The 261,482-nt window shown below is 36.6% G+C and overlaps 2 protein-coding genes and 3 long non-coding RNA genes across 7 annotated transcripts in view; 2 read left to right on the top strand and 3 right to left on the bottom strand.

The window, feature by feature from the left end:
* Positions 1 to 11,228, bottom strand: part of LOC306999666 (complement C3-like) — a 64,558-nt gene extending 53,330 nt beyond the window's left edge. Inside the window, exons 1-14 of the mRNA XM_079614541.1 lie at positions 11,139 to 11,228; positions 10,859 to 11,054; positions 9,151 to 9,319; positions 8,557 to 8,630; positions 8,325 to 8,413; positions 8,042 to 8,124; positions 7,868 to 7,955; positions 6,990 to 7,092; positions 6,741 to 6,861; positions 6,389 to 6,504; positions 5,881 to 6,027; positions 5,537 to 5,740; positions 3,335 to 3,526; positions 3,117 to 3,260 (exon numbers count right to left, since the gene is read on the bottom strand). Of these exons, the coding sequence (XP_079470667.1) occupies positions 3,117 to 3,260; positions 3,335 to 3,526; positions 5,537 to 5,740; positions 5,881 to 6,027; positions 6,389 to 6,504; positions 6,741 to 6,861; positions 6,990 to 7,092; positions 7,868 to 7,955; positions 8,042 to 8,124; positions 8,325 to 8,413; positions 8,557 to 8,630; positions 9,151 to 9,319; positions 10,859 to 11,054; positions 11,139 to 11,212 (1,800 nt within the window). The 5' untranslated portion in view covers positions 11,213 to 11,228. The remainder of the gene's footprint in view (positions 1 to 3,116; positions 3,261 to 3,334; positions 3,527 to 5,536; positions 5,741 to 5,880; positions 6,028 to 6,388; positions 6,505 to 6,740; positions 6,862 to 6,989; positions 7,093 to 7,867; positions 7,956 to 8,041; positions 8,125 to 8,324; positions 8,414 to 8,556; positions 8,631 to 9,150; positions 9,320 to 10,858; positions 11,055 to 11,138) is intronic.
* A 7,748-nt stretch (positions 11,229 to 18,976) lies between these two features.
* LOC306999661 (complement C3-like) lies at positions 18,977 to 242,712 on the bottom strand. 2 transcript variants are annotated; one of them, XM_079614534.1, is made up of 42 exons: positions 242,584 to 242,712; positions 236,479 to 236,674; positions 236,211 to 236,379; positions 236,022 to 236,095; positions 235,663 to 235,751; positions 234,441 to 234,523; positions 218,684 to 218,771; positions 167,828 to 167,930; positions 166,211 to 166,331; positions 165,939 to 166,054; positions 161,065 to 161,211; positions 160,715 to 160,927; positions 160,381 to 160,572; positions 160,154 to 160,306; positions 154,065 to 154,194; positions 153,918 to 153,935; positions 121,016 to 121,087; positions 120,651 to 120,848; positions 105,390 to 105,492; positions 104,935 to 105,023; positions 104,694 to 104,833; positions 104,286 to 104,498; positions 102,682 to 102,739; positions 102,362 to 102,445; positions 62,643 to 62,846; positions 62,425 to 62,500; positions 62,122 to 62,281; positions 44,466 to 44,561; positions 44,201 to 44,357; positions 43,727 to 43,890; positions 37,988 to 38,146; positions 37,696 to 37,755; positions 37,506 to 37,596; positions 30,610 to 30,655; positions 27,463 to 27,553; positions 27,227 to 27,316; positions 26,691 to 26,796; positions 24,775 to 24,864; positions 24,326 to 24,406; positions 23,317 to 23,400; positions 21,850 to 21,985; positions 18,977 to 19,528 (listed from the first exon to the last, which is right to left on the bottom strand). In XM_079614534.1, the coding sequence occupies exons 1-42, from the start codon at positions 242,655 to 242,657 to the stop codon at positions 19,387 to 19,389; spliced, it is 4,956 nt and encodes a 1,651-aa protein (XP_079470660.1). In that variant the 5' UTR covers positions 242,658 to 242,712; the 3' UTR covers positions 18,977 to 19,386. The 2 variants fall into 2 exon arrangements, with proteins under 2 accessions (XP_079470660.1, XP_079470661.1); XM_079614535.1 differs by lacking the exon at positions 153,918 to 153,935.
* On the top strand, positions 89,127 to 97,743 carry LOC306999692. Its single transcript, XR_013797902.1, has 6 exons — positions 89,127 to 89,251; positions 89,472 to 89,587; positions 89,684 to 89,727; positions 92,549 to 92,612; positions 93,698 to 93,799; positions 97,634 to 97,743. It is a non-coding gene; the product is annotated as an uncharacterized lncRNA (long non-coding RNA).
* Positions 114,559 to 117,184, top strand: LOC306999691. Of its 2 annotated transcripts, XR_013797901.1 has the most exons (7): positions 114,559 to 114,697; positions 115,064 to 115,104; positions 115,385 to 115,412; positions 115,528 to 115,646; positions 116,635 to 116,734; positions 116,817 to 116,912; positions 117,049 to 117,184. It is a non-coding gene; the product is annotated as an uncharacterized lncRNA (long non-coding RNA). The 2 variants fall into 2 exon arrangements; XR_013797900.1 differs by lacking the exon at positions 115,385 to 115,412.
* Positions 151,105 to 151,659, bottom strand: LOC306999695. The gene is made up of 3 exons (XR_013797905.1): positions 151,524 to 151,659; positions 151,315 to 151,351; positions 151,105 to 151,240 (listed from the first exon to the last, which is right to left on the bottom strand). It is a non-coding gene; the product is annotated as an uncharacterized lncRNA (long non-coding RNA).
* Positions 242,713 to 261,482: the final 18,770 nt, after the last annotated feature.

The following is a 261,482-nucleotide window of genomic DNA, read 5'->3' as shown; positions in this document are numbered from 1 at the left end:
GCAACTGAACTGTGGGATAACGTGCGGGACAGACATCATGTCACAATTGCCTGATTGTATCCTAAAAGACCCAGGGGGGAAAACAGCGGCAAAGAGAAAGCGAGGCAAGCGGGGAGGCATCAGGAAACGCCTCCGAAAACAGCTGATTTCTCGTATTCCTCTACCCTCCATGATCCTCGGGAACGTCCAGTCCCTGAGGAATAAAATGGACGAGCTCCAGGGAAACGTCAGCTTTCTGAAGGACTTCAGGGAGTGTTGTGTCCTGGCTTTCACAGAGACCTGGCTGACGGAGTGTGATCAGGACACCGATTTATCACTTGATGGATTTGGGGCACCGTATCGACTTGATCGAGAGAGAGAGGTAACGGGGAAATCTCAAGGTGGCGGGGTATGTTTATACTTCAATAAACGATACTGCACCTCTGTGACTGTAAGAGAACGTATCTGTACATCAGATGTTGAACTTTTATCAGTCTCGCTACGACCTTTCTACCTACCCCGTGAATTTCCACAACTTTTTATTACGACAGTCTATATTCACCCAAGGGCGAACGCTGCGGCGGCTTCTAAAACCATCTTTGAAACCGTGCAGAAAATGCAATCACTCTCACCCGAGGCGCCAAATTTCATACTAGGTGATTTTAATCACGTATGTCTTAAGAAAACAATGACACATTTTTATCAGTATGTTTCCTGTCCTACCAGACGGGATAAAACTCTGGACCTCTGCTATGGATCTATAAAAGACGCCTACAAATCACTGCCCTTACCGCCGCTGGGTTCAGCGGATCATAACTGTGTGCACTTGCTGCCAACATACAAAACTGTCCTAAAAAGACATAAAGCTCAAATTAAAGTAATTAAGGATTGGACTGATGAATCCGTATTATGCTTACAAGATTGCTTTGATTGCACAGACTGGGAAATGTTTCGAAAGTCCTGTGGGGATGACCTTAATGAATGGACTGATGTGACATGCTCATATATTGCTTTTTGTAGAGACATGATTGTTCCATGTAAACAGGTGAAAATCTACCCTAACAACAAACCTTGGATAACTAAAACTGTTAAAGATAGCTTACAGAAAAAAATATCATGTTTTAAGGGGGGTGACACTGTTGAACTACAAATAGCAAAAAAGGATCTAAAAATAGGAATTCTCAAAGCTAAACGAGACTATAAATATAAACTGGAGAATAAGATGGCAACAAACAACCTTGGGTCAGCCTGGGACAGTATGAAAACCATAGCAGGCCTCGAGAATCTAAAGAGCAGCAGCCCAGTCACGCTGAATGGTTTCAGTTCAGATACTGAGCTGGCCAGTGCTCTTATTCAATTTTATAATCGTTTTAATATTTTCGATTTTAGCAATGAGATTGACACTTTGAGTAAACAGCTTGTAGACGCTCAACATTTTAATATAACGCAAACAGAAGTGCAAAAAGCATTCCGCTCTATAAGAGTTAACAAAAGCTATGGTCCAGATAACATCTGTGGGCGCATACTCAAAACCTGTGCAAAGCAATTGAGTGCTCCTTTCCATCAAATTTTTAGCAAGTCTTTAGAGGCACAATTAGTACCTGAGGTCTGGAAGGATGCTGTGGTTATCCCTGTTCCTAAATCAAACACCACTAAAACCCTTAATGATTTTAGACCAGTGGCACTCACATCAGTAGTGATGAAAGTATTTGAAAAATTGGTGAGATCTGAAATATTGAGAAAAACTGAACATTTACTTGACCCTATGCAATTTGCGTACAGACCCCGTAGGGGGGTGGAAGATGCCACAGTCACTTTACTTAATTCTCTTTTTAAGCATTTGGATAACAATGGCTCACATGCCAGACTTTTATTTATTGACTTTTCCTCAGCTTTTAATACAATTCAACCTCATATTTTAACCACAAGGCTGCTAGAACAGTTTGATTTGAGCAATAACCTGGTAGGTTGGATCCTCAATTTTTTAACCAACAGGACGCAAAGAGTGAGAGTGAATGGCAATTTTTCTGAGAAAGTCTGTTCATCAACAGGCTCTCCACAAGGATGTGTACTCTCACCTTTGCTTTTTATCCTGTACACAAATATGTGCCAGAGCAGGTGGGAAAACAGGACTATAATTAAATATGCAGATGACTCAGTAATTGTCAGCCTGCTCCAAGATAGGGAAACAGGTCACGGTCCAGTCATCGATGATTTTGTTGAATGGTGTGAGGCGTCTTACCTTCAACTAAATGTAGTTAAAACAAATGACATGCTCATTGATTTTAGGAAAAAGAAAAACTATACACAAGAAATTACATCAATCAATGGTCAAACTGTTGAATGTGTCGCTTCATATAAATACCTGGGGATGATAATAGACTCCAAACTCACATTTGGAACTAACTGTGAAGTGGTATGTAAAAGAGGGCATCAGCGCCTGTCTTGTTTGAGGAAATTGAGTAATTTCCAGGTTGATAAATCTATCATGACCCTATTTTATCACGCTTTTATTGAGTCAGTTCTATCGTTTGCACTAGCAGCCTGGTTTGGGAATCTCACTTTGAAAAATAAAAACTCACTCAACCAAATAGTAAAGTGGTCTAGCAGGCTGATTGGTGAGCAACAGCCTAACGTGGAGACCTTATACACAAAACAGGTACAGCGCATAACTACTTCAATTCTATACGACAATTCTCATTCACTGCACACAGAGTTCCAGCTTCTACCCTCTGGGCGTAGGTTTATGATCCCCAGGTGTAAAACTAAAAGGTACAAGAATAGTTTTGTTCCTGCAGCCATTACACTGAGGAATAAGTTATAGCTATATTTTGCACAATTGTTCATTCTGTTTTTGTAATATACAATATGTATGTACTTATTCTCCTCTAGTTTTATACGCGTCTATTTATAAACAAATCGTACCTATGTATTTAAATCCTTTTTACTTGTATCTTACATACAAATTTTTACGTATGTTTATGTATTATTTTATTTTGACCGATAAGAACTTTTTGATGGTGTGTGGTAATGTGATGATGTGTGAAAGGTGATGGTGTGTGACTCTACTGCAAACAAAATCTACCTTCGGGTATAAATAAAGTAACTTGAACTTGAACTTGAAGAAGGTCCTTCACCTGAGTCTGAGTGAGTCTGTTCTTGTGCACAGCCTTATCAACCATCACCAGCCCAACTCTAGCTCCAGGATCTCCAGTTATCTGCAGCGTGACCTCCTCTCCTGGTTCATAGGCAATCATCTTGTCCTTCACCTGAAGCTTGAGCTGTTAAATCGAGAGACACTGAATCAGATCTAGTTGATTAGCACGTCAAATATTTCTTGTGATGGTTGACCCACCGTTCCCATGCACGTGTCCTTCACGTCGACCCAGACTGAATCAGACACCACCTCAGACGAACCCACATGGTAATAAGCCACAAAGCGGAAGGACGGCACCATGTCTTTGGTCACAGGTAGAGACAGACTCACTAGAGATTGTCCACTCCTCTTAAACCTGCTTGCTTGAACAATCAGACCTTTACTTAAGATCTGTAAATGAGGAAGAATTATGAACAGAATTTAACAGAATTTAAAGGACAAAAGATATCGCTAGTTAATACCACTAACAAGGCTCAAAATAGCCTCACACTAACACGGTAGCATAATGAGGGTCCCTACATGCAAACCGAAGCATTGAGAACTTTGTAAGTGTTCAGACAGTTTAATAAGAAGATACTTTATAAAGACAGTACACGTCGCGTATACAGGCAGGAGCCATCTTTGGAAAACAGTCTTGACCAGTCGAGCCACACAGTAAATTCCCCGGTGTTAAATGAACACTATAGCGGTGTCAGTTAATGAGATAATTAAGTGATTAATTGAGTGATGAGTGTTCGATTATTGAAGACACCTGATATTAATAAGCAGAATCACTGAAGAAAAGAGAAACACAAGAACTACATCTGACTTCCAGACACAAAAAATCAACTGAAAAGACATGAAATATCTCTTGTTACAAACCAGTTTAACCTTATTTCTGTCATTCATTTACAGAAGATCTTTTTGAGAATTAAAACATTTTTAGATGTTGAAGTTTTATAGAAAATATGTGGTCACCATTATGGTGATCCGTATCCCTCTAGTTGGGTGCTTTGACAATATTTTGTTTATGTTAGTTGTTGTCTTTGTATCAGTGTTCACTAAAACATATAATTTGTTTCAAAGGAAACCATATTCATAGATGATCAGGTGCTATCATTTTCATCATCATAATTAAAAACATTTGACAAATGTCATCACTCACCAAAAGAGATTACTTGTTATTAACAGATTTATAGTATCAATAATTTTTTTTAGCCAAAGATCAAACATTCTGTATTTTAATTTCTAAATACTTCGCATGTCAAGTATCAAGAATCAAGAATCAAGAATATCAAGAATCGGCTTATGAATGACAACAATGGTGACATGCTTCATGCTGCAATGCATGCTGGGAGCCATTAGTTTTATAATATGGTGGTTCCCAGCATGCATTGCTGCATGAAGCATGTCACCATAGTTGAGATTCATATGTTAATTATTGATGTCTGTGTGTGTCTTAAATAACTTGACCACAATGTAAAAAAAAAAAAAAAAAAAAAAAACTTAATTCAGAATATATGAATACTAAATTAACTTTGGTGATAAACAATCTATGACAACAAATAACAATTTTTTGCTAATTTATGTGACTAGTAAATCATTCTACTTCATGATGGTTAAAACTACATCACCAGATTGTCTTTGTTTCTGGCAATCTTTTGTAAATCAATTATGTGTTTTGATAGATGCTGTTACAAAGACCAGAAACTTGCAGAACAAAGCCAACCTGCCCAACTAAAGCAAACACTGATCACCATAATTGTGAATTAAAACATCAACATCTACACCTCTATTAATTCTGAATAACTAGTCGGTAATAAGTGAAGCTGGTAATGCAGTTTGTGGAGTTGTTTATTCCTCCTCTGCTGAGGTCTTCACAGATTTAATGTTGTCTTTTCTCTTCAGTGGATTTCATCTCAGTAGTCAGATGTAGTTCTTGTGTTTCTATTTTCTTCAGTGTTTCTGATTGTTATCATCAGGTGTCTTCAATGATCAATGATCACTCAATTAATCAATTAATTATCTCATTAACTCTAACACGCTTCAGTGTTACTTTTAACACCCTGCTGGTGGTTCCCATATGAACACAGAGCGATGTTAAATTTAACACCGGGGAATTTCCTGTGCATGAACGCCGTGAGATGAACTGTGACTTAAACCTATTGACCAGCTCACATGTACGGCGTTCGTCAGAAGTTTTTTTTATTTGTCAAAATTTGATTAACTACCAAAGCTTGAAACCATATGAATGTTTAAAGGACAATTCTGGCGAAAAACTAACCTAGGGGTTAATAACACATGGTTGCCGAGTTGATCGCTCTCTGGGATGTGTTTTCATGATAATCGAATGTAAAAAGTTTTATTTTTAATTTTAAAGACCAGTCGAGCAGCTGAATAAGAAATAACTATAATCTTTACCATGAATGTGTAATCTTGATCTTTGACTCCTGGACTTTGTCCAGTGTTGAGAATGACTGTCATTTGATCACCGATCTGAAGCTCTGCAGTATCAATGCTGATGTGCAGGTAGTTCTTTGAGTCTCCTTTGGGAACGTAAGCGCGAGCCGTCATCGTCTTCACTGCCTGCTGTTCGTCTCTTAATTGTGGATCTTTGGTTTTTGCCTGAAAATAACAAATACACTGTTTTCTGATGTGCTGTGTAGTATATACTCCATTGCTTGTTCAACTAATGTTAACTGATCTATTTTCCACTAGTTCACCAGTGAATCTGACAGAACATTAGTTGAGTTTGCAGATCTTACAGTGATCTCCAGAGTAGAAGATCCTCTTAGAGTGTTGACGGTAACCTTTACAATGCCATTGGCTGTTGTTTGACCTCTGACCTCTCCAGGATTGACCTCCACTTCCACATTTTCAGCAGGAGTCTGGTCAGGATTTGTTACGTAAACCTTTTATAGAATTCAGAGCAAAAAACAAATATATATATTTTTTTTTATATAAATACATATATTTATTTAAAATAAATTGATGAAATTGTTCCTTGGTTCCTAACTTTCTAGAAGGGATAGGTGATATGACAAAAATATTTCTATATTTCTATTATATTTATATATATATATATATATATATATATATATATATATATATATATATATATATATATATATATATATATATATATATATATATATATATATATATATACACACACACTGCACATCACAATAGGGAAGAAAAAACTATTGCAACTTGCGTTTCATGTAAACTTAAATAGTTTATGATGTTTACTTTCTAGTCAATGCTTTATACCGAGACATCGAAGGGCATTCCAGGTTTGAAGAATTGTGGTGTTTTTTTGAAGTGGATGGTGTACGGTGACGTCACGATCTGAATGCCTCTCCTTTCTGCTTCCACCATTTCACTGCCTGAAACACACACACACACACACACACACACACACACACACACACACACACACACACACACACACACACACACACACACACACACACACACACACACACACACACACACACACACACACACACACACACACACACACACACACACACACACACACACACACACACGATTAACCTCTCATATACAATCACACACATGCATGTAAACATACAGATGTAGAGTCTCTGTTGAGTCTTACCACTTTCTGTTAGAAGACTGACTGAAACATAGATTGATCGTCCAACCAGCTGCTTAACGTCTGGAAAGGTCTTAGTGATCATCTTCCTGGTCAGCTCTGCAGCACCTTCTCCTTCCCTTATCTATGATAGAAAGACAACAACAGTCTACAAGACGCAGTAAAAATCATTTTAATGTTGTTTTTAAGTCCTACTTTAGGTGAAGAAATATTAGATTGATCCCATTTTGTAAACTCTTTAATTTCTCTCACCTGAACTTTTTGAAGAGAAGAAGGAATACTTGTTTTCTTCTCACCGTCCATCACACCAAACATCACAAACGCATTTCCTTCCACCTTCTGTCCAAACAGATACCTATGAAAGCACACATTTCTGCTGTAAAAACTGAACGGTGACGTCAACTGTCCCTGATCCACATCCACTTTCATTATATATAGTTATCTAAAAAGTGTTAGAAGAACAACTGTTGGATTTTACAGTGTAAGTTGCCAATATACTCTGGAGCTGTTCTCTTTGCCACACACTTTGAAAACAAATGTGCAAACAGAGTTCATGCATTCAGATTTATGCAAACAAATGTTGCAAACCAAATATTGCCTCAAATCCACTTCCTGGGGCTTCTCATTCCTTCATGCTTATAAACATGTACACATAGATATCCTTACAGACACAGCATACATCAATATATTGTCCATAATCCATAATGTTCCTTGCACATAGCATCCCCAAAATCTGTGGGTGCTTCTCAATGCTCAAATTGATGCTTGTTTCCTCGCTCCTCCGTCCTCTAGGCCATGGCCCGGAAACGATGGATCTCAGTCCTCTAATAGCACTGGCGAGGAACGATGAGCGAGGAAACTTCATGAGGAGTCATGAGAGCGGATACACAGGAAACCATATTCATACTACCAGTAAAATACTGAATAACCACAACTAAAAAAAAAATGCTTTTGAGACTAAGATAAATGTCTTTGTTTTGGAAGTTATACTATCTCAAACACTCATGAAAAGTTTTGGTTGCTCTCATAACACATTATTTTGGAGTTTACATGAAAATCTATTTTAAATCAGTGTGTGCACACTAAAGATTAATTTCGAATACAGTGTAGCAGAACATATGTTGTCTTACTTGGCTTCAATGTCGACTGTCAGGCTCTCGTCACCCACATAGAAGAATGACTTACTGGGTCTTAATTTCACTTCAAATGTTGGAGGCACTATAAACCAAACCACACAAATAAATAAACATTCTTGTAGTTTTATTGCATTTACACAACACATATGTTGTTGTCACACATCTTACCATATTCTTTGACCTCAAAGTCTGCGGTAAACGTCTTCTGAGGAGTGTTTGTGTACCGAGTGACAACCTTCCAGATCCCAAGACTGAAGCAAAAACATTTCAAAACATTTTTAAATAAGCATTATACAACAGATTAAACAAACTGTATAACACATATATGAGTATTAGCTGTGTTGTGTGTAAATTCAAGAGTTATTATCCTGAGATAGACATAATGAATCACTAAATAAAGTTCACTCGGGTTCAGCAAGTTCAGTCTTCAGTGTTTCACACACAAACACACCTGGTAACCTCAGGAATGGAGTAGCTTCCAGACTTCATCCCTTTCACTGGATATATCTTCTCTGATGAAACTGTGAGGCCTTGTGGATTCTTCAGAAACAGACATCAGTATTAACACTGTGTTTGCTGAGATCGTCAGACACATGCTCATTACAGCTGAAATGTCGAGTGAGTCCATGTGTGTGTGTGTGTGTGTGTGTGTGTGTACAGTGTGCACTTAAGTAAGTGTGTACCATGATCTCCACTGTGACTCCAGTCTGACTCAGTGGTTTCATGTTGAGCGTCAGAGAGAAAATCCTGTGTTGAACTGCAAAAGATGTCAAAGCAAAAACTGAAATATGAGTTCAGATCCCCCCCCTCCTCCTCCTCCCCCCTTCCCCCTCCTCCCCCCTCCCCCTCCCCCTCCTCCTCCCCCTCCTCCTCCTCCTCCCCCTCCTCCCCCTCCTCCTCCTCCCCCCCCCTCCCCCTCCTCCTCCTCCCCCTCCCCCCCTCCCCCTCCTCCTCCTCCCCCTCCCCCTCCTCCTCCTCCCCCTCCCCCCCTCCCCCTCCTCCTCCTCCTCCTCCCCCTCCTCCTCCCCCTCCCCCCCTCCTCCTCCCCCTCCCCCTCCTCCTCCCACCCCCTCCTCCCCCCCTCCCCCTCCTCCCCCCTCCCCCCCTCCTCCTCCTCCTACTCCTCCCCCCCTCCTCCTCCTCCTCCTCCTCCTCAGATTTTAAAACCTGATACACATAGTAGTCAGTTTAATAATAAACAGGATTATGTCATGCTTTTGTTAAAGTTCACATTGTGCGTTATATTTTCCCAGTATTCCCACATAGCCTAATCATACCTGTGCTAGCAGGCGTGTAGATGGGCTTGTCTGTCTGTACAAATATATATCCAGACTGGAATGAGACCATGACCACTTTCTCCAGAGTGTGAGATGGAAATTGGGCTTGTAGATACACATACTGCTTCTCCAGAGGATCATCAGAGAAATAGTTCAGATCATCAGGGATCTAAATAACAGATAATCAGTCAAGCCTAAATTAAATCTGATAATAAACTATTGAGAATGTGTTTCGATCCCAGCCTGCGTTCCCCTGTCTTGGTTCCTGGACTCTTATGTTATTTCCTGTCTTACACCGTTTTGTAGTTCTTTGTAAGTTTTCATGTTGATTAGTCTCCAGGTGTTTCTTATTATCCACGTCCCCTTGTTATCATGTTTAGCTTGTCTGCCTGTGTATATAGCCCTTGTGTTTCACTTGTTCTCTTTCAGTCGCTGAAATCCAGAGGTGGAAAGTCCAGGGGTCAGAAAGTAAAAGTCCTGCCATATGTTTATTCCACCCATGACCTCAGTCAGCTGATTTTGTCTAAACATAAGATTTATGTATTTGAATTGCATAACAAATTTCCATCCATTTGGATTACATAGTTTTAACATAAACAAATTAATAATCTGATTGTGATTCTTATTTTTAAATCATATATTAATGAAACAGATAAGATGTATGTAATTGTATTAATAAACTGAATGTGATTCATATTTGTCAGTCATTTGTCAGTCATTTTCAACTAAAGCAAACGCTATCCACCATTATGGTGACTTTAAAATACAAAATATGATTTAATTAAACCGGATATTAAATAAAGTAAATCTGGTTAGAAATAAGTGAAGCTGGTGATGCTGTTTGTGGAGTTGTTTAATCCTCCTCTGATGAGATCTTCACATATTTAATGTCTTCTTTTATCTTTAGTTGATTTCATCTAAGGCTGTGTCTGAAGTCAGTTGTAGTTCTTGTGTTTCTCTGTTCTTCAGTGATTCTGCTTGTTAACATCAGGTGTTCATATATTTAATGCTCAATCACCTCTTAATTATCTCATTAACTTCAACACTGATTCAATTGTACTTTAACTCTGTAGTGTGCACACATATGAACACTGAGCAGTGATAATTTAACATGGGCGTTTTTCTGTATACGATTACATAAATCTTATCCATTTCATTTACATATGACTGACAAATATGAATCACATTCAGTTTATTAATACAATTACATAAATCTTATCTGTTTCATTTATATATGACTTAAAAATATGAATCACATTCAGATTATTAATTGGTTTATGTTAAAACCATGTAATCCAAATGGATGGAAATTTGTTATGCAATTCAAATACATAAATCTTATGTTTAGACATAATTTTTTTTTGAGTGCAGTTTTTCATCCAGGAGAGAGAACTAATTAGTGAAATCAGCTGACTGAGTTCATGGGTGGAATAAACATATGGCAGGACTTTTACTTTCTGATGGCAGGACTTTTACTTTCTGACCCCTGGACTTTCCACCTCTGGTGAAATCACATTCTCTGGTTTATCGTGTGTCCTCCTGTTCTGTGGTTTTATTTGTTTATGCGAGTTACCTTGTGTTCTATAACCTTGTGGATTATTTGAATAAACCTAAACCTGCACATGGATCCGCTTCCCAGTCTGCTCATTTACACGCCTGACCCTCACCATGTTACAGAACAAAACACCACTGTATTTATGGAGCTCACCTTTATATCTGTGAGGATCTGGTAATAGTTTTCTGCAGTCAGTGTCACTGTTTTGAACAGCATCTCCCTGTCTTTCTTTGGGAAGCTCTTCACTGAGATCTTCACGTTCAGGTCTCCTCCAGAGTAATCCTGCGCCTCCACAAACACGTTCTCTGAGGAACCCACTCTCAGCAAATTAGGAGCTGACAGAACAAACCTGAGGAGATCAAATCACAGCGTTTGAAATCTTCAAAACAGATTATTAGTAACTCTATGAGCAAACGGTGTGTTTAATACTCACAGCGGGTCACACAGTGTGAGGAGGGGTGAGGAGAGAAGAACAACAGTCAGACACAGCAGCTTCACCTCCATCATGTCTGTGTGTGTGTGTTTGAACCTGCAACAGCTCAGATTTATACCCGCCTCCGTGACCCTCACAGTCCAAACTACTATTTCTCTCTCTGTTTGTTTGCATTTGTTTTGTAAATGAACTGACACTTCAGTTTACCAATCTTCAATCTAACAGTATAGAAAGTAATATGTATGTTTGACTGCTTGTTTCAAATCCTTATTAGATCTTTATGTATCTCCTGCGTGATACACAAATAACCATTTTTTTAAATAAATCAAATAGATCTTTTACATTTATTTAATATATAGACTGAATAAATCTGAAACTTGAGTCTTTGAATCAATGCTTAATGTAAAAACAGCTGTTGTCTGTCAAATTCAGTGCAGGAGATTCATAAAGATCTCATAAGCATATGAAGAGCAACATCAGCCAAATTCAGATTTCCCGTAAATGACCTGCAAAAACCTGTTGTGTAAATTCAACCTTTGGTAAACTGCAGCCGCTCTGTTGATCTTTGAGAGGACGAAATAATTATTGAACAGTACCTTGCAAAAACCTGTTGTGTAAATTCAACCTTTGGTAAACTGCAGCCGCTCTGTTGATCTTTGAGAGGACGAAATAATTATTGAACAGTACCTTGTACCAAAATATTTTCACCACAACAATTTTTGTGTAAATGAGGTTTAACCACTTTATAAATTGACAAATAAGAAGACATTTGATTAAATGTTTAAAAATGTGGGAACATAAATTAGATAAGAATTAAAAGTGATACTTAAAAAAACATTTGCAGTCTGCTGATCCAGGAATGGTCACGTTTTCTTAATAAATAATGACAAAACAATTGGTTTGTTTCTAACAATAGAAAGACCAGTTTGAATCCCGCTGACAGAAGTTATCACTGCACAGCCACACAGCAAAATCCCCAGTGTTAAATCAACACTGCTCGGAGCATATATGGTCCCACTCTACAGAGTGTTAAAATAACACTGAAGCAGTGTTAAAGTTAATGAGATAATTAAGTGATTAATTAAGTGATGATTGAACATTATTGATGAACACCTGCTGTTAACAAGCACAATCACTGAAGGAAAGAGAAACACAAGAACTACAACTGACTTTTAGTCACAGCCGTAGATTAAATCAACTGAAGATAAAAATAAGACATTCAATCTCTGAAGATCTCAACAGTGAACAATTAAACAACTCCACAAACAGCATTACCAGCTTCACTTATTACTAACCAGGACTGACTTTATTTCTGTCAGATGTCCACAGAAGTTTTATTGAGAATTAACAGAGGTTTAGATGTTGATGTTTTAGTCACCATTTAAAAATCACCATTATGGTGAACAGTGTTGCCTTTAGTTGAGCAATTTGATTCTTTTTTATTATTTGATTTCATGGTCATTGTAACAGTGTTTACCAAAACACACAAAGGTTGCAAAGAAAGCCAGAAACAAAGATGGTCAGGTGATAGGCCTATAGTTTTCAACATCATGAAGTACAAATATCAAAAAATGTTATCATTTACTGAAAATGGTTATTTGGTATTAATCGATTTTCAATAACATAAATTTCTTTCTATAGATAAGTCATCAAGCTGAATCTTTATTTTTTAATTATTCGGAAAGTAATCTTTGGACAAAAACACAGACATCAAGAATCCCCATATGAATCTCATTAATGGTGACATGCTTTATGCCGCAATGCATTATGGAAGGCACCATAGTATACAAATCATGGCTCCCAGCATGCATTGCAGCATTAAGCATGTCACCATTGTTGAGATTCATACTCGGATTATTGATGTCTGTTGTTTCTAATATAAAAATAATAATTTTCAAAAAAATTCTGCAATGTATATATATTTTTTTTATTCAGGATAACTGCTCTGTGTAAAAAAGTGACTTTTATTAATAACTAATAACAACTTTTGTTTTTTTGTCAGGGATAAGATTAGTGAATCTTTCATCTTTATAATAATGAAAACGATAACACCTGGACATTTCATATTTTTAGCATCCTTTGTAACACATTATGAGTTTTGGTAAATATTGTTACAAAGACCAAAATTGCACTTAAAATGCCAAGAGTCAAACTGCCCAACTGAAGGGAAAACTGATCACCATAATGGTGACTTTTTTTTTTTAAACATCGACATCTAAACTTTTGTCCATAGACATATACCAGAAATAAAGTCAGTCTGGTTAGTAATAAGTGAAGCTGGTAATGCTGTTTGTGGAGTTGTTTAATCGTTCACTGTTGAGATCTTCACAGATTGAATGTCTTATTTTTATCTTCAGTTGATTTAATCTACGGCTGTGACTAAAAGTCAGTTGTAGTTCTTGTGTTTCTCTGTTCTTCAGTGATTGTGCTTGTTGACAGCAGGTGTTCATCATTAATGTTCAATCATCACTTAATTAATCACTTAATTATCTCATTACCTTTAACACTGATTCAGTGTTATTTTAACACTCTGTAGAGTGGGACCATACACTGAAAAAAGTGCACATGGCTTGTCATTGGTTTAAAACACTTTTTATACTTGATCTGACTTAATAAATTCACTTTTCTAGCTTGTCGTTGGTGTGAAAAAAATGATACTTTGGACCAACCTAAAAAAATTGCTGTAATTTGTTACAGCTAAATGTATTAGTTTTTCTCAAGCTATATTTTTGATTTGGTTGAAACGTTAATTGAGTTATGATTGAGCATTATTGGAGACACCTGATGATAACAAGCAGAATCACTGAAGGAGAAAATCGTAATTGGTGTGTTACCATTATGGTAATTAGTGTGTGTTTTAGTTGGGCTCTTGACCCTTAAATTATTAACTTTAGAATTTGTTTGGCTGCTGTACGTGAGTTATAACAGCCAGATGAACAAAGAGAAAATGTGATATGATGGTGTTGGTTGAGTTCTAACATTACCATAATTTCACAATCAATTGACCTGAATCACTGAATTCACATAGAGCCCAATTACTGGGTTACTATTGCTTTACTGATTATAGCAGTACTGTCCTTGAAAAGCATGATTTCATTTTCATTTATGATGTTTGTTACTTTTACAATGTGATCCAAATCATTTCTTAAAACTTAATCACATACAAAACAGTTTTTTTTTTTTTTTTTTTTAACACAGACATCAATAATCTGCCAGTGAATCTCAACAATGGTGACAATTATAAAGCATTGTGCAGTGCATTCTGGATGCCACCAATCAAATATCATTCATGGCTCCCATCATGCATTGCTGCATGAATAAATAATGACTTATGTTCAGAGGTGATCTGTTTGTCACCATTGTTGAGATTCGTATGCTAATTATTGATATCTGTGTGTGCCTACCTGAAAGACTTTTAAGAAGTTTTCTTCTTAATCTATTTGGATTTAATTGAAAAGGCTAAAAATGGCATACTCTACCAGGACAGTGCTGCTATAATCCATAAGGTAAACTTAACTCAGAAATTATGCTCTCAATGAGTTCAGTGTTTCAGGCCAACTATTGATTATGTTAAAACACAACCAACTCCATCAGATCACCTTTTATCTTTGTTCATCTGTCTGTTATAAATGAATTACAGCAGCCAGACAAAATCTAAAGTTGAACCAGTAAGGGTCAAGAGCTCAACTAAACTAAACACTGATCTCGATAACGGTAACCATTTTACATAAATTTTCTCCTTCAGTGATTCTGCTTGTTATCATCAGGTGTCTTCAATAATGCTCAACCATAACTCAATTAATCACTTAATTATCTAATTAACTTTAACACTGCTTCTGTGTTAATTTAACACTGGGGATTCTGCTGTGTAAAAAGTAGTTTTTTCCAAAATAAAAATGCTAGTTGTACCAAAATAAGAAAATGATTTATGGTCTCTATAATAAACAATATTTTAACTTTGTTTGAATGTAAAAAAAATTATTGGGTTAAAGAACTATTTTGATTTATATTAAATACAATTTTAACGTTTTAACCAAATCAAAAATATAGCTTGAGAAAAACTAATAAATTTAGCTGTAACAAATTACAGCAATGTTTTTAGGTTGGTCCAAAGTATCATTTTTTTCAGTGTATATGCTCCGAGCAGTGTTGATTTAACACTGGGGATTTTGCTGTGCAGAAGAGACAGATCTCTGTGTAAGATTATTAAATGTACACTAACTCTGTGTGACTGTGCAAAATGAATGGACATTTTTCTTTATCACTCAGCTGCCCAACGTCTCCTTTGTGTTTGTGCAGACATTACAGACGCTGAGGAAAACCGTTCTGTAGGGCTGTCGAGTTACTGATGTTATAACGTGTGTATATATATATATATATATCATGGGTTTGCACATAATATGAGATTTTATACAGAGGAAAAAGGTTGATTATCTTAATATATATTTTCTTAAATAAGTAATTATAATACATTAAAAAAAATATTTTTTTGTTATTTATAGGTCTGAGGGATGAAACGACAGAAAAAGAGGAAAACAGCAGTAAGACACACAGCAAACACTCCAGTGTTAAATGAACACTCCTGGGAGTTTATATGAGTCCACACTCAAGAGTGTTAAAGTTAATGAGATAATTAAGTTAATAATTGAGTGATGATTGAGCATTATTGAAGACACCTGATGATAACAAGCAGAATCACTGAAGGAGAAAATCACAAATTGTAAGCCACCATTATGGAGATCAGTGTTTACTTTAGTTGGGCTCTTCACCCTTATATTATTTACTTAAAATTGTGTTTGCCTGCTGCTGTTAATTTATAACAGACAGATGAACAAAGAAAAAAAGTGATCTGTTGGTTATGTTATGACAATCATAATATGAACTTGATTACTGAACCCTTATTTCTGACTTAAATTTATGTTGTTTATTTCAGCATAACTGTGATTCTACATAAACATCCATACTTTTTGATAAATAAATAGGGAAGAATTTATTTTAAAGTTGTTTTGAAAAAGAAAAATCTTTCTTTTAGGCACACACAGACATCAAGATTCAGTCTATGCATCTCAACAATGGTGACAAGCAAAATATTCAATTAGGAAAAGGAAATATATAATTTATTAATTCCGCAATGCATGATGGGAGCCATTAATGAGTTGATTGGTTGCAGCCGCTGCAACATGCTTTATTATTGTCACCATGGTTGAGATTCACAGGCTGATTATTGATGTCTGTGTTTCTAAATAAAGTGATTTAAAAGTCTCTTGATCAGAACAATGTTTATTAAATATTTTGGATTATATTAAAAATACTGAAAATCATACGGTTTAGTATCAGAGAGCTGCTTTATAAACAAGTTAAACCAAACTATGTAAATAAGTTTTGTTTATTTCAGATCACAAGATGATTATGTCAAAACATGACCAACACCATCAGATCACATTTTCTCTTTGTCCATCTGACTGTTACTAATCAGAAAACACAGACAAGCAAAATCTAGTTAATAATATAAGGGTCAAGAGCCCAACTAAAACACACACTGATCTCCATAATGGTGACTTGTAATTTGTGATTTTCTCCTTCAGTGATTCTGCTTGTTATCATCAGGTGTCTTCAATAATGCTCAATCATCACTTAATTAATAACTTAATTATCTCATTAACTTTAACACTCTTGAGTGTTCATTTAACACTCATATTTGAACACTTTACACTCTTGAGTGTTCATTTAACACTTATATTTTAACACTTTACACTCTTGAGTGTGGACTCATATACACTCCCAGGAGTGCTAATTTAACACTGGAGTTTTTGCTGTGCACTTTTGCTTGTGGATGAAAATATTTGGATATAAAATAAAGAAATTAACAACATATTCAAGAGATGACAATTTTGGAATTTCGTAATAAAAATAAATATCGTTAAGGATAAAACGGTGGGTCACATAAGTAGGGTTTAATATAAGAACTACCCTAAATTTATTCACAAAATAAATGGGCAGCAGTTTCTTTAAAAAGACCATAAAATGAGCAAGTTTAAACAATATCAAGATATTTACAGATAGATGAATTAAACGTGTCGTTCAAATCTTTTAAGTTGTTGCACAAAAGTTGTTGTTAAAAGTGCCTTCACGTCTAGCTGCGATTTCAAAATTCCGGCCAGTTAATAATACCTAGAATATCAAAATCGACTGCTGGCGGTAGATCCTTTTCCTATTTAGCACCAAAACTTTGGAACAGTCTTCCTACCATTGTCCGGGAACCAGACACACTCTGTCAGTTCAAATCTAGACTAAAAACACATCTCTTTGGCCTAGCATACACATAACACATTATAGACTTCTATAATTCAATGTTAGGCTGCATAGTTTAGAACAGCCGGGACCGGGAACACTTCCCGTAAATCCTGATGTACTTGGTACATTATAAGAAGGATGGCGTCTACGCTAATATTAGTCTCTCTGTCTATCCCGAGGTTTACCGCTGTCCACCGGAACCAGGCCGTATCCAGATCTGATGAAGGACCAGCGCCAGGACACAACGACGCCGCTGACCTGAAGTGTCAACCAGTCTCTCCTCCTCTCCACTCCGACTTCAACCAACCGGAACTGGACAAATACTCTGATTCATTCTGAACTTCTGACCTGTAATGCTCCTGAATCATAATCATACACTGTTCACTCATTGGCCAGAGGAGAACTGGCCCCCGACTGAGCCTGGGTTCTCCCAAGTTTTTTTTGTCCATTCTGTCACCTGATGGAGTTTTGGTTCCTTGCCGCTGTTGCCTTACCTTCTGGCTTGCTTAGTTGGGGACATTTAATATTCAACAATATTATAGATCTGCCTTAAAGGTGGACGATGATGAAATTGTTTTTTGTATTATTTTCATGTTATCATTGTGAAGCTGCTTTGATACAATCTGTATTGTAAAAAGCGCTATATAAATAAAGGTGACTTGACTTGACTTGACTTAACTTGCACTTGTGATAACGCGTCGTAGATCACATGATAACGTCAACATGGCAGATGTCCGGTTCGCATTCATACTTAACGAGATTTGGCTATAAAGTACCTACTCGTTTAGCGCTCGTTAAGTAAGTACTTATTGAACTTAAGTACCTACCCGTTGAGTATGCGGTTTCGAACGCAGCCTCTTTGTACAAATGAAATGTACGAGAGTCTGGTAGAACCAGCTAAAGCACACATACCTTCCATCACCAAAGATATCTGGAATTGAATATTTAATGTCACTTCCAAAATCACAAAAAATTCCAAAATTGCCTCAATTTATGGCCTGTTACACTCTTCGCAGTTCCCTCTTCTTCAAACTAAAATGAACTCTGTCCGCATCTGTGCTCGTTTATATCATATTCAGTTGAAAGTTGTTCACAGAATTCATTTCACCAAAGCAAAATTGAAGAAACTTTCTTTAACAGAAGATGATATGCGCAAATTATATACTATTAACATCACTATAAAGAAATTCAGTCTTAATTTACCGTTGTTGTTTGTGATGCATGACAAAAACTGTTAATTCTGTTTATTTATTCATTTAACATTTGTAAGAGCCCTTTGTCCATTTTAAATTTCTAAATGTATCTCCTTCTTTCCCTACTGACATGAGAGTGGTAAGGAAAGGGTCAATAGCCTGCCCTATATGATCAAAAATTCCCGTCTGTGTGATGTTAGTTTCCTCTTCAAGCTTCCAGACTTGAGATGCTCCACATGCACAGGCCTCCTGAGATTTTGCTTTTCCAATGTTCTAGAATGGAATAATTTATCACAACACCTCTTCCATATCTTTATATCATCCACATCAACTCTTTTCACACAAAAAAAGTCAGGAATAATCATATCAACACATTTATTTAATTCAATTTAAATGTCTGTTTGTTTCCTTTTGAATAATGTTTAGCCTATTCAGATATCCAGAATTTATCCTTTAGATTGTTTTGATGATTATTAAAATGAGAAACAGATTTAAAATGTCACACAAAACACATTATAATGTTGGATTTGTGATTCAGAATGGTAAAAGTTATCAGAATATTCTTGCAAAGTATTAGTTAATCAGGATTCTAAATTGAACTTGAAATTATTTTAATCACAATTTTATTTTATTTCTTTAAAAAACAAACAAACAAACAAACAAACAAAAAAAACAAGCTCAAACAATATTAGTTAAGATTTATTGAGAGTATGCAAGAGATGAGGTTTCATTTCCTGTAATCAACAAATGTTTATATAGAATTATGAAGCACATCCGTGAGTGAAGAGGCTAAACTGGAGCGCAGAGATGCCGATGTATCGCTCGCTGTATTCTCGAGTTTGGCTTTCCTCTCCTGTGGGCCAGTATTCAACCCAGGTGTGCTCTCCAAAGACGTACTGCAGACTAAACACAGAAAAGTGAAGACAAAATAGACAAAATTACTGACTTAGCTACTACACTGTATACATTTTTGGAAGGGTCAATGTATAATAAGGATGTCCAAGCAGATAAAACTAAATATATAAAATATGTATTTGTATAGGTCAAAATACATGTGTCTAATGGAGTCTTCTCAGTTTTATGGTTTTCTTGTCAAAAGTAATTGCCTCCTGCATAATGCTTACATCATACTGAAGTTTTTCATAAAACAAAGAAGCTTTTTTGTCTTTTAATAAATATCAGTGTTCACTTGTCAATATTTCTCTTTTTTTCTAAGAATTACAGCCTTATAATCAGACATCCCCCCACTCACTTGTGGCGCCCTTCTCCCCCTTTCAACCGATGCGCATGTGGATTTGTAATGATCGGACCAAGCCAACTTTATCGTGTGGAGCTATGTCTACCGAGGTGGATAATACATCATACACATTATCATAGAACATTGACATGTACGTTTTGTGTTCTGTTATCAACCGTAAAGCAGTTTGTGTTTCTCGCTCGTTCTCACTTCTCACGAGACTTCCAATTTCTATCTTGCCGGGACAGTAGTCCCCAAGTTGCAAGGTTGGTTTTCCGCCTGGGAATGCTGGAGGGAACGGGGAAAGTCACCAATATCACCAGAACGGGTTGTTTAACCATCCAAATGATTTCTAGACAGTTATATTAAGTTAAAAAAGTTCTCCTTTAAACCCCACAAAAATAATCAAAATAACTTAAACTCATGCTCATCACAGGAGATTTGAATTCAAGTCATTTTATTTTTAACTCTTTCCCTGCCACTGATGAGATATTTTAAACCATTTCAAATATAATTATTCAACATTTTATGTTTAAACTACCAAAACATTATTTATGTCCGTGTTAAGCATCTAAATGACATTTCAAATGCAGCATCTGTGTTTCTTCTCCATTGCAAATATTTTTCATTGAACCAGAGAGAAACTTTGAGAGGAAGGATATGGCACTGTCTCCTGCTACACTAATAAGGCTTTCCTCTGTGTACACATATCCTTTGGCGCTTTTCCACTGCATGGTATGGTACGGTTCGGCACGGCACGGCACGCTTTGGCGCTTTTCCACTGCATGGTACGGTACGGCTCGGTTCGGTACGGCTCACTTATGGCGCTTTTCCACTGCATGGTACGGTACGGTACGGCTCGCTTCGGCTCGCTTTAAATGGTACCACCTCTGTTGAGGTTCCAAGCGTACCGTACCGACACTATAATGTGACGTGAAAACACTGCAGATCACTGATTGGTCAGACAGAATCGTCAATTCAGCGTCATTGTATTTGCGACACGAGACACTAAACCCGCTTGATTTAAATAGCCAGACAACAGCCAACGCGGTAGCACCTGTTTTTAGAGTATTTACTTGACAAAAAAAGTAAAAAAACAAACAAACAAGAAATGGCTGAATCGTGGTCAGTGGACGAGGTGCAGACGTTCCTCTCGTTGGTTGCCGAGGAGCGGAAGTAGCACAGCTCTTAGCCGCACACGGCTACCACCGGACCTACAACTATTAACGATCAGTCCCACCCACTTTGAAGCGGTACTACTGCAGTGGAAAAGCAACCGAGCTAAAGCGAACCGAACCGTGCCGTACCGAGTCGAGTCGCACCACGCAGTGGAAAAGCGAAGCGAGCCGAACCGTTCCGCGCCGAGTCGAACTGTACCGAGCCGAACCGAGCCGAACCGAGCCGTACCATGCAGTGGAAAAGCGCCACTTGTAACTAAAATGTTGCCTGTATTATTGGTGTCCCCTTCAAAAATTGCTCTTAAGAAATTTTATGTTTATTGTCCCCCACAACATTTAGATGGAATTTACGCCCCTGCCTGAATCGAATCTTACAAAACAACTAAATTTTCTCAGCTATGCTCAAAATTTTTACTTTTTTTAATATGTTGAAGTGTTGATAAAGAATACATATACCAATAATAAAAAGGGCTTTTTGTTTTAAGGCAGAGGGTCTGTTCTTTCTTTTGTTATATTGCATGTTCAGATATTCATACAACAAAATATTCTGGGGGCCATGACATTTTTGTGAAAATTATAAAAAATGCTGGAGGGAACAGCCAACTTGAAAAAAAAACCCCACCTGGCGGCAGAAGAGTTAATTGTATATCTTTATTTATTAAAGTTTATTGAAGTCTTACTTTGTTCAAGTTCAAGCATTTTGACAAAAAACAACTGTCACACCATTGAGCCATGAACAACATTCTGCAGACTTTAAATGCATAAAGCTCAGGCAAATCCTGTAATTTACAGACACAGAGTACACTTACGTTCCTCCGAGCTTTGGCAGGTCTTTGGATTTTCCCATGATGAGATACGACTTGCCTTGTTCCAATCCTAAATGATCTCTGCAACTGGGACGACCCAGAAATGGTCTCACTTTCCCCTCAACATCCTCATCAGTGCCTACAGGACAGAACAGTGTTTAGGACACATATGCTGAACATGTATTTGAGAGGACATACCCCATTTCACTAGACTGGGGTCTAGACTTTAACTACTTGGCGATTTGATTTCACCCTGCAGATCAGGCTGGAAACCTGTAAATTTATTTGTCCTGCTTCCTTTCCAAATTTGCGGGAACCAATCACAAACTGGCTTATCCACCTGGCACGCTATTGGCGGGTTTAACCCAATGAAGATAGAGAAGCGCACACTCTATCTGATTTAAGGGTCTTTCACACAGGACGCAGGCCATGGGCCATTCATTTCAATGGCTTGCAAAGACGCGAAGACGTTTTGTTGCTGCGTCGACCAAAGCGACGATGCTCAATGGGTTCTTTAGTTTAGCAAACAAATTGCTCGAGTGGGTGTAAATACCACTTTCATGATTTTTTTTTTTGTACAACCTGCTAAAATCGCTCGATGCCATTGCTGCTTCTGCAAACCGCTGATCAATGCTACAAACCAACACGTTTGTTGACACGTTTCTGTCTGGAGTTTTCGCGTCGCTGATTGGTTGAAGGACTATCCAAATGCGTACAGAGTAATTTGAACCCTATGCCCCTTCATCACGCCTCTTGTGCAGTAGAAAATACATAGCAGACTCCCCAGACCAATGTTCAATCTTAAAAGATAGTTCACCAGACTACCATTTAACTAGCCTGGAAATTCAGACCTAAATCTGAAAGATTAACGGTCTGGCGTCGCCTAATGAAAATCGGCCAGCTCGAGGGGCGGCACCAAGCGTGCATTTAAAAATCTCACTGCACGCAATTGGCAAACACTACGACCAATCACAACAATACACGGGATACGCTTAGCTACCAGCGGAGCTAACTGGTAGATTATACTTTTGCCGTATCCAGTCGGCAAAACAGCAAAAACGTCCTTCTTGCAAAGGAACGATTTGAGCGCCGTCTTCTGTTCCTCTTTTAGTTAAAAAGCCAACTCTAAATCTTTCATTGTAGCGCCCAAAGCCGTTTCAAACAACTGATGTTCCTCCATAGCCATCTTGCAATGTTTACTAATGACTTCGACGTCACAGCGCTGTCGTCATCTGTTAAGCTCGCCTCTGGCCGTCTATATCAGATAACCCGATGTGATTGGTGCAGCTGAGATAGAGGGGGATATTTAATGAGCATTATTACTCGACACCAGAGTAACTCGCTAAGCAGATTGAACATATGCTCTCGTGAGAACTCTGGATTTCCAGGGTACTATTTAACAGGAATCAGACATATTTCAAATGCATTTCATGATCTGTGCAGAAACGTGGAGGGAATAATGAACCGTACCTTCTTTTAGCACTTTCTCCACCTTCACGTGATAGATGTCAGAGTCCTGTGCCAGATCCATCCCCATCACTGAGACTTTATAAACTGTCAAACATAAGTGTAATATTGTTACATCATAATAACTGATTAGATTGTATTTCAGAGAAGGCACTTTTTGAAATAATTTACACAGGGGTTACATTAATAGTTCACTCAAATAGGGAAATTGTCATAATTTATGCTCTCGTGTTGTGCCAAACCTTTGACTTTTTTTATACAACAAAAACTAAGATACTTCCCATAAAAATAAAATAAACTCAGACCGCTCACTGAAAGATTCAGCTCCAACGCTTCTTGAGTTAACAACTCACTTTAAAGGAATATTTACAGTGATTAAAAGCCAAATGTGGGTCTGTTCATCACACAAAGCTTTCATTTGGCTTCAGGAGATATGGAATGGGTGCACAAGTTTGCCATTTTTGGAGCAACATAAATGATCACTATGAAATGTGAACACATCACGTCTGTTTTGGTGAACTGTTTTGTGAGCAACAGTGTGCCGACTTTCTGTATTTTTTCTGATTCTTGTTAGGTTTTGGGTGAGCAAGCTTAAAGGGTTAGTTCATCCAAAAATGAAAATTCTGTTCGCTTGACGTGCGAGAACCAATGAGGTTCATTCTCACGTGTTACGCAACACATTTCATGTTTACCAAAAGCTCAATTCCTATGGATTAGATTTGCTATCTCTTTAAGAACTTTTTGAAGCGTCAAAGTGGTAGTTGCATATGGAAGTGATCAAAATGCTCATAAAAAAAACCTTCCCCCTTTGTTCTAAATCACTAAAGAGTGGCAAAAAAAAGTTTCCTCAAAGGCCGTTATCACCCTTCCCAGCTAACAGACTTTTGTTATAAGAACGTTCTCCAAATATTCAGTGTTGGTTCTGGGAACGTGAAAAATTTCCAGTTTTCTTGACGTTAGAGGAATGTGTTTTAAAAGGTATAATGAAGTATGCATGAATGAATTAACCTACCATAATCCATGCCAGCTTCACAGGATTCTTTCATACGATCACTTTCCTTGACTTTGTTTTTCTTCTGGAAAGTGCAGTTTTCTGCATCAGAGAAGTTGATGTTACAGTAATACACTTGTAATCAAACACACACAAAAATAGTTTGTTTCCTAAATCACATACAAGTTTTACAAAAAAAAAAAAAAAAACTGAATGTTTAAAATTACAAGTAGACTGAAGGGAACCAAATCAAATACTACAAAAGTTCAGGATATGGTCACTTTATACTATTGTGTGTGTGTGTGTGTGTGTGTGTGTGTGTGTGTGTGCGTGTGTGTGTGTGTGTGTGTGTGTGTGTGTGTGTGTGTGTGTGTGTGTGTGTGCGTGTGTGCGTGTGTGTGTGTGTGTGTGTGTGTGTGTGTGTGTGTGTGTGTGTGTGTGTGTGTGTGTGTGTGTGTGTGTGATAATACCTTCGGCACACGTGCACATGTCTCCCTTACACAGTCTGTAGAGAGCGCCATCTGCCCTTTCAGGGTGGTAGAACTTTGTACAGCGTGCATCTGTCAGAGAGAGAGAGAGAGAGAGAGAGAGAGAGAAAGAGAGAGAGAGAGAGAGAGAGAGAGAGAGAGAGAGAGAGAGAGAGAGAGAGAGAGAGAGAGAGAGAGAGAGAGAGAGAGAGAGAGAGAGAGAGAGAGAGAGAGAGTGAGAGAAATTACATTACACACTTAACAGTAATACAATAATTATATTCACCAAACAAATGATAAACAGTCATCTTCACAAAACACAAACAAAGCACTATTTACACACCATATTTCCTTTAGTTTTGCCTTATTCTTGATTCAAAAAGTGCTGTAAAATTCATCCTTCAAGAGCAAGTGCAAAGCTTCCAAATAGCTTTCGCTTGACCAAGTATAAAATTAGCAACAGTACAGCGATTCTTGTTCCCTTTAAAATACCTACAGCCATAAATGAAAAGTATTTTGTTAAAATCAAAACCCAAACCATCAATAACTGTTTTCATTGTTCCATTGTGGTACAGTGTTGCCATAATTGAAACATTTATATTTTCTCAATTTACAGTAAAACTATGTTAGACAAAGTTGATTTGTGATTAAGAAATATGTAATTTACTTATCAAAGATGAAGCAAAAAAAATCCCCCTTGAGAAGAGATGTTTATAAATAGGTTAACCCCTTTCTCATCACCCCACATTTTGGCATACATGACATACCCAACATAAAAAGGTTGCTGCTCATAAGTCATTCTGAATAGACACGTAACCAACATATATTTAGAAAGCCAACCCTTGAGAGTTTACAGTTCAAGACTCAAAATTAACCAGACTGTTATTAATATTGAGATAAGCTCAAACATAAAAACAAAAACAACAAATATTAAGAATATATTTATTAAATGTATAAAAATATTATGTGACTTTAGGATATAAACTAACCACAACTAAAGTGTAGCCACAATTGTGGTCATGCTTCATTTCAAATCTGAGAATGATATCTCTAAAATTATGCATTTTATGAAGCCTATTGTGAGACCATGTCAGGGGAGAAGGCTAAAAGATTCTCATCAAATATTTTCTCATACTCATCTTTTCAAATAACACCAATTTACAGTCTCTGACTAATGTCTGGCAAGGAGAACTGGCCCCATTCATGTTCTTTTCATTTAAATCGACCAACCTTTCACACCTCTGCCGGTATGAGACTTAATCTTCATTATTCTTTTATCCTGTTTCTTTTGTTTGAATACAATAACATTTTCTGGAGCACTTCAATAGGTGACAGCACATCATAAGCTACCTTAAAGGTCCCATGATATGGGGTTATTTTATTATTTTATAATGTTTCCTGGGTTGTCCTTATAATGTTAGTATGTTTTTTAGATCAAAAATAGTCATAATTTAGAAATAAAAGGCATTTTTCCTAGCCTGATTTTAGCCTCTGATTTGATTGCTCTGTTTGAAGGGGCGTGTCTGCTGTGAGTCCTCAGTGTAAACGCCCACTGCTGTGATTGGCTGATATGCTTGCATATGAAATAGCTACTTATTACATGTGAAACTCTCTCGAAATACTTTTACTACAGCTATTATACGTTTTTACTATTACAGCTATAGAGGTTAACGAATCGTCAGAAGTTTTTAAAGTATTTAGATCTATTCCCATCACATAAAATGTTGCCATGTTGCCGTGGCCTACCTTTTTAATATTTTTTTTTTTTATTTTTTTTTTTTTCTGAACAACAAGGAAATTTGTAGAAATTAATATTTACTAGAAATTAACACTAATTTAACATTTATTAATTTGAGAGCTTCAGTTTAATTGTTTTTATAGATTAAAAAAAAGAGTGTGTGTGTGCAGCAATTGCTCACCTGGTGAGTAATATTCATATATTGTGACGGCGGCAGGTTGAAGCAGACCCACATTAATCTTCTTGTGCATTCTGAAGGCAAGCCTTTCTGTCTCTTCATGAGAAACCTAATGAGACAAAAAAAACTAATCAAAACACATTTAATTTATGTTTGCATATGAATTAAAATTGTATTGCATTCATTTAACAATGTATAGCTGCAATTACACGGCAAAGAAAATATTCTGTTTTGCACTGCTGATATAAAAAAAAATCATGTAAAAATGTTATAGTCATATGGCTAAATCTATATATTCAATTATCACTTTCTCTTCTGCTTACAGTATTATGTAAAAAATTATTCTGATAAGCAGTCGGTAATGTACCCGAAGTTACGTGGAACCACATGGTACAGTTAAGAGCATCTTAGAACATCTGTCAGCCAATCCAAATCAAGAATTCAACAATACTGTGATAATAAATGTAGGTTTCCTGATTTTAAAAAAAAATAAAAAATCTGTTTTTGACATCATTGGGCAACACGGTCTGCTGAAATACCTTATTTAAGTAGATGATGAGGGATCCTCGCTCTGACAGCACTTTATTATTTTCATATTTCTGAATGTATCTCTCCTTTCCCGTGGACAACTGAGGGCAAGAAAATAAGGGGAAAAAAACTCAATGCATGACATGATGACCAACATGTTTTATGGCCTATATCTGCAGATGTGTGTTAGATTCCTCTTCTATATACAAATGTGAGGCATCACTGCATCAGTTGATCATCATGATACCTTTTCAAGATCATTTTCTTCAACATAAAATCCCGTCGGTATTCCAATGTCCAGAATAGTCATAGTGGCATCGGCTTTATTGTTTACGTACCTGTAAAGATGGAGATAAAGAGCAGATTTTATTAACAGCTTCCATAGGTCAGTTTTGCTCCATCTACTCTGTTTGCATTAAGACTGCTTTCACACTAGAGCTTTTGGTGCAAGTCTGTTTGATGTCAGATTTCTTTATTTTAGTATAGCGTAGAGCTGCTTGTCTCTGAATAAACTTTCTTTGAAGAACATATTGCATCCACGTCAGAACGCAGTGAAACTGGAGTCAAAGCTGAAGTCACATTGGTAACCAGCTGTCCCTAGTACTCACGTTCATGAAGCAAACATACAACGAATGTGGGAAAGTGGAGTGGGATCGAACTCAGGCTCCAACCAAGTAAACAAACCAAGTGTGAAAACAGCCTAAATGAGCACATGCTGATTAATTACACATACAAAAAAATGGTTTCTTAACAAAAAATAAAGGTAACACTTTATTTTGATGGTCCCTTTTGAACATTCTGTTGACTATAAGTAACTGTGCAAATACATGTCAACTAACTCTCATTAGAGTATTAGTGGACTGTCTGCTTAATATCTGCAAACTCTTTATTGTGATGCTCTTCAACAGACACTCTACTGACTATAAGTAACTTTGCAACTACATGCCAACTTATTCTAACCCTAACCCTACCAGTCTACTAATGCTCTACTAACCCAGCCAGCAGAGCCATGTGGGGCCCACATGGGTTTGACCTGGTCTATCTAACTGGGACCCATACAGTTTTGCCCCCGGTTTCCATGTAGGCACCACATGGGTTTGCCCAGATGAAATGAACACTGCTCAGTGTGCATACTACAGGCTGTTAAATGTAACACTAATCAGTGTTGGAGTTAATGAGATAATTAAGTGATTGAATAATGATTGAGCATTATTGATGAACACCTGCTGTTAACAAGCAGAATCACTGAAGGAAAGAGAAACACAAGAACTACTTCTAGCCACAGCCTTAGATGAAATCAACTGAAGATAAAATACACTAAATCTCTCAGGATCTGATTAAACAACTCCACAAACAGCATTACCAGCTTCACTTATTACTAACCAGACTGACTTTAGTTCTGTCAGACGTCTACAGAAGTTCTTATTGAGAATTAACAGAGGTTAAGATGTTGATGATTTATTGAAAATAATAGTTTGGTTTGATGCCACCATTATGGTGATCAGCATTTGCTTTAGTTGGGCTCTTGACTTTTTAAAGTTTGTTTTTCTCTGCTCAGTTATATCTGATTGTTATGTTGAGAACAGCAAGAGAAAATGCAATCAGATGCTATAAGCTGATTGATGATAAGAATTTTATTATCTTGTAGTGGATGTGTTATTCATTTTGTTTTCTTGTTGTGATTCTACAGCAAGAGTTCCAGCACATTTTTATCAAATGAGCATCAAATGATTTTTAAATGACCATATTCACATTTTGGACTTCTGTGATTTTCACTCACACACAGACATCAAGAATCAGCATATGAATCTCAACAATGGTGACATGCTTCATGGTGCAATGCATTCTGGGAGCCATGGATATGTATCGTATGATGCACCCAAAATGCATTGCACCATGAAGCATGTCACCATTGTTGAGATTCATATGCTGATTCTTGATTATCTCAAACGCCTTGCTTGAGTATGCAGTCAGATAACGCCTCCCAAAGACAACAGACACAGGAATTGTTTCCAAGGTTTACTGCTGCCCAATTAGAATAACGTAAAACTGTAAAAAATACAAAATACGAAATCCTAAATGTACAGAGTCAATTACACAATTCGCATAAGCACAACAAAGGCTTTTTACATCGCATATAGCAACTATACCAGAACAGATTGTGCAATTTACAAAACAAAGAAACTAAATTTACATCTGGGATATAAGATATAATAACTAAATATGCAAGAATAATAATGCAGCAACATCTACATACCGAAAGTGCCTTCAAACAACTTAAATTAAGGAGCAATATTAGCCATAACCGCATGCTCTTCTTTGCTGCTGGGCTCACATTTGTGATGTCATCATATAAGGACTTTACTGATACTACATGCAATACCCAACTTTGAACAGAGGGGGTCACTATAGTACAACTTTTATATCAAATAAATGCAGAATGTTCATATAGAACAGCACAATCACAGAAGTCCAAAATGTGTAAATGGTGTTTTAAAAATCATTTGATGTTCTTAAAAAAATGTGCTGAGACACTTGCTGTAGAATCACAATAAGAAAACAAAATGAATAGCATATCACCTGAGTAAAGCTCACACACACTATTAGTGAGATAAGTCACCACATGATGATGATATTCTTATCATCAATCAGCTTATAGCATCTGATTGCATTTTCTCTTGCTGTTCTCAATATAACAATCAGATATAATTGAACAGAGTAAAACAAACGTTAAAAAGTCAAGAGCTCAACTAAAGCAAACGCTAATCACCATAATGGTGGCATCAAACCAAACTATTATTTTCAATAAATCATCAACATCTTAACGTCTGTTAATTCTCAATAAGAACTTCTGTAGACGTCTACCAGAAATTAAGTCAACCTGGTTAGTAATAAGTGAAGCTGGTAATGCTGTTTGTGGAGTTGTTTAATCAGATCTTGAGAGATTTAGTGTATTTTATCTTCAGTTGATTTCATCTAAGGCTGTGGCTGGAAGTAGTTCTTGTGTTTCTCTTTCCTTCAGTGATTCTGCTTGTTAACAGCAGGTGTTCATCAATAATGCTCAATCATTATTCAATCACTTAATTATCTCATTAACTCCAACACTGATATGTGTTACATTTAACAGCATGTAGTGTGCACACTGAGCAGTGTTCATTTCATCTGGGCAAACCCATGTGAAACATACATGGAAACCGGGGGCAAAACTGTATGGGTCCCAGTTAGATAGACCAGGTCAAACCCATGTGGGCCCCACATGGCTCTGCAGGCTGGGAACACTCTAATGATAGTTAATAGACATGAAGGGGCAATGTTACTTATAGACAACAGAATGTGTTAAAGGGACCATCCAAATAAAGTGAAACCAAAATAAATGAAGGTTTTGTTTACATACAAGAAATCCATGATGAAGTTGTAACTTTCGATGGCTCCTGGGTTTGCTAAACGGGAAACAAAAGTTTTTGGTGGTTTTAGTTCAGGTCAGGCCTTCCCTTTCTAAAGGAAATATACCAATAAAATGAATTAATACAGATTTAATTAATTAAATTAATTACTTAATAATAAAATTAAGTAATACATAGTGGTACGTGTATTTTTTTTTTATTAGCTCTAATAGTTTTTTTTTTTTTTTACACCAGTTAACCCTGGGTCAGTCTAGCCCCCTGGTAAACAGAATCCTGTGTTATCATGTTTAATGTTTCATGACCCGAGTAGAAAGCAGGGCTAACCCACTTCTAATGTCATTGTTGTAGTGACGATAACCCAGGGTTGAAAACAGTGTGAAAAACCTTAATGTATAGAAAGTAGGGGTGTAACGGTTAACAAAATTTACGGTTCGGTGCGGTTTCGATACAGCAAAAATAAAGAAATGCCAGAGAAATTGCCTTGATTTATTTTTTTATTTTTTTTACACTCCTTCATTGAGTTTTTTATTTTTTAATTTTTTTAGAAAGACTCTTTTTAAAAGATTTTCGTTTTGTATAAATTGTATCTTAATTTTGATCAATGTTTTTATCAACCAATTACCTGTATTTAATGAATAAGAAGCAAATATAGGCCTATAGCAGACAATGTAAGGCGGCATTGCAGTGAACTGAAGGGCGCCGAAACTCAGCTTGTGCCTCACAGATTTGAGAAATATAACTATATCTATTATAGAAAGCTTGAAATGTCTACTTTTAAATGAAAATATTCAAAACCAAAAGAAATAGGCTAGGCTGAAATCTATATGAAATGTGCATTTATCTCTGGCGTTCATGGCGAGTCCGCATCGTCAACTTCATCTTTGCAGCAACACAGAAAACACCAGTTTATTAATAAACAATTAAATGTCTGCTTGCGATTTTAGACACATTCATAATCATTACTTTTACCGATTCTTTGTGGCAAGCTTTAGGCTATGCGTGCGGTCGTGCGCTTCAGTGAGTACGGCTATATTACGTAAACGCTCATTATCCTGAGTAGGCTATAAAGACTATTTAAGTAATTAAAATAATATACTATTTGTCCACGAATGGCTTTATATGAAAAACTACTAGTCGACTAGGAAAAAAATGCCCTTATTCCACATATTTTTGAACCAGCAGACCATTCTGTGTTGAGCGAGCGACCCTGCGAAATGAACGAGCGGAGCGGAATATTCAGAAATGGGCTCTCCGCTCACGAGCTCTGATCGGAACAAACCCGAATTCACTGTCTGCTGAACTTGTGAAGAAACATCAAAATAGACATAACCAGCATTTTAAAATTGTTTTTAAAATAAACATTTAGACTATTTTAGCACAAATGATGAGCTTATTGCCGATTTTTTACACAGCAAAATCCCCAGTGTTAAATTAACACTGCTCAGTGTTTATATGAGTCCACACTCAGAGAGTGTTAAATGAACACTGAAGCAGTGTTAAAGTTAATGAGATAATTAAGTTATTCATTGAGTTATGATTGGGCATTATTGAAGACACCTGATGTTAACAAGCAGAATCACTGAAGGAGAAAATTAATGTAAAATGGTCACCATTATGGAGATCATTGTTTTGTTTAGTTGGGCTCTTGACCCTTACTTTCTTAACTTTAGAGTTTGTTTGGCTGCTGTAATTCAGTTATAACAGCCAGATGAACAAAGAAAAAAGGTGATCTGATGGTGTTGGTTGTGTTTTAACATAATCAACAACTGGCCTGAAGCACTGAACTCATTGAGAGCATAATTTCTGAGTTAAGTTTATCTTATAGATTGTAGCAGCACTGGCCTTGTAGAGTATGCCTTTTTTAGCCTTTTCAATTAAATACAAATGAAAAAATCAATTACAAAAAAAAAACATCCCTAAAAGTATTTCAAGGTAGGCACACACAGAGATCAAGAGTTAGCGTATGAATCTCAACAATGGTGACAAACAGAGCACCTCTGAACATAAGCTCATTATTAATTCATGCAGCAATGCATTATGGGAGCCATGAATGAGATTTGATTGGTGGCATCCAGAATGCACTGCAAAATGCTTGTATTTGTCACCATTGTTGAGATTCATAGGATGATTATTGATGTCTGTTTTAAAAAAAAAAATGGTTTGTGATAAAATTATTATTTGGATTACATTGTAAAAGTTGAATTTATTATGTTTTACAAGGACAGTTCTTCTATAATTAATGAAGTGGAAGTAACTCAGTAATTGGGCTCTATATAAGATCAGTGACTCAGGTCAAATGACATTGAAATAATGATAATGTTAAAACATTATCAATACCATCGTATCACCTTTTCTCTTTGTTCATCTGGCTGTTGCAATCCACGTATAACAGTCGATCATAATCTAAAGTTAATGGTTGAAGGGTCAAGAGCCCAACTAAAACACACACTGATCTCTATAATGGTAACATATCAATTATGATTTTCTCCTTCAGTGATTCTGCTTGTTAACATCAGGTGTCTTCAATAATGCTCAATCATAACTTAATTAATCACTTAATTATCTCATTAACTTTAACACTGCTCCAGTGTTCATTTAACACTCTCTGAGTGTGGACTCATATAAACACTGAGCAGTGTTAATTTAACACTGGGTTTTTTGCTGTGTATAAATCTTGACAAAATAAGAATAGGCTATTAAAAGTTTTTTTCTTTTTGAAGAAAAGTTTTGGGTGGGCCTAGGCCCGCCATAATGCCGTGCCTGGGATATCTAAAGGTTAACATTTTTACCCTATTCACGTGAGAAAAATAATGTTTGGCTATAGCCTATTTGGGTCTTTTTCGGAACTTTCCCCAAATGGGATTCTTTGGGGCTTTTTTTTCCTTACTCGGGACAAATTGAGGATACAAAATCAGTTGAGTTTAATTCTGTTGCAATTTGTTCACGATTGACCCCTATTTTGGCTTAAAACGCCTGGACTATATGTTATTAAAGCTAGTTGACAAAAAAACAAAAAAAAAAAACCAGGCGAAACATTGTTCCATTTAAGAACAAACCAGTTAGAAGACATTTCACTCCACAACTTATGAATTAACTGTAGTAAAGCAAACTTTTTTTGCCTGTATGTTCATATTAAAAATGCTGTTATTAATAGCTAGTCATGTATAAATGTAATGCAGTAATGTTTTTTATTAGAAGTTATTTCAGTTTATTTATTTAGCATTTATATTTAGCCATACTATATTTTTGGGCTACTGTTTTTGATAACACATAGGCCTACAATAGGTTTAGAGAATACAAACATAAGTCAATAGCCTATATTTTCATATTTTTTTCAGGAGTTTTCGCATATGATGATGAAAAAAAAGTTAAAAGTAAAAAATCACCACCATGTTATAGCCTATGTATAATAAATATTTTTGAGTATTAAAAAAGTGGCCCTTAGATTATTTTATCCCTTGAGTCCCTCGCACACAATACACTTGGTGACCCCTGCTCTGGACATATTGAGGATACAAAATCAGTTGAGTTTGCTTCTGTTAATTGCAATCTGTTAAAAAACTTTTTTTTTTCATAAAATGACTGGACTAGAATTATTTAGTGTTCCGATTTTTTTTGTTAAATCTATGTTTTATTATTTGGCTTCGTTATTTCCAATATTTTGTAATATGAAGATTAAAATATATTTTGCCCTTTTCGATCGTCAGTTCATAGCCTATAAATAAACTTGTGGGAAAAAATCTCACCGAGGTTAGAGAGGTTTGGTTCAGTAGCCATTTGTCTTTTTATTCGAATTTTGAAAGAATTACCGTCATTTTAGAAGGATAAAACATAAGGGAGCAAATACATAAATAAAAATAACATTGTTATTTGCCTACTTTCCCAACATTTGAGTCATTATTCTTAAAATGTAAATTTTGTTTGCAACAAAAGCTGTAAGTTTATTGGGCTGGATGAGACTCCCAGCCTGAGATTGTTTCCTAGACCGGCATTAAGAAGGCTAATTTGTGTATATTTCTAAATATTAACATGTAGGCTACAGTTCTGTGGATGTTTTGGCCAGCAGGGTTAACTAAAACTATTAAAAACTTCTATGCCTATTGACGTAAACCTGAAATAAAGGTTGTTGTTTACTTTTATTTTAAAAATCGTTTTTTTTCAACCGACAAGATTAGGCTGGGCTGTGTTAAATTAAAATTGTCTGTGACCCATTAAAAACACAACATTTTTCCCCCTGGGGTTTAGTTTAAACCTGCATGCACAAATAGCTGCATAAAGAACAGAATCATCATCGTATAGGCTATGCATCTGTAGTACTTCTGTGGAAAAAAAGGCTACACAAAATTTATTTCGGTTCATGGTCAAAATGATCGCTTTTGAGAAGCAAGTTCACGGACAGGAAAGCTGTTTGTTTTCTTCATTATACCATGTTTTGTTTTTATTGTGAGTGTAGGTATAGGCTATAGGCCACACACACACACACACAAAAAAAAACATTCACAGATTTGAATGATCCTTTGCTATAATGATGATCCATGCTGAATTGGTCTGGTCTGACTCAGATCATCATTGATTGGGAGAGACCAGTTCAAACTTAGTGGCTGTGGAAATCAGTGGGCGTGGCTCATTATAATTCAAGCAAAACGCCGTAAAACGCGCTCTGTGCAACCAAAACGGCGTTTTTTACGGCGTCATATGGCGAGATGAGCGGCGTAAAAAGCTGCGCTTTCCAGCTTTTATTAGAAAATTATTAGCAAAGATGATGGTAAAAATTTATAAAATAAATGAACCACTCAGACTACTGGAATACAGCTAATTAAAAGGTAAGTGTATTTACTTTATCTTTGTTTGTTGTCTTGTAGTATTTTTCGAAATTGGCAAATGGATAACAGTAGCACACAATATTTGAAATAAATGATAAACACAGAAACAGCCAACAATTCCAAATGTCAGTTTCTGAAATTTGACCTCAGTTTCTCAATGTCAAGTTAAATGTCTCAATTTCAAATCCCCCCAAAAATAGGAATGTTCATCAAAATGAATTAATGAGTTCAGTCCATGAAGAGAAAAAGGAAACTTTGTCCTCAGGGAAATCCAGGAAAAATGTGGAAAAAGAGGGAAAAAAACGTAATGTGCGCAGATCTGTCCTACCAATCAGAAAACTCTTTCTCGCAACTCTTTTGCTCTGTTTCCAGGTACGAAAATATGGGATGGCTCGCCAGTCCAAACCGGGGATAAGGATCCACAGCCAGGACAGAATTCACGGTCACAGCAGCAATTCAGAACTCACAAAAGATGAGAAATAAAACAAGAAACAAAAAAAAAAACGGCCAAGGAAGAAATATAAATCAGAAACCAAAAAAAAAAAAAGTTTCTCAAAGAAAAAGATTTCGTTCAGATCACGTCAGTGTCTTTTCCTCTAGTCGCGTTCAGAAGAGAACTAATATCTCACATCTACTTTTCAACTTGTTAATAATCTATTGCTGGATTACTAAACAGTTTGTTGTCACTCAAATCACTCAATCGCATCTCATCTCACTCTCACGTTGTTCGCTGTCTCTCGTGTCGTTCGCAATCTCTCTCACTCATCTCTGCTTGTACGCGATCTTCTGGAAACTTTCCAACAGAGGGCGGAGCTAACCTTTCACCTCACCAATAAGGATTTAGTTCAATTTATCTATGTTTTGGATTATTTATAATAACATAAATAAATTCTACTTCATGTTCTTTTCTTACTATTAGTTTATAGTGATATAAATAAAAGAATACAAATTATTAATATTAGTGACCCGAGTTAATGACCTGGGTTACATGCGTGAGAGGGGTTATTATTGCACGTTAATGGATAATAGCAAATACATTTATTGAGCACGGAATCGTTTTTTCTTTGCTCAAACAAATTATTTTTTTTGCAATCGTTAATTTCTGTTCAAAATATAATGCAATGTGCCTGCAAAATATAGTTCTCTGTGCTCAAAACTTACAATTACTCGCTCAGGATTGAGGCACACATAAAACGCCATACAATATTGCTCAATCATCACTCAATTAATCACTTAATTATCTCATTAACTTTAACACTCTTCAGTAGGTAAGTTTTCATCCACTTGTCAATCGAATTATCTGAAGTTCTGTAAAAAAAACTCATGCGAATAAAGCTGGTGAAAGTGTGTTTCCATCCAACTGCTTTAAAGCAAATACAAACCTGTGCGTAATGACGTCACATGCTGTTATGCGTTATTTTTTCCTCCCTTTTTTTATTGGTCCTGCCTTTAAAACTATTTGCCCAGTTATTTATTTTTAATACTGTAAAAAAATTGTTGTTCTGTAATTCAACAGGGGCGACAGTGGCTCAGTGGTTCATGTAGTTTGTCTACAAACCGGAAGGTTAGTGGTTCAATCCCCGGTTCCACCTGTCCAAGTGTCGAGGTGTCCTTGAGCTAGACACCTAACCCCAGCTGCTCCTGACGAGCTGGATGGCGCCTTGCATGGCTGACACCGCCGTCGGTGTATGAATGAGTGAGTGAATGGGTGAATGTGAGGCAATGTGTAAAGTGCTTTGTTGGCCATTAGGTCTATGAAAGCGCTATATAAATGCAGTCAATTTACCATTCCTATTTTAATAAAACTTTAAAGCCTGTTGTGTAATTGCACTGTAATTTTGTTTAGTCTTGTCCAAAATATTACGACCCCAAAAAAATAAGTGTGTAATGGTAAAAACCACAAACTTGGTCAAACTTGGCAGGAAAAATAGTCCAACGAACCGTTCGGTTTGTAATGCGTATCCGCGTACCAAACCGAAAGCCTTGTACCGAACGGTTCAATATGAATACGTGTATCGTTACACCCCTAAAAAGTGCTAAAGAAAGGCCTCTGTCAATCTTACTTTCATAGTCTTTTTCCATTTTAACAGTCAGATTAAATAATGTACAGTCAGAATTCTTCTCAACAGGTCTGGCGTAGTACAGCGTCAGAACCTGAAAAGAGCAACACGTCTCAGATTAGATGTTGATGTTGATAGATGTTGAAACGCTTTAATCTTGCTGTTGACCATTTAAACACTCATGAACACTCACTGAGAGAGTGGCTCTTCCAGTTCCTCTAGCCGTCACATTGAAGTCTTTGTTGATCTCCACCTGTTGAGTGAACACAAATGTTATCAGAATAATCAAGTCCATCATATAGTAGAGATACTTGAAGGTCTTATTGACCAAGCACTTGAAGTATTAATAGTTGTAGACTACACAATTGACGAAGACAATTAAAAAATTATGAATGACAGAAAACTAATCTAGCATAATACAACAAATATCAATTGAAACATCGAGAAGGAACTATTTTGAATCATTTTATTGAGTTTCTCCTCACCTTGTCTGACCGTGTATGATGCATATTATTTCTTTGAATGGTCCATCTGTCAGGTCTGCTTCTTCCTGCCACTGACAGCTCCACGTACATATTGAATTTTGGTTGGTCCTTTACCTGCGTGTGATACTCTGCCACGGCCTGGAACACCATGATAGTCGCCTAAAAAGGGCAGAAAAGCATTCAAAGATAGAGCTCTAGACTTTGAGTAAAATTAAATAATTGGAGAAACAAAGCTTTTAGAAACTTTGAATCAATCAAACTGCTTCGTAAAACGATTTACTGTTTCAAAGCACCCGAAACACCACAAACTGGCGACGCCTGCTGGTCAGAGCGGTGTAAGTGCAACGAAAACCCCAAACATGCATAAACATGCAAATGTTTTATTGTAAGTGTAATCTAATAAATGCAATTAAGAAATCAACTAATACTGTTAAATATTACGTGTCTGTATAATGTGTTATTTTATTCATTTGTAGGCCTTGTTTTGTTTGTTCCCTTTCGACTTCCGTTCACTCAACATTGCATCAGTAGCTGACGATATGAGGGGAAGGTCCTTCTCCGAGAAATCCAGAAGCTTTTTAGATTCATGCCAATGCACTGGCCAATGGCGTTCAACCACAAAAAATAAGGGCAGGCTCATCTGTTTTATAAGACAATAATAAATCTGTCCACTCCCATGGGGGCGAAGAGAACAAAAGCGAACTTTACATTTTGACTATCCAACTGTACGGTGCAATAAGCCATAAGAAAATACAGAGAGTGTCTCAGTATTGGAGATCTTCATCCAGCTCTTCCTCATGATGATATTATAGGCAACCTGCTAACTTCAGGTTGGGAGTTGTATTGTTTTTGTCCATACTGCATCAGCCTCTGTCAGTTTATATAAAAGCACAAAGTAAGGCTACTGTCTGGTCCCGGGAAAAGATAAAAGGGAAAAGTTTTTTATATTTTTATTTTGTAATAATTTCACAGTTACTCTCCACATTAATGTAGTATATTTTAAATATTTGTTGTAATGGCATCTTTTTATGAATGAAGGCCAGCATTAAGTCACCTTGTCAAGTCAACTTCATTATTGTTTCAAAGCCGCTTTACAGTGATAATAGGAAATTAAAGGGGACATGTGAAAATCTGACTTTTTCCTTGTTTAAGTGCTATACTCGGGTCCGCTGCATCTACCAACCCAGAAAACGTGAAAAGTGAAAATCCAGTAACTTTGTTTTGGAGAGCCTTTCTTTGCAAGCATGTCGGAAAATAAGCCGATCAGATTTTGCTCTCCTTCTGACGTAGGAAGGGAATCTTATTAGAATATTACCGCCCCTTAATCTGCACATTTCCACCCACAGCACCGCCATTTGGTTTTCAGAAGCGACAACAGTGTTTACCAGATCTAACGCAATGGCAAATGTTCGAGCAAAATATGCAAACTGTTCTATCGTTGCTGCACAGACAAGCACTGGACACTATTGACCAAAACATGTCCCATCTGTCTTATAGTCTTATCCAGATTGCTCTTTTTCAGGAGGGGTTTGACAACTGCAGTTTTCAGGGAGTTTGGAAAACTTCCAGAGAGAAGTGAGGCATTTACCACTTCTAGGAGATCTGCTTCTAAGCTGTTTAACACACTTTTAAAGAAAGATGTGGGAAGAGCGTTAAGGGCGCAGGTTGATGTTTTAAGGTGCTGTACGGTTTCTTCCAAAATTTTGCCATCAATTTCTTTGAAATCAGACATAGTAACTACTTTCTCAGGTTGTGGTCTGATCTGTCTGACCCCAGTGCAACTCAAGGATGTGCTGATCACCTTTCTGATATTATTGATTTTCTCAGAGAAGAAAGAAGCAAACTCACTGCACTTGCTGTCTGAGAGCATTTCACTGGGAATCTGGCTCGGGGGGTTTGTCAGTCTCTCTACAGTAGCAAAAAGAGTGCGTGTGTTGTTTAAGTTGCTGTTTATAATATTTGAGAAGAAAGTCTGTCTAGCTTTGCCTAGTTACATATTGAAAGCATGGATGGTGTCTTTGTAGATGTTATAGTGGACTACAAGTTTTGTCTTCCGCCACATGCGCTCTGCTTTTCTGCATTGTCTTTTCATATTTTGCACTGCTGTTGAGTTTCTCCAAGGTGCCTTTTGTCTACCACTCTTCCTGACTTTCACAGGAGCAATATCATAAATTACACTTTTAACTTTTGAGTTAAAAGAATCAAGGAGAAAATCAACAGAGTCAGCAGATATGCTTGGTGTTGAAGATATAGCCTTCATAAATAGTACACTAGTGTTCTCATTTAAACATCTCTTCTTGACAGACACAGATCTACACAGCAAACACTCCAGTGTTAAATTAACACTCCTGGGAGTTTATATGAGTCCACACTCAAGAGTGTAAAGTGTTAAAATATGAGTGTTAAATGAACACTCAAGAGTGTTAAAGTTAATAAGATAATTAAGTGATTAATTGAGTGATGATTGAGCATTATTGAAGACACCTGATGTTAACAAGCAGAATCACTGAAGGAGAAAATCACAAATTGTAAGCCACCATTATGGAGATCAGTGTTTGCTTTAGTTGGGCTCTTGACCCTTATATTATTAACTTTAGATGTTGTGTGCCTGCTGTTATTATAACAGACAGATGAACAAAGAAAAAAAGTGATCTGTTATGTTATGACAATCATAATGAACTTGACCACTGAACCCTTATTTCTGACTTAAATATCTGTTGTTTATTACAGCATACCTGTGATTCTACATAAGTATCCAGAATTTTTGATAAATAAATATTGAATTTTTTTTTTTAAAGTTGTTTTTTCTTTTTGAAAAAAAAAAGTTCCTTTTAGGCACACACAGACATCAGGATTCAGTCTATGCATCTCAACAATGGTGACAAGCAAAATATTCAATTAGGAAAAGGAAATTACTTCATATAATTTGTTCATTCCGCAATGCATGATGGGAGCCATTAATGAGTTGATTGGTGGCAGCCGCTGCAACATGCTTTATTATTGTCACCATTGTTGAGATTCACAGGCTGATTATTGATGTCTTGTGTTTCTAAATAAATTGTTTAAAAGTCTCTTGATCAGAACAATGTCTATTAAATGTCTTGGATTACATTAAAAATACTTAAAATCAAACGGTTTATTATCAGAGAGCTGCTTTATAAACAAGTTTAACCAAAGTATGTAAAAAAGTTTTGTTTATTTCAGATCACAATATGATTGTCAAAACATGACCAACACCATCAGATCACATTGTCTCTTTGTTCATCTGACTGTTATTAATCAGTAAACGCAGACAAGCAAAATCTAAAGTTAATAATTTAAGGGTCAAGAGGCCAAGTAAAACAAACACCGATCTCCATAATGGTGACTTGCAATCAGTAATAACAGTGTAAGATAAAAAGACACACCCACAAAATGTATTTTAACAGTAATAAACTGTATGTTATAAAACAGGTTTATACTGGCAACACTGTTGCCAGTAGTTAACTGTAAAATTTAGTTTTTTGGGTCACCATTGTGCTGAAGAGTAGAGCCTGTGCTTCAGTCCAGGAGAAGATCTAGAAATATCGATGATATGCTGCATGTTGCTTTATTTAACAGAATGTAATTGCTGGTTCAGTGGAAATCTTTTTATGTACTTAAGTTTTTTAATGGTTTCTAATGGAAGTTCTTAACTCTTTTCTCACATTATTAATGCATTACACATTTTAGTTTTACACATTTAAATTACAGTTGGTCAATTTAAGGCAGTCGGTTTCTGCAAGTGAAATTAGTTTTAAGTCAAATTTTAATTTAGTGCATTTTACAGTAACAAACTGTATAATACAGTAAATAACTGTAAAAATAACAGTAAATTACTGGCAACAGTGTTGCCAGTATGTTACTGTAAAAAAACCTGGTAAGGTCTAACAGTGTACCATTTTCCATTAAAACAGTAATGTACCGTAGAAAACAAAAATAACCTACAGGAATATACTGTGAATTAACAGCGCTCAAAGTCGACACTGAGATTTTCCCAATCACACCCTATACCCTCATTCACTATTCCCTACATTAGTTCACTAATATAGTCCACTTGACAGAGTGAATGAAAAGAAGTCAAGTCATCTTCATTTATATAGCGGTTTTAACAATGTAGATTGTTTCAAAGCGGTTTAACAGTAGTAAAGTTTAATTTAAGGTTTCAGAGATTGTTTTGGCTTTATAGCGGTTCTTGAATAAAGATAGTTTTGATTGATTCACTTCCGTTGCAGAAACCGACTGCCTTAAATTGACCAAATGTCATTTAAATGTATTAACTAAAATGTATAATGCATTAATAATGTGAGCAAAGTATTCACTGTAAAAAATAAAACATAGATTTTATTTATATTTAATTAATTAAAATGAGGCAACAGATTACAAGCCATATTATTAATTAAATGTAACAAATTAGAATTGAGTAATAATTAATCAAATTAATTCCTTAAATGTTAACCATGTTCAACAAAATATATGTTATTGCCAACATTGAAGACACCTGATGTTAACAAGCAGAATCACTGAAGGAGAAAACCATAATTAAAGTCACCATTATGGAGATCAGTGTGTGTTTTAGTTGGGCTCTTCACCCTTTATTATAGTTATAACAGCCAGATGAACAAATAGAAACATTTATCTGATGGTGGTGGTTGTGTTTCACAGTTTCACAATCTTTGACTTGAATCACTGATCTCTTATAGAGTCCATTTTATGAGTTAGATTTATTTTATTAATTTTAGCTGCATAATATGATTAGCCTTTTCAATGAAATCCAAATGATCAAATCAATAATAATGAAAAATATATATGTTTTTTTTTAGGCGCACACAGACATCAATATTTAGTGTATGAATCTCAGCAATGACAACCTCTGATCATAAGCTCATTATTTATTCATGCAGCAATGCATGATGGGAGCCATGAATGAGTTTTGATTGGTGCAACCCCAGAATGCACTACAACATGCTTTATAAATGTCACCATTGTTGAGATTCACAGGCTGATTCATGATGTCTGTGTTTTTTTTATTATTTTTGTACAAGAGAATATTTTTAGAAATTATTTGGATTACATTGTAAAAGTTAAAAATATTACAGTGTACAATACCAGTACTTCTATAGTTAATAAAGTTAATTGAATTCATAAACTGGATTCCATTTGTGTTCAGTGATTCAGGTCAAATTATTGTGAAATAATGATTATGTTAAAACACAAACAGCACCATCAGATCACCGTTTATTCATCTGCTGTTATAACTCATGTACAGCAGCCAAACAAAAACATAAAGTTAAAAATTTAATGGTGAAGAGCCCAACTAAAACACACACTCATCTCCATAATGGTGACTTTAATTATGGTTTTCTCCTTCAGTGATTCTGCTTGTTAACATCAGGTGTCTTCAATGTTGGCAATAACATATATTTTTTAAATTTTACTCATTTTAAATGGTTAACATTTAAGGAATTAATTTGATTAATTATTACTCAATTCTAATTTGTTAAATTTAAATAATAATATTGCTTGTAATCTGTTGCCTCATTTTAATTAATTAAATATAAATAAAATCTATGTTTTATTTTTTACAGTGTACAATACTCAGTCAGAATATTTTAATTTCACCCTATCAAATGAAAATGAACAGATTTAAAAAATGTTGTTAAACTCAAGCTATTGCTATTGTCAACTCAAGCTACAGTCAGATGATGAGATATAGTGTACCTGTGTGGTTTCAGCTCCACCATAATAAGACTGTTGTGAACGCAGCCAGTGCACTGCCTCTCCTGCTTTATCAAAGTCTTTGTCCTTCACAAGTGCCAGCACAGCATAGGCCGTCGCCTCTAGAGAGTGATGATGCTGTCCAGCGACAGTCCAGGACGTACCGGCTGATTCAAACACAAAACAGGAATAGAAACAGGTGTGGAGATGAATGTGAATGGAAATCTGTCGCTTCACTCATTTCCAGTATTGCTGATCCAGAAGCATTGAGCTTGATTCTTTGTCTTATTTATGAACTATTTGTGTTGCTGTTCCCTCTCTATTCATTCCATTATTGTTATTGATACTGAAAAAGCAGCTACCACTATACCACAAAACTCACATTATTCTTTCAGAATTTCCACTCTGGTTTATTTTATTGTTCCATGTTAAATGAAGAACAAGACATTTTGATGACTTGTTGTTGATGTGACTGACCTTCTTTTTGCATGGAATGCCTCAACAAGACGTCTTTATTGAGTTTGCCCTCATTGGCCATGGCGTAGGACGTCAACGCAACAGCGTAAGGATTGGTCAGTTGTGGAAGTCGACCTTCCAAGAATACAACAGCCTTCCTGATACTTGCAGGCAGACTCTATAAAAGTGTGTGTAAGATGGTAAAATCAAGAAGAAGAGTTAAAAATAGCAACAGCTCATTTTTAATGTTTTTTAATGAACAAAACCGTGGAAGAGCTGTACTTACACCAACTGATCCAGCACAGATACCTCTGCCCTCTTGCATGGCAATCAGAACAAAGGCCGTCAAAGAGGCTGCAGCATCTTTACCTTGTACACCACCCTGGAATAAAGCAAAAATAAACAGAATATCACAACAACAAAACAAAAACAAACATGTGTTTTCATAATAATTCAGCAAATGTAGCTCTTTTTACTAGGGTTTTTAATCAGTGGGCAACAACTGAATCCATGCAGGACTTTAACATTGTAAGATAGCAAGTGTATAGGCATTACTATCTTTATATGGTTCATAGGGATGTAAATTATTTCAGTTACTGTTAGCTAGACCCCGAAGCCATTTGTTTTGAGAATAATGGCTGGCTGATGAAGTTATTGGCTGGCTAGCCGGCTCAGCCAAAACCTAAATGGCTGCTGCAGCCGCCAAACTTTTCATAGCTGCAAATGGCTGAAGCTGCCACTTCGTGTCTACAGATGTCTATATGTTACTGATTTACTAGATCTCAATATTTCCAAGCAATGCATGGCTTACACTATATTTATACAAAATGCAATACAATGTAATAAAGAAAACACCAGATCGCGGAGAAGTATGTTGATTAAGAATGCAAACTTTTGTTGAATTTATGAGAAATCTACAGACGCAAACAGACAAAGTGCAGTAAAATAAAGACCTAAATGTGTATTTCGCACTTTTTTTCACCACAAGTCTGAAAGAAGACATGTTATTGAAGACAAATATCCAAAAATCTCAAAATTGACCAGTAAAAAAAAACGATGTTTTTGCCTGCCGTGTCTCGCCTTAATATAAACACACACTGTTATCAGTATTATTTTGGACAAAGTTTTGCACATTTCACTTCAATGTACACTGAAGCATGCGTCGTGAATTAGCAATGTGGAAACGGTGGTTTGTTACTGCAGTAATATCACGTTCAGTGCTATAAATCTCTCCGTTCCAGAATATTTGGTTCATAACATCAATCTTTGATTCAGGTGTTTGTGCAACCGTACCCTGAAGATTTAACAAAAGTCTGGGTAGGCCTAAGTTTAAAAAAAAGTAAGTAGGAATCAGGAAAGTATGTGAGAAGGGAGATCAAAATTACCTTGCTTGCTTCTTTCCGCAATTTCACCTCAGTGCGAGAAAAAAATGCACTGCTTCTTCTGTACGGAAAACGAGCAATTTTAATTGGTCGTCAATTCACTGTGAGTCTGTGTATCGTAGCAACGAGCACAAGACTGTGCTGATGAATCCAGTGGGGAAATAGATATCGTGTATTGTTTTTATATTTCGTGTGTGTATGTCTCTATGTGATAGATTTATTATTTGATGCAAATAATACCGGCTCAGCCAAACTTTATCAGATGGCGGCTCAATTTGGCTTACGAAATTATTGGCTGGCGGCGGCTGAAATTCTAAATGGCGCAAATGGCGGCGCCTGGCGGCGGCTTCGGGGTCTACTGTTAGCAATGTTTAAAAAAAAAGTTATTATTATTTTATTTGGGATTGGATGCAACAGTATTTACCCCATGAAACACACAAACACATTTTTTTTATAATAAAAATGTTTGATGGTTTTACTTGGTTTATTAAAATGTAAAATGTGTCATGTGAAATAGCTTATTCGGTCCAGTACTAAAAAAAAATAACCGCTAGGGGTCAGCAGTCGCGCCGGCATGACCACCTCAGTGCGAAAAAGACTCAAAATACTCCTACGATTTTGGTCATACAGATAAGTGCTATACATTCGAAAACTGTTAAGTGTCTACTTTTATTTGTGTACACTCACAATAAAAACAAAAATCAAAGAAAACAAACATTATGTGCTTTCTGCTGTCTCTCTCAGTAAAGTAAATTCTGAAACACGTCAGAAAATGAACTGTAACTTAGGGAATACTTGCCACAAAGACATGAAATATGTCTTTAAAAAGCTTAAAGTGTTTACTTTTTAATTCATATTGAAAACAAATATTCTCGGTTTATGTAATCCATATGAAACCTACGAGAGGTACAGTTTCTCAAGCATCTGCTCATTATCAGTAATGTTACCACACCCATGTGCTGTGCATGATGACATGCTAATCATCATAATCATTAAAATATGTAAGTCATCAGTATGGTGATCTGTGTTTGCTTTAGTTGGGCTCTTGACCCTTAATTAACTTTTGATTTTGTTTGGCTGCTGTACCAGAGTCATAACAGTCAGATGAACAAAGAGAAAAGGTGATCTGATGGTGTTGGTTGTGTTTTAGCATAATCATTATTTGACGTGAAACAGTGAACTCGAGCCTAATACTGAGTTAGGTATACTTTTTTTATTATAGCAGCACTGTCCTTGTACAGCATAATATGTTTATCCTTTTCAATGAAATCAAAATGATTCCTTAATAGTTGTTTTGATACAAAAAAAGCTTCTAAAATGTAGGCACACACAGACATCAAGATTTAGTGTATGAATCTCAGCAATGACAAACCGCATATTAAGATAAACAGATCACCTCTGAACATAAGCTCATTATTTATTCATGCAACAATGCATGATGGGAGCCATGAGCCACTACAACATGCTTTATAATTGTCACCATTGTTGAGATTCACAGATGTCTGTGTCAAAAATAATAATAATTTCTTGTATACAAACAACTTTAAAGAAATCATTTGGATTACATTGTAAATGTAAAAAAATTATGTTCAAAGACAGTACTGCTACAACCAATTAAGTAAAACTAACTCAAATTGGGTTCTACATGAGTTCAGTGACTCAGGTTAAATTATTGCGAAATAATGATTATGTTAAAACACAACACCATCATATGACCTTTTTAATGTGTTCACCTGTCTGATATAACTCAGTTACAGCAGCCAAACTAAACCCTGAAGTTAATAAATTAAAGGTCATGAGTGCAACTAATGCGAACAATAATCATCATAATGGTGACTAAATGTGTGATTTTCTCCTTCAGTGATTCTGCTTGTTATCATCAGATGTCTTCAATAATGCTCAATCATCACTTAATTAATAACTTAATTATCTCATTAACTTTAACACTCTTCAGTGTTACTTATTAAATTCCGAGTGGACTCATATAAACACTGAGAATTTGCTGTGAACACAGCACAATATAAAAAATATGTGTGTTTACAGTAATGTGATGAATATTACAATTTGTAGATGATTGTTAACTGCAGTGTTTACTGTGAAACACTGTGTTAATTGATATCTGCTTAACTTAGATGTGTATACTGTGCTAAACAATGATTAGTGAGGAGCTAGTGTACTGAAGTGTTATTTTTAATGATTTATAGTTATAGGCTGTTTTCTGTATAGTCAAAAATATTATTATTATTGTTATTATTATTTTAAGCAGCCCTACAAGTAGCCTAAATGATTACAAGGCTAAACAAACCTGCTGTCCCACATAGCAACATTTTGTCGGCCCAGATCCGGCCCACATCTGGCACTTGTGGAATGCGGATCTGGCCCACATGCAGCGTGGAATGACGGCCCTTGGGTGGCCCACTCCTGTTTGCCAGATCTGGGCCACAAGCAGGCCATAGCAATGCCACATGTCAGCCAAGAGAAAAGAAATAAACCAGAACTGGAGCTTATCTGAGCCACAAAACCTGTGTGTATTAAATATGAAGTCATTTCAGCCTTAATAAGCCTGTTAACAAGTAGAATCACTGAAGGAAAGAAGAGAACAGAAAAAAAGACAAGCAGAAACACAAGAACTACAACTGACTTCAGTCACAGCCTTAGAAGAAATCCACTGAAGAGAAAAGACATTCAATCTGTGAAGATCTCAGCAGAGGAGGAATAAACAACTCCACAAACAGCATTACCAGCTTCACTTATTACTAACCAGACTGACTTTATTTCTGTCAGACGTCTACAAAAGTTTTATTGAGAATTAACAGAGGTTTAACTCGGTTTAATTTGAAGTTACCGTAATGGTGATTAGTGTTTCCATTAGTTGGGCTCTTAAATCTTATTATGTTTTTATGGCTGTTATGACAGCGTGTCAAACACATTTTCAGCAGCAAAGAAAGCTAATGTGAATCAGGTCAGGTGATGAAGATGATCTGTTGATGGTTTTATAATCATCATGAAATAAGACTGATTCACTGATGTATTTTTGAATATAACAGTTGTGGTGTCTGAATAATTTGCTTGGTTGGGTCCTTACCATAGACTGTAAAAAAATAGGTCCTTACATGCGCTTCGTGAGGCACACACGCACACTAGCCATAGACAGTATATGACACTAGCACAGACACGCAAGGTCTCTCGCTCCCTTTCTCTGCTGTGCGCGCGCTACCCATGCGCGCTCTTGCTTGCTCGATCTAGATTCCGGGAGATTTTTTAACTAATTTGCGGGCAATTCTGAAATTATCGTACATTATGGGATTTTTTTCATTATTGATCGTACATCGTACAGAGGTCAAAATTATCGTACAGATACGATAATTATCGTACGTCTGGCAACACTGGAGTCAAATGACATTAGTGAATCAGTCTATTTCATGATTAGTATATAACCATCAACAGATCACCATCATCATCTGATCTCGTTTCACTTTTGGTTTCTTTGCTGCTGAAAATGTTTTTGAAAAACACACTGTCACAACAGCCAAAATGGACAAGAAATATTTTAAGAGTTAAGAGCCCAACTAATGGAAACACTAATCACCATTACGGTAACTTCAAATTAAACAGAGTTAAACCTCTGTTAATTCTCAATAAAACTTTTGTAGACGTCTGACAGAAATAAAGTCAGTCTGGTTAGTAATAAGTGAAGCTGGTAATGCTGTTTGTGGAGTTGTTTATTCCTCCTCTGCTGAGATCTTCACAGATTGAATGTCTTTTCTCTTCAGTGGATTTCATCTAAGACTGTGTCTGAAGTCAGTTGTAGTTCTTGTGTTTCTGCTTGTCTTTTTTTCTGTTCTCTTCTTTCCTTCAGTGATTCTACTTGTTAACAGACTTTATTAAGGCTGAAATGACTTCAGATTTAATATACACAGGTTTTGTGGCTCAGATAAGCTCCAGTTCTGGTTTATTTCTTTGCTCTTGGCTGACATGTGGCATTGCTATGGCCTGCTTGTGGCCCAGATCTGGCAAACAGGAGTGGGCCACCCAAGGGCCGTCATTCCACGCTGCATGTGGGCCAGATCCGCATTTCACAAGTGCCAGATGTGGGCCAGATCTGGGCCGACAAAATGTTGCTATGTGGGCGTTTTAACCAGAAAAATGACAATTAATTTTTTTCCACAATTCTGATATCAGCACGTTCACAGTTGTTTTGTTGTTTTTACAGGGACCAAATGCCACTGATGAGTCATGCTGATTTAAACATTCACATGAGTCTCTGTACATTAACTTATTAAAATAAAAAAGTGTGCTCAATAATGTGCCTTAGTGTTAATTTTGTCACCTATTTTTAATTTAGTCTTAGTCTTAATCTTGTGCCAAATGTCCTTGTTAGTTTTAGTCATATTTAGTCATTCACATATCTTTTTTTGTTAGTCTAGTTTTAGTCGACTAAAAGTCTCATCATTTTAGTCTAGTTTTAGTCAAAAGAGAACTTAAGGTATCTTAGTCAAGTTTTAGTCGACTAAAAGTCTTTTGATTTTAGTCAAGTTTTAGTAAAAAAACAAAAATCTTTTTTTTAATAACACATTATTACTGAGATTATTTCTGATTAACATTTCAGTAAAAAAGTGTTTCACATATTTTAAATATTGGTAAAATGTCATAATTACATGACAAAATACACTTGTTGAATGATTTTTGTTGAATGCAACTGTTAAACGTGTCTGGTTTTCAATTTCTGATTTAGGAGACACATTTACAAATGATGAAACTGTTCTGTATTTTATTTTAACCATCACAATTTAAAAGCTGGGGTCCAACAGACTACAACTGACAAGTTACAAAGGAAGAGGTTTCAGGGGGTGCTGAGTTTTTTCAGTCACCACTTTTTAATAAGAAACAATATCAAGACTATAAAACTTGTCAAAACTCTGCGAATCACAACAAGTGTATTGTGAGAACACTCGTTTAACTCGCATACACTCGAACTTGACTGCATATCACATTTTTGACTTTATTGATACTGCTTTTAATCGTAATGCAACGGACCGGTCAACGGGACATAACCTAAGCCTTTAAAGAAAAGGGTTATTAGTCTGTCATGTACAATAAAAAAGCCTGCGCAGCGACAGGAAATATAATTTAACACAAAAAGCCTGCCTAGTGCTAACGTTAGACGGTGGACTTGCGCCCAGGATTTGTTTGTTTTTTTGAGCGGCGTGTGGACGAATTCTTTCTACGCACAAACACCATTTTATGTAACAATCTGTGCGTATGTTTAAAGTTTTTTTTTTTTAATGGCTTGGTCGAATTCTAATGTAGAATGCGCTTCTAAGTATAACACACCGTTGCCATGGAAAACCTGGTTAATCGTAACCTGCATAATGTATCTGCCAAAACAAACACCATAGCTTCGTAAAGTTACTTGAGCAACAGCGCAAACTCGTTCGGAATATTTTAAAGTCGTACAGCTGATGAAAAAGCAGAGACGATTGTAGACGAAAATGAAGAGAGATTTTATCTTAGTTTTTATTTTATTTTATGCAAAACATTTTCGTCTCGTCTTTTTTCGTCAACAATAATGCATGTTAATTTAGTCTTAGTCAGCGTTTTTGAACAGTAGTGCAGTCTTGTCATCGTCTCGTATTAGTCATGGAAAAAAAGGTCGTTGACGAACATATTTCGTCTCGTCTCGTCTGACGAAATTAACACATGTGCCTTTTTGTCTTTTGATTCTTTGGATTATGTTGTATCATAAATAAATCCAAACAATCAAAAAGCTATTCTGTAAAACTCTACTCATTTTTTTTCTGGTTATGGGAGGGTCTTTGTCTTTCCAGGTGTGAAACACATCAATATTCACGATAATTCACGCATCCTCGCATAAAGCTTTCTTACACAAAACATGTCTTACATATTTTAAATCAATATAATGTTTTATGTGAATGAGTGGGCAGGATGATTTTCGCATAGTTTTGAAGCAAATAATCTAGGCTACATGATACAAATTTCAAAAGTCTTGTGAACAAATAATCAGTATGGATTTTATGGCCTTATTTCAGTGACATATAATTTGTGTGTGTTATGGTTTGTTCAAGCCCGAAAGAGAACTCGATACTGACGCGCGTCTTTTCTGTGGGTCGTGTGTGTGTGTAATAGGCAGGACTTACACCCCGGTCTCTTTAATCTTGTCGCGCTTGAACGGTTTAAAAGTGAAGGGGCGGTCAAAATCCCATGTCTCTTCAGTCAGTTATATATATATTTCATTCCATATCCTTTTGAATGCTTACATTACTTTTATACAAATCAATAATCAAATATATATATATATGCATTATCACATAATCATTTCTATATTCTTTTGTGCTTGTGAAATTATATATTTTCTCTAGAGAGCAATGCCATTTCTCTGCCTTTCTTCCTGAGGAGCTATGTTTTGGCTAACTGATAATACGAAGCTCAAGCACTCTTCGGCCTTGGCGATGTTATTTGGTGGTGTTATGTGTGTGTGTTTGACTTTCTACGTAGGCATTTGGGACCCAATGCTCAGCCTCATCGACGCTCTCCTCTAACCTGCGAGGTTAACGCTGACCTAAATCTAAGGATTGGCGACAGCTATCCTGACTAATGGCGATAGGCACCTTTTATCTGCTCACATGTGTGAAATTGTTTATGGTCTTATATTCTCTTAGCCAATCAGATGTATGATGATGCGATGCTTGCCCTTGCAAAATGGTATAATTGGTGTATTATTTTGTGTAAGGTAGAGTTGGCTTGCGACCTCCTCGTGAGACTTTGACGCTCGCTCTACCAATGAAACTGCAAACTATTCTTCAGTAAATTTTTATCTTTTTGATTGAACCTCACGACTCCTGGTCATCTTTTCTACATATCTGGCCTCGGGTCTTATAACTGTTAACCCCTAACAGTTTGGTGGAGGATGCGGGCAACCATTCTGTGGTGACATCTCTGGCAAATCAGCAAACAAGGTAGAAAGATTTTATTAAGTATTAGGGCTGCCTGATTGGAAGAGATTTTGAAGGGGAACGGGAGAGCTTCACTCCGACGAGGCGAGTGAAGATTATTTATACTACGAGAGTATAAAGGGTCGCTGTTTTGGTTAAAACAGCAAAAGTGAAACGCACTCTGTGGGGGCCCAGTGGGGCAATACTGGTGTGGGACACCACCCCAGCAGAGGGCGTCCCTGGATTAGGTCCAGTGGCACCGCAAAACCTGATCAATCTCTTCCATCTCAGATAGGGGTACCCCGAAGTTAGTGATTCAGGCAGGTAGGGAACAAGATGTTAGTTAGATTAATAAAATAAAATAAAAATAGTAAAATATAGGGTTGTTTGCCAGGGATGCATCAGGAACGGTCCCAAACAAATAAAATATATATAGTGTGACCCAAATTGGCATAGACCAGTATATGTGACTTGGGAAGCGAAACATACTTTGTAGTTTCATTGTGTAGAAGTCTCACTGTTGTTGCTAAACATATTTTTCCGCCAAATTTATTGTTGTTGCTGCTAAATCTTTTCTCTGTGGTGGTTTTTCATCTGTGACCAATAAGAATGACTGATAAAGAAAATAGTCCTGACCAAATGGAAGAGAGCGAACGCTGTAAACAGCTCTGCTCGGACGGGCTCAAATCAAAGAAATACGCACAGCTCATTAAGAAAATGGTCAGTCAGGGGTTTGATTCTGATTGGAAAATCACACAGCAGTTAGACTGGCTGCAATCAAAAAAGGAAGCTGATAAAGTCAAATTTTTATCCGTGTTTGCCTATTCATGGATTTGTAAGATGGGTGGTATACCAACAACTCCTGAAAAAGCAATCCCTGACATGATTAATGGGTGGTCCAGCTTGATAGGATGACAAAAATTATCAGACGAGAGATAGGATCTGATCTGTGCAGTTTGAGTGAAGGTCTAAGGCAGTGTGTGATCAGGCTGAGAGAGCTGCGAAATGTGAGACGGTCTCTCGTGCTCCCTCCGCCCCCACCATCTCTTCTCAGACTGTTCAGGCGGCAGCTTTAGCCGGTCAGACTGAGAACCAGTATGATGGACCCTATGCTGAGGCTTGCGGACTGTTGAATTTGGCTGTTGTAACCCCCCACCGTATAAAATGTCAGTGATTCCAGCTATGCAAGCAAAGCAAACTGAGTTAAAATCTGGGGTCAGAAATCTTGAACTTTCCCCCATGGAAAACCCACTAGTAAATGCAGAAATTGTGGTAGGGATGGCCATGTTGCTAGACACTGCCATAAAAATTAAAATCAGGGAACTGCGAAAAAGGAAGGTCCTAAAAATGATGCTTCCAGCAGCAATAGCCCCAAAAACGCTCCCCACCAGCTGTCTCAGTCTGAGCTGGAAAATCTGAGACAGCTGATCGGTGACGCATAGGGGTCAGTTGCCTCCGGTTCATGTAATTATGCAGACACCCGCCCATTCATAAACGCGTTGTTAGGAGGCCGGCAATGCATTGCTTTGATTGACACGGGCGCAACTGTATCAATTACTGATCTCGATCTTGAAATCACTTCTGAAACTTTGTATATAGAAGGTCTAAATGGCAAACAGGTGTATCACAAATTTGTTTCTGTCCCTCTAACCATTTCTAACTCTGAAAATGTATATTAGACTGAATTTTGGGTAGGAGAAAACACTGTAGGGACAATTATTGGTGTTTACATTTTGAAAAACCTTGAAGCTGATGTTTTGCTTTCTAAAAATAAGCTAGTGCTTGGCTGCAATGAAACAATTCGCTTATCTCAGATCAGCCCTTGTGAAATAATGACAGGTCGTTACATGCCTGCCTTGCCTGAAATAGGTGACAATGTAATGTTGCAAAGAGAGATTGTTTCTCCTCTAGGTCCAAAATTCGATGGACCTTACCAGGTGCTCTTGACAACTAATACATCTGTTTTACTTGACAGAGGGGTTCTGGGTACTGTCTGGAGACATTGGTCACAGGTGAAACCACTCGATAAAGGTTCCAACCAAATCACCGCATCATAATAACGAACTATCTCTAAAAGGTAATTTATATGTGTGATAGTGTAAAAATTCTGTAACAATGTTTTATCATTACAGATGGCAGAATCCGGCGATATATTGAAGCTGCTAATTCTTTAGGAAGAAGTGCGAAATACCAAACGACTGAAAGTGAGGTGGGCCATCATTCGATTGGCACTCCCTCTCTCGTTTGTGGCTTTGATTATAATAGCCTTATCATTCCTGATGTATTCAGATTTCAATTTGGACCGGTAGACTCCATGCGTTCTCCACTCACTGGGATTGTGAGGAGATTTATAACCGTCCATCATGGGTTCAATACCCATGCCTAAATTCAACTGAGGGTCTAAATTTAATTCCAACCATGTATCAGAACGTTAATGATCGCTGCTATCGCTTGGACGGAAATGAGACGGTGACCTTTTGGCTTGGTCACTCCCCAAATTATCCCTGTAATACCCTCAATATGCAAAAAGGTCGGTGGGATAGAAGTGGAGGCGTGGGTTGGCTCTTCTATGTTTTTGTGTGTGTATGTGTGTTCGTTTCTTCTTCTCATATATTTGCAGGTCTTCTTGACGAACCGCCTGAGCAACAAACTGAGGAGGAACAACATTGATGCCCTGTTGTGAGTGGAAGGTGGGAGAGCCTTGGAATGGGGACTGGAATTTTTAGTTTCCAGCATGTCCGTAAAGAGGCGAAGAGACTATTGTGACCCTCCGGGGAATCATAAGTCACCACTCCACCTTCCGTAGTGACCTCACTTGTTAGACCAGACGTGGCGGTATTGGACCCCACATAGGTCTAAAACGGGGGACTGAAGGGGCGGTCAAAATCCCATGTCTCTTCAGTCAGTTATATATATATTTCATTCCATATCCTTTTGAATGCTTACATTACTTTTATACAAATCAATAATCAAATATATATATGCATTATCACATAATCATTTCTATATTCTTTTGTGCTTGTGAAATTATATAGTTTCTCTAGAGAGCAATGCCATTTCTCTGCCTTTCTTCCTGAGGAGCTATGTTTTGGCTAACTGATAATACGAAGCTCAAGCACTCTTCGGCCTTGGCGATGTTATTTGGTGGTGTTATGTGTGTGTGTTTGACTTTCTACGTAGGCATTTGGGACCCAATGCTCAGCCACATCGACGCTCTCCTCTAACCTGCGAGGTTAACGCTGACCTAAATCTAAGGATTGGCGACAGCTATCCTGACTAATGGCGATAGGCACCTTTTATCTGCTCACATGTGTGAAATTGTTTATGGTCTTATATTCTCTTAGCCAATCAGATGTATGATGATGCGATGCTTGCCCTTGCAAAATGGTATAATTGGTGTATTATTTTGTGTAAGGTAGAGTTGGCTTGTGACCTCCTCGTGAGACTTTGACGCTCGCTCTACCAATGAAACTGCAAACTATTCTTCAGTAAATTTTTATCTTTTTGATTGAACCTCACGACTCCTGGTCATCTTTTCTACATATCTGGCCTCGGGTCTTATAACTGTTAACCCCTAACAAAAGCATTCACATTAATAAGAGCGTGATCATACAACGCTAGTCAATTGCGTTAAATATTTTTAATGCTTTAAACTTTTTTCCTTTTTTTTGCGGTGCCGCGGTGGGCAAGTGATGAAACCGGTGTTGTGACTGAACACTGTGTAACACCGGTAACACCGACTATCGTAGCAAGCCCAGTAGACACAGACCCCAGATAGCAACATTGTTTTGGCCGAGATCCGGACCACAAGAACTACAACTGACTTCAGCCACAGCCTGAGATGAAATCCACTGAAGAGAAAAGAAGACATTAAATCTGTGAAGATCTCAGCAGTGAACGATTAAACAACTCCACAAACAGCATTACCAGCTTCACTTATTACTAACCAGACTGACTTTATTTCTGTCAGACGTCTACAGAAGTTTTATTGAGAATGAACAGAGGTTTATCTCTAATGTGTTTCATTTGAAGTCACCATAACAGTGATTCGTGTTTCCATTAGTTGGGCTCTTAACTCTTATTTGCGCTCTTGTCTTTTTTTGGCTGCTTTGACAGTGTGTTTCTCAAGCGTAGGTGCAGTAGCAAAGGAAGCTAAAGTGAAATAAGATCAGGTGATGATTACCTGTTAAGGTTTGCTAGGCCTAAGTAGCCTGAATCAATGTCAATTGAATTTAATAATTCTGATGTGCCATTATCACATTTAGCCTACATTACAAATTATGTCTTTCTGCATTAGATAAACCAATACTGAAGCAATCATTTCACACACGTGAGCATAAAAATGTGTCACTCGATGACACACACAGATATCAAAAATCAGCGTATGAATCTCAGCAATGGTGACATCAACCAAATATTCAGATAATCGGATAAACGCTACTAAATGTCACAACAAAAACAACACCAAAAAATAAAAGCAAATCTTTGTTAAACAATATAATAAGATCATTTATTCATGCCACAATGCATGCTAAGAGTTTTGTACTATGCTGGTACCCAGCATGCAATGCAGCAAGGTTGATTTGATTGTCACCTCTTTTTCTGTTCTCTTCTTTCCTTCAGTGATTCTGCTTGTTAACAGGCTCATTAAGGCTGAGATGACTCCATATTTCATATACAAAGATTGTGTGGCTCAGATAAGGTCCAGTATATTGCTTTGCTTTTTACTGTAAAACCTAACAATAATATGTATTAAATAAAACTGAGTTCACTGCACTCAAATATTACAGAAACTTGAATGACTGAAACAGAACTCAAGTTATAGAACCTTGGCTGACATGTGGCATTGCTATGGTCTGCTTGTGGCCCAGATCTGACAAACAGGAGCGGTCCACCCCAATGAACCCACTGAGCAAAATGATGTCCAAAACACGTCTTTTCAACGTCTTTGTCACAAAAGTCGGACGTTGAAAAGACGTCCACTGAGGAGCCAGAATTAAACTTTTTATGACGTCTTTTTTTTACGTGTTCTGCACGTCCGATTTAGACGTTCATCGAACCTTCGCACAAGATTAAAAACTAGTTGAAATGTGTCCATTGTGGACATATCTTCAACATCATTTATGGTTTCATTAGACATAATTACTTTGACTATTGCTGTCAGATGATCTTAGTGAGAATTAACAGAGGTTTAGATGTTGATATTTGTTTAATTTGAAGTGTCACCATTGTGGTGATCAGTGTTTGCTTTAGTTGGGCTCTTGGTCCCCTTTCCTTTTACTTTAGTTTTTCTTAGACTGCTGTACATGTGTATTTGTAACAAAACTGTTGTTGAAGAGAAAGCCAAGGACAAGTATTATGTTTTATCAGCTTAATTTTGATGATGACATAATCATCACAAATTGGTTATCAAATAATGTATTTAATGTTATTTTAATATTTGGCAAAAATAACCATCACACTCGTGGAGCTGCAATATTGGTGCCAATAGCATTAAAAGTATCATTTGGATGAAGGTAGAAAAAAAGCATGTGCACATGATGTTTTGAGCTAATTTATAATGAAGTCACACACAGACATAGAGATTTTGGATATGAATCACAACAACGATGACAATCAAAACAAAAAAGCTTGGGAATTAAGGATGAGTTTTGTACTATGAAAGCTACCCATCATGCATTGCAGCATGAAGCTTTTTTTTTTTATTGTCACCATTGTTGTGAATCATTTGCAAAATATTGATATCTGTGTGTGACTTTATTATTCAATTGCTCAAATCATCATGTGCACATGCTTTTTATACACCCTCAAATAAGTGATCATTTTAATGCTTTTGGTACCAATATTGCAGTTCCTAAAGGTTGGTGGTTATGAATGCCAGAGCTTCTGACAACATTAGATGCTTGTTTTGTGACGATTTCATCATTATCATCATCAATAAGCTGCAAACACCTGATCTTACTTATTATTTGCTTTCTCTACCACAACTATTGTGTTTTACAAACACAATTAAAGCAGTCAATCAAAAGCTAAAGTAAAAGGAAAGTGAACCAAGAGCCCAACTAAAGCAAACCCCGATCACCATATTGGTGACACTTCAAATTAGACAAATATCAACATCTAAACCTCTGTTAATTCTCACTAAGATCATATGACAGCAATAGTCAAAGTGATTATGTCTAAATGAAACCATAAATGATGTTGAAAATATGTCCACAATAGCCACATTCCACTGTAAAAAATTGCGCTGTAAAATAACAGTATACTGGCAGCTGGGGTGCCAGCAAAGTACTGTTAATTTACAGCCCTCTACCGTTATTATACAGCTCTCCTTTTTTACAGTATTCTACTGTAAAAATACAATGGAAGGTATCATTTGGGAAACCAATTGCTTCAAACAGTTCAAGTTTAAAAACGAGTATTTATACTGATAGTATTGTGAACTTACTTTGAGTCCACTGAAAATGAATATCTCTTAATATAATACTGCAAACATCTAATGTGTAATCGTGGATGAATTAAAAGCATGACATTAACTAGAATCTTTGCAATTCGCATTTAGCGAACAGTAGCACACATGTATGTGCTAAAGTATTTAGCAACGAGATTGTCACTGCATCAGCAACTACACAGTTCCTGCGTTTAAATAAAGCAACGGGCAGCATAACATCAGTGTCACTCTGCTCATCTTTGACTGAAGCACAGGCTCTACTCTCCAGCACAATGGTGACCCACAAAACTCATTAATTAAACTAAAAGATCTCTCCTGTATCATCTTGTGCAAAACACATAAAACACTTCAGTTTAATATTTACTCTCTTTATCAGTTATTGACTTCGCATAACTTTTTTCTATGAACTTTTACTAATATTTCAGTGAAATTAACTTCTCTTGTATAGTAAATCTGACTGTTAAATTTGACAGAATATTACTGATTTTCCTTGATTTTACGGTAATCTACTGGCAGCTGGATTGCCAGTAAAATGCTGTTTTTCTACAGTTTTATGCTGTAAATTAATTTACAGGTGATTACCGTTAAATTACACTTCACTCTGTTTTTTTTTTTTTATTGACACATTTAATCCTTTAAACCCCACTGCAAAATCTTCAGTTTTACAGTGCGGAGAATGATTCAGTGACAGTTGAAAATAGGCGCGTTCGGTCAGTGAATCCGCCAGCGTCTGTTGCGAGTCCGCGAGTTGACAGTGCGCTGTCCGAAGGCGAGGCATATTCTGTGCTCATCGCCGAATTGAGTCTGAGAGAACAGCGGACCTGGCGGCTTGAGGGCGGATCCGCCCCGAAATCTATTGCTATCAGGGTCAGATTTGAAATATTTCTGTAGCTAGTTTTGGCCAGATTACTTGTTTTGAATGAGGGATCTGAAAGGTTTCCAGACCAAATGACCCACTAAATAAACGGGTCCAGATCGGATCTGCGGTGGATCCGTGCTGCTTCATAAACAGGTCCAGATCGGAACCTCGGAGGATAAGTTGCTTTATCAGCGGATACGAGTAGGGTCTGCCGCGGATCTGGTCTGTATCCGCAATCCTTATCTGTTCCGGATTCGTTGCGCTGTGCAAGTGGACTCTGTTACGGACCCGTTTTGCGGATCCGCCCCGGAGTCTGTGGTACCTCCGCAGCGGATCCGTTCTGGAGTTAGTTTGCTATCTGGTGGGCCAGATCAGTATTCCACAAGTGCCAGATGTGGGCCGGATCTGGGCCCAAAAAATGTTGCTATCTGGGAACCGACTGTACCTGATTGTCACATATTCCACACTAAATTGCTATTAACAAGTCAATAAACCAGTTGCAAAAAATAAAACTTTTCATCTTACCTAATTTTAGCCGTCGTCTCCCTTCCTTGTACGTTACCTGACTGACTGTGATGCATTACAATCCTCCAACAAGAAAGTTATAGCCATGTTATATGTTACGTCCCCGCGTTGTGGTGCGTGCCTGTGTGTCTCTCTCTCTCCCTCTCTCTTTTTTTTCTGACACATTCTCAGGTTCGCTCCACCTCGAGTCTGCTGGAGGGCTATCATTCGCTACCATTGTGTGACGTCACCTCCCCCGCAGCCAATCAAGCTTCCCGCCAGCGGTTAAAGGGACGCTGAAAGAACGCGACGAGGCAACTTGTTTTCTGCCGCTCTGCTTTGGTGTTGTTTTTGCTCGCCTGTTATTCTTTTTCTGTTGCCATCTCGTTTTTGAATATTAGTATGACACTTTCCCTTTACGTTCAGTTTTTCCCTTTTGATAAGTGTTTTGAGAAGCTTTGGATAAGTGTTTTGAGAAGCTTTGGATAAGTGTTTTGAGAAGCTTTGGATAAGTGTTTTGAGAAGCTTTTGATAAGTGTTTTGAGAAGCTTTGGATAAGTGTTTTGAGAAGCTTTTGAGAAGTGGAAAGAGGACAGTTACATGTCACGTGACTTACATACTACAAACACGTAGGTAACTCGATGTATATACACCCCAGGTAAGAATGTGAATGCCACCTCCTGTATGTTTTGTTTGTTAGTTAGAGCACTTTAGTTAGGGCGCCTGGCGCTGAAGATTTGTTGACTTTTCTTTTCTTTTGTTTACTAGATTAGAGGTTTAACCATAAGTTAGATTGAGTTTTGTTTTGTTCTTTTTATTTCTTTGGCTTCACGAACTAAGTCCCCTTTACCTTCTCCGGTTATTTATTTATCTAATATCTTTTGATCTGTAGAGTTTTTGTTTACTTTTCATTACCTATTCCCATTATTATTATTATCATTATTGCTATTATTCATCGTTTTGGATAATTGTTTCATTTCTGTATAATAAATTATCTTTCTTTCACATTTATTCGTAACGTTTTGTCTCTTGCCACCCCTAATCGCCACGCCCTTTTGATCACAACCTCAATGTTACTCTTTGATGACTTTATGTCACAAGGGTTCGTAACATTATACCTCTCGTTATTCCAAGCTTAATCCACTCATTATTTCAGCTTCAAAAGTCCACTTGATGTCTGATTGCAGATTTCCATCTCGACTTGAGTTAATAATAACTTTGACTGTTTGCCCTTTTGAACTATAACGATTGCTCGTTCAGTGCCATAGCCGCTGACATTAGCATTATTTATTTGCTATCATCTCTGTGCTCTCTACGCCGGTTCATTCATATTATTATAAAAATAGGAGAAAGTGTAAAGCGGGGCTTGGTGGAATAGGTCCCGCCTTTTAAGTAAAAGAGCCAATCGTCAATTGGTAAAGTCATTGTGTCACTGCAGAAGCTCTGGTTGCCATAGAAACTGCACATCTGCGTTGCCTGGAGCAACCTGAAGAGCTTTTTTCTTTTTTTTTTCTTTTTTTTAGCTCACACTTTTCTTATCCTAATTTTAGAAGTTGCAAGTTACAAAAAACACACAAGCAGTGCTGACTGACACGGCCGGGTGTTCTCTGAGTCCGATCAACTCGGGTATTACACACAATGTTAAACAGACCAGGGTCCGGGACCTGAAGTAATAGATTGGGACCCGACGCGGAACCGGTTGACCATTTAAAATATAGATCCAATATAGGGTCGGTTCCCGGGTCCTCGGGTGCTCCGTGTAGACCTCTAAATCATAGCCCCATTCAACTTACCACCATCTCACTGTGATGTACAGCTGAATCCTCTCTGAAGGAGCCATCTGGCAGTTGTTTGTAGAGAACCAGCCACTTGAGGGCGCTGCAGATCACATGTTCCTCTATAACAATTAAGTTACTGGCCATGGCGAAGACTTTAGCCACATATGCAGTCAGCCTTTAAAAAACAGAAACAAAAGCAAATGTAATAACAAGTAATAATTTGCTACTATAAATTAAAATTCAATAAAATAATAACATGAAAGGAAAAACTGGGCATGAAAATTAATACAAAAATGTATTGAAAAGAAAATATTTTACCATGTGCTGCCCGGCGTATGTTTCCAGGTAGAGTAACATCCTTTTTCTTTACGGTAGTAAAGTTGTCCTGTATAACCTTAATAAAGAAATCATCTTTAATTTAATAGCTATGTACTTTTTAAGTGTAATAAATGTCCTTTTCAAGGTTTGCAAGAGCATCTTTGAGAGTGCTTTTTGAACTTATTTCATTTTCTTTATATCTGTTGTATCTTGTTCACCTGTGTTGATATGGTTAACCGCTTCACTACGGCGATCTATTCCAACAGTGTCCCACTGATTGGTGATGTCCAGATAATGAGTGGCAATGAGAGGTAGAGTCATATGGATCATGTTCTGCTCTCCACATCCACTGGGCTGTTTAATAAACCGTCCCATGAAGTCTCCACTGATGGCCTGCTCAACTGTTTTGGAGATCTCTTCACCTGGAATGAGGAAAGAGGTAATGCAGGCTGATAATTTTTTTTTTTTTTTACATTATCAACGTGCACTCATTCAATCCCATAATGCACTAAAAGATGGCGCCGCAACTGAATCATCCATCCATCCATTTTCCAAACCGCTGGTATTATGTGGCTACAGCATAATATCGTACAGGTATAAGTTCCATTTTAATTTATTATTAAATTATAAGGTTTACATGCTAGTTTCATAATAGAGTTTAAGATAAATCTGTTCATTAATACCCAGCCAGCACAGTCATGTGGGGCCCAAATGGGTTTGACCTATCTAACTGGGACCCAGACAGTTTTGTCCTCAGTTTCTATGTAGGCCCCACATGGGTTTGCCCAGATGAAATGAACACTGCTCAGTGTGCACACTACAGGCTGTTAAATGTAACACTGATCAGTGTTGGAGTTAATGAGATAAATAAGTGATTGAATAATGATTCAACATTATTGATGAAAACCTGCTGTTAACAACTTCCAGCCACAGCCTTAGATGAAATCAACTGAAGATAAAATACATTAAGGGTGCTTTCACACTGGCAGTTTAGTTTGGAACGGGACACGGTTCGCATGAAAAATCGTTAATGTGAACGCTGTCATGCGGACTGGGGCTACATTCCTTTTAAAAAAGTTGAAGAATATTATTGTATCGTGCCATCTTCCCAACGCGCAGGTGACTGAATGATGAAACTTAAAGCATTTGCTTGGGGGCGTTTACCCGTTTTGCATAGATGGCTTAACACATTATCTTGTGAATAGCGTGCTCCGTCAGTAGGCGTGAACGGATTAAAGTCAATGAGCTCGTAATGAGCTCGACTGGAATTGCTCTCTTTTCATACAGATTACAGAAGCTGAGAATATTTGTTTTTTTATATAAATTACTTCATTTGAAAGATGCGATCTCAAGCTTTATCCCCGTGGGTATGTTTGCCTGAATTTTCGCGGAGTTACAGATCATTTTCCAACGCGTTTCAAATTGGAGTTCATTGACAGAGAGAGTGCAGAACTTGCATCATGTTCATTTTTCTTTATTTGACAAAAAGCAAAACACTTTATTTTTATTGTGAGTATACAGAAAAAAAATAGAAACTGAACAGGATCGATTAATTGTATAACACGAAAATGAAAGATCAAAATTAACAGAGCATTTTGAGTTTATTTTGCATTGCTAAAAAAAACACGAGCAAAACGCGCCGGCGTGTTCTTGGTCCCCAGAGGGTTAACTCCACATCAGCAACATAAATTCCTATACCATTCAGAGACATCCTGTTGCTTCTACATGTCGCTTCTTCTTGAGTCTCTTAATTTTTGTCTGACTCCGTTTTAACATTAAAGGCAGAACAGTTTCTGTCATTTTAGTGTGTCTGCGTGAGGTAATCGCTGCTATTAACACACGATATCTTGAAACCCCGCCCTCTGCAGCAGCTCATTTGCATTTAAAGGGCCAGGGACAAAACAGTGCGCTTTTGCAAACCCTCAAAAAGTGACAATTTGAACATGCGATATAAAAATATCTGTGGGGTATTTTGTGCTAAAATTTCACACAAACACTCTGGGGACATCAGAGATTTATTTTACATCTTGTGAAAAGGGCATTTTACCACCCCTTTAATACTTCAATAGGTCTGTAAATTAACATTGCATCAGAATGAAATAAGGTTTATTACTGTAAATTTATAATAAAGTCTGTAAAACCTAAAATGTTGCTACCTTATTTTAATACGGTAAATTACTGGCAACCACAGCTGCCAGTATTTTATTTTTTACCGTAAATTTAACAGATACATTTTTTTACAAGAACTAATTAGTGAAATCAGCTGACTGAGTTTATGGGTGGAATAAACATATGGCAGGACTTTTACTCTTTGGCCCCTGCCTGGATTACCCACCTCTGCGATCTGAAATGCAAGTATCAGACGCGAAACGCAAGAAACTTTGTGGCCGGATCTCGGGCGCTGTTGCTATTATACCGGAGGGATAAATGACTCTTGCGCCCAACACAAATCTAAAATGGGTTGGTCTGAAGTAGATTACTCATAGGTGTGGTTTGGGCGTAACGTGCAACCCACAGACTTTTGTTATAAGAACGTTCTCCAAACGTTCAGTGTTGGTTCCGGGAATGTGAAAATGTCCAGTTTTCTTCAATTCAGATCATAATTTATTCATACAGAAATGCATGATGGGAGCCATGGATGAGTTTTGATTGGTGATACCCAGAATGCACATGCTTTATTATTGTCACCATTGTTGAGATTCACCGGCTGATTATTGATGTCAAGTGTGTTTAAATAAATAAACAGGTTCAACTTTCTTTTTTTTTTTTTTTTGATCAGAAGAACTATTTCTGTTTATTGTAAGTTACCGTTATGGAGATCAGTGTGTTTAGTTGGTCTCTTGACCCTTAAATTACTAACTTTAAGTTTTGTTTGGTTGCTGTACATGAGTTATAACAGCCAGATGAACAAATAGAAAAGGTGATCTGATGGTGTTTTAACATAATCAATGACCTAAATCACTGAATTCATAAAGAGTCCAATTTATGAGTCAGGTTAAAGGTTGTATCAGTGATTTCAGGCCCAAAAATAAATGATCACATTCATCTAATCTTTCCTAACGATCCACTAGCTGCCCGCCCCATAAGCAGGCCGTCAAAAAGCTGCGTCTCTGTAGGCAGCCTAGGCTCTGAGATCTGCACACAAAAACAATCGGTTTCACCAACCACTCAAAACCAAAATAAATAGTGTTCAACCAATCACCGACAGGGGCTGGATGTTGTGAGGTTTTGCGCTCGTGCACGGCTGCACGCGAAGTCGGAGCTGAAGCCGTGTCTTGGAATAAACACGACAGTATTCCCTCGCCCTAATCCTCCTCCTCCTCTTGGGGATTGACTCAAACATGTTAAATTTCTCGTTCATTGATAGACGTTGGCTTATTCTTCAGCTCCGACTTCGCGTGCAGCCGTGCACGAGCGCAAAACCTCACAACACCCATCAGCCCCTGCCGGTGATTGGTTGAACACTATTTATTTTGGTTTTGAGTGTTTGTAAAACCGATTGTTTTTGTGTGCAAATCTCAGAGCCTAGACTGCCTACAGAGACGCGTTTTTTAGACGGTCTGCTTATGGGGTGGGCAGCTAGTGGATCGTCATGAAAGATTAGATGAATGTGATAATTTATTATTGGGCCTGAAATCACTGATACAACCTTTAACTTTATTAATTATAATGGCATTGACCTTGTACACGATGATATTTTTAACTTTTACAGTGTAAGTCAAATAATTTCTAAAAAGTTTCTCCTATTTAAAATTGAGACACATAGAGATCAATAATCAGCCTGTGAATCTCAATAATGGTGACATTTTATAAAGCATGTTGCAGTGCATTCTGGGTTCCACCAATCAAAACTCATTCATGGCTCCCATCATGCATTACTGCACGAATAAAACAATGAGCTTATGATCAGAGGTGATCTGTTTGTCACCATTGCTGAGATTCATACGCTAAATCTAAACTAAAGCAAACACTGATCTACATAATGGTGACTTTAATCTCCTTCTGTGATTCTGCTTGTTAACATCAGGTGTCTTCAATGTTGGCAATAAAATATATTTTGTAAATTTTAAATTTTGACATTTAAGGAATTAATTTGATTAATTATTACTCAATTCTAATTTGTTAAATTTAATGAATAATATTGCTTGTAATCTGTTGCCTCAATTTTATTGATTAGATATCAATCAATGTATTCATTTTTACAGTGTTACTTCCCGAATAAGTGTGCACCCGAGTCCATGTTGCTGTCACATTCGCGTGAACCGTGGCACGGTTCAGGAGCAACCAAACTCAGACCATCTCCTCTAGGTAGTCTCAGGTTCTGTACCCCAGTGCTCTCTTTACCCGAGTGTCCAAGACATACGGCCGCAGGTCAGATGAAACGACCACAAAGTCGATCATCGACCTACGGCCTAGGGTGTCCTGGTGCCTGAACAGAGTATGGGGAGGCTGCAGACCTGGAGCCGGTAGATATAGGACCCAAACAGTTTTACGCCCCTGGCAGTTTTACGCCCCTGTTGTTCCTGATGCGTCCAGTAGGGGGAGGCTGTACAGCGACACGAATTGAGGTATGTTTTAATCTTTTTTTAAATTAATTAATTTATTTATTTTGTATTGCAAATGAAAGGATACAGACATTAACAGTGAGAAGAGAAAAACAAAACAAAACAAAAAACAAGGGGGGTATACGGACATCAAAAGAGATTGAATTAGGCTACACAAATCAATACAATATTACATTGTCAATAAAAAATTAAAGGTTATTTACAACAGACTCAAGGATATTATTTGTTTTAGAAAACTATGAGTTTAAAGGTTTTGCCATTGGATGGTTCTGTCTTTATGCAGATGAAACTTGCCCAGAATTTACCAAAAAGTTCAGGACGATCTGGCTTAAACTTATCTTACCACGTATGTAGGAAACTGTTTTGTAGCTGTATGACGACCAATAGAGAATAGTACAGCAGATATTAAATTGAGGATCCATATGATTACACGGTAGGCTACTGTATGTCTAATGGTCTAAATGTGGTTAATATCTAAATGTAACTTATTTTAAATTCACAACAACATATTTCACTTAGTCTCCATATAAAAACATACGGTGAGTAGGCCTATAACTGCAGTAGGTCATATGTCATAACATGTAGTTGATCCAACTATGTGTATTTTTAATTTTTCAATTCACAAAAACAAAAGTCTTCTGTAGGCTGAGTGAAGAGAGTGAACACCGACTGAATATCTGCATCTATTTTTCTATTTATTCCGTGCAGATCTACACTGTAGCGTTTATATTTAAATGAACAAAAAACACAAAATTGTCAAGTCTATGGACGGGTTATTAATGTGTTAGCGTCGATTTAATTATGTTATTTCGCAGTATATCCCCCTACTGGACGCATCAGGAACAACAGGGGCGTAAAACTGCCAGGGGCGTAAAACTGTTTGGGTCCTATATCTACCGGCTCCAGGTCTGCAGCCTCCCCATATAGCCTGAACATGGTGTTCGTTATGGACAAACTGTAACTAGCACAGAAGTCCAATTTTTGAACCACTCTTAGTCTGACCCGTCGCCTAGGACCTGTTTGCCTTGGGAGACCCTACCAGGGGCATATAGCCCCGGACAACATAGCTCCTAGGGTCATTCGGGTACTCAAACCCCTCCACCACACTGTTAGACCTTACGGGGGTTTTTTACAGTAAAATACTGGCAACACTGTTGCCAGTAATTTACTGTTAATTGTACAGTTCTTTACTGTAATCTACAGTATTTTACTGTAATATACAGTTTGTTACTGTAAAATGCACTAAATTAAAACTCGAGTTAAAACTAATTTCACTTGCAGAAACCGACTGCCTTAAATTGACCAACTGTCATTTAAATGTATTAACTAAACTGTGTAATGCATTAATAATGTGAGAAAAGAGTTAAGAACTTTCATTAGAAACCACTAAAAAACTTAAGTACATAAAAAGATTTCCACTGGACCAGCAATTACATTCTGTTAAATAAAGCAACATGTAGCATATCATCAATGTTTCTAGATCTTCTGCTGGACTGAAGCACAGTCTCTACTCTTCAGCACAATGGTGACCCAAAAAACTACATTTTACAGTAAACTACTGGCAACAGTGTTGCCAGTATAAACCTGTTTTATAACTTACAGTTTATTACTGTTAAAATACTTTTCGTGGGTGTGTCTTTTTATCTTACACTGTTAACCCTTTCAACCCCACAGGAAAATCCACACTACAAAGAGTAAAAAGTAACATTGATAAGATAATTAAGTGAATATGTAAGTGATTGTTGAGCATTAGTGATGAACACCTGCTGTTAACAAGCAGAATCACTGAAGACAAGAGGAACACAAGAACAGAAAATAGAGAAACACAAGAACTACAACTGACTTCCAGCCATTACACATTATGACACTTATTAATAACCAGTATGACTTTATTTCTGTCATACATCTACAGAAGTAGTTATTGAGATGTTTAATTTAAAATATTTGATTTGAAGTTACCATTATAGAGATCAGTGTTTGCTTTAGTTGGGTTGCTGATGCCAACACGATAATTATCTTTCGCTGCTTGAACTGTGCTTCTGCAAGTCACACTTGTGCACACACAAAGTTTGTGAATGATTGTGATTATGTTCACTATCATGGCAAAATCATTATATAGCCTGTGCAAACAATAATAAGTTAATTCTTACTTATTCAGATTTTAATTGTCAAACAAAAGTGTTACGTAACCACCACTGTGAAAAAACAGCAACAATTATTAATTTATTTCTAACACAAGCATAATCAATAACAGAGCTACACTGTAATACATAAACACAGAGATATCACAAATTAGAATATGCATCTCAACAATGGTGGGAATATTTTTTTTAAATTATTAATCATGCAGCAGTGCATGCTGGGAGTTTTATACTATCCTGGTACCCAGCATGCATTGCGACATGAAATGTTTGATCGTCACCATTGTTGAGATTCATACGCTGATTGTTGATGTCTGTGTGTGCCTGAGTCAAGCAGGAGTTAATACAATTATAATGCATTATATGATTTAAAAATTCATCAGTTGAACTAATTAAAGATATATTGCTGGATTTCACGTTGTAGATTATCAGATATATGGTATTAAACCTATAAATTCATAGCTACATACAAAAAAGAGCAAAAACTCATGAATGAATATGACACCATCAGAAAGTCATAAACACCTGATCAACTTCCCTAGACTTTTTCTTACTGTAGCAAATGAGCTTTATAAACTCATTGTTACAACAGCCAGAAAGAGATGACTGGACAAAGTTTTTAAGTCAAGGTACAAGAGACCAACTAAAGCAAATACTGATCTCCATCATGGTGATCTTTATTATTAAAACTTTATTATTAACTAAATCCCTGTTCATTCTCAACAAGAACTTGAAATAAATAATGTTAAACTGGTTTCACACTCAGTGTGGCTGGAAGTCAGTTGTAGTTCATGTGTTTCTCTTTTTTTTCTGTTCTTGTTTCTCTGTCCTTCAGTGATTCTGCTTATCAGGTGTTCATCAGTGTCTCAATTCACTCACTTCTTTTCATTCAAGTGGACTAAATTAGTGAACTAGTGTAGGGAATAGTGAATGAGGGTATAGGGTGAGATTGGGAAAACAGCCCCTGAGTGTCGATTTTGAGCGCTGTTAATTCACAGTATATTCCTGTAGGTATATTCCTGTATATTACTGTTTTAATGGAAAATGGTATGATATTGTAAGAATTTGGGCTTTTTCTACAGTAAGGGCTAACAGTGCACTTTAAGGTGGCAGTTCAAGGAGGGAATTGAGTAATAATTAATCAAATTAATTCCTTAAATGTTAACCATTTATAATGAGTAAAATTTACAAAATATATGTTATTGCCAACATTGAAGACACCTGATGTTAACAAGCAGAATCACTGAAGGAGAAAACCATAATTAAAGTCACCATTATGGAGATCAGTGTGTGTTTTAGTTGGGCTCTTGACCCTTAAATTATTAACTTTAAGTTTTTGTTTGGCTGCTGTACATGAGATATAACAGCCAGATGAACAAACGATGATCTGATAGTGTTGGTTGTGTTCTAACATAATCATTACTTCACAATCATTTGACCTGCATTACTGAACTCAAATTGAGTCCAATTTGTGAGTTAATTTAATTTATTAACTATAGAAGTACTGGCCTTAAACACCATACTACTTTTAACTTTTACAATGTAGTCCAAATAATTTCTAAAAAGTTTCTCTTGTACAAAAAAAAAAAAAAAAAAAAAACACAGATATAATGAATCAGCCTGTGAATCTCAACAATGGTGACATTTATAAGGCATGTTGCAGTGCATTCTGGGTCGCACCAATCAAAACTCATTCATGGCTCCCATTATGTATTGCTGCATGAATAAATAATGAGCTTATGATCAGAGGTTGTCACCATTGCTGAGATTCATACGCTAAATCTTGATGTTTGTGTGCGCCTAAACAAAAGAAAACAAATTTTTTTTTTTTTATTATAATTGATTTGATCATTTGGATTACATTGAAGGCTAATAATATTATGCAGCTAGAATTAATATCTTATAGTTATTAATTTAAGGGTCAAGAGCCCAACTAAAACACACACTCTTCTCCATAATGGTGACTTTAATTATGGTTTTCTCCTTCAGTGATTCTGCTTGTTAACATCAGGTGTCTTCAATGTTGGCAATAACATATATTTTGTAATTTTTACTTATTTTAAATGGTTAACTTTTAAGGAATAATTTGATTAATTATTACTCAATTCTAATTTGTTAAATTTAATTAATAATATTGCTTGTAATATGTTGCCTCATTTTTATTAATTAGATATAAATAAAATCTATGTTTTTATTTTTACAGTGTAGGCTAGCACATTCATCTGCCAGTCGCGGGTCTGTCATGCGGAGACTCTCCTCATGTGTTTGCAATTTGAATGTAATGATGCATTTAAAAGTTAATGGCTAAACGTGTCTTTACAAAAGTTCACAATGCTGCTGCAGATCGCAATATAATGTAGACAACATTGAATAAATACATTTTCGTCAGGTTAGATACTGATAATTAATCACTCAAACTCCTTTATCTAAACCTCTCTACATAACCGTCAGACTCGCGTGTCCTCCTTGTCTGTAGTTTTTTTTAAACTACAGACAAGGACTCGTCACTTTTCACTCGTGTTTGTAGTTCTAACCGAATCCTCGTCCAACGTGGGATGGATTATGGGCAATATTAGTCGTTAGAGTGATCTGGAACTTCATATTCTGAACACTCTTTGGAACACTCATTTCAACATACTGCGATTTGCGAAATACACCATAACTGGACCTTATCTGAGCCAAAGAAAATCTGTGTATATTAAATATGGAGTAATTTCAGCCACAGTCTTAGATGAAATCCACTGAAGAGAAAAGAAGACATTAAATCTGTGAAGATCTCAGCATCTCATGCACGCGACAGATCTGTCCGTTAAAGATGACGAAGTAGTATGTCCCAAAGCTTGCCTACTAATTTGCTACACACTCAAAAGTATGTACTTTTATCCCCATAGTTAAACAGTTTACATATTTGGGCATCATTATATCCCCTTTAATTCATCTTATCCCTAAATCTAACTATGGTTGCTACCACTGAGGTATAGCCCCACATGGATATCGTCAAGGCAGTGAGTTATTATGCAAATGCATATTTATTTGTACAATGTTGGAAATGTTGGCATTAATAAATGCATAAAATGTCCTTATTTCCTTATCCTTTTTCTTTTCAGTCACATATATCGTGATATATCGTTGATGAAATTTCTTTCAATATATTGAATATCGTAGATATCGCGAATCGTGATATTATCATATCGTGGACCACATATCGCCACAGAATTGAATCGTGAGGTACCTGTATCGTCCCACCCCTATTGGATATACCTCCCCAGCTAGCAGGGAACGTTCTTAGAACTTTGGCTAACATTCCCTACAAGTTTGGTTAACGTTCTGAAGAAAACATTTGAATATAATGTTTAACGAATATTTTAAGGATGTTTTCTCATTTTAAAAAATGTTCCTATAACGTTAAATGTAAACTAAGATATAACATTTTAACTGCAACATTCAAAGGATGTTTTGGGAATGTTTCTGAGGTAAGAAGTTGTACAATGATCTCAATAAAACATTGTCCCAATCAGTGTTGTGGGTAACGCGTTATAAAGTAACGCGTTAGAGTACTCTAATTACCTTTTTCGTGAAATGTGTAACTTAACGCGTTAGTTTTGTGTGTTAAGTAATCAGTAACTTCGTTATTTTTTTTAAAAAGTAATCCGTTATTTTAAGGAAAGGAAAATCCCGAATAAAAAAATGTCCCCAGGATCAAGACAGTGTTTCTGCGCTTCAATACCCCACCACCCTCCAGCGAACCCGTGGAGAGGCTTTTCAGCCTCGGGAGTCTCGTTTACATGCGCTTCGGTCTCTTGCTCTCTCTGCTGTGCACGCGCTACGCGGTTTGGAGCACAGACTCTGTCTCGCGGGCGCGCTCGCTCTAGATTCCGGGAGATTTTAACTAATTCGCGGGCATCAGTGAGCCGCTATCAATATGCGGGAGACTCCCGGACCTTCCGTTAGACTTGGGATGTCTGCATTTCTATACTGAATTAATATTGGCATTATAATTATTGATTTTTTTATTGAAATAATAGCCCATCCGCGCATCTCTACTACCCGGGCTGGGAAGGTGTGAATTTTGATTAATATGTTCTGTGATAATAAAAAAAAAAAGAAGCTATGTGGAATAGCCTATTGATGACTGTCTTTCCTGTTGTTATCCTGCAGTGTTAATTTAGTCGGATGACTGACGTTATTCATTGCCAGGAGTCACGACTTCTAGGTGCATTTAAAGGGGGCCGTGTCTGTAAATTAAGCTGCAGCATGTGTGAGGCGCAGCAAACGGCTTTTAATTGTTGGTAACGCATGAGTACTCTAACGCGTTACTTTTATGAATAGATAACGCTGTAACGTAACTGATTACTTTTAATTGATGGTAACGTTGTAACCTAATTAACTACTTTCCAAAGTAACTATACCCAACACTGGTCCCAATGTTTCATGATAACAAAAGAAGAACATTCTCTCTGTCACATTAGGAAAATGTTTTGAGGATATCATTGAGAGATGAGATGTTCAATGTTCTTTATAAAACGTTCTGCTAATGTGACGAGTTAACACAATTAGAACATTCTACTTGCAACATTTTGAGCATATTTTGGGAATGTTGTTAAAGTTAAAGTTTGTACAATGATCTCAATATAACATTGTCCCAATGTTTCATAAAAACAAAAGAAGAACATTTTACTTGGAACATTTTGAGCATATTTTGGGAATGTTGTTAAAGTTAAAGTTTGTACAATGATCTCAATATAACATTGTCCCAATGTTTCATGATAACAAAAGAAGAACATTTTACTTGGAACATTTTGAGCATATTTTGAGAATGTTGTTTAAGTTAAAGTTTGTACAATGATCTCAATTTAACATTGTCCCAATGTTTCATGATAACAAAAGAAGAACGTTCTCTCTGTCACATTAGGAAAATGTTTTGAGGATATCATTGAGAGATGAGATGTTGAATGTTCTTTATAAAACGTTCTTCTAATGTGACGAGTTAACACAATTAGAACATTTTACTTGGAACATTTTGAGCATATTTTGGGAATGTTGTTAAAGTTAAAGTTTGTACAATGGTCTCAATATAACATTGTCCCAATGTTTCATGATAACAAAAGAAGAACATTTTACTTGGAACATTTTGAGCATATTTTGGGAATGTTGTTAAAGTTAAAGTTTGTACAATGGTCTCAATATAACATTGTCCCAATGTTTCATGATAACAAAAGAAGAACATTTTACTTGGAACATTTTGAGCATATTTTGGGAATGTTGTTAAAGTTAACGTTTGTACAATGATCTCAATATAACATTGTCCCAATGTTTCATGATAACAAAAGAAGAACATTTTACTTGGAACATTTTGAGCATATTTTGGGAATGTTGTTAAAGTTAACGTTTGTACAATGATCTCAATATAACATTGTCCCAATGTTTCATAAAAACAAAAGAAGAACATTCTCTCTGTCACATTAGGAAAATGTTTTGAGGATATCATTGAGAGATGAGATGTTGAATGTTCTTTATAAAACGTTCTTCTAATGTGACGAGTTAACACAATTAGAACATTTCAAATGTAACATTTTGAGGATGTTTTGAGGATGTTGTTGAGATAACAGATTATATAATATTCTCAGTAAAACATTGGCACAATGTTCCATAATAACATAGGAGGAACATTATCAAATCAACGTTTGTAAAATGTTTTGAGGATATCACTGAGACCTGAGATGATGAGTGTTTTTTATAAAAAGTTTTTGTAATGCGACTTGTTAACAAAACTAGAACATTTTAAATGTAACATTTAGTAATTAAACTACACAATTATTGTTAAATTGAGCTTGCTGGTCAGACAGCAGGCCAACGGGGTTCACGATGGAACATATGGTGCTTTTAAGTCCTGGGAAGTTTGTATTCATGAGGTTTTACAATTTTTTTTAATGTTTTAAATTAATGAAGCCACTGTAAACTTTATCATCACATATTATATTGTTATATTATAATGCTATCATATTTTGTGCAAGCATTAGCTTACTTCATTGTCAATGCTGAATATCTAAGTATAGTGGTATCCCACAATGTTTCTCTCTGACACACCCCTAACTCTTCAAGATCGGGGTTAAAGAAAATCCTGAGCTTCCTACTCATATTCTCATCATTGTGTTGGCGTTCAACTTGTAAATACGATCTTTATGACATGACTTGAATGCACCAATAGCTCTAGCTTAATTAGGGACAATCCATACAAACACTCTTTGCTAAAATACAGACTGTCAGAGAGAAGTTATTCATCATGTATCAACGCTAAAGGCCTAACCACTGCAGTCAACACCTTGGAGTCTATCTATGCTGTTAAATAAAAGTCTGTAGACAAGGGTTAGGGTTAGAGTTAGGGTTAACCTTAACCCTCACTGTAAAAAATTGCTGTAAAAAAACGGCCAAATTTTACAGTAACATGCTGTTTTTCATTAAAACAGTAATATACCGTAAAAAAATGCATTCTGTGTATATTTGTCGTTTTCGAGAAACTAGCCTACAGGAATATACTGTGAATTAACAGCGCTCAAAGTCGACACTAAGAGGCTGTGTTCCAAAATCACACCCTATACCCTCATTCACTATTGCCTAGTTCACTAATACAGTCCACTTGACTGAGTGAATAATTTCATAGTTAATTCAGTTAATTTTCCAAGTTAATTGAGACACTGAGGAACACCTGCTGTTAACAATCAGAATCATTGAAGGAAAGAGGAACAAGAGGAACAGAAAAAAGATGAAATCAAGATAAAATAAATGAAATCTTAGCAAAAGATCTTAGCAGAGGAGGATTAAACAACTCCACAAAAAACATTACCAGATTCATGTATTACTAATCTGACTTTATTTACATCTACCGAAGGACTTATTGTAAAGTGGCAGAGGTTTAGATGTCATTTTATTTTCATTTTATGTTACCATGATGGTGATCAGTGTTTGCTTTAATTGGGCTCTTGACCATTGACCTTTGATCTTTAAATTTTCTTTGGCTGCGTTAGCTGTGTGTTAAAAATACATTTGCTATGGCACAAAAGCTGAAAGATTACAAGATCAGATGATTATGACTGTTTGATAATGGTCTCAATCATCATATAGTGGCTCAATGCACTGATCTCATTTGTTGTATAATGTTATTATTGAACCATTATATTTTTTATTTTGGTGTTATTATAATTTTATAGAATGAGATTTTTCAGAAATTTGTCATTTAGAAAATGTGAAGAAAATTTAAAAAGTTTGTACTAAAAACATTTTGAATTTCTGGATCAGCCAGACACACACACAGACATCAAGAATCGGAGTATGAATCTCAGCAATGGTGACAATCATAAGTTTTATGCTGCAATGCATGTTGGGTACCAGCATAGTAAAAAAAAAAATCTGCCACGACTCCCAGCATGCATTGCAGCATGAATAAATTATCCATCTGAATTGTCTGGTTATTTTCTTTAATTTGTACTTTTTGCTTTTATTTTTGCTGTTGATTTTGTGTTGACTTTTAGTAGCGTATTCTGTGATGTTCAGATTTTTTGTTATCTTTTTTGTTGATTGTCACCATTGTTGAGATTTATTGGCTGATTCTTGATGTCTGTGTGTGTCTAACTGAAACCATAGTTCAACATTTTTTAATGAATGATGAGTTTAAAAATCTTTCACAACCGATTGCTTAGCACTGCTTGGTCTTCTACAGTAGTTTCACAGTGTAGTAATATTAAATTAAGCTGTGTTCATAAAAAAACAAATTTTTGATAAGTGATTAGTAACTGATTGAGATCAGTGCCACAAACATTATGTGATGACATAATATTCAAAACATAACCAGTAACACCTGATCTCATTTATGTTGGCTTTGCTTCTGCCACAATGTGTCTTATACATACACAGTTAAAGCAGCCAAATAAAAACAAACGTTAAAGTCAAGGGTCAGGAGCCCAACTAAAGCAAACACTGATCTCCATTATGGTAATGTCAAATTAAACAAAACAACATCTAAACCTATGTTAATTCTCAATAGGAATTTCAGTAGATGTATGAAAAAATGAATTAAGTCAATCTGGTTAATAATAAGTGAAGCTGGTAATGCTATTTTTTAGAGTTGTTTAATCCTTCTCTGCTGAGATCTTCAGAGATTTCATGTCTTCTGTGGCTGAAGTAAGTTGTAGTTCTTGTGTTTCACTTTTTTATCTTATTGTTGTTTCTCTGTCCTTGTCAGGTGTTCATCACTAATGCTCAATCATCAGTTAATTAATCACTGAATTATATAATTAACTTCAACACTGCTTCAGTGTTACTCCAACACCCTGTAGTGTGGACATACAAGTGTTCATTTAAAACTGAAGATTTTGCAGTGGGGTTTAAAGGGTTAAATGTGTCAAATAAAAAAAAACAGAGTGAAGTGTAATTTAACGGTAATCAACTGTAAACTAATTTACGGTAGAAAACTGTAGAAAAACAGCATTTTACTGGCAACCACAGCTGCCAGTAGATTACCGTAAAATCAAGGAAAAACAGCAATATTCTGTCAAATTTAACAGTCAGATTTACTATACAAAAGAAGTTAATTTCACTGAAATATTAGTAAAAGTTCATAGAAAAAAGTTATGCGAAGTCAATAACTGATAAAGAGAATAAATATTAAACTGAAGTGTTTTATGTGTTTTGCACAAGATGATACAGGAGAGATCTGGTAGTTTAAATAATGAGTTTTGTGGGTCACCATTGTGCTGGAGAGTAGAGCCTGTGCTTCAGTCAAAGATGAGCAGAAAAACACTGATGTTATGCTGCCCGTTGCTTTATTTAAACGCAGTGAATATTTATTTTATATAATATTTCTGTAGTTGCTGATGCAGTGACAATCTCGTTGCTAAATACTTTAGCACATAGATATGTGCTACTGTTCGCTAAATGCGAACTGCAAGATGTTAGTTAATGTCATGTTTTTAATTCATTCACGATTACACATTAGAAGTTTGCAGTTTTACATTAAGAGATATTCATTTTCAGTGGACTCAAAGTTCACAGTACTATCAGTATAAATACTCGTTTTTAAACTTGAACTGTTTGAAGCAATCGGTTTCCCAAATGATATGAGTTACCTTGCATTGTATTTTTACAGTAACATACTGTAAAAAAGGAGAGCTGTATAATAACGGTAGAGGGCTGTAAATTAACAGTACTTTGCTGGCAACCACAGCTGCCAGTAGATTACTGTTATTTTACAGCGCAATTTTTTACAGTGCTTAATTTCTAACCCAGACCCGGTTTCACAGAGTTTAGATTAAGCCAGGATTAGGCCTTAGTGCATTTAATTAGCTTTTTAAAATGTGCCTTAGAAAGAAAAAAATAAAAATTACTGGTGTGCATCTTGAGACAAAACAATGGCACTGACACATTTTAATATATGTCAGTGCAAGTTGCTTTCAGGTAAAACAGCTCAAACGTGCATTTTAGTCTGGACTAGGCTTAAACCTTGCCTGTGAAACCCAGGGTGTATGTTGCAACTTGTATAGAATTATGCCAATGTTAGCAAAGTGTTGCGTTGGACAGAGGATTAACCCTAAACCAACAGGTTGTGTAACAGTGCCACACAGGGTGAAAAGCAAGTTGACATTATTAGGCATAAGAGTGTTTCTAAGGAAAGGTCAATATTTTGTTAAAGTGCAAAAGGATCATTATGGGTCACATGAACAGGGCCGTAGCTAGAGGATCCGGGGCCCCCTGAAAAAAAATTGATGTGGGCCCCCCACCACCCTCCACCAATATATTTTCTGCATACATACTCATATATTGTTGGCGTACTGTACAATATGCATGGAGGCCCACATGTAACTAGGGTTTTCTTACAAAATAACAAAGCAGATAACAATTAAATGTAAATCAAGATTTTAATGAACATCAGCAAAAGCAAAATAAACAAATATAACATTAAATATAAAAAGAAAATATAGCTGCAAGCAGCGATTACGGGCCCAAGCCGGTGGCACCGCCACCCCGGTGCCTTTAGTTGCACTAAAGGCACCGAGGTGGCGGTGCCACCGGCTTGGGCCCTCCATCGCTGCTTGCAGCTATATTTATATATATATATATATATATATATATATATATATATATATATATATATATATATATAAACCGCCACCCCGGTGCCTTTAGGGTTCCTGTGCACGACGGGCAATAACGTAACTCCGCTTTGACTGTCGAGAAGAAGTCTGCTTTAGAGCTTGCATCAGTGTGGGTTCTGCAAAAGTGCGCATCGAGGGCATATATCAACCACAAAGTATGCGTGAGCACCCTTCTGAAACCTAAAATTAAAAATTAGACACCCTACAGTCTCATGGACTTAACGGACACATGAAATCAGCAGCCATTGTAAGTACACAACACCGAAAATTCCTATGAAGTGTGGTATATATATTCATTGAAATTACTGTACTTTAAAACACTTGTTTAAAAGAAAAAAACACATATACATAGTATAAAACACTAGATGGCACAATATACCTATTTTTAATAGAGTCTTTCTGCCCCCCTCCCCACACACACAGACAGGGGGGGCTGTCTGTGTGTGTGCCCTCCCTCCCCTCCCCACACAGACACACACAATGGGGGGGGGGGGCTGTCTGTGTGTGTGCCCTCCCCTCTCCACACACACACACACACACACTCACTCACACACACACAGAATGGCAGGGGGAACTCTGGCAGAGAGAGGCAGAGAGAGACAAAACCACATTCAAACCAAAATATATGACTTCCTGTTGGTCGGAGCTAATGACTGTAAATTAGAAAGTTGTCCGGCTCGATGTGCACAATATACATACCAAGTTTTGTTACTGTAGGTAAAACTAACCCCCCACTTTTGTCAAAAGAATCTTGAAAGTAACACACTTCTTGCTGCCAGTTGGTGGCGCTATAACTTTGACTCACATTAGTTACATCCATGTGATGGGCCTCTTACAGCGAGCACAATGCTGAAGTTTCATCAAGATCAATTAATGTATGAAGACGTTATAACACATCGTGTTTCTCTTTTCTCGCGTTGCCATGGCAACAGTATTTAAGATATCAATAATCCTTTCACAGGTCTACATCTGCCGTGTGTTTACATTATACATATAAAGTTTGAAGCAAATCGGGTAAAAATAAGAGGGTGATTTTAAAGCATTTTGAAAGTGACACACTTCCTGCTGCCAGTTGGTGGCGCTATAACTTTGACTCACAATAGTCACATCCATGTGATCGCCCTCTTACAGCGAACACACTGCTGAAGTTTCATCAAGATCAATTAATGTATGAGGATGTTATAACACACTTCCTGTTTCCAATATTCGCCATAAATTTGTTTCCTCGCCACGGCCAAACCGTTCGAGATATCAAAAATCCCCTGGCAATTTTTCATCCTCCATGTCTTGACTTCATGCACACCGAGTTTCGTGGCGATTGGTTGAATTTTCTAGGAGGAGTATTTTAAATTCCATTGCATGTGTTTTTTAAACTACGCCAAATAGCCGACTTCCTGTTGGGCTGGGGTAAAAAGTCAGAGCATGAAGTATATATGAACCGATGAGATCTATAAGTGTACCGAGTTTCATATTATTCCATGCAAGCGTGTTTGATTTATGGACCAAGTTTTCGGACCCCGTTCCAGGGGGCGCTGTCGAGCCCCCCTGCCACGCCCGGGTACCAGCTTCAGTCCGGCTCTAATGGCCACGGGTTCTGACCCGTGTGCAAAGTTTCAAGAGTTTTCGAGCACGTTAAGAGACCCAAAAGTGCCCGAATAGTCGTAAGAAAAATAATAATAAATATAGCTGCAAGCAGCGATTACGGGCCCAAGCCGGTGGCACCGCCACCCCGGTGCCTTTAGTTACACTAAAGGCACCGGGCTGGTGCTACCACCGGCTTGGGCCCTCCATCGCTGCTTGCAGCTATATTTATTTATATATATATATATATATATATATATATATATATATATATATATAAAAAGCCGCCACCCCCGTTGCCTTTCGGGTTCCTGTGCACGACGGGCAATAACGTAACCCCGCTTTGACTGTCGAGAAGAAGTCTGCTTTAGAGCTTGTATCAGTGTGAGTCTTTCTGCTCCCCTCCAAACACACACAGAAAAGGGGGGGCTGTCTGTGTGTGTGCCCTCCCTCCCTCCCCACATACACACACACACACACACACACACACACACACACACACACACACACAGAGAGAATGGCAGGGGGAACTCTGTCAGAGAGAGACAAAACCACATTCAAACCAAAATATCTGACTTCCTGTTGGTCGGAGCTAATGACTGTAAATGAGAAAGTTGTCCGGATCGATAAGCACAATATACAGACCGAGTTTTGTGACTGTAGGTAAAAATAACCCCACCACTTTAGTCAAAAGTATCTTGAAAGTAACACACTTCCTGCTGCCAGTTGGTGGCGCTATAACTTTGACTCACAATAGTCACATCCATGTGATCGCCCTCTTACAACAAACACGCTACTGAAGTTTCATCAAGATCAATAAATGTATGAAGACGTTATAACACATTGTGTTTTTCTTTTCTCGCCATAACTTCGTTTCCTCGCCACGGCCAAACCATTCGAGATATCAAAAATCCGTCCGCAATTTAGCGTCCTCAATGTCTTGACTTCATGCTGACCGAGTTTGGTGAAGATCAAATTAAATTTCTTGGAGGAGTATATAAAATTCCAGGGGCGTGCGTTTTCATACAACCCATAATAGCCGACTTCCTGTTGGGCTGGCGTAAAACTTAGAGCACGAAAGTTGTTCGGCCCGATGAGATCTATATGTGTACCGAGTTTCATACTAATTCATGCAATATTCAGTTTGATATATGGACCAAGTTTTCGGACCCCGTTAAAGGGGGCGCTGTTGAGCCCCCCTGCCACGCCCGGGTACCAGCTTCAGCCCGGCCCTGATGGCCGCAGGTTCTGACCTGTGTGCAAAGTTTCAAGAGTTTTCGAGCACGTTAAGGGCCCCAAAAGTGCCCGAGAAGTCCCACACAGCAGAGAAAGGGTTAAAATAAAGCCCCCCCTCCTCTCTCACACACACAGACACTGAGAGAGACTGGCAAAATTCCCATCAAATCACATTCAAACCAAAATATCTGACTTCCTGTTGGTCGGAGCTAATGACTGTAAATTAGAAAGTTGTCCGGCTCGGGGAGATAAATATAAATACCGATTTTTGTTACTGTAGGTAAAACTAATACCCCATTTTTGACTAAAGGTGGCGCTACTGAGCCCCTTACCACGCCCGTTTCTGAAACTTTGCACAAGTGTACTAGGCAATAAATGTAAAGTGTCTGTCGAGTTTCATGCAATTTCAAGCATGCTAAGAGTCTCAAAAACTTTAAAAAAGAATATTAAAGTTTAAAGCGTTGCCATGGCAACAGTATTTAAGATATCAATAATCCTTTCACAGGTCTACATCTGCCGTGTGTTTACATTATACACATAAAGTTTGAAGCAAATCGGGTAAAAATAAGAGGGTGATTTTAAAGCATTTTGAAAGTGACACACTTCCTGCTGCCAGTTGGTGGCGCTATAACTTTGACTCACAATAGTCACATCCATGTGATCGGCCTCTTACAGCGAACACACTGCTGAAGTTTCATCCAGATCAATTAATGTATGAGGATGTTATAACACACTTCCTGTTTCCAATATTCGCCATAAATTCGTTTCCTCGCCACGGCCAAACCGTTCGAGATATCAAAAATCCCCTGGCAATTTTTCATCCTCCATGTCTTGACTTCATGCACACCAAGTTTCGTGGTGATTGTTTGAATCGTCTAGGAGGAGTATTTTAAATTCCATTGCATGTGTTTTTTAAACTACGCCAAATAGCCGACTTCCTGTTGGGCTGGGGTAAAAAGTCAGAGCATGAAGGATATATGACCCGATGAGATCTATAAGTGTACCGAGTTTCATATTATTACACGCAAGCGTGTTTGATTTATGGACCAAGTTTTCGGACCGCGTTCCAGGGGGCGCTGTCGAGCCCCCCTGCCACGCCCGGGTACCAGCTTCAGTCCGGCTCTAATGGCCGCGGGTTCTGACCAGTGTGCAAAGTTTCAAGAGTTTTTGAGCACGTTAAGAGACCCAAAAGTGCCCGAATAGTCGTAAGAAAAATAATAATAATAATAATAATAATAATAATAATAATAATAATAATAATAATAATAATAATCCGAAGGAAAACAATAGGGCCTTCGCCTTTTCAAGGCTTGGGCCCTAAATAGGCCTAAATAGAAAATTTCTTTATATAAATTATTATATTATTATTATTCTAAATATTACATATAAATTATAAAGTTATTCCTGACAACACTGCAAAAAAATGCTTTTCTTATTCAGTATTTTTAGATATAAATAATAGAATAAGATATTTTTGCCTAAAACAAGACAAATAACCTGCCAACGGGGTAAGAAAAATTATCTTGTTTTAACATTATTTATCTTACCCCATTGGCAGATTATTTGACAAGTTTTAAGCAAAAACTCACTTAAATTTGATTTATTTCAACAGAAAACAAGACTTAATATTTTATTGCATTTCACTTATCTAGTAAATGCATCTTGATTTAAGAATTTTGAGATATTTGGACTGGAAACAAGACAAAAATACTGAGTAAGAAAGGCATTTTTTTGCAGTTTGAGTATCTTAAAATTCTATAAAATTACAACTAATAAAAATTAACAAAAAGCTTGAAGTGGAGTGAAGTGAGGTGTAAAGTCATCAAAGGTTAGGCCTATAAATAAATAAAAATTAAATAATAAGAAAACCAATTTTTAAAAAAGGAACGGTAAAATAATGTTTTTATGGGTTGTAACACAGTCTCATCTCAAAACGTCACATACTGACGTGGTTTGACCATACGGCAACATACGACGAAAAGGGTACCCCTATAACGTCAATATGAGACGGTTCAGGTTATGGTTAGGTTTAGGTATGCGTTAGGGTACCGTTAGGGGGCGCTGCTGGTGCGCTTATGTCTCCGTCTCATATTGACGTTATGGGGTACCCTTTTCGTCCTATGTTGCCGTATGGTCAAACCACGTAAGTAACAGTCTTAAGAATGTAGTCAAAGTTTAAAAAAAGATTTATCTTATTATGTATTTTAATAGAGATAATATGGAACTGGTAAAATAATATTGAAATAAAGCTCATACATTTATTCATTCAAGTGCAGTTGTATTCGTGTTTCTTGATGTAATAAACACATCACCAGCCAGCAGGTCATATTATGCATAATGCAATGCGTCGTGTCTCGTGTCAAGTTATTTACAATAGTGAAAAGGACAGGGATTTTAATCGCGTAATCAGTCGGTAGTGCCGCTCGCGCCCGTTAATGAAAAGTGAAAGAAGACGGTAGTTTTCTGATTCTCAGCGAAATAACAATACAATACATTAACCTGCGTTAAAGAAGGTTTTGATTGACTGGGATCCAACAACTCTCCTGGCCTCCCTCTCCTTCTTTTCGTGGCGTTTCTGATAACCATATTTGTATTATCTTTTTCCCGACATTTTTCCAGTGAGTCAGTTCCACCAGATTAACGTCTTCAGGCAATGCCGCCTCAACTCTGATTGGTTCTCTTCACGAGCTGGGGCGGGGTATTTATTAATAACTAATAAATAGATCGGACTAAACCATTTTTAGGGAGGTAAGAGAAGCAGCTATTTGGAAAAAATATTTAACCAAGTTGCATGTTTTTTTGTGGTTTTCATTTTAAATCTCAGGCATACAACTAATAAATATTATAATTATTCATATAGTGTCCCTATAGTATAACTGCTGGATTTTGTGGGGGCCCCCTGGGCAGCGGGGGCCCCTATAATTGTCACCACCTTTCACCCCACCAGCAACGGCCCTGCACATGAATGTCCCTCTAATGTCACCATGATACCAATCCATTAGTTTTTCATGTAGGTAGGTATACCGAATTGTATATGAATAGCCTACATATGCAATGTTTGCTCTGTTTAATATATAATATGTTTGCTCTTTTAAATTGCTGTTTGGCAGAGCAGTGGCAGGGGCGCCGTATAGGGGGGAAAAGTTAGGACGATTCCAAGGGCCCCTGACTGACAGGGGCCCCAACAAATACGTAAAAAGTAATTTACATTTTTTATTATATTATACACTATATAAACCATCATCATTGAGTTTATTTCAAATAATAATAAAATTAATGATGTTTTTGATTGTACTTATTTTGGCAATAAAAGTTAAATATCCCCATTGACCAAAAAGCAAACATCCACCCCCCTGTATCTGCATGAAATGGTTTGGTCCTGCCTTAGCGCACTCATCAGTAGCCGCGTTTCTATTACAGATTTGCGCAGAACTTTTGCGATTTATTTTCTAAATATCGATACAAAACTATTGCGAAATGACACCCTTCCTCATTAGTTTTAATGTGACCACACCCACACGCGCAAAACATATAGAGATGCAAATCGTCCATGCGTCGCGCGAACGCCCCCATTACCTCAACAACAAAGCGGCAAACTTTATCAGTCCTCTTCAGTCGTCGAGTTTGGAAGACATGCTGTGAGATTATTGGGTTTACATCTGAAGAAGAAGATCGCGATTTGAAGACAAGAACGATTTTAAGGTAAGAAATAATCCTGAATTATATTAGTTAGTGTTATTGTTGCATAAACTTCATATTGCCATTGAACTGTTGCTCGATGCTTCAGTGAATGTCCCCTGCACGCGCTGTGAGAGTTTGAAAACGCAGTCGCGCGACGTGCGTTTGAAAAGCAAACCATGATTTTACTCCAATCTCATTTCATAACGTCATATCGATGTAAACATTTGAAGTAACATATGATAATCAATATGTTTTTCTCTAGTGTAGTGTTACTGAAGTGTTCCTTTTTAACTATGCCTGCTATACTGTTCTTATTATTTGATTCAGCCCTGCTGCAAAAAATACTTTCTTAGTTAGTATTTTTGTTTTGTTTCCAGTCCAAATATCTAAAAATTCTTAAACCAAGAAGTGTTTACTAGAGAAGTAAAATGACATAAGAAATTCTATTTTGTTTTAAGATAAAAATAAAGTAATTTAAGTAATTTTTGCTTAAAACGAGCAAAATTATCTGCCAATGGGGTAAGCAAAAAATTCTTGGTTTCCATTCCATTTTTTTTTCTTGTTTTCTATTCGAATTCAGATTTTTTTGCTCGTTTTAAGCAAAAATTACTTAAATTACTTTATTTTTATCTTAAAACAAAATAGAATTTCTTATGTCATTTTACTTCTCTAGTAAATGCTTCTTGATTTAATAATTTTTAGATATTTGGACTGGAAACAAAACAAAAATACTAAGTAAGAAAATCATTTTTTGCAGTGCAGGTATATGCCTACAAGGCACAACAAATATATATATATGTATATATATATATATATATATATATATATATATATATATATATATATATGTGTGTGTGTGTGTGTATTTTGTAAATTTTAAAAAGGAATTTTCACCAGAAATCTAAAATGTATTCCCACAATCATGCAGCCCTGGTTTCTTCTTGATATCAGCATGCTCACAGCTTTTTTATATATATATATATATTTTTTAGGTAGCTACCCGTCCTGCTGACTTCAACATGAGCATGAGGAGGTAAAGTGAAAAATCAAACACCTTGGAAATGACAGGTATGCACTATGTTTCAGGAAAGGAAAGGTGTGTGACTGGTTAAGTCTCTGTCTTTAGTTCAGTGTGTTAAATGTAAATTATGTTGTGTTGTAAATAAATTCAAACAATCAAAAAGCCATTCTTTTTTAAATCTCCTCATTCTTTGTGCAAGGTAATGTAATGATAGTGCCTGAGAGCTCCTAATAGGGCCATTATGGGAGGCTCTTTGTCTCTCTCAGGTGTGAAACACTCAATATTCATGGTGGTTAACGCCTCCTCGCATAAAGCTTTCTTACACAAAACATGTCATACAAATTTTAAATCAATATATTGTCTTATCTGAATGAGTATTCAGGATGATTTTCACATAGTTTTGGAGCAAATATTCTAGGCTACGTGATACAATTTTCAAAAGCCTTGCGACGAAATAATTAGTTTGTCTTTCATGACATTATTTCAGTGACTTTTTTTTTGGTCATTTTCACAAACCACGCATAAATGTTATTATCTCAAAACTACAAACTTTTACATACATGCTGCTGACATATTATTGTAGCAGAGTTTGTGCTGAATGCAGTGTAATAAGACTTTAGTCATGAAAATGTCACAAGTAACAGAAATAAGCACAAATGTTAGAGCATCTCAGAACACCTCCAGGACCCAGAAAACACCTCAGACCCCTGAGGGTTAACCGATGACCAAAACTTAATTTTCCTCTCGCGAATAGTCATTTAAAAAATCATGCCAACGGACGTTGGTAGGTTTATATATCCCAGCCACCGCACTAGACATTATTATTATTAACGGAAGGAGACGTAGGCGTGTTATTCAAGCATCAATGGCAAGCTGTTTCTTACACTGTGAGCGGCAGATAGATGTGAGGAGTTTCTGGGTGTTTCTGCTTCCAGGTCTTGATTGTGGCATTTCTTTGAGGTTTAGAATCCAGTATTCCTGTAATTCGTTAACAGATTGACACCCTTTCTTTTCTCTTTCCTCTCTCTATTTTCTCTCTTTCGTTTTTTTGAAAACCAGATTTTCTTTTCCTATGCAACTTTGTGGTTTCTGGTGTTTCTGGCAACTAAACACCGTCATCCGTGTTTCAATTACCCTTCAAATTGCGCAAATTGAAATGAGGTGGTTTTTCAGGCAATTTTGAAAAATAAATATTTTGCAAAACTGCAATGGAAACGTTTTTTGCGCATTTACAGTCACATGATGTAGATGGTGCGGTGTGTTCGGACAGAATACGAGACGAGTTGTTTATTAAATTCATAAGACAAAAGAATTACAGGAATACTAGTGTATTTCAATTTATTTTTAGAAGCTTGCACACACACACACACACACACACACACACACACACACTGTTTTGTAGCACTATAATAACCATGATGTGGAAATTCCGTTTTACACGTCAACTTTATTTTGTTGTTGGCATATATGTGCAGTTAAGTTAAAAAATCTGATGTTTTTATTCTTTTGAGATGATGATGTTCATTTATTTTGATTAAAAAGCTAATATATATTTAGGTTTTTTTTAAAAACATTTTTTTTAATCTGTCATTAATTTTACAATAAAAATACATTGAGACTGTAAAGGATTGCTTTAAGGACATTTTTATGGTGGCTTTTAATCTTGCATCAAATAATGAATTGCGTACTGTATGCAGACTTGCATTTACAAATCACCAGCAGTAAATATTGTGCTAGTACTAGTATTGAACTACAAGAAGCAAGACAGTTGCAAGCATTTGATTAGAGTTATGTAAAGCATCTGATGGGACAGGTACGTCCTAGAGATCTGGTGACAACAGCTGTGCAGGGGGGGCCCAATGTTATTTTTTTGTCATGGGGCCCAAAATTCCTGGCGGCACCCCTGAGCAGTGGTAAATATATGTTGTTATATATGGTATATATTATTTATGTTATTTATTATTATTATTATTATTTATATGTTATTTGTATGTTATTGTAATTTTTTTTTATCATGCACTGCAATGAAGACACCATTTAACCAATTGATTAAATATAACAGCCAGCTTACAAATACAACTAAATAAATTGCACGTGTACATTTTTTTCATATTCTTTCTTTTAAAACATGTCATCTTTTCCTGTAATTGCAATGTTACCACATTATTGGCTGTCTCTTCGAGTTGTTTTGAGCATGATTGGTTATTCAGACTGTCATCCAGGAATCTGGCCAATGACAGCTATGTGCGCCTTTTACAGGTCAAGTTTGAATATTCGTCTGTTGGAGTGAGTGAGCGAGTGAGTGTGTGTGTGTGTGTGTGCTGCTCGGGATCTTCAGTAGGCCTCCTTCGGTTCTGTGGCTTTTACATTGTTTAAAACATGGATTATTTTGTAAATGGACAACAAATTTTAACAACGTGTGTAACGGACATATTGCAATGCAATCTGCGGAAGGTAAATAACTTTATTTTATATAAAAATACATTCTGCTATCAAAATATAGTGTGTTAAATTGAGAATCTAATGTTAAATGCGATTAGAGCAATATCGATATTATGTCAATGTTTCCGGCTATGTGTTGTCAGCTAACTTAGTTTTTGATAAAAAAAATAAAATAAAACTCAGCATAGAAGCTTTGCAATGAGTGAACTGAGAACATTGTGTCTTTATACAGAGAGGAACTCGAACCACATGCAGACGTTAGGCTTTTGAATATTGTTGATCGCGGGATATCGGCCTAACGTTACCGATCCGTCAAAATGATGTGTCATCATAATATGTTTTGAGCTGGTGAGTAAAATTTTGCACGCTTTTGCAAATGTCTCTTTTAGTAAGTAAATACAAATAGCTATATTGCTGTATGTCTGTGTTTCCCTCATTATCCAGGAATTTTGGGAATAAATATTATCCAGCCACACGATCTTCAGTTGGTGAGTATTGTCATAGTAAAATACACGTGAAATAGAGGCAGAACATATAAACTATGCTCAAAGGCACACTGGTCCAAACCCTCCAGACAGTATTTTACCTGTCTTCTTGATATGAGTTTACGGGCCTAGCTGACCCAAACATAAATGTCCTTTCAAAATGAAATTATTTTCAAACCTGTATGACTTACTTCTCTGAAACACAAGAATGTTGGGAATAAAACAACACTGGAACCCAAAACATTGGAACCCATTTTATAAAAAAAAAAAAAAAAAAAAAGTGAATGCATTTCTCAAGATATCTTAATTAAGGTTTTACAAAATAAATTCATACAGTTTTGGAACATCATGGAGTAGCCTTAAATAACGAGAGAAATCTAATTTTTGGATGAGCTGTTCTTTTTAGGACATGTTCCTAGGGTCCTTTGCTAAATTAACCATGGTTTTTATTATAGTAAAAGTGTAGAAACCATGTTTTTATGGTGGATAATTTATTACCATTTAGTTAGTGTAGCAAACCATGGTTAATGCACAGCAAAAACTCCAGTGTTCACAGCAAACACTCCAGTGTTAAATTAACACTCCTGGGAGTTTATATGAGTCCACACTCAAGAGTGTAAAGTGTTAAAATATGAGTGTTAAATGAACACTCAAGAGTGTTAAAGTTAATGAGATAATTAAGTTGATAAGTGAGTGATGATTGAGTATTAGTGATGAACACCTGATGTTAACAAGCAGAATCACTGAAGGAGAAAATCACAAATTGTAAGCCACCATTATGGAGATCAGTGTTTGCTTTAGTTGGGCTCTTGACCCTTATATTATTTACTTAAAATTCTGTGTGTCTGCTGTTATTAATTTATAACAGACAGATGAACAAAGAAAAAAAGTGATCTGTTGGCTATGTTATTACAATCATAATATGAATTTGATCACTGAACCCTTACTTCTGATTACAATTTCTTTTGTTTATTACAGCATAACTGTGATTCTACATAAATATCCAGAATTTTTGATAAAATTTTTTTGAATAATTTATTTTAAAGTCGTTTTGAAAAAAAAAAAAATCTTTCTTTTAGGCACACACAGACATCAAGATTCAGTCTATGCATCTCAACAATGGTGACAAGCAAAATATTCAATTAGGGAAAGGAAATTACTTCATACAATTTGTTCATTCCGCAATGCATGATGGGAGCCATTAATGAGTTGATTGGTGGCAGCCTCTGCAACATGCTTTATTATTGTCACCATGGTTGAGATTCACAGGCTGATTATTGATGTCTGTGTTTCTAAATACAGTATTTAAAAGTCACTTGATCAGAACAGTGTTTATTAAATATTTTGGATTATAATAAAAATAACAAGTTAAACCAAACTATGTAAATAAGATTTGTTTATTTCTGATCACAATATGATTGTCAAAACATGACCAACACCATCAGATCACATTTTCTCTTTGTTCATCTGACTGTTATTAATCAGAAAACGCAGACAACCAAAATCTGAAGTTGATAATATAAGGGTCAAGAGCCCAACTAAAGCAAACACTGATCTCCATAATGGTGACTTGCAATTTGTGGTTTTCTCCTTCTGTGATTCTGCTTGTTAACATCAGGTGTCTTCAATAATGATCAATCATCACTTAATTAATAACTTAATTATCTCATTAACTTTAACACTCTTGAGTGTTCATTTAACACTCATATTTGAACACTTTACACTCTTGAGTGCGGACTCATATACACTCCCAGGAGTGTTCATTTAACACTGGAGTTTTTGCTGTGTGTTAGTAAGGGTTCTCCAGATATAACACTTAAAGGGTTAGTTCACCCAAAAATGAAAATAATGTCATCAATGACTCACCCTCATATCGTTCTAAGCCCGTAAGACCTCCGTTCATCTTCGGAACACAGTTTAAGATATTTTAGATTTAGTCCGAGAGCATTCTGTCCCTCCATTGAAACTGTATATACAGTATACTGGCCATGTCCATAAAGGTAATAAAAAGATAATCAAAGTAGTCCATGTGACATCAGTGGGTTAGTTAGAAGTTTTTGAAGCATCGAAAATACTTTTTGGTCCAAAAATAACACAAAATAAGACTTTATTCCGCATTGTATTCTCTCCCGGGTCTGTTGTGAATCTGCGTTCACGACTCCGCAGTGACGCTGCTGACGTAAGACGCTGATGACGTGTTATCTGGTGCGCCCGAGCTTCGTTTACAGTCTGAGGGAGACGCACGCTATATTCAAGCTATTCTACATTGTTTGCGTGGATATAATTTTTTTAATGGTGCGTAAATGTGCATGTCGCGGATGAGACACTTTTACAGCGTGCGTTTCCCTCAGACTGTAAACGAAGCTCGGGCGCACCAGATAACACGTCATCAGCGTCTTACGCCATCAGCGTAACTGTGAAGGATTGACAACAGACCCGGGAGAGAATACAATGCGGAATAAAGTCTTATTTTGTGTTATTTTTGGACCAAAAAGTATTTTCGATGCTTCAAAAACTTCTAACTAACCCACTGATGTCACATGGACTACTTTGATGATCTTTTTATTACCTTTATGGACATGGCCAGTATACAGTTTCAATGGAGGGACAGAATGCTCTCGGACTAAATCTAAAATATCTTAAACTGTGTTCCGAAGATGAACGGAGGTCTTACGGGCTTAGAACGACATGAGGGTGAGTCATTAATGACATTATTTTCATTTTTGGGTGAACTAACCCTTTAAGGAACACATAAAAAATGGTCCTGTGACCCAGATCAATAGTCTGTTAACACACATTAACACACTTTTTACATTTTCTTCAGATCAAGCATTGGAACAATGTTTACGGAGCAGAACAGGCACCAACAAGAAACAAGTCCATCACTAGTAAGTATCCACTGCAGTTTATAAAACCGTAGTAAATTTTAAAGGCACAATGCACTCCAAAATATAAATTATCTCTTTTTTCTCCCTCGTGCCATCCCAGATGTATATCTGACTTTCCACGGAGATTTTTAGAAAAATTATCATTAAAGAGAATCATATAAAGAGAAATGTGGGAGGAGCTTGAATTTATTGCCTAGCCCTGTTAGTTTGAACCGCGAGAGCCGTCAAAGCTTATGCTACTCCTACGTCGTACATTGACAAGAGTTACTCTTTGGGCGTAATTTGACTTGCATATGGCTGTCTGCCGGAAGCTAGTTATTTAAGTTGATAAAGTTATATGGTAGGGCTGGGGAAATGAACGCGTTAATTTGAGATGCTTAACGCGTTTAAAAAAATAACGCAATTAACGCAGCAATTTTTTTGCCTCGTTTTAATGACTTCCTGTTGCGGAAAAGGCTGAAAATATGCCATCCCGCCCCTCCGTGTTCGGAGATCAGGTTTCATTCTCGCGCAGCTTTCATGAGCGGGTCTTTTCCGCGCCGCGCTCTCCATTCCGTGTGTGTGTGTCGCACTGACACACACACAATGTTGTGTCACACAACATTGAGCTCTTTGCTCAATGTTCTGCTCCGTGTTTGCGCTGCGCGTTCTGCTTTGTCGTTAACGGCCCAAACACTCCAATCATGTACCGATCACGCACTGGTCGTGAAAAGCAAAGTCAAATAACGTGAAATTTCTCAGTAGTAGTCTTCTGTGAAATAGCCCTACTGAGCTGGTATAGTCATGCTGGCAACAATGGTAAAATTACCTGCTCTGATTACATGCTCTTGTAATAATAGCTTTGTAGGACTATGTTTTCAGCCCTAAAATATGGATATGTTTCTTACACGAAAGCATCACTTCGCTTCACCTTTCGCCTTGATTAACCTACCAGAGATGTGTGGAGTGCTTTTATCATGGATGGATGCATTTTTATGGACTTATCAAAAAAATCCCACAGGGAGCTACAGAATAAGAAATCTTTAAAGTCCACTTTTTTAATGTCTGTTTCCATCAGTAAAATTACAGGGGGTTTTTTTTCTCAGAATTGTGAGGCAGGAACACACAATTGCAAGAAAATATCAGAATTGTGAGCTGGCTTTTTTACTCCCCTCAGAATTCACCCTTCGAGGGAGTTTGATTGACAGGTATTTATTTTTTACATTCTATTTTTACAAAAAATCTTTTTTTACAAAAATTACGCAAATTAAACGTTGAGACTTTGTTTCATATAAAAAGTAACCTGCTCTGTCTTGTCTCGGCGTTTAGACGTTTCAGCGTTTTTTCTTTGATCCGCAATGTATTTTTCATTGCATGACAACATGATGTGTGGCGTGAGAGCGCCATGGCTTGTTGGACATAGCAACAGTAACTAAAGGGCAAATTGCAAGTTTTGCAAATTGCATTAACCATGGCTGTCTTTTAATTATCACTGGACTACTTCGCTCTCGCATCTCCCAAAAGTTTTTTGTTTTGTTTTCTTGATTCCATTTTAATGGTTTAATTAAATTGCTATAACCAATTATTTAAAATGTAAAGATTTAAGCAAAACTTTCTTCAAAGGTTAAACCAAACTTTTATTTTGACGGATTGCCGTGTAGACCTTTGAGTCTCTCTGTGTTTTATGATATGATGATCGTTTTTCTCAAATTAAGCTAAAATGCTGCTGAAGTGACTCTCAGAGCGGCTGTATTGATGAAGTGCATTTATGTCCTCATATAGGCTAAAAACATCGCAAGCGTCATGCGTGCCTCAGTGTGTGTGTGGTAAATGAAACAGCGCGTCTGTGCCATTCATTCACAGAGACACAGAACATGCACGATTCCTATTTAAATGGTCTTTATGCGGTTTAATATTGACAGACACTGGTCTATATCGCGATTTTATTTAAGTTTACTGACCTACTTTTCATCTAAAGGTGTAACTAAGTAACCACCGGAAGTGAGTGCACTGCTTGGCGATTTTGAATGTTCCAAAACCAGGAAATGAGATAAGGGCCTATTGGACTTGATAAATTGCAATTGTACCTTTATATCTCACAATTCTGAGAAAAGACAGCAAAAAAAAAAAAGAAGCCAGAATTGCTTTTTTTTCTCAGGTTTTACTAATTTATCCTGTGATTCTGACTTTCAAACAGCCAATTGTGAGTTTATCTCGCACTTCTGAGAAAAAAAAGTTTGAATTGTGAGTCGCAATTACCTTTTAAAAAAATTGTATTCCATGGCGGAAACAAGCTTTCATATGCACAGACAGTAGCTCACATTTAACGTGCAGATTGTGCGCACACAGAAACCTACTGGAGCACAGAAAGTTAGTGTCAACACTGTCCTGTGATTTCTAAATAAGAAACTGCGTAGAAACAGAAGTTATAGCATTTCTTCATGCTTTTGAAGTAACTAAAACTTACAGCTTAGCTAATAGTAAAGAGACGATACGATACACAGGTATGATTAAATCACACTAGAAATTGTTATATCGCCAATGCATTCAAACGCAGTGCTACTTTATCTGTATCTGATTTAAAACAACCAGAAATCTGCAAGAAATGTAACAATCCATAGACAGTATATCTGATGAAAATGAGCTGTTACGTCAGAGCAAAAGCATCGTGGGCAGTGCTATGACATGCTGCAGCTGTGCTCAAGGCGACCTGAGTTCAAGGTCCACACTTCTCAAGCCAAGTTTGTAGTTTGTTCACATAATTTAGCCTTTAGTTGTGTTATTAACATGTAGCCTATATAATGGATTAAATATATGTTTTAACCCCCTGAGGTCGGCAAACGCGCGGGCGCGTTTTGCTCGTTTTTTATTTACATAGCAAAATAGACCTAAAATACTCCGTCGGTTTTGGTCAGACTTAAGAAATATGAAAAAAAAATAAGCTGTTAAATGTCTACTTTTTTATGTGTCCACTTACAATCGAAATAAAACATTGTGCTTTTGTAAAATAAAGAAAGTAAACAGGGAGTGCTTTATGCCTCTCCGTCTCCGTGAACTTTTTTTCTGAAGCACATCTCTAAACTCAAACAAAACTCAGCGAATACTATTCACTCAGACATGAGCTATATATCTCTATAATCATTTAAGTGTGTAGTTTTAAATTATCTAATTCAAATCTAAAACAAATATTCTCTGTTTATGTAATCTATATAAAAAGAGTGAGAGATCAGCTGTGCTCATTATCGTTCTGGCACACTGTAAAAATAAAAACATAGATTTCATTTATATTTAATTAATTAAAATGAGGCAACAGATTACAAGCAATATTATTAATTAAATTTTACAAATTAGAATTGAGTAATAATTAATCAAATTAATTCCTTTCATTACTCCGCTAATGTGACACGCCCATCGACAGCGCGCGCGCTATTCAAATTCTAATCTGAAGCAACACATGCAAACCAGTCAACGCCCACAACAGCTGGACAACACACTCGCTGTGAGGAATAGCTCTGCTAATAATATCGTGATTATCCTGGAAATTTTACCTCAAACGTGCTGGAGTAGCCGAACAACGGATCCAGCTGCAGATCATCAGTAAGTGCTTTGTTCTAATCGCGATATGAACTGGTGTCTGTAATCCGCAAAAGACTGTTTAAATTTGAATCGCGTTTCTGTGTTTGAATGAATGAACGGCACATGTGCATGCGTTTGTTTACTAACGTTACAGCTCGCGCGTCTGTGTGTGAATGAAACTATCTATATTGCCTACTGAGATGAGTAAAAATCGACTGAATACGTTGAAATAAAATGTCTTTGTATAAGCAACATTTTAAACTGCAAATTAACATTTATGCCCTAATATAGGCTATATTATAAAAGACGATATGTTACAGACGAAATATGAAAGACAACATTTCGTTTTGGATAGATTATAAAGTTTGTACTGCCACAATAAAACCTAATTTCCAAGGTGCAAACAAAATCTTAAAAGGTCAATATAAGCCTTCTCTTTAAATTATTTTTGTGTTTTATTAGTGACAAATTTGGGGAGAGGATAGCCTACATAATCCAAAACTTTCTGAAAATACGAATGAGAATTAACTGCACAATTACTAGAAATGTTTACCTTGGATATTATACAATTTGCAAGCATAGGCCTACAGTTTGTGGAAAAATACACTTTTTTTTCAAGATGTTTCCAACTCTGAACCAATTCTGTAGATGTGTGTGTATATGTATGTATATATATATATATATATATATATATATATATATATATATGTGTGTGTGTGTGTGTTGTCTTTGCATTCTGTGTGGCTCAGTGACACACTCAGTGAAAGGCTCATTATTATGCAGCATTAGCATGTCTTCTTTGTCTCCTCAGGTGTGAATGAGGACATTATTCATGACCTTGTTGGATCATTCACGCCCCCCTGCATATTGCCTTTCCAAACAAAAAGTGTCTTACAAAATTTAAATCAATCTATTGTTTAATGTGAACGATTAGCCCGGATGATTTTCAGATCATTTTGAAGTAAATACTCTAGCCGACAAGATCCATTAGTCAAAAGTATTGTGGGAATATGTGAAGTTGGTCGTTTGTGGTCTTATATCAGAACATTTAAGTTTGAGTTTTTTGAATAACCACGCATAAATAATATTCTCTCAAAAATGCAAACATGTACATACATGTTGCTCACATATTATGATAGTCATGTTCGTGCTAAATAGAGTGTAATTACACCTTTGCCATTAATATGTTTATAAGCAACTGAAAAAAATACAAATATCAGGTCATATCAAAACATCTCAAGGACCCCAAAAACACCTTAGACTCCAGAGGGTTAAATAAACATATATACAAAATAGATATAAGGTATTATATTTATACTTTTAAATAAATTAATCTTTACATAATTTCTGATTAATAATTAGGCTGGCTAATTTTGAAAGTTTTCAAAGTCAATATTGCTTGTGTTCTTAATATGTAATATGTATTTGTATTCTTTCTGTTTACACTGTTGCATGATCTTTTATAGGCTATGAGGAAAAACTCTACCATGCACACAGAGAAAGGAGCTCAATTCTGCTAACTGGGAGAGCAGCTGAAAAACAAGAAGAGAAGAACAGTAGAACACCTAATGCAGATGACTCTATTATTTTTCTGCAAGAACCAGCAAAGACTGATGATGAGCGCTCTGAGCAAACAGCAGTCAAGACGTGTGATTGCACATTGGACTTTACTGAGTTCTTCATGTAATGTTGGGCATCTACTGTACGCAGAACTTCTAATCATTTATGTGGATGCCATTCATAAACCTGTTAGATTTTTGTGTTTTATTTTTGAGATTAATAAAATTGTATGTTTTAACAATGTTATTGCTAAGCATTTTTTATGTTTAAGAGAACATTTTGGGAACAAAAATAAAACTTCCCACTAAAAACTTTATAAGAATGTTAAGTAGTATTTTTAGGAGTATTTTTAGAGAATGTTATCCTAACTTTTAGTAGAACATTCTAAGAATAAAAATAAAACTTCCTGCTAAAAACTTTGAGAATGTAAAGGGATAATGTTCTAAAAATGTTATGATTAAACCTTTATAGAAGGTCATCACAAAACATTTTTAGAGTGTTCTTAGAGAATGTTATCCTACCTTTTAGGAGAACATTCTGGGAACTTAAATAAAACTACTCAATGAAAATGTTATAAGAACATTAGGGAATAATGTTCCAACAATGTTATCATTAAACATTTTTAGAGTGTTCTTAGAGAATGTTATCCCACCTTTTAGGAGAACATTCTGGGAACTTAATGAAAATGTTATAAGAACATTAGGGAATAATGTTCCAACAATGTTATCATTAAACATTTTTTGAATGTTTTTAAAGAATGTTTTCCTACCTTTTAGGAGAACATTCTGGGAACTTAAATAAAACTACCCGCTAAAAATGTTATAAGAACATTAGGAAATAATGTTCCAACAATGTTATCATTAAAGGGGTCATGACATGAGAAACCAAATTTGCCTTGATCTTTTGGTATATAAGAGGTCTTTGTACCATTAAAACGTCCTGCAAGTTTCATAGCTTAAGACGTCCTCCCCATTATAAACGAATCATTTATTTAATCAAGCTTTAAATACAGCTCGTTCTGGATCCATGGTAAGAAGTGACGTACCAGCGTTTGCATATGACCGCCTCCAGGCACAAGACAACTACGCTTTAAGCGCAAGGCAACTACGCTCATTTCGTTTCGTAGTCGCGCCCGCGCGCTGCGCGCCTCACAAGTGTTCAGTCGACGGACAGCGAGTGGGTCTGTGTGCAGGGAAATTACGACACCGCAGATGTGCTGTTCCTGGCTGTGGACAAACAACATCTTTGAATACGCTGCGAAAGATCCAGTCGTCAGGGGAAAATGGATGCACTTTATTTTTTGCGGACGTCTCAGTCACGGCAGTGTTAGTTTAAGCATTAGTTAATCCATTTGAAGGATGACTGTTTTGAGAACAAATCCTAAAATGATGCTGGCTTTGCCAGAAAACTGTTGCTCAAAGATAAGTCCGTGCCGACTATTCTGGGCTCAACGACGACGACGCAAACTGTAAGTAATGTATTTAAAACTTTAAACTACTTTTTAAATACGCTGAATCCGCACAGGTTCTGGCTGGGGGCATTAATAATTGATGCATAGGCACTGACGTTAGCCAATCATAGCAGTGGGCGTTAACACTGAACTCTTAAAGGGGAAACACCGCCAAAACAGACTGTTTGAATCAGAGGATGAGAAACAGGGTGGGAAAAGGTCATAAATCACTACATTTTAAAAGTTTTTTGTAAAAGAAACTATAGTAATACTATATTTGCACCTAAGGGAACATAATAATAAATTTAAAAAAACCATGTCATGACCCCTTTAAACATTTTTAGAATGTTTTTAAAGAATGTTTTCCTTCCTTTTAGGAGAACATTCTAGGAACTTAAATAAAACTACCCGCTAAAAATGTTATAAGAACATTAGGGAATAATGTTCCAACAATGTTATCATTAAACATTTTTAGAATGTTTTTAGAGAATGTTTTCCTACCTTTTACAAGAACATTCTGGGAACTAAAATAAAACTACCCGCTGAAAACATTATTATAACATTTCAAGATAATGTTCTCAGAACAGTTTTAGAACAAAAAAAATCTAGCTGGGTCAAGAAAGACCCATTGCTATTTCTACTTTTAGATGACTCCGCTCTTCCGTTGAATGCTCATCAAAAAAGGACCTTAGGCTACTGACAGCAAGTACTGCCGCCAAAAAGACTATTTTAAAGCTATGGATAGAGCCATCCATACCAACTACTTTCGTCTGGCTATCTTATTTCAGAGACATTGTATTGCTGGAAGGTACCACTGCCAAGATCAATGGCGCAAAGGACAATACTATTCAGAGCTGGACAAAAATTGTGGACATTCTGTTAGATAAACTAAGATTTTGACATCTTACATCTCCCTCTCTCTGTTCTCATTTATATTTATTTTTATTTTATTTATATATGGACAGTTTTCATGGCATCTGTCTGTATATACACTGAAAAAAATGATACTTTGGACCAACCTAAAAACATTGCTGTAATTTGTTACAGCTAAATTTATTAGTTTTTCTCAAGCTATATTTTTGATTTGGTTAAAAGTTAAAATTGTATTTAATATAAATCAAAATAGTTCTTTAACCCAATATTTTTTTTTACATTCAAACAAAGTTAAAATATTGTTTATTATAGAGACCATAAATAATTTTCTTATTTTGGTACAACTAGCATTTTTAATTTGGAAAAAACTACTTTTTACACAGCAGAATCAAGTCAAGTCAAGTCATCTTTATTTATATAGCGCTTTTTACAATACAGATTGTATCAAAGCAGCTTCACAGTGATAACATGAAAATAATACAAAAAAACAATTTCATCATCATCCACCTTTAAGGCAGATCTATAATATTGTTGAATATTAAATGTCCCCAACTAAGCAAGCCAGAAGGTAAGGCAACATCCCCAGTGTTAAATTAACACAGAAGCAGTGTTAAAGTTAATTAGATAATTAAGTGATTAATTGAGTTATGGTTGAGCATTATTGAAGACACCTGATGATAACAAGCAGAATCACTGAAGGAGAAAATGTATGTAAAATGGTTACCGTTATCGAGATCAGTGTTTAGTTTAGTTGGGCTCTTGACCCTTACTGGTTCAACTTTAGAATTTGTCTGGCTGCTGTAATTCATTTATAACAGACAGATGAACAAAGATAAAAGGTGATCTGATGGAGTTGGTTGTGTTTTAACATAATCAATAGTAGGCCTGAAACACTGAACTCATTGAGAGCATAATTTCTGAGTTAAGTTTACCTTATGGATTATAGCAGCACTGTCCTGGTAGAGTATACCATTTTTAGCCTTTTCAATTAAATCCAAATAGATTAAGAAGAAAACTTCTTAAAAGTCTTTCAGGTAGGCACACACAGATATCAATAATTAGCATATGAATCTCAACAATGGTGACAAACAGATCACCTCTGAACATAAGTCATTATTTATTCATGCAGCAATGCATGATGGGAGCCATGAATGAGATTTGATTGGTGGCATCCAGAATGCACTGCACAATGCTTTATAATTGTCACCATTGTTGAGATTCACTGGCAGATGCTTGATGTCTGTGTTTAAAAAAAAAAAAAAAAAAAAACTGTTTTGTATGTGATTAAGTTTTAAGAAATGATTTGGATCACATTGTAAAAGTAACAAACATCATAAATGAAAATGAAATCATGCTTCTCAAGGACAGTACTGCTATAATCAGTAAAGCAATAGTAACCCAGTAATTGGGCTCTATGTGAATTCAGTGATTCAGGTCAATTGATTGTGAAATTATGGTAATGTTAGAACTCAACCAACACCATCATATCACATTTTCTCTTTGTTCATCTGGCTGTTATAACTCACGTACAGCAGCCAAACAAATTCTAAAGTTAATAATTTAAGGGTCAAGAGCCCAACTAAAACACACACTAATTACCATAATGGTAACACACCAATTACGATTTTCTCCTTCAGTGATTCTGCTTGTTATCATCAGGTGTCTCCAATAATGCTCAATCATAACTCAATTAACGTTTCAACCAAATCAAAAATACAGCTTGAGAAAAACTAATACATTTAGCTGTAACAAATTACAGCAATTTTTTTAGGTTGGTCCAAAGTATCATTTTTTTCACACCAACGACAAGCTAGAAAAGTGAATTTATTAAGTCAGATCAAGTATAAAAAGTTTTTTAAACCAATGACAAGCCATGTGCACTTTTTTCAGTGTAGCTCAGTGAGCTTTGATATGTTTTCTGGTATGATAACTTAAAATTAAAATATTGAACACAAAAAAAGTATGTACTTTTTCTTCACAAAAAGAGTACATACTTTTAGGGCGTAGCATAAGTAGCCGAATTGGAATGAAGCCAGTGACTCTCCAGGACCAATGTTCCCCACCCTATAGTGTCAATGTCAATAGTGTGAATAAAAGTGACTGCAATTATTACAAACCTGCACCCCACACTAAGTACTACAAAATGTATTGATTGTGGACATAGAGGAATATACATGTAATTATAAGATTGTAGAAATAGGCTTCAGCTTTCCTTAAACAAAAATTCACAACTTTACAGAAATAATCACTACATATTCTTCAAAAACCAGTAATCTTACTCTTGAAAACCAGTAATTGTATTATTTCTTACCAGTAATCGTGATGTAGGTGTTAGCAGGAGTGTCTGGAAGCCAATCATGTGGTGATTCAGCTCTAAGAACTATAGGTTTTTCCCCTGATCCATTTGGGATGAAGAACAGGAAGATGAAGGAAGAATCATGAGTCATGTGCTGATTAGATTTTGTACAGTTTTGAGCAAAAAAAAAAAGCAGGAGTTGATAATGATCCCCTTTTTGGCTGACACTAAAATGGAAGTTTTTTTCATAATTGCCTGGAATAGTAATGTGTGCAGTGTTGTATAATGGAAGTATAACACAGGAATTATATTGTGTGGTTCACAGGAAATCTCACCTTTCTTAGCAGGATTGAGTTCCAAATTTAGAAGTGATGTATTCCACACACCCTCAGACTGAAAGAGAAAGAGCAAGTTACATGTGGTGCTCTATTAAAAAATATGACCCACTAAGCAAAATGGACCCACTAATCTCCAAAACACGTATTTTCAACGTCCTTGTCACAAAAGTCGGACATTGAAAAGACGTCCACTGAGGAGCCAGAATGAAAGTTTTTATGACGTCTTTTTTTGACGTGTTCTGCACGTCCGATATAGACGTTCATCGAACCTTTGTACAAGGTTAAAAACTAGTTTAGATGTGGCCATTGTGGACATATTTTCAACATCATGTATGGTCTCATTTAGACATAATCACATTAAAAGAGGTTTAGATGTTGATATTTGTTTAATTTGAAGTGTCACCATTGTGGTGATCAGGGTTTGCTTTAGTTGGGCTCTTGGTCCCCTTTCCTTTTACTTTAGCTTTTGATTGACTACTATAATTATGTTTATAAAACACAAAAGTTGTGGTAGAGAAAGCAAATAATAAGTAAGAGGTGTTTTCAGCTTATTGATAATGATGAAATTGTCACAAAGCAAGCATTCATAACCACCAACCTTTAGGAACTGCAACATTGGTACCAAAAGCATTAAAATGATCACTTATTTGGTGTATAAAATGCATGTGCACATGATGTTTTGAGCAAATGTATAATGTAGTCACACACAAACATCAAGATTTTGCATAAGATTCACAACAATGGTGACAATAAAAAAAAAGCTTCATACTGCAATGCATGATGGGTAGCTTTCATAGTACAAAACTCATCCAAGCTTTTTTGTTTTGATTGTCACCGTTGTTGTGATTCATATCCAAAATCTATATGTCTGTGTGTGACTTCATTATAATTTTGCTCAAAATATAATATACACATGCTTTTTTTCTACCTTCATACAAATGATCATTTTTATGTTATTGGCACCAATATTGCAGCTCCACAAGTGTGAGGGTTATGATTGCCAAATATAAATAAAAAAACATTAAATACATTATTTGATGACCAATTTGTGATGATTATGTCATCATCAAAATTGAGCTGATAAAACCTCATACTTGTTCTTGGCTTTCTCTGCAACAACAGTTGTGTTACAAACAGTAGACAGTAGAAAAGCCAAAGAAAAACTAAAGGAAAAGGGAACAAGAGCCCAACTAAAGCAAACACTGATCACCACAATGGTGACACTTCAAATAAAACAAATATCAACATCTAAACCTCTGTTAATTCTCACTAAGATCATCTGACAGCAATAGTCAAAGTGATTATGTCTAAATGAAACCATAAATAATGTTGAAAATATGTCCACAATGGCCACATTTGAACTATGTTAACCTTGTACGAAGGTTCGATGAACGTCTAAATCGGACGTGCAGAACACGTCAAAAAAAGTTTATTCTGGCTCCTCAGTCGACGTCTTTTTAACGTCCGACTTTTGTGACAAAGACGTTGAAAAGACGTGTTTTGGACATCATTTTGCTTAGTGGGTATCTATCATTATATTACAAAATGAACAAATCAAATGAATTAAAGGCAGAAAGTGACAGAATTGCCATCAGACGTACCACCACCTTTAGGGTCTTTCTCACTCCATCAGTTTGGACAGAATCATATGCTGAAGCTTTTACATCAATCATGTGATCTCCCAGAGTCATGGGAATAATCACATATGAAACCGCTCTACTGGAGTCTTTGTCAACGTTTACTGTTGTTCTGTGTTTGCCTTTCTTACTGGCAAAGCTGCAAACATTTTCTGTCTCCATAAACTCCACACGCACCTGTGAAAACAGGAGATAATCTTTTGGGAATTTGGGAACAGATGGGAATCTTTTGAAAATGACTCTCAAAATCCATGTATTGTGTTATCAGTAAATTATTTGACTCAAGCAGAAATGTTTTTTTACGACGCACTTGGTTTTAATGTATACCATAAATCTAAATGTATTTTTTATTTAATTTAAAATCAAATCTACCTTCTGCTTCTTTGGTGTATAGTTGTGAATAATGGCCTTTATTTCCAGTTGTTCACCGCGCACAGCTGAATAAGGGATCTTGAGGTCAATGAATAAGCTCTTAAAAACAATCATCTCCTCAGGTTCTGCCACACAGATGCCTTTGAGGAGGAACACAGACACACAGAAGGGTTTAAAGCAGCAGCTCCTGGATTATGATGTTTTTCAGACCATGTATCGTGTGTTTGCAGCTTCACCTTACCAAGTGTTGGTGACAGACTGACAGCCAAGACCTGCCAGGTAGTGATAGAGTCTTTCAGGTAGATCACTTTATCTGTGACTGCTGCTGGACTGGGAAATTAGGAAAATACAACAAAAACTGTTGAAGTACTCTTTTAATGGTTGTTTACCATCAGACTCAGACTCTCTCACACTCACACACACACATATTATGCCGCCAAAAGCTCACGTTGAAAGACATTATTTGCTAAGGGTGTATCTAGGTGTGTCTCTAAGGGAGTGAATGAGTCGCAACTCACAGCTTTTGTCTAAGGGGGCTTTCACACTGGCAGTTTAATCTGGAACGGTGCACGGTTCGTATGAAAAATCGCTAATGTGAACGCTGTCATGCGGACCATGCGCCGGGAACAATCACGCTCGGGTTCGGACCGCAGCAAACAAGCCCAGTGTGAAAGCCCCCTAAAGTCTCCTACTCACCTTTTATCACTTAGATCAATTTCTTCCCAAAGCCAACTCTCAGGGAACTGAGTACGTGACACGATCTCAGCAGAGTCTGTATAATAGTCATCATCTTCAGCACCTGTTGTAACAGATACAAATGTGACAGATTAGACCTTTTAGAGCAGGGATAGGCAACTTCAGCCCTGATAACAACTCACCTGCCTGTATCTATCTAGTAATCCTGAAGACATTGATTGTCTTGTTCAGGTGTGTTTAATTAGGGTTGGAGCTAAACTCTGCAGGACAATGGCCCTTCAGGACTGAAGTTGCCCATCCCTGTTTTAGAGGAAAAGGACCAGAGGTAGTCCAGGGGTCAGAAAGTAAAAGTCCTGCAATATGTTTATTCCACCCATGAACTCAGTCAGCTGATTTCACTAATTAGTTCTCTCTCCTGTCTGAATAAGCAAATCCAGGTGATTGGAACAAAAATCTCTACTTTCTAAACCTGGACTTTACACCTCTGCATAGCAATGCTACATGTCAGCCAAGAGCAAAATAAATGAACCAGAACTGGACCTTATCTGAGCCACAAAATCAGTGTATATTAAATAATGTTACTGAAAGAAAGATGAGAACAGAAAAAGTGACGAGCAGAAACACAAGAACTCACTGTAAAAAATTGCGCTGTAAAATAACAGTAATCTACTGGCAGCTGTGGTTGCCAGCAAAGTACTGTTAATTTACAGCCCTCTACCGTTATTATACAGATCTCCTTTTTTTACAGTATGTTACTGTAAAAATACAATGGAAGGTAACTCATATCATTTCAATTAGTCTCAATTAGTTTCTAATCACTTATCAAAAAATTGTTTTTTAATACAGCTTAATTTAATATTGCTACACTGTGACATTACCGCTAAAGTCCAAGCAGTGCTATGCAATTGGTTGTGAAGGATTTTTAAACTCATCATTCATTAAAAAACGTTGAACTACACTGTAAAAAAAATCCCGTATTTTTTACGGAATAATGCTGGCAACTTTGGTTGCCAGAACAATTCTGTAAAAAATACATTAAAACTGTAATCACCTTTACGGAGCAGCATGTAAGTTTTACATTTTAAACTCGTATATTTAACAATGGATTTCAGCAATATTGACATGGCCATAAAGTTATTGAACAAATTCCTTCAGTAAGAATTGAAAACACCTGATGTTAACAAGCAGAATCACTGAAGGAGAAAACCATAATTAAAGTCACCATTATGGAGATCAGTGTGTGTTTTAGTTGGGCTCTTTACCCTTAAATTATTAACATTAAGTTTTGTTTGACTGCTGTACATGAGTTATAACAGCAGATGATGAACAAAGAGAAAAGGTGATCTGATGGTGTTGGTTGTGTTTTAACATAATCATTATTTCACAATCATTTGACCTGAATCACTGAACTCATATAGAGTCCAATTCATGAGTTAGGTTACTTTATTATCAATAGTGGTACCGTCATTGAACACCATAATATTATTAACTTTTACAATGTAATCCAAATCATTTCTAAAAAGTTTATCTTGTTCAAAAAAGAGACACACAGACATCAATAATCAGCCTGTGTATCTCAACAATGGTGACATTTATAAAGCATGTTGCAGTGCATTCTGGGTTTTACCAATCAAAACTCATTCATGGCTCCCATCATGCATTACTGCATGAATAAATAATGAGCTTATGATCAGAGGTGATCTGTTTGTCACCATTGCTGAGATTCATACGCTAAATCTTGATATGTCTGTGTTGCCAAAACATTTTTTAATATGGATACATGTTTTTTTTTTTTTTTTTTTATTGATTTGATTATTTGAATTTCATTGAAAAGGCTAAACATATTATGCAGCGAAAGTTAATAAAAGAAACCTAACTCATATGAGTTCAGTGATTCAGGTTAAATGATTGTGAAATGATGATTATGTTAAAACACAACCAACACCATCAGATCACCTTTTCTATTTGTTCATCTGCTGTTATAGCTCATATACAACAGCCAAACAAAAACTTAAAGTAATAATTTAAGGGTAAAGAGCCCAACTAAAACACACACTCATCTCCATAATGGTGACTTTAATTATGGTTTTCTCCTTCAGTGATTCTGCTTGTTAACATCAGGTGTTTTCAATTCTTACTGAAGGAATTTGTTCAATAACTTTATGGCCATGTCAATATTGCTGAAATCCATTGTTAAATATACCAGTTTAAAATGTAAAACTTACATGCTGCTCCGTAAAGGTGATTACAGTTTTAATGTATTTTTTACAGAATTGTTCTGGCAACCAAAGTTGCCAGCATTATTCCGTAAAAAATACGGGATTTTTTTTACAGTGTATGGTTTCAGTTGAGACAGGGGTAGCTGCAGCTTGGAGTAATGGGCGTGGCAAGAGGTAGGGGCGTAGTAAGAGGTTTCTCATTGGTCAAAGGAGTTTCCTCCTGGCAACTGCGTTGGCCAATCAGCAGTAACCATAGTTATACATCATTTCCTTTAGCTAAAAAAAGGGCGTCTTCACTGCGTTCTATGTTCAGACAAAGAGTTTGATGGCTTCTGTTCTATGGACTGCTACTACAGCAGTGGTTCTCAATTCCAGTCCTCGCGCCCCACTGCTCTGAACATTTTGTATGTCTCCCTTATTTAACACACCTGAATCAGATTATCAGCTCGTTGGAGAGACTCCACACAGCAAAATCCCCAGAGTTAAATTAACTCTGCTCAGATAACATTTGGTCCCTCTCTACAGAGAGTTAAAATAACTCTGAATCAGAGTTAAAGTTAATGAGATACTTAAGTGATTAATTAAGTGATGATTGGGCATTAATGATGAACACCTGCTGTCAACAAGCAGAATCACTGAAGGAAAGAGAAACTCAAGAACTACAACTGACTTCAGCCACAGCAAGATCTCAGCAGAGGACAGAGGTGGAAAGTCCAGGGGTCAGAAAGTAAAAGTCCTGCCATATGTTTATTCCACCCATGAACTCAGTCAGCTGATTTCACTAATTAGTTCTCTCTCCTGGCTGAAAAACTGCACTCAAAAAAAAATTATGTCTAAACATAAGATTTATGTATTTGAATTGCATAACAAATTTCCATCCATTTGGATTACATAGTTTTAACATAAACCAATTAATAATCTGAATGTGATTCATATTTTTAAGTCATATATAAATGAAACAGATAAGATTTATGTAATTGTATTAATCAACTGAATGTGATTCATATTTGTCAGTCATATGTAAATGAAATGGATAAGATTTATGTAATCGTATACAGAAAAACACCCATGTTAAGTTAGCACTGCTCAGTGTTCATATGTGTGCACACTACAGAGTTAAAGTATCATTGAATAAGTGTTGAAGTTAATGAGGTAATTAAGTGGTGATTGAGCATTAATGATGAACACCTGCTGTTAACAAGCAGAATCACTGAAGAACAGAGAAACACAAGAACTACAACTGACTTCAGACATAGCCTTAGATGAAATCAACTAAAATTAAAAGAAGACATTAAATATGTGAAGATCTCAGCAGAGGAGGATTAAACAACTCCACAAACAGCATTACCAGTTTCACTTATTACTAACCAGATTTACTTTATTTAATATCCGGATTAATTAAATCATATTTTGTATTTTAAAGTCATCATAATGGTGGATCGCATTTGCTTTAGTTGGGCTCTTGACCCTTGACTCTTTAATATGAAGTATTCTTTGGCTGTTATAATTTTGTGTTTGTAAACCACATTTGATGTAGCAAAAAAGCCATGAGAAAGTGAGATCAGGTGATGTTGGCTTTTAATTGATGATGATATCATCGTGCAACTGTCTGGCTCCCTGATCTTATTCTCCGCCTAATGCTTTGATTATATTGGACTTGTGTTGTTAATGTTGTTTTATTCATGATAATTAAATTCTACAACATATCTAGCAGTGTTATTTGTAAAACAATATCCTTTTTTTAAAATATTTCTTTAGTGAACAAAAACTTTAATCTATGGCATCACTTAGATGCACACAGACATCAAGAAACAGCGTATGAATCTCAACAATGGTGACAATCAAACAAAATATCCAGATAATCAGTGCATGCTGGGAGATATGGGTGAGTTTTGATTGGTGGTACACCGCATGCACTGCAGCATGTAGCATTTCATTGATTGTCACCATTGTTGAGAATCATACACTGATTCTTGATGTCTAAGTAACATCTTAGCAGAAGAAGATTACTGTATTAAATGTTTTTAAAATCATTTATATTATTTAATAAACAGCATTGCTCTGATGTTGTAAAATCAAATGACTTTTAATCTAAAAAAAATTTTTTTTAAAAATCTATAACCAAAGTATTAGACACTGATTAAGTTCAGGCAATTACGTGACGATGACTTTGTATTACACCAGTAAACAGCCATCATCACCTGATCTCACTTTCTCATGGCTTTTTTTGCTACAACAAATGTGCTTTACAAACACACAATTATAACAGCCAAAAGAATATTTTAGATTTAAGTGTTAAGGGTCGAGAGCCCAATTAAACCAAATGCTATCCACCATCATGGTGACTTTAAAATACAAAATATGATTTCATTAAACCGGATATTAAATAAAGTCAGTCTGGTTAGTAATAAGTGACGCTGGTAATGCTGTTTGTGGAGTTGTTTAATCCTCCTCTGCTGAGAACTTGAGAGATTTAATGTCTTCTTTTATCTATAGTTGATTTCATCTAAGGCTGTGTCTGAAGTCAGTTGTAGTTCTTGTGTTTCTCTGTTCTTCAGTGATTCTGCTTGTTAACAGCAGGTGTTCATAATTAATGCTCAATCACCACTTAATTATCTCATTAACTTCAACACTGCTTCAATGGTACTTTAACTCTGTAGTGTGCACACATATGAACACTGAGCAGTGCTAATTTAACATGGGTGTTTTTCTGTATACGATTACATAAATCTTATCCATTTCATTTACATATGACTGACAAATATTAATCAAATTCAGTTTATTAATACAATTACATAAATCTTATCTGTTTCATTTATATATGACTTAAAAATATGAATCACATTCAGATTATTAATTGGTTTATGTTAAAACTATGTAATCCAAATGGATGGAAATTTGTTATGCAATTCAAATACATAAATCTTATGTTTAGATATAAAAAAAAATTTGAGTGCAGTTTTTCAGCCAGGAGAGAGAACTAATTAGTGAAATCAGCTGACTGAGTTCATGGGTGGAATAAACATATGGCAGGACTTTTACTTTCTGACCCCTGGACTTTCCACCTCTGATAATAAAATAAAATGACACAACCCCGTCTCTGTTTTTTAAATGTCAGTTTTAATGTTCAATAATGTTTCATATTTTTAAAATGAAAACAAAAAGAAGCAGGGCTGCGTTTTATATTTCGTGTTGTTATAAATATATGCAGTGAAGATAATCAATGTACACGTTGCCTGAACCACATTTGTGTGGCCATTTAATGTGTTTAAGATTTTTTTTATTTTTATGAAAAGAGGCAGAGTGTTGTTTTATACCATATTTCGTTTTTGTTGCCTAAAATATACATAAAGAGATAACCGGAGTAGCCAGAGCGTGCTGAGTGACGCGATCAAGAACGCCGCTGTCCCATTTGCAGAATAACCAGACTTGCGTCCTCTCGTCCTCGGGAGTTCGTTCTCCTAAGTCGAACTTGGCAAGTCTGAACTACCAAGGACGCAAGTCTGAAGTTTGCGTACTTGGTATTGAGAAACGGCCCTGGTGTAGTAAATGCCGCTACATCTGAAAGCAGGTGATGGCGATTTACTACTAATCAAGGAACCGGCTTTACCTACGAGATGCGCCTAACAATGTCATGCGATATATCGCCCAGCCCTAGCACATATATTTATGCATTCATAAAGTCAAAGGGTAATCTAATAATGTGGTCTTTAATGTTGCAGCCGGTTAAAAAAGTGCACAGCAAAATCCCCAGTGTTAAATCAACACTGCTCGGAGCATATATGGTCCCACTCTACAGAGTGTTAAAATAACACTGAAGCAGTGTTAAAGGTAATGAGATAATTAAGTGATTAATTAAGTGATGATTGAACATTAATGATGAACACCTGCTGTTAACAAGCACAATCACTGAAGGAAAGAGAAACACAAGAACTACAACTGACTTTTAGTCACATCTTTAAATTAAATCAGCTGAAGATAAAAATAAGACATTCAATCTCTGAAGATCTCAACAGTGAACGATTAAACAACTCCACAAACAGCATTACCAGCTTCACTTATTACTAACCAGACTGACTTTATTTCTGGTATATGTCTATGGACAAAAGTTTAGATGTCGATGTTTAAAAAAAAAGGTCACCATTATGGTGATCAGTTTCCCCTTCAGTTGGGCAGTTTGACTCATGGCATTTAAAGTGCAATTTTGGTCTCTGTATCAATATTTACCAAAACTCATAATATGTTACAAAGGAAGCTAAAAATATGAAATGTCCAGGTGTTATCGTTTTCATTATTATAAAGATGAAAGATTCACTAATCTTATCCCTGACAAAAAACAAAAGTTGTTTTTAGTTTTTAATGAAGTCACTTTTTTTGACACAGAGCAGTCATCCTGAATAAAAAAAATTGATATACATTGCAGAATTTTTTTAAAAATTATTATTTTTATATTAGAAACAACAGACATCAAGAATCAGAGTATGAATCTCAACAATGGTGACATGCTTCATGCTGCGATGCATGCTGGGAGCCATGATTTGTATACTATGGTGCCTCCCATAATGCATTGCTGTATAAAGCATGTCACCATTAATGAGATTCATATGGGGATTCTTGATGTCTGTGTTTTTGCCCGAAGATTACTTTCCGAATAATTAAAAAATAAAGATTCAGTTTGATGACTGATCTGTAGAAAGAAATTAATGTTATTGAAAATCGATTAATACCAAATAACCATTTTTAGTAAATGATAACATTTTTTAATATTTGTACATGATGTTGAAAACTATAGGCCTATCACCTGACCATCTTTGTTTCTGGCTTTCTTTGCAACATTTGTGTGTTTTGGTAAACACTGTTACAATGACCATGAAAATCAAATAATAAAAAAAGAATCAAATTGCCCAACTAAAGGCAACACTGTTCACCATAATGGTGATTTTTTTAAATGGTGACTAAAACATCAACATCTAAACCTCTGTTAATTCTCAACAAAACTTCTGTAGACGTCTGACAGAAATAAAGTCAGTCCTGGTTAGTAATAAGTGAAGCTGGTAATGCTGTTTGTGGAGTTGTTTAATCGTTCACTGTTGAGATCTTCAGAGATTGAATGTCTTATTTTTATCTTCAGTTGATTTAATCTACGGCTGTGACTAAAAGTCAGTTGTAATTTTTGAGTTTCTCTTTCCTTCAGTGATTGTGCTTGTTAACAGCAGGTGTCCATCATAATGTTCAATCATCACTTAATTAATCAGTTAATTATCTCATTAATTTTAACACTGCTTCAGTGTTATTTTAACACTCTGTAGAGTGCACTGTAAAAAATAAAACATAGATTTCATTTATATTTAATTAATTAAAATGAGGCAACAGATTACAAGCAATATTATTAATTAAATTTTACAAATTAGAATTGAGTAATAATTAATCAAATTAATTCCTTAAATGTTACACTGTAAAAAATAAAACATAGATGTTATTTATATTTAATTAATAAAAATGAGGCAACAGATTACAAGCAATATTATTAATTAAATTTAACAAATTAGAATTGAGTAATAATTAATCAAATTAATTCCTTAAATGTTACACTGTAAAAAAAAAACATAGATTTAATTTAAATTTAATTAATAAAAATGAGGCAACAGATTACAAGCAATATTATTAATTAAATTTTACAAATTAGAATTGAGTAATAATTAATCAAATTAATTCCTTAAATGTTAACCATTTAAAATGAGTAAATTTTACAAAATATATGTTATTGCCAACATTGAAGACACCTGATGTTAACAAGCAGAATCACTGAAGGAGAAAACCATAATTAAAGTCACCATTATGGAGATGAGTGTGTGTTTTAGTTGGGCTCTTCACCCTTAAATTATTAACTTTAAGTTTTTGTTTGGCTGCTGTACGTGAGTTATAACAGCCAGATGAACAAACGGTGATCTGATGATGTTGGTTGTGTTTTAACATTATCATTATTTCACAATCATTTGACCTGAATCACTGAACTCAAATGGAGTACAATTTGTGACTTAAGTTAACTTTATTAACTATAGAAGTACTGGCCTTGTACACCATAATATTTTTATCTTTTACAATGTAATTCAAATAATTTCTAAAAAGTTTCTCTTGTACAAAAAACAAACAAACAGACATCATGAATCAGCCTGTGCATCTCAACAATGGTGACATTTATAAAGCATGTTGCAGTGCATTCTGGTTTGTACCAATCACAACTCATTCATGGCTCCCATCATGTATTGCTGCATGAATAAATAATGAGCTCAGAGGTTGTCACCATTGCTGAGATTCATACGCTAAATCTTGATGTCTGTGTGCGCCTAAAAAAAAAACAGATATATTTTTTATTATTATTAATTTGATCATTTGGATTCCATTGAAAAGGATAATAATACACAGTAAAATCGTCAGTGTAAAAATTGCAGTGTTAAAAGTTATTAATTCCCAAAGAGTTAAATTAACAATCAACAATGTTAAAAAACACTCCTCTTCAGTGTAGTTACAAGTGTAATTTTATTTTTACACTGAAAGTGCAAAAACAAAAAGGCGCCGAATTGTATTGACTCCGCCCCTCGATGACTGCTGTCTCGAAAGACGACGACGCCATTTTATCTTCATGCGACCGAGACGGTAGGTTGAATTGCTTTTTTCTTTCTAAAATAAAAAAGTAAATACACTTGTTAACATTTTTGGTAAAATATGGTGGTGAACACATTTAGAAATGATAAACTGCGCGTTTTTGTCAGGATTAAGGAAGCTCGTCAAGTTCATGAGATGCAGAGATGTAACGGTTTCTCATGACGATTTGATTTCCTGGATGAAGGTGATTTAACGTTTAAAATACATTTGTATTATAAATTATATTTGTATTACAAATATATTTTTTAGCTCATTTCATTTTGGTTTGTTGACAGCCTTCATGAAAGCCTTCCCGCCTCCAGTCGCGCCGAGGCCTCAACCGGTCTTACGACAAGCCTGGCACTAAAGTTGATGAGGAGGTCTGAAACAGCAGCTGCATTTGGGCTTCTTTTTTTCTGCGCAGATGAGAGAATTCTTCAAATGGTAAGTTTATATTCGTTTTGTGTGTATTAAAGTGGCTGTGTTATACATGAACGCGTTAACAGTTCCGTTTTTGTGACGCATGCGCATTATTAACAGCTCGTTTAAGTATCTTGTAAATTAGTGCGCAGTGCAAACAACAAAAGCACTTTTTTGTAGACTGAGGTGGGGGAGCGTTTAAAAACGTTTTATTCGCCCTATGTTTAAGTGAGAATTACATATCTGTATGTTTGTTCTTAGCACTGAATATCATGTCGTCATATCTGCGTCAAGACACAAACATACGAACTTCCCATCTAATTTTTTTTTTTCAAACATTGTGAAAGTGCATTAAAGCTAATCTGTAAATCCATCTGTCTTCCAATTCAGTTTACAGGTAACATTTGCGTATGTACTGGCAGAGAATACAGGTACTTTAGCTTGAAATCAGTCTTTATCAATTCATACTGCATGTTATTTTGGGATAAATTATGTCCTAACTATTTATCTGTCTGCATTTTATTAATATGAATCTTTATGTTCTGTTCACATTATAAATACCATTAATAAATTATGGGTAAAATACATTCTAAATGCGTATTAAAATCAAGTTAATGCCTTATTACTCATTTAACTTATATAAATGTATTCAATAATCAGATTAAATGTATATTAATGCAATATAAATAATTTTACACCCATGCTTTATAGACAGCTCTCAGCATAATCGAAATTAAGGGTAATCACAATTATTTTTACCTTATTTACAGCCCCAATTTAAATTGTATTGCATTACTGAATTTTGGAAATATTAGCCTCAACTGACATATTTTTTTCAAATCCTTTTTCAATAGATTTGGCCCAGAACCCTCCAGTGTCAAGTGAAGGAAGCTCCTCTCATGAGATTGCTACAGAAACCAAGCAGCAGAAATGAAGACGAAAGCAACAGAATGCTGAAGATGAATCCAGAATCGTGAGTGTCATTATATTTTATTCTATGTGCAGTACACATTTTAATACATGACGAATCAACATGAAACATTTAAACCTAACTGGGCAACCACACAATGCCTTTGTTCAAACCTGAAATGTACATGTGTCTTGGGTGATTGATGTATCTTGATTGTAATAATTCATGATGACACATCAATCACTATGTCATTGTGTTAATTCAAGATATTAAACTGCAAAAAGTTAAAGGGTTAGTTGACACACAAGTGTAAAATTGTTGTAATTTCTCACCCTCATGTCATTCCAAACCCAAAAAGACTTTAGTTCATCTTCGAAACTTAAATGAATGTATCAAGAATACTCCACGCAACTACCACTTTGACGCTTCAAAAAGTTCATAAAGAGATTATAAAACGAACCCATATGAATTGAGCCGTTTAGTCCAAATTTTCTGAAGAAACTTGATTGCTTTGTGATGAATAGATTGAATTTAGACTTTTATTCACATATAAACATGAATCAACCAACATGAACAGAAGAAAAAGAAAATTTGGACTAAACTGCTTGGTTCATGGATTAGTTTTAAGATCTCTTTGTTAACTTTTTGAACCGTCAAAGTGGTAGTTGTGTAGCTGTCAATGGAAGGAAAGAAAGCTGTCAGATTTCATCAAAATATCTTCATTTGTGTTTCAAAGACTAAAGAAAGTCTTGCGGGTTTGGAACGACATGAGTGTCAGTAAATTACTGAATAAATTTTTTTGGGTGAACTATCCCTTTAATAAAAGAATGTGGCCTAGACCTCATCAGAACAATCGAATCTCAATGCGTCTTGGGTGCGTTTACACCTGTACTTCGAGTTGTTCGCTTGTGCAAGATGAATGTTAATGCCAGGTGTGAACGGTGCAACTCTGTGACTACACAATCATCTGAACAGAATTGTTCCTGAGAGCGATATGGTTGTCATTATGCTATGTAACTGTTTGATTGTTTTTGTTTTGATTTTTGGTTAGAAGACCTCCGCTAAGTTCCTGGAAAGGCTTCTCCCAAGACCTTCAAGGACCTGATTGACTGCAGAATCTGCTGTGAAAGATGATGAAACTGATGATTCAGGTTAGACTATAGTTCAGAATAAGATTATCTATACACGTTCATGCATGAATGCATTTTGCTGAAGTTGTCACGTGTTATATAGAATGGGGCAGCGATCTTGCATCAATTCGTCTCCTGCAAGTGACCTGGAAAGATGTCCTCATATCAAGCTGAACAACACCTTGTCGTCTCCAAAAAGGTACATTTGGACATTTCTGTCACACTGCCTATCGTCTGCCTCAAAATATTCCCATTTGTGTTGATTGTATTGTGGAAAACAAATATAAAGACGGCCAATTGGAGAGCTGACTGAGTGTTATTTTTGTCTTTGGCAGGGACCAGCATACAAGACCACCTTGACTGCATTGAAGAGACCACACAGCATACCTGCTCGCGGCCTGTGATGCTGATATGGCAATAAACTCAAATACTACTTCCTGGTCGCTGATGGGACAAAGGGGAACTGCATTCATGGATGCTACACAACTGTCGACAAGTAGTTTTCTGCAATCTTGTTCAAATCTACCTGTCATATTCGTTCATGTCTAGGCAAATTAACATGATTTTATGTTTTTTATTGACTTTTTTTTCTTGCAACTCCTCATGAATGTGATAATTTGACCTTTACACATCTGGCATATGTTATAAAGGAGCCACTTTGCCTATTTGTTAAATAAACTTTGGATTTATACATCTGTCTGAAGACTCTTGATTTTATGTCTGATCTTGTACATTAACACTATGTAATAGTGTAAATAGTTTTTGCACTGAACAGAATACTCTATAAATAACACTTATAGTGTAATCCAATAGTGTAAATCCAATGGAATTAAATCAACACCAGGGGTGTTAAAAACCCCAAGTGTAAAACTTAAACAACAATTGTAAGTGTAACACTTTACACTCGAAGTGTAATTTTTCTACACTGTAAGGTGCTATATTAACACTGTAAATTCAACACTACAAACGGTGTACTTTTTACTCTAGATAGATTGGGACCATATATGATCCGGAGTAGTGTTAAAATTAACACTTTAAGTGTTAATTTGACACTGCGTTTTTTACTGTGTATTATGCAGCTAGAATTAACAAAATAAATTTAACTCATAAATTGGACTCTACATGAGATCAGTGATTCAAGTCAAATGATTGTGAAATTATGAAACATAACCAACACCATCAGATCAACATTTCTTTTTGTTCATCTGGCTGTTATAACTCATGTACAGCAGCCACACAAAACTTAAAGTTATTATTTTAAGGGTCAAGAGCCCAACTAAAACACACACTCATCTCCATAATGGTGACTTTAATTATGGTTTTCTCCTTTAGTGATTCTGCTTGTTAACATCAGGTGTCTTCAATGTTGGCAATAACATATATTTTGTAAATTTTACTCATTTTAAATGGTTAACATTTAAGGAATTAATTTGATTAATTATTACTCAATTCTAATTTGTAAAATTTAATTAATAATATTGCTTGTAATCTGTTGCCTCATTTTAATTAATTAAATTTAAATGAAATCTATGTTTTATTTTTTACAGTGTGGGACCATATATGCTCCGAGCAGTGTTGATTTTACACTGGGGATTTTGCTGTGTGAAAAAGCATGCAGGACCCATGTAATATATTCATCTTCAAATTGTATATTCATCTTTAAAATGAATATTCATATTCATATTCATTCTCCAATGACTATCCACTTTTACTATATTCACAATTATTGCTTTCTAAATTACCCAAGCCTAAAAATAAGGCAGTACCACAGTATTTTCCAAAAAGGGATACTGTAAAACAGTAAATATTCACCCAGTGCTCCATTACATTTACGCATTTGGCAGACGGTTTTATCCCAGCCAGCACAGCCATGTGGGGCCCACATGGGTTTGACCTGGGCTATCTAACTGGGACCCAGACAGTTTTGTCCTCGGTTTCCATGGTGGCCCTACATGGGTTTGCCCAGATGAAATGAACCCTGCTCAGTTTGCACACTACAGGCTGTTAAATGTAACACTGATCAGTGTTGGTGTTAATGAGGTAATTAAGTGATTGAATAATGATTGAGCATTATTGATGAACACCTGCTGTTAACAAGCAGAATCACTGAAGGAAAGAGAAACACAAGAACTACTTCCAGCCACAGCCTTAGATGAAATCAACTGAAGATAAAATACACTAAATCTCTCAGGATCTGATTAAACAACCCCACAAACAGCATTACCAGCTTCACTTATTACTAACCAGGTTGACTTTATTTCTGGTAGACGTCTACATAAGTTCTTATTGAGATTTAACAGAGGTTAAGATGTTGATGATTTATTGAAAATAATAGTTTGGTTTGATGCCACCATTATGGTGAACAGCGTTTGCTTTAGTTGGGATCTTGACTTTTTCACGTTAGTTTTACTCTGCTCAGTTGTATCTGATTGTTATGTTAAGAACAGCAAGAGAAAATGCAAACAGATGCTATAAGCTGATTGATGATAAAAATCTAATTATCATGTAGTGGTTTAATTCACTAATATTCTGTGTGAGTTTTTTACGGGTGATATGTTTTTTTTGTTTTTTATTCTACAGCAAGAATTTCAGTATATTTTTATCAGAACATGAAATGATTCTTGAAACACCATTTACGCAGTTTGGACTTAAGCAGTTTTTACTCCCACACAGACATCAAGAATCAGCATATGAATCGCTACAATGGTGACATGCTTCATGGTGCAATGCATTCTTGAAGCCATGGATAAGTTTCGTATGATGCACCCAGAATGCATTGTACCATGAAGCATGTCGCCATTGTTGAGATTCATATGCTGATTCTTGATGTCTGTGTGGAAGTAAAAACAGCACAAGTCTAAAATGCGTAAATGGTGTTTTGAGAATTATTTGATGTTCTGATAAAAATTAGCTGGAATTCTTGCTGTAGAATCACAACAAAATGAATAACATATCACCTGAACAAAACTCATGCACAAAATCAGTGTGTTAAACCACTTCATGATGATTATATTTGTATCATCAATCAGTTTATAGCATCTGATTGCTTTTTCTCTTGCTGTTCTCAACATAACAATCAGATACAACTGAGCAGAGAAAACTAATGCTAATAAGTCAGAGCCCAACTAAAGCAAACGCTGATCACCATAATGGTGGCATCAAACCAAACTATTATTTTCAATAAATAATCAACATCTTAACCTTCTGTAGACGTCTGACAGAAATTAAGTCAACCTGGTTAGTAATAAGTGAAGCTGGTAATGCTGTTTGTGGAGTTGTTTAATCAGATCTTGAGTGATTTAGTGTATTTTATCTTCAGTTGATTTCATCTAAGGCTGTGTCTGGAAGTAGTTGTGTTTCTCTTTCCTTCAGTGATTCTGCTTGTTAACAGCAGGTGTTCATCACTAATGCTCAATCATTATTTAATCAATGAATTATCTCATTAACTCCAACACTGATCAGTGTTACATTTAACAGCCTGTAGTGTGCACACTGAGCAGTGTTCATTTCATCTGGGCAAACCCATGTGGGGCCACCATGGAAACCGAGGACAAAACTGTCTGGGTCCTATTTAGATAGCCCAGGTCAAACCCATGTGGGCCCCACATGGCTGTGTTGGCTGGGATTCTAAGCGACTTACATTATATTTTAAAGAACACAATTACATTCTTATCAGTTCTTGCTTTCCCTGGGAATCAAACCCATGAACTTAGCATTGCAAACACCAACACTTTACTGTTTGAGCTACAGGAAAGCATTAAAAGCAGTGGCAAAAGCATTAGTCACCAATGCAATATAATAATGGGAAATAGCCCATAACAAACATAACAAACAAACTGCAGAAGCAGCTGCTCTGATGGCCTTAGTCCAGTAGTCCAGAAATTGTACCATGTGACTATCAATATTGTGACAATTGGATAAATTAGATAATACTTGCTGCGAGCTAGAATCAGTTCCTCCTCTTCTGTCTTCATGTTTTTGCGTGTTTTCATCTCTTTGCAGCAGTGCAGGAAGGCCATGAAACATTCTGTCCCATCTACGATATATGTGGCTCTTCGTTCACAGGTGTAGCCGAGATTATTATCCCTCATCCCATCAATGCAGCACTGCTTCAGATCACCAGAGTATTGACCAGCTGAGAAGATCATGAACAATGAGGGGAGTAGAAGAACATGGTGAGAACTACTGAGGGGAAAAGATAAAGTACCCTAAACATGAACAGTAAAGAGAGTTTCTTTAACAGTAAAAATCCCAGAAGATATTATCTGATTTGAATTGTAAAAGTAAATTTCAGTTCCTCACCCAGTGTACCAGTGATCTGCAGGCGACTCTCAGCCCTTCGTTTTCTCTTTGCAAGGACAGGACACATATGCTCTTGAAAACAATTAATTTGAATTGATTAGCATATTTTAAAAAACACTTAGAGAGCATAAAAAACCCAAGAGCAGCAACATTTATTTAGTAAACCTACTCCAAAATATTTAAAAAGTAAAACAATTTATTGGCCATTTTTAATTTTCCCTTTCTTTGAGTACACTGTTTACTCTTGCTGTACACTGTTAGACCTTACCAGGTTTTTTTACAGTAAAATACTGGCAACACTTGCCAGTAGTTTACTGTTAATTGTACAGTTCTTTATTGTAATATACAGTCTGTTACCGTAAAATGCACTGAATTAAAATTCGAGTTAAAACTAATTTCACTTGCAGAAACCAACTGCCTTTAATTGACCAATTGTCATTTAAATGTAGTTACTAAAATGTATAATACATTAAATACATGAGCAAAGAGTTATGAACTATCATTAGAAACCACTAAAAAACTTGAGAAGACTACATAAAAAATATTTCCACTGGACCAGCAACTACACAGTCACCATCTGTAAATTCAAGCAACATGCAGCAAATCATCAGTGTTCTTTGATCTTCTCATGGACTGAAGCACAGGCTCTACTCTTCAGCACAATGGTGACCCAAAAAACTACATTTTAGAGTTGCCAGTAGGGCTGGGCGATATCTCGCATGACATTGTAAGGCGCATCTCGTAGGTAAAGCCGGTTCCTTGATTAGTAGTAAATCACCATCACCTGCTTTCAGACGTAGCGGCATTTACTACACAGAGCCGTAGTTAACTGACAAGCTGAGCAATATCGCATAAATATCGCGGACGTATCGCCTGCGATAATTAATGCGATATGGCTCAGCTTGTCAGTTAACTACGGCTCTGTGTAGTACAGGGGTCCTCAACTCTGGACCGCGAGATCCACTTTCCTGCAGAGTTTAGATCCAACCCTAATCAAACACACCTGGGGTGTATTCCAGAAAGCAGGTTATGTGACATACCCGGGTATGTTTAAGAGTAAGTAAGCGGATAACCTCAACTTTCGGTTGCAAAAACGGAGGTAACTTTCAGGGTATGTTAGTAGTCATAGCAACTCACTCTCTGAACTGCTCCGGAGCAGGTTATGTTCCAGGGTTAGTTTGTTTCAGAGAGGAGACGGAGCATGGCGTGCCCTTTTGAAGACGATCCAGTGGATGTGGAAGCACAGATAATACGAAATCTTTTCCGCCGTGAGAGGGTGATACGACCACGTATCCATGTGTTTTCGTATCCAAATGAATATTTGTGGGAGCATTACCGTTTTTCAAAAGAATCGTTAATTTATTTAACGAATATTTTGAAACCCTATAGCAAACGTGACACATCGCGAATTAGCGCTGAACACGGAGCACATTTTGTGCATTGCCCTTCGCTTTTTTGCGACGGGGAGTTTTTTGTATACAGTAGGCGATGCAGAGCATGTGGGAACGGCAACTGTGTGTAGGGCTGTTCGTACAGTATGCATTGCACTCAAACAGTTCACACTTTTGTGCAGTTCCCTGGCCATAAACCACTGAGGGTCATTAAAGAGGAATTCCACAGAGTGGCGGGTTTGTCCGTTCTATGATATTCTATGACAGACCATTTACTTAATCTATCCATACTGTGTACAGTCATTTTAAATGTTTCTAATTATATAACTTTCAATTTCAGGGTTCCCAAATGTGATTGGGTGCATTGATGGAACCCACATTCCCATTAAAGCTCCTTCAGTCAATGAAGGAGACTATGTTAATAGGAAGTCAATCCATAGCATCAATGTGCAGGTGACAATAGATTTTTTGGGTGCTAAATGTTTGGGTGTTTAAACCATTAAATCACCCCTCATCCCACTAAGCAAAATGATGTCCAAAACACGTCTTTTCAACGTCTTTGTCACAAAAGTCGGACGTTGATAAGACGTCCACTGAGGAGCCAGAATGAAACGTCTTTTTTTGACGTGTTCTGCACGTCCGATATAGACGTTCATCTAACCTTCGTACAAGATTAAAACTAGTTCAGATGTGGCCATTGTGGACATATTTTCAACATCATTTATGGTCTCATTTAGACATAATCACTTTGACTATTGCTGTCAGATTATCTTAGTGAGAATTAACAGAGGTTTAGATGTTGATATTAGTTTCATTTGAAGTGTCACCATTGTGGGGATCAGTGTTTGCTTTAGTTGGGCTCTTTTCTTTACTTTTACTTTTCTTTGACTGCTGTAATTCTGTTTGTATAGCACAATTGTAGTGGCAGAGAAAGCAAACAATGAGGAGATAAGGTGCTTTCAGCTTATTAATGATGGTAAAATTATCACAAAACATGCATGTAATGTTGTCAGATGCTTTGGCATTCATAACCACCATCTTTGTGGAGCTGCAATATTGGCACCAAAAGCATTAAAATAATCACTTATTTGAAGATATATAAAAAGCATGTGCACATGATGATTTGAGCAAATGTGTCATCTAGTCACACACAGACATCAATATTTTGCATATGATACACAACAATGGTGACAATAAAAAAAAGCTTCATGCTGCAATGCATGATGGGTACCTTAATTCTCAAGCTTTTTTGTTTTTATTGTCACCGTTGTTGTGATTCATATCCAAAATCTCTATGTCTGTGTGTGACTACATTAATGTGGACATGCTTTTTTTCTACCTTCAAACAAGTGAAAATTGAAATGCTAATAGCATCATTATTGCAGATCCACACGGTTGGTTATGAATGCCATATATAAACAAAATAGTTAATATAAACATAAAGTTACAGCAGCCACGAAAAAGTTAAAGTAAAAGGGACCAAGAGCCCAACTAAAGCAAACACTGATCCCCACAATGGTGACACTTCAAATGAAACAAATATCAACATCTAAACCTCTGTTAATTCTCACTAAGATCATCTGACAGCAATAGTCAAAGTGATTATGTCTAAATGAGACCATACATGATGTTGAAAATATGTCCACAATGGCCACATCTGAACTAGTTTTTAACCTTGTTCGAAGGGTCCATGAACGTCTATATCGGACGTGCAGAACACGTCAAAAAAAGACGTCATAAAAAGTTTCATTCTGGCTCCTCAGTGGACGTCTTATCAACGTCCGACTTTTGTGACAAAGACGTTGAAAAGACGTGTTTTGGACATTATTTTGCTTAGTGGGATGAGGGGTGATTTAATGGTTTAAACACCCAAACATTTAGCACCCAAAAAATCTATTGTCACCTGCACATTGATGCTATGGATTGACTTCCTATTAACATAGTGTCCTTCATTGACTGAAGGAGCTTTAATGGGAATGTGGGTTCCATCAATGCACCCAATCACATTTGGGAACCCTGAAATTGAAAGTTATATAATTAGAAACATTTAAAATGACTGTACACAGTATGGATAGATTAAGTAAATGGTCTGTCATAGAATATCATAGAACGGACAAACCCGCCACTCTGTGGAATTCCTCTTTAATGACCCTCAGTGGTTTATGGCCAGGGAACTGCACAAAAGTGTGAACCGTTTGAGTGCAATGCATACTGTACGAACAGCCCTACACACAGTTGCCGTTCCCACATGCTCTGCATCGCCTACTGTATACAAAAAACTCCCCGTCGCAAAAAAGCGAAGGGCAATGCACAAAATGTGCTCCGTGTTCAGCGCTAATCCGCGATGTGTCACGTTTGCTATAGGGTTTCAAAATATTCGTTAAATAAATTAACGATTCTTTTGAAAAACGGTAACGCTCCCACAAATATTCATTTGGATACGAAAACACATGGATACGTGGTCGTATCACCCTCTCACGGCGGAAAAGATTTCGTATTATCTGTGCTTCCACATCCACTGGATCGTCTTCAAAAGGGCACGCCATGCTCCGTCTCCTCTCTGAAACAAACTAACCCTGGAACATAACCTGCTCCGGAGCAGTTCAGAGAGTGAGTTGCTATGACTACTAACATACCCTGAAAGTTACCTCCGTTTTTGGAGTTGAGTTTATCCGCTTAGTCTTAAACATACCCGGGTATGTCACATAACCTGCTTTCTGGAATACACCCCTGAACAAGCTAATCAAGCTCTTCATGATTAATACAATGTTACAGGTACACAACAAAATCCCCAGTGTTAAATCAACATTGCTCAAGTACATATTGTCCCATTCTACAGAGTGTTAAAAGTGTTAAAGTTAATGAGATAATTAAGTGATTAACAGAGGTTTAAATGTTGATATTTTATTGGTAAAAATATAATGCCACCATTATAGAGATCAGAGTTTGCTTTAGTTGGGGTGTTGACCTGTCACTCTCTGTGATAGATTTTATTCTGCAACAACATATATAATTTTTTAAAAGCAGTAAAATCAGAATATGATAGTATGTCATGGAACCTGAACTTAGGGGTTTGCTTGTCTACCCTGTGAAACTACATCCATTATTTATCGTGTGAAATTTTAAAACTGTTAATTGTATACAATATATAATTCTGCAGTTTTTACCGAACTCACATACAGCAAAAATCAGCATACAAATCTCAACAATGGTGACAATAAACCAAAAGTTTAATGCTGCAATGCATGCTGGGTATCACAATTTGACAAAAATCCCAGCATGCACTGCAGTATGGATAATTATTGTCACCACTGTTGAGGATTGTATGGTAAGTGTTGATGTCTAAGTATATAGCTTCAGAAGCATTATTTAGCACTGACAATTGTTTAATATAACTTTATTTTTACACACTCACTATACCTGAATCAATAACCCAAATAAAAGAATAAATTTGTGAAAAATGATCTTTAACAAATATCTCTTTATTTGTTTCATTTAAAAGTCTTGCAAGCATAAAAGCATATTCCTATTTTGAACTTTTTGTTCAGTAAAGCTCAAGTGTTTATCATGAAACACTATTGCAAATGCTTAAAGAAGCTTACTTTGAAACCCCAATGGGTCACGAGACCAACTAAAGCAAACATTGACCACCATAATGGTTGCCTAATTTTTTGATCACTTAAACATCATCAACTCTCAACAATCAATTCCGTAGACTTGTGACAAAAATAAAGTCAGTCTGGTTAGTAATAAGTGAAGCTGGTAATGTTGTTTGTGGAGTTGTTTATTCCTCCTCTGCTGAGATCTTCACAGATTTAATGTTTTCTTCATTTGATTTCAACTAAGGCTGTGGCTGAAGTCAGTTGTAGTTCTTGTGTTTCTCTGTTCTTCAGTGATTCTGCTTGTTAACTGCAGGTGTTCATCACTAATGCTCAAACATCACTTAATTAATCATATAATTATCTCATTAACTTTAACACTCTATAGAATGGGAAAATATGCACTCTGAGCAATGTTGATTTAACACTGGGGATTTTGTTGTGTACCTGTAACGTTGTAGTAAGCATGAATACCTTGATTAGCTTGTTCAGGTGTGTTTGATTAGGGTTGGAGCTAAACTCTGCAGGAAAGTGGATCTCACGGTCCAGAGTTGAGGACTCCTGGTGTAGTAAATGACGCTACATCTGAAAGCAGGTGATGGCGATTTACTACTAATAAAGGAACCGGCTTTACTGACGAGATGCGCCTAACAATCTCATGCGATATATCGCCCAGCCCTAGTTTAGATCCAACCCTAATCAAACACACCTGAACAAGCTAATCAACATTACAGGTACACAACAAAATCCCCAATGTAAAATCAACATTGCTCAAGTACATATTGTCCCATTCTACAGGAGTGTTAAAAGTGTTAAAGTTAATGAGATAATTAAGTGATTAATTAAGAGATGATTAAGCATTAGTGATGAACACCTGATGTTAACAACTCCACAAACAGCATTACCAGCTTCACTTATTACTAACCAGATTGATTTGATTTCTGCCATGCTTCTACAGAAGTTATTTGTGAGAATTAACAGAGGTTTAAATGTTAATATTTTATTGGTAAAAATATAATGCCACCATTATAGAGATCAGTGTTTGCTTTAGTTGGTCTTTTGACCCGTCACTCTTTATGATAAATTTTATTTTGCAACAACATATATAATGTTTTAAAAGCAGTAAAATCAGAATATGACAGCATATCATTGGAACCTGAACTTATTGAATGTAAAATCATCACTACTCAGTGTTTTGTCATTAATACATTTGAGGGCTTTGCCTTGTCTACCCTGTGAAACTACATCCATCATTTATTGTGGGGAATATTAAAACTGTTAAGAGCATACAAGATATTATTCTGCAGTTTTTACCAAACTCGCATACAGCAAAAATCAGCATACAAATCTCAACAATGGTGACAATAAACAAAAAGTTTCATGCTGCAATGCATGCTGGGTATCATAATTCGAAAAAAAATCCCAGCATGCACTGCAGATGGATAATTATTGTCACCACTGTTGAGGATTGTATGGTCAATGGCGCCACCAGGGGGTGGCCAGGGGTGGCCGTGGCCACCCCTGGTCGACTCCTGGCCACCCCACTGGCCACCCCACTGGCCAGTATAAATTTTAGTAGCATCAGTTATGCATTTCATCCCTAATGCACAGCCAGGCAGGCAAGCTGATCTAGACTTACGATCGCACACAGTATCCCGCCCCTCCCCCGCCCCTCCGTGCCGCTGTTGCGCGCTCAGACAGCAACAGCTCAGCGCGTGCCCGTCGGTCAACAATTTTAAAAGAAGTTAAGAAAGAAGACGAAGACTACCGGTAAGTAAATAAGTAAAAAATAGTCTTTAGTAAAAGAAGACGGGGAATTATGTGTCGTGACTTGCTTTTTATGTGCCAAATGGTTACAGTATACTGTTACAACAGCTTTTTGATACGTCTTTGACATGTTTTGACAAGAGTTACCTAGCTAACGTCGTTAGCTGGTGCATGTATATGTGTAACAGAGTTTAAATAATGCTGTTAAATTCATGCATTAATTGGGAAAACTCGACATTGGCTGTTTCATCACTCGCATTTGTGTGCGTGATATTGCGGGCGGAGCTACGTCACCACCAGCAGAGTCACATCTCTCGCTGCTGGTAAGTCGCATCAGTAAGAGCTGCGTCATAATAACTGAGTTTAGATTGTTTTCAAGTGCAAGGTTGGACTTTATAAACTACACACAAGTTTACTTCATGTGTCTGTTAGTTCCTAGTTTTGTCAGTCGAGTCATATGTGTTATTTGCAATGATGAAATGGAGTGTGTGTATTATTATTAACCTGCTTGTGAACTCTGTTTATTTCATTTAAGAAATTAATGCAACGTGATGCACTGTCCGTTAAATATAACACAATAAACCAAAGTATATCAGTAGGAGTTTCCTTAAGTCTTTCTGATAGTTTTTCTTCAGGCCGGTTTATCCCATACGGAAATGTAATATATGTACATAGCCTAGGTATATGAAATATACATAGCCTATATGAAATATACCCATACACTGTAAAAAATAAAACATAGATTTCATTTATATTTAATTAATTAAAATGAGGCAACAGATTACAAGCAATATTATTAATTAAATTTTACAAATTAGAATTGAGTAATAATTAATCAAATTAATTCCTTAAATGTTACACTGTAAAAAATAAAACATAGATTTTATTTATATTTAATTAATAAAAATGAGGCAACAGATTACAAGCAATATTATTAATTAAATTTAACAAATTAGAATTGAGTAATAATTAATCAAATTAATTCCTTAAATGTTACACTGTAAAAATAAAACATAGATTTTATTTATATTTAATTAATTAAAATGAGGCAACAGATTACAAGCAATATTATTAATTAAATTTAACAAATTAGAATTGAGTAATAATTAATCAAATTAATTCCTTAAATGTTAACCATTTAAAATGAGTAAAATTTACAAAATATATGTTATTGCCAACATTGAAGACACCTGATGTTAACAAGCAGAATCACTGAAGGAGAAAACCATAATTAAAGTCACCATTATGGAGATCGGTGTGTGTTTTAGTTGGGCTCTTCACCCTTAAATTAATAACTTTAAGTTTTGTTTGGCTGCTGTACATGAGTTATAACAGCAGATGAACAAAAGGTGATTTGATGGTGTTGGTTGTGTTTTAACATAATCATTATTTCACAATCATTTGACCTGAATCACTGAACTCACATGGAGTCCAATTTGTGACTTAAGTTAACTTTATTAGCTATAGAAGTACTGGCCTTGTACACCATAATATTATTAACTTTTAAAATGTAATCCAAATAATTTCTAAAAAGTTTCTCTTGTACAAAAAAAAAAAAAACCCAGACATTATGAATCAGACTGTGCATCTCAACAATGGTGACATTTATAAAGCATGTTGCAGTGCATTCTGGTTTGCACCAATCAAAACTCATTCATGGCTCCCATCATGTATTGCTGCATGAATAAATAATGAGCTTATGATCAGAGGTTGTCACCATTGCTGAGATTCATACGTTAAATCTTGATGTCTGTGTGCACAAAAAAAAAAAAAAACACATATATTTTTTATTATTATTGATTTGATCATTTGGATTTCATTGAAAAGGATAATAATATTATGCAGCTAGAATTAATAAAATAAATTTAACTCATAAATTGGACTCTACATGAGATCAGTGATTCAAGTCAAATGATTGTGAAATTATGAAATACAACCGACACCATCAGATTAACGTTTATATTTGTTCATCTGCTGTTATAACTCATGTACAGCAGCCAAACAAAACTTAAAGTTATTAATTTAAGGGTGAAGAGCCCAACTAAAACACACACCGATCTCCATAATGGTGACTTTAATTATGGTTTTCTCCTTCAGTGATTCTGCTTGTTAACATCAGGTGTCTTCAATGTTGGCAATAACATATATTTTGTACTTTTTACTCATTTAAAATGGTTAACATTTAAGGAATTAATTTGATTAATTATTACTCAATTCTAATTTGTTAAATTTAATTAATAATATTGCTTGTAATCTGTTGCCTCATTTTAATTAATTAAATATAAATAAAATCTATGTTTTATTTTTTACAGTGTATATATACCCATATATATAACCTATTAGAAAATGGAACAATTGACATATAAAACCAGCCCATATATTTGATGTATAATAGTGTTTTTTTTACATACATGTCACATATATAATTATCAGTTTTCAAATAGAATTTGTGTAGTATTTGTTTTGTTTTTATGAGCTGGTCAAGAAGAGGAAAAATAATAATAAATAATACATTTTATTTATAAAAGATTCGAAAATTAGATAGAAATTGAAATGAAATGTGGATATGTAGACTTGATCTGTAGACTTGAAATAAATAGTAAATAGTTTGGCATATATAAATTAAACATATCGGTGACATATATGGTCAAAACATACAGTATTATATAAATAATAATCATATACATCATATTAATATATGTCAATATACTAATTTAATATGGCAAATTTATATATGTTAAAAACCTATATCAACATATATGTAGAGATATGTATATATGTGATAGCAATATATTGTCTTATATTTAACATATATGACAGCGTCAGCGATATAGGGATATGTCATATATTACATTTCCGTATGGGAATTACTACAACAGTAGAATAAAATTCTGAAATTATGGTTTATAGTTTTGGTGTGCCACCCCAAGATTTTAAGTGGCCCCATCTGGCCACCCCTATGAAAAATTTCTGGAGGCGCCACTGTGTATGGTAAGTGTTGATGTCTAAGGTTATATTTTCAGAAAATATATATGTGCATTTTTAGCACTGACAATTGTTTATCACACCTTTTTTATTACACATTTAGACTGTAAATGATTTCTGTTGTTTTCACAGTATTATTGCTGTATTATCAGTGAAAGTTTACTGTAGAAACAGTTTACAGTAAGTTGCTGTCAATTTTATTGCTTTTACATTATTTTTGCTGTATTTCCAGCTTTGTCTTACTGTAGAACTATTTACAGGAAAGTTGCTGTCAATTTATGCTATCCTTTGGGGGCGAAAGAAAATAATTACAGTAATTCTTATACTACTGTTAAATTGATGACAGTAATATTCCAACAGACAAGCCCGATAGAGGAACATTTTTTATTTATTAAGGTTATTTCAGCGTAGGAATTTTATAATATTGCGGGTGGTGATGGCGCAATGGATAAGACACATGCCTTTGGTGTGAGAGACCCGGGTTCGAATCCACTGTGAGACACCAATGTGTCCCTGAGCAAGACACTTAACCCCTAGTTGCTCCAGAGGCGTGCGACCTCTGACATATATAGCAATTGTAAGTCGCTTTGGATAAAAGCGTCAGCTAAATGAATAAATGTAAATGTAAATAATACATTGTTTCATGAGGTAAACCATATATTAAGGCATTTAGCATATAGTTTTAAAAAAATTAAATTTGTTTGGGTGTTTTTTTATTTTTATTTTTTATGGTTGCCAGATTTTGTCACAAACCCAACTAATCTCAAAGATTATTATAGCCTACAATTTTTGGGATGGGAGATGTAGTCCAATCCAATGATCAATAATATAGGCAATGTAAATATAAAAATCGATTTCCATGATTTATTATTATTATTTTGCTTTCGATTTACACACTTAATTACATAAAGAGCGAATCGCACGGGATATAACGTTACACCTGGCAACCAATCATCTAACCGTCAGCCGTCTCCAGTCTCTCCACTCGAACTTTCCATTTCATCCTGAGAGACTTCGAGGACGGAGCACGCACAACCAGCAATAACTAGCCAGGTGAGATGTAAAATGTTATTCAATATCTTAAAGATGTGTATTTCTAAATGTTTCACCACTACAAATGTGAAGATATTAGTTTTACCATTAAGTAGCCTAATCGGTGGTGGTGAGTTTGATGTAAGGGTATTAAAGTTATAAGGTATCTTTGTAACGCAAACATTCTAGCCAGTTAGCCGAATACTAGTTATCACAATCAGGGCCGCATTAAGAGCTCACTGGGCCCCGGGGCTATGAGCTATTGGAGGCCCCCTAAAATTTAATCAAATTAAACATTCTCTTTTTTAAAACTTGTTTTATTAGTTTCAATATTTTAACTTTATGCACATTGCATCAACCAAAAATTCAATTAAATGCAACAGTCTCAGACTTGAAGAAAATTGTTGAACATTTAACCAATTTCTGCACATTCCACCATATTTTAACGAAATAAACAAAGTCCTTTTTTCTGTTAACTTATATTTCTGCATATTCCAGCATATAAAATGCACATATTTTTTTGTAAAATCCTCTATTCGATTAGATGTAAATAAAATACAGCAATAAAATAATTAAAATGAAAGTCTCTCATGACTGTATACCAAATTATTAACATTTACGTCTTTTAACATTAAAGTGCAGATTAGTTTTGTTTTTGTAAATCGTCAGACATGTTTTTACCATTTCATTAAGTTTTGCTTTGTAGAAAGCATTTCTTTAAAATGAATTTCGTTTTGTATAAATTGTATCTTAATTTTAATAAATATTTAATCAACCAATTGCATGTATTTAATAAATAAAAAGCAAATATAGCAGACAATATAATAACCGTGACATTGAGGCGCTAGCCTAGCGCGCCGTTCACTTGCATTGCATTGTTAAAAGCCTTCCCACTAAGCAAAATGATGTCCAAAACACGTCTTTTCAACGTCTTTGTCACAAAAGTCGGACGTTGATAAGACGTCCACTGAGGAGCCAGAATGAAAGTTTTTATGACGTCTTTTTTTGACGTGTTCTGCACGTCCGATATAGACGTTCATGGACCCTTCGTACAAGATTAAAACTAGTTCAAATGTGGACATTGTGGACATATTTTCAACATCATGTATGGTCTCATTTAGACATAATCACTTTGACTATTGCTGTCAGATGATCTTAGAATTAACAGAGGTTTAGATGTTGATATTTGTTTCATTTGAAGTGTCACCATTGTGGTGATCAGTGTTTGCTTTAGTTGGGCTCTTGGTTCCCTTTCATTTTACTTTAGCTTTTCTTTGACTGCTTTAACTGTGTGTTTGTATAGCACATTGTAGTGGCAGAGAAAGCAAACAATGAGGAGATAAGGTGTTTTCAACTTATTAATGATGGTAAAATCATCACTAAATAAGCATATAATTTTGTCAGATGCTTTGGCATTCATAACCATCATTTTTGTGGAGCTGCAATATTAGTACCAAAAGTATTAAAATAATCACTTATTTGAAGATATATAAAAGCATGTGCACATGATGATTTGAGCGAATGTGTAATGTAGTCACACACAGACATCAATATTTTGCATATGATTCACAACAATGGTGACAATAAAAAAAAGCTTCATGCTGCAATGCATGATGGGTACCTTAATTCTCAAGCTTTTTTGTTTTTATTGTCACCGTTGTTGTGATTCATATCCAAAATCTCTATGTCTGTGTGTGACTACGATAATATGGACATGCTTTTTTTCTACCTTCAAACAAGTGACAATTTAAATGCTAATATCACCAATATTGCAGATCCACACGGTTGGTGGTTATGAATGCCATATATAAACACAATAGTTTAAATACATGATTAGATACCCATTTTTTTATGATTATGTCAATATCGAGCTGATAAAACCTCATACTTTTTCTTGGCTTTCTCTGCAACAGTAATTATGTTATAAACATAAAGTTACAGCAGCCACAAAAAAGTTAAAGTCAAAAGAAAGGGGACCAAGAGCCCAACTAAAGCAAACACTGATCACCACAATGGTGACACTTCAATTGAAACAAATATCAACATCTAAACCTCTGTTAATTCTCACTAAGATCATCTGACAGCAATAGTCAAAGTGATTATGTCTAAATGAGACCATACATGATGTTGAAAATATGTCCACAATGGCCACATCTGAACTAGTTTTAATCTTGTACGAAGGGTCCATGAACGTCTATATCGGACGTGCAGAACACGTCAAAAAAAGACGTCATAAAAACTTTCATTCTGGCTCCTCAGTGGACGTCTTATCAACGTCCGACTTTTGTGACAAAGACGTTGAAAAGACGTGTTTTGGACATCATTTTGCTTAGTGGGTTTCTTTAAAGTGAATTTCGTTTTGTATAAATGTAATTGTATCTTATTTTAATAAATGTTTCATCAACCATTTGCATGTATTTAACAAATACAAGGTAAATATATAGCAGACAATATAATAACCGTGAGATGGAGGAGCCGAGCCGCGCGCCGCGTTCACTTTCACTTTCATTGTTAACTAGAGCGCGCGCACCTCATAAATGAATGAAACTCAGCGTAGGCCTATGTCTCATACATTAGCATTAAATATCTTTGCTGCATCCTTTCTAGAACAGACAAGGGCTTGAATGAACATAAGAAGGAATGTTGTAACAAGCGGTATTACAAATTCACAATGTCACATTAACATTAGCTTCTAGTGGGGAAAAAAGAAAGAATACATTTTACATAAAATCCAGTGCTTTCAAAGCATTACATGTTTTAATTTCTTTCTTGTTTTTAGTTTGTTCCGAAAGATGTACATATAATGTAAAGTCATTTATAAAATGTGGAAAATTTGGTTTACTTTGAGCACTTCTTTTTATGTATATGGTATTTTCCCAATATAACAGATAACTATAGCCTAATACATTCCAAATTGTCATTTGGAATTGTTACATTCCAAATTGTTATTCTTCTTAGTATAAAAAAGCACATAAAAAACACAAATTTCCATCATACACTTTTAGAATAAATGCATTTGATATACCAAATTCAAACGTGACGTTTCAATTCACCCTGCCGCCCACGGGGGTTTGATGGACAGGCGATCTGACCAATCCTAACGCCGAATCCGAAATTTAGTCCGGCAGCAAAGCAGTCAGTAGAAAGTTAACGTCTTTGGACTTGAACTTGAAAAACGGTATTGTTTAAATTACAATATTTGAAAGTTGAGACTTTGTTTCATGTCAAAAGTAAGCTGCTCTCTCGTCTGTCAGCGCGTAGCCTACTACTAGTCTGTGCACCGCGATGTATTTTTCACTGCGTGAGAACATGTGTGGCGTGACTCGTGAGAGCGAGAGCCTGGCTTATCACACACAGGAGGCTGGTCTTTGCGAATGGTCAATTACTTTAATAATAATGATTGATAGTGATGATTCCATGATAATGCATGCAATTTATGGTAAAGCACCACTAAATAACAGGGCTAATTTGTGGGGGGCGTGGTGAGGCTTTGGCAATCAGCGTTACCGATGGATAGTCAATCTGCTCCACGGCCAATCACGGGCCCCCTCCTTGCTCGGGCCCCGGGGCTTTAGCCCCGCCTAGCCCTGTTGTTAATGCGGCCATGATCACAATTAAGGTTTGATTTTAATGTCAGTTATCAATTTCAAGTTTAGAACAAAGTAATTGAAATGTTCTTGTTTCTGAACATTGTGTATAACTTATACCGTGTGTGTGTGGTCTGTCGCGATCGTCGAGGCCTCACGTGTGCCTAAGTTTACCACACAATGTTAACATTTAACGTTATAACATATCCCTACCGGTATAACGTTATACGAATTGAATGGACAAGCACAGTGTTATCAGTCATATTATACATTTTATAACGTTAGTACAACCGAAGAACACTTAAAGTGAATAACGTTACACAGGCAGTGGAAGTCCCACCGAATGAATTCCCGCGTCTCGGCATCCACAAGTCCTTCAGAACAGACGTTCACAGCGTTCGATTTTGCCCATTCGTTTTCTTTCACTAATTCAAGTTGACTGTATTAGTTTATTAATGTCTGGATACAACCACTGCCAATGGACTGCGGTTAATTTAGTTGTATATTTGATATTCACGAAAATGGCCATTATAATCCCTGGATTATTCTTAAAGGATTAACGTTAACGTTAGTTCACCTCAAAATTAAAATTTCCTGATAATTTACTCACCCCGATGTCATCCAAAATATCCATGTATTTCTTTCTTCAGTGGAAAAGAAATTACGTTTTTTGAGGAAAACATTTCAGTATTCTTCTACACAGAATGGACTTTAATGTTAACCAACGATCCCAACGTTAAAACAAGGTTCAAATGTCCGTCTCAATGCAGCTTCAGAGTCTCTACACAATCCCAGACGAGAAATAAGGGTCTTATCGAGTGAAACGATAGGTCATTCACAAAAAAAAAAACATTTATACTTTTAACTTTTTAAGCACAGTTATCTCTCTGAAAGTAATCTCTCTGTGTACGTCTATGCGGTGTTAAATATGTTTTTCATATCTTTCAGCGTGAACAGTTGTTCGAGATTGCAGCGTGCTGATGACGAGTTTCACTCTTTCGTTAAATACAGAGGTAAGTCATTTTCAGTTATTGAATAATGCACTAAAATTCGTAAAATTAGAGCGGTTTTAGATTTGTAACGGATCGAGGAGATCAGGGTTATTCAGAAAGAAGATTCATTGTGAAAGTAATCTCTCTGTGTACGTCTATGCAGTGTTAAAGGGATAGTTCACTTTCAAATTAAAATTCTATCATCATTTACTCACCCTCAAGTTGTTTCAAACCTGTATTAATTTATTTCTTCTGCTGAACACAAAGAAAGATATTTTGAAGAATGTCAGTAACCAAACAGTAGTCTGTACCCATTGACTTCCATAGTAGGAAAAAAAAATACTATGGAAGTCAATGGGTACAGACTACTGTTTGGTTACTGACATTCTTCAAAATATCTTTCTTTGTGTTCAGCAGAAGAAATAAATTAATACAGGTTTGAAACAACTTGAGGGTGAGTAAATGATGACAGAATTTTAATTTGAAAGTGAACTATCCCTTTAAATATGTTTTTCATATCTTTCAGCGTGTACTAGAGCCCTGCGCGGGACTGTTTTCTTCATCCCGCTCCCGCCCGCGCCCGCCGAATTTCTGACCATTACCGCCCGCTCCCGCAACGTATGTGTTACACTCCCGCCCGCTCCCGCAATATGTATGTCCACTCCCGCCCGCGCCCGCAAAACTCTGAGAATCTATTCCCGCACAATAATAGAGATGCATTGATTTTGTGTCTTCTCCTGTCCCGCAGGAAAAAACACGTATTTGGATTGCTTTTATTAAAGAGATTCATGCGGTTGTTTGTTTCGTTTCCCTGGCCTGCATGCATTCTGACGCACTGGTCAGGAAGACGAATAGTAGCCTGGCTAGGCTATCGGGGACATCTAAAACGCTTAGGCTACCGCGCGTTTCTTTTGACATTTGTCACAATGAACAAAGTCCAGTTCCTTTCCATCTTTATCACAAACAATTGAGAAACTTCTCCAAATGTCAGACTTGCCTTGCTTAGGTTTTGTGCTGTAAATACCTAGTTTGAGATTCTTTTCTACATCATTTATTGACATCTCCATCATGTCGCTAGGCAACCTCCCTATCCCGCTGTGTTTTTTTTAGCCGCCCGTTCCCGCCCGCAGCAAAGTTCAAACCGCCCGCTCCCGCGAGATTTGCGTTGGGTCCCGCGGGACCCGGCGGGACTCAATCCCAATGCAGCCCTCTAGCGTGTACAGTTGTTCGAGATTGCAGCGTGCTGATGACGAGTTTCACTCTTTGCATTGGCCCTGCCAAGTCTGGAGTGTTTTTAGTTTAACAAATTCAATTTTAATAAAGAATTTTAAACTGACTTCTGTGTGTTGTCATAATTAAAATACATAAAAGCAGTCCATTTACCATAATTGACTTATCTTCTAATAATAAGCAATATAACTGTGTGAAATATGTTTTGAATACACGCCTTTAGCTTTCATTCTTTTAAGCGTGTAATAGATTGTAGTTTGTAAAACTACCATAATCAATTACACTTCACAGTAGAGGGCTGCATTGGGATTGAGTCCCGCCGGGTCCCGCGGGACCCAACGCAAATCTCGCGGGAGCGGGCGGTTTGAACTTTGCTGCGGGCGGGAACGGGCGGCTAAAAAAAACACAGCGGGATAGGGAGGTTGCCTAGCGACATGATGGAGATGTCAATAAATGATGTAGAAAAGAATCTCAAACTAGGTATTTACAGCACAAAACCTAAGCAAGGCAAGTCTGACATTTGGAGAAGTTTCTCAATTGTTTGTGATAAAGATGGAAAGGAACTGGACTTTGTTCATTGTGACAAATGTCAAAAGAAACGCGCGGTAGCCTAAGCGTTTTAGATGTCCCCGATAGCCTAGCCAGGCTACTATTCGTCTTCCTGACCAGTGCGTCAGAATGCATGCAGGCCAGGGAAACGAAACAAACAACCGCATGAATCTCTTTAATAAAAGCAATCCAAATACGTGTTTTTTCCTGCGGGACAGGAGAAGACACAAAATCAATGCATCTCTATTATTGTGCGGGAATAGATTCTCAGAGTTTTGCGGGCGCGGGCGGGAGTGGACATACATATTGCGGGAGCGGGCGGGAGTGTAACACATACGTTGCGGGAGCGGGCGGTAATGGTCAGAAATTCGGCGGGCGCGGGCGGGAGCGGGATGAAGAAAACAGTCCCGCGCAGGGCTCTACTTCACAGTATCTTTACAGTATTTTAAAATACAGTGCAAAAACAAGCACTGAAATTCATTTTACAATATAAATATTCTGTAAAATGAATATATTGCATAGTTCAAATGTTAATTATGAAACACTATTGCAAACGATTAAATAAGCTTGTTATGGAAATTAAATGGGTCACTCACGAGACTAACTAAAGCAAACATTGACCACCATAATGGTAGCATACTTTTTTGATCACTTAAGCATCATCAACTGTCGACAATCAATTCCGTAGACTAGTGACAAAAATAAAGTAAATCTGGTTAGTAATAACTAATAAGTGAAGCTGGTAATGCTGTTTGTGGAGTTGTTTATTCCTCCTCTGCTGATATCTTCACAGATTTAATGTTTTCTTCATTTGATTTCAACTAAGGGTACACTGTAAAAAATTGCGCTGTAAAATAACAGTAATCTACTGGCAGCTGTGGTTGCCAGCAAAGTACTGTTAATTTACAGGCCTCTACCGTTATTATACAGCTCTCCTTTTTTACAGCATGTTACTGTAAAAATACAATGGAAGGTAACTTGTATCATTTGGGAAACCGATTGCTTCAAACAGTTCAAGTTTAAAAACGAGTATTTAAACTGATAGTATTGTGAACTTCATTTGAGTCCACTGAAAATGAATATCTCTTAATATAATACTGCAAACATCTAATGTGTAATCGTGAATGAATTAAAAACATGACATTAACTAAAATCTTTGCAGTTAGCATTTAGCGAACAGTAGCACACATGTATGTGCTAAAGTATTTAGCAACGAGATTGTCACTGCATCAGCAACTATACAGTTCCTGCGTTTAAACAAAGCAACGGGCAGCATAACATCAGTGTCACTCTGCTCATCTTTCACTGAAGCACAGGCTCTACTCTCCAGCACAATGGTGACCCACAAAACTCATAAATTAAACTACACTGTTAGACCTTACCGGGTTTTTTTACAGTAAAATACTGGCAACACTGTTGCCAGTAATTTACTGTTAATTGTACAGTTCTTTACTGTAATCTACAGTATTTTACTGTAATATACCGTTTGTTACTGTAAAATGCACTAAATTAAAAATCGAGTTAAAACTAATTTCACTTGCAGAAACTGACTGCCATAATTGACCAACTGTCATTTAAATGTATTAACTAAAATGTGTAATGCATTAATAATGTGAGAAAAGAGTTAAGAACTTTCATTAGAAACAACTATAAAACTTAAGTACATAAAAAGATTTCCACTTGACCAGCAATTACAGTCACCGACTGTTAAATAAAGCAACATGCAACGTATCATCAATGTTTCTAGATATTCTGCTGGACTGAAGCACAGGCTCTACTCTTCAGCACAACGGTGACCCAAAAAACTACATTTTACAGTAAACTACTGGCAACAGTGTTGCCAGTATAAACCTGTTTTATAACTTACAGTTTATTACTGTTAAAATACATTTTGTGGGTGTGTCTTTTTATCTTACACTGTTAACCCTTTCAACCCCACAGGAAAATCCACACTACAAAGAGTAAAAAGTAACATTGACGCAGTGAGATAATTAAGTGAATATGTAAGTGATTGTTGAGCATTAGTGATGAACACCTGCTGTTAACAAGCAGAATCACAGAAGAAAAGAGGAACACAAGAACAGAAAATAGAGAAACACAAGAACTACAACTGACTTCCAGCCATAACACATTATTACACGTATTATTAACCAGTATGACTTTATTTCTGTCATACATCTACAGAAGTAGCTATTGAGATGTTTAATTTAAAATGTTTGATTTGAAGTTACCATTATAGAGATCAGTGTTTGCTTTAGTTGGGTTGCTGATGCCATAACATTATGTTTTCTCTTGCTGCTTGAACTGTGTTTTTACAAGTCACACTTGTACACACACACAGTTTGTGAATGATTGCAGTTATATTCACTATCATGACAAAATCACTAAATAGCCTGTCCATTCACTAAGTAGTTAATTCTCACTCATACACAGTTTTATTGTCAATCAAAAGTGTTATGTTACCATCACTGTGAAACAACAGCAACAATGACTAATTTAATTATAACACAAGCATAACCTAAAACAACAGAGCTACACTATTTTGTAGAAACACAGAGATATCACAAATTAGAACATGCATCTCAACAATGGTGGGAATATTTTTTTTTTAATTTTTATTCATGCAGCAGAGCATGCTGGGAGTTTTATACTATCCTGGTTACCCAGCATGCATTGCGACATGAAACTTTTGATCATCACCATTGTTGAGATTCATACGCTGATTGTTAATGAATGTGTGTGCCTGAGACAAACAGGAGATAATAAAATTTTAATGCACTATAAGATTTAAAAATTATTCAGTTGACCTGATTAAAGACATCTTGCTGGATTTCATGTTGTAGATTATCAGATATATGGTATTAAACCCATAAATTCATAGCTTACATACAAAAAAGAGCAAAAACTCATGAATGATTATGACATCATCACAAAACCAAAAAGGTAAACACCTGATCAACTTCCCTAGACTTTTTATTGGTGTAGCAAATGAGCTTTATAAACTCATTGTTACAACAGCCAGAGAGAGAAGACTGGAAAAAGTTTTTAAGTCAAGGTACAAGAGACCAACTAAAGCAAATACGGATCTCCATCATGGTGACAACAACTTTATTATTAACTAAATCCCTGTTCATTCTCAACAATAACTTGAAATAAATAATGTTAAACTGGTTTCACACTCAGTGTGGCTGGAAGTCAGTTGTATTTCTTGTGTTTCTCTTTTTTTCTGTTCTTGTTTCTCTGTCCTTCAGTGATTCTGCTTATCAGGTGTTCATCAGTGTCTCAATTCACACTTCTTTTCATTCACTCTGTCAAGTGGACTATATTAGTGAACTAATGTAGGGAATAGTGAATGAGGGTATAGGGTGTGATTGGGAAAACCGCCTCTGAGTGTCGACTTTTGAGCGCTGTTAATTCACAGTATATTCCTGTAGGTATATTCCTGTATATTACTGTTTTAATGGAAAATTGTATAATATTGTAAGAATTTGGGCTTTTTCTACAGTAAGGGCTAACAGTGTAAAATATCTCTCCTGTATCATCTTGTGCAAAACACATAAAACACTTCAGTTTAATATTTACTCTCTTTATCAGTTATTGACTTCGCAAAACTTTTTTCTATGAACTTTTACTAATATTTCAGTGAAATTAACTTATTTTGTTTAGAAAACCTGACTGTTAAATTTTACAGAATATTGCTGTTTTTCCTTGATTTTACGGTAATCTACTGGCAGCTGTGGTTGCCAGTAAAATGGTGTTTTTCTACAGTTTTATGCCGTAAATTAATTTACAGTTGATTACCGTTAAATTACACTTCACTCTGTTTTTTTTTTTTTTTGACACATTTAACCCTTTAAACCCCACTGCAAAATCTTCAGTTTTAAATGCACTTGTATGTCCACACTACAGGGTGTTGGAGTAACACTGAAGCAGTGTTGAAGTTAATTATATAATTCAGTGATTAATTAACTGATGATTGAGCATTAGTGATGAACACCTGACAAGGACAGAGAAACAACAAGAAGATAAAAAAGTGAAACACAAGAACTACAACTTACTTCAGCCACAGAAGACATGAAATCTCTGAAGATCTCAGCAGAGAAGGATTAAACAACTCTAAAAAATAGCATTACCAGCTTCACTTATTATTAACCAGATTGACTTAATTCATTTTTTCGTCTACTGAAATTCCTATTGAGAATTAACAGAGGTTTAGATGTTGTTTTGTTTCATTTGACATTACCATTATGGAGATCAGTGTTTGCTTTAGTTGGGCTCCTGACCCTTGACTTTAACATTAGTTTTTATTTGGCTGCTTTAACTGTGTATGTGTAAAACACATTTGTTGTGGCAGAAGCAAAGCCAACAAAACTGAGATCAGGTGTTGCTGGTTATGTTTTGAATATTATGTCATCACGTAATGTTTGTCTCTCTGATCTCAATCAGTTTCTAATTACTTATTCAAAAATTCAAAACACAGTTTAGTTTAATACTACTACACTGTGAAACTAACGCAAAAGACCAAGCAGTGCTATGCAATCGGTTGTGAAGGATTTTTAAACTCATAATTCATAAAAAATGTTGAACTATGGTTTCAGTTAGACAAACACAGACATCAAGAATCAGCCAATGAATCTCAACAATGGTGACAATCAACAAAAAAGATAACATAAAATCTGAACATCACAGAATACGCTACTAAAAGTCAATACAAAACCAACAGCAAAAATAAAAGCAAAAAGTACAAATTAAAGAAAATAACCAGACAATTCAGCTGCATAATTTATTCATGCTGCAATGCATGCTGGGAGTGGTGGCTGATTTTTTGTACTATGCTGGTACCCAACATGCATTGCAGCATAAAACTTCTGATTATCACCATTGTTGAGATTCATACTTTGATTCTTGCTGTCTGTGTGTGTGTCTAGCTGATCTGAAAATTCAAAATGTTCTTAGTATAAACTTTTTAAAATCCGTCATATTTTCTAAATGCCAAATTTCAGAAAAATATAATTCTGTAAATTCACAATAACACCAAAATCAAAAATATAAAACATCAATAATATTATTAGACAAAAAATGAGATCAGTGAATTGGGCCACTATATGATGATTGAGACCATTATCAAACAACCATAATCATATGATACTGTTTTCTTTCAGCTTTTTCGCCACAGAAAATGTATTTTTAAGACACAGCTACCGCAGCCAAAGAAAAACTAATGTTCAAAGGTCAAGAGCCCAACTAAAGCAAACACTGATCACCATCATGGTAACATCAAATGAAAATAAAATGACATTAAACCTCTGCCACCTTTCAATAAGTCCTTCTGTAGATGTAAATAAAGTCAGGTTAGTAATAAGTGAATCTGGTAATGCTTTTTGTGGAGTTGTTTAATCCTCCTCTGCTAAGATCTTTTGCTAAGATTTTTATGTTCCTCTTGTTCTGATAGAGGAGTGATTCTGATAGTTAACAGCAGGTGTTCCTCAGTGTCTCAATTAACTTCGAAAATTAACTGAATTAACTATGAAATTATTCACTCAGTCAAGTAGACTGTATTAGTGAACTAGGCAATAGTGAATGAGGGTATAGGGTGTGATTTTGGAACACAGCCTCTTAGTGTCGACTTTGAGCGCTGTTAATTCACAGTATATTCCTGTAGGCTAGTTTCTCGAAAACGACAAATATCACCCAGAAGGCATTTTTTTTTACGGTATATTACTGTTTTAATGAAAAACAGTATGTTACTGTAAAATTTGGCCGTTTTTTTACAGAATTTTTTTACAGTGTGTGGTTGAAGTCAGTTGTAGTTCTTGTGTTTCTCTTTTCTTCAGTGATTCTGCTTGTTAACAGCAGGTGTTCGTCAACCTGTCCTGGGATCTGCACACCTCCTCCCTCATCAAAAAGGCATTCCAACGTCTGCACTTCCTGCGGAGGCTGAAGAGGGCTGACCTTAGTCCATCCATCATGACCACTTTCTACAGGGGCACCATCGAAAGTGTTCTAACCAGCAACATTTCTCTCTGGTTTGAGGAGATATATCCAGCTGCAGACCCGCAGCACCACCAGTTTCAGAACCCCAGCGCCAGAACCCCAGCGCCAGAACCGGAAGTGAGGGAGTTAATGAGACAAGCAATAACTACAAATTAATTTAATATATATTCCTTCTGGAGATGCCCGAATGTTTTGTTCAAATATTTGACTTGCTGTATCCACATTATATAATAGATATAGGATCTACAGATGTACACTACTCTGCATTGTGAAAAGCCAGTGTTAAGGTCCAGCACACTTCTGAATGATTGGTGCCAGTTTTCATAATTAATTTAACAATGTGTCACTTTACAATAGTTTGTGGCATTTTCTCTCATGCTAGTTTACAATTATTAGAAATACCTGATTGGTAAGTGTCAATTTGTGGTGCACAAACAACATACTCCTGCTTGTAGTACCACTTTAATAAGAACGTTTTACTAAAATAGCTAAATAGTTTCTATATTCTTGTATAGTTACAAATTACAGCTTAACTGTCCTATATACAAATATAAATAAATGTGTTATCATAACAACTGTATTTACAATATGTAGATAAATACATTGTCAAAATTATTATTAAAAAAATAACCATAGTAAATATAAATGCATACAACGGACCACGATATTAAAAATATGGTGAAGCCCAGTGTTTCTGTACCTTAATGTATCATTATAACATACGTATAAAGTATGACGTTTCGTGTGTAATAAAAGCATAACGTTACCGTTTCGTGTCTAAGCAAATTACGCTCTAAAACGTTAGGTGGCGTTACTCGGTTTAGAACGTAAGCTCCGCCCCTCACTTCCGGTTCTGGCGCTGGTGTTAGAACGTAAGCTCCGCCCCTTTCTTCCGGTTCTGGCGCTGGGGTTCTGAAACTGGTGGTGCTGCGGGTCTGCAGCTGGATACTATAGGGTTTGAGAGCAGTAAAGCTTCAGTGAGAGAGGCACTGAGCAGAATGGTGAGGAGAGCTGAGCGGACTATTGGGACTACTCTGACGCCCATTCAGGAGCTGGCCCAGCAAAGATGTCTGTCAAGAGCAAAGGGCATCATCAAGGACCCCACTCACCTACAAACTGTTTTCCTACCTCCCCTCTGGTAGAAGGTACAGCAGTCTGAAAACAAGGACTGTAAGGTTCAAAAACAGCTTTTTCCCTACTGCCGTCAGATTATTGAATACAAAAATCCACTAACATATCAATTAATTTATACATACACAATTATTTGTTCTTTATTTATTAAATGGTGTTTTTGTTTTTTTGTTTTATGCTACATTTTAGCTGTGAACTTTGCACGTAATTTTATACAACAGTGTACTGTGGAATGACAATAAAGTAAATCTTGAATCTTGAATCTTAATCAGCTAATTTGAGTGAGGATTGAGCATTATTGAAGACACCTGATGTTAACAAGCAGGGTGCCACCAATCAAAATTCCTTCATGGCTCCCATCATGCATTCCGGTATGAATACATTATGATCTGAATTGTCTTAGTAATTTTCTTTTCCTAATTATTATTTTGTCACCATTGTTGATATTCATACACTGATTATTGATGTCTGTGTGTGCCTGAAAGGAATATGTATATACATTATTATTTTTTTGATGATAAAAACTTTTATGGAATCATTTGGATTATATTGAAAATTCTGAATGTTATGCTGTAGAATTGCTGTAATGACCCAGATACATGTAAGTCTTTTTAACATTTAAGATACATCTCACTCTCATTTAAGCTAGTTTGCACGTCGGCTTGGTGAAAAGATGCTCAGCTGCTCATCTGCAGCCATCTGGCTACACAGCAAAAACTCTTATCAAAATAAAAGCCAAGCTTTTAGAACGGTCATAATATGCAGCACCAACGTTTTACCAGAGTAACGTTAGAAGAAAAATCAATCAATCAATAAATAGGCTTATATAAACCTGGACCGAAAGACATATGTTAGCAACAGTAGTTTATTACAGTGATTTAATATCGTGCCTATCCACATACATCACCAGTCACGTTTAATGAGCACATTTGGTTCAATACAGTTGGTAATATATAGGTTATAACCTAAGAACATAGGACTATTGTGTGTGCAGAGTTGTTACTGTTAGTGCTATATTATATAATTAAAAGAATATTTATTGTGGTTTCCACCGTAATGGTGAAAAAATACCAAAATATTCAGACGCCTATTTGTCACCGTATAGACGCATTGCTGCCACATAAATATAATTTGTTTCCTTCAATTATGTTGTAATAATGATATCTTATGCCGTTAAAACAACATATTTTTCTTATCCACATAAAACTGATAGCAATCATGTCTTTATCATACTTCTTCTACGTTCAAAAAGCTGAAGAAATACACAGTAAATTTCCCGGTGTTAAATTTAACACCGCTCTGTGTTTATATGGGAACCACCAGCAGGGTGTTAAAAGTAACACTGAAGCAGTGTTAGAGTTAATGAGATAATGAATTGATTAATTGAGTGATCATTGATGACACCTGATGATAACAATCAGAAACACTGAAGAAAAGAGAAACACAAGAACTACATCTGACTTCTGGAGATGAAATCCACTGAAGAGAAAAGACAACATTAAATCTGTGAAGATCTCAGCAGAGGATTAAACAACTCCACAAACAGCATAACCAGCTTCACTTATTACCAACTAGTTATTCAGAATTAATAGAGGTGTAGATGTGGATGTTTTATTGGAAATAATATGTTTTTGTAAATTCACCATTATGGTGATCAGTGTTTGCTCTAGTTGGGCAGTTTGACTCTTGGCTTTGTTCTGCAAGTTTGTGGTCTTTGTAACAGCATCTACCAAAACACATAATTGAGTTACAAAAAATGCGAGAAACAAAGACAATCTGGTGATGTAGTTTTAACCATCATTAAATAGAATGATTTACTAATCATTTGCTAGTCACATAGTTAATTTCTTGCCACGGAACATATATTCTGAATTATGATTATTATTATTTTTAACATTGAGGAGCATATTATTTAACACACACACAAACATCAATAATTAACATATGAATCTCAACAATGGTGACATGCTTCATGTTGTAATGCATGCTGGGAACCACCATATTATAAAACTAATGTCTCCCAGCATGCATTGCAGCATGAAGCATGTCACCATGGTTGTGATTCATAAGCTGATTCTTGATATTCTTGATTCTTGATACTTGATGTGGAAAGTATTTAGAAACAAAAATACAGAATGTTTGATCTTTGGTAAAAAAAAAAAAAAAAAAAAAATCTGTTTCTAACAAGCAACCTCTTTTGGTAAGAGATGACATTTGTCCGATGTTTTCAAATCATGATGATGAAAATGATAGCACCTGATCATCTTTGAATATGGTTTCCTTTGCAACAAATTATGTGTTTTGGTAAACACTGTTACAAAGATAACAACTAACATAAAAAAATATTGTCAAAGCACCCAACTAGAGGGAACACAGATCACCATAATGGTGACCACATATTTTCTATAAAACTTCAACATCTAAAAATGTTTTTATTCTCAAAAAGATCTTCTGTAGATGAATGACAAAAATAAGGTTAAACTGGTTTGTAATAGGAGAGATTTCATGTCTTTTCAGTTAATTTCATCCAAGGCTGTGTCTAAAAGTCAGATGTAGTTCTTGTGTTTCTATTTTCTTCAGTGATTCTGCTTATTAATATCAGGTGTATCATAATCAAACAATCATCACTCAATTAATCACTTAATTATCTCGTTGACTCTGACACCGCTCCAGTGTTCATTTAACACCCTGCTGGTGGTTCCCATATGAACACCGAGTGGTGTTAATTTAACACCGGGGAATTTACTGTGTAGCAGCACCCAATAGACATTCAGGTTAAAAGATAAAATTCTGTACACACGTTTAATTGCACATTAGGCTATAAGCGTTTACCTCCCATTGAAAACCCTTATAATAAAGAAAAAGCTTGGCTTGGCTACTTCAGTGATAAATATCTAATGCTGTACACACCTTATTAATAAACTATCCTACAGAAAAGCAGACGAGTCCAGAATATGAACGCAATGCATTTAGGCCTAATTGCACGTTAAGCGTTTAGAAACCCTTTATTATAAAGAAAATAAAGGTGTCTCTTAACATGTCTTTCTATGGAGGATGGCAGTGCGGTGCAGCAAATTCTTTAAATGGTAGCCTATTCAATGCAAAACAAAAAATATAAGTAGCCAATAAAATAAACAAATTATTGTGGCATTAATTAGCCCACAAACAATATTTATTTTAAAGCCTATACAAATGTATTTTTAAAAAAACATCTGTATAGGCGTTTCAGCCGCCCTTTCAAACTGGCGCAAAAAATCCAACAGAATTTATTTGTTAAACATGAAGAGGACTTATCCGTATGGTATGGCCGCTCGTTCTAACGTTAACCAAGTAAAATGTTTGCTATTATTAAGCGCATATCCGAGTGTTGAGCGCGCACTGCATGACATGGAGGCGCCGGTGCCATCACTTGCATTTTCCTATCAACAGTGGAAACAACTTAAAATACCATTAAAACTCCCTAATTTCTGGTCGTACAGAAAAGAATAATACATCAGTCGTAACTACTTTTATTTGTGTAAACTCACAAGAACAAGAAAACGTTGTGCTTTTGTAAAATAAAATAAAACGAACAGGGCGCGCTTTCATGATCTTTGTGAATTGCAGCGCGTCTCAAAAATTTACTGAAAACCAGTTTATTGACAAGCCTCACAGACATGAGAAATATAGCTATCTACACTGTTAACCCTTACTGTAGAACAAGCCCAAATTCTTACAATATCATACCATTTTCCACTAAAACAGTAATATACTAGGGCTGGGAAATATATCGCATGACATTGTTAGGCGCATCTCGTCAGTAAAGCCGGTTCCTTGATTAGTAGTAAATCACCATCACCTGCTTTCAGATGTAGCGGCATTTACTACACCAGGAGTCCTCAACTCTGGACCACGAGATCCACTTTCCTGCAGAGTTTAGCTCCAACCCTAATCAAACACACCTGAACAAGCTAATCAAGCTCTTAATGATTAATACAACTTACAGGTACACAACAAAATCCCCAATGTTAAATCAACATTGCTCAGAGTATATATTGTCCCATTCTAGAATGAGATAATTATATGATTAATTACGTGATGTTCGAGCATTAGTGATGAACACCTGCTGTTAACAAGCAGAATCACTGAAGAAAAGAGAAACACAAGAACTACAACTGACTTCAACCACAGCCTTAGTTGAAATCAAATGAAGAAAACATTAAATCTGTGAAGATCTCAGCAGAGGAGGAATAAACAACTCCACAAACAGCATTACCAGCTTCACTTATTAGTTATTACTAACCAGATTGAATTTATTTTTGTCACAAGTCTACGGAATTGATTGTTGAGAGTTGATATTTAAGTGATCAAAAAAGTATGCTACCATTATGGTGGTCAATGTTTGCTTTAGTTGGTCTCGTGACCCATTGACTTTCCAAAGCAAGCTTCGTTAAGTATTTGCAGTAGTGTTTCATGATAAACACTTGAGTGTTGCTGAACAAAAAGTTCTAAATACAGATATGCTTGTATGCGTGCAAGATACTTAAATGAAACTCATAAAGAGATATGTGTTAAAGATCATTTGTCATCTAAATTATCATTTTATTTTGTTTTTGACTGAGGTTCATGTATAGTAAATATGTAAAAAAAAAGTATAATAATCAATTGTAAATGCAAATGTATATCTTTTGAAAATATACACTTAGACATCAACACTTACCATACAATCCTCAACAGTGGTGACAATAATTATCCATACTGCAGTGCATGCTGGGATTTTTTTAAATTATGATACCCAGCATGCATTGCAGCATGAAACTTTTTGTTTATTGTCACCATTGTTGAGATTTGTATGCTGATTTTAGCTGTATGTGAGTTTGGTAAAAACTGCAGAATAATATCTTGTATGCATTTAACAGTTTTAAAATTCCACACGATAAATAATCGGTGTAGTTTCACAGGGTAGACAAGGCAAACCCCTCAAATGTATTAATGACAAAACACTGATTAATGATTTTACATTCAATAAGTTCAGATTCCAATGATACAAAATCATAGTCTGATTTTACTGCTTTTAAAATATTATATATGTTGTTGCAGAATAAAACATATAATCAATAGTGACGGGTCAAAAGCCCAACTATAGCAAACACTGATCTCTATAATGGTGGCATTATATTTTTACCTATAAAATAACAACATTTAAACCTCAAAAAACATTTAATTCTCACAAAATAACTTCTGTAGAACTGTCACGGGGTGACAAAAATCCTATAGTTGACAAAAGTCCTTTAGACTATTGATGGTGTGCTTTTTTGGAACAGGAATGATGGCTGAGGTTTTATAACAAGAAGGCACAACAGCTTGACTCAGGGAGATGTTAAATATGTCTGTGAGGACATGAGACAGCTGATCAGCACACCCCTTAAGCAAGCAGCCTGGTATCATGTCTGGACCAGCAGCTTTCCGTGGGTCAATTTTCTTCAGCACCCGGCGGACATCTTCTGGATCCAGTCTGAGGACCTGGTCTTCATCATGTGGAATGGTTTTCCTTGCTGGTGTAGTATTCTGTGCTTCAAACCTGCCGAAGTAATTGTTAAGCTCATTGAGGAAATCCGTGCTGTCATCACAAAGCTGGGGGGCGGTCTTATAGTCCGTGACAGCCTGGATTTCATGCCACAGTTTTCTGGTATCTCTATGGTCATTCAAATGACCCTGAATTTTTTGTCCATGCGCCCTCTTTGCCAGTCTGATTGCTTTATTCAGATTGGCTCTTGCAGACCTGAGAGCAGTAACATCCCCAGATTTGAAGGCAGTGTTCCGAACTTTGAGCAGGGCTTGGACCTCTGTCATCATCCATGGTTTCCGGTTTGCCCGAACTATAATGCTTTTTGTGTCACACACATCATCCATACACTTAAGTATGTATCCTGATACAACATCAGCATACTCCTCAATGTCTGTGGTATGTCCTTTAGTAGCAGCATCTCTGAAGACAGACCAGTTAGTGCATTCAAAACAATCCTGCAATGCTCACATGGCTCCCTCTGGCCAAACTCTCACCTGTTTTAAGGAGGGTTTTGTTCGGATGAGCAAGGGTCTGTAAGATGGAGTTAGCATTACAGAAATGTGGTCAGATGAGCCAAGATGGGGGCGGGGGATGCTTTAAATGCTCCCTTAATGTTTGTGTACACATGATCAAGTATATTTTTTTCCCTCGTAGCAAAGTGTACATGTTGATAAAAGTGAGGGAGGACTTTTTTCATATTTACCTGATTAAAGTCCCCAGCAACTAACTTTAACACTCTTGAGTCTGGATCCAAATAAATTCCCAGGAGAGTTCATTAATCACTGGAGTTTTTGCTGTGTGAGTTCATGGGTGGAATAAACATATGGCAGGACTTTTACTTTCTGACCCCTGGACTTTACTCCCTATTGCGAGCTTTGATTTTGAAATTAGCTGATAATAAATAAAATACAGCTCATATCTATTACTTTCTGTGACGTGAACTCAATTAATTCTGCAAATAATGTGGGAATTGAAGAATGGATTTATATCCATTTAGCGAAAACACATTTACAGTGTGACCAAGTGTAAATGGCATAGTTTTGGTTAATCAGATAGCTATCTGATCAGTACAAATGCATGAAGTGACCAGGTGAAAAACAGGCCCTATATCACTAGACTTGGCAATGAAAGGAACGTGTCCCAGTGCAGAATCATATTTAAAGTTTTGATGTTGACTTTCAAGACTGCCATTGGACTGCACCCCAGATAGCAACATTGTTTCGGCCCAGATGCAGCGTGGAATGACGGCAGTTGAGTGGACCGCTCCTGTTTGCCAGATCTGGGCCACAAGCAGACCATAGCAATGCCACATGTCAGCCAAGAGCAAAGAAATAAACCAGAACAGGACCTTATCTGAGCCACAAAGTTTGTGTATATTAAATATGGAGTTATTTCAGCATTAATAAGCCTGTTAACAAGCAGAATCACTGAAGGAAAGAAGAGAACAGAATAAGAGACGAGCAGAAACACAAGAACTACAGCTGACTTTAGTCACAGCTAAAGCACAGCATATTTTCACATCTAAACCCTGTGTTACTGCAGAAATATTATAACAACGAGTTTAAAGAACATAACATTTAGAGAAGACTTTAACAAAAAATGAGCACAAAAAATCAGTTTATGCTGACACACACAGACATCAACAATCAGCGTATGAATCTCAACAATGGTGACAATCAAAAGTACCTTGCTGCAATGCATGCTAGGTACCAGCATAGTACAAAACTCCCAGCATGCATTGCAACATTGCTGAATTGTCCTATTATTTAGTTTAATTCTAAATATTTGCTTTTATTGTTTGCTGTTGTTTTTGTTGTGAATTAGTAGCTTTTCAGTGATGTTCTGAATTAATCATCTAAATATTTGTGATTGTCACCATGGTTGAGATTCATACGCTGATTGTTGATATCTGTATGTGTCAGCATAAATTTCCTTTCTGATCTCGTTTCTTAAAAGATTTAAACTGACTGTTATTGCATTGCTGGAAATCATGCTGCAGTCACACAGGGTTTGTGTTTTGAAAATATTAATGGATCAACACAATTGTTTGATTCCAAAGACATCAGTGAATCAGGTTATTTCATGATAATTAGAAAACCATCAACAGGTAACCCTCATTACCTGATCTCGTTTCACTTTAGCTTTCTTTGGTACTGCAAATGTGTTTGTCAAACACAATGTCAAAGTGGCCAAAACAACTTAAAACTTAATAAGAGTTAAGAGCTCAACTAATGGAAACACTAATCACTGTTATGGTGACTTCACATGAAACACATCTGAGTTAAAACTGTTAATTCTCAATAAGAACTTCTGAAGACATCTGACAGAAATAAAGTCAGTCTGGTTAATAATAAGTGAAGCTGGTAATGCTGTTTGTGGAGTTGTTTATTCCTCCTCTGCTGAGATCTTCACAGATTTAATGTCTTCTTTTCTCTTCAGTGGATTTCATCTAAGGCTGTGTCTGAAGTCAGTTTTAGTTCTTGTGTTTCTGTTCGTCTCTTTTTCTGTTCTCTTCTTTCCTTCAGTGATTCTGCTTGTTAACAGGCTTATTAATGCTGAAATAACTCTATATTTAATATACACAAACTTTGTGGCTCAGATAAGGTCCTGTTCTGGTTTATTTCTTTGCTCTTGGCTGACATGTGGCATTGCTATGGTCTGCTTGTGGCTCAGATCTGGCAAACAGGAGCGGTTCACTCAAGTGCCATCGTTCCACGCTGCATGTGGGCCAGATCCGCATTCCACAAGTGCCAGATGTGGGCCGGATCTGGGCCGAAACAATGTTGCTATCTGGGACCTTCCTACAGTTCCTCAATTCACCCTAAGAGTATGTGCTCCCTCTCTCCAGCTAGGGTAACTGAACGAGGGCCGCTTTGGTGTTCCTTCACAATGAGGCACAAAGTCACTCTCCAAAACCTTCATGTCTGCTAAATTCATGTAAGTATAGATACTGACCTGGTGACAACTTGACCCAGTCTTCCCTAGTTTACACAATTCCTTAGAAATTATGACAATGTGATGTAATGAACATGAGCATTTAGAAACATTCAGAATGCTAGTTTGCATCAAACTGTGTTTTCTATACATCACCAATCACCGAGTTTTGGTCCTCTGGCTTGTCAGAGCAGACATACACAAAATGAAAATATAAATGAAAATAACCTTGGGAATATTTTTCAGTGAATGAAGATAATATATTTCTATTTTTTTAATAGTTGAAGAAAAAAAAGAAAAGAAAAAAAACCTGTTCTGGTTTTGGTTCCTCCTGCAGTGCTGGACTCAAACATCAGACCTGCATCAGTGAAAACCCCCATACTGTCTCTTCCACCTCCTGCCGTACAGCCGGTGTCATGCTTCTCTATGACGTCCCAGATCTAGAGGTGCAAAAAAGATTCACTGTAAAAAATTGCGCTGTAAAATAACAGTAATCTACTGGCAGCTGGGTTGCCAGCAAAGTACTGTTAATTTACAGCCCTCTACCGTTATTATACAGCTCTCCTTTTTTACAGTTTGTTACTGTAAAAATACAATGGAAGGTAACTCATATCATTTGGGAAACCGATTGCTTCAAACAGTTCAAGTTTAAAAACGAGTATTTATACTGATAGTACTGTGAACTTACTTTTGGCGCTTTTCCACTGCATGGTACGGTACGGTTCGGTACGGCACGGCACGCTTTGGCGCTTTTCCACTGCATGGTACGGTACGGCTCGGTTCGGTACGGCTCACTTATGGCGCATTTCCACTGCATGGTACGGTACGGCACGGCTCGCTTCGGCTCGCTTTAAATGGTACCACCTCTGTTGAGGTTCCAAGCGTACCGTACCGATACTAAATGTGACGTGAAAACACTGCAGATCACTGATTGGTCAGACAGAATCGTCACTTCAGCGTCATTGTATTTGCTACACGAGACACTAAACCCGCTATATTTAAATAGCCAGACAACAGCAAACGCGGTAGCACCTGTTTTTTGAGTTTTTACTTGACAAAAAAAGTAAAAAAAATCAAACAAGAAATGGCTGAATCGTGGTCAGTGGACGAGGTGCAGACTTTCCTCTCGTTGGTTGCCGAGGAGCGGAAGTAGCACAGCTCTTAGCCGCACACGGCTACCACCGGACCTACAATAACGATCAGTCCCACCCACTTTGAAGCGGTACTAACTGCAGTGGAAAAGCAACCGAGCTAAAGCGAACCGAACCGTGCCGTACCGAGTTGAGTCGTACCACGCAGTGGAAAAGCGAAGCGAGCCGAACCGCTCCGCGCCGTGTTGAACCGTACCGAGCCGTACCATGCAGTGGAAAAGCGCCATTAGAGTCCACTGAAAATGAATATCTCTTAATATAATACTGCAAACATCTAACCGTGAATGAATTAAAAACATGACATTAACTAATCTTTGCAATTCGCACTTAGCAAACAGTAGCACACATTTATGTGCTAAAGTATTTAGCAACGAGATTGTCACTGCATCAGCAACTACACAGTTCCTGCGTTTAAGTAAAGCAACGGACAGCATAACATCAATGTTACTCTGCTCATCTTTGACTGAAGCACAGGCTCTACTCTCCAGCACAATGGTGACCCACAAAACTCATTATTTAAACTAAAAGATCTCTCCTGTATCATCTTGTGCAAAACACATAAAAGACTTCAGTTTAATATTTACACTCTTTATCAGTTATTGACTTCGCAAAACTTTTTTCTATGAACTTTTACTAATATTTCAGTGAAATTAACTTCTTTTGTTTATTACTTAGGTGCTGCTCAGATAACATTTGGTCCCTCTCTACAGAGAGTTAAAATAACTCTGAATCAGAGTTAAAGTTAATGAGATACTTAAGTGATTAATTAAGTGTTGATTGGGCATTAATGATGAACACCTGCTGTCAACCAGCAGAATCCCTGAAGGAAAGAGAAACCACTGTAAAAAATAAAACAGATTTTATTTATATTTAATTAATAAAAATGAGGCAACAGATTACAAGCAATACTATTAATTAAATTTAACAAATTAGAATTGAGTAATAATTAATCAAATTAATTCCTTAAATGCTAACCATTTAAAATGAGTAAAATTTACAAAATATATGTTATTGCCAACATTGAAGACACCTGATGTTAACAAGCACAATCACTGAAGGAGAAAACCATAATTAAAGTCACCATTATTGAGATCAGTGTGTGTTTTAGTTGGGCTCTTGACCCTTAACCCTTTAGGCGCCAGAGGTTTTTTCCTAAAACGTTTGATTTTGACATCTTAATTTCAAAAGCCTATATCTTAAAAGTGATAAAAGATAGAGACTTTCTGTAAATTAGAGAAATAATAAGGATGACCCAATGTTTATGTAGGGATTACATTTTCCCATCTAATTTGCATATAATGACGTCATATGGTGGCGGCCACCTTGGATTATAGAATTTTCATGAAAATTCACAAGTTTAAATGATAAAATGCAGCACTTCTTTCCCCAAAAAAATGTCCCTCACCTTCTGTATGCTATATTGCACCATACTGAATGCTCAGGTAAATAGTAAGTAGTAAACAAACTGTGTAAATCATTACTAATAAATAGTAGAAACAAACCGAATGCATGTAGTGGTTGGCCTTTTGCTGTAGAGATTTTCCATTTACTACAGTAGGCACTCTGATTATATATATATTACATATATATATTATTCATATGACACACAAACACAAGTAGACAAGACCTGTTTAGTTGCCCCATGTCACACCGCCTCTGCTCCTGCTACGAGCAGCGCGGGCGCGGCCAGATCTGCCTCGCGCGCGCGCCGAGTGCGCACAGCTCGGACTACTGTCATTGTCATTGTGACTCTCCACCCTGCCCTATGAATACTTTGACCTCATCTAACATAGCCAGTAGCTTTAGACAAAGTCTCCACCACAATAATGTCGCCGCGATTGCGGAGAGGCACGGTCAGAAGACAAACTACATGGCTAGCGCGGTAAAAAAAATCTCTCGCCTCGTTCCCCACAACAATAACACACCTGCTAACTTCGCGATGAACACTCCGACCCCGGGAAACATTGTTCCCACCACTGACATCGGGCAAAGGACATTGGGCAAAGGATTTACCGTTTGTGCTTGGTGTAACGTACGGGCTATACTTTCACTTTCATAATCACCGTCAACTTCTGAAGGCAGATATTTCCCTTCAGAACCAGGGTCCGCGAATAGAAGACCCAACACTTCATTCTGGGTAAGCTTTATTGATGCAATTATATAATAATAATAATAATAATAATCTAATGCAAATACTCGCTGACGTTGACAATATTGCTCTGATAAAATGGCTCACTCGCACACTAGCTCCGCTTTTGTTCGCGCTGATTCAATGCGCTCTAGCTCGAAAATTTTGTATAAAAACATGACGTTTTTTTTAGTCTGGGATGGAGTATAACATGTCTGCCAACTAGTGGATGGGAGGTTGAAGGAAATGTGACACCCTATTTGACAAAATCGGCCGTTTTATTCAGTGCCGCATCTTGTCGAGTAAACTCGACCGTGGCGCCTAGAGGGTTAAATTAACAACTTTAAGTTTTGTTTGGCTGTTGTACATGAGTTATAACAGCCAGAAGAACAAATAGAAAGGTTGATCTGATGGTGTTGGTTGTGTTTCACAATTTCACAATCATTGACTTGAATTACTGATCTCATGTAGAGTCCAATTTATAGTCCAGTTAAATGTATTTTGTTAATTCTAGCTGCATAATATGATTAGCCTTTTCAATGGAATCCAAATGATCAAATCAATAATAATAAAAAATATATGTGTGTTTATTTAGGCACACACAGACATCATGATTTAGCATATGAATCTCAGCAATGGTGACAACCTCTGATCATAAGCTCATTATTTATTCATGCAGCAATGCATGATGGGAGCCATGAATGAGTTTTGATTGGTGCAACCCAGAATGCACTGCAACATGCTTTATAAATGTCACCATTGTTGAGATGCACAGGCTGATTCATGATGTCTGTGTTTTTTTTTATAGAGAACAACTTTTGTTTTTTTCTAAAAGAGAAACTTTTTAGAAATTATTTGGATTACATTGTAAAAGTTAAAAATATTATGGTGTAACAAGGCCACTACTTCTATAGTTAATAAAGTTAACTTAACTCATAAACTGGACTCCATTTGAGATCAGTGATTCAGGTCAAATGATTGTGAAATAATGATTATGTAAAAACACAACCAACACTATCAGATCACCGTTTGTTCATCTGGCTGTTATAACTCATGTACAGCAGCCAAACAAAACTTAAAGTTAATAATTTAAGGGTGAAGAGCCCAACTAAAACACACACTCATCTCCATAATGGTGACTTTAATTATGGTTTTCTCCTTCAGTGATTCTGCTTGTTAACATCAGGTGTCTTCAATGTTGGCAATAACATATATTTTGTAAATTTTACTTATTTTAAATGGTTAACATTTAAGGAATTTATTTGATTAACTATTACTCAATTCTAATTTGTTAAATTTAATTAATAATATTGCTTGTAATCTGTTGCCTCATTTTAATTAATTAAATATAAATAAAATCTATGTTTTATTTTTTACAGTGAAGAACTACAACTGACTTCCAGCCACAGCAAGATCTCAGCAGAGGAGGATTAAATAACTCCACAAACAGCATTACCAACCTCACTTATTACTAACCAGACTGACTTTATTTCTGTCATACGTCTACAGAAGGTCTTAGTGAGAATTAACAGAGGTATAGATGTTGAGGATTTATTGATTTTTTGTTGGTTACCATTCTGGAGACCAGTGTTTCCTTTAGTTGTTCAGTTTTACTCTTTTTTTCTTGTGAGATTGTGGTTTTTGTAACAGTTTTTACCAAAACATGTAAATTGTTACAAAGAAAGCCAGAAACAAATATGATCAGGTGATATAGTTTTCAACAACAAAAAGTAGAATAATGCATTTATCTCATCACTGTCAACAGTGGTTATTTGATGTTAATAGATTATATTCACAGATTATATTCACTAACAATACTCCCTTGCCACAGATCGGACAATCTGAATTTAGATTTTTAAAATGCATTATGGGATTTTTTTTTTTTTGGACACAGACATCAAGATTCAGCATATGAATCTCAACAATGGTGACATGATTCATGCCACAATGCATGCTGGGAGCCACAATAGTATAAAACTCACAGCTCCCAGGATGCATTGCGGCATGAAACATGTCACCATTGTTGAGATTCATATTCTGATTCTTGACAGCTGTGTCTTAAAAGAAAAAAGTCCCTATAAGTGTTTAAAAAAATTCTAAATTCAGATCGTCCAATCTGTAGCGAGTATCGTTTGTGAATGTAATATACTAATATCCAATAACCACTTTTGGACAGTGATGAGAGAAGTGCATTATTCTACTTTTTGCAATTGAAATCTACATCACCTGATCATCTTTGTTTTTGGCTTTCTTTGTAACAATTTACATGTTTTGGTAAAAACTGTTATTAAAACCACAAACTCACACTCACACACACAAAACAAACTGCCCAAGTAAAGGAAACACTGGCCTCCAGAATGGTAACCAAAAAAATGCAATAAATCGTCAACATCTATACCTCTGTTAATTCTCACTAAGACCTTCTGTAGATGTCTGACAGAAATAAAGTCAGTCTGGTTAGTAATAAGTGAGGTTGGTAATGCAATGCTGTTTGTGGAGTTATTTAATCCTCCTCTGCTGAGATCTTGCTGTGGCTGGAAGTCAGTTGTAGTTCTTGAGTTTCTCTTTCCTTCAGTTATTCTGCTTGTTGACAGCAGGTGTTCATCATTAATGCCCAATCATCACTTAATTAATCACTTAAGTATCTCATTAACTTTAACTCTGATTCAGAGTTATTTTAACTCTCTGTAGAGAGGGACCAAATGTAATCTGAGCAGAGTTAATTTAACTCTGGGGATTTTGCTGCGTGGAGTCTCTCCAACGAGCTGATGATCTGATTCAGGTGTGTTAAATAAGGGAGACATACAAAATGTGCAGAGCAGTGGGTCCCGAGGACTGGAGTTGAGAACCACTGAATTAGGGTATAGGGAGTGATTTGGAACACAGCCTCTGAGTGTCGACTTTGAGTGCTATTAATTCACAGTATATTCCTGTAGGCTAGTTTCTCTGAAACTACAAATATCACCCAGAATGCATTTGTTTACGGTATATTACTGTTTTAATGAAAAACAGCATGTTACTGTAAAATATGGCTGTTTTTTACAGCAATTTTTTACAGTGCAGTTACAGGCGTTTTAAATCAGAGCTGATGTGCAATGACGTCTGAAGAAGGTCCTTCACCTTCATCTGAGTGAGTCTGTTCTTGTTAAGGACTTGCACAGCCTTATCAACCACCACCAGCCCAACTCTAGCTCCAGGATCTCCAGTTATCTGCAGCGTGACCGGATTTCCTGGTCCATAGGGATTCTTCTTATCTTTCACCTGAAGCTTGAGCTGTTATAACGAGAGACACTGAATCAGATCTTGTTGATTAGCACATCACCCATTTCTTGTGATGGTTGACCCACCGTTCCCATGCACGTGTCCTTCACGTCGACCCAGACTGAAGCAGACACCACCTCAGACGCGCCCACATGATAATAAGCCACAAAGCGGAAGGACGGCACCATGTCTTTGGTCACAGGTAGAGTCAGAGCCACTAGAGATTGTCCTCTCCTCTTAAACCTGCTTGCTTGAACAATCTGACCTTTACTTAAGATCTGTAAATGAGACAGATAAGTAAAAAAGGCTTAAGAACTTTGTACAGTTTCAAACACAAGAGCTGTGGTAGAAATAAAATATTGACACAATAAATGAATACATGTGTGCTGCAGCTGAATAAGAAATAACCATAATATTTACCATGTATGTGTAATCTTGATTATTGACTCCTGGAATTTGTCTAGAGTTGAGATTAACATTCATTTGATCACCGATTTGAAGCTCTGCAGCATCAATGCCGACTTGCAGGTAGTTCTTGGAGCCGTCTTTGTCTACTTTGGGAATGTAAGCGAGAGCCGTCATCGTATTCACTGCCTGCTGTTTATCTCTTAATTCTCTATCTGTGGTTTTTGCCTAGAAAGAATAAATGTATTGTTTTCTGATGTGCTGTGTACAATATAATCCATTTCCTGTTCAACATATGTTAACTGGTCGTTTTTCCACTAGTTCATCAGTGAAACTGACTAAACATTAGTTGAGTTAGGTCTTACAGTGATCTCCAGTGTGGAAGCTCCTCTTGGAGGGTTGACGATAACCTTCATAATGCCATTGGCTCTTGTTTGACCTCTGACCCCTCCAGGATTGACCTCCACTTCCACATTTTCAGCAGGAGTCTGGTCAGGATTTGTTACGTACACCTTTTATAGAATTCAGAGCAAAAATTAATGAAATTATTCTATAGTTTCTACAATCATTCAGGTTCTTAACTTTATATTAACAGTTTTCAATTGTAAACCAGTGACAGATTTACGGGATGAAATGTTGTAACATTACTGGCAAATTAGCATTACAAGCGTTGACATTGAGTGTGGCATAAATTTGAGAACTGCTCAACTTTATGTAAAAATGCCACCTCAGCCAATTGCTAAAAGGTTCAAGTAGTGAGATCTGTCATGAGAGTTTCAAAATCTGCCATTTGTTCAGTATTTTGGTGCTGATGTGTGAATGTTATCTTAACACAGTGGTTCTCAATTCCAGTCCTCGCGCCCCACTGCTCTGAACATTTTGTATGTCTCCCTTATTTAACACACCTGAATCAGATCATCAGCTCGTTGGAGAGACTCCACGCAGCAAAATCCCCAGAGTTAAATTAACTCTGCTCAGAGAACATTTGGTCCCTCTCTACAGAGAGTTAAAATAACTCTGAATCAGAGTTAAAGTTAATGAGATACTTAAGTGATTAATTAAGTGATGATTGGGCATTAATCATGAACACCTGCTGTCAACAAGCAGAATAACTGAAGGAAAGAGAAACTCAAGAACTACAACTGACTTCCAGCCACAGCAAGATCTCAGCAGAGGAGGATTAAATAACTCCACAAACAGCATTACCAACCTCACTTATTACTAACCAGACTGACTTTATTTCTGTCATACATCTACAGAAGGTCTTAGTGAGAATGAACAGAGGTGTAGATGTTGAGGATTTATTGAAATTTGTTGGTTACCATTCTGGAGACCAGTGTTTCCTTTAGTTGGGCAGTTTTACTCTTCATTTTTTTTTGTGTGTATTTGTGGTTTTTGTAACTGGTTTTACCAAAACATGTAAATTGTTACAAAGAAAGCCAGAAACAAAGATGATCAGGTGATATAGTTTTCAATTGTAAAAAGTAGAGTTACTTCTCTCATCACTGTCCAAAAGTGTTTTTGGATATTAGTAGATTATTTTCAGAATGAAAATCGCTACAGATTAGATGATCTGAATTTTTAAAACACTTTTCAGGGATTTTTTTTTCTTTTAAGACACAGATGTCAAGAATCAGCATATGAATCTCAACAATGGTGACATGTTTCATGCTGCAATGCATCATGGGAGCCGTGAGTTTTATACTATTGTGGCTCCCAGCATGCATTACGGAATGAAACATGCCACCATTGTTGAGATTCATATGCTGATTATTGATGTCTGTGTCTAAAAAAAAAAAAAATTAGTTTTGAGTTTCTCTTTCCTTCAGTGATACTGCTTGTTGACAGCAGGTGTTCATAATTAATCACTTAAGTATTTCATTAACTTTAACTCTGATTCAGAGTTATTTTAACTCTCTGTAGAGAGGGACCAAATATTATCTGAGCAGAGTTAATTTAACTCTGGGGATTTTGCTGCGTGGAGTCTCTCCAACGAGCTGATGATCTGATTCAGGTGTGTTAAATAAGGGAGACATACAAAATGTTCAGAGCAGTGGGGCGCGTGGACCAGAGGTGGAAAGTCCAGGGGTCAGAAAGTAAAAGTCCTGCCATATGTTTATTCCACCCATGAACTCAGTCAGCTGATTTCACTAATTAGTTCTCTCTCCTGGCTGAAAAACTGCACTCAAATTTTTTTTTATATCTAAACATAAGATTTATGTATTTGAATTGCATAACAAATTTCCATCCATTTGGATTACATAGTTTTAACATAAACCAATTAATAATCTGAATGTGATTCATATTTTTAAGTCATATATAAATGAAACAGATAAGATTTATGTAATTGTATTAATAAACTGAATTTGATTAATATTTGTCAGTCATATGTAAATGAAATGGATAAGATTTATGTAATCGTATACAGAAAAACACCCATGTTAAATTAGCACTGCTCAGTGTTCATATGTGTGCACACTACAGAGTTAAAGTACCATTGAAGCAGTGTTGAAGTTAATGAATTAAGTGGTGATTGAGCATTAATTATGAACACCTGCTGTTAACAAGCAGAATCACTGAAGAACAGAGAAACACAAGAACTACAACTGACTTCAGACACAGCCTTAGATGAAATCAACTATAGATAAAAGAAGACATTAAATCTCTCAAGTTCTCAGCAGAGGAGGATTAAACAACTCCACAAACAGCATTACCAGCGTCACTTATTACTAACCAGACTGACTTTATTTAATATCCGGTTTAATGAAATCATATTTTGTATTTTAAAGTCACCATGATGGTGGATAGCATTTGGTTTAATTGGGCTCTCGACCCTTAACACTTAAATCTAAAATATTCTTTTGGCTGTTATAATTGTGTGTTTGGAAAGCACATTTGTTGTAGCAAAAAAAGCCATGAGAAAGTGAGATCAGGTGATGATGGCTGTTTACTGGTGTAATACAAAGTCATCGTCACGTAATTGCCTGAACTTAATCAGTGTCTAATACTTTGGTTATAGATTTTTAAAAAAAAAATTTTTTAGATTAAAAGTCATTTGATTTTACAACATCAGAGCAATGCTGTTTATTAAATAATATAAATGATTTTAAAAACATTTAATACAGTAATCTTCTTCTGCTAAGATGTTACTTAGACATCAAGAATCAGTGTATGATTCTCAACAATGGTGACAATCAATGAAATGCTATATGCTGCAGTGCATGCGGTGTACCACCAATCAAAACTCACCCATATCTCCCAGCATGCACTGATTATCTGGATATTTTGTTTGATTGTCACCATTGTTGAGATTCATACGCTGTTTCTTGATGTCTGTGTGCATCTAAGTGATGCCATAGATTAAAGTTTTTGTTCACTAAAGAAATATTTTAAAAAAAGGATATTGTTTTACAAATAACACTGCTAGATATGTTGTAGAATTTAATTATTATGAATAAAACAACATTAACAACACAAGTCCAATATAATCAAAGCATTAGGCGGAGAATAAGATCAGGGAGCCAGACAGTTGCACGATGATATCATCATCAATTAAAAGCCAACATCACCTGATCTCACTTTCTCATGGCTTTTTTGCTACATCAAATGTGGTTTACAAACACAAAATTATAACAGCCAAAGAATACTTCATATTAAAGAGTCAAGGGTCAAGAGCCCAACTAAAGCAAATGCGATCCACCATTATGATGACTTTAAAATACAAAATATGATTTAATTAATCCGGATATTAAATAAAGTAAATCTGGTTAGTAATAAGTGAAACTGGTAATGCTGTTTGTGGAGTTGTTTAATCCTCCTCTGCTGAGATCTTCACATATTTAATGTCTTCTTTTAATTTTAGTTGATTTCATCTAAGGCTATGTCTGAAGTCAGTTGTAGTTCTTGTGTTTCTCTGTTCTTCAGTGATTCTGCTTGTTAACAGCAGGTGTTCATCATTAATGCTCAATCACCACTTAATTACCTCATTAACTTCAACACTTATTCAATGATACTTTAACTCTGTAGTGTGCACACATATGAACACTGAGCAGTGCTAACTTAACATCTTTCTAGATCCACTTTCCTGCAGAGTTTAGATCCAACCCTAATCCAACACACCTGAACAAGCTAATCAAGCTCTTAATGATTAATGCAACGTTACAGGTACACAACAAAATCCCCAGTGTTAAATCAACATTGCTCAGAGTACATATTGTCCCATTCTACAGAGTGTTAAAAGTGTTAAAGTTATTGAGATAATTAAGTGATTAATTAAGAGATGATTGAGCATTAGTGATGAACACCTGATGTTAAAGGTGCTCTAAGCGATCTCGCACACTTTTTAGGCCAAAACCTTTTTTTTTTCACATACCGCAAACATCTCCTCACTATCCGCTAGCTGCCTGTCCCCTGAACACACTGTAAAAAAAACACGTTCTCTGCAGAGAGCCCAAGCTCCACAAACTGCAGCAAAAACAAACTGAGCAATAAATAACTTGCTTTGGAAATTAAATGGGTCATGAGACCAACTAAAGCAAACACTGACCACCATAATGGTAGCATACTTTTTTGACCACTTAAATATCAACTCTCAACAATCAATTCCATAGACTTGTGACAAAAATAAAGCAAATCTGGTTAGTAATAACTAATAAGTGAAGCTGGTAATGCTGTTTGTGGAGTTGTTTATTCCTCCTCTGCTGAGATCTTCACAGATTTAATGTTTTCTCCATTTGATTTCAACTAAGGGTGTGGTTGAAGTCAGTTGTAGTTCTTGTGTTTCTCTTTCCTTCAGTGATTCTGTTTGTTAACATCAGGTGTTCATCACTAATGCTCAAACATCACTTAATTAATCATACAATTATCTCATTAACTTTAACACTCTATAGATTGGGACAATATTTGAGCAATGTTGATTTAACACTGGGGATTTTGTTGTGTACCTGTAACGTTGTATTAATCATTAAGAGCTTGATTAGCTTGTTCAGGTGTGTTTGATTAGGATTGGAGCTAAACTCTGCAGGAAAGTGGATCTCGCGGTCCAGAGTTGAGGACGCCTGTTGTAGTAAATGCCGTTACATCTGAAAGCAGGTGATGGCGATTTACTACTAATCAAGGAACCGGCTTTACCTACGAGATGCGCCTAACAATGTCATGCGATATATCACCCAGCCCTATATTTTACCATAATAGCCAAAACTGGCAAGTTTAATGTGTAAAACCATTTACTGTTTTATACCGAGACACTGATGGGCAGTTCAGGTATGAAGAATTGTGGTGTTTTCTTGAAGTGGATGGTGTACGGTGACGTCACAATTTGAATGCCTCTCCTTTCTGCTTCCACCATTTCACTGCCTGAAACACACACACAGACACACACAGACACAGACACACACACACACACACACACACACACACACACACACACACACACACACACGATTAGCCTCTCATATACAATCACACACAGACATGTAAACATACAGATGTACAGTATCTGTTGAGTCCTACCTCCTTCTGTTAGAAGACTGACTGAAACATAGATTGATCGTCCAACCAGCTGGTTAATGTCTGTAAAGGTGTCATTGATCATCTTCCTGGTCAGTTCTGCAGCACCTTCTCCTTCCCTTATCTATTCATGTGCGAGAAAGACATTAACATCAGTCTACAAGACAAGTTGAAAATGTAACTTCTTGTTAATTCTACACTGTAAAAAAAATCCCGTATTTTTTACGGAATAATGCTGGCAACTTTGGTTGCCAGAACAATTCTGTAAAAAATACATTAAAACTGTAATCACCTTTACGGAGCAGCATGTAAGTTTTACATTTTAAACTCGTATATTTAACAATGGATTTCAGCAATATTGACATGGCCATAAAGTTATTGAACAAATTCCTTCAGTAAGAATTGAAAACACCTGATGTTAACAAGCAGAATCACTGAAGGAGAAAACCATAATTAAAGTCACCATTATGGAGATCAGTGTGTGTTTTAGTTGGGCTCTTTACCCTTAAATTATTAACATTAAGTTTTGTTTGACTGTTGTACATGAGTTATAACAGCAGATGATGAACAAAGAGAAAAGGTGATCTGATGGTGTTGGTTGTGTTCTAACATAATCATTATTTCACAATCATTTGACCTGAATCACTGAACTCATATAGAGTCCAATTCATGAGTTAGGTAACTTTATTATCAATAGTGGTACCGTCATTGAACACCATAATATTATTAACTTTTACAATGTAATCCAAATCATTTCTAAAAAGTTTATCTTGTTCAAAAAAGAGACACACAGACATCAATAATCAGCCTGTGTATCTCAACAATGGTGACATTTATAAAGCATGTTGCAGTGCATTCTGGGTTTTACCAATCAAAACTCATTCATAGCTCCCATCATGCATTGCTGCATGAATAAATAATGAGCTTATGATCAGAGGTGATCTGTTTGTCACCATTGCTGAGATTCATACGCTAAATCTTGATATGTCTGTGTTGCCAAAACATTTTTTAATATGGATACATGTTTTTTTATTTTTATTTTTATTGATTTGATTATTTGAATTTCATTGAAAAGGCTAAACATATTATGCAGCTAAAGTTAATAAAATAAACCCAACTCATATGAGTTCAGTGATTCAGGTTAAATGATTGTGAATTGATGATTATGTTAAAACACAACCAACATCATCAGATCACCTTTTCTATTTGTTCATCTGCTGTTATAGCTCATATACAACAGCCAAACAAAAACTTAAAGTAATAATTTAAGGGTAAAGAGCCCAACTAAAACACACACTCATCTCCATAATGGTGACTTTAATTATGGTTTTCTCCTTCAGTGATTCTGCTTGTTAACATCAGGTGTTTTCAATTCTTACTGAAGGAATTTGTTCAATAACTTTATGGCCATGTCAATATTGCTGAAATCCATTGTTAAATATACCAGTTTAAAATGTAAAACTTACATGCTGCTCCGTAAAGGTGATTACAGTTTTAATGTATTTTTTACAGAATTGTTCTGGCAACCAAAGTTGCCAACATTATTCCGTAAAAAATACGGGATTTTTTTTACAGTGTAGGTTAGGAGAAATGAGATCCTAGATGTTTAATGTCTCTCACCTGAACTTTTTGAAGAGAGGCAGGAATACTTGTTTTCTTCTCATCGTCCATCACACCAAACACTACAAACGCATTTCCTTCCACCTTCTCTCCAAACAGGTACCTGTAAAAGCACATACAATTCTGCTGTAAAAACTGAACGTGACGATGAACGTTCATTCAAAGCAGCTTGAACATTTTCTGTTCCACTGAAGAAGGAAAGGAGCCATTTTCCTATAAGAATACAACTCTTGTGAAGACTTAAAAATTACTGTTTATTGTTATTTTGCTGTGGCTGGAAGTCATTTGTAGCTCTTGAGTTTCTCTTTCCTTCAGTGATTCTGCTTGTTGACAGCAGGTGTTCATCATTAATGCCCAATCATCACTTAATTGATCACTTAAGTATCTCATTAACTTTAACTCTGATTCAGAGTTATTTTAACTCTCTGTAGAGAGGGACCAAATGTTATCTGAGCAGAGTTCATTTAACTCTGGGGATTTTGCTGTGTGCCTGTAACAGAAGCACCAATAAGGGCGCTGGCGCTCTACGAGTTCGACGGGGACAACACGGAAGAGGACAGCTGCTCTCTTATCGCTTCAGGGAGCGAAGAGTGGCCGGTTCCCATCCCGGAACCCGCCCCTTCGCTGCAAGAGTCCATTGGAGTACGGGCTAGCGTCAACTTAGAACTTCTCCGCTTCCTGACTAAGGCCGTGCTTCTACCTAGACTTCCCCTGATTTAACGATCATTTTAAATACCTATATTAATGGTTACTACGAGTATTCGTAGTAATTATTAATATAAGGCGAGATTTAACTCATTCCATATTTGGAAATAATTTAATTAATGTATGCGACATATAAATATTCATATCTCATGAATATCGTCTCTCATTTGAGCTAACAAATTCCCAAAAACAGAGTCATTGTCGCTACATTAGCATATCATTGGAACTTGAACTTATTGAATGTAAAATCGCTAATCAGTGTTTTGTCATTAATACATTTGAGGGGTTTGCCTTGTCTACCATGTGAAACTAGAGTATGGGAAATAAGGTTGGCATCCATCATTTATTGTGTGGAGTTTTAAAACTGTTAAGTGCATGCAAGACACACGGCTCGTATGTTTTGAATCGCTCTTTTATGTGATTCATCGATCGGTGCAGCAACGGTTCAAGTCGAACAATCCTAAAATGATTGGATTGGCATGCAAATGAGTCTTCCCATTAACGGGAAGTTAATGGGAAGACTATTTATAGTAAGTAAACAACTCAACCATTTAGATATCACAGCTTTGTCACGTTAAAATCAAACTTGAAATGGCCTGAAAACATTATAACTGTGGCGGTTTTAGAGCGCAATCAGCATGGGGCATTTTAGCTGGGGCCGTTGAGTTGAGAGTTGAATACTGAATCAATATTCACACCTAATAAACATTTGGATGCATCTTGCACTTGTAAAAGACCTGGGTGTCATACTAGACTGCAACCTGTCTTTTAAAAATCATATTTCATATGTTACAAAAACTGCCTTTTTCCACCTTAGAAACATTGCTAAGCTACGTAATATGCTATCAGTTTCTGATGCAGAAAAGTTAGTTCATGCATTCATGACCTCGAGACTAGATTACTGTAATGCTCTATTAGCTGGTTGTCCTGCATGCTCAATAAACAAGCTACAGTTAGTCCAAAATCAAGCTGCTAGAGTTCTTTCTAGATCAAGAAAATATGATCATATAACACCGATCTTATCATCTCTACACTGGTTACCTATAAAGTTCCGTATTCATTATAAGGTATTGTTACTGACTCATAAAGCCCTAAACGGCTTAGCTCCAGTCTATTTAACGGATCTTCTATCGCCCTATAATCCATCGCGCTCTTTAAGATCACTAAATTCAAGCCTTTTGGTCAGGGCCGTGCACAGACATTTTGAGGGGCAGTGGCTTAAACCAAAAAAGGGGGCACTAAGGAGTTTGACTGAGGCAGTATCATCCTAATTTAGATAATTTTAATTCCAGAGGCCAAGGGAACTTTATCAGAATTATAATATCCTGGATCCATTAAATAACTGGCCTTTAACCCTCTGGGGTCGACAATCACGCCGGCGTGATCTGCTTGCTTTTTTTCTTATCGGTGCAAAAGAGATTCAAAATACTCTGTTGGTTTTGATCTTACATTTAAGTGTTTTACATCATTCGATCCAGTTAAGTTTTTTTTTTTTTTTTTTTGTATACTCACAATAAAAACAAAGTGTTGTGTCTTTCGCCAAATAAAGAAAAATAAACATGATGCGAGTTCTGCCTTCTCTCTGTCAGTGAAGTCCATTCTGAAACGCGTCCGAAAATTAACTAACTCAGCGATTACTTGTCACTCAGGAACGAGAGATTTGTCTTTATGAAGCTAGAATTCTCTTCTTTTAAATGAAGTAATTTATATAAAAAAACACATATTCTTAGTTTATGTAATCCGTTTGAAACCAAGGAGAGGCGCAGTTTTTCGTTCTCCCTTCATTATTTTTAATGAGCTGAGGCTGACACGCCCCCGGCGCTATTCACATGGTAATAGTTTAGGTGATCTACGCATCGCACACGCCCTCCAATCAATGCCATGAAAAGCAGTTTCTCGTCAGATTCACGGATAGTTCATCGCGTTTTGAGGATGGCACGCTTCTCCGGTAAAGTCGTCCTCCAGATGATTCTGGACAGCGAGGAAGAATTCACCTTTTCCTCAGAGAAAGATCGCATCAGATGGAGAACGGCTGCATTTTCAAGAGCGAATTGATCCCGCGGATACAAGTTCGAGTAAGTTGTTTAGTGTTATATAATTATTTTTCTGATTATATAGAACTCATATTAATTTTCAGACTATATTTTGCTTAGTTTTGGTTAGCTTTTGACATCTTACAGGAAAGATTGCCTTACAATATCCCTAACATTCGTATATGGTCGTGTAAACTGTTTCAATGTGATATTACTCTCTAAACATATTTGTATTAGGCTATATTTCACTCTGTTTTGATTAGCTTATGACACTGATTATCATGCTAAAAATACTGACTTTTGCGTAATGTAGCTCATTTGCGAATATCTGCTTAGGTGTAAATATGATTTCGTGCAGATATATTTCAGCCTCCGGTAAAATGTGATAGGCCTATAAATACTAGACATATTTTTATATATAAATGTTCGGTTTTGGTTAGCCTATGACACTTATCTTGCTAAAATATTGCCACAGATGATTGTGAATACAGGTGTAGGCTAAATGTTTGAAATGCTGTAAATGCGTGCGGTCTATATGGCCATCAACAGCTCGCGGTGACGCGATCTATGGCCCATAAATAGATATTTCTCCGTCCTATGGCCCATCAACAGATATATAGACTAAGGATGCTGAAAATTCAGCTTTGATCAAAGAAATGAATTATATTTTAAAGTATATTCAAATAGAAAATCATTATTTTAAATTGTAATAATATTTCACAATATTACTGTTGTTTCTGTATTTTTGATCAAATAAATGCAGCCTTCTTCCAAAAATATTAAAAATGGTAATGTGTCCAAACGTTTGACTGGTACTATATGTTTATATATGTACGGTAGCACTGTGGTCTTGTGAGGCACAACATTTAGTTCCTCCACATAGAGGAATTACAATAAAAACAGATTGAAAAACAAAACCTTTGAATCTCCTCTCATTCTCAGATTCTCCTCTCTGCCTCACAGCACCGTGATGGGGCATTAGCCATTGATGGGGGAGTGTCTATTGTCTCCCCTCATTCATATTCATGGCCATCAACACCCCTACGCATATAGCAGCGCTGGCACAAAAACTGACTTACAAAGTTTAAATCGTTATATTGTTGTTTTGTGAAAGAGTGATCAAAATGATTTTCACATCATGTTGTAGTAAACATTCTAGCCTACAAGAATGGTAACTCAAAAGTCTTGTGCCAAACTATTCAGTATGAGTTATATGGGCTCATTGCAGTGACACATTTTTTCTCAAAACTTACTAACCACGCATAATATTTTTTTTCTATAAAATGCAAACATGTAACTTCCATTTTGCTCACATATTATTGTAGCAGAGTTTGTGCTGAATACAGAATAATTATGTGTTGGCCAAAGGTATGTTGTAAGCAGCTGAAATAAGCACAAATGTCAGGGCATGTCAAAGGCTGTGGCTGAAGTCAGTTGTAGTTCTTGTGTTTCTGCTCGTCTCTTTTTCTGTTCTCTTCTTTCCTTCAGTGATTCTGCTTGTTAACAGGCTTATTAATGCTGAAATAACTCCATATTTAATATACACAAACTTTTTGGCTCAGATAAGGTCCTGTTCTGGTTTATTTCTTTGCTCTTGGCTGACATGTGGCATTGCTATGGTCTGCTTGTGGCCCAGATCTGGCAAACAGGAGCGGTTCACTCAAGTGCCATCGTTCCACGCTGCATGTGGGCCAGAACCTCATTCCACAAGTGCCAGATGTGGGCCGGATCTGGGCCGAAACAGTGTTGCTATCTGGGGAAGTTCTTATTGAGAATTAACAGAGGTTTAACTCAGATGTGTTAATCCGTCTCATCCGTAAAAAATATTACGGGGGGGGAATCATAATTTATGTGGCAGCAATGCGTCTCCGTAGCCTAATACGGTGACAAATAGGCGTCTGAATATTTTGTTATTTTTCCACCATTACGGTGGAAACCACAATAAATATTAATTTAATTATATAATATAGCGCTAACAGTAACAACTCTGCACACACAATAAGTTCTTAGGTTAACCTATATATTTCAAAGATTACAAGCAATATTATTAATTAAATTTAACAAATTAGAATTAAGTAATAATTAATCAAATTAATTAATTAAATGTTTACCATTTAAAATTAGAAACATTTACAAAATAAATGTTATTGCCAACATTCAAGACACCTGATGTTAACAAGCAGAATCACTGAAGGAGAAAACCATAATTGAAGTCACCATTATTGAGATCAGTGTGTGTTTTAGTTGGGCTCTTCACCCTTAAATTATTAACTTAAAGTTTTGTTTGGCTGTTGTACATGAGTTGTAACAGCAGATGAACAAATAGAAACGGTGGTAGTATGGTGTTGGCGGTCATCATTATTTCACAATCATTTGACCTGAATCACTGAACTCATATATCTTCCAATTCATGAGTTAGGTTTGTTTTATTAATTATAGCTGCATAACATTTTTAGCCTTTTCAATGAAATCCAAATGATCAAATCAATTAAAAAAAAACATATATATATATAATCTTGTTTTTTGGCACACACAGACATCAAAATTTAGCATATGAATCTCAGCAATGGTGACAAAAAGATCACCTCTGATCATAAGCTCATTATTTATTCATGCAGCAATGCATGATGGGAGCCATGAATGAGTTTTGATTGGTGAAAAACAGAATGCACTGCAACATGCTTTATAAATGTCACCATTGTTGAGATTCACAGGCTGATTATTGATGTCTGTGTGTCTCTTTTTTGTTTGAGAAAAACTTTTTAGAAATTATTTTGGAATTGCAAAAGTTAAATTGCAAAACTTAGAAATAACATGGTGTTACAAGACAAGTGATCAATAAATGAATAAAACTATTTCATCAATAAAGTTAACTCAACTCATAAATCTAGATTCTGAATATATGAGTTCAGTGATTCAGGTTAAATGATTGTGAAATAATGATGATGTTTAAACACAACCAACACCATCAGATCACCTTTTCTATTTGTTCATCTGCTGTTATAACTCATGTACAGCAGCCAAACAAAACTTAAAGTTAATAATTTAAGGGTCAAGAGCCCAAATAAAACACAGATAGATCTCAATATTGGTGGCTTTAATTATGGTTTTCTCCTTCAGTGATTCTGCTTGTTAACATCAGGTGTCTTCAATGTTGGCAATAACATATATTTTGTATATGTTACTAATTTTAAATGGTAAACATTTAATGAATTAATTTGATTAATTATTACTCAATTCTAATTTGTTAAATTTAATTAATAATATTGCTTGTAATCTTTGAAATATTTCTGTAGCTAGTTTTGGCCAGATTACTTGTTTTGAATGAGGGATCTGAAAGGTTTCCAGACCAAATGACCCACTAAATAAACGGGTCCAGATCGGAACCGCGGCGGATTGCTTTATCAGCGGATACGGGAAGGGTCTGCCGCGGATCTGGTCTGGATCCGCAATCCTTATCTGTTCCGGATCCGTTGCGCTGTGCAAGTGGACTCCGTTCCGGACCCGTTTTGCAGATCCGCCCCGGAGTCTATTGCTGTCAGGATAGGCACGATATTAAATCACTGTAATAAACTACTGTTGCTAACATATTTCTTTCGGTCCAGGTTTATATAAGCCTATTTATTGATTGATTTTTTTTTTCCTTCTAACGTTACTCTGGTATAATGTTGGTGCTGCATATTATGACCGTTCTGAAAGCTTGGCTTTTATTTTGATAGACTATATTCACTATTATTTTCGGGTCACGTGTCCAATCTATCTTTCTTTTAAGGTAGATCTTCAAACAGAGAAATGAAAAAAGCAATTTAAAAAAAAACTAAATCGGACGGTTATTTGTAGTTGGTTTAGTCGTTTTTCGTTTTTGGATTCAGAAACGGGCCGTTTTTCGTTTTTGGCGATCATTTTATCGTTATTCCTTTTTGAACAAAGAATGAACGAAAAACGGAAGTCACGTGGGGGTCAGGGGATCTCTGGATAATCCGTAATTCGTTTGTAATTATAAAACGAAAATACCGTTTTTCTGTTTTTTGTTTCAAAACGAAAAACCAAATAACCGTTTTTGGTGTCAGAATCAAAAAACGAAAAACCAATTAAAAACGGGCCGTTTTTCGTTTTTGGCGATCATTTTATCGTTATTCCTTTTTGAACAAAGAATGAACGAAAAACGGAAGTCACGTGGGGGTCAGGGGATCTCTGGATAATCCGTAATTCGTTTGTAATTATAAAACGAAAATACCGTTTTTCTGTTTTTTGTTTCAAAACGAAAAACCAAATAACCGTTTTTGGTGTCAGAATCAAAAAACGAAAAACCAATTAAAAACGGGCCGTTTTTCGTTTTTGGCGATCATTTTATCGTTATTCCTTTTTGAACAAAGAATGAAGAGAGTCTTTGAACTTCAGTCAATTCGTTTTTCGTTTATAAACCAAAAACGGAGGTCATGTGGTGGATAATCCGTAATTCGTTTTTCTGTTTCAAAACGAAAAACCAAATAACGTTTTTTGGTGTCAGAATCAAAAAACGAAAAACCAATTAGAAACGGACCGTTTTTCGTTTTTGGCGTTCATTTTATCGTTATTCCTTTTTGAACAAAGAATGAAGAGAGTCTTTGAACTTCAGTCAATTCGTTTTTCATTTATAAACCAAAAACGGAGGTCATGTGGTGGATAATCCGTAATTCGTTTTTCTGTTTCAAAACGAAAAACCAAATAACGGTTTTTGGTGTCAGAATCAAAAAACGAAAAACCAATTAGAAACGGACCGTTTTTCGTTTTTGGCGTTCATTTTATCGTTATTCCTTTTTGAACAAAGAATGAAGAGAGTCTTTGAACTTCAGTCAATTCGTTTTTCGTTTATAAACCAAAAACGGAGGTCATGTGGTGGATAATCCGTAATTCGTTTTTCTGTTTCAAAACGAAAAACCAAATAACGGTTTTTGGTGTCAGAATCAAAAAACGAAAAACCAATTAGAAACGGACCGTTTTTCGTTTTTGGCGTTCATTTTATCGTTATTCCTTTTTGAACAAAGAATGAACGAAAAACGGAAGTCACGTGGTCTATTCCTTTTTTGGAAGCGAAAGTAGGCTAACCCTTTCAAAATAAAAGTAACTAGCTATAGTTAGCGAGGTGATTGTTGACTAAAACTGAACTAATATAACGTTTTTTAGGACAACTAAAGTAGCACTGGGTGTGAAAAAAAACACTAGTTAACTGAAATAAAAATTAAAACTAATAAAATAATAACTCTGGCTGTTAGGGAGAATTAAACATTTGTAAGACCATTGGTGACCTGTAACTTCAGATTAAGACAAGTGAACTAATTTTATATGTAGCTTAGGATAGCAGGTAGCCTATTTATTTATAAGTTTCTATTATTTAATTCACATTTTAGTTTTGTAACATATTTATAGCCCTTCTTGCTATGTGGATGCTCAACCAGCAGGTCCCCCTTCTGTGCACCGACTCTTTCTGTGGCAACAACAGGCAACAAGGGTTTGACCTTTTGACTTGTGTTTTTATCAAAGAGAAGGCAAGCACTGCTACCAACAGAAGCTAATCATTGAGTTTGAAGGGTGTGCAGAAATTCACCTGCCTTCCAGCTCCTCTTTCTATGGCACTAAAGCTGCTAAAAACTCTCAGCATCCACCATACTGTTACCCCTTTCTGTGTCAAAAAACAAAACTCTTCCAAAACAAATCTATAAAGTTGTATACTTTTTATTTTCCTTTGCATTTTTCTCCAGTGTAATATAGGCTACTTATTATGTTAGTAAAGTAGATGAAATATGTTTTTATGCAGCTCGTAGTTCTCATTAGTTATGTAGACCTTGTGTGTGAAACCTAGCCTTACTCAGTCAGAAATGATCTCGAGCTCTGGGACTTTCAGATCTTTTAGTGCTTTTTTGGGTTTAATTCTGTTTGATGAACCTCCAGGGAAAGGCAGTGCTCTGTACTCTTGGTACTTGTGTAAAGTAAAATAAAAGTTAAGTTAAATCATTTAGTTTTTCTCCCTGGTACTCGTGTCAGGGCCTCCCAGAGTTTCCCCAATACCTGGAGGAACAATACCTGTGCACTGTGTGCAGGGTTTAAGGACTGATGTTAGTAGCAAGACTGGCCCCATGCAGTCACCTACCATCACTCTCTCTTCAAATAAATGCTGGACTGGCAGGACAAAGCAGCACACCACTCCTTCCTCCGGCACCATAAAAGGGCCTTGTTGTTACTTTCAGACATTTACATGGTTTATGGTAAGCCACATCTTTGAATTGTGGCACTACTTTTGTGGAATTGGATGATGTCAACTTATGTCTTTAAATACAAATGTACATCATAATGTACAACGGTACAGTGAAGCAGGGCTCTGCATTGCAACTCTTTCACTTGCATATATGCCCTTAAATGATTTACAAGCATAGTGGGTGAGTGAAGACTAAAACCTACTGTAAATGTTATAATGTTAATGTTATATTATACTTTTATACATTTATACTAGTTCCTCCTCCAGGTTGTGGTTATAGCCTCTGCAGTGGACAGATGTAGATTTAGCCAGAGCCAGGTGCCAATACAGCCTCCTCCTGAGAGCAACACATTCCCCTTGTAGTGTTTTACATAGATAATAAATAATTTTCAATCTTTTTTTATATAAAGTGTGGTGTTGGTTGTGCATGTGGCAAAATGGTCTTACAAATGTTTAATTCTCCCTAACAGCCAGAGTTATTATTTTATTAGTTTTCATTTTTATTTCAGTTAACTAAAGTGTTTTTTTTTTCACACCCAGTGCTAGCCTACTTTAGTTGTCCTAAAAAAAACGTTATAATAGTTCAATTTTAGTCTACAATCACCTCCCTAACTATAGTTACTTTTATTTTGAAAGGGTTAGCCTACTTTCGCTTCCAAAAAAGGAATGGACCACGTGACTTCCGTTTTTCGTTCATTCTTTGTTCAAAAAGGAATAACGATAAAATGATCGCCAAAAACGAAAAACGGCCCGTTTTTAATTGAGTTTTCGTTTTTTGATTCTGACACCAAAAACGGTTATTTGGTTTTTCGTTTTGAAACAAAAAACAGAAAAACGGTATTTTCGTTTTATAATTACAAACGAATTACGGATTATCCAGAGATCCCCTGACCCGTGGGTCCGTGTACGTTTTGATAGTTTGTTTTTTCGTTTGAACCAAAAAATAAAATAACGAGAAACCACCTTATTTTCGTTTGTCGTTTCAAACCAAAAACAAAGAAATGGTAAAAAAATAGCCGTTCTCCCCTTTTTGGTTTCTGAATCCAAAAATGAAAAACGACTAAACCAAATACAAATAACGGTCCGATTTTGATTTATGGAAATTCCTTTTTTTCATTTCTCCATTTGAAGATCTACCTTAAAAGAAAGATAGGTTGGCCACGTGATCCGAAAATAATAGTAAATATAGCCTATCAAAATAAAAGCCAAGCTTTTAGAACGGTCATAACATGCAGCACCAACATTATACCAGAGTAACGTTAGAAGAAAAATAAATAAATCAATAAATAGGCTTATATAAACCTGGACCGAAATAAATATGTTAGCAACAGTAGTTTATTACAAGGATTTAATATCGTGCTATCCACGTACACATCTCACGAATGAGCGCATTTGGTTCAATACAGTTTGTAATATAAGAACTTATTGTGTGTGCAGAGTTGTTACTGTTAGCGCTATATTATATAATTAAATTAATATTTAATGTTTGGATAATGTTTCCACCGTAATGGTGAAAAAATAACAAAATATTCAGACGCCATTTGTCACCGTAGTAGGCTACGGAGACGCATTGCTGCCACATAAATATGATTTCCCCCCTCAATTATGTCGTAATAACGAGATCTTATGTTGTTAAAACGACATCTTTTTCTCGTAATAACGATGTAGTTAAAACGACATATTTTCTTGGCCTTATAAGGACATGTAGTCATACAAAATATGCCTTTATCCACATAAAACTGATAGCCTTTCACGCCTTTATCATACTTCTTAAAGCTAAAGCAATTAAAGCTTTTTCTCTGACTAGATGACGTCAACTTGTCAAGTTATTTGAATACGATACGCCCACTTATTGCGCTCCAAGGCCAGGGAAAATATCATGGCGACGAGACGCTGTGTTCTGAAGTGCGACTCAAAAGCAAACTTTTTTCATCTGCCCAAAGAGGAGCATTTGAAGACTAAGTGGCTACAATTCATATATACAACTATACCACAGAAGTATAGTCCGAGCCTTGTGCTTTGTTCGCGCCATTTTCAAGACGATTGCTTTACCAACTTAAATGCAATCAAACTTGGATTCGCGAGCCGGCTGATATTGAAGGAAGGTTCAGTTCCAAGTGTATTTGCATCAGCTTCCTCCTCCGTATCACAACCTGTAAGTGTTATTAATAATTGTTGCTTTTATGTTTTATGTAGCATGCTTAATAATTATTTTGTTTGTTGTGTAAGCACCGTTTAGCTTCTAGGTCTTTAATGACAATTGTATTGAGATATGTGAAGTGTTTGTCGTTGTTTTCGGAGTTGTCTTAAAGAATAGAGTAATACCTCGTAGTAACGTAACTACATTTTATTTTTTTTATTTTTGTAAAAACGTTATGTTTATGCATCGGGCTAACGCAAACAAAGACTGATTGTGCTTTTACAATATGAACTCTGGGCTATGCTCGCTAACATAACATTACATTCTTTATCTTATTTTTAGTTTTTTACTACAAACTACAAAGCAGTGGACTATAATAATTATTATAACACAATTTAATTGATAAAAGCATCATTGTACTCCGTGTTAAACAATAAGTATTATCTCTGTAAACACTGCTGGGTCATCTGACCAATCAACGCAGATTAGCGTCGCGCAAAGGAGGGGTTTGAAAAATGAGTCGTTGAACGATTCATTTGGGAGTCGGTGAGCAAATCAGGTAAAAATATGCATTTATGCATATTATACGACAACAAAAGTGTTTTTTGTCATTGCATGCATGTAAAACTGTTGTTGGGGACTCCCTAAACAACATTAGGAACATATTAAATGTCATAATAGGTGCCCTTTAAATTTAATTAATAATATTGCTTGTAAAATGTTACCTCATTTTTATTAATTAAATATAAATAAAATCTATGTTTTATTTTTTACAGTGCCCTACAATCTTCACATGTAGGCTATAATAACAGTCACCTTATAAACAGTCCTTTGTGTGGTGGAATAAGCAATGCTATATAATGCTTAGTATCTTCATTTAAACTTTATTTTATTAGTTCATTAACTAATTATGCTTACTTACTCAACTAATTTAATGTAAAGAGCTGACTACTTAAATAGTGTCAAATACGAAATGTAGGCTATTGATTAGAGTTGCCATAGATAGACTAAATATTTTTCTAGAGTAGCTATAGTCATTCATTTAAGCAATTAGGACTAATCGCACGTTTATATTCAATCCTGGGTGCATATATATAGCCTATTCCGCGCTCAAGCACATGCATAAAACTTGCCACAAAGCACCAGCAAAAGTAGGCTAATGATGATAAATGTGTCTGAAAAAATAACGAATATAACATTTTAATTGTTTATTAATGAACAATTAGTCTTTTCTAAATCAGTGTAGGCTGCCTGCAAACATATATCCATACATCTCCGCTGTAATTTAGCCTAGATGCACCTTCCATACTGACAGGATTACATCAGATGGTAGCCTACCATCTAGCCTATTTGCTTTCGATTGGATTTTTTTCCGTTGGTGGACATTTTTGGTGCACAAGCTTTAAATATAGATAGCTATATTTCTCATGTCTGTGAGGCTTGTCTATACACTGTTTTTCAGCTCAATTTTGAGACGCGCTGCAATTCACAAAGATCATGAAAGCGTGCCCTGTTCATTTTATTTTATAAAAGCACAACGTTTTCTTGTTCTTGTGAGTTTACACAAATAAAAGTAGTTACGGCTGATGTATTATTCTTTTCTGTATGACCAGAAATGATAGAGTATTTTAAGTTGTTTCCACTGTTGATAGGAAAATGCAAGTGATGGCCGGCGCCTCCATGTCATGCAGTGCGCGCTCCACACTCGAATATGCGCTTAATAATAGCAAACATTTTACTTGGTTAACGTTAGAGCGAGCGGCCATGCCAGACGGATAAGTCCTCTTCATGTTTAACAAATCAAATTCTGTTGGATTTTTTGCGCCAGTTTGAAAAGGGCGGCTGAAACACTAAGCCTAGATAAATGCTGGTGTTTTTCTTTAATAAATTAGTTTAGGCTTTAAAATAAATATTGTTTGTGGGCTAATTAATGACACAATAATTTGTTTATTTTAGTGGCTACTTATATTTTTCGTTTTTGTTTTGCATTGAATAGGCTACCATTTAAAGAATTTGCTGCACCGCACTGCCATCCTCCAGAAAGACAAGTTAAGAGCCACCTTTTGTTTTCTTTATAATAAAGGGTTTCTAAACGCTTAACGTGTTATTAAATGCATTGCGTTCATATTCTGGACTCGTCTGCTTTTCTGTAGGATAGTTTATTAATAAGGTGTGTACAGCATTAGATATTTATCACTGAAGTAGCCAAGCCAAGCTTTTTCTTTATTATAAGGGTTTTCTATGGGAGGTAAACGCTTAGCCTAATGTGCAATTAAACGCAATGTTTGTATTCTGGGCTCATCTGCTATTAATAAGGTGTGTACAGAATTTGATCTTTTAACATGAATGTCTATTGGGTGCTGCTATATCTTATAAGTCCTTATAAGGCCAAGAAAATATGTTGTTTTAACGGCATAACATCTCGTTATTACGAGAAAAAGATGTCGTTTTAACAACATAAGATCTCGTTATTACGACATAATTGAGGGGGGAAATCATATTTATGTGGCAGCAATGCGTCTCCGTAGCCTACTACGGTGACAAATGGCGTCTGAATATTTTGTTATTTTTTCACCATTACGGTGGAAACCACATTAAATATTAATTTAATTATATAATATAGCACTAACAGTAACAACTCTGCACACACAATAAGTTCTTATATTACAAACTGTATTGAACCAAATGCGCTCATTCGTGAGATGTGTACGTGGATAGCACGATATTAAATCCTTGTAATAAACTACTGTTGCTAACATATTTCTTTCGGTCCAGGTTTATATAAGCCTATTTATTGATTTATTTATTTTTCTTCTAACGTTACTCTGGTATAATGTTGGTGCTGCATGTTATGACCGTTCTAAAAGCTTGGCTTTTATTTTGATAGGCTATATTTACTATTATTTTCGGATCACGTGGCCAACCTATCTTTCTTTTAAGGTAGATCTTCAAATGGAGAAATGAAAAAAAGGAATTTCCATAAATCAAAATCGGACCGTTATTTGTATTTGGTTTAGTCGTTTTTCGTTTTTGGATTCAGAAACCAAAAAGGGGAGAACGGCTCTTTTTTTACCATTTCTTTGTTTTTGGTTTGAAACGACAAACGAAAATAAGGTGGTTTCTCGTTATTTTATTTTTTGGTTCAAACGAAAAAACAAACTATCAAAACGTACACGGACCCTAAAGTAGCACTGGGTGTGAAAAAAACACTTTAGTTAACTGAAATAAAAATTAAAACTAATAAAATAATAACTCTGGCTGTTAGGGAGAATTAAACATCCAGTGTAATATACTTATTAGGGCCCGAGCACCGATGGTGCGAGGACACTATTGGAATTGCTCTGTTTATTATTATTATTATTATTTTCCGCATTTAATCGCATTTTTGAGGGCCTAAACATGCACGAAAACTCACGAAAATTTGCACACGCGTCAGAACTGGCGAAAATTGACATCTGATATGCGTTTCAGAATTGGGCGGGGCAAAATGGCTCGATAGCGCCACCTATAAAGGTTCAACGGAGTGCGCCTCTCGCTATGTTTCACGTATGTGTACGAAATTCGGTACATACATGTAATGACCCAATACCTACAAAAAAGTATCTTGGAGCATAACCTTAAACACAACAGGAAGTCAGCCATTTTGAACTTCCTCTCTGATTTTTGTGCAGTTTTTGCCATTTTCAGGCCTCGTACTTTAACGAACTCCTCCTACAGTTTTAATCTGATCATCTTCAAATTTGGTGAGTGTAATCTTAAGGCCTTTGCGACGTTAAATTGCGAAGATCTTGAGTTTTCGTCGAAGGGCGTGACCTCGGCGGCCTGACAAATTTTGATGTTTCGCCATGAAACAGGAAGTTGCTGTAACTCAGGCAAACAATGTCCAATCTGCCCCAAACTTCCCACGTTTGATAAGAGTTCTGCCCTGAACACATGACCATGCTCAAATTCAGTTACAGTCATAGCGCCACCTGCTGGCAACAGGAAGTGACATGTTTAACACTGTTTTGGACTCCTAATAACATATAAAAAATTGCCAGCAAGTGCTTAACATGTTAACAACATACTAGAAACATGCTAAAACATGCTAGCAAACATTAGCTAAGTGCTAAAGCATGCTATTACTGCAATTAAATAGGAATTTGCTGTAACTCAGGCATTGAATGTCCAATCTGCCCCAAACTTCACACGGTTGAATATTCTCATGTTTAACACATTTACATGAGAATATTCAGTTATATTAATAGCGCCACCTACTGGCAACAGGAAGTGACATGTTTAACACTGTGATGCTGTACTAGCAACATATTAAATATGCCATTGAGTTATAAACATGTTAGAAACCTGTTAAAACATGCTAGCAATTCTTAGCTAAGTGCTAAAGCATGCTAATGCAATGAAACAGGAAGTTGGTGCCACTGAAGAAGTCAATGTCCAATCTGGCCCAAACTTCACACGTTTGATAAGAGTCCTGCCCTGAACACATCTACATGACAATTTTAAGTTAAAGTAATAGCGCCACCTACTGGCAACAGGAAGTGATATGTTTAACACTGTGATGCAGTACTAGCAACATATTAAATATGCCATTGAGTTATATACATGTTAGAAACATGTTAAAACATGCTAGCAATTCTTAGCTAAGTGCTAAAGCATGCTAATGCAATGAAACAGGAAGTTGTTGTTACTCAAGTAGGCAATGTCCAATCTGCCCCAAACTTCACACGTTTGATAAGAGTCCTGCCCTGAACACATCTACATGACACTTTTCAGTTATAGTAATAGCGCCACCTACTGGCAACAGGAAGTGATATGTTTAACACTGTGATGCAGTACTAGCAACATATTAAATATGCCATTGAGTTATATACATGTTAGAAACATGTTAAAACATGCTAGCAATTCTTAGCTAAGAGCTAAAGCACGCTAATGCAATGAAACAGGAAGTTGGTGTTACTGAAGAAGGCAATGTTCAATCTGCCCCAAACTTCACACGTTTGATAAGAGTCCTGCCCTGAACACATCTACATGACAATTTTAAGTTAAAGTAATAGCGCCACCTACCGTCGACAGGAAGTGACACGTTTTACACTGTGATGCATTACTAGCGACATATTTAATATGCCATTGAGTTCTAAACATGCTAGAAACATGCTAAAACATGCTAGCAACACTTATCTGAGTGATAACGCATGTTATTATCCCCATAATGAAGGACATTTTTGTAACTGACTTTGACATACTTCTCCTATAGTTACCTACTTAAATGCACATCGCCCACCGTGCTCTGTCTTCCTAAAGCCACCGGGTGGCGGTGGCACGGGTGCGAGGGCCCTTTCATCGCTGCTTGCAGCTTTAATTAGGGCCCGAGCACCGATGGTGCGAGGACACTATTGGAATTGCTCTGTTTATTATTATTATTATTATTATTATTTTCCGCATTTAATCGCATTTTTGAGGGCCTAAACATGCACGAAAACTCACGAAAATTTGCACACGCGTCAGAACTGGCGAAAATTGACATCTGATATGCGTTTCAGAATTGGGCGGGGTAAAATGGCTCGATAGCGCCACCTATAAAGGTTCAACGGAGTGCGCCTCCCGCTGCGTTTCACGTACGTGTACGAAAATCGGTACATACATGTAATGACCCAATACCTACAAAAAAGTCTCTTGGAGCATAGCCTTAAACACAACAGGAAGTCAGCCATTTCGAACTTCCTCTCTGATTTTTGTGCAGTTTTTGCCATTTTCAGGCCTCGTACTTTAACGAACTCCTCCTACAGTTTTAATCTGATCATCTTCAAATTTGGTGAGTGTAATCTTAAGGCCTTTGCGACGTTAAATTGCGAAGATCTAGAGTTTTCGTCGAAGGGCGTGTCCTCGGCGGCCTGACAAATTTTGATGTTTCGCCATGAAACAGGAAGTTGCTGTAACTCAGGCAAACAATGTCCAATCTGCCCCAAACTTCACACGTTTGATAAGAGTTCTGCCCTGAACACATGACCATGCTCAAATTCAGTTACAGTCATAGCGCCACCTGCTGGCAACAGGAAGTGACATGTTTAACACTGTTTTGGACTCCTAATAACATATATAAAAAATTGCCAGCAAGTGCTTAACATGTTAACAACATACTAGAAACATGCTAAAACATGCTAGCAAACATTAGCTAAGTGCTAAAGCATGCTATTACTGCAATTAAATAGGAATTTGCTGTAACTCAGGCATTGGATGTTCAATCTGCCCCAAACTTCACACGTTTGATAAGAGTTCTGCCCTGAACACATTTACATGAGAATATTCAGTTATAGTAATAGCGCCACCTACTGGCAACAGGAAGTGACATGTTTAACACTGTGATGCTGTACTAGCAACATATTAAATATGCCATTGAGTTATATACATGTTAGAAACATGTTAAAACATGCTAGCAATTCTTAGCTAAGTGTTAAAGCACGCTAATGCAATGAAACAGGAAGTTGGTGTTACTGAAGAAGGCAATGTTCAATCTGCCCCAAACTTCACACGTTTGATAAGAGTCCTGCCCTGAACACATCTACATGACAATTTTAAGTTAAAGTAATAGCGCCACCTACCGTCGACAGGAAGTGACACGTTTTACACTGTGATGCATTACTAGCGACATATTTAAAATGCCATTGAGTTCTAAACATGCTAGAAACATGCTAAAGCATGCTAGCAACACTTATCTGAGTGATAACACATGCTATTATCCCCATAATGAAGGACATTTTTGTAACTGACTTTGACATACTCCTCCTATAGTTACCTACTTAAATGCACATTGCCCACCGTGCTCTGTCTTCCTAAAGCCACCGGGTGGCGGTTGCACGGGTGCGAGGGCCCTTTCATCGCTGCTTGCAGCTTTAATTATTATTATTATTATTATTATTAGGGCCCGAGCACCGATGGTGTGAGGACCCTCTTGGAATTGCTCTGTTTATTATTAGGGCCCGAGCACCGATGGTGTGAGGACCCTCTTGGAATTGCTCTGTTTATTATTATTATTATTATTAGGGCCCGAGCACCGATGGTGTGAGGACCCTCTTGGAATTGCTCTGTTTATTATTATTATTATTATTATTATTATTATTATTCTTCTCCGCATTTAATCGCATTTTTGAGGGCCTAAACATGCACGAAAACTCACGAAAATTTGCACACGCGTCAGAACTGGCGAAAATTGACATCTGATATGCGTTTCAGAATTGGGCGGGGTAAAATGGCTCGATAGCGCCACCTATAAAGGTTCAACGGAGTGCGCCTCCCGCTACGTTTCACGTACGTGTACGAAATTCGGTACATACATGTAATGACCCAATACCTACAAAAAAGTCTCTTGGAGCATAGCCTTAAACACAACAGGAAGTCAGCCATTTTGAACTTCCTCTCTGATTTTTGTGCAGTTTTTGCCATTTTCAGGCCTCGTACTTTAACGAACTCCTCCTACAGTTTTAATCTGATCATCTTCAAATTTGGTGAGTGTAATCTTAAGGCCTTTGCGACGTTAAATTGCGAAGATCTAGAGTTTTCGTCAAAGGGCGTGTCCTCGGCGGCCTGACAAATTTTGATGTTTCGCCATGAAACAGGAAGTTGCTGTAACTCAGGCAAACAATGTCCAATCTGCCCCAAACTTCACACGTTTGATAAGCGTTCTGTCCTGAACACATGACCATGCTCAAATTCAGTTACAGTCATAGCGCCACCTGCTGGCAACAGGAAGTGACATGTTTAACACTGTTTTGGACTCCTAATAACATATAAAAAATTGCCAGCAAGTGCTAAACATGTTAACAACATACTAGAAACATGCTAAAACATGCTAGCAAACATTAGCTAAGTGCTAAAGCATGCTATTACTGCAATTAAATAGGAATTTGCTGTAACTCAGGCATTGAATGCCCAATCTGCCCCAAACTTCACACGTTTGATAAGAGTTCTGGTCTGAACACATTTACATGAGAATATTCAGTTATAGTAATAGCGCCACCTATTGGCAACAGGAAGTGACATGTTTAACACTGTCATGCTGTACTAGCAACATATTAAATAAACCATTGAGTTATAAACATGTTAGAAACATGTTAAAACATGCTAGCAATTCTTAGCTAAGTGCTAAAGCATGCTAATGCAATGAAACAGGAAGTTGTTGTTACTCAAGTAGGCAATGTCCAATCTGCCCCAAACTTCACAGGTTTGATAAGAGTTCTGTCCTGAACACATTTACATGAGAATAATCAGTTAGAGTAATAGCGCCACCTGCTGGCAACAGGAAGTGACATGTTTAACACCATTTTGGACTCCTAATAACATAAAAAATTGCCAGCAAGTGCTAAACATGTTAACAACATACAGGAAACATGCTAAAACATGCTAACAAACATTAGCTGAGTGCTAAAGCATGCTATTACTGCAATTAAATAGGAATTTGCTGTAACTCAGGCATTGAATGTTCAATTTGCCCCAATTTCACACGTTTTATAAGAGTTCTGGTCTGAACACATTTACATGAGAGTATTCAGTTATAGTAATAGCGCCACCTACTGGCAACAGGAAGTGACATGTTCAACACTGTGATGTTGTACTAGCAACATATTAAATAAACCATTGAGTTATAAACATGTTAGAAACCTGTTAAAACATGCTAGCAATTCTTAGCTAAGTGCTAAAGCATGCTAATGCAATGAAACAGGAAGTTGTTGTTACTCAAGAAGGCAATGTCCAATCTGCCCCAAACTTCACACGTTTGATAAGAGTCCTGCCCTGAACACATTTACATGACACTTTTCAGTTATAGTAATAGCGCCACCTACTGGCAACAGGAAGTGACATGTTCAACACTGTGATGTTGTACTAGCAACATATTAAATAAACCATTGAGTTATAAACATGTTAGAAACATGTTAAAACATGCTAGCAATTCTTAGCTAAGTGCTAAAGCATGCTAATGCAATGAAACAGGAAGTTGTTGTTACTCAAGAAGGCAATGTCCAATCTGCCCCAAACTTCACACGTTTGATAAGAGTCCTGCCCTGAACACATTTACATGACACTTTTCAGTTATAGTAATAGCGCCACCTACTGGCAACAGGAAGTGACATGTTCAACACTGTGATGTTGTACTAGCAACATATTAAATAAACCATTGAGTTATAAACATGTTAGAAACATGTTAAAACATGCTAGCAATTCTTAGCTAAGTGCTAAAGCATGCTAATGCAATGAAACAGGAAGTTGTTGTTACTCAAGAAGGCAATGTCCAATCGGCCCCAAACTTCACACGTTTGATAAGAGTCCTGCCCTGAACACATCTACATGACACTTTTCAGTTATAGTAATAGCGCCACCTACTGGCAACAGGAAGTGACATGGTTAACACTGTGATGCAGTACTAGCAACATATTAAATATGCCATTGAGCAATAAACATGTTAGAAACATGTTAAAACATGCTAGCAATTCTTAGCTAAGTGCTAAAGCATGCTAATGCAATGAAAGAGGAAGTTGTTGTTACTCAAGAAGGCAATGTCCAATCTGCCCCAAACTTCACACGTTTGATAAGAGTCCTGCCCTGAACACATCTACATGACACTTTTCAGTTATAGTAATAGCGCCACCTACTGGCAACAGGAAGTGACATGTTTAACACTGCGATGCATTACTAGCAACATATTAAATATGCCATTGAGTTATATACATGTTAGAAACATGTTAAAACATGCTAGCAATTCTTAGCTAAGTGCTAAAGCACGCTAATGCAATGAAACGGGAAGTTGTTGTTACTGAAGAAGGCAATGTCAAATCTGCCCCAAACTTCACACGTTTGATAAGAGTCCTGCCCTGAACACATCTACATGACAATTTTAAGTTAAAGTAATTGCGCCACCTACTGTCGACAGGTAGTGACACGTTTTAAACTGTGATGCATTGCTAGCGACATATTTAATATGCCATTGAGTTCTAAACATGCTAGAAACATGCTAAAACATGCTAGCAACACTTATCTGAGTGATAACGCATGCTATTATCCCCATAATAAAGGACATTTTTGTAACTGACTTTGACATACTCCTATATTTACCTACTTAAATGCACAATGCCCACCGTGCTCTGTCTTCCTAAATCCACCGGGTGGCGGTTGGCACGGGTGCGAGGGCCCTTTCATCGCTGCTTGCAGCTTTAATTATTATTATTCTTCTTCTTCTCCGCATTTAATCGCATTTTTGAGGGCCTAAACATGCACGAAAACTCACGAAAATTTGCACACGCGTCAGAACTGGCGAAAATTGACATCTGATATGCGTTTCAGAATTGGCCGGGGTAAAATGGCTCGATAGCGCCACCTATAAAGGTTCAACGGAGTGCGCCTCCCGCTACGTTTCACGTACGTGTACGAAATTCGGTACATACATGTAATGACCCAATACCTACAAAAAAGTCTCTTGGAGCATAGCCTTAAACACAACAGGAAGTCAGCCATTTTGAACTTCCTCTCTGATTTTTGTGCAGTTTTTGCCATTTTCAGGCCTCGTACTTTAACGAACTCCTCCTACAGTTTTAATCTGATCATCTTCAAATTTGGTGAGTGTAATCTTAAGGCCTTTGCGACGTTAAATTGCGAAGATCTAGAGTTTTCGTCAAAGGGCGTGTCCTCGGCGGCCTGACAAATTTTGATGTTTCGCCATGAAACAGGAAGTTGCTGTAACTCAGGCAAACAATGTCCAATCTGCCCCAAACTTCACACGTTTGATAAGCGTTCTGTCCTGAACACATGACCATGCTCAAATTCAGTTACAGTCATAGCGCCACCTGCTGGCAACAGGAAGTGACATGTTTAACACTGTTTTGGACTCCTAATAACATATAAAAAATTGCCAGCAAGTGCTAAACATGTTAACAACATACTAGAAACATGCTAAAACATGCTAGCAAACATTAGCTAAGTGCTAAAGCATGCTATTACTGCAATTAAATAGGAATTTGCTGTAACTCAGGCATTGAATGCCCAATCTGCCCCAAACTTCACACGTTTGATAAGAGTTCTGGTCTGAACACATTTACATGAGAATATTCAGTTATAGTAATAGCGCCACCTATTGGCAACAGGAAGTGACATGTTTAACACTGTCATGCTGTACTAGCAACATATTAAATAAACCATTGAGTTATAAACATGTTAGAAACATGTTAAAACATGCTAGCAATTCTTAGCTAAGTGCTAAAGCATGCTAATGCAATGAAACAGGAAGTTGTTGTTACTCAAGTAGGCAATGTCCAATCTGCCCCAAACTTCACAGGTTTGATAAGAGTTCTGTCCTGAACACATTTACATGAGAATAATCAGTTAGAGTAATAGCGCCACCTGCTGGCAACAGGAAGTGACATGTTTAACACCATTTTGGACTCCTAATAACATAAAAAATTGCCAGCAAGTGCTAAACATGTTAACAACATACAGGAAACATGCTAAAACATGCTAACAAACATTAGCTGAGTGCTAAAGCATGCTATTACTGCAATTAAATAGGAATTTGCTGTAACTCAGGCATTGAATGTTCAATTTGCCCCAATTTCACACGTTTGATAAGAGTTCTGGTCTGAACACATTTACATGAGAGTATTCAGTTATAGTAATAGCGCCACCTACTGGCAACAGGAAGTGACATGTTCAACACTGTGATGTTGTACTAGCAACATATTAAATAAACCATTGAGTTATAAACATGTTAGAAACCTGTTAAAACATGCTAGCAATTCTTAGCTAAGTGCTAAAGCATGCTAATGCAATGAAACAGGAAGTTGTTGTTACTCAAGAAGGCAATGTCCAATCTGCCCCAAACTTCACACGTTTGATAAGAGTCCTGCCCTGAACACATTTACATGACACTTTTCAGTTATAGTAATAGCGCCACCTACTGGCAACAGGAAGTGACATGTTCAACACTGTGATGTTGTACTAGCAACATATTAAATAAACCATTGAGTTATAAACATGTTAGAAACATGTTAAAACATGCTAGCAATTCTTAGCTAAGTGCTAAAGCATGCTAATGCAATGAAACAGGAAGTTGTTGTTACTCAAGAAGGCAATGTCCAATCTGCCCCAAACTTCACACGTTTGATAAGAGTCCTGCCCTGAACACATTTACATGACACTTTTCAGTTATAGTAATAGCGCCACCTACTGGCAACAGGAAGTGACATGTTCAACACTGTGATGTTGTACTAGCAACATATTAAATAAACCATTGAGTTATAAACATGTTAGAAACATGTTAAAACATGCTAGCAATTCTTAGCTAAGTGCTAAAGCATGCTAATGCAATGAAACAGGAAGTTGTTGTTACTCAAGAAGGCAATGTCCAATCGGCCCCAAACTTCACACGTTTGATAAGAGTCCTGCCCTGAACACATCTACATGACACTTTTCAGTTATAGTAATAGCGCCACCTACTGGCAACAGGAAGTGACATGGTTAACACTGTGATGCAGTACTAGCAACATATTAAATATGCCATTGAGCAATAAACATGTTAGAAACATGTTAAAACATGCTAGCAATTCTTAGCTAAGTGCTAAAGCATGCTAATGCAATGAAAGAGGAAGTTGTTGTTACTCAAGAAGGCAATGTCCAATCTGCCCCAAACTTCACACGTTTGATAAGAGTCCTGCCCTGAACACATCTACATGACACTTTTCAGTTATAGTAATAGCGCCACCTACTGGCAACAGGAAGTGACATGTTTAACACTGCGATGCATTACTAGCAACATATTAAATATGCCATTGAGTTATATACATGTTAGAAACATGTTAAAACATGCTAGCAATTCTTAGCTAAGTGCTAAAGCACGCTAATGCAATGAAACGGGAAGTTGTTGTTACTGAAGAAGGCAATGTCAAATCTGCCCCAAACTTCACACGTTTGATAAGAGTCCTGCCCTGAACACATCTACATGACAATTTTAAGTTAAAGTAATTGCGCCACCTACTGTCGACAGGAAGTGACACGTTTTAAACTGTGATGCATTGCTAGCGACATATTTAATATGCCATTGAGTTCTAAACATGCTAGAAACATGCTAAAACATGCTAGCAACACTTATCTGAGTGATAACGCATGCTATTATCCCCATAATAAAGGACATTTTTGTAACTGACTTTGACATACTCCTATATTTACCTACTTAAATGCACAATGCCCACCGTGCTCTGTCTTCCTAAATCCACCGGGTGGCGGTTGGCACGGGTGCGAGGGCCCTTTCATCGCTGCTTGCAGCTTTAATTAGGGCCCGAGCACCGATGGTGTGAGGACCCTCTTGGAATTGCTCTGTTTATTATTATTATTATTATTATTATTCTTCTTCTTCTTCTCCGCATTTAATTGCATTTTTGAGGGCCTAAACATGCACGAAAACTCACGAAAATTTGCACACGCGTCAGAACTGGCGAAAATTGACATCTGATATGCGTTTCAGAATTGGGCGGGGTAAAATGGCTCGATAGCGCCACCTATAAAGGTTCAACGGAGTGCGCCTCCCGCTACGTTTCACGTATGTGTACGAAATTCGGTACATACATGTAATGACCCAATACCTACAAAAAAGTCTCTTGAGGCATAGCCTTAAACACAACAGGAAGTCAGCCATTTTGAACTTCCTCTCTGATTTTTGTGCAGTTTTTGCCATTTTCAGGCCTCGTACTTTAACGAACTCCTCCTACAGTTTTAATCTGATCATCTTCAAATTTGGTGAGTGTAATCTTAAGGCCTTTGCGACGTTAAATTGCGAAGATCTAGAGTTTTCGTCGAAGGGCGTGTCCTCGGCGGCCTGACAAATTTTGATGTTTCGCCATGAAACAGGAAGTTGCTGTAACTCAGGCAAACAATGTCCAATCTGCCCCAAACTTCCCACGTTTGATAAGAGTTCTGCCCTGAACACATGACCATGCTCAAATTCAGTTACAGTCATAGCGCCACCTGCTGGCAACAGGAAGTGACATGTTTAACACTGTTTTGGACTCCTAATAACATATAAAAAATTGCCAGCAACTGCTTAACATGTTAACAACATACTAGAAACATGCTAAAATATGCTAGCAAACATTAGCTAAGTGCTAAAGCATGCTATTACTGCAATTAAATAGGAATTTGCTGTAACTCAGGCATTGAATGTCCAATCTGCCCCAAACTTCACTCGTTTGATAAGAGTTCTGTCCTGAACACATGACCATGCTCATATTCAGTTACAGTCATAGCGCCACCTGCTGGCAACAGGAAGTTACATGTTTAACACTATTTTGGACTCCTAATAACATACAAAAAAGTGCCAGCAAGTGTTAAACATGTGAACAACATACTAGAAACATGCTAAAACATGCTAGCAAACATTAGCTAGGTGCTAAATCATGCTATTAATGCAATTAAATAGGAATTTGCTGTAACTCAGGCATTGGATGTTTAATCTGCCCCAAACTTCACACGGTTGAATATTCTCATGTTTAACACATTTACATGAGAATATTCAGTTATAGTAATAGCGCCACCAACTGGCAACAGGAAGTGACATGTTTAACACTGTGATGCTTTACTAGCAACATATTAAATATGCCATTGAGTTATAAACATGTTAGAAACCTGTTAAAACATGCTAGCAATTCTTAGCTAAGTGCTAAAGCATGCTAATGCAATGAAAGGGGAAGTTGTTGTTACTAAAGAAGGCAATGTCCAATCTTTCCCAAACTTTACACGTTTGATAAGAGTCCTGTCCTGAACACATCTACATGACACTTTTCAGTTATAGTAATAGCGCCACCAACTGGCAACAGGAAGTGACATGTTTAACACTGTGATGCTGTACTAGCAACATATTAAATATGCCATTGAGTTATAAACATGTTAGAAACCTGTTAAAACATGCTAGCAATTCTTAGCTAAGTGCTAAAGCATGCTAATGCAATGAAAGAGGAAGTTGTTGTTACTAAAGAAGGCAATGTCCAATCTTTCCCAAACTTTACACGTTTGATAAGAGTCCTGTCCTGAACACATCTACATGACACTTTTCAGTTATAGTAATAGCGCCACCTACTGGCAACAGGAAGTGACATGTTTAACACTGTGATGCAGTACTAGCAACATATTAAATATGCCATTGAGTTATATACATGTTAGAAACCTGTTAAAACATGCTAGCAATTCTTAGCTAAGTGCTAAAGCACGCTAATGCAATGAAACAGGAAGTTGGTGTTACTGAAGAAGGCAATGTTCAATCTGCCCCAAACTTCACACGTTTGATAAGAGTCCTGCCCTGAACACATCTACATGACAATTTTAAGTTAAAGTAATAGCGCCACCTACTGTCGACAGGAAGTGACACGTTTTACACTGTGATGCATTACTAGCGACATATTTAATATGCCATTGAGTTCTAAACATGCTCAAACATGCTAGCAACACTTATCTGAGTTATAACGCATGCTATTATCCCCATAATCAAGGACATTTTTGTAACTGACTTTGACATACTCCTCCCATTTTTACCTACTTAAATGCACATCGCCCACCGTGCTCTGTCTTCCTAAAGCCACCGGGTGGCGGTGGCACGGGTGCGAGGGCCCTTTCATCGCTGCTTGCAGCTTTAATTAGGGCCCGAGCACCGATGGTGCGAGGACACTATTGGAATTGCTCTGTTTATTATTATTATTATTATTTTCCGCATTTAATCGCATTTTTGAGGGCCTAAACATGCACGAAAACTCACGAAAATTTGCACACGCGTCAGAACTGGCGAAAATTGACATCTGATATGCGTTTCAGAATTGGGCGGGGCAAAATGGCTCGATAGCGCCACCTATAAAGGTTCAACGGAGTGCGCCTCTCGCTATGTTTCACGTATGTGTACGAAATTCGGTACATACATGTAATGACCCAATACCTACAAAAAAGTATCTTGGAGCATAACCTTAAACACAACAGGAAGTCAGCCATTTTGAACTTCCTCTCTGATTTTTGTGCAGTTTTTGCCATTTTCAGGCCTCGTACTTTAACGAACTCCTCCTACAGTTTTAATCTGATCATCTTCAAATTTGGTGAGTGTAATCTTAAGGCCTTTGCGACGTTAAATTGCGAAGATCTTGAGTTTTCGTCGAAGGGCGTGACCTCGGCGGCCTGACAAATTTTGATGTTTCGCCATGAAACAGGAAGTTGCTGTAACTCAGGCAAACAATGTCCAATCTGCCCCAAACTTCCCACGTTTGATAAGAGTTCTGCCCTGAACACATGACCATGCTCAAATTCAGTTACAGTCATAGCGCCACCTGCTGGCAACAGGAAGTGACATGTTTAACACTGTTTTGGACTCCTAATAACATATAAAAAATTGCCAGCAAGTGCTTAACATGTTAACAACATACTAGAAACATGCTAAAACATGCTAGCAAACATTAGCTAAGTGCTAAAGCATGCTATTACTGCAATTAAATAGGAATTTGCTGTAACTCAGGCATTGAATGTCCAATCTGCCCCAAACTTCACACGGTTGAATATTCTCATGTTTAACACATTTACATGAGAATATTCAGTTATATTAATAGCGCCACCTACTGGCAACAGGAAGTGACATGTTTAACACTGTGATGCTGTACTAGCAACATATTAAATATGCCATTGAGTTATAAACATGTTAGAAACCTGTTAAAACATGCTAGCAATTCTTAGCTAAGTGCTAAAGCATGCTAATGCAATGAAACAGGAAGTTGGTGCCACTGAAGAAGTCAATGTCCAATCTGGCCCAAACTTCACACGTTTGATAAGAGTCCTGCCCTGAACACATCTACATGACAATTTTAAGTTAAAGTAATAGCGCCACCTACTGGCAACAGGAAGTGATATGTTTAACACTGTGATGCAGTACTAGCAACATATTAAATATGCCATTGAGTTATATACATGTTAGAAACATGTTAAAACATGCTAGCAATTCTTAGCTAAGTGCTAAAGCATGCTAATGCAATGAAACAGGAAGTTGTTGTTACTCAAGTAGGCAATGTCCAATCTGCCCCAAACTTCACACGTTTGATAAGAGTCCTGCCCTGAACACATCTACATGACACTTTTCAGTTATAGTAATAGCGCCACCTACTGGCAACAGGAAGTGATATGTTTAACACTGTGATGCAGTACTAGCAACATATTAAATATGCCATTGAGTTATATACATGTTAGAAACATGTTAAAACATGCTAGCAATTCTTAGCTAAGAGCTAAAGCACGCTAATGCAATGAAACAGGAAGTTGGTGTTACTGAAGAAGGCAATGTTCAATCTGCCCCAAACTTCACACGTTTGATAAGAGTCCTGCCCTGAACACATCTACATGACAATTTTAAGTTAAAGTAATAGCGCCACCTACCGTCGACAGGAAGTGACACGTTTTACACTGTGATGCATTACTAGCGACATATTTAATATGCCATTGAGTTCTAAACATGCTAGAAACATGCTAAAACATGCTAGCAACACTTATCTGAGTGATAACGCATGTTATTATCCCCATAATGAAGGACATTTTTGTAACTGACTTTGACATACTTCTCCTATAGTTACCTACTTAAATGCACATCGCCCACCGTGCTCTGTCTTCCTAAAGCCACCGGGTGGCGGTGGCACGGGTGCGAGGGCCCTTTCATCGCTGCTTGCAGCTTTAATTATTATTATTATTCTTCTTCTCCGCATTTAATCGCATTTTTGAGGGCCTAAACATGCACGAAAACTCACGAAAATTTGCACACGCGTCAGAACTGGCGAAAATTGACATCTGATATGCGTTTCAGAATTGGGCGGGGTAAAATGGCTCGATAGCGCCACCTATAAAGGTTCAACGGAGTGCGCCTCCCGCTACGTTTCACGTACGTGTACGAAATTCGGTACATACATGTAATGACCCAATACCTACAAAAAAGTCTCTTGGAGCATAGCCTTAAACACAACAGGAAGTCAGCCATTTTGAACTTCCTCTCTGATTTTTGTGCAGTTTTTGCCATTTTCAGGCCTCGTACTTTAACGAACTCCTCCTACAGTTTTAATCTGATCATCTTCAAATTTGGTGAGTGTAATCTTAAGGCCTTTGCGACGTTAAATTGCGAAGATCTAGAGTTTTCGTCGAAGGGCGTGTCCTCGGCGGCCTGACAAATTTTGATGTTTCGCCATGAAACAGGAAGTTGCTGTAACTCAGGCAAACAATGTCCAATCTGCCCCAAACTTCACACGTTTGATAAGCGTTCTGTCCTGAACACATGACCATGCTCAAATTCAGTTACAGTCATAGCGCCACCTGCTGGCAACAGGAAGTGACATGTTTAACACTGTTTTGGACTCCTAATAACATATAAAAAATTGCCAGCAAGTGCTAAACATGTTAACAACATACTAGAAACATGCTAAAACATGCTAGCAAACATTAGCTAAGTGCTAAAGCATGCTATTACTGCAATTAAATAGGAATTTGCTGTAACTCAGGCATTGAATGCCCAATCTGCCCCAAACTTCACACGTTTGATAAGAGTTCTGTCCTGAACACATTTACATGAGAATATTCAGTTATAGTAATAGCGCCACCTATTGGCAACAGGAAGTGACATGTTTAACACTGTGATGCTGTACTAGCAACATATTAAATAAACCATTGAGTTATAAACATGTTAGAAACATGTTAAAACATGCTAGCAATTCTTAGCTAAGTGCTAAAGCATGCTAATGCAATGAAACAGGAAGTTGTTGTTACTCAAGTAGGCAATGTCCAATCTGCCCCAAACTTCACAGGTTTGATAAGAGTCCTGCCCTGAACACATCTACATGAGAATAATCAGTTAGAGTAATAGCGCCACCTGCTGGCAACAGGAAGTGTCATGTTTAACACCATTTTGGACTCCTAATAACATATAAAAAATTGCCAGCAAGTGCTGAACATGTTAACAACACACGGGAACCATGCTAAAACTTGCTAACAAACATTAGCTAAGTGCTAAAGCATGCTATTCCTGCAATTAAATAGGAATTTGCTGTCAGGCATTGAATGTTCAATTTGCCCCAAACTTCACACGTTTGATAAGAGTTCTGCCCTGAACACATCTACATGACACTTTTCAGTTATAGTAATAGCGCCACCTACTGGCAACAGGAAATGACATGTTTAACACTGTGATGCAGTACTAGCAACATATTAAATATGCCATTGAGTTATATACATGTTAGAAACATGTTAAAACATGCTAGCAATTCTTAGCTAAGTGCTAAAGCACGCTAATGCAATGAAACGGGAAGTTGGTGTTACTGAAGAAGGCAATGTCCAATCTGCCCCAAACTTCACATGTTTGATAAGAGTCCTGCCCTGAACACATCTACATGACAATTTTAAGTTAAAGTAATAGCGCCACCTACCGTCGACAGGAAGTGACACGATTTACACTGTGATGCATTACTAGCGATATATTTAATATGCTATTGAGTTCTAAACATGCTAGAAGCATGCTAAAACATGCTAGCAACACTTATCTGAGTTATAACGCATGCTAGTATCCCCATAATCAAGGACATTTTTGTAACTGACTTTGACATACTCCTCCTATTTTTACCTACTTAAATGCACATTGCCCACCGTGCTCTGTCTTCCTAAAGCCACCGGGTGGCGGTGGCACGGGTGCGAGGGCCCTTTCATCGCTGCTTGCAGCTTTAATTATTATTATTATTATTATTATTATTTTCCGTGTTTAATCGCATTTTTGAGGGCCTAAACATGCACGAAAACTCACGAAAATTTGCACACGCGTCAGAACTGGCGAAAATTGACATCTGATATGCGTTTCAGAATTGGGCGGGGTAAAATGGCTCGATAGCGCCACCTATAAAGGTTCAACGGAGTGCGCCTCCCGCTACGTTTCACGTACGTGTACGAAATTCGGTACATACATGTAATGACCCAATACCTACAAAAAAGTCTCTTGGAGCATAGCCTTAAACACAACAGGAAGTCAGCCATTTTGAACTTCCTCTCTGATTTTTGTGCAGTTTTTGACATTTTCAGGCCTCGTACTTTAACGAACTCCTCCTACAGTTTTAATCTGATCATCTTCAAATTTGGTGAGTGTAATCTTAAGGCCTTTGCGACGTTAAATTGCGAAGATCTAGAGTTTTCGTCAAAGGGCGTGTCCTCGGCGGCCTGACAAATTTTGATGTTTCGCCATGAAACAGGAAGTTGCTGTAACTCAGGCAAACAATGTCCAATCTGCCCCAAACTTCACACATTTGATAAGAGTTCTGTCCTGAACACATGACCATGCTCAAATTCAGTTACAGTCATAGCGCCACCTGCTGGCAACAGGAAGTGACATGTTTAACACTGTTTTGGACTCCTAATAACATATAAAAAATTGCCAGCAAGTGCTTAACATTTTAACAACATACTAGAAACATGCTAGCCAACATTAGCTAAGTGCTAAAGCATGCTATTACTGCAATTAAATAGGAATTTGCTGTAACTCAGGCATTGAATGTCCAATCTGCCCCAAACTTCACACGTTTGATAAGCGTTCTGTCCTGAACACATGACCATGCTCAAATTCAGTTACAGTCATAGCGCCACCTGCTGGCAACAGGAAGTGACATGTTTAACACTGTTTTGGACTCCCAATAACATACAAAAAAGTGCCAGCAAGTGTTAAACATGTTAACAACATACTAGAAACATGCTAAAACATGCTAGCAAACATTAGCTAGGTGCTAAATAATGCTATTAATGCAATTAAATAGGAATTTGCTGTAACTCAGGCATTGGATGTTTAATCTGCCCCAAACTTCACACGGTTGAATATTCTCATGTTTAACACATTTACATGAGAATATTCAGTTATAGTAATAGCGCCAACTACTGGCAACAGGAAATGACATGTTTAACACTGTGATGCTGTACTAGCAACATATTAAATATGCCATTGAGTTATAAACATGTTAGAAACCTGTTAAAACATGCTAGCAATTTTTAGCTAAGTGCTAAAGCACGCTAATGCAATGAAAGAGGAAGTTGTTGTTACTAAAGAAGGCAATGTCCAATCTTTCCCAAACTTTACACGTTTGATAAGAGTCCTGTCCTGAACACATCTACATGACACTTTTCAGTTATAGTAATAGCGCCACCTACTGGCAACAGGAAGTGACATGTTTAACACTGTGATGCAATACTAGCAACATATTAAATATGCCATTGAGTTATATACATGTTAGAAACATGTTAAAACATGCTAGCAATTCTTAGCTAAGTGCTAAAGCATGCTAATGCAATGAAACAGGAAGTTGGTGTTACTGAAGAAGGCAATGTCCAATCTGCCCCGAACTTTACACGTTTGATAAGAGTCCTGCCCTGAACACATCTACATGACACTTTTCAGTTATAGTAATAGCGCCACCTACTGGCAACAGGAAGTGACATGTTTAACACTGTGATGCAGTACTAGCAACATATTAAATATGCCATTGAGTTATATACATGTTAGAAACATGTTAAAACATGCTAGCAATTCTTAGCTAAGTGCTAAAGCACGCTAATGCAATGAAACAGGAAGTTGGTGTTACTGAAGAAGGCAATGTCCAATCTGCCCCGAACTTCACACGTTTGATAAGAGTCCTGCCCTGAACACATCTACATGACAATTTTAAGTTAAAGTAATAGCGCCACCTACCGTCGACAGGAAGTGACACGATTTACACTGTGATGCATTACTAGCGATATATTTAATATGCTATTGAGTTCTAAACATGCTAGAAGCATGCTAAAACATGCTAGCAACACTTATCTGAGTTATAACGCATGCTAGTATCCCCATAATCAAGGACATTTTTGTAACTGACTTTGACATACTCCTCCTATTTTTACCTACTTAAATGCACATTGCCCACCGTGCTCTGTCTTCCTAAAGCCACCGGGTGGCGGTGGCACGGGTGCGAGGGCCCTTTCATCGCTGCTTGCAGCTTTAATTATTATTATTATTATTATTATTATTTTCCGTGTTTAATCGCATTTTTGAGGGCCTAAACATGCACGAAAACTCACGAAAATTTGCACACGCGTCAGAACTGGCGAAAATTGACATCTGATATGCGTTTCAGAATTGGGCGGGGTAAAATGGCTCGATAGCGCCACCTATAAAGGTTCAACGGAGTGCGCCTCCCGCTACGTTTCACGTACGTGTACGAAATTCGGTACATACATGTAATGACCCAATACCTACAAAAAAGTCTCTTGGAGCATAGCCTTAAACACAACAGGAAGTCAGCCATTTTGAACTTCCTCTCTGATTTTTGTGCAGTTTTTGACATTTTCAGGCCTCGTACTTTAACGAACTCCTCCTACAGTTTTAATCTGATCATCTTCAAATTTGGTGAGTGTAATCTTAAGGCCTTTGCGACGTTAAATTGCGAAGATCTAGAGTTTTCGTCAAAGGGCGTGTCCTCGGCGGCCTGACAAATTTTGATGTTTCGCCATGAAACAGGAAGTTGCTGTAACTCAGGCAAACAATGTCCAATCTGCCCCAAACTTCACACATTTGATAAGAGTTCTGTCCTGAACACATGACCATGCTCAAATTCAGTTACAGTCATAGCGCCACCTGCTGGCAACAGGAAGTGACATGTTTAACACTGTTTTGGACTCCTAATAACATATAAAAAATTGCCAGCAAGTGCTTAACATTTTAACAACATACTAGAAACATGCTAGCCAACATTAGCTAAGTGCTAAAGCATGCTATTACTGCAATTAAATAGGAATTTGCTGTAACTCAGGCATTGAATGTCCAATCTGCCCCAAACTTCACACGTTTGATAAGCGTTCTGTCCTGAACACATGACCATGCTCAAATTCAGTTACAGTCATAGCGCCACCTGCTGGCAACAGGAAGTGACATGTTTAACACTGTTTTGGACTCCCAATAACATACAAAAAAGTGCCAGCAAGTGTTAAACATGTTAACAACATACTAGAAACATGCTAAAACATGCTAGCAAACATTAGCTAGGTGCTAAATAATGCTATTAATGCAATTAAATAGGAATTTGCTGTAACTCAGGCATTGGATGTTTAATCTGCCCCAAACTTCACACGGTTGAATATTCTCATGTTTAACACATTTACATGAGAATATTCAGTTATAGTAATAGCGCCAACTACTGGCAACAGGAAATGACATGTTTAACACTGTGATGCTGTACTAGCAACATATTAAATATGCCATTGAGTTATAAACATGTTAGAAACCTGTTAAAACATGCTAGCAATTTTTAGCTAAGTGCTAAAGCACGCTAATGCAATGAAAGAGGAAGTTGTTGTTACTAAAGAAGGCAATGTCCAATCTTTCCCAAACTTTACACGTTTGATAAGAGTCCTGTCCTGAACACATCTACATGACACTTTTCAGTTATAGTAATAGCGCCACCTACTGGCAACAGGAAGTGACATGTTTAACACTGTGATGCAATACTAGCAACATATTAAATATGCCATTGAGTTATATACATGTTAGAAACATGTTAAAACATGCTAGCAATTCTTAGCTAAGTGCTAAAGCATGCTAATGCAATGAAACAGGAAGTTGGTGTTACTGAAGAAGGCAATGTCCAATCTGCCCCGAACTTTACACGTTTGATAAGAGTCCTGCCCTGAACACATCTACATGACACTTTTCAGTTATAGTAATAGCGCCACCTACTGGCAACAGGAAGTGACATGTTTAACACTGTGATGCAGTACTAGCAACATATTAAATATGCCATTGAGTTATATACATGTTAGAAACATGTTAAAACATGCTAGCAATTCTTAGCTAAGTGCTAAAGCACGCTAATGCAATGAAACAGGAAGTTGGTGTTACTGAAGAAGGCAATGTCCAATCTGCCCCGAACTTCACACGTTTGATAAGAGTCCTGCCCTGAACACATCTACATGACAATTTTAAGTTAAAGTAATAGCGCCACCTACTGTCGACAGGAAGTGACACGTTTTACACTGTGATGCATTACTAGCGACATATTTAATATGCCATTGAGTTCTAAACATGCTAGAAACATGCTAGCAACACTTATCTGAGGTATAACGCATGCTATTATCCCCATAATCAATGACATTTTTGTAACTGACTTTGACATACTCCTATTTTTACCTACTTAAATGCACATTGCCCACCGTGCTCTGTCTTCCTAAAGCCACCGGGTGGCGGTGGCACGGGTGCGAGGGCCCTTTCATCGCTGCTTGCAGCTTTAATTATTATTATTATTATTATTTTCCGCATTTAATCGCATTTTTGAGGGCCTAAACATGCACGAAAACTCATGAAAATTTGCACACGCGTCAGAACTGGCGAAAATTGACATCTGATATGCGTTTCAGAATTGGGCGGGGTAAAATGGCTCGATAGCGCCACCTATAAAGGTTAAATGGAGTGCGCCTCCCGCTACGTTTCACGTATGTGTACGAAATTCGGTACATACATGTAATGACCCAATACCTACAAAAAAGTCTCTTGGAGCATAGCCTTAAACACAACAGGAAGTCAGCCATTTTGAACTTCCTCTCTGATTTTTGTGCAGTTTTTGCCATTTTCAGGCCTCGTACTTTAACGAACTCCTCCTACAGTTTTAATCTGATCATCTTCAAATTTGGTGAGTGTAATCTTAAGGCCTTTGCAACGTTAAATTGCGAAGATCTAGAGTTTTCGTCGAAGGGCGTGTCCTCGGCGGCCTGACAAATTTTGATGTTTCGCCATGAAACAGGAAGTTGCTGTAACTCAGGCAAACAATGTCCAATCTGCCCCAAACTTCACATGTTTGATAAGAGTTCTGTCCTGAACACATGACCATGCTCAAATTCAGTTACAGTCATAGCGCCACCTGCTGGCAACAGGAAGTGACATGTTTAACACTGTTTTGGACTCCTAATAACATACAAAAAAGTGCCAGCAAGTGTTAAACATGTTAACAACATACTAGAAACATGCTAAAACATGCTAGCAAACATTAGCTAAGTGCTAAATCATGCTATTAATGCAATTAAATAGGAATTTGCTGTAACTCAGGCATTGGATGTTCAATCTGCCCCAAACTTCACACGTTTGATAAGAGTTCTGCCCTGAACACATTTACATGAGAATATTCAGTTATAGTAATAGCGCCACCTACTGGCAACAGGAAGTGACATGTTTAACACTGTGATGCTGTACTAGCAACATATTAAATATGCCATTGAGTTATAAACATGTTAGAAACCTGTTAAAACATGCTAGCAATTCTTAGCTAAGTGTTAAAGCACGCTAATGCAATGAAAGAGGAAGTTGTTGTTACTAAAGAAGGCAATGTCCAATCTTTCCCAAACTTTACACATTTGATAAGAGTCCTGTCCTGAACACATCTACATGACACTTTTCAGTTATAGTAATAGCGCCACCTACTGGCAACAGGAAATGACATGTTTAACACTGTGATGCAGTACTAGCAACATATTAAATATGCCATTGAGTTATATACATGTTAGAAACATGTTAAAACATGCTAGCAATTCTTAGCTAAGTGCTAAAGCATGCTAATGCAATGAAACAGGAAGTTGGTGTTACTGAAGAAGGCAATGTCCAATCTGCCCCAAACTTCACACGTTTGATAAGAGTCCTGTCCTGAACACATCTACATGACACTTTTAAGTTAAAGTAATAGCGCCACCTACTGTCGACAGGAAGTGACACGTTTTACACTGTGATGCATTACTAGCGACATATTTAATATGCTATTGAGTTCTAAACATGCTAGAAGCATGCTAAAACATGCTAGCAACACTTATCTGAGTTATAACGCATGCTATTATCCCCATAATCAAGGACATTTTTGTAACTGACTTTGAGATACTCCTCCTATTTTTACCTACTTAAATGCACATTGCCCACCGTGCTCTGTCTTCCTAAAGCCACCGGGTGGCGGTGGCACGGGTGCGAGGGCCCTTTCATCGCTGCTTGCAGCTTTAATTATTATTATTATTATTATTTTCCGCATTTAATCACATTTTTGAGGTGTGATCATCTTCAAATTTGGTGAGTGTAATCTTAAGGCCTTCGGCGCCACCTGCTGGCAACAGGAAGTGACATGTTTAACACTGTTTTGGACTCCTAATAATATATAAAAAATTGCCAGCAAGTGCTTAACATGTTAACAACATACTAGAAACATGCTAAAACATGCTAGCAAACATTAGCTTAGTGCTAAAGCATGATATTACTGCAATTAAATAGGAATTTACTGTAACTCAGGCATTGGATGTTCAATTTGCCCCAAACTTCACACGTTTGATAAGAGTTCTGCCCTGAACACATTTACATGAGAATATTCAGTTATAGTAATAGCGCCACCTACTGGCAACAGGAAGTGACATGTTTAACACTGTGATGCTGTACTAGCAACATATTAAATATGCCATTGAGTTATAAACATGTTAGAAACCTGTTAAAACATGCTAGCAATTCTTAGCTAAGTGCTAAAGCACGCTAATGCAATGAAACAGGAAGTTGGTGTTACTCAAGTAGGCAATGTCCAATCTGCCCCAAACTTCACACGTTTGATAAGAGTCCTGCCCTGAACACATTTACATGAGAATATTCAGTTATAGTAATAGCGCCACCTACTGGCAACAGGAAGTGACATGTTTAACACTGTGATGCTGTACTAGCAACATATTAAATATGCCATTGAGTTATAAACATGTTAGAAACCTGTTAAAACATGCTAGCAATTCTTAGCTAAGTGCTAAAGCACGCTAATGCAATGAAACAGGAAGTTGGTGTTACTCAAGTAGGCAATGTCCAATCTGCCCCAAACTTCACACGTTTGATAAGAGTACTGCCCTGAACAATCTACATGACACTTTTCAGTTATAGTAATAGCGCCACCTACTGGCAACAGGAAGTGACATGTTTAACACTGTTTTGGACTCCTAATAACATATGAAAAAGTGCCAGCAAGTGCTAAACATGTTAACAACATACTACAAACATGCTAAAACATGCTAGCAAACATTAGCTAAGTGCTAAAGCATGTTATTACTGCAATTAAATAGGAATTTGCTGTAACTGAGGCATTGAATGTCCAATCTGCCCCAAACTTCACACGGTTGAATATTCTCATGTTTAACACATTTACATGAGAATATTCAGTTATAGTAATAGCGCCACCTGCTGGCAACAGGAAGTGACACGTTTAACAGTGTGATGCAGTACTAGCAACATATTAAATATGCCATTGAGTTATAAACATGTTAGAAACCTGTTAAAACATGCTAGCAATTCTTAGCTAAGTGCTAAAGCACGCTAATGCAATGAAACAGGAAGTTGGTGTTACTGAAGAAAGCAATGTCCAATCTGCCCCAAACTTCACACGTTTGATAAGAGTCCTGCCCTGAACACATCTACATGACACTTTTCAGTTATAGTAATAGCGCCACCTACTGGCAACAGGAAGTGACATGTTTAACACTGTGATGCAGTACTAGCAACATATTAAATATGCCATTGAGTTATAAACATGTTAGAAACATGTTAAAACATGCTAGCAATTCTTAGCTAAGTGCTAAAGCACGCTAATGCAATGCAGCAGGAAGTTGTTGTTACTCAAGTAGGCAATGTCCAATCTGGCCCAAACCTCACACGTTTGATAAGAGTCCTGCCCTGAACACATTTACATGACACTTTTCAGTTATAGTAATAGCGCCACCTACTGGCAACAGGAAGTGACATGTTTAACACTGTGATGCAGTACTAGCAACATATTAAATATGCCATTGAGTTATAAACATGTTAGAAACATGTTAAAACATGCTAGCAATTCTTAGCTAAGTGCTAAAGCACGCTAATGCAATGCAGCAGGAAGTTGTTGTTACTCAAGTAGGCAATGTCCAATCTGGCCCAAACTTCACACGTTTGATAAGAGTCCTGCCCTGAACACATCTACATGACACTTTTCAGTTATAGTAATAGCACCACCTACTGGCAACAGGAAGTGACATGTTTAACACTGTGATGCAGTACTAGCAACATATTAAATATGCCATTGAGTTATAAACATGTTAGAAACATGTTAAAACATGCTAGCAATTCTTAGCTAAGTGCTAAAGCATGCTAATGCAATGAAACAGGAAGTTGGTGTTACTGAAGAAAGCAATGTCCAATCTGCCCCAAACTTCACACGTTTGATAAGAGTCCTGCCCTGAACACATCTACATGACAATTTTAAGTTAAAGTAATAGTGCCACCTACCATCGACAGGAAGTGACACGTTTTACACTGTGATGCATTACTAGCGACATATTTAATATGCCATTGAGTTCTAAACACGCTAGAAACATGCTAAAACATGCTAGCAACACTTATCTGAGTGATAACACATGCTATTATCCCCATAATAAAGGACATTTTTGTAACTGAATTTGACTTACTCCTCCTATTTTTACCTACTTAAATGCACATTGCCCACCGTGCTCTGTCTTCCTAAAGCCACCGGGTGGCGGTGGCACGGGTGCGAGGGCCCTTTCATCGCTGCTTGCAGCTTTAATTATGTTAGTAAAGTGGATTAAATATGTTTTATGCAGCTTGTAGTTCTCATTAGTTGTGTAGACCTACTTGTGTGTGAAACCTAGCCTTACTCAGTCAAAGATGATCTCTAGCTCTTGGACTTTCAGATCTTTTAGTGCTTTTTTGGGGTTTAATTCTGTTTGATGAACCACCAGGGAAAGCCAGTGCTCTGTACTCTTGGTACTTGTGTAAAGTAAAATAAAAGTGAAGTTAAATCATTTAGTTTTTCTCCCTGGTACTCGTGTCTGGGCCTCCCAGAGTTTCCCCAATACCTGGAGGAACAATACCTGTGCACTGTGTGCAGGGTTTAAGGAGCAAGACTGGCCCCATGCAGTCACCTGCCATCACTCTCTCTTCAAATAAATGCTGGACTGGCAGGACAAAGCAGCACACCACTCCTTCCTCCGGCACCATAAAAGGGCCTTAGGGCGACCCACTCTCCTCATGCAGCGAGCGACTCACTCTCCTCACGCAGCGAGCGACTCACTCTCCTCACACAGAGGGTGACCCACTCTCCTCACGCAGCGAGCGACTCACTCTCCTCACACAGAGGGTGACCCACTGTCCTCACGCAGCGAACGACTCACTCTCCTCACACAGAGGGCGACTCACTCTCCTCACACAGAGGGCGACTCACTCTCCTCACACAGAGGGCGACTCACTCTCCTCACACAGAGGGCGACTCACTCTCCTCACACAGAGGGCGACTCACTCTCCTCACACAGAGGGCGACTCACTCTCCTCACACAGAGGGCGACTCACTCTCCTCACACAGAGGGCGACTCACTCTCCTCACACAGAGGGCGACTCACTCTCCTCACGCAGCGAGCGACTCACTCTCCTCACGCAGCGAGCGACTCACTCTCCTCACGCAGCGAGCGACTCACTCTCCTCACGCAGCGAGCGACTCACTCTCCTCACGCAGCGAGCGACTCACTCTCCTCACGCAGCGAGCGACTCACTCTCCTCACGCAGCGAGCGACTCACTCTCCTCACGCAGCGAGCGACTCACTCTCCTCACGCAGCGAGCGACTCACTCTCACACAGAGGGCGACTCACTCTCCTAACGCAGCGAGCGACTCACTCTCCTCACACAGAGGGTGACCCACTCTCCTCACGCAGCGAGCGACTCACTCTCCTCACGCAGCGAGCGACTCACTCTCCTCACACAGAGGGCGACTCACTCTCCTAACGCAGCGAGCGACTCACTCTCCTCACGCAGCGAGCGACCCTATCTCCTCACACAGAGGGCGACCCACTCTCCTCACGCAGCGAGCGACTCACTCTCCTCACACAGAGGGCGACCCACTCTCCTCACGCAGCGAGCGACTCACTCTCCTCACACAGAGGGCGACTCACTCTCCTAACGCAGCGAGCGACCCTATCTCCTCACACAGAGGGCGACCCACTCTCCTCACGCAGCGAGCGACTCACTCTCCTCACACAGAGGGCGACTCACTCTCCTAACGCAGCGAGCGACTCACTCTCCTCACACAGCGAGCGACTCACTCTCCTCACACAGAGGGCGACCCACTCTCCTCACACAGAGGGCGACTCACTCTCCTAACGCAGCGAGCGACTCACTCTCCTCACGCAGCGAGCGACCCACTCTCCTCACACAGAGGGCGACCCACTCTCCTCACACAGAGGGCGACTCACTCTCCTCACACAGCGAGCGACTCACTCTCTTCACGCAGCGAGCGACTCACTCTCCTCACGCAGCGAGCGACTCACTCTCACACAGAGGGCGACTCACTCTCCTAACGCAGCGAGCGACTCACTCTCCTCACACAGAGGGTGACCCACTCTCCTCACGCAGCGAGCGACTCACTCTCCTCACGCAGCGAGCGACTCACTCTCCACTCTCACTCACCCTTTTCAAATACTGTGGTGGTGCAGTAAAGTGTTTAATTTTTGTGTTGCAAATGTAAATTTATTCTGAACCAGTATAATAAAGTCGTTATTTATAATAATTGTTTTAGGAACGTACCTCCTTGCCTTACGAAATTATAATGTAAATGTATTCTGAACCAGTATAATAAAGTCGTTATTTATAATAATTGTTTTAGGAAACACGTACCTCCTTGCCGTACGAAATTATTAACATTTCTTACCCAACCTGTCTAACATTGCGTTTTGCACGTGGCATTAAAGGAGATTTTTAATTTGACCATAATCAACATGTCAGACAAGTCAAGTCAAGTCAAGAATATTTGTATAGCGCTTTTCACAGTACAGATTGTATCAAAGCAGCTTCACAGTATTAAATTAAAATAATAATAAAACGTCCATGTTTGGTAATGCTAATCAATAGTATTATTCATTGATAAATTGAATATCCCCAACTGAGCAAGCCAAAGGCAACAGTGGCAAAGAAACCGAAAAACTCCATCAGGTGACCTAATGGTGACCTAAAACTCCATCAGGTGACCTAATGGAGAAAAATAAACTTGGGAGAACCCAGGCTCAATCGGGGGCCAGTTCTCCTCTGGCGGTTATGAACTAGAGGCCGGATTTAACTGTAAGATTAAAAAATTATATGAATGCCTGGCTGAAGAGATGCGTCTTTAGTCTAGTTTTGAACTGGTACACAGCAAAATCCCCAGTGTTAAACTAACACTGCTCAGTGTTTATATGAGTCCACACTCAGAGAGTGTTAAATGAACTGAAGCAGTGTTAAAGTTAATGAGATAATTAAGTGATTAATTGAGTTATGATTTAGCACTATTGAAGACACGTTTTTTTTTCACTGGTCAATTGTGAGATTTTGGGCTATTTGTCTTCAATAACATGTCTTCTTTCAGACTTGTGGTGAAAAAAAGTCCAAAATACACATTTAGGTCTTTATTTTACTACACTTTGTCTATTTGCGTCTGTAGATTTCTCTGAAATTCAACAAAAGTTGGCGTTCTAAATCAACGCGCTACTCCGCGATCTCTCTCTGCTTCCTTTAATCTCACACGTCTGTGAAGCTCTCTCTCTTCTGTACAATGCTGTCGGATCCAAATATGGTAATTTCCTTTTAATCAGCAACCAATCGTGAAAGTATATGCACTGTAAAAAATAAAACATAGATTTTATTTATATTTAATTAATAAAAATGAGGCAACAGATTACAAGTAATATTATTAATTAAATTTAACAAATTAGAATTAAGTAATAATTAATCAAATTAATTCCTTAAATGTTAACCATTTAAAATGAGTAAAATTTACAAAATATATGTTATTGCCAACATTGAAGACACCTGATGTTAACAAGCAGAATCACTGAAGGAGAAAACCATAATTAAAGTCACCATTATGGAGATCAGTGTGTGTTTTAGTTGGGGTCTTCACCCTTATATTATTAACTTTAAGTTTTGTATGGCTGCTGTACATGAGTTTAACAGCCAGATTAACAAATAAGAACGTCTATCTGATGGTGTTGGTTGTGTTTCATAATTTCACAATCATTTGACTTGAATCAATGATCTCATGTAGAGTCCAATTTATGAGTTAAATTTATTTTATTAATTCTAGCTGCGTAATATTATTAGCCTTTTCAATGAAATCTAAATGATCAAATCAATAATAATAAAAAATATATGTGGTTTTTTTTTTAGGCGCACACAGACATCAATATTTAGCGTATGAATCTCAACAATGGTGACAATAAGCTCATTATTTACCTCTGATCATAAGCTCATTATTTATTCATGCAGCAATGCATGATGGGAGCCATGAATGAGTTTTGATTGGTGCAATCCAGAATGCACTGCAACATGCTTTATAAATGTCACCATTGTTGAGATTCACAGGCTGATTCATGATGTCTGTTTTTTATTTTTTTTGTACAATAGAAACTTTTTAGAAATTATTTGGATTACATTGTAAACGTTAATAATATTACGGTGCACAAGTCCAGTACTTCTATAGTTAATAAAGTTAACTTGAGTCACAAATTGGAGTCCATTTGAGTTCAGTGATTCAGGTCAAATGATTGTGAAATAATGAATATGTTAAAACACAACCAACAACATCAGATCACCGTTTGTTCATCTGCTGTTATAACTCATGTACAGCAGCCAAACAAAAACTTAAAGTTAATTATTTAAAGGTGAAGAGCCCAACTAAAACACACACTGATCTCCATAATGGTGACTTTAATTATGGTTTTCTCCTTCAGTGATTCTGCTTGTTAACATCAGGTGTCTTCAATGTCGGCAATAACATATATTTTGTAAATTTTACTCATTTTAAATGGTTAACATTTAATGAGTTAATTTGATTAAATATTACTCAATTCTAATTTGTTAAATGTAATTAATAATATTGCTTGTAATCTGTTGCCTCATTTTTATTAATTAAATATAAATAAAATCTATGTTTTATTTTTTACAGTGTGGGCATTTAACCCTAAAAGCGAAATCTCATTGGCTGATGTCAATTTCTGACAACCTGATTGGTTCAGATGCATCACGTGACGCGCTCTGACATTTAGATGTGTGTTTTTGACTGTTTTTCTGCTCAGTTGAAGGCCATAAATGCTGTGTTTATAAGTTTTGATGTGATTTAGGTAGTTTGTATTGTTGTTGCTAATGATTTGATAAGATATTGTGTCAGTAAATAGTTGTTTCCACTAAAAAAGTATGATTTTTTTACATTACAAATCTATAAATTCCTTTTTCTCAAAATGAGTTTTTTGTCATTCTCGAGTGACACATCTCAGCCTAGCACCTATGTACACCAAACTTACTAGTTCTACACTTAGCAGTATTCTGAAGTAGGGCTGGGCGATATATCTCATGACATTGTTAGGCGCATCTCGTCAGTAAAGCCGGTTCCTTGATTAGTAGTAAATCACCATCACCTGCTTTCAGATGTAGCGGCATTTACTCCACCAGGGGTCCTCAACTCTGGACCGCCCACTTTCCTGCAGAGTTTAGCTCCAACCCTAATCAAACACACCTGAACAAGCTAATCAAGCTCTTAATGATTAATACAACTTACAGGTACACAACAAAATCCCCAATGTTAAATCAGCATTGCTCAGAGTACATATTGCCCCAATCTATAGAGTGTTAAAGTTAATGAGATAATTCAACGCTATCTCACGACCAATTCATACGAATTTGTACGAGTGATTAAAAGGTGTCTAATTCGTACGAATTTGTACGACCTCACTCGTACGAATTTGTACGATTTGTCTAAACCCACGTGATGGGTAGGTTTAGGGGCGGGGTCAGGGGTAGGTCATTCGTATGAATTCATACGATTTTGGCAACTCGTAAAATATGTACGGTTTAGCAAAAACGTACAAATTCGTACGAGTGAGGTCGTATGAATTGGTACGAATTAGCCACCTCGTAAAATTCGTACGAATTGCCGTGAGATCGGGCTGGATAATTATATGATTAATTTAGAGATGATTGAGCATTAGTGATGAACACCTGATGTTAACAACTCAACAAACAGCATTACCAGCTTCACTTATTACTAACCAGATTGACTTTATTTCTGTCAGACGTCTACGGAAGGTATTGTTGAGAGTTGATATTTAAGTGATCAAAAAAGTATGCTACCATTATGGTGATCAATATTTGCTTTAGTTGGTCTCGTGACCCATTTAATTTCTAAAGCAAGCTTCTTTAAGCATTTGCAATAATGTTTCATGATAGACACTTAAACTTTGCTGAACAAAAAGTTCAAAATACAAATATGCTTTCATGCTTGCCAGTCTCGAGTTATTTGTTAAAGGTCAATAGTCACAAATTTATTATTTTTAGTTATTGATTCAGGTATAGTAAATGTGTAAAAAAAAAAAAGTTATATTAAACAATTGTCAGTGCTAAAAATGCTTTAGAAAGTATACACTTAGACATCAACACTTACCATACTATCCTCAACTGTGGTGACAATAATTATCCATACTGCAGTGCATGCTGGGATTTTTGTCAAATTGTGATACCCGCCATGCATTGCAGCATGAAACTTTTTGTTTATTGTCACCATTGTTGAGATTCATATGCTGATTTTTGCTATACGTGAGTTCGGTAAAAACTGCAGAATAATATCTTGTATGCACTTAACAGTTTTAAAACTCCACACGATAAATGATGGATGCCAAACTTATTTCCCATGCTGTAGTTTCACAGGGTAGACAATGCAAACTCCTCAAATGTATTAATGACAAGACACTGATTAGGGATTTTACTTTCAATAAGTTCAGGTTCTAATGATACTATCATATTCTGATTTTACTGCTTTAATATCATTATATTCATTATTGCAGAAAAAAATTTATCATAGAGAGGGATAGGTCAAAAGCCCAACTAAAGCAAACACTGATCTCTATAATGGTGGCATTATATTTTTACCAATAAAACATCAACATTTAAACCTCTGTTAATTCTCAAAAATAACTTCTGTAGAAGCATGGCAGAAATCAAATCAATCTGGTTAGTAATAAGTGAAGCTGGTAATGCTGTTTGTGGAGTTGTTAACATCAGGTGTTCATCACTAATGCTCAATCATCTCTTAATTAATCACTTAATTATCTCATTAACTTTAACACTTTTAACACTCTGTAGAATGGGACAATATGTACTTGAGCAATGTTGATTTAACACTGGGGATTTTGTTGTGTACCTGTAACATTGTAGTAATCATGAATGCCTTGATTAGCTTGTTCAGGTGTGTTTGATTAGGGTTGGATCTAAACTCTGCAGGAAAGTGGATCTCCCGGTCCAGAGTTGAGGACCCCTTTACAACACAGAGCCGTAGCAGACATATCACCTGCGATAATGCGATATGGCTCAGCTTGTCAGTTAACTCTGTGTAGTAAATGCAGCTACATCTGAAAGCAGGTGATGGCGATTTACTACTAATCAAGGAACCGGCTTTACTGACGAGATGCGCCTAACAATGTCATGCGATATATCGCCAAGCCCTATTCTGAAGATATGTTGAGAGGGATTTGTTAATAAATCATTCCTGGCCTGATTTATGTGACATTTTAATCAATTTTTAATCGAAAATCGATTTTTTAAGGCTATGGACAGTACATTTTGATTTCCTAGGTAATGAAAGCATATATCCTGAAATCCCTCTGAACATATTTTTGCATCTTGTGTGTAATCAAATTGAAAAAAAGAATTCATGCAAAATTGTGCATATTTAATGAGATAATGCCTAATTTGCATAATTAAACATACAAATTTCAAAAACTTGCAATACATTTTTGTATGAACTTGTGTAAGTAATCAACTGAGGAAGTTTCATGGTGATATCTATTATTTTAAAATTGTACCCTATTTACCTGTAGTGTCTCGCCTTAACACTCTCTGAGTGTGGACTCATATAAACACTGAGCAGTGTTAATTTAACACTGGGGATTTTGCTGTGTAGAGCGAATCTGAGCAACGAACAGTATCAGGAAGGCTATTCCAGAGTTTTGGAGCTAAATGTGAAAATGCTCTCCCTCCTTTGGTGGACTTAGATATCCTATGTATAACCAACCACATTAAATATACATTTTATTATATAGCGCTAACAGTAACAACTCTGCACACACAATAAGTTCTTAGGTTAACCTATATTACCAACTGTATTGAACCAAACAATGCGCTCATTAAACGTGACTGGTGATGTGTAAGTGGACAGGCACGATGTTAAATCACTGTAATAAACTACTGTTGCTAAGATATTTCTTTCGGTCCAGGTTTATATAAGCCTATTTATTGATTGATTTTTTTTTTCTTCTAACGTTACTCTGGTATAATGTTGCTCTTTTTTTACCGTTTCTATGTTTTTGGTTTGAAACGACAAACGAAAATAAGGTGGTTTCTCGTTATTTTGTTTTTTGGTTCAAACGAAAAAACAAACTATCAAAACGTACACGGACCAGCCATGCACGTCACATTTTTTTGCTGTGCTTATTCCAACCACAATTCAACATCTGTCTGACGTTGGAGCTTGACGTCAAACAAACGTTGGGTTTAGACGTCAACCTGACTTTAATTTTCAACCAAAATATGACGGCTGACTGACGTTGGATTAGTTGGAGTCCAACGTCTTCCTGACGTCACATTGACGTCCTGTGTTTGCTGGGTTTCTCCTTCTGTGATTCTGCTTGTTATCATCAGGTGTCTTCAATAATGCTCAATCATCACACAATTAATCACATAATTATCTCATTAACTTTTAACACTATCTCATTAACTTTAACAGGCCCCGTTCATGGTTATTTTGAAAAACGGAGACATTTCCCTTCGGTTGTGCCCCTCGTTTATACGCAAACGGAGAATTCTCCTCTGAAAACGATTCTTTCTAAAAACTCCGGCCAGAGTGGAGATTTTGGAAAACTCCGTTTGCACGTTTGCATGTAAACTGAGAAACATGGAGTTTTAGGCAGCGACGTCACAGTATGTGACTTTTCGGGATTCTGGTTGGCTAACATGGGCTTGAGGTTCTCGTTACACTGCCACCTACAGGTTGGGCATGCTCTTGATGGCATATACACGGGTTCGTGTGCACAGTAGGGCTGGGCGATATATCGCATGAGATTGTTAGGCGCATCTCGTAGGTAAAGCCGGTTCCTTGATTAGTAGTAAATCGCCATCACCTGCTTTCAGATGTAGCGGCATTTACTACACAGAGCCGTAATTAACTGACAAGCTGAGCAATATCGCATAAGTATCGCGGACGTATCGCCTGCGATAATTAATGCGATATGGCTCAGCTTGTCAGTTAACTACGGCTCTGTGTAGTACAGGGGTCCTCAACTCTGGAGCGCGAGATCCACTTTCCTGCAGAGTTTAGATCCAACCCTGATCAAACACACCTGAACAAGCTAATCAAGCTCTTCATGATTAATACAACATTACAGGTACACAACAAAATCCCCAGTGTTAAATCAACATTGCTCAAGTACATATTGTCCCATTCTACAGAGTGTTAAAAGTGTTAAAGTTAATGAGATAATTAAGTGATTAATTAAGAGATGATTGAGCATTAGTGATGAACACCTGAATTAATGAAGGAAAGAGGAACACAAGAACTACAACTGACTTCAGCCACAGCCTTAGATGTCTACAAACTCCACAAACAGCATTACCAGCTTCACTTATTACTAACCAGATTGATTTGATTTCTGCCATGCTTCTACGGAAGTTATTTTTGAGAATTAACAGAGGTTTAAATGTTGATATTTTATTGGTAAAAATATAATGCCACCATTCTAGAGATCAGTGTTTGCTTTAGTTGGGCTGTTGACCCGTCACTCTTTATGATAGAATTTATTCTGCAACAACATATATAATGTTTTAAAAGCAGTAAAATCAGAATATGATAGCAGCATATCATTGGAACCTGAACTTATTGAATGTGAAATCATTAATCAGTGTTTTGTCATTAACACATTTGAGGGGTTTGCCTTGTCAACCCTGTGAAACTACATCCATTATTTAATGTGTGGAATTTTAAAACTGTGAAGTGCGGACAATATAATATTTTCCGAGTTTTTAACAAACTCACATACAGCAAACATCAGCATACAAATATCAACAATGGTGACAATAAACAAAAAGTTGTATGCTGCAATGCATGCTGGGTATCATAATTTGAAAAAAATCCCAGCATGCATGCAGTATGGATAATTATTGTCACCACTGTTGAGGATTGTATGGTAAGTGTTGATGTCTAAGTGTATATTTTTAGAAGATATTTATGTGCATTTATCACTGACAATTGTTTTATTATACCTTTTTATACACATTTACTATACCTGAACTTCAGTCAATAACCAAAATAAAATAATAATTTTGTGTGAAATGACCTTTAACAAATATCTCTTTATGAGTTTCATTTAAACGTCTTGCACGCTTAAAAGCATATTTGTGTTTTGAACTTTTTGATCAGCAAAGCTCAAGTGTTTATCACGAAACACTATTGCAAATGCTTAAAGAAGTTAGCTTTGAAAATTCAATGGGTCACGAGACCAACTAAAGCAAACATTGACCACCATAATGGTAGCATACTTTTTTGATCACTTAAACATCATCAACTCTCAACAATCAATTCCGTAGACTTGTGACAAAACAGTTGTTAACATCAGGTGTTCATCACTAATGCTCAAACATCACTTAATTAGGCCTAATCATATAATTATCTCAATAACTTTAACACTATAGATTGGGACAATATGTACTCTGAGCAATGTTGATTTAACACTGGGTATTTTGTTGTGTACCTGTAATGTTGTATCAATCATTAAGAGCTTGATTAGCTTGTTCAGGTGTGTTTGATTAGGGTTGGAGCAAAACTCTGCAGGAAAGTGGATCTCGTGCTCCAGAGTTGAGGACTCCTGGTGTAGTAAATGCCGCTACATCTGAAAGCAGGTGATGGCGATTTACTACTAATCAAGGAACCGGCTTTACTGATGAGACGCGCCTAACAATCTCATGCGATATATCGCCCAGCCCTAGTGCACAGGGTTATTTTTGAAAACGAAGAGGGGTGAAATGTCCGTTTATGAAAAAATGTGTAAACGTAGCCTGAGTGTTATTTAATACTCATATTTTAACACTTTTACACTCTTGAGGCTGGAGCCAAATAAACTTCCAAGATAATTAATTTAACACTGGAGTTTTTCAAATCTACAGCTTGTCACAGAATTCCTATTTAAGCTGCTTTACAGTTATCCTTCAGCTGCTTTCATTGTTTTGCTCAAGAGCTAATTACCCTCCACATTCTCCAGCTCTAGTCCACAGTCAGAATTTAGCTTCTGACATTCCCTAATGTACACTGACGTTCAAAAGTTTTTATTCCGTAAGCAGAAGAGATTTCTTTTAAAAACATAAAAAATCTTACTGATCAAAAACGTTTGAATGGCAGTGTAACTGTCATTCAAAACATTGATGTGTTACAGATATAATTCATGTTTCTACCGCCAATTCAAACTTTTTGCTAATTGTCCTAGAAGTGGTCCTGAAAGAATTACATACAAATCTATGTTAAATCATTGTGTTTAAAACACATTATAGATTAATTTATACAGTGAGCCATATATACTATAAATAAATATGTTGTCTTACTTGGCATCAATGTCGACTGTCAAGCTCTCGTCACCCACATAGAAGAATGACTTGCTGGGTTTTAATTTCACTTCAGATGTTGGAAGCACTATAAACCAAACCAGAAAAAAGACACAAATAAATAAATATTTTTGAAACAACAAAAATTCCAACCCAGCTAACAGATTTTTGTTATAAGAACATTCTCCAAATATTCAGTGTTGTTTCTGGGAATGTTTCTTGATGTTAGAGGAACGTGTTTTAAAAGGTATAATGTTCCTCAAACGTTCTTTCAACTTCATTTTGATTTCTAACATTCCAATAACATAAAAATGTCCAGTTTCCTGAATGTTAGAATGTCATTTAAAGGTTATGTGCTGTTCCTGAAATATTCTTTAAATTATTTTTCAAAAGAGAAATAAGAACACAAACTACAACTTTATTCAGACACAGCCAATTCCTTTCCTACGAATTCAATTCCTTAAGGCCTCAAACAACTTGTGATAAGGCGCGTTGGTAAAAGGCTCCCGGCACAAGAATGATGGCTCAGCCACAATAGCACTTCAGTGCAAGCCCAGATAGCAAACTAAATCCAGAACGGATCCGCCGCGGAGGTGGGCGGATCCGCTAAACGGTAGGGCTGGGCGATATATCGCATGACATTGTTAGGTGCATCTCGTAGGTAAAGCCGGTTCCTTGATTAGTAGTAAATCGCCATCACCTGCTTTCAGATGTAGTGGTATTTACTACAAAGAGCCGTAGTTAACTGACAAGCTGAGCAATATCGCATTAAATATCGCGGACGTATATCGCCTGCGATAATTAATGCGATATGGCTCAGCTTGTCAGTTAACTACGGCTCTGTGTTGTACAGGGGTCCTCAACTCTGGAGTGCGAGATCCACTTTCCTGCAGAGTTTAGATCCAACCCTAATCAAACACACCTGAACAAGCTAATCAAGCTCTTCATGATTACTACAACGTTACAGGTACACAACAAAACCCCCAATGTTAAATCAACATTGCTCAAGTACATATTGTCCCATTCTACAGTGTGTTAAAAGTAGGGCTGGGCGATATATCGCATGACATTGTTAGGCGCATCTCGTCAGTAAAGCCGGTTCCTTGATTAGTAGTAAATCGCCATCACCTGCTTTCAGATGTAGTGGCATTTACTACACAGAGCCGTAATTAACTGACAAGCTGAGCAATATCGCATAATTATCGTGGACGTATCGCCTGCGATAATTAATGCGATATGGCTTAGCTTGTCAGTTAACTACGGCTCTGTGTAGTACAGGGGTCCTCAACTCTGGAGCACGAGATCCACTTTCCTGCAGAGTTTAGCTCCAACCTTAATCAAACACACCTGAACAAGCTAATCAAGCTCTTAATGATTAATACAACATTACAGTTTACATGTTTTGGTAAAAACAGTTACAAAAAACACAAACTCGCACACAAAAAATTAAAGAGTAAAACTGCCCAACTAAAGGAAACACTGGTCTCCAGAATGGTAACCAAAAAATTTCAATAAATCATCAACATCTACACCTCTGTTAATTCTCACTAAGACCTTCTGTAGATGTATGACAGAAATAAAGTCAGTCTGGTTAGTAATAAGTGAGGTTGGTAATGCTGTTTGTGGAGTTATTTAATCATCCTCTGCTGAGATCTTGCTGTGGCTGGAAGTCAGTTGTAGTTCTTGAGTTTCTCTTTCCTTCAGTGATTCTGCTTGTTGACAGCAGGTGTTCATCATTAATGCCCAATCATCACTTAATTAATCACTTAAGTATCTCATTAACTTTAACTCTGATTCAGAGTTATTTTAACTCTCTGTAGAGAGGGACCAAATGTAATCTGAGCAGAGTTAATTTAACTCTGGTGATTTTGCTGCGTGGAGTCTCTCCAACGAGCTGATGATCTGATTCAGGTGTGTTAAATAAGGGCAGTGGTTCTCAATTCCAGTCCTCGCGCCCCACTGCTCTGAACATTTTGTATGTCTCCCTTATTTAACACACCTGAATCAGATCATCAGCTCGTTGGAGAGACTCCACGCAGCAAAATCCCCAGAGTTAAATTAACTCTGCTCAGATAACATTTGGTCCCTCTCTACAGAGAGTTAAAATAACTCTGAATCAGAGTTAAAGTTAATGAGATACTTAAGTGATTAATTAAGTGATGATTGGGCATTAATGATGAACACCTGCTGTCAACAAGCAGAATCACTGAAGGAAAGAGACACTCAAGAACTACAACTGACTTCCAGCCACAGCAAGATCTCAGGAGAGGAGGATTAAATAACTCCACAAACAGCATTACCAACCTCACTTATTACTAACCAGACTGACTTTATTTCTGTCATACGTCTACAGAAGGAATTAACAGAGGTGTAGATGTTGAGGATTTATTGAATTTTTTTGGTTACCATTCTGGAGACCAGTGTTTCCTTTAGTTGGGCAGTTTTACTCTTTATTTTTTTTGTGTGAGTTTGTGGTTTTTGTAACTGGTTTTACCAAAACATGTAAATTGTTACAAAGAAAGCCAGAAACAAAGATGATCAGGTGATATAGTTTTCAATTGTAAAAAGTAGAGTTATGCACTTCTCTCATCACTGTCCAAAAGTGTTTTTCGGATATTAGTAGATTATTTTCAGAATGAAACTCGCTGCAGATTAGATGATCTGAATTTAGAATTTTTAAAACACTTCTTAGGGATTTTTTTTTCTTGTAAGACACAGATGTCAAGAATCAGCATATGAATCTCAACAATGGTGACATGTTTCATGCTGCAATGCATCCTGGGAGCCGTGAGTTTTATACTATTGTGGCTCCCAGCATGCACTGCGGAATGAAACATGCCACCATTGCTGAGATTCATATGCTGATTCTTGATGTCTGTCTAAAAAAAAAAAATAATCCCTTAATGCATTTTAAAACTCTAAATTCAGATTGTCCGAGCTGTGGTAAGGGAGTATTGTTAGTGAATATAATCTATTAACATCAAATAACCACTGTTGGACAGTGATGAGATAAACACATTCTACTTTTTGTTGTTGAAAACTTTTTGCCTTTGTTCCTGGCATTCTTTGTAACAATTTACATGTTTTGGTAAAACCAGTTACAAAAACCACAAACTCACACAAAATAAATAAAGAGTAAAACTGCCCAACTAAAGGAAACACTGGTCTCCAGAATGGTAACCAAAAAAATTCAATAAATCCTCAACATCTACACCTCTGTTAATTCTCACTAAGACCTTCTGTAGACGTCTGACAGAAATAAAGTCAGTCTGGTTAGTAATAAGTGAGGTTGGTAATGCTGTTTGTGGAGTTGTTTAATCCTCCTCTCCTGAGATCTTGCTGTGGCTGGAAGTCAGTTGTAGTTCTTGAGTTTCTCTTTCCTTCAGTGATTCTGCTTGTTGACAGCAGGTGTTCATCATTAATGCCCAATCATCACTTAATTAATCACTTAAGTATCTCATTAACTTTAACTCTGATTCAGAGTTATTTTAACTCTGTAAAGAGGGACCAAATGTTATCTGAGCAGAGTTAATTTAACTCTGGGGATTTTGCTGCGTGGAGTCTCTCCAACGAGCTGATGATCTGATTCAGGTGTGTTAAATAAGGGAGACATACAAAATGTTCAGAGCAGTGGGGCGCGAGGACTGGAATTGAGAACCACTGAATAAGGGAGACATACAAAATGTTCAGAGCAGTGGGGCGCGAGGACTGGAATTGAGAACCACTGCTGTAGTACATGGGTCCTGAACTCTGGAGAGCGAGATCCACTTTCCTGCAGAGTTTAGATCCAATCCTAATCAAACACACCTGAACAAGCTAATCAAGGTATTCATGATTACAACGTTACAGGTACACAACAAAATCCCCAGTGTTAAATCAACATTGCTCAAGTACATATTGTCCCATTCTACAGAGTGTTAAAAGTGTTAAAGTTAATGAGATAATTAAGTGATTAATTAAGAGATGATTGAGCATTAGTGATGAACACCTGAATCAATGAAGAAAAGAGGAACACAAGAACTACAACTGACTTCAGCCACAGCCTTAGATGTCTACAAACTCCACAAACAGCATTACCAGCTTCACTTATTATAAACCAGACTGATTTGATTTCTGCCATGCTTCTACAGAAGTTATTTTTGAGAATTAACAGAGGTTTAAATGTTGAAATTGTATAGGTAAAAATATAATGCCACCATTATAGAGATCAGTGTTTGCTTTGGTTGGTCTGTTGACCCGTCACTTTCTATAATAGATTTTATTCTGCAACAACATATATAATGTTTTAAAAACTGTAAAATCAGACTATGATAGCATATCATTGGATTCTGAACTTATTGAATGTAAAATCACTAATCAAGTGTTTTGTCATTAATACATTTGCCTTGTTTACCCTGTGTAACTACATCCATTATTTATCATGTGTAATTTTAAAACTGTTAAGTGCATACAAGATATTACTCTGCTGTTTTTACCAAATTCACATTGGTAAATCAGCATAAATCAGCATACAAATCTCAACAATGGTGACAATAAACCAAAAGTTTCATGCTGCAATGCATGCTGGGTATCATCATTTGAAAAAAATCCCAGCATGCACTGCAGTATGGAGAATTATTGTCACCACTGTTGAGGATTGTATGGTAAGTGTTGATGTCTAAGTGTATATTTTCAAAAGATATACATATGCATTTGCAATTGTTTCTTATACTTTTTTTTACACATATTCACTATACATAAACCTCACTCAATAACCAAAAGAATATAATTTAGTTGACAAATGATCTTTAACAAATATCTCTTTATGAGTTTCATTTAAGTGTTTTGCACACATACAAGCATATCTGTATTTTGAACTTTTTATTCAGCAAAGCTGACGTGTTAATCATGAAACACTATTGCAAATGCTTAAAGAAGCTTGCTTTGTAAATTCAATGAGTCACGAGACCAACTAAAGCAAATATTGACCACCATAATGGTAGCATACTTTTTTGATCACTTAAATATCAACTCTCAACAATCAATTCCGTAGACTTGTGACAAAAATAAAGTCAATCTGGTTAGTAATAACTAATAAGTGAAGCTGGTAATGCTGTTTGTGGAGTTGTTTATTCCTCCTCTGCTAAGATCTTCACAGATTTAATGTTTTCTTCATTTGATTTCAACTAAGGGTGTGATTGAAGTCAGTTGTAGTTCTTGTGTTTCTCTTTCCTTCAGTGATTCTGCTTGTTAACAGCAGGTGTTCATCACTAATGCTCGAACATCACTTAATTAATCATATAATTATCTCATTAACTTTAACACTCTATAGATTGGGACAATATGTACTCTGAGCAATGCTGATTTAACATTGGGGATTTTGTTGTGTACCTGTAAGTTGTATTAATCATTAAGAGCTTGATTAGCTTGTTCAGGCGTGTTTGATTAGGGTTGGAGCTAAACTCTGCAGGAAAGTGGATCTCGCGGTCCAGAGTTGAGGACCCCTGGTGTAGTAAATGCCGCTACATCTGAAAGCAGGTGATGGTGATTTACTACTAATCAAGGAACCGGCTTTACTGACGAGATGCGCCTAACAAGGTCATGCGATATATCGCCCAGCTCTAATAAGTATCCATTTACAACCTTCTCCAAAAAGGTAAACTGGTAATACAGACCTTCATATATGTATTATGTATTAATATGTATTCATTATACTTCAGTAATAATATGGATTATACATAGTCAAATAAATAAATTATTAAAGACATTTTTCTCCCATTTCCCCCTCGCCACACATAAACCCAAAAACGCGTCCAACCGGCAGACGACTCACGCATGCGCAGCAAGGACAAGCTACGATTTAAGTGTTTACGAATCGCCGCTGCCGTTTTGACCTTTTCCACTTGCCGTGCTTACGGCAGATCAACCAGGAAAGATGCCACACGCAAGACATTTCACAGCACGAACAAAGACACTTCTAAACAAAAATGCAGATAAGTAAATAACGAGGTTATACCATAACTTGTCTGGTGTGTGCGTGTGATTTTTGATTTTTATTATCCTTAAAGGTATAGCGGAGGATTTTCTTTTTCCGGGTGGGTAGCCTATACTATTGGTCCACGTAAGTGTCAATCATTCTGGTGATATGTTTACGTAAGGCCGCTGTACGTGCTCGTCTATGTAGTTTTCGCTTTCCTGTGTATTATGTGTGATGAGTTATGGTTTCAGCCATTCCTTTGAAAATGGCTGAGGGTCGAAAAAGAAAAAATGTATACGAAGTGTATGATAAGAAAAGAAAGGCCGCAGAATATAGAAACAAGATCAGAGTGATTTTGGGTGAATATTTCACACGTTGGCGTGCGCTAAAAGCACAGGTTGGGCTTCCCACTGATGCCGCAGATTCTACTGGACAGGTAAAGTTTGTCATGCTATTTGGAGAAATCCATTTAAAATCACTGCTAGTAAAAGTCAATGTAAGCGTTCCCTCTCGGGAGCAAATAGAGTGTTGCGCATGTGCATTTTTTTAAAAATTGGAGAGGGGGGGTCTTTTCTAAAATTAGGAAAGATCCTCCGCTATACACAGAAAAAATCCCCAGAGTTAAATGAACTCTGCTCAGATAACATTTGGTCCCTCTCTACAGAGTCTACAGAGAGTTAAAATAACTCTGAATCAGAGTTAAAGTTAATGAGATACTTAAGTGATTAATTAAGTGATGATTGGGCATTAATGATGAACACCTGCTGTCAACAAGCAGAATCACTGAAGGAAAGAGAAACTCAAGAACTACAACTGACTTCCAGCCACAGCAAGATCTCAGCAGAGGAGGATTAAATAACTCCACAAACAGCATTACCAACCTCACTTATTACTAACCAGACTGACTTTATTTCTGTCAGACGTCTACAGAAGGTCTTAGTGAGAATGAACAGAGGTTTAGATGTTGACGATTTATTGAAATTGTTTGGTTACCATTCTGGAGACCAGTGTTTCCTACACTGCGAATTAAACGACTCCACAAACAGCATTACCAGCTTCACTTATTACTAACCAGATTGACTTTATTTTTGTCACAAGTCTACGGAATTGATTGTTGAGAGTTGATTATGTTTAAGTGATCAAAAAAGTATGCTACCATTATGGTGGTCAATGTTTGCTTTAGTTGGTCTCGTGAACCATTTAATTTCCAAAGCAAGCTTTTCAGGCATTTGCAATAGTGTTTCATGATAAACACTTGAACTTTGCTGGAAAAAAAAGTTCATAATACAAATATGCTTTTATGCATGCAAGATTTTTAAATGAAACTCAAAAAGAGTTTTTTTTTAAAGATCAACTTTCACAAAATTATAATTCTATTTTGGTTATTGATTAAGGTTCATGTATAGTAAATGTGTAAAAATATATATATATTTAACACTTGTCAGTGATAAGAATGCACATCTATATCTTTTGAAACTATACCCTTAGACATCAACACTTACCATACAATCCTCAACAGTGTTGACAATAATTATCCATACTGCAGTGCATGCTGGGATGTTTGTCAAATTGTGATACCCAGCATGCATTGCAGCATGAAACTTTTAGTTTTTTGTCACCATTGTTGAGATTCATATGCTGATTTTTGCTGTAGGTGAGTTTGGTAAAAACTGCAGAATAATATATTGTATGCACTTAACAGTTATAAAATTTCACACAATAGATGGATGCCAAACTTATTTCCCATGCTGTAGTTTCACAGGGTAGACAATGCAAACCCCTCAAATGTAATAATGACAAAACACTGATTAGTGTCTTTACATTCAATAAGCTCAGGTACCAGTGGTATGCTGTCATATTCTGATTTTACTGATTTAAAAACATACGTTGTAGCAGTTAAATTTTATCATAAAAAGTGAGTGGTCAACAGCCCAACTAAAGCAAACACTTATCTCTATAATGGTGGTTTCATATTTTTACCAATAAAACATCAACATTTAAACCTCTGTTAATTCTCAAAAATAACTTCTGTGGAAGCATGGCAGAAATCAAATCAATCTGGTTAGTAATAAGTGAAGCTGGTAATGCTGTTTGTGGAGTTGCTTAATCCTCCTCTGCTGAGATCTTCACAGATTTAATGACTTTGATCTTCAGTTGATTTCATCTAAGACTGTGGCTGAAGTCAGTTGTAGTTCTTGTGTTCCTCTTTCCTTCATTGATTCTGCTTGTTAACAGCAGGTGTTTAATTAATCACTTAATTATCTCATTAACTTTAACACTTTTAACACTCTGTAGAATGGGACAATGCACTTGAGCAATGTTGATTTAACACTGGGGATTTTGTTGTGTACCTGTAACGTTGTAGTAATCATGAATACCTTGATTAGCTTGTTCAGGTGTGTTTGATTAGGATTGAGCTAAACTCTGCAGGAAAGTGGATCTCCCGGTCTAGAGTTGAGGACCCCTGTACAAAACAGAGCCGTAGTTAACTGACAAGCTGAGCCATATCGCATTAATTATCGCAGGCGATACGTCCGCGATATTTAATGCGATATGGCTCAGCTTGTCAGTTAACTACGGCTCTGTGTAGTAAATGCCACTACATCTGAAAGCAGGTGATGGTGATTTATTACTAATCAAGGAACCGGCTTATACGAGATGCGCCTAACAATGTCATGCGATATATCGCCCAGCCCTAGTCCTCCTCAGTATTTTGTTCCAATAACCTGGATTTGCTAATTCAGACAGGATAGATAACTAATTAGTGAAATCAGCTGACTGAGGCTATATGGGGAGGCTGCAGACCTGGAGCCGGTAGATATACGCCCCAGGCAGTTTTACGCCCCAGGCAGTTTTACGCCCCTGTTGTTCCTGATGCATCCAGTAGGGGGATATACTGCGAAATAACATCATTAAATTGACGCTAACACATTAACAACCTGTCCATAGACTTGACAATTTTGTGTTTTTTGTTCATTTAAATATAAACGCTACAGTGTAGATCTGCCCGGATTAAAATAGAAAAATAGATGCAGATATTCAGTCTGGGTTCACTCTCTTCACTTAGCCTACAGAAGACTATTGTTTTTGTGAATTGAAAAATTAAAAATACACATAGTTGGATCAACTACGTGTTATGACAAGTAATAATATGACCTACTGCAGTTATAGGCCTATTCACCGTTTGTTTTTATATGGAGACTAAGTGAAATATGTTGTTGTGAATTTATATAAAGTTACATTTAGATATGAATCATATTTAGACCATTAGACATACAGTTTTAATATCTGCTGTACTATTCTCTATTGGTCGTCATGCAGCTACAAAACAGTGTCCTACGTGGTAAGATAAATTTAATCCAGATCGTCCTGAACTTTTTGGTAAATTCTGGACAAGTTTCATCTGCATAAAGACATAACCATCCAATGGCAAAACCTTTAAACTCAAAGGTTTCTAAAACAAATAATATCCTTGAGTCTGTTGTAAAGAACCTTTAATTTGTTATTGACAAAATGTAATATTGTATTGATTTGTGTAGCCTAATTCAATCTCTTTTGATGTCCGTATACCCCCCTTGTTTTGTTTTTTGTTTTTTTCCTCTTCTCACTGTTAATGTCTGTATCCTTTCATTTGCAATACAAAATTATTTAATTAATTTTAAAAAATATTAAAACATACCTCAATTCGTCTCCCCCTACTGGACGCATCAGGAAAAACAGGGGCGTAAAACTGCCAGGGGCGTAAAACTGTTTGGGTCGTATATCTACCGGCTCCAGGTCTGCAGCCTCCCCATACTCGACTGAGGTCATGGGTGGAATAAACTATGGCAGGACTTCTACTTTCTGACCCCTGGACTATACATCTCTGGAGGTACCCATCCAACCTGCAGCATACTTTCAAGGTCTTTCAAAAACGCAATCTGGATGGACAATAGCTGTCAAACAGAGTCCAAAAGCTGAAGATGTTTGAGTAGATCAGTTTTGTTTTTTGTTTTTTTGTTTTTTACATGATATGTTTTGTTTGCATTTATGTTATAACTGTTAATAGCATTATGAAATGAATAAACTATTTGACTTGCTATTTGATTTATGTGCTTTTTTGGTGTGCATACACTGTTAACCCTTACTGTAGAAAAAGCCCAAATTCTTACAATATCATACAATTTTCCATTAAAATAGTAATATACAGGAATATACCTACAGGAATATACTGTGAATTAACAGCGCTCAAAGTCGACACTCAGAGGCTGTGTTCCCAATCACACCCTATACCCTCATTCACTATTCCCTACACTAGTTCACTAATATAGTCCACTTGACAGAGTGAATGAAAAGAAGTGAGTGAATTGAGACACTGATGAATACCTGATAAGCAGAATCACTGAAGGACAGAGAAACAAGAACAGAAAAAAAGAGAAACGCAAGAACTACAACTGACTTCCAGCCACACTGAGTGTGAAACCAGTTTAACATTATTTATTTCAAGTTATTGTTGAGAATGAACAGGGATTTAGTTAATAATAAAATGAGTTGTCACCATGATGGAGATCAGTATTTTCTTTAGTCTCTTGTACCTTGACATAAAAACTTCTTCCATTCATCTCTCTTTGGCTGCTGTGACAGTAAGTTTATAAAGCACATTTGTTATGGCAATAAAAAGTCAAGATTAGTAGTTTTTGGTTTGGTGATGATGTCATAATAATTTATGAGTTTTAGCTCATTTTTGTATGTAAGCTATGAATTTATGGGTTTAATACCATACATCTGATAATTTACAACATGACATCCAGCAATATTTCTGTAATCAGGTCAACTGAAAAAAAATGAAATTATATAATGCATTAAAATAGTATTACCTGCTGCTTTGACTCTGACACACTCAGACATCAACAATCAGTGTATGAATCTCAACAATGGTGACGATCAATAGTTTCATGTCCCAATGCATGCTGGGTACCAGGATAGTATAAAACTCCCAGCATGCTCTGCTGCATGAATAATAATTATATGTATTCCCACCATTGTTGAGATGCATATTCTAATTTGCAATATTTTTGTTTCTGTATTGCAGCGTGGATCTGTTATTTTTGATTATGCCAGTGTTGAAAATAAAATTAGTCATTGTTGCTGTTATTTCACAGTGGTGGTAACGTAACACTTTTGATTGACAATTAAACTCTGAATGAGTGAGAATTAACTTCTTAGTGAATGGAAAGGCTATACACTGTAAAAAATAAAACATAGATTTTATTTATATTTAATTAATTAAAATGAGGCAACAGATAACAAGCAATATTATTAATTAAATTTAACAAATTAGAATTGAGTAATAATTAATCAAATTAATTCCTTAAATGTTAACCATTTAAAATGAGTAAAATTTACAAAATATATGTAATTGCCAACATTGAAGACACCTGATGTTAACAAGCAGAATCACTGAAGGAGAAAACCATAATTAACGTCACCATTATGGAGATCAGTGTGTGTTTTAGTTGGGCTCTTCACCCTTAAATTAATAACTTTAAGTTTTGTTTGGCTGCTGTACATGAGTTATAACAGCAGATGAACAAATATAAATGTTGATCTGATGGTGTCGGTTGTGTTTCATAATTTCCAGTAGTATATTCCTGCACAACCGGAGGCTGCAGTTTTAGGAACCCAGTTTTAGGACCGCAGTTTTAGGACCCTAGTTTTTTGTGACAGCGCCTCCTACAGAACTGGATGATATAGCGGCGGCTGCTGTTTCAGGACCGCAGTTCTAGGATCCAGGTGGTTTAGTTTGTACATAGTATCAAGATCCACCTTGATCCTAAGTCTCATTAGAATATATATATATATTTTAACAAATAAGATTATGGAATAGAATAGCTCCTGCAGCAGGTGGATTAGAGCAAGTAGCATCAAGCTACACGACACAATTTAAAAGATCAATATTAAACTTTTACTTAAAGCTCACTTTAAGCCACCATCGAGTAAGATAGGATATTTGTACCATATTCCGGTCGCGGTTTAAAATGGTTTTAAGTCATAAAAAGATGTTGAAATATGGTATAATAAAGCAATTTAGCCTATCTGCAGCTAATGGCTAACTTACGCCTTGCTTGGCAATACTGTAAACATTCTTAATTCATATGAAAATACCCAAAATTGCACGAAAATCACACACAAACCACATATACTCGAAATCGTGCATTTATTAGCTTCTTGTTTCAGGTGAAGAGATGTGTCTTAGCTTTGTCATCACGGATAACAGGACCACGTCATGCAGAAGGGCAGGATTATTGTCACGTTGAACCACGTGAGATGATTGACAGCTGTACAGCGAATGAGACTTGCGTACATTACTGACACAAATCAGGAAGAGGAGACCCAGATCTCTCTGTGTTCGCTGTTTGAGTTTTATCATAAACACTATCGAGTCTTAAATCTTTCTAATGATGTTCAGTTTGTCCAGATAAAATAAGTAAGAGTGTGATGTTTTAACGAGTAATGAATGTTGAACAACAATCTGTTGTGATTAACAATGTGATCTGTTATCTTTGCCGCGAAAGGGGGTAAATTTGTGTTTTTGGTAATCCAGTTCTGTAGGTGGCGCTGTCACAATAAACTAGGGTCCTAAAACTGCGGTCCTAAAACTGGGGTCCTGAAACTGCAGCCTCCCGTTGTGCAGGAATACCCTTCTCATAATTTCACAATCATTTGACTTGAATCACTGATCTCATGTAGAGTCCAATTTATGAGTTAAATTTATTTTATTAATTCTAGCTGCATAATATTATTATCCTTTTCAATGAAATCCAAATGATCAAATCAATAATAATAAAAAATATATGTGTTTTTTTTTTTTTTGCGCACACAGACATCAATATTTAGCGTATGAATCTCAGCAATGGTGACAACCTCTGATCATAAGCTCATTATTTATTCATGCAGCAATACATGATGGGAGCCATGAATGAGTTTTGATTGGTGCAAACCAGAATGCACTGCAACATGCTTTATAAATGTCACCATTGTTGAGATGAACAGTCTGATTCATAATGTCTGTTTTTTGTTTTTGTTTTTGTACAAGAGAAACTTTTTAGAAATTATTTGGATTACATTGTAAAAGTTTAAAATATTATGGTCAAGTCCAGTACTTCTATAGTTAATAAAGTTAACTTAAGTCACAAATTGGACTCCATTTGAGTTCAGTGATTCAGGTCAAATGATTGTGAAATAATGATTATGTTAAAACACAACCAACACCATCTGATCACCGTTTGTTCATCTGGCTGTTATAACTCATGTACAGCAGCCAAACAAAAACTTAAAGTTAATAATTTAAGGATGAAGAGCCCAACTAAAACACACACTGATCTCCATAATGGTGACTTTAATTATGGTTTTCTCCTTCAGTGATTCTGCTTGTTAACATCAGGTGTCTTCAATGTTGGCAATAACATATATTTTGTAAATTTTACTCATTTTAAATGGTTAACATTTAAGGAATTAATTTGATTAATTATTACTCAATTCTAATTTGTTAAATTTAATTAATAATATTGCTTGTAATCTGTTGCCTCATTTTTATTAATTAAATATAAATAAAATCTATGTTTTATTTTTTACAGTGTAACATTTAAGGAATTAATTCGATTAATTTTTACTCAATTCTAATTTGTTAAATTTAATTACTAATATTGCTTGTAATCTGTTGCCTCATTTTTATTAATTAAATATAAATAAAATCTATGTTTTATTTTTTACAGTGTAACATTTAAGGAATTAATTTGATTAATTATTACTCAATTCTAATTTGTAAAATTTAATTAATAATATTGCTTGTAATCTGTTGCCTCATTTTAATTAATTAAATATAAATGAAATCTAAGTTTTATTTTTTACAGTGTATAATGATAGTGAATATAATCCCAATCATTCACAAACTGTGTGAGTGTACAAGTGTGACTTGCAAAAACACAGCTCAAGCAGCAAGAGAAAAAATAAAGTGTTGGCATCAGCAACCCAACTAAAGCAAACACTGATCTCTATAATGGTAACTTCAAATCAAACATTTTCAATTAAACATCTCAATAACTACTTCTGTAGATGTATGACACAAATAAAGTCATACTGGTTAATAATACGTGTAATAATGTGTTATGGCTGGAAGTCAGTTGTAGTTCTTGTGTTTCTCTATTTTCTGTTCTTGTGTTCCTCTTTCCTTCAGTGATTCTGCTTGTTAACAGCAGGTGTTCATCACTAATGCTCAACAATCACTTACATATTCACTTCATTATCTCACTGCGTCAATGTTACTTTTACTCTTTGTAGTGTGGATTTTCCTGTGGGGTTGAAAGGGTTAACAGTGTAAGATAAAAAGACACACCCACGAAAAGTATTTAAACAGTAATAAACTCTAAGTTATAAAACAGGTTTATACTGGCAACACTGTTGCCAGTAGTTTACTGTAAAATGTAGTTGCCAGGCAACACTGTTGCCAGTAGTTTACTGTAAAATTTAGTTTTTCGGGTCACCATTGTGCTGAAGAGTAGAGCCTGTGCTTAACTCCAGGGGAAGATCTTGAAACATTGATGATACGTTGTATGTTGCTTTAATTAACAGGCGGATAACTGTGTAATTGCTGGTCCAGTGGAATTTTTTTTTATGTACTCAAGTTTTTTAGTGGTTTCTAATGAAAGTTCTTAACTCTTTTCTCACATTATTAATGCATAACACATTTTAGTTACTACATTTAAATGACAGTTGGTCAATTTAAGGCAGTCAGTTTCTGCAAGTGAAATTAGTTTTAACTAGAGTTTTAATTTAGTGCATTTTACAGTAACAAGCTGTATATTACAGTAAAATACTGTAGATTACAATAAATAATTGTACAATTAACAGTAAATTAGTTTACTGTAAAAAAAACCCGGTAAGGTCTAACAGTGTACTGTAATGGCATATTTTTTTAAGGAATGTTAATGTATGCAACAATGTGAAAGACGTACATGCAAGCAATTCTAAGATCAGCCCAATATAGTAATTTTTGGAAAAATTACATTAGGTCAATAAAATACAGTTCAGTTTAATTTTCAAAAAAATTACATTAGGTCAATGCAGTTAAGTTTGATTTTAAGGAAAATTACATTATGGTCAATGTAATTATGATAATTCAGATAGAAATAGTTTGATTACATCTGACAGACATGATTACAAACAGCTTTATTAATGTAATAATTTTATGTGGAAATTTGCCACATGCTTATTATACATTCAGCTGTGAATGCACTCAGGCTAAAGAAAATGAATAGTTGAATAAAGACATTGTTTTTTTTTTGTTTTTTTTTGCGCATAAAAGGTATTCTTGTCGCTTGACAAACGTATGGTTTAGCAACTGTAGTCACTTGGACTATTTTAACGATGTCTTTAATAACTTTTCGGGCCAGCGAGTTTCAATCCCTTAGAAAGCCTATGGAGGAGTGATCCAGCTCTCAGATTTATCTCAGATGAACGAAAGTCTTACGTTAGAACAACATGAGGCTGAGTAATTACTGACAGAATTTAAATTTTTGGGTGAACTAACCCTTTAAGCATAAAAGGCCTTTAATATTTTTTAAGTGTTTCGCTTCTTCTGTATCCTCAGGAATGCCTTGGAATTTTTTGTAGTTTCATTCTCTCATAAACCCAATGAGAACCAATGGCTACACATGAGCTTATACCCCGTAGCACACGCAGTTGTCTTGTTTTTAAAAATATTTTCAGATATTTTCAGTTGTTATTCATACACAACATACTGTTTGTTGACACAGCTCTTACCATATTCTTTGACCTCAAAGTCAGCAGTAAATGTCTTCCGAGGAGTGTTTGTGTACCGAGTGACAACCTTCCAGATCCCAAGACTGAAACATACAGAAAACAAACATGAAAATGTCAGATTTCTATGACATTAAAACAAATGATAATAAACAGAGTGATATTTTGTTCTTATAAAATTGTGACCCGTGCTAGCAAAATGAGTCAGAATGAACACATTTAAAAATTTGTTTTTGTTATTTTCACATTCTCCATAAAAAAGCCCCCTCAAACTTAAATCGGACACATAAAAAATTACTGGGCTAACGTTACACCTGGTTGAAGTCGATAGAGTCAAGTCAAGTTTGAGAAAAATTCCATAACAAAAATCACCTAGCAACCATACCTTAAACTTTCTGGTATTTAAAGGGACAACATATGTTCAATTTCATGGAAAATATTTATATAAAGAATATTTAATATTGTTACCTAACTGATTTTTCTGCTTAGCAGGCTACCATGTAGCTGCACGATTCCTGTGTCTGTTGTCATGGAGACTTGGACTCTTATTTTGAAGTCATGTGCTTCCATGTTGCTTTGTCCACCTCATGTTTCCCTGCTGCTCTGTTGCCTCATAGACATAATAAATACATAGATTCCCTATTGGCCGCAGCAGGCCACTGGATCGTACGTCAACGGTGCCGCCATATTGCGGAGGGCAAATTTCCCATAACTCTCATAACGGGTATTGAGAAAAATGCCTGCTTAGTGTGCTGCTTGGGGCTGTACAAATCGCCGTACAATTGAAAAGAGGTCTCGGGGAATTACAAGACTGAACATTTGTTTCTGGTTGTATTTGGTCATTATAAAATTAGTAATAGTAACGTTAGTTGGCCACCGGAGTCAGTCAGACTAAAATAGCGATGTCACTAGTTACCTTAGCTGTGAAAGTTGAGACATGAGTTGACATGATTCATATGATCGGTTTAGCTAATTTTATATTTTATATTATAAAGTAAATTTCCTGATATAACAATCTATATTTTCTTAAAACTGACTTTTATGACAAGTACTAGTTTCGGTATTGGCCACATACAAAAAAATCGGATCAGAGCAATAAATTGGAATTGAGCACAAGGCTCGCAGTGTGAATGTAGCCTCAGACACCATAAGCAATACGAAATATGTTGTCAGTTCACTCAGGTTGAATAGCTTCAGTCCTGTGACCTGTCAGACTTTCACACACCTGGCAACATCAGGAATGGCGTATAATCCAGACTTCATCCCTTTCTCTGTTTGTATCTTCTCTGATGAAACTGTGATGCCTTGTGGATTCTTCAGAAACACAGAAATCAGAATTAACACTGTGTTTGCTGAGATGCAGTGCAATGACCCAGCTAACAGACTTTTGTTAAGAACGTTCTCCAAATATTCATTGTTGGTTCCGGGAATGTGAAAATGTCCAGTTTTATTGACGTTAGAGGAAAGTGTTTAAAACGTGTTTGTGTTGTGTGTGTGTGTGTGTGTGTGTGTGTGTGTGTGTGTGTGTGTGTGTGTGTGTGTGTGTGTGTGTGTGTGTGTGTGTGTAATTATAAAAAGGTGTACCATGATCTCCACCGTGACTGCAGACTTATTCAGTGCTATCATGTGAGCCATCAGAGAGAAAATCCTGTATTTGACTGTAAAAGAGATCAAAGATAAAACTAACCCTAATAAAAGCAGCATCCAGTTCACATTGCACATTACTTTTTATTATTCACTCTATATTTGTCATGTTTTAGCACTAAATCTTACCTGTGCTAGCAGGCGTGTAGATGGGCTTGTCTGTCTGTACAAATATATATCCAGACTGGAATGAGACCATGACCACTTTCTCCAGGATTTTGGATGGAAACTGAGCTTGTAGATACACATACTGCTTCTCCAGAGGATCATCAGAGAAATAGTTCTGATCATCAGGGATCTAAAGAATAGAAAAATGAATTAGTCCTGTGCAAATTTTGAATAAAAGAAAAAGCATTTTTCCATTTAAATCACATGAAATTACATAAGGTGGCATCACCTTTATATCTGTAATGAACTGGTAATTGTTTTTTGCAGTCAGTGTCACTGTTTTGAACAGCATCTCCACGTCTTTCTTTGGGAAGTTCATCACTGTGATCTTTACATCAACAGGTACTCCAGAGTAATCCTGCGCCTCCACAAACACGTTCTCTGAGGAACCCACTCTCAGCAAATTAGGAGCTGACAGAACAAACCTGAGGAGATCAAATCACAGCGTTTTAAATCTTCAAAACAGATTATTCCCCACACTGTAAAATACATAATTCTTACTAGGTTTTGTTGAGTTAGTCAATTGCAGGGTGAAAATAACAAGTTACTCAATCGTTTGAGTGACGCTTACTTGAAATAAGTAAGTAGCAACAAAGGATGCAATGACGTTACGAAACCAGTGAGTGGCAGCAGTGCATTAAAGCGTGCTTAAGGAAGGAAGAAGCAGCACCACTTGTGAGAGCACACTGTAAAAAATAAAACATAGATTTCATTTAAATTTAATTAATTAAAATGAGGCAACAGATTACAAGCAATATTATTAATTAAATTTTACAAATTAGAATTGAGTAATAATTAATCAAATTAATTCCTTAAATGTTAACCATTTAAAATGAGTAAAATTTACAAAATATATGTTATTGCCAACATTGAAGACACCTGATGTTAACAAGCAGAATCACTGAAGGAGAAAACCATAATTAAAGTCACCATTATGGAGATCAGTGTGTGTTTTAGTTGGGCTCTTGACCCTTAAAATAATAACTTTAAGATTTGTTTGGCTGCTGTACATGAGTTATAACAGCCAGATGAACAAAAAGAAATGTTGATCTGATGGTGTTGGTTGTGTTTCATAATTTCACAATCATTTGACTTGAATCACTGATCTCATGTAGAGTCCAATTTATGAGTTAAATTTATTTTATTAATTCTAGCTGCATAATATTATTATCCTTTTCAATGGAATCCAAATGATCAAATTAATAATAATAAAAAATATATCTGTTTTTTTTTTAGGCGCACACAGACATCAAGATTTAGTGTATGAATCTCAGCAATGGTGACAACCTCTGAGCTCATTATTTATTCATGCAGCAATACATGATGGGAGCCATGAATGAGTTGTGATTGGTACAAACCAGAATGCACTGCAACATGCTTTATAAATGTCACCATTGTTGAGATGCACAGGCTGATTCATGATGTCTGTTTGTTTGTTTTTTGTACAAGAGAAACTTTTTAGAAATTATTTGAATTACATTGTAAAAGATAAAAATATTATGGTGTACAAAGCCAGTACTTCTATAGTTAACAAAGTTAACTTAAGTCACAAATTGTACTCCATTTGAGTTCAGTGATTCAGGTCAAATGATTGTGAAATAATGATTATGTTAAAACACAACCAACACCATCAGATCACCGTTTGTTCATCTGGCTGTTATAAACTCATGTACAGCAGCCAAACAAAAACTTAAAGTTAATAATTTAAGGGTGAAGAGCGCAACTAAAACACACACTGATCTCCATAATGGTGACTTTAATTATGGTTTTCTCCTTCAGTGATTCTGCTTGTTAACATCAGGTGTCTTCAATGTTGGCAATAACATATATTTTGTAAATTTTACTCATTTTAAATGGTTAACATTTAAGGAATTAATTTGATTAATTATTACTCAATTCTAATTTGTAAAATTTAATTAATAATATTGCTTGTAATCTGTTGCCTCATTTTAATTAATTAAATTTAAATTAAATCTATGTTTTATTTTTTACAGTGTAACATTTAAGGAATTAATTTGATTAATTATTACTCAATTCTAATTTGTAAAATTTAATTAATAATATTGCTTGTAATCTGTTGCCTCATTTTTATTAATTAAATATAAATAACATCTATGTTTTATTTTTTACAGTGTAACATTTAAGGAATTAATTTGATTAATTATTACTCAATTCTAATTTGTAAAATTTAATTAATAATATTGCTTGTAATCTGTTGCCTCATTTTAATTAATTAAATATAAATGAAATCTATGTTTTATTTTTTACAGTGCATGCCCGATAGATTCTGTCACTGTGCTGTTTTTTGTTTTGTTTTGTTTTTACTGTCTGTCGCTAATCAGGGCCAGATCCGGCCCACATCTGGCACACATAGAAAGATGATCTGGCCCACATGCAGCGTGGAATGACCGCTCCTGTTTGTCAGATCTGGGCCACAAGCAGGCCATAGCAATGCCACATGTCAGCCAAGAGCAAAGAAATAAACCACAACTGGTCCTTTTATTGAGAATTAACAGAGGTTAAACTCTAATGTGTTTCATTTGAAATCACCATAACAGTGATTAGTGTGTCCATTAGTTTGGGTCTTAACTCTTATTCAATCTTATATATCTTTTAGCTGCTGTGGCAGTGAGTATTTAAAGCACATTTGCCGCAGCAAAGAAAGCTGATGTGAAATTAGATCAGGTGATGATACTTTTTATGGTTTTATAATCATCATGAAATCACAGAATTTTCAGGATTTAAATTGAATCAAAGCTAATTGTATTTAACTATAAACACATTTCTGATACAGTCCCTGTTCCGAGAAGGGTATTCCTGCACAACGGGAGTGGCTGCAGTTTCAGGACCCCAGTTCTAGGACCGCAGTTCCAGGACCCTAGTTTATTATGACAGCGCCACCTACAGAACTGGATCACCTAAAACACAAATTTAACCCCTTTTGCAAACAAAGATTATAAGACCCCTTTAACCCCAAAGATCACATTGTTGATCACAACAGATTGTTGTTCAACATTCATTACTCGTTAAAACATCACACTCTTAATTATTTTATCTGGACAAACAGAGCATCATTAGAAAGATCTAAGACTCGATAGTGTTTATGATAAAACTCAAACAGCGAACACAGAGAGATCTGGGTCTCCTCTTCCTGATTTGCGTCAGTAATGTACGCAAGTCTCATTCGCTGTACAGCTGTCAATCATCTCACGTGGTTCAGCGTGACAGTAGGCTGATCTTGCCCTTCTGCATGACGCGGTCCTGTTATCCGTGATAACAAAGCTAAGACACACCTCTTCACCTGAAACAAGAAGCTAATAACTGCACGATTTCGAGTATATGTGGTTTGTGTGTGATTTTCGTGCGATTTGGGGTATTTTCATATGAATTAAGAATGTTTACAGTATTGCCAAGCAAGGTGTAGCCATTAGCTGCATATAAATTGCTTTATTATACCATATTTCAACATCTTTTTTTGACTTAAAACCATTTTAAACCACGACCGGAATATGGTACAAATACTCGATGGTGGTTTAAAGTGAGCTTTAAGTAAAAGTTTAATATTAATCTTTTAAATTGTGTCGTGTAGCTTGATGCTACTTGCTCTAACTTTAATCCACCTGCTGCAGGAGCTTTTCTATTCCATAATCTTATTTTTTTAAATATATATTTTTTTCTAATGAGACTTAGGATCAAGGTGGATCTTGATACTATGTACTAAACTAAACCACCTGGATCCTAGAACTGCGGTCCTGAAACAGCAGCCGCCGCTATATCATCCAGTTCGGTAGGTGGCGCTGTCACAAAAAAAACTAGGGTCCTAAAACTGGGGTCCTGAAACTGCAGCCTCCGGTTGTGCAGGAACATACTACTGCCTGTTCCAGCAGTTCTGCAGCAAAAATATTTTGACAGCAATGAGCATAACAAATTAGTCTATAGTGAAACACACAGACATCAACAATTAGTGTATGAATCTCAACAATGGTTACAATCAAAAGTGCTATGCAGCAATGCATACTGGGTAGCAGCATTGTACAAAACTCAAGCATGCACTGCAGCATGAATAAATTATGCAGCTGAATTGTCCTACTATTGTCCAATATTTTGTTTAACCCTAAATATTTGCTTTTTTTTGCTGTTGTTTTTGTTCTGACATTTAGTAGCTTTCTTGTGATGTCCAGATCTGATTATCTGAATATTTTGTTGATTGTCACCATTGTTGAGATTCATATGCTGATTGTTAATGTCTGTGTTGGTTTTTACTGTGTGCTTGTTGGCCTCATTGTTGTCAAAACCGTATTGCTGCAGAATTGCTGGAACACAAAAATTGTGTTAAACCTGTATTTATGATTCAACAAAATTGATTGGTTTGATTAGATTCAAATGACATAATAAATATTTTTTTTTTTCATGATGATTATAAAGCCATTATGATGTAACCATCATCACCTGATCTCATTTCACTTTAGCTTGCTTTACTGCTGTAAATGTGTTTTACAAACACACTGTCACAGGAGCCTCTAAAGACAAAACATGTAGTAAGAGTTAAGAACCCAACTAATGGAAACACTAATCACTGTTATGGTGACTTCAAATGAAACAGAGTTAAACCTCTGTTAATTCTCAGTAAAAACGTTTGTAGACGTCTGAGAGAAATAAAGTCAGTCTGGTTAGTAATAATAAGCATAAATGAGTACATCTAAAGTAAATGACCAAGTATATATACAAATTAGTTTTAAGTTACTGGAACTCTCTTGTAAGTGTACTCTACTAGACAGGCACTTGTTAGTACTACATACTATTACTATTTCACTTTACTTGTTTTTTTTCAAGGCAATGGGTTTGCATACTTTTTTTAAGTAAGGTTTAGTAATTGGATTTTACAGTGCAGCTAACAGATTTTGTTATAAGAATGTTCTCCAAATATTCAGTGTTGGTTCTGGGATCATGAAAAATGTCCAGTTTTCTTGACGTTAGAAGAACGTGTTTTAAAAGGCATAATGTTCCTCAAACATTCTTTCAACTTAATTTTGATTTAAAATTAAACATTACAGGAACGTTGATTTCTAACATTCCAAGAACATAAAAAGTCCAGTTTCCTGAATGTTAATATAATGATTGAAAGAAAGAGAAATAAGAACACAAACTACAACTTTATTCAGATACAGTCTTAGATGAACTGAAGATAAAAGACATTAAATCTCTCAAGATCTGATTAAACAACTCCACGAACAGCATTACCAGCTTCACTTATTACTAACCAGACTCACTTTATTTCTGTCACACGTCTACAGAAGATCTTATTGAGGTTTAGATGTTTCGTTTAAGGTCACCATGATGGAGATCAGTGTTTGCTTTAGTTGGGGTCTTGATTAGTGAGCATTATTGAGGACTTTTTTCTCACTTTCCCCCCAAAGTCATCTTGAATGTTGAATTGTCAATACATTTGACAATTTTGAGAACATAATGTTCTCAAAGAGAGAACATTACATAAATTGACTTCATACATTGATTTTGATTTTCCTAAAATATTTTTTGTCACTATTATCAATGACCATTAACAAATCCCTTTGGTTGCGCACTTGGAACTTTACTTACTTAATTGTAATTTTTTCCAATTGATGCAGCTTTACAACAGGACATCAGTTGATTTGTGTCAAAGGAAGAGAAGTAATTTCTATATGTGTGTATGTATATATATATATATATATATATATATATATATATATATATATATATATATATATATATATATATCCTATGTCCTTAAACCTATGTCCTAAAAAAACATGTGAAACCATCAATTGGGATTAAATAATCCCTCTATATTTGTGACAATTTTGTAAGTTTTGAGTCACACAGACTTCAATATCCAGCATGCAAAACACAACCATGGTAACAATTAAATTAAATTTAAGTTAAATTATCAAGTTCTCTCTACAGTTATTTTTTAGTTACTAGAACTCTTGTGTTAGTGAACTATACTAACTAAGCATGTGTCAGTACCACATACTATTCCTATTTCACTTTACTTGTTTTTTTTAGGCAATCGGTTTCCTGATATTTTCCTAGTAATGTGAACTCTAATGAGAAGTTAACACAACTAATGATTTTGATTCAAGAGTACTTGAGTATACTTGATCATAACATTTCTATAGAAAACTTGTTAAAGTTGTGCCAAATAAAAATGAATACACTACTTGGAAATTTTCTCTAACGTCAAGAAATGGACATTTTTCACGTTCCCAGAACCAACACTGAATATTTGGAGAACGTTCTTATAACAAAAATCTGTTAGCTGGCTCTATGAACAAACGGTGTGTTTAATACTCACAGCGGGTCACACAGTGTGAGGAGGGGTGAGAAGAGAAGAACAACAGTCAGACACAGCAGCTTCACCTCCATCATGTCTCTCTCTGTGTGTGTGTTTCTGTGAACCTGCAACAGCTCAGATTTATACCCGCCTCCGTGACCCTCACAGTCCAAACTGCTATTTATCTATCTATCTATTTGTTTCCTTTTTTGTTTGCAGTTTGTTTTACTGGAAATTACACAAGGGGGACTTTAAGTTCACCATGTAGAATGAAACAGTATGCACGTATTGCTATGTTTAAAATAACTGTTTTTAATTTTTATTTTCTACATGGATACTTTGATTTCTCTCAGGGAACTGAATTTAGTTAACACAAACATTCAGAATTAAAGACCAGTTCAAATTTGTCCACTAGACTTAGTTTAGTGACTCCTCCTGTAAACTTGTCATTGTTACTCCAGAAAAAAATTATAATTTCATGATCAGCAGGGTTGAAAACCATGATATATGTCTGCATGAAATAACACGTCAGTCAAATTGAGGGAAGTTTTCCCGTAAATTACCTGCAAATGTGAATGTAACCTTTGGTAAATTGGCAGCTGCTCTGTTGATTTTTTAGGGGTCATGAAATGTGTAAACTGCAGAACTGCAATGATGTCTGAAATGAGTCCACTGAAAATGAATATCCCTTAATATAAAACTGCAAACACCTTATGTGTAATCGTGAATGAATTAAAAACATGACATTAACTAACATCTTTGCAGTTCACATTTAGTGAACAGTAGCACACATGTATGTGCTAAAGTATTTAGCAAGGAGATTGTCACTGCATCAGCAACTACACAGTTCCTGCGTTTAAATAAAGCAACGGGCAGCATAACATCAGTGTTACTCTGCTCATCTTTGACTGAAGCACAGGCTCTACTCTCCAGCACAATGGTGACCCACAAAACTCATTAATTAAACTAAAAGATCTCTCCTGTATCATCTTGTGCAAAACACATAAAAGACTTCAGTTTAATATTTACTCTCTTTATCAGTTATTGACTTCGCATAACTTTTTTCTATGAACTTTTACTAATATTTCAGTGAAAATAAATTCTTTTGTATAGTAAATCTGACTGTTAAATTTTACAGAATATTGCTGTTTTTCCTTGATTTTACGGTAATCTACTGGCAGCTGGGTTGCCAGCAAAATGCAGTTTTTCTACAGTTTTATGCCGTAAATTAATTTACAGTTGATTACCGTTAAATTACACTTCACTGTTTTTTTTTTTAATTGACACATTTAACCCTTTAAACCCCACTCCAAAATCTTCAGTTTTAAATGAACACTTGTGTGTCCACACTACAGGGTGTTGGAGTAACACTGAAGCAGTGTTGAAGTTAATTATATAATTCAGTGATTAATTAACTGATGATTGAGCATTAGTGATGAACACCTGACAAGGACAGAGGAACAACAAGAAGATAAAAAAGTGAAACAAGAACTACAACTTACCTCAGAAGACATTAAAGGACAAGTTCGGTATTTTACACTTAAAGCCCTATTTACAGATCGTATCTGATGAAATAGAACGGTTAAGTTTAAAATTTGGACACATGTTCCAGTCCCGAGAATTTTGGGTTTATTTCGCTTCCCCCCACCCACACACAATGGTTGTCTATGGCCACTGGAAGATTCCTTCCTAAAACACATTAAACTTTCGTTTACAAAGACGTGAAACTCACCGAGTGGTCAGGGGTGTTCACTGATACGGGCCCAAAAAAAAAACGCTGAAAAAGATGCATTCCAACAGGTTTTATCGTAGTGTTTGTCCAACTCCATTGATTGTATTGAATGTGCTGTGTGAGGTACGTTATTCCTCCGCCGCTTCTTCTGCTTCTTCTGTGTATTAAATAAAATGCCAGCGGTTTGCTTGCAATCGGCAAAGGTGCATTATCGCCACCAACTGGTGTCTATTATTCAAGCTCTCAACGGAAGAATCTGGGTGTGACGCGTTTGGCAAAATAGGTCCACAAACGCTAAATAAAACTAAAATTCTCGGGACAGGAGCATGTGTCCAAATTTTAATCTTAACCGTTCTATTTCATCAGATACGATCTGTAAACAGGGCTTTAAGTGTCAAATACCGAACTTGTCCTTTAAATCTCTGAAGATCTCAGCAGAGAAGAATTAAACAACTCTAAAAAAATAGTATTACCAGCTTCACTTATTATTAACCAGATTGACTTAATTCATTTTTTCATACGTCTACTGAAATTCCTATTGAGAATTAACAGAGGTTTAGATGTTGTTTTGTTTCATTTGACATTTACCATTATGGAGATCAGTGTTTGCTTTTGTTGGGCTCCTGACTCTTAACTTTAACATTAGTTTTTATTTGGCTGCTTTAACTGTGTATTTATAAGACACATTTGTTGTGGCAGAAGCAAAGCCAACAAAAACAAAATCAAGTGTTGCTGGTTCTGTTTTGAATATTATATCATCACATAATGTTTGTGTCACTGATCTCAATTAGTTGCCAATCACTTATTAAAAATGTGTTTAATACAACTTAATTTAATATTACTACAACCAAGCAGTGCTACACATTCAGTTGTGAAGGATTTTTAAACTCATCATTCATAAAAAAAATGTTTAACTCTGGTTTCAGTTAGACACACACAGACATCAAGAATCAGCCAATGAATCTCAACAATGGTGACAATCAACAAAAAAAGATAAAATCTGAACATCACAGAATACGCTACTAAAGGTCAACACAAAACCAACAGCAAAAATAAAAGCAAAAAGTACAAATTAAAGAAAATAACCAGACAATTCAGTTGCATAATTTATTCATGCTGCAATGCATGCTGGGAGTCATGGCTGATTTTTTTTTGTACTATGCTGGTACCCAACATGCATTGCAGCATAAAACTTATGATTGTCATCATTGTTGAGATTCATACTCCGATACTTGATGTCTCTGTGTGTGTGTCTGGAAATTCAAAAGTTTTTAAAATCCTTCATATTTTCTAAATGGCAAATTTCTGAAAAATCTCATTCTGTAAAATTACAATAACACCAAAATCAAAAATAAAACATCAATAATAACATTAGACAACAAATGAGAAGTCATTTGGGCCACTATGTGATGATCGAGACCAATAACAAAAAGCCATAGTCATCTGATCCTATATTCTTTCAGCTTTTTTGCCATAGCAAATGTATTTTTAAGACAAAGCTACTGCAGCCAAAGAAAAACTAATGTTCAAAGGTCAATGGTCAACAGCCCAACTAAAGCAAACACTGATCACCATCATGGTAACATCAAATGACAATAAAATGACATCTAAACCTCTGCCACCTTTCAATAAGTCCTTCTGTAGACGTAAATAATGTCAGGTTAGTAATAAGTGAATCTGGTAATGCTTTTTGTGGAGTTGGAGTTGTTCCTCCTCTGCTAAGATCTTTTGCTAAGATTTCATTGGGGGTAACAACACTTAAGAAAAAGAAAATACACACAAAATAAATAAATACAAAATCCCCCAAAAAATAAATTTCTTACACAGCACACTAAATGCACAAATACACACCAAAAGCTCTTTCCACACCACACTTGTATGACTCAAAGTGAATATCTTCCCCCCTAGTTACAGTTAAGTCAAGTTAGTTTTGAGAGCTGGAGGTAATGATCCAGCTTTAGTTCACAAAATAAACCATAACAAAAAAAAATAATTACAACTGATTAGTTTCTGGGCCTACAAACAAACAAAAAATTAATGATAAATCTCAAACCCAAAAACTATTTAAGAGACTAAATTAAAGGCAGGGAAAACAGTGATCAGTTGCGCAGGACCACTCGAACTCTACAAAGAAAAGACAATAGTAAATAAAGCAAAAATACACAATCAACCCATACAAAACCCACAGATTCATTAAGGTGACTGTAATTATTATTAATACATCTAAACAAAAAATAAACATTATAACAGTAATTCAAACCAGAAACCACTGTCCATATACTTATTTTAATCAACAATGTTAAAATATGATAGCTATTCCTGTATTAAGTGCCAATAGATACACTGTAAAAATTAAAACATAGATTGTATTTATATTTAATTAATAAAAATGAGGTAACATTTTACAAGCAATATTATTAATGAAATTTAACTAATTAGAATTGAGTAATAATTAATCGAATTAATTAAATGTTAACCATTTAAAATGAGTAAAAATTACAAAATATATGTTATTGCCAACATTGAAGACACCTGATGTCAACAAGCAGAATCACTGAAGGAGAAAACCATAATTAAAGTCACCATTATGGAGATGAGGGTGTGTTTTAGTTGGGCTCTTGACCCTTAAATTATTAACATTAAGTTTTGTTTGGCTGCTGTACATGAGTTATAACAGCAGATGAACAAATAGAAAAGGTGATCTGATGGTGTTGTTTGTGTTTTAACATCATTATTATTTTGCAATAATTTACCCTGAATCACTGAACTCATATGGAGTCCAATTCATGAGTTAAGTTACCTTTATTAACTATAGCAGTACTGGCCTCGTACACCATAATAACATTTACAATGTAATCCAAATAAATTATAAAAAGTGTCTCTTATACTATAGACACACAGACATCAATAATCAGCCTGTAAATCTCAACAATGGTGACATTTATAAAGCATGTTGCAGTGCATTCTGGGTTGCACCAATCAAAACTCACTCATGGCTCCCATCATGCATTGCAGCATGAATAAATAATGAGCTTATGATCAGAGGTGATCTGTTTGTCACCATTGCTGAGATTCATACGCTAAATATTCATGTCTGTGTGTGCCTCAAAAAACAGTCCCTAAAACATTTTTTTTATATATATTTTTATTTTTATTGATTGTTTGAATTTCATTGAAAAGGCTAAAAATATTATGCAGCTAAAATTAATAAAATAAACTTAACTCATAAATTGGACTCTATAGGAGTTCACCGATTCAGGTTAAATGATTGTGAAATAATGATGATGTTATAACACAAACAACACCATCAGATCACCTTTTCTCTTTGTTCATCATCTGCTGTTATAACTCATGTACAGCAGCCAAACAAAACTTAAAGTTAATAATTAAAGGGTGAAGAGCCCAACTAAAACACACAATGATCTCCATAATGGTGACGTGCAGTCACGTGCAGTATGCTGTAATGGTAATTCAGTGTCCACCACTCAGCCAAACCTTGTCAACATTTAGACCATACGTCTAAAACAAACCAACTACATAAAGAAACAATGACCGGTTTAAAATCACCATCATCACTAAAAATTGCTTAACCCTCTGGGGTCTGAGGTGTTTTCTGGGTCCTGGAGATGTTCTGACATGCTCTAACATTTGTGCTTATTTCTGTTACTTGTGACATTTTCATGGCTACACAGCAAAATCCCCAGTGTTAAATCAACACTGCTCGGAGCATATATGGTCCCACTCTGCAGAGTGTTAAAATAACACTGAAGCAGTGTTAAAGTTAATGAGATAATTAAGTGATTAATTAAGTAATGATTGAACATTAATGATGAACACCTGTTAACAAGCACAATCACTGAAGAACAGAGAAACACAAGAACTACAACTGACTTTTAGTCACAGCTTTAAATTAAATCAGCTGAAGATAAAAAGAAGACATTCAATCTCTAAAGATTTCTGCAGAGGAGGATTAACAACTCCACAAACAGCATTACCAGCTTCACTTATTACTAACCAGACTGACTTTATTTCTGGTATATGTCTATGGACAAAAGTTTAGATGTCGATGTTTAAAAAAAAGGTCACCATTATGGAGATCAGTATTTCATTCAGTTGGGCAGTTTGACTCATGGCATTTTAAGTGCAATTTTGCTCTTTGTAACAATATTTACCAAAACTCATAGTATGTTACAAAAGAAGCTAAAAACATTAAATGTCCAGGTGTTATCATTTTCATTATTATAAAGATTAAAGATTCATTAATCATCCCTGACAAAAAACAAAAGTTGTTATTAATTATTAATAAAAGTCACTTTTTTTTACACAGAGCAGTCATTCTGAATAAAAAATTTGATATACATTTCAGATTTTTTTTGAAAATTATTATTTTTATATTAGAAACGACAGACATCAAGAATCAGAGTATGAATCTCAACAATGGTGACATGCTTCATGCTGCAATGCATGCTGGGAGCCATGATTTTTATACTATGGTGCCTCCCATAATGCATTGCGGCATAAAGCATGTCACCATTAATGAGATTCATATGGGGATTCTTGATGTCTGTGTGTTTGTCCAAGGATTATTTTCCCAATAATTAAAAAATAAAGATTCAGCTTGATGACTGATCTATAGAAAGAAATGAATGTTATTGAAAATCTATTAATACCAAATAACCATTTTCAGTAAATGATAACATTTTTAAATATTTGTACTTGTTGAAAACTATAGGCCTATCACCTGACCATCTCTGTTGCTGGCTTTCTTTGCAACCTTTGTGTGTTTTGGTAAACACTGTTACAATGACCATGAAATCAAACAATAAAAGAAGAATCAAATTGCACAACTAAAGGCAACACTGTTCACCATAATGGTGATTTTTTTAAATGGTGACTAAAACATCAACATCTAAACCTCTGTTAATTCTCAATAAAACTTCTGTAGACGTCTGACAGAAATAAAGTCAGTCTGGTTAGTAATAAGTGAAGCTGGTAATGCTGTTTGTGGAGTTGTTTAATCGTTCACTGTTGAGATCTTCACAGATTTAATATCTTATTTTTATCTTCAGCTGATTTAATTTAAAGCTGTGATTAAAAGTCAGTTGTAGTTCTTGTGTTTCTCTTTCGGTGATTGTGCTTGTTAACAGCAGGTGTCCATCATTAATGTTCAATCATCACTTAATAAATCACTTAATTATCTCATTAACTTTAACACTGCTTCAGTGTTATTTTAACACTCTGTAGAGTGGGACCATATATGCTCCGAGCAGTGTTGATTTAACACTGGGGATTTTGCTGTGTATAAGGTCTTATTACACTGCATTCAGCACAAACTCTGCTACAATAATATGTCAGCAGCATGTATGTAAAAGTTTGTAGTTTTGAGATAACATTTATGCGTGGTTTGTGAAAATGACCAAAAAAAAAGTCATTGAAATAATGTCATGAAACACAAACTAATAATTTCTTCGCAAGGCTTTTGAAAATTGTATCACGTAGCCTAGAATATTTGCTACAAAACTATGTGAAAATCATCCTGAATACTCATTCAGATAAGACAATATATTGATTTTAAATTTGTATGACATGTTTTGTGTAAGAAAGCTTTATGCGAGGAGGCGTTAACCACCATGAATATTGAGTGTTTCACACCTGAGAAAAGACAAAGGCCCTCCCATAATGGCCCTATTAGGAGCTCTCAGGCACTATCATTACATTACCTTGCACAAAGAATGAGGAGATTTAAAAAAGAATGGCTTTTTGATTGTTTGAATTTATTTACAACACAACATAATTTACATTTAACACACTGAACTAAAGACAGAGACTTAACCAGTCACACACCTTTCCTTTCCTGAAACATAGTGCATAGCCTACGTGTCATTTCCAAGGTGTTTGATTTTTCACTTTACCTCCTCATGCTCATGAAGTCAGCAGGACGGGTAGCTACCTAAAAAAGATATATATATATATATATATATATAAAAGCTGTGAACATGCTGATATCAAGAAGAAACCACACTGTAAAAAATGAAACATAGATTTTATTTATATTTAATTAATTAAAATGAGGCAACAGATTACAAGCAATATTATTAATTAAATTTAACAAATTATAATTGAGTAATAATGAATCAAATTAATTCATTAAATGTTAACCATTTAAAATGAGTAAAATTTACAAAATATATGTTATTGCCAACATTGAAGACACCTGATGTTAACAAGCAGAATCACTGAAGGAGAAAACCATAATTAAAGTCACCATTATGGAGATCAGTGTGTGTTTTAGTTGGGCTCTTCACCCTTAAATTATTAACTTTAAGTTTTGTTTGGCTGCTGTACATGAGTTATAACAGCCAGATGAACAAACAGTGATCTTATGGTGTTGGTTGTGTTTAAACAATCATAATTTCACAATAATTTGACCTGAATCACTGAACACAAATGGAGTCCAGTTTATGAGTTCAGTTAACTTTATTAACTATAGAAGTACTGGCCTTGTACACCATAATATTTTTAACTTTTACAATGTAATCCAAATAATTTCTAAAAAGTTTCTCTTGTACAAAAAAAAACAAAAAAAAACACAGACATCATGAATCAGCCTGTGAATCTCAACAATGGTGACATTTATAAAGCATGTTGCAGGGCATTCTGGGTTGCACCAATCAAAACTTATTCATGGCTCCATCATGCATTGCTGCATGAATAAATAATGAGCTTATGATCCGAGGTTGTCACCATTACTGAGATTCATACGCTAAATCATGATGTCTGTGTGCGCCTAAAAAAAACCACACATATATTTTTTATTATTATTGATTTGATCATTTGGATTTCATTGTAAAGGCTAATAATATTATACAGCTAGAATTAATAAAATAAATCCAACTCATAAATTGGACTCTACATGAGATCAGTGATTCAAGTCAAATGACTGTGAAATTATGAAACACAACCAACACCATCAGATCAACGTTTCTATTTGTTCATCTGGCTGTTATAACTCATGTACAGCAGCCAAACAAAACTTAAAGTTAATCATTTAAGGGTGAAGAGCCCAACTAAAACACACACTGATCTCCATAATGGTGACTTTAATTATGGTTTTCTCCTTCAGTGATTCTGCTTGTTAACATCAGGTGTCTTCAATGTTGGCAATAACATATATTTTGTAATTTTTACTCATTTTAAATGGTTAACATTTAAGGAATGAATTTGATTAATTATTACTCAATTCTAATTTGTTAAATTTAATTAATAATATTGCTTGTAATCTGTTGCCTCATTTTTATTAATTAAATATAAATAAAATCTATGTTTTATTTTTTACAGTGTAACATTTAAGGAATTAATTTGATTAATTATTACTCAATTCTAATTTGTTAAATTTAATTAATAATATTGCTTGTAATCTGTTGCCTCATTTTTATTAATTAAATATAAATGAAATCTATGTTTTCATTTTTACAGTGCAGGGCTGCATGATTGTGGGAATACATTTTAGATTTCTGGTGAAAATTCCTTTTTAAAATTTTCAAAATACACACACACACACATATATACATATATATACACATTTGTTGTGCCTTGTAGGCATATACCTGCAGGGCTGAATCAAATAATAGTTAAAAAGGAACACTTCAGTAACACTACACTAGAAAAAAAACATATTGATTATCATGTTACTTCAAATGTTTACAATCGATATGACGTTATGAAATGAGATTGGAGTAAAATCATGGTGCGTTTTGCTTTTCAAACGGACGTCGCGCGAGTGACTCAAACTCTCACAGCGCGTGCAGGGAACATTCACTGAAGCATCGTGCAACAGTTTAATGGCAATATGAAGTTTATGCAACAATAACACTAACTAATATAATTCAGAATTATTTCTTACCTTAAAATCGTTCTTGTCTTCAAATCGCGATCTTCTTCTTCAGATGTAAACCCAATAATCTCACAGCGTGTCTTCCAAACTCGACGACTGCAGAGGACTGATAAAGTTTGCCGCTTTGTTGTTGAGGTAATGGGGGCGTTCGCGCGACACATGGACGATTTGCATGTCTATATGTTTTGCGCGTGTGGGTGTGGTCACATTAAAACTAATGAGGAAGGGTTAGAGAAACTGAATATCTTGTTGGTTTTATACAAATTACTTAAACAGAGAATATTTGTTTTCGTTTTGAATCAGATAATTTAAAACTACACACTTAAATGATTATAAATATATAGAGCTCACAAATGTGTGACAAGTATTCGCTGAGTTTTTTAAATGTTTAGAGACGTGCTCAAGAAAAAAAAGTTCACGAGACGGAGAGGCAGAATGCACACCCTGTTTAATTTCTTTATTTTACAAAAGCACAACGTTTTGTTTTGATTGTAAGTGGACACATACAAAAGTAGACCTCTCACAGATTATTTTTTCATTTTTATTAAGTCTGTATGACCATATATGACAGAGTATTTTAAGTTTATTCAGCTGCTATGTGAAAAAAAAACGTGCAAATCACGCCGGCGTGATTGCCGACCCCAGGGGGTTAACCAACACATTGAAATGATCGCGAAACATCAAATGAGCATTAAAACATTCTCCTCATAACCATAACATCTATTAAAATAGACCTACCAGAGCTTGATCTTCCAGCGACCACATGCCAAACAATTCAGGCACTGCAACCATTCCATTCAGGAAGTGGCATATTTAAAGGGACATTGCAACCTACAAATACCCTCAGCAGCGCCCTCTATTGACTTGGCTACATACACCCCTGCTTTAATAGTCACCGTCCCGGTGAACAACCCAAGGGAAATCACTACTGCCAAGGTCTAAAGGGGGTAGTGTGGGAGCTAACCTCTGCTATACCACTGGACCCATTCTGTGCCAGAGACTGGGAAAGATGAAAAGGATTTTGGTGTTGGCCTGCTGTCCTACGAGTGGAACGTCTAAGGGAGGGACTAGTCTCCTCTGGCTGACCGACTGACTGGTCTACAGGGCACTCTACAGGAACATCTACATTACTTACTAGATCCGACTCCTGCTCCTCTGTAATGGCTTGAAACTGCACTCCTGTGGGTTCTCTTATACTTCTGACGGGGGAACGGTCTCTTGTTGGTTGTGCCAAGCTAATACAATTGTCTAATAACTGAGGGCTAGCATCCACTTGGGCACCCACTCTAGTATAGACCACAGCTACTTGTGGCTGACTTTCCACTTCTGGTTCCTCAGTACTCGCATCACTATCAGGACCAAAAGAGGAAAATGAAACCCTTCTAATGGGTTGAACTGGCCTCTCTGTGCCATGGGGAACCAACTTAAGCTCTGAACGATGCATGATCTTAATAGGGCCATCTTTTCCCTGTGGTCTTATTTTATACAAAGTCCCCACTTCATCATTGCAGGTTACGATTTCAAATACAATAGAATTCCAGACATCCTGGATCTTGTGGCGGCCATGAAAATGATTTCTACAATATACTAGAGTGCCAGGAGTCAGTATGGCTATGAACTGAGGGAAGGCAGCCCTACGGCGCTCAGCTGCAGACTCCAAGTGCCTACGGGCACTGGTATAAACCGAAGACAAATACTCTTGGTGCTGAGCAACCCAATCTGAGGGGGTACGCTCTTCTTCCGGTTCATCACTACGGCCGAGCAGATGGTCGACAGGCAATTTAGGCTTCTGTCCAAACATCAGCTCATAAGGGGAGTGTTGAGTCGATTGGTGCACAGTTGTATTATATGCAAAGAGGAGCTGGGACAGCAGCTGTGGCCACTTTCGTTTCTGTTCCGAGGGCAAGGTACGAAGCAAATCATGCAATGTCCGATTGAATCTTTCGCATTGGCCATTACCCTCAGGATGGTATGGCGTCGTTCTACTTTTAGTAAAACCATACAGGTCACACAAGCACCTCAACAATTCCCCCTTGAAACTACGCCCCTGGTCGGAGTGAATCCTTGTTGGCACCCCATGCACATAAAACCATTTCTCAGTCAAGATCTTAGCTACAGTGCTCGCCCTTTGATCAGGTGTGGGTTAAGCCTGGGTAAATTTGGAAAACACATCTGTTACAACAAGGACATTTTCCTGCCCATTACTCGCTCTGTCCAAGACTGTAAAATCAATCGCAATGATTTCTAGCCAAATACGTTCTCACCTTGGGTTGTGAGGCCTTGGCCACAGTGCAGCGTTCACACTCCGTGCACCATTTCTTTACATCTTGCCACATATTGGGCCAAGAACACCTTTGACGTATAAGATCAGTGGTGCGCTCTATCCCTTGGTGACCATGGTTATCGTGGAGGCTAGTAAGCACCTCTACTTTGAGCCCCTTAGGCAGTAATAATTGCCACACCAACTCTTTTGAAGGAGGCACCTGAACTGTTCTATACAGAACTCCATCTACTTCTCGCAGCCTGGGCCACTGTTTTACCAACTGTTGGACATCCCTTGGCATATTCTTCAACTCAGCAACTAATGGGCGCTGCCCTTGCACCCAAAATTGTATAAGGGTCTTAATACATGGATCTGCAGCCTGCAATGCTCTCAGATCAGCCTTACTCCAGGCAGGAACAGCATCCACTGTTGAGGATTCTACCACCTGGGGGCTCAATCCAAGCCGTTTCTCCTGCATTAAAATGGACTTGGGGACAGTGTTACCTGGTAATGCAATATCAGACGGATCAGCAGAGGGCAAAGGCAGCCTGGAAACCGCATCTTCATTGCGATTTGCAGAGCCGGGTCGATATTTGATCTCATAGTTAAATAAAGCAAGCTGGGAAACCCAGCGCTGTTCAACTGCCCCCAATTTTGCAGAGTCAATGTAACGCAAAGGATTGTTATCAGTGTAGACAGTCACCTTACTACCAAGAAGATACTCTCTAAACTTTTCAGTCATTGCCCATTTAAGGGCCAGGAGGTCCAACTTCATTGCACTGTAGTTAGTCATGTTCCTCTCACTTGGCCGAAGCCCACGACTAGCAAAAGCAATAGGTCTCCGTAGCCCCCCCTGGTCTTGAGACAACACTGCGCCCAATCCTAAATGACTTGCGTCGGTCTCCAGGATAAAAGGAAGTGTGAAATCAGCATACTCCAGCACAGGAGCTTGGATGAGTCGTTCCTTTAAGTCACTAAATGACCGTTCACATGTGTCATTCCAGTATTGTGCAAAGGGACCCTGCTTAATGGATACGACCCGCTTTCGGGATCCCTGTAGAGCCCCAAATAGTTTATGCAAGGGGGCCGCTAGTCCAGCAAATCCTTCCACAAACCAACGATAATATGATGCAAACCCAAGAAATGACCTCAACTCTCTGACAGAGTTAGGTCTACCCCATTCAGCAACAGCCCGGATCTTATCTGGGTCAGTTGACACCCCAGCCGCCGATATCACATGACCCAGATAGCCAACCTCTGTTTGGAAAAAATGGCACTTCTTTAGTTTTACTTTCAAATGCTGGGTTTGAAGCCGACTCAATACCATCTCCAACCGCTCAAGATGTTGATTAAAAGTACTGGAGAAAATTACAATATCATCCAGATATAACAAAAGAGCATGGAGGCTCTGATCACCAAAAATACGCTCCATGAGCCGTTGGAAGGTACTGGGCGCATTGCACAACCAAAAGGGCATACGATTGAACTCAAATAGCCCAAAGGGGGTGCAAAACGCGGTCTTTTCCCTATCGTGAGGGGCTACAGAAACCTGATTATAACCACTTGCCAGATCCAATGTACTAAACAACTTAGCCCCACTAAGCGCATCTAGTGTCTCCTCTATTCGAGGCAATGGAAAGGCATCCTTACGGGTTTTGGCATTAAGTTGACGATAATCTACACATAAATGAATAGAACCGTCTTTTTTTGGACCACAACTATAGGCGAGGCATATGGGCTACAACTGGGCTTAACTATATCCTGCTCAACCAGCTCTCGAATATGAGTCTTAACCAGATCATATTGAGAAGGTGGCAGACGGCGGTATTGCTGGCATACATCTGTATGATGGTACATGGTACATCATCTAATAGCGGGATAGTATGCTGGAGTAAGTCAGTACAGCCCAAGTCTCTATCACTCTTACTGAATACATTGGCATATTTCTCCAGTAATGATTGGGCTTGTTGATGTTCTTGACAAGACAACGTAGGCCAAGTGAGCTGGGAAAGATCAACATTTGGGCTACTCTCTACCTCAACCGACTGGATAAACGCTACTGCCTCAGAATCATCATTTTGTACCTGGAACTGGACAGAAGATGTTAAAACAAGTGACTGAACAATATGTAATTCTCCAAGTACAGTCTTTGGCCAAAGCCAACGATCCTGATGCCCCACATTAATAACTGGCACCTCCACTACCCCACAGGCAACAGATAAGCAGGCAGATGGAACAAGGAGGTCCCCAGGCAACAGTCCTTCTACAAATGATACCGGTTCCAAGAAACAAGTATTAAATGTAGCCCCCAACCCCTGATGGCAAGTTGCTGGAACCAACTTCATGGCACCTGCAGGTACTCAGGGCTGGGCCCTTCTGAACTCGAGCTGGACCCACATACCCAGTTTCTGAGGCATGTTCCCAAAGTTGGCACTCAGAAAAAGCCCTCTGCCATACGTTCCCTGAATGTTTGATAGGAGGAGAGTTAAATAGCTTAGTCCCATGCTCCAAAAACAGTTCTTGATAACAACTGCTAATGACATTCATTCCCAGCAGGCCAGGAACCTGTTCTCGCTTCAACTGGATAGCCGAATCAACTGAATTTTTCACTACTAGAATGCCCATCTTGGGCAAAATCTTTCCAAGTATGCCTATGGTAGTTTCTAAATACCCCAAATAAGGGATATCAAGGCCATTGGCTGGTTTGAGCTTAAGCCATTGGCAAGGATGCAACTGAAACTGGAAATGTGGTTGCAAATACTGCTAAAAAAATTGTTGGGTGATCGTAGTCACCATAGATCCTGTATCCAGCAAACAGGCCACAGTGACCCCACCAATAGAAATGTCTACAACTAGACATCTACCTAGGAGTTGAAGCTCATCCACAGGGGAAATGCCCAAGGATTCCCCACCCAACTCATGGGCAATGCTGTCAGGGGGCATTAGTTTTCCGATGACTGATTAGCAGATCTAGGCCCTACAGCTACCCTCTGTGCTGTCCCAAGTTCGGCTTTACAAAATCTCGCAATATGACCAGGTTGATTACAGCGCAAGCATATAGGTCTACCATCTGAATGATAACGATACTGGGGGCTACGAGCACCACCCCTCAGGGTAGCGGGAGTCCTGGAGCGGCCTGGGGAACGGAGGACTCTAAACGCTTCAAAATATGATCCAGCTGCACCTGCTGTTTGCGTAGACTTTCTTTAACTTCCATCAATTCATCTGGGGGTTTACCAAGAACAGCATTAGAATGGGCTGAGAGTTCTGTAATTTTAGCAAAATTACAAGACTGGGCACGAGGCCGCTGTACACAAGGGTTGTCACCCTCCACTACCCAACGCAAAGCTTCCTGTCGGGCATCAAGAAATCTCAGGGTAGGATCCAGCCTAACATGGCGACGTAGTTCACGACGAAGCATGCTATCTCTCACAAATTCTATAAATTGATCTCGTAAAACAGTGTCTGGGTTAGCAAAACATGCTGGATCTTTACGTTTAATCACATCCATAAGGGACATAAGAGCATTAGAATACTCTCTCAATGATTCACCTTCTAGTTGCCGTCGCTGGAAGAACTGCTTCTGAAGACTAATATAAGACTGAGAGCACCCATAAACACTGGTTAATATATTAAATATTTTCTCAGGGTCATCTCGTTCAGAAACTGGACGGAACCTAACCTCTGTCCTAGCTTCACCATCCAGCAAATCAAAAATGGCCAAAACCTGCTCAGAACATAGCATTGGACGCATAGACAGATGACGTCGGGCCTCCTCAACCCAATCCTCTACAGTTATTGAGTCTTGGGATATTCTCCCAGAAAATCTAGGACACTTGCGTTCTCGTGGTACATAAACATAACGTTCTATGGCTCCCACCGGACTTGGTGTAGTAGAACCACCCATAACACTAGTACCAAGAGAATGAGGTTGTTGTTCCCTCATAGGGAGAACACCCATGGGGACAGAGGATGAGCTCTGACTTGCCTCTGATCTAAGTTGTGCATTTTCTACCTGGAGCTGTTGCACCAACTCAGTAAGTGTCCTAAGCTGAGCTGTCATATCCTCATCTGCCATCCTAAAAAAAAAAAGGAGAAAAAAAAACTAACAACAACACAACTCACAACAAGGCAATTAAACAACTAAACTATATGAGTTGTCTTCAGGCTTGACCACGATGACAGATGACCAGAATCCTTGACCACTGTTTTCCCACCTTTCAAAACACAAAAAGAAAAAAATTATAATAGGCCCAGACATTCAAAAACAAATAATAACAATAAAGCCTTTAAGCATTACCCTGCCGACTACACCAAATGTGATGGGGCTATAGAGGTACTTTTTAACTGATTTTGACTACGCCACTCCAATTTTACTTGGGTAGGAGATCCCAAATGACTAGAGGGTTTCCCGCTCGGCTATCCAAATAAATGAATAAACTTAAGCCAAAAATTAATATACAATCAAAGAATCACTTTTATTTAATACCAATTATTGGAGTCTGGTCTCAGTTGCTTTCACTCAACAGCTGGCTCAATTTACCTGTTACCGTGATAGTACGAGCAACTATGGGGGGGGGACACTTTTAAGTAAAAGAAAATACACACAAAATAAATAAATACAAAATCCCCCAAAAAATTTCTTACACAGCACACTAAATGCACAAATACACACCAAAAGCTCTTTCCACACCACACTTGTATGACTCAAAGTGAATATCTCCCACCCTAGTTACAGTTAAGTCAAGTTAGTTTTGAGAGCTGGAGGTAATGATCCAGCTTTAGTTCACAAAATAAACCATAACAAAAAAAAAGAATTACAACTGATCAGTTTCTGGGCCTACAAACAAACAAAAAAATTATGATAAATCTCAAACCCAAAAACTATTTAAGATACTAAATTAAAGGCAGGGAAAACAGTGATCAGTTGCGCAGGACCACTCGAACTCTACAAAGAAAAGACAATAGTAAATAAAGCAAAAATACACAATCAACCCATACAAAACCCACAGATTCATTAAGGCGACTGTAATTATTATTAATACATCTAAACAAAAACTAAACACATTATAACAGTAAAACCAGAAACCACTGTCCATATACTTATTTTAATCAACAATGTTAAAATATGATAGCTATTCCTGTATTAAGTGCCAATAGATACCTTAGTTGCCTTTTGGCTGATTTCTGAAGCCACGTGAAGTAAAACAGCTGTTAGCATCTATCCAGCACTCTTCCAGCTTGGCATAGCCAACGTGAGGGCCTTTAAAACAACCTCTCTACAAAAGAGGCATTGTCTCAATACATAAATACATATCTTTATTCATACGATAAAATCAAATAAAAACCCGCCTTGACAGTGTAAACACTCACGTGCAGTATGCTGTAATGGTAATTCAGTGTCCACCACTCAGCCAAACCTTGTCAACATTTAGACCATACGTCTAAAACAAACCAACTACATAAAGAAACAATGACCGGTTTAAATCACCATCATCACTAAAAATTGCTTAACCAACACATTGAAATGATCGCGAAACATCAAATGAGCATTAAAACATTCTCCTCATAACCATAACATCTATTAAAACAGACCTACCAGAGCTTGTTCTTCCAGCGACCACATGCCAAACAATTCAGGCACTGCAACCATTCCATTCAGGAAGTGGCATATTTAAAGGGACATTGCAACCTACAAATACCCTCAGCAGCGCCCTCTATTGACTTGGCTACATACTGTATCAGTGAACTAGGCAATAGTGAATTAGGGTATAGGGTGTGATTTGGAACACAGCATCTGAGTGTCGACTTTGAGCGCTGTTAATTCACAGTATATTCCTGTAGGCTAGTTTCTCGAAAACGACAAATATCACCCAGAATGCATTTTTCCTACGGTATATTACTGTTTTAATGAAAAACAGCATGTTACTGTAAAATTTGGCCGATTTTTTACAGTGAGCAGTTCTAATGTCACTGGAGAACCTTTTTATGTTTTTTAAAAAGTTATATTTTTAATTTATTTACAAAACCATCAATGCACTGATTATGTAAAGAGCTGACATAATAATAATGAAACTTCCAGAACGTTTTAATCTCCAACCACATAGCAATTCAAAAACCTTACAAAGCAAACCTGAAGATGATTATTGTCTGAACTATTGAAGAAAGTTTATTTTTAACTATGTAGAATTATTATTTTAAATCTTCATAACAACATAAATAATGAGGCGGTCCAGGATTTAATCGCATGAAATAAACGTTGATACATAAATAAATACATATGGCGAAAAAATAGATAAATTCTTCTATTTCTCTATTGCTTTACTGTTTATAATAATGCATGAATGGACGATGAATGTCCATTTCTTCACAGGGTCATTCCTAATATTTGTGCCTTTTGAACATCATAAAGTTTACAAAGTCAGTACATTTTTGTATGATCATGATAGGGTGCTTTTGTTCAAGCCTGTGTTAATAAATTTAACCATTTATAAAACAAAACAAATTAAATTGAAGATAAAAAAAGTCCTCCCTGCAGGGGCAGATAACCCAGTTTGTGATTCTAAGGCCCCGTTTACACGATGGGAAAACGCAGATATTTCTCTGCGTTTTGGCCTGTCATTTACACGAAAACGCCGTTTTTATCCCAGAAAACGATTATTTCTAAAAACTCCGGCCAAAGTGGAGATTTCTGAAAACGCCGGTTATGTGTTGTCGTGTCAACTGGGAGAAACGGGGTTTTAGGTTCTCTCTTGTCGATTCTGAGGATTCTGATTGGCTTGCATGGCTTTATCCTTCTCCCTACACTGCCGCCCATAGGTTTGGCATAGTTATAAAGGCGCTCGACGGCGTATTTATGCGGGTTGTGTGCACGATGTTATTATTGAAAACGGAGGGGGGGAAATATTCGTTTTTCTAAATACCCGGCTATGTGTAAATGTGGCCTAATTCTACGATTAGGGTGTTGGGTTGGGGTTTATTTGATGTAGCATTGTGTGGGCAATCAGCACTGTGATTGACATGACCAATTA

The sequence above is a fragment of the Phoxinus phoxinus genome (genome assembly GCF_949152265.1).
Source record: "Phoxinus phoxinus genome assembly, chromosome: 6".
Classification (NCBI taxonomy): Eukaryota; Metazoa; Chordata; class Actinopteri; order Cypriniformes; family Leuciscidae; genus Phoxinus; species Phoxinus phoxinus.
This window is presented reverse-complemented; position numbering and strand designations above follow the sequence as displayed.

Bases quoted from the DNA above. Each gene is read 5' to 3' on its own strand.
- LOC306999661 (XM_079614534.1), bottom strand. From the start codon at position 242,657: ATGATGGAGGTGAAGCTGCTGTGTCTGACTGTTGTTCTTCTCTTCTCA. The intron at 102,740-104,285 runs GTACGTCTGATG...TTTCTCTTTCAG, and splicing joins GAAAGACCCTAAAGGTGGTG to TCTGAGGGTGTGTGGAATAC. The intron at 43,891-44,200 runs GTCAGTCACATC...TGTTTGAATCAG, and splicing joins GCATTCCATGCAAAAAGAAG to CCGGTACGTCCTGGACTGTC.